Genomic DNA, 288,358 nt, shown 5'->3' with positions numbered 1-288,358 from the left:
TTAAATTGGGCCTATCAGCCTTGTTGATACATTCTAAGGATCCTTCATTTCTCATTATTTTATACAATGTATTGAAAGCAAGAAAGATTAAATAACAAATGGGAAATGGACGGTATAGCCTTAGTGGATACACTTTACCTAGGTCTACTGTGATTGGAACCAGATGGATTAAATTTATTTGGGAAGGAAACAGCCTGCTCCTCAGAGCAGCTCATGTTTTCTTCATGGGATCTTTTTAAAAAGCTAAAGAAGTGACAAACTGAAATGTCTAAATCTGGTCTGACAGGTTTAGAGATTTTGAAGCTAGACCATATTACAGGTTTCTGTTAAGTGTGGGCGGATGCTGGGAAAGCCAATGGGGGAAAAAAAAAAACTAATTTGTACTAATCAACAATTCCCATTCAAATTCTTGTTTGTTCAGTGAGAGCTCTGACCTCTTCAGAGCCAACCTGGAAGGTGTAAAGGACTTCTCAGTTGTTCGATTGGTCCAGCCTCATGCTTGTCATTGCACAGCTACTACCTAAAAAGTAATCTATCTCTTTATGGTAATACAGAACTGCTGCTGTCACCATGCGATCTATTGTCCTTTCAAAATCCCTGTTTGCTCTCCAGCTTCTGCAGACTAGTAGAAGAGGTAGCCTGTCTTCTCTATCCAACGCTTGGCTCTTTCTCCTGCTGTATCTACTTTTCAAGAGCTAATATGGCCTCTTAAAAAGTCATTTTAAAAGAGAAATTGGGCAAACAGCTAATTAAAAGATTAAGACTGTTTACCAAGTTGAAGTATAATGGAATAGGCTGCGGTACCCTAGCTGGTCCAGTCCCCTTAAGGTTAGCAAGGTAATAGACTAAACACAAAGATCTGGGATATTTAGTAGGTTTCTCTTGGCCCTGATTCAATGGAAGAAGGTACACGGGCATTTGCTGCTTGGAAAATCCTATAGGCAACTCCCACTCTCGCTCAGGACGCCATAGATATGATATCCGAACCGGAGCATCTCTTCCAACCCAGCTCATTTTAAACGCAGGCATCACCCCTAACCAAGCCTCCAAAACTCTGGGTACCCAAGGAGCCAATGCCAAGGCAAGGGTGGGGAGCTTGGATTGAAACCCTAGGAGACAAATGGAACCCTGCACACTTGTGACCGACATAATGAGCCACTGGATGGCACTGTGGATCCATGCAAATGCATATGGAGGGACATTTATCTTTCTTTTAAAAAGGCTGTTTAGCCTTGACAGGTAATTTGGCACATTTTGAGTTGCTATGTGCCAAATGATTTGGCAAATATTTCACTTACCTCTGAAAATAGGCACACCTGCTGTTCTGGCCTTCAGGGAAGGGAGGAGGGTAGCTTTCTCCTCATCTTCCTGTTGTTGCTAATTTCAGAACCTAAAACAAGATTTTGGTCAAGGATATGCCAATCCCATTTTAAACGTAGTGCCATCTTTCAAATCAATAGGAAAAGTTAAGTGTTACTTAAACAACTAATCTCTCCAGTCTACAGAAAGCATCTTTTCATCTTACCAGTATTGTCCAATCTGCCAGTAGCTGGATCATCTGGCTTAGGACCACATGAATGGGATTTGCTTGAAAAGTCATATCCCTTACTTGTCCTCCAACCAAGAGCACCTAGGAAATATGTTTTCCAAACTTTCCTGTTCCAAAGAATTCTATGCCTAGTATTTAATGTAGTTACTATCAAGAAAAGCTAAGCAGAGTGAGAAGGTCTCTTAAGAAACATCTAACCTGCCTCTTGTCCATCAATAAACCACTGTTTTGTGGAACATTATGGTGACGCTGACATGTGCACATTCCATTTCCACTGGGAAACAGGAATGACAGGACAGACCTCACTAAAACAGGCTAGAGATTAGGTCAAGATCCGGGTACGCTAGCTTTAACTCCACCTCCTATTTATTTGCTAGCTACTCATGAGAGCCTATCAGGATGCAGTTGAGTACACGTGGTTGTTAATGGTAGGACTTGGAGTTAATCTAATTTTTTAAACGGTAAAACATTTGCAAACCCAATTACTGTAGTTAACCTATCTAAAAAATGACTTGGGACTATTTCCCACTTGTCCAAACATACTGTGGGCTGGGAAAAGGTAAGTGAGAGAGGAGAGATTCATAATTCTCCTTTCTAAGTATTATCCTGTTATCACCTATTGACTAATAAAAGGCCTATCTCCTTGTATCTACTCCTGTTTTGAAATCTATCAGAAGACTGTGATATTACAGAGGGACTCTGGCTTTGAACTCAGGAACGTGGCTTTTAGTCCCAGATCTATCAATGCCAGCTGTGTGACAGCAGGTGACTCATTAACCCTCTAACCTGAGGGTTTTCTGACTTGAGCATGAGGCAAAGAGGCAATTTAAATGCGCTCCATGGCTACAAAAATATTGTCATCTTATTTAGCTTAGGCAGCCTCAACAACTTTAATAAAACTTCAGTAAATGTTAGAGGCATATGTAGCAATAATGAAATTGGAAGGTGTATTTTTTTTTAAATAAACTCTACATTGCCCATTTTCTTTAACATACTAAGTGTAATAAGGCAAAGAAACTTTTGTGTTAATGAGTTTATGGAAAGTAATGGATAACTGCTTAAAGTACATATATGTTTAATGATGTCTATTTGTCTTTTGCACTTAGCTTAAGAGTTTCAGTAAAGATAGCTCATAAATTGTTGTTTTGATATGTAGATTCTGGTTCTTCTTACCTGTTCTTCTGTATCATGATGCTACAATTTGTTTCCAGTCCTGGCCAGATGAGGAACATCAAGGAGTTTGTGGGTGACATTGACAAGAGAGGTTTCTCTGGACTGATGGGGTCTAAGTCCAATTGGAGTAAATTGAGAAAAAAAAATGGGAGACTAAGAATGGTACCAAGTGGAGACCACTCCTCTGAGGAGTTTCCTGTAAGAAAGGGCAAAGAAAGACAAGGCTTGTAGCTGGCACATGGAATCTTGGGAGGGATTCCTTTTTTGAGATAGCAAGGCAGACATTCTAATGTTTACCAGATACGTGAGGAATTTGTGGATGTATTGATCCAAATACATCTGGAGGTCTGACCACAAGATTGAGATCTGATTGTAGACCTTGAACTCCTACTTAATGAAGATTAGAGCTGGCTGCTGCTATTCCACATCTTGGCATTGTCAGGGTTTTCAGGTAGCTTCTGGGAAAAAGCTCAGGAGCAGGCCTTTTTCCTGCTGTGTTAGCAGGGCTTTATCAGATCATTTCAGAACTAGGAGATGGTATCATCCAATCTCCTCATTAAACTGAAGAATCTGATGTTCAGATAAAATAGGTCTTCAGATTTGCTCTGAGAGCGGTGTTGGGTAAAGATTAAGAAAATGGCCGTGTGGCTAGAAATTTCAGGTTTGAGTGCCCACGGTGCCACCACTTACTGGCTAACATGTGACAGTGAGCAAGTCAACCTCAGTTTTCTCATCAGTTAAATGAAGGTATGGTGTATTTCACAAATCAGCATCCCAAGGGGAACTTTTCTTATAGTATTGTTGTGAAAATCTTCCCCCCCCCCCCCCCCCGTCTTTCCCTTTTGAGGCCAACCGAAGCTGATTGTGGTTAAGGACTACCAGGTGTCCCACGGGAGCTATAATCAATCCTCTTTCAACAGCTTTGTAGTTGACTCTAGGATGAAAATGAGAAAAATGTGACTGCAAGGCAGAAAAAAGAGAGGGGTAGCCATAAAGCAAACCAGCCCTCTCTAGGCCCACATCCAGTCCCTGGATGTGTGTACGATAAAAATCTGCCTCTAGCAGGCCTGCCAAGCACAATCCCTGATTCCATCAAAGGCAGTGGGTGGGCATCTGCTTTTGTTGTTACCCCTTAGCCCAAGTACTGTGAGGTTATCAGAGATTCTGTCTGTAATAGTCAAAGTAGCGTAGAATGTGTGTACTTTCTCTTGGGGACCTTTTTAAAAAATTATTATTATTGTTAAATTCCCAGCCACCACTTTACTTAACCTCATTTCCTAGGTTGGTTTTCTTCTCACTGGAGATGAGCAACACAAGCTTGAATTAAAACCAATATAACAGCACAAGTTAATTGGAGTCTGAACAGATCAGGACACTTGAAATCTGGCTTGATAAACCCCCACAGGGTTTGGAAATGAGTCTGACGGGAACCAAAATATTCTGGTTTCCATGGCCCCAGGGATCCATTTACCAACTTTCTATAGTAATCCCTGGACTATAACTAAAGGCTTACTTTTAAATAAACAATATATCTTTATGCCCCTATTTTACATAATAGTGTTGTAAGGGTGGTTACATAAAGAAATGCATATGAAAAATGTTACAGTCCTTTTAGCTACTGATGTAAGCTTTAACATAGTGGGAAAAAGTAAGATTGTATTTTCTTGTTGGAGCTGACTTATATTTATGTTTGTCTTTTCCTCATTTAAATATATCGAAAACGTTATATTATCTTTTAGCCTTGCTCTGGTGCACCCTCCCTATGTTGTTTTACCATTTTTAAAACTTACTTTCCTGGGGGAAAAAATGTTTCCCACTAAAGAGAGTATCTTCTAAGTTTCAAGCACTAAGAAATTTGACAAAGAACTTATTTGAGATTACCACAACGTGTATGGGAACCACAAGCATGGGCTGCTGGGTAATGGGAAATAGAACTATTAACCTTTAGTCTATCAGCTGAATTTTGGCTCTGGATATAATGACACAAAGTCATTACCCCCCGAAGGTCCATGGTCTTTGGGGAAATGAGTGGATAGTGGTTTCGGCTCCATCCCGAACTGCCCAGAGTCTCCATCAGACTGGCTGCCATTACAATTAGAGTTAATTGTCACCAGTGCCACCGAGAACAGGGATTGAATGAGATGGGAGAGTGAACTCCTTCGCCTGTACTGCTAACAGTGGTCCCTGAGCAGCTAAGGACTATTCTTCTCCTAGGCTGTTGAAAATCTGCTTTTGGAAATGAGTGGAAGGCATGAAGATGTCTATTCGTGTGTTCAGTCACAAAGTCTTGCTTTTCACACAGAATAACATTTTAATAGCTGGTGTCATTTAACATTATATTTGATTAAAGTCCCATCTGTGTTCGGTCCACAGAAGAGGGAATGTTAAATCAGCTACTCGACTTCCAGTGAGAATCAAGGATCTTCTCTGGAGGGTACCATTGAGTTCAAGTTCTTTCAGATGGTAGGCTTATTTTAAAAATTGTTTATCCAGGCAACCAAAAGTCAATGCTGCCTCTTTGGAAGAACCTCCACTGGAGAGTTTTTAAAACCCACTGTAGTTGGACATTTTGGAGGCATGGTTTGTTCATTTCCTTGTTTATTGTAGGTGGTATTTAAGCCTCAAATAGCAACAATGGTGTAGTTTTAGAATAAAAGAGGCAATTAAATATAAACAGTGGATAGAAATAACCCGGGCCTCTTTTCTTCACATATTTATAAAAGATGTTTCCTTCTCTTTAACCTTATCCTAAATACTATGAGGGAGCTTGGATAACTTCTCCTCCAATTGATGTTTCTAAATTGGTGACATACAATTACCTTCTCCATATTCACACTGCTGAATAAGCTGAATTTTTAAATTATACACTTGTAGCTGGTTGAAATCTTCCCTAAGTATAAAACAGATGTTAAGTATCTTGAAAGTTGATTTTAAGATATTTCATCCTTTGGTTTCCGGACAGGAAGACTAGCCTTACTTCAAAACTCTTAAGAAAGATTACCACCATGCTAACTATTTTCTCATCTTTGGAACTATTCTCTGATTATATCACTTGCTCTTGTTCAAGTGTCACCAAGTGAACTTTAACCTGAAAATTCTGGCTATGTTCACATTCTGAGAACCAGAGACTCAGAGTTTGAAAGTTACCAGGTAATGGGGATGGAGATGGTAGGAATCTATATGAAGTGGTAACATGCTTGGTGAGGTCATTAATTTTCAGCTGAGTTTTAAGATGCCCTGATTTAATTGGGTGATTTCTAACTTGTTCTAATACAGGGGCTTGACAAACAGCAGAAACTGAGTCATTCAGGTTGTTGTCTTTTGTTTTTTAACTGCCCATTTGTGAAAAATGATACCATCGCTTGGAGAGATGTTTACAAGCGACATGAGCTCCCATATCTTACCTCCACACGTCAGCCAGGGCGGAACTGGCTTGGACTTAAGAAGAGGTGATGATGTCAATGAGAGTAGCCGTGTTGATGCCGAGATACACAAACAGATACACAGAAGGGAGTGAGTCAGGGGCTCGGCAGATGAGGCTGAAACAAAGCCTCGGATTTGGAAGTTACAAAGCTACAAGAAATAGAGAAGCCATAGATTTGGGCAAGTTCATTTATAAAGCACATAGAAACAGAACCAGATGGCTGACATTGGAACCCTGGGGCATGGCAGCATTTTAGGGGAGAGCAAAAGGACCAATGGAGGAAACCGAGATGGAAAAAGCAGGCGAAGGCCAAGAAGTAAGAGAGTATACTGTTCCTGAAGCAAGTGAAACAGCTCCAAGCAGGAAGAAGCAGTGTGTCGTGTCTTTGCTGCAAAGAAGGAAGATGATGATGGAAACTCAAAGCACATCCATTAGAGTCAACACTGAGGCCATTCGTGACTCTAGGATTGGGAAAGCAGTTTCTTTAGGATAGTGGGGGTAGAAGTCACACTGCAGACAGCGTGTCAGAAATTGGTGGGAAGAGAGGAAGTTGGACTTAAAAGGCTAATAAGAAAGAGGTAATCTGAGTGATATTTGGGATTAAAACCATTTAGACATTGGTTCATTATTATGTTTTAAGGAGTTGAGAGGCCTGAGATATTGTGTATACTCAAGGGTCCAGCTTGCATAGCAAAAAGGAGGTGGAATGTTCAGGAGGGAGAATCAGGGACTTGGAGTAAGCCTTGGAGGTGATGCAGTAGTCAAGACTGAGCACAAGGAGTGAGGAGCCCCAGAGGCAAGAAGGACCCCCAACCCCTTGCCTAGATTAGGGGGGAGGGAACAGGGCAGAGGAGAAAGGAATAGCTTTAGACACATTTGTGGGAGATGGTGGCACATGGGAATCCTACGATGACTTTTTTTTTTTTCCCCCTGCAGAGAGAAGTTGTGGTTTTCTGAAAAGAATAGGGAGAAACTGGAAAGGAAGGACGTTTTAAAGAAGGTGAAAATCTGCAATACCTATTGAGGGGGATGGGAGAGGAAAACCACTTAGATAGGTGGAGGTAAGGGCCTTTACCTGAGTAATGGGTCTGTGGCTAAATAAGCTAATTTGATTGGAGATACTGGAGTCGATTAATTTTTTGTTTCCCAGACACAGAATACACCCCCAACTTATGTCACAAATGTGTGTTGTTGAGCATAAGAGAGAAGCAAGTGGGAGACTTTGGAAGGGTCTAGAGCACCTCAGTGCTAGGGGCAGCAGGTAAAGGATGAAAAATAGCTTACGGTGGTATTTTTCATCCTAACGTAGTCAGCATGCATATCTTCCCCTGGCAAGTCATCAGTTTCATCTTGTATTTGAAACAGTCTGTGGTCATCAGTATACTTTGAATTTCAGTCAGAATAAGGACTGGTCCCTTGGGGTGCCTCAGGGGCTCATGTGGTTAAGCGTCTGACTCTCGGTTTTGGCTCAGGTCGTGATTTCATGGTTTGTGGGATGAAGCCCCATGTCAGGCACTGTGCTGTTGGCGTGGAACCTGCTTGGGATTCTCTCTCCCCCTCCTGCTCGGCCCCTCCCCCATGCACACTCTTTCAAAAAACATAAAATAAAATAAAGAAGAAGAAAAAGATTAAGAACTGGTCCCTTAATTTAACAAAGCAAAAATGCCATATTACCCGAAACTGTATAGTTTCCCATTATTTTGAACACTGCATTCTAATCCCACATTAAAAAAAAAAAAAAAAAAAAAAAGCAAACAACTTTCACCAGTTTGATTTTAGTGGCCTGGTGAACTTGATTATTACATGATTTTTCAAAATGACTTAGCCACTTTGGTAATTATAGTGCTCACAGGATATTTTTGCATCTGGGGCTACTTTTAAATTTTCTCAGAACTTTTGTATGCTTTTGGGGCACCTGGGTGGTTTAGTCAGTTAAGCAACAGATTCCTCATTTTGGCTCAGGGCAGGATCTCTTGGTTTTGTCAAAATGAGCCCCTGTATCAGGCTCAAGCTGACAGTGTGGATCCTGCTTGGGATTCTCTCACTCCCTCCCTCTCTGCCCTTCTCCCACCTCTCTCTCTCAAAATAAATAAATAAACTTTATTTTTTAAAAATAAACTCTTTTTTTTAAGAGTTTTTGTGTACTTTCAACTGTTAGGCTTTTGTTTTTGTTTTTGTTTTTTAACAGGCTCCACACTCAGCATGGAGCCCAAAACCCAATGCAGGGCTTGAATTCACTACCCAGAGTTCAAGACTCTATTATCAAAACCTGAGCTGAGATCAAGAGTTGGCTGCTCAACTGACTGAGCCACACAGGCACCCCTAGTTTTTTGCTTGTTTATTTGTTTGTTTTATGTAACTGTGATGGAGGGATTTCTATTTGCTTCGCTTGGGAAAAAGAGTGACTATGAGAACTCTTTCTTTCTAAAGGTCTTATCACCAGACTAATACTACCCCAGTTATTTTTAAAATAAGTTTTTGCAGGTTGTCTTCAAAATTTCTGGGAGGTCAAGGTATCTTTAACAACAAAAGCAAAAACAAAGACAAACAAAACTGTTTTCCTACTTTCTCTTCTCTATACAATCTTTGTGCTAGCAATACATTTCCACCAATGCTGGATGAAGTTTTCTGACTGTTTAAGTTCTTAATCTCAAGATAAAGTAGGGAAAGTGGCATTGAACTAATCCATTCTTGAAAACATCTTAACATTATAAGCAGAACAAAGTGGTACAAAATGTATTCAGCCTCACGGATTTCTCTAGATTGTAACCAGAATAGAAAATGGCAGAATGTATTAATTCCTAAGATAAAATTATAATGAGAACAGAAAATGGTGCGAGATGAATTAATGTAACGGCAGGCTTCTGTCTGCAGAACTCGGCACTCTCTAAATACCACATTGCAGCGCTCTGTAGTCAGCCTCTGCCTTGTAATCTATATTTTAAAGATGCTCTAAAGATAAAGCCAGACCATATTCTCGTCTCCAGGAGCACCTGCCACAGCACTCTGGACACTGAGGGGCCCCAGGGAAGGGGCGAGCAGACTTACCTTGAGGGAACAAAGCAGATTTTGCATAGATAGTGGGAAGATTTTTATTATTGCAAACATACACTGACATGCTTCCTTCCACTGCAGATATCTTTAATCTGGAACTCCAAAAAAACCTTAGTTGAAGTGGTCGTGGCTATAAAAGAAAAATTTGTTCTTTGTCCAAAAAAAAAAAAAAATTCACATTTTACAGTGTGTAACTACTTGGTATTTTCTGTTATTGTTTTTGGGGGGTCCAGGGATGACCCTCATCCAGGGTGGGGTGAAAATCCAGGGTGATTGTCAAACAGATACTGACCCAGTATGTGTCTGATGCTAGATTGTCTTTTTCAGTATCTTTTATCGGTATTATAAATATACTTATTAATAGACCCAATGTGAATTTAGGGAGAGAGTTGGTAAATGTAGATGAAGATTATAGTAACATACCTGCGTTGTCATTCTGATGCATATTTTTATAAGCTTTGTGCTGTTCAATGAAGTCAAATGCGTGCCCATAATAAGCAACTTGAGGTTCACAGCTTCAAACACTTCAAAGGTGACTGTGGTTCCAGAAGGCACAGTGGAAAACCTCGAGTGGTCATACTGGAACTTTCAGATATTCAATAATGCTGGTTCCACATAGCTTTGCATCCTCCAAAACCTGATCTGATTGCAAATGTTTAATCTAGAAATCTGGTCTCTGAATCAGAACAGGTTTGAAGATTTGATTGGCAGCAATATTGCTCTTGTTTTGAATTTTCATGATGCAGGAAATTTGAATCCAGATTTTTCCTTCTCTCCGTTAATATCACGACACGGGGCATGGCTAGTTTATCCAAACCATGAATCAGAGTTTTAAATAACATCAGAGCAAAGCATTAGCAGTCCTATCTTATCATGACTGCTTGTGATTTCAGAAGAAATCTGCTAACTCGATGATAATAAGCAAGAACGAATTGCGAATTACCAGAATATGCAAACTCCAGATGATATTGAGACCCAGGCTTATGCACTTTTAAGTTTTTCTTTTCACGTATACCTGCCAAAACAGTTCTGTGGCATAACCTCCTTAAACAAACTTGGTGACTTATGACTGTACCTTTCCCAGGACAAATTCTTGCCTCCCTGCCCCCCTCCATCTGTCCCTTTGGTCCTGCCCTTACACAGTCAGGCATTATTGCCTTAGAAGTACCTTGGAAATAAAGCTGTTTGTTTGTCTTCAGCCCTCTGACCTGTCTCTAAACATGCAACCAATAGTATTATAGCCCCTTTCATGTTTCATTAAAAGACAGAGAAAGAGACTCAGGATGAAAACCCCAATTTCTTTAAGAAATCAACACCTTTAAGTGAATAGTACTTTTGAACTCATATTTTGGAAACTGGCAGCTTCTTTCTCTGGAGAAATTTAACCTAACGTATCTTCTCCCCACTGTTTGCACACTCAGTACATGCAACATTTGCATTTTCCTTTAAAACCATAATAAGGAGAATTAAAACCCTATGATTAAGCATTTAACATAAAATTAAAGGGACATGGCTATTCATCTGGAAAGTACTACATACCTAAAATTCAATCAGATCTCAGATTTTTGTTTCTATACAAATTGCATTTCATAGATTTGATATTTATGCCTATATTTTTTTCAGGCATGGTTTACAATATTTTATTCACATCTATAGCATTTTAGGGGTGGGGTGACAAATTTTGGTGAGTTTACCACGGGTTGGACTTTAACTTCTCTGAATAAATTCCAATTCTTCTTTGCTTACCTGACTTTCATTAGGCCGAACAGAGACGGGTACATAATAGGCATGAGGCGACTACAATAAATATGCCTGACTTCATGAAGCTTATACTCTAGAAGGTAAGGCAGAATTCTGAAACCAACTTTTGTACAAAAAAAAAACCTTTACATATGCTAAAAAAAAAAAAAACCTAACAATTTAACAGGAAAGTTTGAATATTTGGAAACAGAGTTCAATGTAGATTCTAATCTTCTGCTGTATTCCATGATAAATACCAGGTATATTAAAATAAAAACTGTAAAGAGGAAACAAAAGTTGAATATTTACCTGTTCTCTGTATGTGGAGGGACTGTCTGCATTTGAAAACAAGAGAAAAGTACTACATGGAAAGAAAACAAATTTAACTAATTTTTAAAAGCCCAATTCAAAAAAAATAAATAAGATTAAGAAACAAGGAAAAGCATTTGCCACAATGATGTAAAAGGTCTAAGTCACTTATTACATCAGGAGCCCATGCCCATCAGTATGCACACAAGACTGCAGAAAGAAATAGGCACGGAGGCAACAAAGGACAAAAGAGGGAACTCAAGGGTCCAAAGAGAAGAAGACATTTACCTTCACAAATGTGCAAATAAACATAACATAAAGCTAGAATAAGTTACCGTTAAATAGCAAAGATTATAACGGAGGCAAGATTTGGTGATGGCGCTAGTAGAATGAGATGGTCACTTCATACCCCACTCACGAGAGTGGAATTGACGGGGCCTTTCTGGACATCAGTTTTACATATGTCAACAGCCTTAAAAATATTATATTCTTTGTGTCCACAGTGTATTGTTAGGCAAAACCAGCAAATTACAAAACAGTTTTTAATCATATGGTTCCATTGCTCTTCCATAGAAAGAGGGGAAGGATGGACAGAGGAAGGCAGAGAGGGTAGGAGGGAAAAAGGAAGGAAGGGAGGGAGGGAGGAAGGAAGGGAGGAAGGAAGGAATTGGTACAAAGACAGTGGTAATTTTGTTTTCTTCTTTAAGTATCAGGGCTTTTGTTTGTTTCTTTGTTTTTGCAATGATTCTGCAATGTAATCAGAACAGAGACTAAGAAACTTGCAAAAAAAGGCTCACATCCTTTGACCTACTAGCTCCCCATTTAGAAAATCATCCAAAAGAAATGGCAAAAATGTAGACAAAGAGTTACGTACAAATATGTGGTTAAAAATGAAGACAACATCAGGAGACTTTAAATAAATTCTGGAACATGCAAAAGATAGGCTATTATGCAGTTGTTATAAATTATATGTCAAGGTTTTCAATGACATGGTAAAATACACTTGACAAATTTTAAGCAAACAGAATAAAACAAAACAGGGTATAAACTGGATAAAAAGGATGACCTCAAACTCAAAAAATGTGAAAAAGACTAGAAAAATAAAACCCCAAATGCTAATGGTTGTTATCCATGAATAGATTAATTATTGAGAATTTTTTCTTGTCTTTTGCTATGCTTTAAAAAAAATTCTTATGCCCTGTTATATTATGTACTTTTGTGGTACACCTTCTTTTTGTATTATGTACTTTTATAAGCAGGGGGGAAAAAAACCCCTAGATCTTCTGACTCTCCAAATGAAGTTCTTTCCATTATATCAGAGTGTAACAGTTTTCTTCAATAGAGAGCTTTGCCTCGGACCAGAAATGGTAAAGTGTTCGAAAGGGGCCGTGATATCTGCACACCACTGGGAAAATAAAATTTCTCCCAACAAGCAGCAGGCATCACTGTCCTCTACCTACTTTGCCCAATGACACACCAGCTCGCTAATGTCCATTATTTAGAATGACATACTACAGTACTAAACACAAGCAGCCAATAATCCATACTCGGGGGGACATCATTTCTAGAAACACAACCTCCAGAAGGTCTGCTTCCCATTAATGATGTGCTAACTCTCAGAAGCAAGGATCGGTGCATCGCCACGTGCAGTACCTCGGATGGCTGCAACGCTGGGTGCATTGAATAATCGCTAGATAAACATCTGAGCACCAATTGCAAAAAGATACTCCTGTGGGTAGTAAAAAATGTTCTCTGTTTGCAAGTTGAGGCTTACCCCTGTGTTTTGGAGATACCTGAATTGGTTTGGCTCTTTTCCAATTACAATCTGTTCGTAATCACCTAGGGTCTGTAACATCAAGCAGTGTTATGAGGGAATTAATTCTTTCTATGTGACAGTTGTTAGTGTAATTCATGTCCTTGTTTTTAATTGCTGGATCAAATTACTTTGTAGATTATTTCATATTTCATCCCAAGAGAAAGGAATAGAAAAAATGTACAGTGCCTGTGGTGACTTATTTGTTTAGTCTACCCAGAAAAAAAAAAAAAGGCAGAATTAAAAAGATTGACTTTCTAAACAACATGGCTCTTCTCTATCCTTGGAGTATATTTTGGATGAATTTAGATGGAAAGTTAGCCTGAGTATATTCTTTCTGTTTAAACACTCTAGGAACAAAGTTTATTTTCATAATGGTTCTGCCAAAATAATGGCCATAAAGGTCACAAAGCAGTATCTCCTAATAAATACCTTGGAAAGGATTTACAATTCAATGCTCTTTCGTTAAAAGAAGCACCTTGAAGATAAGAAATTAATGAGATTTAGAATAATTTATTAAGGAGCACCTAATAGACTCTCTTGAGATTCAAATGTCAAGATGTTTAAAAAAAAAACACAAAAGAAACTTAGCAAATGCAAATTATATTTGGGAAAAAAAGACAAAGAGTATTTGAAAAATCTCACAAATGTTTGTTTTTGCCGTGCTGAAATCTAATTCTTGTATTTGAATATTTACCCCACAGACATTTTATTCATTTTTCAGTCAGTCCCATTAAATGCTTTTCAGCCTAATGTTTGGAATCTCAGAAAGAATTACCTATTTCCTAGGTGTCTTACGGGTTGAGAGTTTACTTGCAGGCTGACAGGGAGGTGAAAGCCCAGATGAAACAAGCTCACCTAACTGGAAAAGCTATAGAGAAAAATTCATTGCTCTATTTATTTCCACTTTGTGATGAGTTGAGTGGAGACCAGAATGTATTTATAACAATGGGACACTTGAAATGAACTGTTGCTGTAACTGTCCAAGGCCAGCCAACATTCATATTGCCTCGTAAATAGTCATCTTATAAAGTAGACCTGACTGATAAACTAAAGAGGAATTATAGATCAGTGATCACTTAAAAGCAAGCAGCAGGGACATTGATAAATACTGCCGGGCTGCGCGGCAAATAAAAAACCCAGTCATCATTAGAGACGGAGCGGCAACTTGCTGATTGCTGGGAAATTACACCAATAGACAAATGAACAGACCCACTCACTTAGGGCAAAGGTACCTTGTAGTTCAGGTAACAAAGTACTGTCAGCATGGAAAGGTCCTTGAAATAGGAGCTGAACCTGCTTCCCCTAAAACAGAAGACGTATATACAGACACAGTGTTGAAAAGCCGGCAGCCCTGAATCAGTTTTCTCAGCCAAAGTGCTGAATGTATTATCGTCACTGTCATTTTTGAAAAGGGAAAAGAGGTATCTGTAAAAATAGTTGTCTTTTCCACCTCTGGCACTATCAAATGATTACAAAGAATTCCTCTGGTCACTTACATCTCTCCTTGTAAACCCAGTCCATTCTAGTCTATTAGACGAAACTGAGATGGTTGCATTAGTTTAAACATAGGCTGTATGGTTCTCTATTTGAAATGTTGTTTGTTTGCTTATGTGTTGATCAAAAGAAGCAAGTTACCTGTTACAGGATAACTTGATTGACAACTGTAGGTTTTTCTAGCCACACTTGAGCCGCTACAAAGCAAGCTCCAGAACTAGCTCAAAGGCCTCTAAATAAGTCTCTTCAGGAAGACAAGGGGAAGGTGTGGAGCTACAAGGACTCCATGGGGTGGGATGCCCCATGACCTTTGTACTTCATACCAATTTCATTTTGACTGGAAACAGAAAACCACCATCTGAGGACTTAAAGGCTGCTCATTTGTAACAATAACTTGCCTGTGCGCAGTGCATTAGCATTTACAAGGCTCTGTGAAGTGTGTGTTGTTACCCCCTTACGAAAGGAGACTGAGGCTCAGAGAGATGTGGGACTCACCCACAGAATGAGAGATGGAGTCTTCGTTCCACCCCTTGCAACTCAGATGTTCTGATTCTAGCTTTCAAATTTCGCTGCAGTAAAAACATCATTTCCCCCTAGTTTGATTAAAAAAAAAGACCTGTAGAAGAAAATCAAGAGCAGACATGTTATTCTTTCTATGGCTATCTTCAAATATACAAAAGAATTAAACTAAGAATGATCAAATGGCAACAATAGAAAGCAGAAACTTGCATACGTGGAGGTAGGTCATCTTGCATACTGGAAGCAATTGTGAAGCCAGAACTAGAAGAGTTGAAAGCATTCAAGAGGATGGTAAGTTAATACTCCCTAGAACATCATCACATGATAAAATATACAATCATTAGCAAATCGAACAGATGGACAACATATACTGATTTTAATTTTATATATTTGCTTCAAAAGAAGAGTTTTTATTTTAAAGTACAATTAATATGATGAGTATTTCAAGATATTTACTGTAAGTTTTCACATATAGATTGACTGTTGTATTGATTACCTTTTGCTGGGTAAACCAACCATTTAAAATTTGCTAGTTTAGGGGTGCCTGGGTGGCTCAGTTGGTTAAGCGTCTGACTTTAGCTCGGGTCATGATCTCACAGTTTGTGAGTTCAAGCTCCACGTCGGGCTCTATGCTACCAGCTCGGAGCCTGCTTCAGGTTCTGTGTCTCCCTCTCTATCGGCCTCTCTCCTGCTTGTACTTTCTCCCTCTCTCAAAAATAAGTAAGCATTAAAAAAAAATTGGTAGTTTATAACAACATTTATTTAATTTAGCTCACAATTTGGGTTGGCTAGGATAACTGGAATATCTGAAGTGGCTTTTTTGGTTACAGTTAGCTTGGCCGGAGCTGGACAGTCTAGGATGATCTTATGCATCTCATTTTTGGCAGATTGGTCTATAAGGGTCTCAGTTGGATAGCTTGTCTTGTTCCACATGGTCTCTCAATATTTGTTTGGCCAGCATAGATTTCTTCTCATGTTGGTTACAAAGTTCCAAAATGTAAGGAAGAGAGAGGACAAGCCCTAATATGGACAAGCCTGTCAAGACTCAATTTGTCTTGTGCTTACTAGGGGACAGGGAGATTGGTTTGTTAACAGACCTGATACTGAAAACTGTAAGATGAATGGAAGTTAGATAGACTCAAGATGTGACCCCATGGATGAAGGGGGTGTTAGGTACAAAGCCCAAAGGAAATAAAGCATCTGTGAAAAGATAGAGTCTGGTCTGTTTCAGGAACTGAAAGACTTTGGTTATGGATGAAGCCTGAGGGAAGTGCTAAGTTGCAAGAGGTAAATCTGGAGAGGAAGGCAAGGGATAGATGACAGGACTAAGGCTATTTTTTGGGTACAATGAGACATCATTAAATGTATTTTAATAGGGATATAATAAAACCAGGCTAGTATTCTAGGAAGAACCACTTTGTAGCTGAAGATTTGATTAGAGAGAACAAAGCTGTAGGAAAAGAGACTCATTAGAAGGCTGTTGTAGTGACTTGTTGCTTTAAAATCTATTTCTGGCAGATATTAGTTTAGCTATTCTAGGCCCTTTTCTCCTCCTTTTTTTGTTGTTTTCATGGTCTTTTTTACATCCTTTTCCTTCCAACCTCTCTGCATCATTACATTTATGATATACCTCAGATACACAGCATATAACTGAGTTTTGTTTTTTTATCAAGTCTGGTAATATTTCTTTTCTAACTAGAATATTTAATCCATTTACATTTAACTTAATGATACATCAGGTTTAAATTTACCATCTTAGTAGTTTTTCCCCATCTGTTCTTTGGTTCTTATATTCTTCTTTCTTGCCACATTTTATATTAATCAAATAATTTTTATTCTATTGCCTTCTCTAGTATCTTGTTAATTATATACAAATATATACATATATATAATTTTTTAATGGTTACTTAGAGACTACAGTCTGCATCCTTGACTTACTAGGATCTCTTTTAAATTGGTACTTTTCTAACAAACCAGAAAATGCAAGGATTTTACAAAACTTTAAGTTGTACACATAGTTTTAATCACACTATATTTTTACAATTATTGCTCATTCTGTGTTCATCTAGGTTTAGCTATTTTTTTTTACCTTTTCTGTTGCTGCTTATTCCTTACTGTATTTCTGTGCTTCCATCTGGGATCATGAAGAATCCCTGTGTATTTATTTTAGTATAGATCTGGTGGTGAATAATTCTATCAATTTTGGTGTTCCTGTGTATGTCTTTATTTGGCCTTCATTTTTCAAGAAGACTTTTGTTGGGTATAGAATTTTAGATTGTTATTTTCTTTCAACAACTTAAAAGTGCACTTCCTTCTAGGGATGCCATCCAAGGCAGAAAGAGGGGGAGAAACATCCAGGCTTCTCACATTCTTCTGCTCTCCTATTTCCTTCAGTGCCTCCTGTTACCTGAACCCAACTAGAAATCAGCAGACATAAGAGTCCTGTAAACACAGCCTGTTGATGTCTATCCTCTGTGACAGATCTCAGAACACAGGCCAGGCAAAGAATGGGTCTGAAGGCAAGCAGGACACAAGCTTGCATAGTAGCTAACATTTATAAAGTGTTTGCTTTGTACCTTGCACCATGCAAATCAAATTACATGGTGTATCCATTAGAATATACTAGATTATGCTGCAGTTTAAACAAACAAATAAACAAAAATCTCATGGTCTAATGAACACAAAAGTTTCTATCTCAGCTAGGTTATGTGCTTCAAAGAGACTGGAGGCAAGTCCTGCTCTACACATAGGGGCCCACACTGATGACAGCTCTTTAATCTTGTAGCTACACTAACTGAAATATGTCAACTCTTTGGTTGCCACCAAAGTGGAAAAGATCCTGGAAAATTGTGCCTTGCCTCTTCACTTCTCCTCAGAGCTCACTCAACAATACTAGCCACATGGCCCCCAGCTAATAGTATGGATGCTAGGAAGTGTTGAGAAGCACAGGGAGTATTGGTGAGTGTTACTGCCTTTCCTACGCATTGATGATCTCATTTAATACCCAGCTAATAGAGTCTGAAGGCCTCACTGCACAGGTCATCGGAATTTTGTTTTTCTACTAAGTTCTCCCTCTCAAGTACCTTCTGTGAATTCCTCACTCAAGCTCACATGTTCCACTACCCCCTTCCCAAGGTCAGTTGTCACCTCTACCAGCCATCTTTCCTCTAGGTGCTGTATGAGACCCAGGAGGTAAATCAGCTCTTGCAACTTTTATTTGACTTCTCTGAACTACATCAGCTCTCTCCATTCTACTGTTTAATCCTAGGATGGACACATATAGCTCTCTTAACCATACACAGCACACATAGACCAGACAGTGGTATTTAACAAAATTCTACAGACGGCTTGGGGATACTAAAAGGTAGTTAGAAACAGAAGGGGAAAACTAAGATATTAGCTAACTTCTACTTCTAGATCTTGTGCTTTAATAAGTGGTTACCTTCTGGTTATAACCCTTTTCTTGGACTCCTCAGCCTGCTGTAACATTTACAGTGGTCAGACCACAATGGCAGTTCTGTTTCATGTCCCTCCTACTCAAGAGGACAGATTTGCTCCTGGCATTCAAGAGAAGAGAAATACTTCTCTCTCAGCTTTACAGCTATTTTCTTCAGGGAAAAAGTCAACTCTTAGACCACAGTGTGTGGTCTGGTCCTAAGAGTGCAGACAGGGCAATCAAAAAGTCTGATGTTCAATTTCCCCAAATCTAGATTATACCACCTGAAATAACATCACAAGTGGGTTTTCAGTCCAGAGTAGACTTTTGCATTTCCCATCTGGTTCCTTTTATGTCTCTGCACCCTCCAGTTAAAGGTAAAGATATGCTTCTCCATCTATCCTATCAATCATCTGGTTTCTGCTCCTGATCTCCAGTGAGTAATTTTAAGATGGAACCTATGTGTATGTGAGCATATGCATATACATATACCCAAGAACAAAGAACAATGTGGTGACAATTAAGTTAAAAAAAATCACATTTAGGAAAAAAATCTTTTCAAGTGCATAATCCTACTAAAAATATATTAATTTGCATTTCTAAACAAAATGTGCGACATGTCAACTTGAGGCATTTACAGGTTAATGGGTGACAATCTTCTTCAAAAATGATGTGTGCCACATTTGCTTTACCTTTGAGTCAGAAAAGGTAATTATTTTCATAAGTCAATTATTTTCTTAAATCAAAGAAAGGCTTTTCCAAAGATAAACTGATGTCTTTACTGGTGGAGATAGAAAATGGCTAGAAACTTTTAAAGGACATCTCACTAGTATTAAAATAAATGTCTACCCCATTGGATATCTCACTACATTTGGGACTGATGCCTAGGGGAAGGAGCTGGGATGGAGATATATTTAATAGCTGCATTATAGGAGATTTTATGGTTGCACAGTTGTTTGTGTTTACGGTTGTAGATGTAAACAACAGCAACAACAAAGTAAATTTTCAGTGATGGAAATTAAAAGTCTAGAGCACCATAGTCCGAGAGAAATATAACGTGAGCCACACATGTAATTTTAAATGCTCTAGTAGCCACACTAAATAACTAAAAGAAAATAAAACAACAAAAAAAAACTAAAACAAAAAACAACCAACAGGCAAAATTAATTTTAATAATATAATTTAATAACCTGATATATAAAAAAGGTACTAGAGGGTATTTAATATATTTACATTCTGTATAAATATAAAATATACTAAAATATATAAAGTGTTTAATAGCTATGGGTGGCTAGTGGATACCAGGTTGGAGTGTGTAGGTCGAGAGGCACGGCTGGATATAGAGATTCAAATGGGGCAACAGGATCCATTTTTCTCCCCAGTTTCTCTATTATGTTTTCTCTTTTGGCTTCATTCTCAAAGATGTTCCCTCCTCGTGGTGGCAAAATGGCTGTCGTACCTCCAACCTACATCTTTTCAGGTTCAGGGCCCATATTAAAGGAAGCTTCTCTTTCCTCAACAGTGGGAACAGAAGTCCTGAGCCAGGTGGCCGTGTATACATATCTGAAGCAATTCCGGGAGCAAAGAGACCAGAACGAAGGTTCTAAACACACGACCACTCCAAATTCAGTCCCATCAAACCACAGATGCTAAAAATAAGGGGAGGGCCTAAGAGCAAAAGGTGCTATCACCAGAAGAAAAGTGGCTGCTACTAGGCAGCAAATACTGAAACAGAAACAAATGAAGAAAAATAAAAGCAGCGGTTCTCTTCTAGAAATCAGCAGAGTGCAGATGGCAACTGAAGACCAGGTGTTGATAAAATGTTTCAGGATTACATGGAGAGAGTGTGAGGACAGCAGAGCCCTGATGGGCCTCCACATGCCTGGCACATGCCATGGGCCTCCACATGCCAGGGAAGAGAGACAGAGAAGGGGGAAGAGAAGGCTCAGCTGTGACGCTGACAGAAGGGAGCTGGGGAGGCTGCTAACCCACAGAAGCCAAAAGGCAGAAATTGTTTTGAGTAGGGTATGGCATTGAAGGCTGCCAACGCCCCAGCCAGATCATCACCAGCAAGTGTTCAATCGCTTGAATGAAACATGGGCCTGACTGACCTTGGCAAGAGCAGTGTTGGTGGAGCACTGGTGCAGGAGGTAGATCCCAATAGGTGGAGGGTAGGTTCAGAGGGAGGTGAGGAAATGCTGTCCAAGCATGAGAACCCTCTCAAGAAGCCTTGGTGCAAACGGGAAGAGAAATCTAAGGTGGTAGCTTGAGGAGGTCATTACATTGAGAAAAGGCTTATTAAATACACTGTATACAATTTATTTAAGTACCAAATGTTTTTACAGGAAACCAAAAAATGTGCAGTCCAGTGTAGAATTTGGTTTTAATTCTAGCTCAATGACTGACCACTAGACCACCTTTAGCAAGTTACTTGGCTTCCCTGCCTTAGTTTTCTCATTTGTAAAATGGAAGTATTTACGCTGTCTTCATAGGTATGTTAGGAGGATTGAATGAAATAATGAATGTAAAAAGTCCTCAGGAACTGTAATGATTATTATGTCCCTCTTCATCAGCCATTGGTGAATGAGCATACTGTTTCTTATTTCTGTGCTTCTTTGCTTTGTTTAGGATGCTTCTTCTCTTCTACCATTAGCCTGGTGAACTACCGCTCACCCTACAGGATCCACATAAGAATGACTTTCTCTCTCCTGCCTCCTTCTCTGTCCTACCACAGATGCTCTCGGCAGAGATGAAGCATGGCTTTGCCTCCACGGCCCCTGTGCTGATCCAAATTGCCTGCCATCACTGAAGTGGATACCTAGACGCTCCCGGTATCAAGTCTTCCTGTCTGTAATTATAGAAATTCAGTCTTCGCAAAACAAGAACCTTCCCTTTTGAACTATTCAGACTTTGTCGTTTGCATTTCTCTTTCTAGCTTTGTGTGTTCCTCTTGGTGACAGCATAATTCTGTGCAACGCAGAAAAGCTGGAGGTACAGTTCTCCATGTGTTGCCTTCAGATGACAAATGTATTCTGCTGATGCCTTGGGCAAAATGCCTCCTCCAAAATGCCATTGTCTGAGAATGCTTCCTCCTACAAAACTCTAGCCGTGGTTACAGGGTGAGGGATTTTATGGACAGAAAGCAAAGTTGTGTTTCTCTCTTCCGGATCACTCAGAAGTTCAGTCCTCTATGGCTGCTTTCTGCAATCCACTCTGTAATGTGGCTCCTGGGGTCTTTCTGCACCTTCCACCGGCATCCTTATCCTTCGGCTTCTGCAGCTGGATTTAGATCTGCCTCCTGCCTCCTCAGCGGCTTTTGTTACTTAACTCTTTCCCACCTTCTTGTGTGTGATGACGGTGACTGGCCTTTGCACGGAGGAGGGGTAATGGGGGCAAGGAGATTGTGACTTTGTATTTTGTGTAAGTCTTTGTGTCTGCTTTCTTTGAATACGTTCTGCCTTTTTACTTCATTTAAACTACAAGAATATACACCTGCTATGTTTATACACTCAGGCTTTCTCTGTACATCCCTCCCATTCAGGGAAAAACTAAATGTGAATGGTTTTGTCATGTTCTGGTGCCCCAGAAACCGCAGTGCCGCTGTGTGGATGGGGCAGAGGGTTAAACCCTGAGGGTTAGCAATCCTCACCTTTCAAATGACTGCAGCTCTTGAGGGACTTGCTTGATAGCTGTAGGTTATAGAAAAAAGTTCAGGAGAGAATGGGTTTCAGATATTACCATTTTGTTGGTTATCTCAAAGTACTGCTATTGAGATATAATTGCTTAGAAACTGTTAAGAGGTATGGATGTATATGGATCAATGGATACAAAGATAGATGGAGAAACTTGGGACATATCCAATTGGCTGTATTTCTGAAACTAAATATTTTGCTGTTTAGATGTGTTTATTTCATGATGTGGATTTCTTTATATTCTGGGAGCCCAGAAGATTAAGATAGACTCCGTGCTGCTGAGGAGGCAGAGTCCGGAACGCATGGCACAGTGTCTGGAACATAGCAGAGGACCAGTGAATGTTTACGAGGGGAACTAATGCTCCATTTGGTCTATTCAAGTCAGAGCCAGCTCCTCTGTGCTCTGTCCTTGTCAACAGACTCCCAGCCATGGAGGTAAACCAGAGCAGACTGATGGATTTCACCCAAAGTTGTTAATCCGTTAACAATTGGCTGTAAAAGTATGCTTATGAAAACAAAACGGGAAAACTAAAAACCAGATTTGCAGTTGCAGTGTAAAAATATAATTGCCATGCGTTAGCAGAAAGAAGGGCCCCATGCAGATTGCAAATGTTATTTTAATACATAAGGAAAATGTACTGGATTTAATGAATTTGCTTTAGCCATCAGCAAAACAGAATTTTGGATTCACCAGACCCGAATTTTTTGGTTCCTGCTGCTATTCATTTTTTTTTTTTTTTTCATTCAATCATTGGGGGGGAGGTTGGCGGGAAGGGCTCCTGACCAGGCAATTCTACCACTTATCAGGTATGTGACCATGGGTAATTCACTTAGCTCTCTCAGTCTTGCTTTCCTCATTTGTAAAATGGGTGTAAAAATCTTCACTTGTTGGGTGGTTGGAGGAGATGATGTGTATAAAACAACAAGCAGAGTGCCTGGATCACAGAATCGGACTCAAAAAATAGCAGAATGTGCTGCCATGGCTGCTGCTACTGCTCGATACTGGGTGGGCTTATACCCCCTGTATTAGTCCTGACTCCAGACAAAGAGAACCAGTATACTGTGTGTGTATGGATATATGTATGTATATGTTTATATGTATGTGTGTGCGTATGTGTAGAGAGACAGAGAGAGATTTATTTTGAGGAATTGGCTCTCGTAATTATGGAGGCTAGCAAGTCCAAAATCCACAGGGTGGGCTGGCAGGCTACAGACCCAGCAGAGAGAGCCCATGTTGCAATTCAAGTCCAAAGGCCGTCTGCTGCAGAATTCACTCTGGCTCAGGGGATGTCAGGCTTTCAGTTGATTGGTTGAGGCCTACCCACATTATGGAGGGCAATCTGCTTTACTCAAAGTCCACTGATTTAAATGTTCATCTCATCCAAAATACCCTCACATAAACATACAGACTGATGTTTGAGTACATACCGAGGCACGGTGGCCAGCCAAGTTGACACATAACATTAGCCATCATATCCCTGTTTCTTTATTACCCAGTGCTACGTAAAATGACAACGGCCTCCCGATGGGTCTCTTGGCTTCTACTCTCATTTCATTTCAGGACATTTACAAACAGTAGCAAGAAAGAAAACCTAGATTCCTTCTCTTTCATGCTTAAACCTAATGACCTCCCACTGCACTTAGAATAAAAGCCAGTTTCTTATCAGTGCTTTCTTATAAGGCATCGTACAACCTGGCCCCCTCTGACCTCACTTTACAAGAACCATGTGTTTTGCTCCTGCCCTGTGTGACTTAAGGTAACGCCAGCTGCTATAACTGATAACACCTGGAATCTCAGTGGCTTAGCACAACAGAGGTTTACACCTTACTCACAGCGGAAGGCAGCTTCTGACATGGCTCAGAAGATTTGTGCCTCCCAGAATTCATGCCCAGTGCATCTCGGGGAAAGCCTTGACCGACTGCTAAAGGTCAGAGGTAGGGGCCCAAGCAAGCCAATGGGCTCCCTATGAGGCAAGCAGAGAAATCTGGACTTTTACTCCTGGGTTGGGGAAAGAAGAGGAGCAAAGCAAGCAAATGGAGAGAGAAAGACCGGTCAGCCAGGAAGGCATCGGAAAGTTGGATGTTTCTGGAAATGACAGAGAACATGAGAAATTCTCAGTGGCAGAACTAACATGGATGGGAAGTTGTTGGCTATGCAAATTGCAATGTAATCCATAAATCTCCATGACCTATAAAGTTTTAGCAGGATCTACCTTCCTCACATGTACTTTATGGGAGTGAAGAGAGTACATGGATGTGTGTGTGTGTGCGTGCATGCCATACAGCGTCATCCAAAAGCAAAAAGCGGCTGTGTTTTGCCTATACACTGACCCACTGCAGAGTGCAGACAGCAGATACAGAAAGTGGGAGTCTGAAGGCAGAAGTCATCTTGAGAATTTCAATCCCCAATAATTCACCAAGATCTCTGTAAGAATCCCAGGCGTGCCACGGGGTGTGGGAAAGTTCGATTTCCACACTGAGTTTTAACTGGTCTCAGCACTGCCAGCTGACATGCTCCTCACCAGCCTTCTCACTTCCTGTCATTGCAATCTTCACCACCAACGTGCTGATGCCCAGCTGGGGAGGACATTTGCCAGCTCCACTTAAATAGAGGTAAGATCACGTATCCAGTTCTGGCCAGGGGAACATGCACGGAAGTAATGTTTTGCACAGCAGGCCTGGCATGTCAAAATCCTCCCTGCATTCTTCAACTTGGCTCTTCTTCATTTATCAGCTAGGTATTAAGGTCTGTGGGTGACCTCAGAAGCCATACACCAAAGACGGTGGTCTCTGGGAGCTTAGGCTCCCAGATGTCTCCACGTTTCAGAGAATTTCAGGTGTATTTGAGAAAATGTCTCCATAAAAAATGAGACAAGCAAATGCGAAATCATCACCACAATCCTTGCCTAAATGCACCTTATGAAATCGTGGAAGAAAGACAAAGGACACAGTCATAAGCCTTTGGAACCAGAGGGGCCCACTCAGTCATTGTCATATAACCAAATGGAGCAGCTCATTTAAGTCACCCATTTCCAGTGGTCTGTTAAAAACTACTTAGTAGGTGGGAACTTCCCTGTGCATGGGTTTAAACTTCCAGGCCTGAGAGGATGTTTGAGTCTCCCCAGCAACCTTCGCAGGCAGCAATGAGATAAGGAAATGAAGAACTTCTGTCTGTGGGCCACCAGAGTAAAGGTCTTGTGTACCTACGGAGTGGGGAAAGGGTGGGGGCAATTGTTAGGAGCTGTCTTTTCTCCTTATACAGAGATAGTGGGAGGCTTTGCAGGGAGCAATGAAGTCAGCAAGGTTTGCTGGGATAGGGAAAAAGCCACACTGTTCCAGACGGTAGCTTCTTCAGTACAAAGGCAGTGGCTTCCGGGGAGTCGCTGGTGCCATACAAAGTAAGTGATGCAAGAGTGACTTCCCAAGAGTGGAGGTACCCAAGGCGCTTTATCTTTTCCACAGAAAAGTCTTCATACCTCTGGAGAAGGGATCCTATTTAATTTTTCTCTTGAAATGAATGCCTCGTGGTGAGATCTATGCCATATCATCTCCTTGTTAAATAAGACACCTTGGAGGAAGCCTGGCAGAATCCTAGTTTGAGAACATCTTTTTGGAAGCTGGAATGGTGCTTGAAAGTTAAAGGAAAGGAACAGTGCTTCCCCAACTTCAGTTCTAGGAAAGCATCTGTCTTCTTCATCCTCATCCAGACTAACAGTTTGTGCTTATGAGAGACAGATGTGTCCTGCAGGTCTTTCCAACCTCACATGACGAAGGCGTCAGTGCATCACACCTTGCTTGCGAACAAACAGAGAATATCAGCTTCCACCTTGCAAATACATCCATTCACTTGGAGGAGTTTTTTCTTCCTCTGGCTGAGGGAGCAAAATGCCCATTACAGTGTATTCTCCCTGTCCCCAGGCTTTAATACATCTTGGAGCAGGCTCTCCTCAGCCTTCCACATTATAAAATCAATCTCTATTTAAGTAAGAGGGGGATATTTATTTCTTAATTTTTTAATAATGTATTTTGTGATTTGTTATAGCTTCAGTGTTGTATTATTTATTTATTGTGCCTATAGGGTGCACTGCCACTTGGTAATAGAGGAGCTATCGAAACTTGAGACCTAAGCAGAAATGAGTTCAATAATATTGCTGCACTCTAGGACTTTATCCAAAATTAACAAAAGAACAAAAGTGCAAGGCAATGATAACCCATCGGACAGCATTTGGCGAGTGTTTGCAAAAGCAGTCATGATGGAGATTTTGAAAGAATAGCGGTCCATCCAAAGACAAATGGATGGACTGTTTTACGATTCGGAACCATTTCATAAACCTCGTAAAACTGGATTTACTATGTTCGTGTGTGTGTATGTGTGTGTGTGTTTAATGTTTTACTTGAAAAAAGCCTCATAAGGACTTTATCAAACTTATATCTTCCCCCCACCCCCTCCTCTTGCAAACCACACAGACAAGAATGTAGCTTGGAACAGAGACGCCTTCACTTGGATTCCCAAGCCTGCTGACAATTTGTTGAAAAGAAGGGAGACCTTCAACTGGAAAACGGAATGGTTTTCTTTGTTTGTTCTTGTCATTTGTTAAACAGCATACATGTGCTTCTGACGCTTGATTTTCGTCCCCCAAAGTTAAAGCAGTAGGAAGTAACCTATAACAGCTGAAAATTCTCTAATATGCATACAAATCGTGTCAAAAAATTGGGGACATCAGATAAAATCAGCGTTAAATTGGCATGTTTAACTCAAAGATTTCTACCCCTACAAGATATTACTGAAGTCCTGCTACTAATGATATGATACTAATTGGGACCAAAACCCCCAAACAATTTGGAATTCTCTACCCCTCTTATTAATCCTGATGTGCATTTCAGGAAAATTATACCATGCTGATGACACCATTTGACATTAAGCAATAAATAAAGGCAGTGAAGGACACTTGCCCTTGGTGGAGAGATGCCATTTTTAGTCAGGCAGTCAGCCAGTCTGTCAACAACATTTATTGAGTGCCTAATGAGAGAAGGTGCCATGAGACAGAGAGGAGACGTGGGCTCTGGCCTTGAGGGGCAGCCAGGACAATGACAGAGTCAGAGAAAAGAGACAAGCCTACAGAACGCCCTGGAAGCAGCAACGCAACAAGGGCAACCAGGAGGACGGGCAAGTAACGTTACCGCAGTCCACGCTAAGGGCCTTTTTATCAGTGAGCTCCTTGATCCTCACGCGACGCCACGACGGACGCGGTTTTACCTTCTCCAAGCCTCAGTTTCCTCAAGTGCAAAGCGAGCCCAAACCAGGAGTCCACGAAGGGCGAAGCCAGGGTCCCCGCGGCTCCTTCCACCACGCAGGGGTCAGAGGGCACCGGAAGTGCGGAGGAGGGCACGCGGGAACTGCAGTGCTTCCGCTCCAGCTGTGTGAGACTCCTCACCCTTTCGGGTCTGTTAAGACAATGTCAGGTTTCAAATGAGGGCAGAGCTATGAAATTACTGTTTTAAGGTCTGGTTGAGGAGATGACAAAAGAATCGCAATATGCACATTTGGCTCCAGCACATGTTCAGTTCTGTCATGTTTGTGTGATTTATGCTGGTGGAAGCAAGTTTATGGCTGGATGCCTGTGTAATCTAGTAACTCCTCAGTAGCAGAGTAGGGCAGAGCCTGCTGACTCTCCCTTCTGTTTCCCTTTAGGGTGCAGCTTAGGGGTGGTTCTTTCATGGGCTACAAATCCTCATCCACCTCCTGGTAGCCCGAAGACAGAACCAGCAATGGGAGGGTGCCGTAAACTCACTGCCTGTTGTCTCGTGGAGAGGGCTGCTCACGTGCTCTCAGTGAACCCACATTTGTGGTCCTTGGAGATCACAGCACAGGAGGGACATGAATTGGCCTTTGGGAATAGACAAGAGCCATGAGGGCTTCAGTGGTAGCCATCTAAAGCTACCACAGACTGGCTGAAATAAAGATCATTCTTCATCAATAAACTAGTTCTTCAGTCTTGACAAAAGCACAAAGGTAAAATTTGATTTTTCTCTCTTTTTCCTTCAACTGATTGATTTGGAGAAGGTAAAGCTGGGGCAGAATGGCCACATCCTTATGAGACAGACACAGAGAACATAGGCTGCTCCTTAGGAAGCCAAGTCATAGCTCCCATGTATGGAATTGAGACCATCAAAAGATGGGTATAACATATTTGTCTGCTGGAAGATGTGAATATGGGATGTACTTATTCTTTATCTCCACATAAATTCCTTCCAAATTAAATAGGCTTAAATTTCAGTACGATTTGGCAGTTCATTCACTCAACAAATATATGTGGATCACCAACCGTGGATCACACAGTTAACACCAGGTATAGGGAGTTTAGAAAAGACTGCCCCACCTTTGTGCTCCGAGCTTGTCTTTGGGGAGGAGAAGGTATAAGGAAGATCATGGAACACGATGTGGTACCGCATATGGTAGATGTAAGCATGAGGTACCCTGGCTGTCCAGAAGAGGCCATGTTTCATGGTACACATGTGTCCTGGGATTCGGCGGTGCTGTAAAACCCAGTGAATGGCCCAAGGCTTGGAGAACTGTGGAAAGTCTCCTTCTGGTTTACAGGTGTAAGTCCTCAGCCCCTGGAAGGTAGAGACTTAGCTGCCCTGCAGTGGGCTAATGCGTGGAAATGGGTTGAGATCGGCTTGGCAGTGCAGAGCTTGTCTTTGCTCAAAAGCCGAATGCCCATTTACCCCCAATCCCACCATAGGTCTTCCAACTGGAAGTGAAGAAATATTTTCAGTTTCCCAGGGTGGTGTAATCAGGGTGTCGGCCTGACTGAATCTCCGAATGTTCAGAGTTGCCCTAGCCACAGTGAGAAGGGAAGCAGGACCATCAACCAGAACTACGAGGGGGAGAAATGGATGGGTATGTTATATATGTATATACCCATGGGTGTACCCATGCACTCCTGAACTTTGGCAGGCGGTGGGGGAAGTGAAGAGAATTTTGATCTGTTGAATCGCGATTTTAACTTATTAGGAAATTAAAATCACCATATGAATAAAATGAAGGCATGTATTTTGGAACAAAAACTAGAAGGGCACCTGGGTGGCTCAGTTGGTTAAGCGTCTGACTTCGGCTTAGGTCATGATCTCACGGTTCGTAGTTTGAGCCCCGTGTGGGGCTCTGTGCTGACAGCTCAGAGCTTGGAGCCTGCTTCAGATTCTGTGTCTCTCCCTCTCTCTGCCCCTCCCCTGCTCACATTCTGTCTGTCTCTCTCTCTCTCTCTCTCAAAAATAAATAAACATTAAAAAAATGAAAAAAAAAAACACCTTGAACCCAAATCAAATCAAATCAGGGTTTAAAAAAGAACAGAGTATCACTAGAGGCAATGAGAAGCAAAATGAACAAAGGCAAGGAGCAGTAGAGGATCTGGATTTGGTTTTTGTTTTTCTCCTTTCATAACAGAAAATTTCAAACATCATCAGAAATAGAGGGGTTGGTGTAACAAGTGCTGCTGTACCCAATTACTCGGGTGCAATCATTCCACGAGCTTGTGACCAAACTCATTTGGTTTACAGCACCCATTCCCCCCTCACCCCCACCCCCACCCCACCAGCCCAGGAACTGAGACAGTAATGTGGACTGTGAATTCAGGACCAGGCATGGTAAGCGAAGAGAGTGGTGAGCAGGGAGGACTCTCTGCCAACTGTGAGGTTGTGCCAGGTGGCACCGAGGTGGTGGCATCTGTGTCCCCATGCTTGTTTGTTCCCTTGCCTGCGTCTCAGCTTTCTGTTTCTTTCCAGCGCCTGGAGTTTAAGATTCCAGGAAGTAAGGTACGAGCAGTTTAGGTATTTTCCACTCTAATCAAGGACCATATCTGACAGGAAGAGGGGAGGGAGGGAGAGAGAATGGAAACGTGGAAGAAGGATGGCAGGGCTGAGGAGTGGAGGACAGTGATTAAGCTTGCAAATGGCCAGCCCTCCTCTTGGAAGATTGGGAGAACCAGCCACACTCCTCAGCCCCCCATCCATCCTTCCCACACCCCAGGCTGTGGATGGACAGGCTGAACCACTGCCAACTCCCCGGTAATCCTGGTCTCTGTTCAGTTTAGATTTCTTTGAGTGCTAGCACTCAGCCTTCAGTGCCGCCCCTCCCTTTTATACTGCCTCCACAAGAGATCCCCTGAGCCCCCAGGTCCGGCTGGAGTGCCCTTCTTCCTACACGCATACTCATAGTGTCATGTAACTCGCTGTTAAATCACTTGCCTTCTCCTGCAGGCCATGGACTCCATAAGGACAGGAGCTTTGAATGTTTTGTATCCCTGTGTATATCAAGGGCCCAGCATTCAGTAGATCCTAAATATAATTGCTGATGTATGCATATAAAATAAGCTGAAACAGAGTATGTTGGATATGTAGCAATGCACACCCGGGAATAGGGGAATGACCCAGGGCCTCCTTTGCAGAAATTAGACAAAAAATAACCCTAATTTAAAAACTGTTGCCACCTCCAAATGAGGGCACACTGTGTACGAGCTGAATTTCAGTCCTCACTGGTCCTTCAGTCAGATGTCCTTGGGCAGTGAACAACCTGCCCAACCATGGACCTATTAGGATCTTTATACCAGCGGTTCTCAAGTCTGGCCACATGTTAGAAAAACCTGGGTCACTCTTTGAGAATATCCTTGTCCAAGTTGCAATCTTGGAGATTCAGATTTAATTGATCCTGGGGCACTGATTTGTTTTTAAAGCACTCCAGGTATCGCAGCCTGGGCTGGGAACTGTAACTTTAGACCTCATGGTGAACATCTCAAACTAGGCTCTGTTGCAGATGTGTGTTTGCATCATATAGGCATGTGTTGACACGGCAGTGGGTTCACGTTACAGCTGCAAAGTTAACACCAACATCAACCACTGGCACTTCTTGATTTGCTGCCAGGAGTCTTTGCATTCACCACCCACCTCCATATGTCTGGGTATGCCCTGCCAATGCGTCCCTCATCAAGGAGGGAGCCAACAGGGAGCTGAACCATTACCCTGTAACTCCAACGCAAGACTGTGGGAACAGGAGTTCTGAAGTCCTTGGACACCTGAACCTGGCTGTGCAACCTTGAGAAGGTTCCTTTCTGATTCCCTGCTTCAGTGACCTTGGCTACAAAATTGCACTAATGGTATGGACCCATTTGCCAGAAGTGTCATAAGATTTAACGAGCAAATAATTGCAAAGTGCGCCATAAAGACAAATTGTTGTGCAATTGCTAAATAACTTCATTGTACAAAATTCCACAGAACTCTATGCTGTTCCTTTGGGTTTTTAAAATCACTATTTATTTGATTTATGCATATAAGACAGCATTTGCCTAAAAACCCTTTCTTACATTGGTTTTCTCTTTGATTTATGCTCTTTCCTTCTGCCAGCACACAGCCTGACATATGTATAAAGGATTTGCAAGAAAAATCACTTAATGCATAGCATTTCCTTTGTTGTGACTGTCTTATCACTAACTGCTATAGTTGTCACTTATTCTCAGAATTGTTTGTCTAGTTTTTACTCAGGCTTATAAATACTCACCTTGGACATGGTTTATAGACACTGTAGGGAAAACAAATACATATGCTGGAATAGTCAACTTAGATTTATTCTTACTTAAGGAAAAAAAGGCTTAAAGGTTTAATGTGCGCTTGATAAGCTATAATTCAGCCTGAAAGATGCAAGTGGTTTATATTTACTCTCTGGGGTAATCTCGACATTTATGGTGTCAACCCTTCTTACTACCTCTTCAGTAGGTTATGTCTTTCCCAGAAGAATGTATCTCAAAGCGCAATTTGCAAGAATGCTATTACCAGAGGAATGGGGACTTTTAACCAACTGTATCCTGTAGAGAAGGAGAACATGAGAAACTCAAGAATTTTGAGTGTTTGTGAAGTACCATGAGTAGGCTTGGCTACTGATGTACCTGAGGTCACTTAGAGTGCCAGCCCTTTGAAAATCTGCAAAATAGAAAGTTTGCTCTCCGAGCCCCCAAATATCTTAACAACAACCCTCACTTCTAGAACATTACCTCTCCTATTCCAGAAGGAAGCCATCCAGTTTTACCAGGCAAGAGTCTTAGGTCTGCTCTCTGGAGAAGGCCCAAAAGCCAGGTGTTAAAGCAGGAGGCACCATACATCACCCTTCATCAGAGATGCAGCGTGCTGTGGTTTGGAATCTCATGACTCAGCTTTTCCTCACACCCTAGGTCTTTGGACAAGTCATTTCATTTTCTGAGCCTTGGTTTCCTAACCTGTAAGATGAAGGCGAAGGTACAAATGCCCAATGGGAATATTGTGGGGAACAAACGACATCGCCTACATGATGTGTGTAAAACAGCGTCAGGCACACAAAATGAATTCTTCAAAGGCTTGCCGAATCTGAATGATAAAATATCCAGCATCTTAATCCACAGAGAAAGGCTACACTTCAAATGAGAGCAGGGTACACATTGTAAAGGAAAAACAACAGGCTTTAGTTTCGGGAGAAGTGTATACCTCTCCCTGCCACCAGCCGCCTGTATAACCTCGGATAGGTCACTTAATGTCTCCCACCCCCGTTTCCTGAGCTGGAAAATGGAGATAATGGTGTCTACCTACTTCACAGGGTACTAGCATTACTATTACATAAAATAATACAACTGAATCCCTGGAAAAAATGGAAGGGCTTGATGGAGTCAATGACAATGATTTTCATTGCCTCACTTTTAGGAAATAACTCTTCAATAGTCCTTCAATCACTGATGGATTGGAGATTTAAAAAACAATGTTATTTTTACAGAGCTCAGAAACTCTTTATTGACTACACACTGAAAAGTCTCTTACTAGTTATTTTCTGCAGAAAGAAATAGAGATCAAATACTTTACACAAGGCTGGTGTTTCTCGGAGCTAAGATATTGCACGGCAGCAATGATTAATGCCCTCTGAGCCACTTGTAAGCCTTTCCTCTCGTAGCATGTTAATAGGTTAAGTTTTCTTCACGATTACTAATTTCATATGACTTCATGGGATGATTACATATTTATGTATTATTTATTATGCAAATCTAGCATTATACATTATTTAAAGCCATATTAACAGTATGTATTATTTATGATGGAACTGTATTAATATATATTATTTCAAGTAACTTTGGCTAGGGCTTTTTTTTTTTCTTCCTGTGGATCACGGGCATTGGAAGTTAGTATTCCACTCAAGAATCCATGCAGCTCTCCTTCCAGGGACATTGCCAGCAAGCTCCCTATCAGCGCAACTTCTGCATAGCCATTGTCTGTTAAATGACTCTAACATTAAGGGTTCTGTGATTGCCCACAGTCATGGTTCGATAGTGCCACCCCTTTGAAAAATTGTGAAGTAGGTGGTTTGCCATTGGGATTCCACCTTCTCTGATAGCAACCGCTATTCTCAGAACATCATCTTTCCTATTCTGGAAGAAACTAATCAGGTAAATCTGAGAAACTGAGTCATGGTAAAAGTACTTATCACTTAAGATGTATTTGGCTGCAAGTCACAGAACTCCTGAAAAACAGTGGCTTAAATGTTAGGAATGTACATTCTCTCATTTAACAGGAAGTCCAAAGGTAGGTAAATCCAGGGATTTTTTCATATTTCATTTTTTTTCATATTTCAATTTCTTAAAAACAAAATTGATTCCTTAAATAAAAATAATAACCATGTATTGTACACCCTGTAATATCCATACAAGTTAAATATATAACAACAACAGTACAACAGCCTGGAGAGGTAAAATGTAAGCATTACTGGTGAAAGACTTTTAAATTATGCTTATAAAAATACTCTGCATGGAGTGGTAGAGTGTGACTTGAAGGTAGACTGATAGGTGTATGAGAGGTACTTTAGGTTCCTCATACCATGCTGTGAGGAGACCGGTCACTTGGCCACAGTTGATTACATTAGACCTTCTCCACCCTAGAAGGGGCAACTATTTATCTTGACACTAGCACATGTTTTGAATATGGTTTTGTCTTCTAAAGTGTTTGACTCACTAACAAAAGATTGCACATAACATCACATTAGACCATGGGGCCCAAATTCCCACAAAGGAGATGCAGCATGCACATGACCATAGGATTCACTAGTTTTATCATATTCCTCACCTTCCAGAAGCTTCTGGGCTTCTAGAACGACCTTTTGACAGGGAAGATGAGGTGCCATCTTAGAGAAGATGCCCTAACAGAATGGGATGGTATCCGCCAGGTTGCAATATATACCCTAAGTCAATCACGTGATATATTCCCCTGGAAAATGTCCAAGAACCTAGAGGGAAAGGTAGCATCAATGGCAGTGATCTGGGGAATTTCTACTTTCTGTTCCTGACTAGGATATGTAGGTCTAAAGTGATAGTTCTGAAAGGAGTGATTGTTTCTCCCAGAGGACACAGTGAGAAGCCAATTAAACTGGAAGCTACCATTGCTGCCCAGTCACTTTGGGCTCCTGTGCCAATCTAGGTCTTGCAGAGGTTATACAAGCAAGGCAGGGAATTCTTCAGTAAATCAGTGATCCGCTAGACCATCTCTTGGTAATCCTTTGACCCACCTTCACAACACATGGACTCAAGGAGCAGCCGTAACCTGAGATGGTGACAGCGACCAGTGTCTCAGAACATTCAGGGATTAGGAGTGTATGGCCCCACCAGCTTAGCCACCAAGACCTTCAGAGATACAACTGAGTGGGAGGAATCTAGAATGGGTAGCAAAGGAAGGAGAGGAAAAGTATCAGTAATGGCTTTGAGACCAGCTGCAGAGGTGGGGGGTATAGTTCATTCCACTGTCTTAACATTGTTAAGTTTTCTTGTGAAGAGAACCAACCAAGATCCTGAGAGGCTGTTTCCAGATGGGCTGAACTCCATTTGGAGGAAGACTCAGTATAATGGAGAACTATAGTGATACGCTTCTGAGATCCCCTTGCAGGATTTTTATAACTGCTTGGAGTGTTGGTTAGTGACAACTCATAACCAAATCCCTCCCCAGGAATTTCCCTCTGCTAACAGGACCTGCCTTACCCAAGCTGACAACAGTGTGTGGTCTATTCTCAATAACTGGTCATGGGGTGGGGCCCCATTCTCTTTCCTCAACTTGTACAAATATAAAGGACTATCTCAACTCCAGAATTACCTATAGATTATCTGAGATCCCTGTTGCAACTTCATGACAGCTCACCTTGTCCCCATGTTGAATCCTTCTTCTTTTATTGGAATTGGTGTCAATTCCAAGAGCGTTCCCCTGTAAACCTCCTGCATGAAAATCTGAGAGACTCAGAGTCTCTCCTCTAGAGAATCCAATATATGACATCCACCATGCTCACCATGTCACATACAGAGCGCAAGAGGCAGAGGCTGGCAAGTGGTATGCTTAACACATAAAAAGAACTGCTAATACAGACTGTAAGGTACTAAACCACCCTCGAGTGAAGAGAACTTGAAAAGTCTTTGAGGCTACCACCTCCACATACTTGGAAGGCTAGCCTTGGTCTCAACAGAAATGTACAAGTGGGTATCATATTTTGAAAATGGTTGGGAAAGTTCTAAGAATTTGCTATATTGGCATAATCTCAGAGCAAAATGCCGTCAGCAGATGAGAACCCAAATCTCTTTCATGACAAAGCCTCAAGATGTTGAAGGCGGATAAAATGGCAATATAAGATGGCAGATTTACATCTTTATAAAATATAAAGTGGCAGATGAAAGGACAACTTCATTAATTCACTGAAAAATTCATCTAGATTGGTCTTCTAAAACAGTACCCAAAAGCCAGTTATAAACTCAACTCCTCAGCACAATGATGAACATATGTCCCCAACACCAAACCTTTGGGCAGAATCTCTGAAGGACTCTTCCAGTCCCCTGAAGACCACTGTTCCTCCTTGCTTGCCTTTACTGTGATAAAATGTCCAAAATCCAGATGACCTAAGATGATCTGAACAACTGTCTGGAGTAGTAAAACCTTTGTGAAATGCCAATTCTTACATCCAACTTTCCATTATTTCCTGCTTATTTATTCTACATGAGTATTGTCCAGTTCTCTTTGTACTCTGGCTTCCTGGTCATTAAAATTTTTTTTCAACTTTTAATTTAGATTTACAGAAAAGTTGTAAAGATAGAACAAAGCGTTCCTGTCTCCTCTTCACCTGGCTTTCCCTAATGTTAACATCTTACATAACCACTGTACATTGTTAAAACAAAGAAAGTAACATTGGTATGATACTATAAAATAAACTACAGACTTTATTTGGGTTTTGCCAGTTTTTCCACTAATCTCCTCTTTCTGTTCCAGGATCCAATCCAAGATACCACATCACATTTGGTTGTCGTGTTTTCTTAGTTTCCTCCAATCTGGAGCACTTTCTTATTCTTTTCTAGTTTTTCATGACCTTACAATTTTAAACTCTTATTCAATCGTTCTGTAGAATGTCCTTCAATGTCTCTTTATTGATGTGTTTTCCTGATTAGACTACTTCTGGGTTTTGGGGAAGTATACCACACAGGTAATGTGTCCCCATCACATCTCAGACGGCACGTCTGAGTTTATCGGCACAACAGAGTTTATCGCTGCTGATGTTAACTGAATTCCCTACTCCCCTTTTTTCCTTCAATACTTTATTTTTTGGAAGCAAGTCACTAAGTCTAGCCCACATTCATGAGGAAAAGGAGCTAAGCTCCACTGCCTGGAGAGAAATGCCTGTATGTATTACATGGAGTTCTTCTGTAAGATTTATTTCTTCTCCCCATTTATTTATTCAATTATTTATTTACATCCATATGGACTTATGAATATTTATTTTATTATGTTATAATCCTTAACCTTTTAATTTTTTTTTTTTTAGTTTTATTTTAGAGAGAATGAATGCGAGCAGAGGAGAGAGGCAGGGTAAAAGATAATCTTGGGCCGGCTCCACATGCACCCTGAGATCACGACCTGAGCTGAGATCAAGAGTCAGACAATTAACTGACTGAGCCACCCAGGCGCCCCTGCTGTAATCCCTTAGAGGAACTATTTTGTTGCTCCAATTGTCCCAGCTTTGGCCACCGGAAACGTCTATGTCTTTTTGACATGCAGGTACTATTTGTTTATTTGTTTGTTTGTTAGCACTTCCTTACTTTCTTAATTTCTGGCATTATAAGATGCTCCAGGCTCATCTGGTGTTTTCCTTTTCCCAGCCCCAAATTAACCACTTTCCCATGGACCCTTGGTTCCTTTTTTTGGAGAATGGTTGTTAAAAACCAAGACCTGGGTGCTGCATGTGTTTGTTGCTACTGGGCTGAAACTATCCACATTCTCTCAGTGGTCAGACCTATATGTATATACGAACCCATATGTACACATATGACTCTACTTTTGTATATATCCATGTGCATCCATATTGAAACAAATATGAGTCCATATGATATCTCTGACTCTAGTCCTTTACCCCAGGGTCATTTCTAGCTAATCTTCCTTGTTTATCTGTAATGTTTTTTTTTTCTGAACCATGAGAATCTGACTCCCATTATCTATAATTTATTTATTTATTTGTTCAATCCCCATGTACATGTAGTTTCAGAATTGCTAACTTACATTCCCTCAAGAAACAAATTTACCAGGTATCGTGTGCAGTTCTTTTTATTTTTGGCTTTGCAGTAATCCCTAAAAATACCACTTTCCAAAGTTAGTTAGGTCAGCTCCTTTTCCCCCACTCCCTTCAGGAAGGTTATGTTGGACATTTACAGTGCACCTAGATTCATTTGTCACAGTCTTTATTCCATCTTGAGATTCTCTGACATTCTGGTTGATTTTTAAATAATCTGAATAAAGTTCATTCTTTGTGGCGTACAAACATATGGGATTTACCAAATGCATAGTCATGTAGCCATCACCCTAGTACTACACAGAGCAGTTCTATTACCTACAAAGTTTCCAGTCAACTGCTCCCTATTCCCTCAACCTCTGGCAACCAGTGGTCCGTTTTACCCACGTATAGTTAGCCCTTTCCTGAATATCACATAAATGGAATTTTACAATATATAACCTCTAGGTCTAGCATTTTTCCCTTAGTTAAATGTGTTTAAGATATATCCAGGGTGGGGGCACCTGGGTGGCTCAGTCAGCTGGGCATCCACCCTTGGTTTCAGCTCTGTTCATGATCCCAGGGTCATGAGATTGAGCCCTAGCCCGGGGGCCATGCTGAGCATGGCGCCCGCTTGAGATGCTCTACCTCCCTCTACCTCTCTCCCCAATTCACACACACACTCTCTCTCTCTCTAAAATAACGACAACATTAATAACAATAATAACAAATCTATCCAGGGTGTTGCATAAATCAATACCTCATTCCTTTTCATTGCTGACCAGTAGTCCATTCTATGATTATAGCACAGTTTATTCATTCATCTATTGAAAGACATCTTGATTGTTTCCAGATTTTTGTCAATTATGAATAAACTTATATAAACATGATGTGTAGGTTTTGTGGTATAAACTTAAGTTTTCAATTCACTTGGGTAAATACTTAGCAGTGGAGTTACTGGGTTGCATAAATGTGTGTTTATAAGAAACTGCCAAACTGTTTTCCAAAGTAGCTATAGAATTTTGCATTCTTACCAACAGTGGATGAACTTTCATTTGCTCTGCAATCTCAACAGCACTTGGTTTTATCAGTTTTTAAAAACAATTTTAATAGATGTGCAGTGATACCTCACAGTGGTTTTCATTTGCATTTCCCTAGTGACTTAGTAATTTTTAACATTGCTCTTTGCTTGGTTTTTAAAACTTCATTGACATCAGCCTTGGGAAAGAGATTGAAAGAAAGGATATAGAAAGTATGAGATTGTAGGACAGGGAACAAAGGAGGGGAAGTGATGCAAAGTAGAAAGGAGGTTTACCTGTAATTGGAAGACCAAGATCTAAATTGTGGACCCACCACTGGTGGTCTTGCAAAAGTCACTGAACTTCAGGACCTCAGTCTTCTCATAAATAAATTGGAGGTAAGTTGTGGCAATTGTGTGTGTCTGTAAACACAATCTGCACGTTGTGCAGTGTAAGGAGACAGGATTTGTATTCTAGTCTCTCTCCTTCTTTAGCCAGTTAACCTTCAGAAGTACATCCTGTATCTCTCTACGTTCACTTTTATCCAGCACCTTCAGGCTTTCCCTGGTCACCATCCCACACACAATGCCTCATCACCTTCCATTTTCCTAATCTTTCCCTCATTTGTCATAATTTACCTTTTCTTTGGGAAGATGGGAGTTGTAAGACGGAAGGGCCATGACTAGTAAAGGCAAATGCAGGCCTGCACCATGAAAAGAACATGATAACTAAACTCCTAAGAGCTCTAACTCTGCTACTAAATGCCTCCAAGTCATTTAATCTTTCCAATTCTTCATTTTTTCACCTATAAAATGGAAATAAGAGCCGTGATGAGGTGCAAATGAATAAATGAATGTCAATGTTCACAGACCTGTTTGCAGTTTTGCGTGACGCATAAGTTCCACCTATAAGCATGGGCTTCAATGTCCACTCTCTTCAGGGTGTTTCTAGAGATTCCTGGAGTCCTTGAAATACTGCACATTTGCTCAAGGCCCGTCCCTTCTTGTCTTCCCTTCACAAGCCCTACTGACATCTGCTGTGTCTATGAGGATGCTGCTTTCTGACTAGGCTAGGGGTTGCCTCCTGGGCTACTAAAGCCACCAAACCCTTGAGGTGCCAAAGAATACTACAAGTTCTTTACCTCTGCCTGGGTCACTGCAGTGGCATCATATTCCATGAACAAATGGGCTGACTACCCACACTCTTCACATTTCTGTACCACAGAAAGTAGTTTGGATCACAAAGAGCACTTGCTTGGGCTCCCAGTCTTAGCCCCTCAGGAAAGTTGCTCTTTCAGGACTTCCTGAAGACTATCTCCTTCAACAGAGGCTCAAAGGTCAGTGTGGGGCTGGGCTGGAGCCAAGTTATGACTTCTCTAACATCTCAGCCTATGTCCCATGCTCTGCCTCCCAGAGACCTTGATAGCAAATACTTTCTCCTGATTGACTCCTTCTTACCATGCAAACCACACAGGGAAATAGTTGCAAGAGGAGGATAATGAGGGTGAGGTTTTTCTAGAACCACCCATACAATTTCAGGTGAAGTTGGTTCACCTGGGACCATCCCACAAAAATGCAGTGAAATAAAAGCATTTTATAAACCTTAAGGTTCTATCAGATTTTTATTATCATGATTACACATATAGTCTCCATGCTACTATGTGAGCTACTTTCAGGAAGCTAGAATGCCGTCACCATGGAGTTAAGATAATGGGAATTTCAGGGCCTGGGAAGGTGGCTAGAATTACACCCCTCAGACGCCCTTCCCTAGCACACTTTCCTGATAAGTGTGGCCCTGCCACTCCCTCTCTCTTTAAGCAACAACTCTTGTGTTACTGAACATACAACTCAATTCCTGCTAGAGGCAATGTTGACCTGGTGGATCAGAAGCAACCAGCCTAACACAGGGCACAGCAGCAGCCAGATCTTTCACACACTGCTTAGAAACACATTTTAAATAAAGAATGTAAGCGAGACAGAAGAACTGGCCTCCCATCCGTTCCCCAGCTCTGGGGGAGCCCTCAGAAAACTCACTCCGTGGGAGAACAGAGCTCAGGTGATGGCATGCTTGCACTGGATGAGGAATGGAAGAAAAAGAGCCTAATACCAAGTTCTGAAACAGAGATAGGAACCAATGACAATTTGCTTGGCTGTGGGCTTTTCTGGCTACCTGCAGAAAGGTAGCGCAAAGGCAAAGCATTTGCCAAAGTATCCTCCTTTTAGTGTCCTCCCCAACCTCAGTCTCTGGTGTGAGCTTTGCGGTGCACATTTTAGCCCAACATAGAGGCTTAATGAATAAAGAGCGGGAAGCTCAACCAAAGTCTGGGTTCAGGACTCCATGAAGGCAGGAGTCACACAAAGGCCATGGTGTAGGGTCCTGGTGAGCCTTTCCAATCTCTCCTTTGATGCTTCTTTCTTTATAGAGAGGACCTGTGTGGGCATGTCTGCTGGTTGGGAGAAGAGGAAGAACAGGTGATTTGGTTCCTTTTTGAAAAGCAAAGCAAACAAGCAGCAACACAACTCTCTCAGCTATTCTTTTCTCCACTGCAAAACCAAAGACCTTCAAGAGGCCATCTCTGGTCCCTGCTGGCAGGTATGACCTTAACCCATTCCCCCAGTTAGAAAACTGAACTCTTCTCCTCTCCCACTTTCCATGCATTAAAATGAGGTGAATGTGTAACCAGCTATACCCCATGCCCAGCCATTCTGAGACACTGGGGATCCCCAGGAGGGAGGCTGGGCTTACAGGAAGTGTCTGAGGTGCTGTCCACTTGTTGTCCACTGCACAACAGATCCTCATGGTGGTCCATTCATTCTCGCCTTGCAGTGGTTCTGAGAGTTTTGCAGTGAAGGTGGATAGCAGCCCTGGGCCCAGAAGCCACCACCAGAGATTCTACTATGTAGACAGGACAACAAGTAGATGAAGCCACCTCTCGGAGGGCTGGACTTTTCTTGCCCTCCTACTGTTCACAGAAGCCACCGAGTAAGCTCTGGCCCAGGAGGAGTGAACAGGTGCCCCTAACGGAAAAGATGGCATCAGTCTGTTGTAGTTCTCTATCATTCCTCCATGGAAGATGCTCAGGACAACACATTCAGTGGCTTAGGGACAAGTGTCCCACAGGCTGAAACTCCCTCACTTTCCCTCCCACTCAGGAGAGCAAACTGTCACATAAGAGAATGAGAGCTACTTATTTTAGGTTTACCTCTGAATCTACAATCCTGTATTAAAATTCACTTATTTTCCAACTTTGGTGTTTATCTGTGGCAGATAATTTGCAAAATGACTTCTGAAAGTGGGTTCTGAGAGCACAGTGAAGAATACTATTCTACAGAGTGAGCGATTTGTTGGCGGGGGGGGGGGGTGGTGGTGGTGGTGAAGGGAGAGTCATGTGTGTAAAAAGACTGTTGAAAAGAATTTTTCTCCTTTTCCTTTCTCTACACCATCACCCATGGCTTTTGATCTAGATCTGCCACTCCAGAAATGCAGAAATGCCAGGAAAACGACGAAGAGGGATATGTGCTCACAACTTGGGAGAAACAAGGTGCCTTAAAAACTAGAAATAAGGTGTTGAAGAAAAGAGTGAGTCTTAAGTATGTCACTTAATTATGTCACATAAGCTAACTGCATATATTTTTGGAATCTGGGAAGAAAAGGGAAAAAGCTGTTAGCATTCTTTTTAAAAAGTTCACAAGAATTATCTGGTATCTCTCTACACTAATCATGGCAATGGTTTCACTAGGTTCTACCTAGAGAAGATGTTTCCCTCAACCAAGCAGGCAGTACCCTCTGGGAGGTATTAATGTATAGGAGATGGATTTTGAAACATTTGCAAACATTATATAAATAATACAAATTATTTAAATGGTCTTGCTACTTGGTGGCAGAATGACTCAGGCCAAATCAGGTAATAGTCAAGTTGAAAAATCCAGATGGGCTCAAATGGAGTGGGAGAAGAAATCTGGCTTCAAATCACCCCTAATTAACCTCATACTTTTTTTTCTGGAGCAAAAAAGAGCCTAAAGCTCTAACAGGACTGTGAATGAAAAACTATTCTGGAAACAAAATTAGCATGACTCAGAGCAGAGCAGTCTGGAAGCCTGGGCTGGCCTGGCATGCTCCAGGCTGACCTTATTAACAACAGGAGAGAAAGGAAGCTGCCTTCATGGCCCCCAGTGACATAGCTGTGAATGGCACAAGAACAACAGACTAGAAGCCCCACAGACAAGCAGAAAGAGTCACGACAGACACAGGAGGGGCCAGACCTGGGCACAGATCTGGATGCCAATTATTTGAAAGAGAGTATGGTCTAAAGCCAATTGGAAAGCCCAGTGCTATGGCACAGGTATGACAGGTTGAAGGACAGTTAGAGGTCATAGAGTAAGTGGAGTCGGAGACCACACTGTATTTTTGCACATACACACACGCACACACTCTGAGCCCCTTGAGGACAGGAATGTTTCTTACTCCCTCTCTATCTCCAGCAACTTACAAGAATTCCAGGCAATAGCAGGTGCTCCCTAAGTGTTGTTGAAAGTAAAAATGTGGAAGTGAGTTAGATCAAATGAGCAGCTGGTCCTGGGCAGGTAGAGATGCAATGGTTGGTCCATCTGAGCTGGCTTTAGGGGACGAGCTAGGATGAGCTAGGATGAGCTAGGAATCAGAGGGAAGAGAAGTGTTACGAGCAGCAGCCAGTCTAGGCAGTCGAGACACAGCTCTAGCAACAAGGAGCTGTCAACTCTGAAGCCATCTTGTAGCAAGACGTACTATAGCACAGTGTTGAGAAGTGCAGGGCTGTGGTTAGGCTCCCTGCACCCATGTCTCAGACTGCTGTTTAGTAACTGCGACACTTACTGGACCACTTACTGGTTCTTTCAATTCTTGATTTCTTCATCTGTAAATGGGAGTAACAACGGTGCTCAGCATACAGAGTGGTGTGAACTAAATGAGCTATTGCAATTAAGTATTTAGTGCCTGGGATACAGGAAGTGCCCAATAAACATTAGTGATTACTACTATTAATTATCCTTCTCCTCCATCCATAAAGTTTCTGTGTACTTTGTGGCATCATAGAACAAGTCCCAGCACTTAGAGTCCCCAAGGCTCTGCTAGGAATACAAGCCGACCTACCTCTCAAGCATCTGGCTTGCATGACCCTTGAGTCATTCAAGACATCAACTTTCCCCCCCAACTGCGTGGACTGGTGCAGTAGTCTCTCTGACTCTGCCTGTAGTCTCAGTCTCATCCAGCCAGAAGTGATATTTCTAAAATAGGAATCTAATCATAAGCTCTCACTTGACTGCCTAATATCATGATTTTCATTTGTCCTCCAGATCCTTTGGGTTTCCTTTCCTAAAAAGGATGAGAGAGCTCCTTGGAAAAATAGCTGACTCTGAGACTGGAGCAGGAAGTATATAAAAAGAACCTGGAACATCTAGTGGTGCCAGAAAGTAAGGAAGTGCTCACACAAACACAAAACCCCCCAGTGATGGGGGCATGTGAAAGGGACAGAGGAACCAACTGAACAGAGCCTCCAAGGGTCAAATCTGGAACCGTTTGAACACAAAATAAATAACATAGTATTAGATTATAACCCAAAGTATAAAGTAAATATCCATGAGTTCATATTAATGTAAGTAAATGATTGAATGAATAAATAAATAAATGGTAGAGAAGGGACAAATTCCCCCTGCAGAAGAATTCCAAATAAATTATGTAGCTGCTTCATCCTCAAGTAGGGAGCCTAGCTCCTCACTCCTTAAGTGTGGGCTGTGCCTAGTGACTTCTTTCCAAGGCTACAGAGTATGCTAAGGGGGAAAAGACTAATTTTATAGTGGAAAAACTTGGCAAACATTAGCTTAGCCAGGTGATCAAGGTCAGCCTTAGCGAAATGACTCATATGTGATAGAGTTCTTACATTAATAGCCTGTACCTTCGATAGAATGTGATGAGAATGACACTTCCTCTAGGGTCTTCTTCCAAAACTCATAATTCCAGACAACTCATGTTATAAACGTCAGACCAATCCGGTACCTGACCAGTACTCTTCGAAGCTGTCCCAGTCATCAAAAACAAGAAAGTCTGAGAAACTGCTACAGCCAAGAGGAGCCTAAGGAGACATAACAATTAAATGTGATGTGGTATCCTAGATGGGATTCTGGAACAGAAAAAGAACCTTACATAAAAACTAAGGAAATCTGAATAAAGTGAATCAAGTGTTGACTTCAGTTAATAACAATGTTTTAATAGTGGCTCATCAGTTGTGACTCATGTACCCTACTGATATCTGGCCCCTACCAGGTCTCTGTGCAATGTTCACAATTTTTTTTCTAAATCTAAAACTGTTATAAAAATTAAAGGTCACTAAAATGAAAGAAAACAAATAGGAGAGAATCAAAAGACAAACGTCACCTGTTTTGGAATTCTGGTAGGCTCAGTTACCATTAGACCAAGCACATTCCAAATCAGCGGCAACATCTCCCCCACCCACAGGCACACTCAAGCTCTGAGTTCTTCAGAGAGGTGAAAACAGGGTCACCCCACTTTCTTCCATCTGGAACATAGAAAGCACCCAGGTTCACTACCTCATCATACAGAGGCAGCCGGGCACAGGGTTGATGGGAAGCTCAGTGTATGAAATGAGGCCAATTGGCTCTGCCATAAACTCAGGCAAGCTCCTGATCCTCTGTGAACCAGTTTCCTCATCTATAAAATGATGAAACAATCACACTTAGCACATAGAGCTGTTGGGATAATATATAAAAATGGTTAACGCAGTGCCTGGCAGATAATGATTATGGAGTGTGACCATCTTCTTCTTTCCAGAACTTGCTGAGTAGAGCCCAGTGTGTGGATTCGACACACAGGAAAAACAGAAATGCTTCCTGCTCTCTAGAAGCTTCTTGTCAAAACCAAAGTGGACAGATATGGTGGTAGTTAGAGTCTATATCAGGCAGTGAATTGTCTAAGTGACTTGGCCAGATCTAGCTGAGGAGCCCAAGCGGCAGTTTATTATGGAACTGAGGCTGTACGTACATTTGGAAGGGAAGCCACGTTGAGGTCTAACATTTACCCCGAGGCGACTCACTTGGCCATTTGCTGAGTGGATTGATTTCCAGAGGATCGGAAAGCTCCGTTTTAATACATTCCAGCCAGTTTTCAGCCTACACAATGATTACAATCAGATCCAAACCAGTTTGAGCAGAATTTGCCAGTAAAATGTCGTAAGACGGCAGAGCCAATTCTTTATTACTTCAATAAATCTAAATATACAGCAACTACAGTTTTAACAACAACCCGTTGTGTTGGTGTAATTTTAACACAAATAGCAATTGTGTGTGTCTGGTATGATGTGTTCCCACAATTTTGAGGTCACCCTGCTGACTGAGCAGAATCCCCTCCCCCCCCCCCCCCATTCCCACCGCCACCACTGATAGTTACTGAGGGTCTCCTTCATAACCACTTGGCTATTTGACCAGGTAGAGATGCCAGCTGTTGCTGGTGTCGCTGTCATTCCTTTCTGAGGACCAGGAGAGCAATCCCCATGCACCATCCAGCTGGGCAATTTCCTGGCCGAGTGGAGAAGCTCCTGGGTGCTGGATGTGGAGGCTGAGCTTCTAGCTGTTATAAGTCCCTGCTCACACTCCAGCTCTGGTAAGCCAGTCTCTCAGAAAAGGCAAAGAATGGAAGATTCCCGTGAACCTCAGGCCGAGGCCAAGCCATCCTGTAGGGTGCCGTGCAATCCTGTTCTCTTCTAGAAATTTGGTACATTCTCATTTCTGTGTAATTAAAAATTACATATTCAGTAGGTATACTAGTCAGAGCCTTTTAACATAATAGCAGTCAATCTCTACGTATCTACTGTGAATCCACTATGTCAAGTATCGTGGGAGGACCTTTTGGTTATCCTCCAAAGCAGGTCACTTGTAATACATGTTTTGTGTTTTCTTCCAGCATGATCTTTCCCACTTTAGGTGCCTCACCGATTTCACAATACTTTCAGCATGTTATATTTTAAGGTTTTCTTTGTTTCACTTTCCTTTTTTCTTCTTTCATATTCGATAGTTCTATCATGCAGGGGAAGGAAAATAATAAAGTCATCTGATAAATGCAACTAAAGCACAATAACAATTGAGTCCTTCTGGTTAAATGAAAGTTTCTAATAAGAATTTCCTATTCATTCCACTCTACTGTAAATAGTTGATTAATTCTATTCCCAGCCATTAGGGGAAAGTTAACTAATGTTTATTGAACACCTACTATGTGCTTTATAGACAGAATTTCACTTGGACTTGGTTATTATAGTCATCACAGATTTGCACTTTTTTTTTTTTTTTTTTTTGTTTTCAGGCAGTTGAAGTTCACATTTCCCGAACACACCCACAAAAGCACAGCAGAACAAATGATCTGATGGGTGCCTTAATACCTGACCTTCACCAGGGCAGTATTCTCCTATGGAATCCTGCATTTTTATATACTGGCTACTCAGTAAGAGTTGTTGAATTGAATAGATAATCTTGTTTAAATCTTTATATCTACTCATCTCTATGTACAATGATGTAAAGAAATCTTATGAAAAAAGCTAAGTTAGCATTAAAAATTATTCAAAATGTATACAAATGTTTTGGAGTGATTTCTGACATTTAGATCTGTCTTTGCCCAATATTTGGATGTCTTGATAAGAAAACAAGAACTAAACCAATATTTGAGATTCTCAAAAGATCAAGTGATAGGTTAACTCATTTTGAATGCTATTTTGGCTTCAGAAAACTCCATGTGCAAAAGTAAAAATTAAATATTGGCAAAGGCTCCCCATGCGTAAGTGAGCACAGTCAACTCAAATTTTGCACTCCATGCAACGTCAGTCAGTCTTGCTTTTTTTTTTTTATTTTTAAAATAAAAATTTTTTTTTTAACGTTTATTTATTTTGGGGACAGAGAGAGACAGAGCATGAATGGGGGAGGGGCAGAGAGAGAGGGAGACACAGAATTGGAAACAGGCTCCAGGCTCTGAGCCATCAGCCCAGAGCCTGACGCGGGGCTCGAACTCACGGACCGCAAGATAGTGACCTGGCTGAAGCCGGACGCTTAACCGACTGCACCACCCAGGCGCCCCAGTCAGTCTTGCTTTGTATACGTGATGGGCCCACGTCACATGACATCACATGTATGGAAGAAAATCAAGTGTTTGATCATTCAACCAAAATGAATTTACTGAAAATCCCTTGCAGGTATATCTGTAGAGTACCATCTGGGGAATACAAAGGATTAATAAGATAGGGTCCCTCTCCTCTTGGAGAGATAAGACTGGCACAGTTAAAATATATATAAAGGAATACAAAAGTAGGATCCAACTCAATTTAATTATTATCTGATTGAAAACCATTAAAACTTAATTCAACAAATCCTTTTTGTGATCTAAGTACATACAGGGCTTAGTCATCTTTCAACTTTGAACATCCGTTCCTACCAAATGCTTGGCAATCAGCAGGGAAACAATACACTATGAATGTACGAATAAACGAATCTTACTGTATGGAAAAAGCTTACAAGGGAGTAAAAAGGGAAGATGAATATGTAAAGAACTGTAACGTTCACTAGCAAATGATCACAATTCAGTGTTATGAAAGTGTACAAGTGGAGAAATCACAAGGCTGAAAATTAGCCATATAGGTTCAGTGCCAGATAATGTAATTGGAGTGAATTCTAGGGCAATGGTTGAGGGTGAGGATGTAAAGTTGAGCTGAGGCATACAGTGAAGGCCTATCCTAGGCGATGGGAGCCATAATGGGGTTTAAAAACAGAACAGTCTAATTGAGCTATGCAGTGTTAAGAATAAGTCAGAAAGTTGGGTCAAGCAGATTGGGGTGGGAAGAAAACAGAGGTAGGAACATGGTTGAGGAGGGTCTCTAACAATTGTATACAGATAATAAGAAATAAGAGGTTGAACTAAAGTGGACAGTAGGATAAAGAAAAGAAGTAATTTTTCAAATATGTAACAAAACCAACTCTTTGCTCTAGAAGCTTCTGGTCAAAACCAGGTTATAGGTTTCACTTCCTGAGTGTATATGAAGCACTGGGATGAGGGATGGAAAATAAATCTAAATTTGAGGCTGAGAAGAACATAGTTGCTTCACGTTGTCTGTTAAAGATTAGAACTTTATAGTAATTTAGGGAAACGAGATTTCACTCCTAGCTGGAGAAGCAGGGATGGTGAGGATTTGGGGCATACGCTGAGCTGGATAGAAAGACAAGAACAGTATTGTTCAGAACAGTGAGGAACAACAGGCAAAGCTCTGTTTACATATCTGTTATTAACAGCAATTATTTAATCTGACACCTCTTGAGTTTATTGAAGCAATTATTTCGATATTAGGTCTACACAATGCCAAGCACTGGGATATTTTGTAATAACCCAATAAATTACAAGGATTTTGTTTGTTTGTTTGTTTGTTTGTTTGTTTCATTTTGTTTTTAATCTATGAGATCATGTAGTAACAGATTCGGCATTTGGCTGGTTTTTTCATATTAAGGTTTTTAATCTCTTGGAAGATCCATCCAAGCCAGAGAGTATATTAAATGCCATCAATTTAGCCAGAATGTCATAAGGAGATCATAAATTACATAAGGATATGTATTTTGGAAAATGTTATTTTCCAAGTGAAATTTTTGTTTGTCAGGAAAATTAAGATCTACAGAACAAAAGAAGACAAAAAATCATTTTGTTCATTTTGGAAGTAAGTCACAAAATTCTAAATTATTTCTAAAGGAGAGAGGCATCTTTATAAAGTGAGGGAAATAAATGGAAGAATAATTAAATAAAAAAGTGGTGAATCCTCTATGTTTCATTCTCAATTGACAAAGGGTCAATTCTGGGAAAAAAATTAAAATTATTTTGTATCAACAAGATCAATTTTGGCAACACACCATCTTTGAGATTAGTAGTAACATGGCCTTCCTGATTTTTAAATATTTTGTTTAATGTTACGACTCAAATTTTACTGTTTTGGTCACGAATCACTTTGGGGAGCTGACAAAAACTGTATACACTGTCCTCCAGAGAACCTACAACTTCAAATAAACAAACAATGGTTGCATAAACAGACTCCAAGTTGACATCCTCTGCTACCCATTTCATTCTTGAAAATAGCAGCTCAAACAATGCTCCTATTTGCAATTGCTAGATGAATGGAAATATGGCTTTGAAGGATTTACCACTCCAGTGGTATTTGGTCTTTGGTTCTGTTTGAAATCATGATAATAATAATTCTCCTAATCCTACACATTCTTTAGAGAAGCTTTCATTCTTTATAAAAGCTGTTTGGCCCTGAGATGTGAGGTAAATCTACATCCAATGACCCATACACACAACTGGACCCAATTCCATCTGCCAGGATCCCATGGTGGAGCGGGCCTGGTGCCCAGCCCTGGAGCCACAGTCCCCAGCCGTTCTCAGTGGCCTGTTGGTGGTGAAGCAAGGTCTCAGGAACACCACCGGATACCTAATATTTTTGAAAAAAACACAGTGACATGTGTCAGACAGCATGAGAACCACTGGCCCGAGGTAGTTTGCAGTTTCTATGTTAGGTCAGACTACATCTTTTTCAGTGACATCATATCCTTGTGAAGCCGGGTAGGGCAGTGGCTGTGTGAAAAGCAAGCACTGCATGAAAATCAGGGCAGAGTAGGAAATGACGGTGGGGACTTCCAACTGGAGTCTAAGATTTAAGAAGCTGTGCAATACCTAATAAGGATACATATCTCGTTGGCAAGTAATTATCATTATTTTAAAATGGAATAAAAATCTTAATATTTCCCTTCAATGTGTATGTATTATTTTTTCTCAAAAAGCTGCTGAGTTGTTAGGACATAAATATTTATGGTTTTTTGGACCTAACTACTGAATAAGCGAAACTATTAGGTATTTCTATGGGCCTATGGGCATCCTGAAAAATTGCTGACACATCAAGGGCATTGTGAACTGAAAGTGTGGGAAAGACTGTCCTACAGGGGAACTAACTTAAATAAAACCCAGTCCCTGCTTTGTAGCTGCTCAGAGAGATATAGGTCCTACAACCACAGTCATTCAGGATATTTGCCATAATAAGAATTTAGACAAAAATCAAAGAGCTAAGAAATCCCAGATGCCATTCTGTTAGAGGCAGAGAGACAACATGAGGTGGCATTTGAGTTTAACCTTAAAAGACAGTGAGACTTTAGTAGGTGAGAAAAAGAGGAAGAACATTCTTCTAGAAGGGAACAGCATGAGCAATGGCACAGAGGCATAAAATAAACACCTTGTTTGGCTGGAAAGAATAAGGGAAAGGAGTGGAAGAGCTGCAAATTTTTACCTTGGATGATAGCAAGGCAAAGGAAGCTTCCAGGCAATTGTGCCTTAGAAAGCTAAATATTACAGTGATATGAAAGGTGGGTTGGAGACGGGAAGTTAGGGGGAGAATCTATTGAAGACGACTATCATTTCCAGCTTGGATTAAACCTCTTGTTTGCACAAACTGTGCTTTATTAATCTATGTATGGATATTACCCGGGACAAGCCGGATAATTTGAGACACTGAATAAACTTTGGAATTTGAGGTACCTGGCGAGACAGGGAAATAGCTCATGGTAACTATGGGGAAATATCCTATGGCACAGTAGAGAGGTCAAACTTGCCATGTCAATTTGGAAATCATCCACCTAGAAATGAGAGAAGGAACTGACAAAATAAAATTTCACAGGGAGCAAATAGAGATTAAAGAGAGAAGCCCAGTGACAGATCCCTGGGGAACATCCACCCCTGGGAAATGAGGATGAGCTGCCAGCAGAAGAGACAGGGAAGGATGGAGGGGTGCTGACGGGGTGAGAACCAGAGGGAGCGCTGGCCCGGGGAAAAAGCAGGGCAGACTTTCAGGATGGAGACAATAGTTTATAATATCTAAGGGAGGGGGACATCCTGCAAGGGAGCTACTGGATATGGTTCATCAACAGGTCCTTAATGCCTTCGGGGAGGACAGGTTCAGAAAGATTTAGAGGTGAAAGTCGGACTGTGGTGGAAATGATCAGAGAGGCCCTTCTGGAGAAACTCGGGGGGTGAAATGGATCTGAAATAGGAGGATTAGGTGAAAAGAAGGGAGGGAGCCTGGGTGGCTTGGTTGGTTAAGCATCTGCCTTTGGCTCAGGTCATGATATCATGGACCGTGAGTTCGAGCCCCAGGTCGGGCTCTGTGCTGACAGCTCAGAGCCTGCAGCCTGTTTTGGATTCTGGGTCTCCCTCTCTCTCCTCCCCTCCCCTGCTCATGCTCTGTCTCTCTCTCAAAAATAAATAAATACTAAAAAAAAAAAATTAAAAAGAAAAAGAAAAGAAGTGTGTGGAAAGATAGTTTGAGGACAGGAGTAGCCTGCAGGGAGAATGCAGTGCAGAGGAATAGAACACAATCAGGTCTGTGTTCAAGAGAAGAGATCATTCCAGTTTCCAGTGAGAGGGAGGGAGTGGGATTAAAAATATGATCAGTTTCCTCTCTCGTCCTCCCTTTCTTTCTTCCCTTCCTTTCAATTCCTCTTACTCAGAGCCAGAGCAGGGTGAGGAGGGTGACCAAGCAGGGGTGGATGAGAGCAACCTGCACATGGCAGGGAGTAGAAGGGAGTGCACTGGACAGGTGAGGCAGCTGTCCATGCAGGAGTAGAAGCAGAGTAAGGAGTCCGGCAGAGCAGAGTGGGGTGCAGAGGGGGGATACTGATGCCATGGGGTATTTCTTATGTACAAGAAGACTGACCAAGTAAGTAAACATGTGAAGAATAAGGGGGGCTGAATTGCTCACCGCTGAAGAAGGGAATCACAAGTATGAAAGGAGAGACACCTAGAATGAACTCTGGTTTGGGATTGGAAATGAAGATACCGGTGTAAGCTTATGGATTCTGATCTATGTAATTATAAAGAGAAGTAAACATACACACAAGTGCAGGCGTGTATAATACAACACACACACATTTCCGTAGCTTTGTCTGCTAAGAGGGTTGAAAAGGCCTGGCAACAGCAAACTCTCAATAGCAATGAACACACCTAGTACAAACGAGACTTTTAACTAGCATTCTTAGCTAAAAGAAACCAGGAGAGATGGATGATTCCAGGGTTGGGCACCGAGAAGTACAAGATGAATCCGGCATTTCTTTTTGACTCTGAAGATAAGGAAGCACTCATGGGAGGCAGGTCAAAAGGATGCCGAAGCCAGCCTGAAGTGGCTTCCACTGGCCAAAAGGGTGACAAGCTGAGACCAATAGAATGCCAATAGAAGGCTACGCCCACTGAGTAAAATAGGGTATCATGAGTCCATACAAACAAATTAGTTGATTGACAGTTTGCTAAGGAAGAGGATATTGACATAGCTGGAAAGGACCTCCCACAAGGCATTTTTTAACCACAAAGGAACGAGGAGGAACTTTACAAAGAGGAGGCTGGGTGACACCACTTGACTCCAGTCCAAGTGAACATCATCAGTAACAGGTCAAACTGCAATCATGGGCCACCTGAGAGGTGGCAAAGGGGACCCAACATTGCTCCTGGGTTATTCCTGCTAGAGATGCTTACATTGAATCTAATCATCAGGAAACATCAGATGAACTCGAATTGAGGGACTGTCTGCAAAATAACCTACCTGTAATCTTCAAATATGTCATGAAAGCTAAGGAAAGACAATGGAAGTGTTCCAGACTAAAAGAGTCTCAGTACATTTTGTGCATAAAAGCAAGTCATAGAATAAGAGAGTTTAATACTATTTAAATATAGTTTAAAACACTGCAGGGGCACCTGGGTGGCTCAGTCGGTTGAGCATCTGACTTTGGCTCAGGTCATGATCTCACTGTTGGTTGGTTTGAGCTCCACATCGGGCTCTGTGCTGACAGCTTAGAGCCTGCTTCGGATTCTGTGTCTCCCCCTCTCTCCATCCCTCCTCCACTCACTCTCTCTGTCTCTCTCTCTTTCAAAAATAAATTAACATTAAAAAATTAAAAAAACACTAAAACAGATTATATATTTTTTAAGGGAGCACAAATATGTAGCAACATGCTAAAATCATGCATTGAAATGACAGTGTTTATCTTTTTGGGGGGAGGAATATAGAGAATGAGTTTGAGGAGGGTGTCCACAGCGTGGCCTTGGTGATCGATTGCTGCAATTAACAGACTGTCCCAAAAAAGAGTGGCTTTAAAGCCACAGCTATGTATTTGCTCATGACTCTATGGGTTGGCAGTTGGGCAGGGCTCAGTTGGTGTGGGTCATTTCTCCTCTACATAGTGTCAACAGTGCTTGCTCATAGGTCTTTGTCCAGTTGGCTTGTCAGCTGCAGCTGTCTGTCCAAGATGTCCTCACTCACAGCTCTGGGGCCTCAGCTTTGATGCCTGACCCTCTCTCTGTATGAGAGCTCTCTCCATGCACTCTCTCTCAAGGAGAGAGAGCCTGGGCTTGTTCACAAAGTGGCAGCATTCCAAGATGCTGAAAGAGGAAGCTGTGAGGTTTCTCTCTTAAGGCCAAGGCTCAGAAGCCATATAATGTCATTCCATCATATCCTATTGTCCAAATAAGCCACAGGGCAAGCCCACAGTCAAGGGATGGAGAAATAGGTTCTTGCTGGGAGGAGATGCAAAGAACTTGCATTTCACTTTTTAACGTGCCACTTAAGAGCTCCCATTGGGTATATAATAATTTATTTATGCAAATCTAGCAATATCTATATGATTTGATAATACTGAGTACTGGACATAGTTGTCTATTACATTATCTCCTATACTTGGGCTTTGTGTATGAAATACTTCACAGTTTAGAAAAAGCAAATGAAATTAAAATGGTTCCAACTGACTTCTCCTTCTAGAGGCATCCCACACATGCAGTAGAGACTATACCTTCTTTCATGCTCTTCAGGGCCCCAGATCTGTTCAAGTTTCTGCCCTCTCAGAACCTGACTGTTCAGCTGCCTTTTCAATTCTAGAATATAATCCATAGACTTAAAAAATACACTTTATGATAAAAAGCAAATTATACTTGGAGAACAATTTTTTGTGTGTAAGAGGAGAACACGGCTGAGTAGGAGTTGGAGCTTCTGGAACATGCACTTTAGGCATCTATTTATTGCCACTGATTTTCACTGAGACTGACAGACTCTTGGGCTAAACTCTGTCCATATATAATATTCAGAGATACACAGATAGAGGGTGAACTGGGGTATCCCTGATGGGAGCCAGATTACAGAGTGAAAAGTGATGGAGGTCCCCGGATGAACAAGGACCGTAAGGGGAAAGGAAGGACTGGTCAAGCACACAACAGCAGGGTTTAATTGTGGGATGAGGTCGTGGCTCCTGGCACGTATGCCTTCCAGTATTGAAAGTGACCCAGGCCAGCTTGTGCATCAGAAAGAAAAGAGTCTCTGAGTATTGAAAGGGCTAGTTTGCTAACAGCTCTAATGTTTTTGAACCCAAGTGGTTGTGCTTGGGAGCCCCAAAACATTTAATAAAGAAGTGTTTTCCTTCTCAATCTGTATGAGCTGTAGTGAAATTCTGGCTTCAAAGCATTTCGATGCTTGCTTAGTATCATCAAGATGGGGTGGGGCAAATCCACCTTATGAATGACTTTGGGGTCAGGGGCCATGCAAAGAGAGCCCACAGACTCACAGTGTTTCCTCTGTGAAAATATAGGCCTGGGCTAGACAGTGTAGACTTGAGGGCTGACCGGCTAACAGGCCACTTTGTGCATACACATAAGCATGGCCTTGGGGTTTCCAGAAATATCTTAGGAGGAGGGCTTTTCAAAAAGCATCTTCTGATAGCAAAAGGGATGGGGCCTTGGGTCTACCAGCACTGAAGTTTTACTCTTAATGGGATTTAAGAGATAACTAACTCTCAATGGCTTCAGACTATGTATTTGTATTTCTTCAGCATTAATGCAACTAACATTTAGCATGTCTTTAATTACAAGAAGTTTATGGCATCTATATAGAACTCATTTCAGACTCTAAAGCCTCAGGACACTGTAAACATGTTTATAATGTGTTTTCTTTAAGCATTGAATTTACTCAGACTATTCCAGAGAACAAACTGCCCTACCAGCATTGGGTATTTGCAGGCTCTAAAGAAAGAGACTTTTATTATCTGATGATTAATGGTGAAAATAATGACCACCAACTGCTGAGGTGGATCTGATACCTTTCCCTCTTCTTCCTTAGATCAACCTGTAATGAATCCCTAATTCTTCTACTGTGGCTTAGCTTTTGTATTAGTCAGGGTTCTCCACAGAAGCAGAACCAATTCATTCATTCATTCATTCATTCATTCGTTCATTCATTCATTCATTCATTCATCATAAGGCCTTGCCTCACATGACTATGGAGGCTGAGAAGCCCAAGGTCTCCAATCGGCAAGCTGGAGACCCAGAACTGATACCGTGAGTTTCAGTCTCGATCCCAAGACCCAAGAACCCTGAGAACCAATGGTGCAGTTCCATCCTGGAAGCCAGCAGGCTCGAGACCCAAGAAGAGCCAATATTTCGATTCAAGTCTGGAGGCCAGAACACACAGATGTCCCAACAGCTCAAGGTGATTAGGCAAGAAAATTTCCCTCTTCACCGCAAGAGGGTCAAGCCTTTTAGGTCTATTCAGGCCTCCAACTGATTGGATGAAGCCCACCCACTTTAGGGAAGCCAACCTGCTTTATTCCGTCTACCAATTCAAATGTTAACCTCCTCCACAAACACCCTCATAGAAGCACCATGAGGTCAACTCTAGTCAACACATAAAGTTAACCATCACAGTTTTATTATGCATAAGATTCACAAGTTTTAAATGTGCAATTCAGTGGGTTTTGACAAGTGCATAAGGCAGTGTAACCAACACCATGATTATAATACAGAACATTTTCATCAGCCCCAAAAGTTTCCTTGTACCCTTGTCCCCGAGCCCCCAGCCCCTGGCAACCACAGAAATGCTTTCTATCACTATAGCTTTGCCTTTTCTAAAAGTTCATATAAATGGAACGACAAAAGATATGTTTTTTTTTTATGTCTGGGCTTTTCACTTAGCATAATGCTTTCAAGATCCATCCATAATGTTTAGTATCTCCGTAGTTCATTCCATTTTATTGCTGAATAGTATTCCACTATATAGACGAACCACAATTGTTTACCTATTCACTCGGTGAAGGAAATTTAGGTTGTTCTGAGTTTCTTTCTCTCTTCCTTTCTTTCTCTCTTTCTTTCTTTCTTTCTTTCTTTGGCAATTATTAAAAGAGCTGCTGTAAACATTTAGGTGTCCATTTTTGTGACAGCACAAGTTTTTATTTTTCTAAGTTAAGCACCCAGGAGTGGGACTGCGGGGTCTCCTAGGAAAATCTATGTGTACGTTTATAAGAAGGTGCCAAACTATTTTCCAGAGGGGCTAAAGGATGTTACATTCCCACCTGCAATGTATGAGAGGTCCAGTCTCTACGTATATTCCTAATAAACAGTATTTCAGGACAACCATGGAAGGAAGTGTGAGGAGGAGCAGACGGAGAGAAACCCAACAGGAATTGGTTGTTCTAGAAATAAACTAAGCTCCTATCACTGCGAAAACTTTAGAGTTGAGATATTTGAGGTAAGAGAAGGAAAAAGGGTAATAAAAAGGCAATTATGACTTCAAAATGTAGGGGATATTTGTTGAAACAAAAACAATCACTGGCTATGAAAATGGCCTGTGGCAGACAGAGTCGCAAGAAAAATAAACAAGCCTTATTTAGGAAACAAGACCTAATGAATGAAGATAGAGAAAAGCATTCAGTTCAGGATATTACCCGCCCTGTCTTTTGTGTTACTCTAACTGCAGTGTGTCCTTGTTATTGAGGAGAGATTTATGTTCTTAATATTAATTATTACTATACATACAAGACATAGATCTGTATGAGGGTGACTAGCATAGTACAGCGTTTCTTAAACCTTAATATGCATAGGAATCACCTGGGGACCTTGTTAAATGCAGCTTCTAACTCAGCAGGTCTGGGCAGGGCCTGCACTTCTGTATTCTAGAGAGGTGGTAAGTGAGGACACTATTGCTGGGCTGCAGACTGCAGGTTAGTGGCTATGAGTGCAGACCCTGGAGCCAGAATCCACAAATTCCAGTCCTCCCTGTACAATTTTTAGCCGCGTAAATCAGAGCACATTCCTTAACCTCTCTGCCTTAGTTTTCTCATCTGTAAAGTGGGGGCGATAGCAGTGCACAAGTATCTCACAGGGGTGCTGTGAGGATTCCACGAATTACTATGTGTCAAGCACTTAGATGAGCGCTGGACATACAGTAGGTGCTGTGTCATATTCCTCTAGCTTTCCAGTAGATTCCAATGGCCAAGGCAGCAGGATGCCTAACAGCTTTAAACCACGCTGATTGAGTGTGCAGTGCTTTACTTCCTCCTAGGTCCTGCGCCATACTCCTGGCAGTCACCAGTTCTCCTAGTGGTAATTAAGGGAGCCCCTTCACAGCCACTAGGCTGAGAGTGCCTTGGAAAAAGAAAACCCACTGAAAGGATTTCAAAGAGAGAGACTGACCATTCAGTGTGCTTTACCTGTCGGAAGTGTCAGCAGGTTCACCCCCTTGGGGAGACTGGGGCCTCCACACAATAGATATTCCTACATGCAGGACTAGGACGGTGCTCAGGCAGTGCATTTGAAAGAATTTCCAGCCTAACCCGAGGCCCGGCTGATAGCTAAGAGAGCTGCGCCCGCCCATGTGCCCTTCTCTCCAGGAGTGCCAGGCTGTCGCTCGGCCACACCAGCCAGTGAATAGACGCTCTATTGTTGTTTGCATCCTGCCCCTTTAATCTGCCTCCAGCACCCCTGTAGACATCCTAATTGGTCCTATGGATCCAGCCTTCTCTGGCCTGTCAGCTCAGCTCTGTGTTCATGGCCCGCTTTCATCTCCCTGCTCGCTTGGCACATTGCTCTATTCTCGTAGTTTCTGATGTTAAAATGCAGCTTGTAGAGCTTGGATGATCTTCATACCATTTCTGCCTCCCTGTTAGTAACTGTACTAGAAAAACAGCTGTTAATCTCAATTAGGTTTTGATTGCTAATTAGCAGCTACCTGTCAGGATCAAGCAGCCCTCATCCTGGTCCCTTCAGCTCCTTCTCATGCAACTGGTACGCTTGGTTTCCATGAGAACCGTTTAGCTGGATGCCTCCTCTCCCCAAACTGCCATCTCTTCTGTGGCTTTTGTAATGTCTCCCCGCTAAGCTCTGAGAGCCCTGGTCTATTCCCCTGCTTCCCGGTTTTCTTCATTTCATTGTCCGGCCAGAGTTTCCAATGAAAGCCACTTTATCTCTACTGCCAGTGTAGGCTGGAATAGAAATCAGGTGATTAATAAGCCCATTCATTAAATTCAGGTTGAGAGCCCATTCCTTAAGATTTCATCCTTCGACTTCTGGTTTCTAGTTCTGCATGGAAGAAGCTTGCCACTCCGTCCTAACAAGTAAAGGGCTGAATAAACTGAGAAGTCAACAACTTTTCTTCAACGCATACGAGAAGTATGGTTGTAGGGCAAATGGCAGCCCTTAGAAGTGGCGAGACTGACAGGCAAACAGAACCACTATCCACCAGAGCACAGCGTCTGCAGGAAGGAGCATGCAGGAGGAAAACTTGAACTACAGCTGACAAACCGGTGGGCACTAAGCGAGGACAAACTCTGAGAGGGAAAAACTCTAGAAGGATCCAGTCTTTGCGGGGGGAGGGGGGGAGTCCCCACCCTTGAGAGAGTTTTACCTCCAGGAGTGTTACCAGGTCCTCACAGTGCACATCAGAGCAAAACCCCCACATGCCTCCCCAGTGAGAGGGGAAAAGGAACTATTTTGAACAATGTCAGGGCATTCTGTTCTTAACAATATCTGCCCACAGGAGAAACTATTTAACCACAGCCTCACGTGCTGGGCTTTTTCCAGAACCTAACCCAAAGGAAGGGAAATATCCAACTCTGGCCCCTTCTAGCCCTACTGTCCTACCTAAGGGGCAGGGGGCTGGGGTTCACATGTGTGGGGTTCACAGTCCAGGATAGGCTCACTCGAACACGGAGATCTGCTAATAGGACTATAGAACACTTCTCTGTCCCCACACTTTACACTGCATTACTAATGGCTTACTCACAGCAGTTTCTTTCACCCAGCCCATTGTGTCTGGCTATCAGAAAAAAATTACAAGGCATAGTGAAAGGTGAAAAACACAGATTGAGGAGACAGAGCAAGCATTAGAACCAGACGCAGATAATGGCAGGGATGTTGGAATCATCAGACCAGGCAGGAATTTAAAACCACTACGATTAACATACGCAGGGCAAAGTAGACAGCATGTGAGAACAGATGGGCACTGTGAGCAGAGAGATGGAAATTCCAAGAAAGAACCAAAAAGAAATGTCAGAGATCAAAAACACTAACAGAAATGAAGAATGCCTTTGATGAGAGACTGGACAGGGCTGAGCAAAGAATCTCTGAGCTTTAGAATAGCTCAACAGAAATGACCACAACTGAAAACCAAAGAGAAAAAAGACTGAACAACAACAACAAAATCCAGAACAGAGTGGCCAGGAACTGTAAGACAACTAGACATCAACAAAGGGTATAATGTGAGTAATGGGAGGAACAGAAGGAGAAGACAGAAAGGAATAGAAGAAACATTTGAAATCATGATGACTGAGAACTTCCCAAATTAATGTCAGAAAGTAAAGCACATATCCAGGAAGCTCAGAGAACACCCAGTGGGATACGTGCCAGGAAAACGACTCCTACTGTATACACACACACTGTGCATGTGCTCCCTGGCTGCTGTTGTGCTACTGTGGCAGAGCTAAGTAGCTGGGACAGAGAACTGATGTGCAAAGCCAAAAGCATTTACTATCTGACTCTCTACAGAAAACAATGGCTACTCTAAGCCGAAGGCAAATTTTCCAAAGCTGTATGGCATGCTTGTTTTCCTGTTGATGAATAAGAATTCTGAATATAGGTGAGTGCAGTGGACAAGATGGGGACAGATGGCGAGAGGGATGTTTTGACTTCCAGATGAGGAGGCTCAGTTTCTACCTGGTGGCAGTGACTTGTCTGGGGTGCATGCCTGCTTCCTCAGCTCCACAACAACTCTTAAGAGTCCCCCTTGTCAGAAGAACCACTTCAGAGAGCCATGTTGTATATAAATCATTCTGGGGAGAAAAATCTCTTCCTCCTCTCTCTGCTAGCATTAAGGGGGTATGAAATTCTAAGTCTCTGCTCCACTTTCCCTACTGCCCCCACGCTGACATTAGGCACTTTCCCTACACAAAAAGTTGTCCTCAGTGTTATGGGCAGTAAAGAGGGGGTTCTATGGGCCCAGCTGCTAGGAATGTAGACCATTATGTAATTATCCTGCTGATTATCCCTTTAACATCTGTATTTGTCCATGGAGTTTTCCTAGAACAGTTCTTTTTTTTAAAATTTTTTTTAATGTTTATTGTTTTTGAGAGACAGAGAGAGACAGTGCGAGCAGGGGTGGGGCAGAGAGAGAGGGAGACACAGAATCTGAAGCAGGCTCCAGGCTCTGAGCTGACAGCACATAGCCCAACGCAGAGCTTGAACTCATGAACCGTGAGATCACGACCTGAGCCAAAGTTGGACACTTAACTGACTGAGCCACCCAGGAGCCCTCCTAGAAAAGGAGTTCTTGAATGCTATGTGTATCAGAACCACCTGGAAGGCGTGTTAAAATCCAGGTGGTCGGGACCCACTCCACAAATTTCTAACTCTGTAGGTCTGCACTGAGACTTAGGAATTTGCATTTTTAATAAGTTCCCAGGAGCTTCTGCTGCTGGTCGGGGGACCATCCTCAAGAATGCCTGCTTTAGGGCTTTACTGGGGAGAATAGTTCTTATCTGCGGAGGACCTTTCCTTTGTTGCTTTGGACTATAGTTTCTCTACTTTCTATCTTCCAGAGCTTTATCACTTTCTGGTAACGGTACTTACTTTGTTTGTTTTACGTAGGATTTGATTCTTTCAGTCTATTCTTTCTTATCTATTTCATGGGCACTGAGGACAAGAGAGGAGACAGACACATAGGCTACATCTTCTATTGTGATTTACTTTCCTTATGATTTCTTCTGATTCATTTATGCTGAAAGAATACTTCTCATTCTATACTTACCTCTAGCATTTAATAGGTCAAAGGTCACCCACTGCAATTTATTTTAGAGTGGTAATTTGACTGTGTTCTTCCAAATAGTTAACCATGGGTTCCAGGACCACTTATTCAATAATGGTTCCTTTTTTCACTGATTTGTGATGCCACCTTTAATATATACTAAGCTCGCATCTATACTGGGGTCGATTTCTGGGCTATCAAATCCATTACATTGATCCATCTGCCAATTCTGTTGTCAGTAGCGCACTGCTTTAATTATTGGACTTGCATTATCTGGTAAGGCAGATTCTCTTTCATTAGTCTTTACTTTCAATATATTCTTGATTATTTTGGCCCTTCGTCTTTAAAATCACTGTATCGCACTCCCTTCTCCCCATTTATCTTGGGTTTTTATGAGGATTTCATAAATCTACTAAGTATTTTGTGTAAGACTGACATTACTTTTTCAACACAAAACCATTATATTAATATATTTATTCGACTTCTTTTATAGATGTCAAACTTTTGTACTCTTCTGCAAATAGGTCACATATTTTTCTAGGTGTTTTATCTTTTTGTTGAAATTATGAAATAGGACTTTATTTTCCATTACAGTTTCTTGTTCCCATTTGGATACAGTTTTGGGGTGGAGTAGAGGGAATGCTGGCAAGAAGGCCCTTTTTGTAAAAAAAGAATTCAACATGATTGGGAGTTTTGGCTCTTGAAAGTGGGTATTTATTTTGGATTTCAGTATATTTGAATTAATGGCAATGCTTGGTGGTTCTTGACTTAAAACCCATAATAATATGCTTGCATTAGGCTGAATTTTTGCAATAAAACAAAGAGAATGTTAAAAATCGAATAATAACAGAAATGTAATTCACAGTTAAATTTGCCCACCAGTAGGCAGGGACAATGGAGTGCATCAAGCATACAATTAAGCAGATACACTCTTTTTCATTTCATCCAAGGCCAGTTCATTCAGTGCTTGAATAGCGCTAGAATATGTCAGCCCCTTAACAATATTTTTTAATTTAGTTGATATTCCCAAATGATCTCTCCACTTTTGGACGATGTTTTGCACATTGCCTTTAGTTCACAAACGAGAACGTATTGTTCAGGTAATAAAATCTTACCCTGGCACTAAAGTTCAACTAGGCATGCTCTGAAGATGTGCTAACCTGAAAATACAGCTTTATAATATTGGGGGTTATTGCAAACTTAAAGAAAAGATTATCTTAGAACAAAAGCTTACTTAAAGCATTAAAAGCCAGAAGTAGAAAGAAAGAAATCCCAAAGCCTAAAGTAGTCGTCAAATCTATAGTAGTTCATCCGATCTAAGACACCACATTTTAAGACACAATATTATCCTATGTATTGCAAAGAAGAAAGAAGGTTCTCCCAATAAACTATGCTGTACTATAGACTGTAAGACTGATTACAGTTTTAGAGATTTTAAAATTGGGTTGGGGAGTGTGGTTCTTAGAATCAATTATATATGTTAGGCTGTTTCAGACTAACAGAAATCTGATTCAGAAATCACATCCCTGGAAGGTGAGAGGAGGTGGCAGCTTCAAGAAGGGGCTGATCCAGCAGCTTAATACTGTCATTAAAGACTCACTATCCCATCACAGGATCAATTTCATTCTCTAAGGCTGCTTCCCCTTATAGGCAAAACACAGATGCCAGCAGCAAATGGACTGCAGAATTCCATGTTCACGCTGAGTCAAAGAAAGAGGATTATTTCCGAAAAATTAAAAAGAAATTTCCCAGACATCCCTAACTTCTCATTGTTTTCTCAGTAGTCCAACTCCAGAGTCACCTACCCTGTACCCATAGTATTCTGTGACCTGTGCTGTCCAACATGATAATGACTCACTGTTATGGTCACCTCGAGAGGCAAATGAACCCTCACCCGAAATTTGGTTTGGATGTCAAAGCTGATGATGCCACATATACACCAGGAGGATATGAAAGGTTTGATAGCTTACATAATTCAGGTCTCTCTCGAGAGCACAGCAGCCCTCTCAAGCAGGTTCAAAATAGTTCAAGAGAGCAAGGAAAGGGGGCTGGCCCGGTTCTTTATTATAGTTATGGGTGGGACCAGTAGGAGAGTTCCTGGGTGCAGGCAAGGGCTTGGGTGGTTAGAATCTCCCATTGCTGCAAAGGAGGAGCTCCTAGGCTTTCTTATCTGCTTGCATAGATGCAGGCACAAGGGGAAGACAGAGGCGTGAGGCCTAAAAGCTGTCAGCAAACATCCAAAATGAAGATTCCTTATTACATTAGCCAAAGGAGATTGTTTACATTTAAATTATTTAGAATTAAATAGAATTAAAACACAATAATTCACCCCAGACACATTTCGAGTACTCAAAGTCACATGTGGCCACTTATAGAACATTTCCACTATCCCTCAAAATGCTGTTAGAAGTGCTGGTCCCTAGAACAAGTGTCAACAGACTACAGCCCATGGGCCAGATTCAACCCAGTGTCTGGTTTTGTACCGCCTGCTAGCTGAAAAACGGTTTTTATATTTTCAAGTGGTTGAAAAGAATCAAAAAAGAGAACGCCATTCTATGAGGTAAACACTATAAGGAATTAACAATTTAGTGTTCCCAAGTAAAGTTTTCTTGGAACTCAGCCACACCCATTCATTTATGTGTTGTTTGAGCTGCTTTTGCACTACAGTGGCCTGAGTGGTCGCCACAGGGGTGTCTGACCACAGAGCCTAAAGTGTTTACTATCTGGCCCTTCACAGGAAAGGCTTGCTCACCTCTCCTCTGCAGGAACAAGATGATCCTTATTAAATCAGGCTCACTCCTGGGAACTGTGGAGTGGGGGGTCAGCTTCCCGTGTCTCCTGGGGTGTGTGGAAGCCTGGGGGATACCCGAACAAGTCCAAGTTCTGTTGGGACAGGACAAAACAGAGTTGGATGCTGAGAAGATCACCACCAGTGCCCACAACAGCCAATAGGAAACACAGGCTAACATTTCACTTCTGTGTGGAACCAAACTGATGGTCTCTGAAGCACAGCTCTCTACTCACTAAACAAATGGCATTTCTTACTACAGCATTACAAACTTTCCATAGGAAGACATAGCCCTTGGACTCCACTTTCTGTTCATGATGTCACTCAACATCCATGCTTTCTCAGTCCTGGCACAAACATTTTCTGTTCATCCATCTTCCTTCATCGTTACTTCTGGTATGCAGAAAGCACAAAATTGCAAACCAATGCTTTGTGTCAAAATTGTCATCCCCACTTTGTCCCTCTTTATCCTCACCTGCCCCCACCTGCCTCCAGTTTTTTTGCCAATCACTTAGATTTCTTACTCTAAAACATCTCTGCCTAATTAGCTTTGGTCAATGGCATTTATTTTTTTTCAAGTTTCATTTAAATTCCAGTCACTTAACGTATAGTATAATATTAGGTTCAGATGTAGAATTGAGTGGTTCGTCACTTACATACAACACCCAGTGCTCATCTCAACAAGTGCTCTCCGTAGTACCATCACCCATTTAACCCAACCCCCTGCCTACCTCCCGTCCATCAACCCTCAGTTTGTTCTCTATAGTTAAAAGTTTGTTTTATGGTTTGTCTCTCTTCCCCACACCCCCCATGTTCATTTATTTTGTTTCTTAAATTCCACATATAAGTGAAATCACATGTTACTTGTCTTTATCCAACTGACTTATTTCACTTAGCATTATACTCTCTAGCTCTGCCCTCATTGTTACAATTGGCAAGATTTCATTCTTTTTGATGGCTGACTAGTATTCCATTGCATATATACACCACATCTTCTTTATCCATTCAGCAGTCTTTGGACGTTTGGGCTCTTTCCATAATTTGGCTATTGTTGATAGTGCTGCTATAAACATCAGGGTACCTCTATCCCTTCAAATCAGTATTTTTGGACCCTTTGGGTAAACACCTAGTATTTATCCCTGCTGGATAGTAAGGTAATTCTATTTTTAACTTTTTGAGGAAACTTCATACTGTTTTCCAGAGTTGCTACACCAGTTTGCATTCCCACCAACAGTGGAAGAGGGTTCCCCTTTCTCTGATCAGACAGTTTTAAAAAGTAATACCCACGTTAAAAAGTTTTAACATTAAAAATGATTGATCTTTTAATCTGTAGAAGTTTCATTACTACCCATTCATAGATACTCCCCTCAGAATAGGACACGGATTCTAGAATATGTAATGGAACAGATTTGATTGATATTACAGGAACAAATTATTAAAACATCTTTTCATCTGGCTAGAGTATCAGGGTTATGAATACCTAGGATGGACTAGAATTAGAGAAGTTTTTTCAAAAGGGATCTCTTATCTAGAGAATTTGAGGAAAATTTGAGTCTAAAACATCTCACTTTTGAGGGGGCACCTGGGTGGTTCAGTAAGCTTAGCACCTGACTCTTGATTTCAGCTCAGGTCATGATTCCAGGGTCATGGGATCAAGCCCTGTGTTGGGCTTCATGCTGAGTGTGGAGCCTGCTTAAAATTCTCTCTCTCTCTCTGCCCCTCTCCCCCAATCACATGAGCTCTCTCTTAAGTAAGTAAGTAAGTAAGTAAATAAATAAATAAATAAATAAATATCTTACCTTTGTAAAAAACTATTTCTTCCAGAGGGTTTATCAAAGTGGAATTTCACTGCAAGTCAAATAGAGGAGTGTTCCTGTGAGTGGTCAGTGAGTTTTAAATGAGAGGCTTTGGCCCTGCCTTTGTAAATTTTACAAGTCACACTTCTTTCCATTGCTTGCCAATGAATACAGTTTGTGGATTTAAAGAAAAGTAAACCAAAAAAGGGAAGGGGGGGTGGGTTAACAACAACAAAAAAAAGGGATGTCAGGTGAGAATATTTCAACTCAGCTAGCTTGGGAAGAGCTATTGTGGTATTGATGCTGCGGGAAGCCCAGAAAAAGCCCACTGTCGCTCTGATTGCTAATTGGTTTTGAATGGAACAAATTGTGGACTTTAAAATTTATGTTGTCCCCCACCACGCTATTCTCTTCTTAGAAACAAAAGAGAAAATGCCTTTATTGAAAGTATTTATAGGTTTTGGCAGAGATGGAGTTTTTTTTTGTTTTGTTTTGTTTTGTTTTTTTAAATGCACACAGCCCTCTTGAAAGAGCTCACCACATCACCCTCTGCCCACCAGGGTGGAAGGACCAGCAGCCTCTTCCATCAGAAATGCTGCTGTGGATCACGGGAGGGAGGGAGGCCTCCTAGTCCAAAAAATGGGCTGTAGGGACCCAATGGGGTTGAGTTTCAGGACACCGAGAGCGGAGAGGAAAAGCTTCGGGAGCATGCTCAACTTATCTTCCAGCTTCTCAGGGAGTGTAAGATTTAATCTTCAGGTGGGTAATATGGTACTAAAAGGCATGGTGAATAAGTCGTTCGCAAAATACATTCTAGTCAGGTAGAGGACAGACCCAGGGCTACATCTGCCCACTGCAAGGTCCTCTGAGGCCAGGCAGGGAAGATCATCCCCAGCAGTGGCCCCCACTATTACAGTCCACCTTTGCATCCACAGCCACCATCCATAGCCACCCAGTATTCCAAAGCCTTCAGCCTGCCCAGCACAACAGCAATGGAAGGGATCAGGTGGAGCTTTGTTCTGCCCGTTTATATATGAACAGATTTTGTTTGGGGGAAGAAGCCAAGGCGTAGGGGGCTTGAGATACTACTAGGCATCATCTGAGCATAAAATGTTAATACTTTCCTTACCTCACACATCTGATTCTCCAGTTTGCACATGCTTTTTTCTGTATATCCTTTGAAGCTCTTTGAAGACAAAGAAGCCCTCTATCCTTTGCCCAGAAAAGTTCCACATGCAAAGAGGTCCTTTCAAGTGAGCTTTTAATCACACCAGAGACAAGTTTGCCCTGTAGTTTCCTGTATGTGGCTGGCATACTGCAGACCATGTTATTCTCAAATTGGAGACGCTATTTCCCAATACCTGAAGATTATGTGTCTAGATATCTTAGAATAGAAGGGATGTGCGGATAACCATATTAAAATCATAAAAATACCATTATGTTTTTCAAGGTAGAGTCAGGTTTAGTTAATCAGGATTGGTTTGCAAGATTCCATTTGTTTCTGTGTTTAAAATAGTGTCAGGTTGACAAGTCTTTTGTTCTCACGCTATCACACTGGCTTCTATTCTAATCTGTGTGATACCAGGACAATACAGATAAGCTAAATATGGTTTAATCAATTCTGACTCTTCTGATCTGACTGATATTTTTGCGTGGATTTTGATTAATCAGAAATGTATAGAATATTCATGCCTCATCCCATAGTTATGACAGGGGCAGACTTTGCTTTTCATACGTTCAGAATAATGCCACAATTCAAAGTGTCCCTTTCATCTGACATACTACTAATTGAATGATTTCTTTTATTTTTTGAAATAATGGAATAGCCTGTTGGCTTTATACCTTTGAAATAGGAAATGGGAAATGTGGTTTAGGAAAGCTTCTGTGAAGTGTTATCAAGGGTAAATAAATTTGTAATAACGTAATTCACATGCTCTCTCAACACATGAGAATTTCTGAAGATTTTATTGACTTGATCAGGAGAATAATGAAAAAATATCCAAAATGGACTCTATAGCAAATATCAAATGATTCATATCAATACAGGAGGTGGATACCATTTTACCTACAAGGGGAGTGTATTTTTCAGCTCTCCATTAGGACCTTTAATTCCAAATCCCTAAAATCACTGCCACAAGAAAGGGAGAGGCATGGGGGGACAGAATGGGATCTGGTCTCAAACACACGGCAGATTTCTAGTTGTCTTATCAAAAGAAAAAGACACTTTCTGCTCCATCTGGGGACACAGAAAGCTGGAAAGAGTATCACACTCATCCTTACAAAAACAACAGCAGCAAACACAGCAACAACATACACACACAAAAGCAGGCAAATGGCAAATCCACACCTTCTCTCTACCCTACCAGAGAGGTAAGGAATGACAGCTGCTTACAAAGACAGAGGAGGTGAGGCCATTTTCTTACCTGGGACACATGCACCTGGACAATGGTAAGAAGAATTTAGCTAAAATTGTGAACAAATTGGTGAGGATTGAGTGTAGGTCAACAAAGGCAGGATATAAGTGAGTAATGGAGAGAATATAAGATTGCCGGGGGCTTTAGATTTTTACACACGTGTACACTCTTTTCTAACTAACCTACCCATGTGCTCACAAAACATAATGGTGAGGGTCATGAGAAAGCATCCTTTGGAGTATATGCTTGTAGAAGGTGAATGGCAGAGCTGTGGGAAAGTGAGGGCTCCCTTCTCCATGATCCTTCGCATACTTCCCCTATGGAACACAAGCCTTATACAGCGGGAAGAAGGGAAACAAACATGGTCACTCTGAGGCACTGTCAAAAACCTATTGTAGCTGAGGAAGGAAAAAGAAAAACGAAATCTTCTAAACTCAGGGCAGAGGCAGGAGGACTGACAAAGCAGTGAAAGCCCATAAGACACAAGGGCCCAGTGACTATCTAAGTCTGACATATTATCTGAACAATAGAGGCCCCTGTCAACATCACCAAGCTAACACATGTCAAGTAACAATGGGCTTCTGTAGGGAGTATTGCAATAGTGTGGAAAGAGACTGTCTCTGAGGTGCAGCAAAAATGGATGACCTAATGCTCAGGGTAAGGCAGCCACTGAGAAAAACCCCATAGTGAACCAGCCCCCATCCTGAACTAGAGGCATCTGGAGCATGCGATGCATTGTGGGTAACCATGGCAACAATAAACCCTAAACACAGCTCAAGTCCTTACTGGATTCATTTAAAACTGCAGAGTAAAGGACTAGCATAAGAAAACCATGCCCAGTTTCAGCATAAAATTCTCCCAGCCTCTACCGTTCTACAGAAGATGTCCAGCTCTCAACAAAAAAGTTATGAAGCAAGTGAAAAAAAAAAACAAGGGTAAACAAGACACTGCAAAGAGACAAAGCAAACAAAAGAACCAAACCAGATATGATGCAATGTTGGAACTTTCAGACCCGGAAGTTCATATAACTATGACTAATATATTAAGGACTCTAATAGGAAAGGAGGACAAAATGCAAGATAAGATAGGTAATTTCAGCAAAGAAATGAAAACTATAAGCAAAAGTCACATAAAAATGCTTAAGTGAAAAAAGTACAGTGGCAGAGCCTTCAGTGATGCCTTCAAAGACCTCATCAGTAGGCTCGACACAGCTGAAGGAAGAATCCGTGAACTTGAAGATATGTCAACATAAATTACAAAAACTGAAACAGAGAGTAACACTAATGCTAAATAAACAAATATGGGGTTTTTCTCAGTGGCTGCCTTACCCTGAGCATTAGGTCATCCATTTTTGCTGCACCTCAGAGACAGCCTCTTTCCATCTCAGGGCTGTCAGAAAATGAGTGGTCTAGTGTATGTATACTTAGAATCCCAGAAAGAAAAGAGAGGAAAAGAGAAGAAATAATGGCTGCAAAATTTCCAAAATCAATGACAAGTATCAAATATCAACTTTAAGAAATTCAGAGAAGACTAAGCAAGATAAATACTAAACACACACACACACACACACACACACACACACACCCCTCTACCAGCATCATATCCAAACTGCTCAAAGCCAAAGGAGAGGGGAAGAAATATTAAAGACAGCTAGAAAAAAAGAACACAATACAGATAGATAAACAAAGATGAGAATTATAATACACTTCTTGTCAGCAACTATACAATCCAAAGAACAATGAAATGACCAAAAGGAAAAAAAAAATCTGTCAATTCAGAATTCTACCCCTGGAAAAAATATCTTCTAAAAATGAAGGAGGAATAAAGAATTTATCAGACAAAGAAAAACATAATATTCATTACCATCATATGTAGCCTGCAATAAATGTTTTTAAAAAGGTCTTCCAGTAGAAGGGATATGATATCAGACAAAAACTTAGTTCTATATAAAATTAAGAAATGTGGTATGATATAAACTCACAATTTCACTTTTAGCTTCTCTAAAAGATAACAGAGAATCTAAAGCAAAAAATCATTATTTGATTCTTGAAATGTATGCAAAATTTTCTTGGCAGAATCCAACATCCATTCATGATTAAAACCTCCCAGGAAACTAGGAATAGAGAGGAACTCTCTTAAGATAAAAGACATATGCTGGGAGCCTACAGCTAACATCATATATGGAGACTCACTGCCTTGCTCCTAAGATGGGGAACAGACAGGAATTTCTTCTCTTACCATTCTTCTTCAACATTGTACTAGAAGTCCTAGTCAGGGCAATAAGGCAATAAAAACAAATAAAATCCATACAGATTGAAAAAGAAGACATAAAATTCTCTGTCACAGATGACATGATTGCCTGTTATGAAATTCCAAACAATCTTCAAAAAGGTCTTAGAACTAATAGGTCAGTTCAGCAAGGCCATGAGGTACATGGTCAATATGCAAAAATCATTTGTATTTTTATATACAAGCAATAAAAAATCGGAATGTGAAATTAAAAAAAAAACCAATATCATTTACAATAGCACCAAGTGCAGGATCCATACCTTTAAAAAAACTACTGATGAGAGAAATCAAAGAAACCTAAAGAAATGGAGAGATACCCTGTGTTCATGGATTGACCCAATATGTTAATATGTTTATAATACTTATATGAAAGAAGAAAGGAACTAGAATAGCCTAAACAATTTTGAAAAAGAACAAGCTTGCAGGACTTACATTAGGTGATTTCAAGAATTACTATATAGCTACAGTAATCAAGAAAGTGAGTTACTGGCAAAAGGATGGACACACACACCAGTGGAACAGAACAAATATTCTAGAAGTAGACTGACACATGGATGAGAACCGATTTTTGACAAAGAAGGACAATTCAAGAGGAAATGATAGTCTTTTCAAAAAATGGTGCTGGATATCCCTATGCAAAAAAATTTTGCCTTGACCCATACCTCATACCTATTACAAAGCTTAACTCAAAGTGGACCACTGACCTACAGATAAATGTAAATCTACAGAATTCCTAGAAGTCAAGGAAGTCAAATCTATGTCAAATTATACCTGATGAGTAATGGTCAGATTATGCAAAACTTTAAGTTCCTCTCCTATTGCAGGATTCTTAATATCCCTGAGCCTTGTCTGAGTACCTGCTCACACAGCACAAAGTCCACGTGCAGAACTTGGCACACACTGGCCCCAGCAAATGAGGGTCCCCACGAGTGTGTGTTGAACAGATTCCTTTCTGTTGCCCATCTTCTTCTCCATGTCTGTGTCACCCCACTTGGCTATCACATTCTCATTTTATGCACTACAAGAAAGGTAAATCAAAACAGACCTAAAAATGTGGCTCTTCTCAGTTGCCTCTTGTTTCTGTCCAATCTTCCTTCTTTGGGGACCACTTTGTGTCAGTCCCTGGCTGATCAGTGTTCACACCATGTCCTGATTTCGTATAACCTGCAATTTTTATGAACACAGAGAAAGATTCACTCCCTCTTCCAAATTAATGATGAAACTGTTAAATAAGGCCATCCCCGGCGGCCATCTCTGCACCTTCCTACCACCAGATACTTTGCAATTTATCAATAACCTTTCTTTGTGATCTTGTAGCTAATTTTGCAAATAAAATTTCCTGAGACATATCAAATCTTTACTAACATAAGATATATTACATCTCTTGCATTTCCCCACCATCTATTCATAACTCTGTCAAAAAAAAAAAAAAGCTATTGTGCTGGCATGATTTGTTTCTTTGAAGCCTAAGCCACTTATTGTTCCTGATATCATCACTTTCCTGCTACTTAACCACACGTGCGGGTGCGCGCACACACACACACATACACACACACAGACAGACAGACAGACAGACACACACACACACACACACACACACACACGCACACACACACACTTATTACAGCTGGAACTGATGTTTACAGGGCGATAATTGCCAGGGTCTTTCTTTCCTTCCTTTTCACTTTGAAGAACAGGCTATGTTTCATATTCACAACGGTCCATTCATCTTGTAATTTTCCTGATTCTACACCAAGTGCTGAGCCCGATTTTCTATGATTGCTATGTGAATCTTACCAGGAGGCCCATCTTCTGCATCTTGAGCTACATCCTGAGTAATATAGGCCAATGTCAGGAAGGTCCCTTCCCCCTTCCAATGTGAAGAAAGAGCGTTTTTCAGGCTTCAAGAGGAAGGCACAGGAGTACTGCGTTCTGCCATTGGTGGAAATATTTTTGTTTCAAGGAGTTCCTATGGAGATAAGGGGTTTTAGGAAATGGTACAGATTACAGAAGTCAGTTAAGAATAGAAGTTCTACCTCGTTTACATGTGGCCTAAAATAAATTTGAGACATTTGGCCATCTTAATCCCCTAAATATTTGAAGACTTCTGGTATCTTGTCTTTGTAAGAAAAGAAACTGACGTTTATTGAAAGTCTATCCTGGGGCAGACACTCTTTTAGCTCTCATTTAGTCCACATAGCAACGCTTCATATATATTTTATTATCCCCTTCCTATATATGACGTAGAAGCTGTGGTTATGTGGTTATGCCTCGGGCCATAGGGCAAAAGGTGGATCTGGGACACATATGCAGTCTGGGTAACTTCAGAGGCCTGTCATTCTACACAATCCATACTGTTCTTTATTTTGCAGGAAATCATTCTATGACTGTAGATAAGTCTCTTTAACTACTCCGACCCCAGTTTCCTCGCCTGTGAAAAGGAGAGGTTGGACCAGCTCAGTGCTAGGATCTCTGCCTGTTCTAACACTCTGAAAGTCTTGAATCTGGCCTCAGGGCAAGAGAAGACTTCATTGTATTTCCTATAGGGAAGTAATAATTTAAAAAAAATAGAAAAAAAATACAGAGAGAGAGAGAGAGAGAGAGAGAGAGAGAGCGAGCAGTAAGAGGTGGACAGTTTTGGCCTCAGTAAATGGGCATGAGTCTAATGGAGATTGAGAGAGCTCAGCAGCTAGAGGCGATTTTGCAGTTTGGGGATGTATGAGGAACTGAAGCTTCCATTTAAAGTTGCTTCAGATATCTGAAGGGAAAAAAAGGGAAACGCTAAGATTTAAATGTATATGACTTCTGAACTCCCGACTCCAACTCGAGTTGCATTCTTTCACTGGGTAATCCAAGAAGCTTCTAAAGTCAGTGTACTACTGAGTGAGGTCCAACCTTCTGAAGAGCATAATTCCATTTAGTGGTATTTCCAGAAATTTTTATTACTTAAAGAATTCAAATTACTAGTATGCCCTTCTCTTAATGTCTTACATCCCTCTCCCCCACCTTTATACATAGGATAAAAGATGTCTTTTCACATAATTTAGTACTTTCGATAGACAGAAAAGTGACCTGAAGCTCCGAGAGAAGTGCCCTTACTTATATGGTTGATGACATTCTCAATGTTCTCCCTCCTCCCTCCTCTTTTTTTTCTTCTTTTCTTTTTCTTCTGAGCAGAGTTTTGCTTCCAGGAATTACTATGTCCCAATTTGTAGCTTCTCTAGTCAGTATCATACTTTAAAGAATTCAATGGGCACAATTTTAAAATGCTCTATATTTCCACCTTGTAAGGTCAGCCGAACTCTTTTGAAACCTTGAGACAGGGGCAACTGGGTGGTTCAGTGACTTACATGTCTAACTTTGGCTCAGGACATGATCTCATGGTTTGGGGTTCAAGCTCTGCATTGGGCTCTGTGCTGACAGCTCAGAGTCTGGAGCCTGCTTCAGATTCTGTGTCTCCCTCTCTCTCTGTCCCTCCCCCACTTGTGCTCTGTCTCTGTCTCAAAAATAAATAAAAACATTAAAACAAATTTTTTAAACCCTTAGATGGACAGACCAAGTACTTTAAATTAAAGTGCTCCTTTCTTGACAGCTTGGATACAATGAAATCTTCTAGAACAGATCCCTGTGCATTTTTGGATGCTAGGAGACAAATGAAGAAATGTGGGTTAGCTGGTAAAAACTGAAGGCCGAAGGACCCCTTCAATCATATTATAAAACTGTATGTATTTAAAAAATTGGGATTCAAGTTCTTTTCTGACTTGATTGAACCAGAAACTCTCAGCAAGAGCTTGATTTCCAGCCCATTATCCAGACCAAAGAGGTCTGGATGAGCTTCTGTTAAGTATGCGATTCTTAAGCCCTCTGAATTCTACTCATCACCAGTCAAGGCGTGTTGCAGACGCAAGCAGAGGAGCTTTTGTGCCCTTTAATTTCTACTGTCTGGGCCATCAGCAGTGCATTCCAATATGCGGCACCAGCCAGAGCCCCTTCCCAGAGCGGCTACTTTGCTACTCCCTTTGGTTACTCCTCTAGGCTGGGAACAGACAGAGACGGCAAATCCAGCATAAGAAATGCCACTGCGTTCATACTGCATAAAGCGTCTCACGAAATGCAGAGCTACAGAGCACAGTCAAGTGCTTCTGGCTCCTGCGGTGGTCGACATCGTGTAACGAGTGCAGCGAACACATATGGGGGGACCCCCTCACCTCTGTTTCTTGCCAGGCTCTGGGATGACAGACGTGAGGGCTCCCGTCCAGGGAAGGTCTGCGGAGAGCCCTGTCACAGCCTGTGCTCTGCTCAGGCAAACGTGCCCATGAGAGGGCTCCTGACGTGCTATCTCAGCTTGGGCAGCTCCCAGGGCTTGTTTTGCATGCAGGTGCGGGCACCGAGGACGCCTGTGCCGGCAAAAAAGAAAGTGGAGTTCTAAGTCCTTCCCCACCAATTCCTGAACCCAGATGGTCATGAAAACTGAGACCTATGCTCTTTACCTCCTGAGCCTCAAACTGCACGGAGTTTCTAGCCCAGGCCTAAAGGTGATTTGTTCTTTTTGAATATAGCCAAGGTGTCAGCGTTCAATATAAACATATCTTAAATTGTAGACACGACCCCTTTTTTTTTCAATGTTTTTGTTACTTATTTTTGAGAAAGAGAGAGTGCAAGCGGGAGAGGGGCAGAGAGACGGGCAGAATCTCAACTGGGCTCAGCGCTGTTAGTGTAGAGCTGGTTGCAGGGCTTGAACTCATGAACCCTGAGATCATGACCTGAGCGGAAGTCAAGAGTCAGACACTTAACTGACTGAGCCACCCAGGTGCCCTGATACGATGCGTTTTTTATGAAAAGGTTTGGGAAGCTGCAACCGTGTAGACTGTGCAGATAGTTTTAATAAGCGTGTGTGTGTGTGTGTGTGTGTGTGTGTGTGTGTGTAGCATACATTATGCATGCTCTTTTAGAAAAATTATAAAATTGAGAGATACCAACAGAAACAAGAATGAATGTAAGTGACCCCAAATTCAGAGTCCATCACTGTTAATCTTCTAGACTCTTGTGGTTGTCCATATATGTGCCTCTAAATTAAAAATGTCGACATCCTGTAATAGAAATGGGCCATATTTTACATACTGATTTTATTCCACTCAGTAATATTATAACTCTCTTTGCATGTCTCTGTCATAATATATATATTTACATTTTTATTCTAAATGACTATGAATAGTATAATTTATTTCATCAATTTCCTATTATCAGACTGCATGTTTTAATTTCTCATTCACAAACGTGACCTGAAAGTCTCAGGCTTTTTGCTAGCCAATGAACACAAATGTAATCCCAGTAACATAAATTTCCCCAATTTAATAATGCTAAGGCCCCAATTCCCATCATTTTCAGAATCTTTCTCCTTAAATGTTTCCAGGAGCCCCCAGGGGTATGTACCTGTGTCAGTGGATCATTCCTGCCATTGCCTGCTTCCACGGCCAGCCAGGCCAGGGTGACAGACACATCCCGTGTAGGACAGTCCCACGGGGGGGAGGGGGCACTTTAGGCTGGAGTTTTGTTTCTCTTGTTGTACCGACTCATCACGGTGTTCTGAAAATCCGCTATTCCCAATGTTGGCACAACCAAACTACCATTACTGTACTTCAAAATGGATGATCTTTATTGCTGGCACTACCCCTGTGAAGTGAGAAGGAAAACACACCTTTACCATGCTCAGGTAGGGTCCCATAGCAAGGCTAATCCAAGCCCAGTGTGTCCGGTGTGGAGGGACACGCTCTATCATTCTTACATAACTTCTTTCTCTGAGCGCGAACCTCGTCTCCCTGGTAGAGGTAGGGACCAGCTATTCTAGTTTGCTGAGACTTTCCTGATTTCAGCACTGGGGGGCCCAGGCCCCAGGAAACTCCTCAGTCCCAGGCAAACCAAAAAGATCAGTCGCTAGCAGAGGGATTGGCTCAAGGGCTGGCATCAGCTAACACGCTGTGTTTCAAACCACTGGTTACTTCTAATGATGAGGTCCTGCCTGACTTGCCTCCTCCTATATGATAAAATTCATCTTAGCACTCCCCCCATCCGGTTTCCACTGAGGCCGCATTCACCAAACCGTCCTGTATATGTCTCAACCTCAAAAACAAAACAAAACAAAAAATAACCATAACGTTTCAGTTATTTTGTCCTCAAGAGGCCCTTCAACTCCTGACTTAGCCTGTGCTCAGCTTCTTAAACCAGTGAATGCAAATGCATATGGGAGAAGAGATGTTGCCTGAGCCCACTCAGCAGGAACTAGAGTCCTGCTGCTTTCACCTAAACAACACTCTTATGAACATCTTGTACTTAGAGCTCTAAGTAGGAGTCTGACTGGTTCCTTAGGCTAAATCCCCCGAAATGTAATTGGCTTTTGGTTTTTGATAGGAGTTGCCAGAGTGCCCCTCAGAAAGTCCAGCCCAGTGTAGTGCTTTGAGTTTATATTTTTAGCCATGAAAATGTATGTCCAGAATGAAAAGAAGTTCTGACCTGTTTATAGGAAAACGGAGTACATTCCATGCCAGAAAGTACTTGCCAGAGGGGAAGGGGAGAGAATATGAACAGACGGCTGGGGAAGAATAGTTCCAGAGTTGCCAGAAAGGATACGAAGCTTTAACAAGCCCCTTACATTCAGAGCTTTGTGCTTATTGTGCACACCTTCTCCTAGAATATCCATGCAGTCCCATCTAATACAATGTTTCCTCTTTCCCTCAGGTCCAAATTCCTGCAGGCTGCTCAGGCAGAGCCCAGCCAGGGAACCCACACTTGGAAGGAAAAGAGAGGCTGGGAAAAATTCCACTCTGACTTGCCTTCTTGTCTTGTTCGATTCCCACAGAATCTATCGCTGTGTGGCCCCAGGAAATTAAACTGATGAGACACCCAGATCCAGGTCACTATTAGTGAAAAGAAGTAATGGTCTAGTTAATTGCAGAGCTGTCCAAGGTGGGGTGGGGATTCTGCCTGGGGCAAAGTTCCAGAAACTATGTGCGAAACTGGTTGGGGTAATTGACGAGGTTTGGGGCATTGTGCAACCCCCGGTTACCAGGCCTCCAGGCTGCCAGGGCCCAGCTCCCAGAGTTGGCTTGAAGGGTTGGCTTGGCAGCTCCTAGAATCAGGCAGGGAAGGTGAAACCTGGGAACACGGAGCACATCAAGTGAATTTATCCCATAAGGTAAACTCAATATATACCCTGGGATGAAAACCGCAAGAGACGTGTCCCAAGGGCATGTCCACCTATATCCTGTTTTAAATTAAAAAAAAAAATGTAAAAAAATGCATAAAAATATGCATTAAAAATAGAGAGAGCACCATGTTTGCATGAACAATTTGTAATTCTCCTCGTGCAGAAGTTACTGGCAATGATCTGCTCCTCACTGGGCAGTGCGGGAAGCAAACCAATATGACCATTAGATCTGATTTAAATGCTTAGGGCACTAAATAGACACATATTTACATAATTAACCATCCAAACGAACACAAATAAAAGACCCAATTCCCTCAGCACTACAGCAGAGTCCAGAGCAGGCAGATGGTTCTGATCTTGGTCCTAACTGACCAAGGGTTTCCAACCAGGAACAGGCTTCCAAGAGGCTCCCACTTTGCTCATTCAAGACTCATTTCCCTGAACTGCCTGGACTTAAACGAAAAACAAGGAACAAGAACATCCTCGCACTGAAGATCATGGCTGAGACAGTGTTTCTACCTGGGTGCTTAACTCTCCTATGTCTCTGAAAGGGGAATATTCTAGCAGAAAAGAAAGGAGGCTTGGGTTCCAGCCCCAGTAGGTCAGTCGTCCAGTTGTGGAACCACAGGCAAATCTCTTTCCTTAGAGAGCATCAGCCCTCTGCACCTCAAACTTAGGAGCTTGAACTAAATGGTCTCCCAAGATCTCTCCTGCTCTAACATTATCAGCAAAAGCTCTCACCAAATAAAGAAGCTGAGAGCAAGAGCTCCTGTCTCGTGTACTTGTTGTGACTATTAATAATATAATGGGTATAAAACCAAATGTTTGGCACATAGTAAAAAGTGGAATAGAAGGTAGATATCTAGAAAGTTTACTCATTTTGGTTGACGTTAGTTGGGGGGCTGGCACGTGGTATGAAAAGTTCATTTTTATGTATTTTCCAGGTTTCACATTTCGCTGTAACACAAACGTAACTTCAGTGAAATCAACTGGAGAGCCCACAAAAGCCTTTCCAGTGGCCTCTACCAACCCCGGATTTAACAACATGAAGAGGGCTATTTAGACAGTTTAAGGCTACATATTTACAGATGGGATTTTAAGGGTGAAAGCCCATTTGTAACCCTAAGGTGTTTAAACAACCCTGCAATTTGATCTCAGATTCTGCCGGCACTGAGCTAACTCCCCCAGCCTCCTGTCTGCCATCGCAAGCCTGACTTCCAGGACCACCTGTCAGCTGCCGCAGTGGCTGGGGCTTTGTGAGACTCCCAGCTGTAACCTGATCCCCACAACTGCTCCAGGGACGCTGCAGCTGCCACACAATTTGTAAGTTTTATGGTGCTGTACAGTGGCTGGTGTTCAATGGCATGCCTCTGGAAAGTTTCCATTCATTCATCTGCTCATTCACCAAAACATGTTGAGTACTTACTAAGGGCCAGGCCCCGTGCTAACTAGGCACTGGGAACAGAAAGGGAGTAAAACAGGGGCTCTGTCTTGTGGGGCTTACTGATTAGCAGCAGGCATGGACAGACAAAGACATATTACAACTCGGCATCATGGTACGAGAATAGAAAGGGACATACACCTGAGAGAAAGTTGTTACCCATCCAAGGTGGGGGGTGGAGGAAGGGTCGATTTCCCACAGGGGTGACACGTGAGTGGACTGTGAAGCACTTCTCTTGGCTGCTCTACCAAGTCTTTGTCTAGTCAAATGAGTGCTCGGTTTCTTATTCACCTCATCTCTGTAGCCACGCCTCCTACCCCCAACACACACAGAGGCACCTAATTTCAACCTGAAATCCTGCTATTTCTTCTTCTGCCTGCTTTCTCTGTCCCACAGCTTGGGTCCAAACCATAATCGCTGCACACATGGACTCCTGCCTCCCAATCAGCTCCCCTTCCTCCAGCCTGTGGGGGGTCCCCTCTCTTCTATTGGACACACATCATCTAGAATCATCTTCCTCCAGTGTCACTTAGATCACATCGCTCTCCTCTTCACACACCCATAAAGGCTCCCAGCTGCCTCCCAAATCATATTAAAACTCCTCCTGTCTTGGGCTTCAAAGCCCACTACCAATTAGCCCTGCTTTGCCTAACTGCCATCCTTCCTGCTAAGCTCAGGTTGGTGCGCTCCGCTTTAGCCAGGCAAAACTCTTCCACCTGCTTCTTTCCACCTGCACTGCTGTCCCTAAGCACGGGGCTGGCTGAGATCACTGTGTGGGGGCACAGACTCACGGTCGTGGGGGGGGCGTGTGTGAGGGGGCAGTTTGCAGGGGAGGGAAGAAGAGACAAGGGAAGCCGACTCTTCCCAATATTCCGTTATAGGAGAAAGCTGTAAAACAAGAGGACCAAGGGTAAAGATGAAACACCAAGGAGAGAGTGGAGTGGACGGCTAACAAGCAAGGAGGACCACGAACCAGTGTGCAGATGCTGGCTGTGGGAGGCTGAAAGGGAAAGCAAGCCAACCCTTGCTTGAACGGTGTTTCCCTGCCTCCCTGCCTTCCTTCTGTATCGCCCAGTCCCTTCGACCTGTAAACTGAATCAGGACACTCCTATCCTTAAGCCCCCTGCCAATAACTTCTCAGGGTCGAACATAGCTCTGGCGTCTTTTACTCTGATGGCTGTGGTCTGATTCTTCTTCCTTGTCTAGTGTCACCTCATACCACTTTCCCCACTATGCTCTAGACCCTCTGGTTGTTCCTCCAGGCTCAGGAATATTCTCCTCCCCACCCCCCCCCCCCCTCCACCACTCCCCTGCAGGGCCTTTGCACATGCTGTTCCCTCTGCCTGATACCTTCTTGATCACATTCGTCACCTGACTCTTTTCATCATTCAGGTCTCAGCTTCTGTGTCCCCTTCTCTGCCCACCTTCACAAAAATCCCGTGACAATCCTGTCTGTTCCTTTCATAGTATTAGTTACATTGTGTAAATCTACACATAAGAATTCATTTTCTCACCGTAGCCACCTCCACTAGCAGGTTGTAAGCTCTCTGAAACCATTTGTCTTGTTCACTGATGTACCCCTACAAAGCACCTGGCACAGGGTAGGAACTAAGACCTTGGTCACTCAGGATTATCTGGATTTCTCCAAAGCACAGGCACCCTATGATTGGTCCAAGTTTTGGTCAAGAAGAAACACTCTGGCATTCTAGAAACCTTCCCCCTGAAATGCCTCACACACTCAATCCACCAGGCCACTATATCTTGGCTTTCAAAATCTGTTCCAGAATCTCCTATTTCCAAGACATTTTTCGAAACTACCCCCTCCTGAGTCTGGTCCAGGACTTACAAACTGAAGCACCTACAGACACAGGCAAGTAATTGGGAGGGATGGGCCAGTAGGGAGAGCTAGGACCATGCTTATGTCCCATCTAAAGGGAGACAGTCCCTGCTCAACTCTAGTGGGTGTTAATATGCAGGAAAAGCAGGCCCCGCATTGTTAGATCTTCCAATTTTTCAAAAAAGCTTTAAACAATCTGAATTTCCATATGACGCATCCAGATTTTTTAGAACATGTAGAGGCATATTTCTGCAATTCCTATCAGCCTGATGGTCAACTTCTGCTCTATTCTTCCAGGGAAGGTGCCCGCCACTTGAGTTCCTATGTGGAGGGCATGCTTACATTCCCATGTCCTGTGGTCAAGGCCGGGCTTCTCCTAGGGCAGAAGTTATGCCTTTGCCTTCTTTGCAATCCCTCCAAAGCACCTAAGTGAGCGCTGAACACGATTCTCCCTGTCAACGCTGGTGCCTAACAAAGCGTTTCTTACAAAGGCAGCAACCGGCTTTGCTGTTTTGTGAACAGAAGCCTTGCCTGTTACACTCAGCAGCACAGCACTTCACACAAGGCTCATATATTTCGTTCATTAGACCTTCATCCCTCAATCAGGGTGAGAGTTACAGACTCTGTCTCCTTCATCCATTCTCCTTCTGCTTTAATTTCTTGTTGAAAAGTATGCCCATCCTTTGTTCTAAATTCCAATCTCTTTTGTGCTATGATGATAATGTTAACTTTGTAATTGTGCATAAGTCAGCAAACCAGAGTAATGCCTTATTCATCCAGCATCGTCAGGAAATGAGGTGTTCCACGTAATTAAATTGTCCAGATAACTAGAGCTAACCAACATTTTAGAGATCAGCGTTTAAAAAGAGTAAATGGAAACATCCCCGAATGCATTATATACTCTCTTGCCTTATTTATTTTAAAATCATTTCATGTCATTTTTTTTTCCAGCAGAGAAACAAAAGAGTAGAGAGTGATCATCATGTCTTCCTCCTCCTGGTGCCCCAGCCTCCCACTTCCTATCCCTAACAGATGCTACGTAACTGCCATTACCAGGTTATGGGGGGGGGAATCTCTCTCCTCAGGTTTTTTTTGTCACATAAGGTGACGTGCTAGGACACTGTGCTGCACCCTGCCTTTTAAGATCTTATACCTCAGTCATCACTCTTCATCAGTACATACAGACATGCTTCATTCTTTATAACGGCAGCATTATTGTGTGGGTGCAGCATAATTTAAACTGTCCCTACCGATAGGCATCTACCTGTATCCAACCTTCTGCTGTTCTAAAATATGCCACAAAGATACTGTAATCATAATCTCTGTATTTACTTCATTTTGTACATGTTTGAGTATGTCTGTGGGTTAAAATCTCAGAAGCACTGGGTCTAAGAAAGACCATGTGCATTTGTAATTTTGGTAACTACCGTTACATCGCCCCTCACAGAGTATGTATCTGTCATTCTCTCTTGCCATCACTGTATGAGCAGACCTGGTTCCCCACACTTTCAGTGGCATGATCTGCAACCAAGCTCTCCTTTTGAAGTTTTGTCAATCAGTGAGTAAAGAATATTAACTCATTTGTTAAAAAAATATTTATATTGTGGAATGTGGCTTTTGTAAAGTGCCCATCTTTGTCTCTTCTAATATTTGGCTTGGGGTGCCTGGGTGGTTCGGTCGGTTAAGCATCCAATTTTGGCTTAGGTCATGATCTCGTGATTTGTGAGTTCAAGCCCCGCATGGGGTGCCATGCTCATGGCTCAGAGCCTGAAGCTTGCTTTGGATTCTGTGTCTCCCTCTCTCTCTCTGCCCCTCCCCAACTTTTTCTCTCTCTCACTCTCTCAAAAATAAACATTAAAAAATATATGGTTTGGTTTGACTTTGACGTTAGGATTGCAACATCTACTTTCTTATTGTTTCCATTTTTTTATAATCTTTGTCCACTCTTTTTTCAAATTAAGAGACTTTATTTTTAAGTTTATTTATTTTAAAAAAGAGAGATAAAGTGAGCATGAGCAAGGGAAGGGCAGAGAGAGAGAGAGACAGAGACAGAGACAGAGACAGAGAGAGAGAGTATCCCAAGCAGGTTCCGCATTGTCAGGGCAGAGGCCAAAGCGGGGTTTGAACTCGTGAACTGTGAGATCATGACTTGCGCTGAAATCAAGAATTGGACGCTTAATCAACAAGCCACTGAGATGCCCCAAGACATTATTTTTTGAGATAAATATCAGGTTTACAAAAAGATTGAACCAGAGGTACAGATTTCCCGTATACCTCATCTCTGCCCCACCCCCCACCACATAGTTTCCCCTCTTATTAACATCTCACTTTAGTGTGGCCTATTTGTTACAATTAATGAAGCGATACAGACACATTATTATTAACTAAGTTGTTCACTCTTTGTGTTTGGGTTTTGATATATGCATAATGTCACGTATCCACCATTACAGTATCATACAGAATAGTTTCCCTGCCTTAAAAATTCTCTGTACTGTACCTGTTCATTCCACCTCACCATCCCCGACCCCTGCTAACCACTGATCTTTTCATTGTCTCCACAGTTTTACCTTTTCCAAAAGTCATACAGTTGGAGTCATACAATATGTAGGCTTTTCAGATTGGCTTCTTTCATGTACAATTAGGCATTTAAAGGTCCTCCACACCTTTTCGTGGCTTCACAGCTCATTTCTTGTTGGCCCTGAATAATATTCCACTGTCTGGCTGTATCACAGTTTCTTAATTTATTCACCTATTGAAGGACATCTTGGTTGCTTCCGATTTAAGGTAATTACGACTAACGCTGCTATAAACATTCATGCGGAGATTTTTGCAGAAACGTAAATTTTTTGTTTCATGTGGATAAATACCTAGAAGAAGCACGTTTCCTGGATTGTTCAGTAAGAGTACATGTAAGTACTGTTTCCCAAAGTGGCTCAACCACTGTGCGTTCCCACAGGCACCGAAGGGGAGTTCCTGTTTCTGTGCATCCATGGCAGCATTTAGTGTCGTCACTGTTTCTGATTTTAGCCATTGTCATATGTGGATAGTAAGATCCAGTATCCAGTGGTGTTGTTTCAGTTTGTAATTCCCCAACAACATATGATATTGAGCATCTTTTCACATATTTATTTGCTACCTGTATATCTTCTTTGGTGACCTATCTGTTCAGATCTTTTGTCTTCCTTTTAATTGGGTTGTTTATTTTTACTGTCAAGTTTGAAGAGCTTTTGGTATCTTATGGTTATACCTTTAAATGATATTTGTTTTGCAAATGTTTTCTCCTGTTCAGAGGCTTGTCTTTAACTCATACTTTTAATTTGCAGCTTCGTCGTGCAGAATGAGGTCGAACACCTTTTCATATTTCAAGGACTGTTTATATTTTTCTTCCAGTGTCTTGTGCTGTCGTATCCTTTGCTCCTTTCATGTTACTGATTTAACCACCCTAAGAAAATCTAACCATTATTTGATAATTGGATCATTAGCATGAACATGGATTGCTACACTACTGTGATTGTCCAAGCTGCTTTGCTCTCTTGGGCTCTTGTATCCGGTGTTTTGTTTTGTTTCGTTTTTTTTCCTTAAGTTTCCTCTTTTCTCCCTAGGTTTTAGGATCAGTGCCATCACTTTTTGTTTCCCTCAAACCTCTGTCTTTCAAAATCTCTGCTCCATCTTGTAATTGAGTTTCTGATACTTAAACAGTATAATTTGTTATAATAGCCTTATTCGTGGGTCAATTTCCTAGGTCACGCAGCACATGGACTTTAGACATCTATTCTGGCCATTCGAGGGTCTTTATCAGGCCCCACTTCTTGGCCTCCTTCAGAATATTCAGAATCATCCACCAAATGAATTTCTAGTTCAAGCATTCTCTGCCAGGACATTGGAGGGTACTCATAGGGGAGAACCCTGAGTTAGGAGAGGGGCCCACATGCTTCTATGTTTCTAGACACATGAATATGATGGCCTTGAACTGGGCAGTTTGTTCTCACTCTCTAAAGCAGGAATGTGAACTTCTATTTCTGGAAAACTTTAAACAAATGAATTGCCAGCGGTATCTTCCTGCGGAGGCCCCTGCAAAACCTGTACACAGCATGCACATTTCCGTGTGGCTTTGTGACTTACACGGGACGGGAACCCACTGCTGCTGCCATGGTGGCCCCGCTCCCTCCCATAGATGGCAGTAAACACACTTTTTAGCACTTGTCTTCATCTTCCTAGGAAGTGGGCTCCTTCAGGGAAAGAAAATGAAATGCAGAATCTGTGGAGTAATAATTAGCACACGGAATCTAGTCATTTGAAAAATTGGCAAGAAGCCTTATTGAAGGAGGTAATAATAGTCATATTTTGCACTTCTAATAAGGCCTTTTATCTCTAGGCCTCTGAGAGCCTGTCTGAGTCATGTAAAGGGAAAAAAAAAAAGAAAGAAAAAAAAGAAACAGAAACAGAAAAACCTGAGCTAGGTCAGAAGTCAGGAAACCAGGGCTCTGTTTGACATTCTGTAAGCCTCTGTCATCTCACAGTGAAGGCAGAGCGTCTCCCATGCATCAAAACACTAGGAATTTGTGCTGGTTAGAAAAGGAAAGGGGGCCGTGGGCCATGAGATAAATCCCACATTCCCAGTGCATACGGAAAACATGCCTCTCTCAAAGTTGTTTTTCTGTGAAAATAACAATAGAGCTTTAAATACTTTGCCTCCCATAAACACACAGACAGCATTATTATTCACAGAGAGCTAGACAAATTGAGGAAGAGTTTTTCTATCCTCTTCCGTGTATCAAGGCATAATTATCAGCACATCCTTGTATTTATTCCTATGAGGCTGGAATAAATACTGTTGCTGATGGATATCAGTCCTGTGAACTTGGTATCATTCATTCTTTATCGCTGGCAGTGGTGGTTGCAGAAGAAAACAGCTCCAAACATGTGTACACAGCAAATGCCTTAAATCTACAAGATACGGCTGTCCTCCTTGTCCCGCATTAAACCTGCATCTTCAATTTCCCACACAAACTCCAGATCTATTGAAATCTTGGAACATTAAAATTCTCCTTCATTGTTGTCAAGGTTTAGTAACTTGACAACCGGAAGACAGACTCCCTGACTGTTTGAGAGAATGTAGGTCTGTAAATAAAGAACAGCTTCTTCTGGTGCATTAAAATTTGCTTGAGGTTGGGCAGAAAGAATGCACTTTAGAATAACCACTCTTTGGCCGTGTGACTTTGACTTTGGGCAAGCGAATTAACCTCTCTGAGATCAATTTCTTCACTGTCGCAATTCTTACCTCACAGAAGTTGGCTTACAGATTAAATGAAATCATGAATATAAAAGCACTTAACATAGCACCTGTCACTCAACAGGTATTCAATAACTATCGGTTATTAAAAAACAGATACACATACACATACAAACATATATACCAATCACACACACACACACACACACACACACACACACACACACAGATTTCTACTGGGCTTTCCTGAATCTCAGAGATTTAGGTAAATTGGTTCAAATCCCCAAATTCTGAACCCATCAGTCATCCTCACAATTCCTACAAGTTCATGACCTTACCTCCTCTTGATTTCCTCCAATTCTCCTAAATCCAAAAGTCTGAGGTTAATTTGGTGCCCCGCTAGCTAGTACATGAAAAAAGTCCTGTCCTTTTACACAATCTGGTAAGTTGATCAGAGATTCACATTTGATAAGAGACGGGATCTTGTACCTCTCAGCTTTCTGTCATTTTCTGGCCTCCCCTCATGCCCACTATCTTCTGAAAAGTGCAGGCTTACAACATGAAACTCACACACCCATGTCACCCTGTCCCCGGAAGCACAGCCCAGTCCTCCGCCACCCTCTGCAGCCACTTTTCAGGTGGAGAATAGTTCCAGCTGACCAAGTGAATTGTGTCAGCCTCCTTGGAATCCTCGAAAATATAATTTCTTCCTTCTTCTTACCTTATGGCTATTAATTCACTATAAAACTCAGTAGTTAAATTTTCCTAGATAATGCCATTTCCTTTATACTGTGGAACAGTCTATTCTTACACTTTTACATGTAAGAACATACATATAAACACAGTAACATTATTTCATACCCTAAGAGATATATCAGAAGCTATTCTTTTAAGGATTACTTAGGGTTTTTTATTTTTTTTTCTTTTTAGAATTTTAAATGTTTGTATGCAAAGATTTTCCATTCATTGAATTCATCCTTTTCTGATTTTTTTCTCTACCCAGAACACAACTTCATCTTTTCTTGGTGGTCCAGTCATCAGTATACATAATTGTGATGATGCTTTGCCCTCTGGGAGTATTGATTGCTCTGTACAGGGCTATTTGCCCCTGTACTAGATAACCTCAGCTTCTTGTGTATTTAGAGTTGCTGTGTCTGGATGTTGGGGTTTTCCCCTATGCTATTGTCTCTTTGTCTCTTTTGCTCTTATTAACGTACACTGTCTCCAGAAGTAATTCTTCCCTCTGCAGTCTCCTGTCTCAAGATTGATGAAAACATGGCAAACATTAAGGTGGTTTCAAAGTCAAAACCACTGGCAGAGAATCCCTTCTATCAACTGTCCTGTGAACAGACTGTGTGAGCCTTGCTACACAGACCTCCTTCTAGACATGCTAAGTGGCTCCATCATTTTTTGCTGAGCTCTTCTGGTTTCTGGCTAGATTTTAGATTATTTAAATCCTATAGAAAATGAGCTGAGAGGAGCGAAAGCTTTCGCTATATTGTTTTTCCATTGATCTCAATTTAAAATCCCAGATCAATGACATCTGAGGGTTGAGATCTAGTTGATTCCCATGGATACCATATACCAGGGAGCACTTGCTCTGACTGGTTGGGGCCCTGGCCAAACCAGTTGTAAGCTTTGGTTTACAAATGGTTTGTAAATTGTGAATGTCAGCCTGGGGCATACTACTCTAAGACTTAAGGAAGATTTAATATAATGAAAATTTTAAATCAAAATATTTCCTATGAAGGCAAAAATAATCACCAACCAGAGGGCATAAGTAAGGCCAGACTATTTTAGGTGATCAGATTATATTCTCATTACCATGATGCATAGTCCAAAGTAAGAAAAAAGTTTTCTTTTCTTCATGCCCTCCCTCCTTGTGTCTTTCCTCCTTGCCTCTCCCCTTTTCCCTTTCTTTATATACAAATCAGTGATTCTCTCTCTCTCTCTTTTTTTTATAGATGGCAGGAAAATTTTTTTTACCAAAATGCTTTCATTTAGGCTGAGACAAACTATTTAATAAATGCCAGTAGCAAGAAACTTTTTCCTTTCTAATTTTGAGAGTAACTATGCTGATTTAAAACAATGTACTATCTCACAGAATTTTCACATTATGAACCTGTTTCTCCAAGAGTTTCACATTGTTAACACTTGAGAATTAAGCTCCCCCCATGATGTTCAGGATACACTTAGGAATCCTCTCTCTTGTTGTGCTCTGGGGACAAGGATGACGGCAAAGGGATGCTACATGACCATTGGTACAGGGTACGGTACGGAACAGGGACAGTGGCCACAGGAGATGCTGGAAGTCCACCCCACATGGGCAACATTCCTGAAAAGGTCCCCCCTTGCAAGTTATACATGCATACTCTATACACTTGTCTCTCAGGCAAGATGTCACAGCAATACAGTTACGGGATGGACTGCCTGAGTTAAAATTCTGACCTCAGGGAAGTCACTTAACCTCTCTGTGCCTCCATTTGTTTATCCTTAAAAAAGTAGATGGTAACAGCGCTTCCTTCGCAAGGTGGCTTTGAAGTTACTGGAACTGATACATATAAAATCCCTAGAACAAAGCCCGAAACACAGTAGCAGTATCTCAGTGTTTGGTTTTTGATTTTTGGTTCTTTTAATTGTGTTCAGGATGTGCACTAAGGACCTCTAGAATGAGCCAGTGTAGCTGTCACATGGATTTTTTAATTTTTATTTAAAAAATTTTTTTAATGTTTATTTATTATTGAGAGACAGAGAGAGACAGAGCATGAGCATGAGAGGGGCAGAGAAAGGAGACACAGAATCTGAAGGAGGCTCCAGGCTCTGAGCTGTCAGCACAGAGCCTGATGCAGGGCTCAAACTCACAAACCCAGTGAGATCATGACCTGAGCGGAAGTCAAATGCTTAACTGACTGAGCCACCCAGGCGCCCCTCGCATGAATTTTTAAGAGCTTGTGTACTGGAATCCATCTCCCGCGATTCTGGCATCCACTCTCTGGCATCTCAGCGGCATGACCTTGAGCAAATTGCTCAAGCACTCTAAGCTTTAGTTTCCTTGTCTGTAGATGCGGTTAATTATAACACCTTCCTCATCGGGCTGCTATGGAAATGAAATGTATGTAAAAAACCCACAAGATGCCTGGCACATAGAAAGTGCTCCACAAATGTTAGCCAAGGAGATGTTAAGAGAGGAGGAGGGTGTCAATGACACAAGGACTTGTCTACTGAGAAATTTTAAAAGGCAATTTTCATATTTCCCCTTGGGGAGTGAGGGAGCCAGCCAGAGCTGTTTTTTGGGAACTGAGGGACATAGTTCACATCATTGTTTCTGGGCTTAGTTGGAGGATGAGGAGGAGAGCAAATGAAAGCAAAATGAGCCTTGGGGCCCCAAATTTTGTAGGTACTCAAGTTGAAACATCTCCAGAATGGGAGTCTGGGGATTTACCCTGCAACCTCTGACCTAGAGCAAAGGCCCTAAACCAGGGAGATAAATAAATAGCCCTGGTACAGGACTCAGGTCAAAGAAGACAAGGGCCTGGAAGAAACTAGGGTTCTACTGTCTGGGTTTTCTTTTAATTCTCAAGCCTATTTTCCTGAGAGAGGCCAGGGGAGGGCGACTGATATGGTTTAGCTTCCATTCTGCTACGTCGTTCACCTTGGAATGTCTTCTTTCCTTTTCCCTGGAACATTCCTATCTCCCTTTCAAGGCCAGGTTCAACTGTCCCTCCAGAAGGCCAGTCCTCCCTAGCTGCACTGTCTGTTACGGAGGTAGGAGAGGTTGCGGAGGGACCGTGACATTTTGGAAATAGCTACTTACCTCGGACTCCTGGGATTTCTATTTGCCACAACACACCCTGTGAATTTTTGCATCTGCTGTGACTTGTCGTCCTTCTAAGTGCCTGGATGGAAATGGGAAGACAAGGAACAGACAACTGTAGGTTTTCTAAGAATTTGAAGGTCTGTGTCAAGCAATACGGCTTTGTTTTCTGCCCGGTATTGATTGTGAAGATCCGATGGCAAAATGGGAGCTGTTTGAGAATAGAGACCCTGCCTTCCTGACCTGTGACTGATGCCCAGCATTCGACACCTAGTGAGTTGTCTTCTGAGACTGACGCCGTCCAACAGTACGATTGGGGTCAAGTCCCTGTACACCCTGAGCCCAAAACTATCTCTGTCACTGTCTCCCATCTTCCAAATATAGCCCTCTCAGGTCATGTGAATCTAGTCCACAACACTTCCTAATATTATTCTTGTCTGCAGACAACTGCAGACAACACCCACCCTCACCTCCTCCCAAATATATCCCTGTCCTTGGCCCACCCTGTTTCTCTTATACCTTGCTTCTGATGGCTCTTCCTAACTCATTCAAGTTCATCAACACTCCTTTTAAAATGCTGTCCACGGAACTGAACTCATTCTCCCCTCCTCCGGCCTGCTGCCCTTCTGCCTTCTCGTCTCTTTGTTAATTGAACCAGCCGTCATTCACGCCGACTACTTCGCGCTCGTTACCGCACCTCCTCCATCATCTCCCCCACTTGCCTCCCGTCAGGCACTAAGTCCTATTGATTGTTCCGACTAAATATTGAACAACTATAGTAGGTATTCAGACAGTATGTGGTGAAGGAATATAAATGAATAAAATTCATCACTTTACATTCATTCCTGCTAGTTCTGCCTTGAGCGAGAGTTTTGCTTTGCTTTGCTTTTATTTTTAAAAATTTCAAATGTACAGAAAAGTTGAAAGAAATTGTGATGAACATCCATATACTATTCCCCTAGATTCATCAACTGTTTACATCTTGCCTCAATTTCTTCATTTCTCTCTCTCCCTCCCCAACACACACACACACTTGCAAAAATGTGCTGACAAATGATTTGAAAATTAGTCGCAGGCATTGTGACATATCATCTTTAAACACTGCAGCACACATCCCCTAAGAAGAATGAAATTCTCCCTAGGAAACAAGTTATTTCCCAGAAATAGCTTTAGGTCCATGACTTCCTTGAGATCACATGCAAAATGTGGAACCTATGAGACGTTTTCTGGAAAGGAAGTTCACAGCGGGCCCCACCTCCAGTATCTCCCTCTCTAACCCAAGTAGGCCAGCAGTCTGATCAGTTGTGGGGGGTTAGCCACCTTGGACTAGTACTAACTCGGAAGCTACCTAAAATACATTTAATGGCTTCCTCCTATTGGCTGCATGAGAAAGTTAAGGTTTCTTAGCATAACACCGAGAACTTTTGCGATCGTGCTCCTGAGGACATTTCCAGTCTCGTCTTCCACAGCTCTCTGCTCCCCAAAGGAAACTGGCCACATGTCTCCATCCCAGTCATGCTCTGAGCTTAACCTCAACCCACCCCCACTTCCTACCCACTTCCTGTCTTGGCAAATTTCTACTTTCCTTTCAAAACCCAACTCTGAGTGGCCACTGCCTCTGAGAAGTCCTCTCCCACCTTCTCCCCGGTTGTTTCTCCTAACATTTACATAGTTGTTATATTATTTATTGCTTCCATAGCTTCATGCTCAGTGATATTGTGAAGCACTCAATGTGCAAGTAAGGAGATGCATGATGAAAGGGTCACACAGCCCGTGCCAACTGCCTGGACTCCCCATTCTCCTGCCACCCAGTTCTCTGAGGCACGTTTGCACCCTGACTCCGATGGGCTCTCCTGTTCTTGGACCTTGGATTTGCCTTCACCAAAGGCTTTTCTGTCTCTCCTCTTGTGATGCTCTTGGCTCCTGTAATTTTGGCAGATGACTTCACATCCACATCCGGACAGCCCCTTGGCTGTCCAAATTCAGCCACTTGAAAAGACAAACCTGCATCCAGACACGGTAAAGATTCCACAAGGTTTAGAGGGGCACAGATACCGGGAAGTGAGTATCTGTCCAGGCACTGAAACACCAGGAAAAACATGAGACAGAATCAGTTCCAAGGCTTCGTGAAAAAGTACGAAGCTGAACTGCAGGGCTGCAGCTACTGAGAACAGATATGAGGCTATGGAGGGGGGAACCATAAAAGCTGGCATCGGGAGCAGTGGGAGGTACCCTGGCAGCACCCCTGCACCGAGATGGGGATAGAGAGCACAGGCTCGAGGCTGTGTTCTTCGAGTTTTCTGGGGTGACTGGCTGTGCCTTTCCAACATTGGTACTGACACTCCGAAGCTAGAAATCAGATCCTGAGTTGCAAGGTGGCAAGCAGCTGGCCTTCTGGCTGGAGTCCAGGTCTGCAGCCCAGGTGAGACACCTGTGTTGCATTACTCCAAAGCAGAGTGTGGTCACGTGAAACAGAGCAATGGGTTGGACAGGGAGGGGTGACCGTTCTGCCGTGGGTCTAAACGCTTGCAGGAGGGGCTGCCAAAGAGGATAACGCAGGAGGGGTTGAGGAGTCAGAAGAGAGGGGTTGGAACAGCCTGCTGAGCCTCCAGCTTCCCCAGGGAGCAGCACCCCAGCAACCATGGGCCTGTGCTGGGAAGCTCAAAGGCTGCTAAGCTCTGTGCTAATGTCAAGGCGGACCTCAGCTGGCAGCGCCCTCCTCCTCCTGCTTCCCTGGTGGGTCGGCCCCTGTGGGAGGTCAGCCTATCTGCTTTCAGAAATGTGGCTGCCCCCAGCCTGTGTCCCACTTTGGTTCTCTTCTTCTCCCCCAGCAGGAGCGCCTGGGCCCCAGTGAGCGATGGTTCTGAACGGATTCAATCCCCTGTGCTCCAATCGGAATGCATTACCAGGCAGGGCGCGTCAGCTTGGCGATTTGGCTTCGACAATAAATCTCCTTGCTTTCATGAGTTTAAATCAGACTTTAAAACATCGCCCTTAATGTTCTTTTAATGCAGTTTTCTTCTGAATGAGTTCCCTTTAGGTCCAGTCCTTGTCATTAATACACTCTCTTGGCAAATGAAGGAGGGCTTCTTCGAGGAAAACCCTGCCAGTTTAGGAAACCAGTTGAATTGCCTTGGTGATGCCAGGAGCCTCTTTTGCATTTTACAAGGACACTTGAGAAAACAAAACTCTCTGACCGTAAATTTAATTTTCTCTTGACAGCCTCAGTGTCTCTGTAGCCCCATAAGTTATCCATTACTTCTTTCTTCTGTAATTAAAAATCAAGGGGGGAAATGTACAGGATTAACAAGTTCTAATTTCCATTGATGAGCTCTAAGAGCTTATCAATAATGGGATCAGAAAAGCCGCTTCGCCTAAGCTCTATTTTTCTAGGGTGTCTGATTTTGATGGAGAATCTCCCTTAGGGTGGAAAGTGCTGGCTTTCCAAGGAGTCCCATTGCCAAAGTCAGGAAGAAGGGGCAGGGCAGGCCAAGTAAGTCGTTAGCAGGAGTGAGCAGAAGAGTGGCCTGGGCTTGCAACTTTTACAGACTCAGCATTTGGGCTCCGGGGAGCTGATTACAGGGAAAGATTAAACAGGCTGTCTTTCACACACATGTTCCTTTTCTATGGATGGCTTCTGCAGAAAAGGAGCTTGCATGTATCTGCTTAGGAGGAAGAAAGATATTTCCAATTAAAAGAATATTGGTGGTAATTCCTTTTGAGTTATGCGTTTATAGATAGAAGTGCTTTATCAGGGGATGGGGACATCCATCCTGTTTATCACCCACAGGGATATAGCTGAGCATGGGTTTCTCCAAGAGACACTGAGCTGATCCATAGCATCTGGGCTGCGTCATTTCAAAAGCTGTGACACGCAGGCTCCCAGTGAATGTGACAAGCATGTGACAGGAATGAGCTGTTTAATTGACACGTGCAGGTTCCACAAAACTCCCAAACAATCAGGTGCATAAATATTTCAAGCCAGGATTTTTTTTTAAGATAGGGCAAGTGACATGTAGGAGAAGGAGCTCAGCCTCTGGCTTTGAGGTTCTTCTGTAGGAGAACCTGTTCTGCAGAAGAACAAAGTTCTCTAATATGTTCAACAGGGGTTGGGCTTATGAGTTTCAAGAAGAACATGGATGATTTGGTTCCAAAGCTTTCTTGCTTAGAGCTGGAAAGTTCAGGCTATCTCTGGACACCAAAAAAACGCACAGGATAGCAGAAAGGGCCAGCAGCCGGGGATTCTATCAAAGTGATACCAAGTTGGCTCCTGCCACAAAGAACGTCTTAAAGTAAGATTAGAGAGTCATAGACTACTGAGTTGTCCACTTTCAAGAGGTTACTTTTCTGAGTATCCTGGCAGCCTTCCGGCAAAGCATCCCTCCTTCCACAAGCAAGAACAGGCTGTAGTACAGCAAAGTTTAGGTGCCAAGAACAGTCTCATCTATAGACTATTGGAGGCATTAACACCTGTTAGAAGTGATAATCTCACTCTACTCAAATGGTTGTGTTTGAATAGAGGAGTCAACCCTTATCAGCTGTGTGACCCTGGGCAAATTACTTAACCACTCTGAGCCTCTATGTTCTTTTCTGTAAGATAAAGATGATTTTAGTCTCATTTCGTAGTTATTATGAGGATTAAATGAGTGAATATAAGTAAGTCATGCAGAACAGTGCCCAGCATGTAAGAGACACTCAGTAATTGTTAATAACTTGAATATTATACCATCAAAGCATAATATTTCAGATCTTACTAAAGGCAGTATGATTGGCTTCTCACAGCTCTCTCCAACTCTATGATGTTTATTTATTTTTCAGAGACAGAGAGACAGAAGATGAGCAGGGGAGGAGCAGAGAGAGAGGGAGACACAGAATCCGAAGTAGGCTCCAGGCTCCCAGCTGTCAGCACAGAGCCCGATGCAGCACTCGAACTCACAAACCGTGGGATCATGACCTGAACCGAAGTCAGATGTTTAACCGACTGAGCCACCCAGGCACCCCTCTAACTCTATGACTTTAAACAGCAAGACGGCCCATCCCACTGTTTTTAAAAAGTGGGGTGACTTTGGTGGTATCCAAGATGATCTTCGGAGGTTGTGTGGATGGACATTCTTAATAACTATGCATTTACTATGTATCGGGAAAAAATATCAAGTCCATTATTCTTTGAACGTTGCCGATCCAACTGAAGATAAGGCTTTTAAAAAGTGAACATGTGCTATGCAATATGGGCAAAATCATAATGACACTTGAGCTGAATCTTAAAGGGTAAGTAGGAGTGGCAGAGGGAATGCCTAGCAGGGGGACTATCTGTGCAAAGGACTGGAGAAAATTCAGCATAATAGCAAGGAAGAGAGACGGAACTGGAGAAGGAACAGTTAGAACATGGAGGGCCTTATATGCCATGTTAACAAGCCCCCCAGGTGATGGGAAATGTTAATGGATGGGGCACAAGGGGACTTAAAGAAGGAAGATGGTTAGGACACTTGCCAATTAAGAGATGAGGAGGATGGGAGTGGATGCAGTGGTTGCACAGGAAATGACAGAAGCAGGTGCAGTCAGTACACCTTTGAAAGGTAAAAGAAGATGCTCAAGATTCTATCTGGACATCCAAATAGACGCTGTGCTTATAAAAAAACCTGGGATTAAGGGGGTTGGTGATAAAGATGATCTCTGACTGATGGCAGGGTAAATGGGATCAATTTAGTTTGGGACTTTGATTTGAGTTCCCTTTAGCAGACAGATCTGGGCCAAAGTCTAATTCAAAGTCCATGGGAGGTAAGTAAGTGGAGATTCAGGGTGCTGGCTGGCTACTTGTTCAAGTGTGGTTAAGATGGGGAGAAGGTAGACCAAGGACAGCTCTGGGTCAAGGAGTGGAGAACCTTGAGTATGCCTGACAGGCTGACAGTGAGGAACCAGCAGAAGCAATGGGGAAGCTAAAGCTCGGCAGTGCCTTGGAGTCCCTGGGCTGACCTCATTGGTGTCCTCAGGGTGACTGTGAGTCTTCAAGCACTTATACATGCTTTTGTCTTGGCCTGTCTCTATCTTCCAGCCCACTCTGGCCAGCCTCCCATTGCTTCTGTCTATCCCTCCTTTCCTCCTTCATTCAGCAAATATTTTCTGAGCATCTATAATATGTCCCAGGGGCCAAGAGACAAATCATGGGGCACGTATTCTAGTGAAGGGAGGCAATCAACAAAACAAAAAGTAAAATGTGAACTGCACAGGATGGTGATAAATGTTCTTGATAAAAAAATAAGGCAGGAGAGGAAGAGATTGCTTTGTTGGGTGAGGGGTAGGAATAGCAATAACAAGTAAGGAGATCAGGAAAGACATCATGGAGAAGGCGGTATCTGTGTACAGATCTGGAGGAGATGAGGGACGGAGGGATATAAATATCAGGGGAAAATACGTTCTTCCTAGAGGGAATGGTGATACCAAATGTCCTGAGTTAGGAACAGCACAGAGACCTCCCCCCGCCACCCCGGAAGGTGTCCAAGGTGACACTGAAGAATCAGCACACATGTCATCAAGACTCCATCCAGGTGGAGTTTGTAACTCATTGTCTTTGTATCCAGGACAATCAGCACTTAGCCTTGATTATGACACAATTTTAAGTGAGCTACCATTTCACTGCTTATTTCTTCTTTGGCTCCTCATCCTTCTTGACCTCAAGCAATTGCTCCAGGGTGTACCCATTCGTGGGACCCACTTTCCTCCAAACCCATGGAGAGAACCTAGGGAACATAACATTCTTTCAACTTTTTGGTAGCAATCTGGTATCGTCTACACCATATTGCTAGCTGGGTTTCCAGTCTGGAGCTAGGATTTAGGAGCAGTGAATGACACCAGATGGGGAAATCCCAGGATCAGAGGTATAGGCTGAACCGTAGGACAGTGAAACACCAATTCCAGAAGCAAAGGAAAGGGCAGGTGTCCCCTGTTCTGAATCTGGAAATCATTCTGGAGCACTGGTTCTGTCCTGTGGGAGAGGCCAGGCAAGGAATAATGACGGGTGGTTTTAAGATCAAGTATTCACAAAGTCAATTCAGAAAAGGATCGCAAGAAGGGCAACTTAGGTAACCAAGAAAATGACTTAGAAACGTGCTGGTAGGCCAGTGTGTTAGAGTAGGGTCAGCAGCAGATATGGGGGAAACCCAAGTTCAGGGTCAGGAAATGCATTCCCCACTGCACCTGGAACAGGATGTGGTTCTGGCTTAATGTAACTTGGATCAGGCCTAACTCAGTGATGAGCCAGAGAGTCACTGGCTTGAGATCCTTCAATCCCCTGCCTGGAGACAAAACTGGTTCCAGAGTCTTGGCTGGGGCCAACCTTAATTGTGGGGTTAAATGGCTCCAGCTTTGAAAACTGGGATGGCCACATCCCAGAACCCAGCCAACCCTTAAAAACATATGAACAATTTAATTGTTGGCTCCAATTATTTGCCAGTTCCTTTAACCCCAGTTTTGCCACAGCTAACTCTTGAAGGAGAATACTTCGCGGCCTCGTCTTTAAACTTGGCCATGTTACTTGCTTTGACCAAACAATAAGTGGGTAAAAGTGTGTCAGTTCCAAGCCTAGGCCTTAAGAGACCTTGCACATTCTTACCTGCCCTCTTGAACTTCTGCCATCAGCATAAGAAGAACAGACACTGACTAGTCTGCTGGTCCAGGAGGATGGAGACAGAGGAACAGAGCTGCTCTGGCCGCTGCAAACTGAAGCACAGCTACCAGTCGAGCCCAGTCTACACCGGCAGAGCCCAGATGACCTGCAGACACAGGAGCAACAATGCGTGATTATGGTTTTAAATTGAAGACAAGGACCAAACAACATTTTGCCTCAAGGTGCCTAGCACGGTGTTCTGCTCCCACAACCTCAAAATTGACTTGCTGCTTTCATGTGAGATGCTCACTGGACCTCAACCGGACATCTGGGTTCTTCATGACAAGGGGAAATCTAGACACTTCCATGAAAGTGACAGAAAGTAAAAAGCCACAAGGCAGTTTCCTTAGACACGAGGGGCAATGACCAAGCTTGGTGTCCTGTGCCTGCCCGTTGCACAGTCACAATATCTGAAGGAGAACACTGAAGGTCTATGGTAGTTTGGGACTCACAAAAAATAATTCATTATGCATAATGGTGATGTTGGCAGTGCATGCCAAATGGTTAAATCTAATGTAGCATACAGTTTCATTAAGGCACAACAAAATTAATCTATCCCTTCCCACCAGGAGGTTTAAACAAAAGCAATGGGGAAGGAGCTGCATGTAAAAAGCAGCAATTCATTAATGAAATGAAGACATGTAAAATAATTAGGCTTATAACAAGAGATTAGAGAACTAAATTAACCCTTCTGTTTACTTTGCACAGGATGCAACACAGAACTTGGGCAAACCTTAAGTTATTATGGAAATGTCACCTCCAAAGATTTAACCTGGTGGACGCCCATGGAAGGAGTCACCTGTGTTAGTCCCCAGTACAGTAACTTGGTTGGTCAGAGTTAAAACCGAATCTGTGAGGTATTCCTGCTTTGGTCCCAGAGACATGAAAGAAAGCAGGTACAGCCATGGGGTTGCAAATGAAACAGTTAATTCAAAAAAAAAAAAGTAGGGGTTTGATGTTGACATGCTGTATGCTAACTTGGGTAATTAATAATATTGAAACGAAGGGGCTAATCTAAATCAATGGTGGGCTGAAGCTTTCCTCTGCCTGGTTAGTAACGATAAGCCAACGGGGACAATTGAGCTCCTTTTCTTAATAACTCCCAAGTCCTCATCTGCATGGGGGAGTGGTGGGAATGAGAACCTGTCCATGTGATGGAGTAAAATTCAGCTCAGGACAAAACAGACTGGGGAATGGGGTATGCACATCCTAGCAGGCATCTTCCCGGCCCAGGAGCCCAAGGCTGAAGCTTTTGAACTTGACCCTGGCTTCTTGCATCTTGGCTCCCTAATTTAAGGGCTATAGGACAGATTTGCAAGCTTGGGTTTCCCCCACTGGTTCGAACTCTTCCATGTGTTGTTGGAAGAAGTCTAGACTCTAAATGCATTTACATTGTATATCTGGACTCTGTGTATCCTGTCACTGAGACTGGGGACATGCCAAGAGCTGGGAAAGGATGACCATGGTAAGATTACACACCAAGGCTTTGATGAGGAGACAGCTAGAAGTGCCATGCCCAAGGGACACTGTCAGTGAGGGGTAAGAGGGCAGCAGGACATGGCCTACCCTGCTGACTCAAGCCAGATATTCTGGATAAATATAGGAATAGTGCCCCCTTTAGGATGCCATCCACAGTGGCAGCCCCACAGAGGACAGCCTGGCCCAGACCAGGGTATACAGTTCCCCAGAAGCCCCACATGCTATGCCCAAGGCCACAGATGCTCGTGTCTCACACACACTGGTGACACCATTTCTTGTCAGCTTGCCTTATGCTGATGAAAAGCAGTGGCCATTTATTCATCCTATTTTTTTAAACTTTATTTATTTTGAGAGAGAGAGAGTGTGTGTGTGTTGTAGGGGAGAGAGAAAGAAAATCCATGGGGCTCGAACTCATTAACTGTGAGATCATGACCTGAGCCAAAATCCAGAGTTGGACGCTTCACATACGAGCCATTCAGGTGCCCCAACATTAATTCATTCTACATGATGAAGTGAGGATCAGAGCCTTGTGTGATATACTGAGAATCAAAATTAACTTTTCCTTGGCACCCGGTTGGTGACCGGTGATCTTCTGACATTATCTTGTTTCATCACCCAGTGTCAAAGGTATTGTGTTCCATTTTCCAGATCAGTAAACTGAAGCTGTCACATTAAGGAGATAGGCTGAAGTCATTTTAAAGAGGGCTATAACTTTTGAAGTTTTTGCAGATACACAAATCATCCTCTATGGCACCTTCCCACACTATCTGGAGAGCAGAGCAAATAAAATCATTGTGTGCCAGGGCTGGGGCCTAGGGAGACCAGGGATAAGGTACCTCAAAGACAGTTGCAGTGACCTCTGAAAACTCTTTGTGCAGGTGAGTATGGAGAATGTGACTTTATGGCGCTCCCCTTTCCCACCCCAGCCTCACCGGGAGTGGGAAGCTAGGCAAGCCATGGGGAGGAGTTAAGAGGAGAACATGGTTGGACAAACTCCTAGGGCTACTGGAAGAAAGCTGAGGCCTGTTTTTCTGAAGAGGCCCGAGTGAACAACAAGCATCATTTCCTATCTAAAAGTAGGGCAACTGCTTCAATACAAGTATCTTTAATAAAGGATATTTGACTTTCTGGAATTTCTGTAGAAACAGGACTATCCTACTTGAGCAATTTCGGAAAGCACTGAATTCTCGTCCTCCTGTGTGTCCCCCATGAATTCAGAAAAGCTATCTTTATAGCACTGGGTCTCTCCACACACAGCTCTCCAGACCCTCCCAAGCCAGAGAGAAAAGAAAGCAAGTATAAAGGAAAAAAAGACACCCTGTTTTTTCCTCTTTGAAGTTCTTGATGCTCATTCCTATTCTCCAGCTTATCCATGAGCTCCCTTTCTATTCATTCATTTCTTCATTCATTCAGTGCTTATCTGGGTGCCTACCATGCTAGACATAGGGCAGGGCTCTTCTCTCGTGGTACATATTTGTCACAATAACCTGGGAGGAGGGCACTGTTACCTGCTTTATGAGTGAGCTCACTAAGGCACAGAGGAGCTGAATGGTTTCCCCACACATCCAGGTTCACAGATGTTGGAGCCAGCCTGTGAACTCAGGGCTCTCCAGCTCCTTCCACACACATACTGGTTTCCCTGCCCCATATATTCAGCCATCGTTTTTGCTAGAAATTTGCCATTATTATCCCCGGGAGAGAAGGCATTTTCCCCCATTATCCATATATTCAAATTGAGGTCCTAGGGTCATTCTGGAATAAATGAGTACTTAGAACCCCCTTAGACTGTTGATATCTTTATTAATCTTTAGTAATCTACTTTGCCTGCAGAGCCACACTCCAATTTCCAATGCTAAGTAGAAAGTCTCTCTCAAGAGGTGTTGTGTCCTTGATGGTACTTTAAACAAAGAAATCAAATTGTAAAATGCTGCTGATCTGTGAATAGAAGATTCCCAGAGCCTAGCATAGTGTCTCGTACATGTTACGTGTTTAATAAGGTTTTGATATGAATGAACAAGTGAATGAAGGAACAAATGAATGACTCTGAAACGTACCCAGGGCTTCTCTGGTCTCCTCAGGTCACTGGCATCAACACAGACTTGTGTGGGATGTGGATCAACAGCACACAAGCCATGTGGCACTGTCCTGCTCTAAAGGTAGCCTACAGTTGGGGTACAAAGTACACAGTTCATTTGTGGAAATGCTTCTTTGTAGCCTTTGTCTGAAATTCCCCACAAAGGTTGGTGGAATTTGTTTTTAGGATTACCTGACAGGCATTAAAAGCAATTGACTTCAGAGCAAACACTGAAAAGTCACTTTGTTCACTATCATTGATTTAATGGGGATCAAAAGAAAATTGGGTGTGAATGTCATTTTTACAGAAACTTTTCTTTATTTATTGAAGATGGATAAATCTCCATTCTATGACCCACTTCTTAACTAATTACATTAGATAAAGGTGGGAGGAATTATGGAGCTAGTGATTTGCAAGTCTTCAGACTCTTGACGAAACAAAATGTGTATGAAGCTGAACACTTCAAAATATATACATCAATAAGAGTGGATCCTGCGTACCTAAATTCTGTGAAAGTGGTTAAGACCCGAAGTCAAACTGAAAGATTTTTCTTTTCAAATGTTTTTCTCCTAATCAGCCTCCTCTTCCCATTCCCCAAATCTTACTCTAATCTCCTGGGTCTTAGGCTCCTTGAACAGAAGGGGACGTACAGTCAAGCACATTCGGAAGGTATTCTTCATTTACGTCCTAGTGGATTGGCACTCTGAGTCATGATGTCTTTGGGGCCATTTTGTTACTGTCTCTGCCCGTCCCGGTTCTGCAGTACCACCTGCTTTGGATTCTTGCAGTGGCTCTGAATAGCACTCCAGGGGAGTGTCAAGAACACTTGAGAAATCCCCAGACTTAACCAAGACACCTCCCCTCTTCTGTTAGTGGCTCTGGATCAGGTCCCTCCAATGAAGACGTTTTGGTAATTTTAGTTTCAGTTGAAGTTCTAATTTGTGCTTGGGTCGAGTTCTAGCTAGAAAAGCTTTCTCTTTACTACTTATGATGAGAGGACAGTCAGTTACCTAAGAGGTGTGATTAGAAAGGTGTCAAAGTACCTGAAGAAAAGAAATGCTCTTCTTCCACACCTGGAGCTCTTACTTTTGGGTGACCTATGTTAAATTGCGGATGCCTTGGGTTGGTGGCATATTAAGTTGGGTGTTACATAATTCTGTCATCCAATTTCCAACCTCTGAGTATGTTTGAAAAAGGGGGAAAAAAATTTAAGCTGGTTTTGCAAATAATCTCAAAAGTGAGTTTGAAAAGAATTTTGAGTGATAGAATATCACCTATGTGGGGCCTCCAAAGTGGCTATTTGAAAGAATGATAATTACTGGCTGTGAAAGTTTTGATATGTTAAAAAAAAGATCAACATAAGTTTTTGGTGTCTTTTTTAAAAGCACTTTTATTTTATTACTATTTTTTTTTTTTTTGAGAGAGAGAGAGAGAGAGAGAGAGAGAGAGAGAGAGAGAGAGAGAAAGTATGCACACGTGCAAGTTGGGGAGGGGCAGAGAGAGAGGAACTGGGAATCTGACAGCAGAAAGCCCAGTGAGGGGCTCAGACTCATGAACCACAAGATCATGACCTGAGCCGAAGTCAGATGCTCAACCAACTGAGCCACTCAGGTGCCCCTAGTATTTGGTATCTTTGATGCAACTTTTCATGCTCAGAAAAGATTATTCAGAGGGTTACTTTTGTTTCCAAAATTAATACTTAATTTATTAAGGTTATACTTTCAAATACATTTGGTTTTTAAGTTCAACTTCCAAATATTATTTCAAAATCAATAAAATTTTAATACTTGATTTTAAGGGGGCCTTTAATTTTTTGTCTGATTTACAAATTAAAATCCTTTAGAAACTTTAAACAGAGTATGTAAATTTTTCATATATTCAAGTTTCTTTTTAAGTACACCCTTTGTCCAACCAGCAAACCCATTTTTCTAAAAAGTTTTAGCTTAAAATCACAAAACCACTCATGTTAAATTGGAATTATAACCCTGTCCTAGTATTCTAATAAGCTAAATTCTGTTAATCATTACAAGTTTCCCCAAATACTAAATATGCACATATTACCCACCAACACCCAAATATTAATATTATGAGATTTTCTTTAAAAATACGTATTTAATTGAAAATGTTCCTGGGGTTAAGAGATGCATATCCAGTAAGGAAAGAATTATGTTGTTCCAAACAATTTCACAAGCGGTTTTTAGGGCTACATTTTTAACTGAATTAGGTTACTTAGTGATTAAAGAGGCCATCGGCCAGGACACCAACCAGATTTGTGTCTATGACATTGACGGGCCACACAAAGTCTCTATCAAATTTATAGTTGCTTTGTCCACCCTTGCCAAATGGCAACATCATATCATTATCTTATATCTGACTTTGAGAGTCTCCAGTCACTACATCTTACTTGACCACTTGCATTGATTCAACTTCTCTCTTTACTGTGTCATTATATATACATAGAGATAGACATATCAAATTATTCATGTTAGAGCCACAAGTCAAAGAGATTTAAAAACGTGTTCTTGAATCTCATCATTTTATCTAATTCTGTGGTCATTGTTTTAAAGTTAGGTCATGCCAATGAAAAAAATCAATCAGAATATTTTATTGTTATGCTTTATCAATACGCATGAGTGTTGACCTTTCTGATTTCATCCTAGGAAACTCTAATGTAAGCTCACTCCCAAGACCTCCCTGCAATACACACACTCACTTGGCCCACATGGGACTTTGGCTTCCTTACACCACTGCTGCAGGAGGTGGGACACTGTTTCTGATATCCTGGAGTTCATAAAGTATTTCCCATGTTACCATCATTAGGCAAATTGCTTAGCTCCCATGTGGGTGTTGCTTGGTACTTCACTAAGTTGGACACAAGGTTATGTCATGAGTCGGGGAGGCAGTATATCTCTTCACAGCCTGCATTTCTTCATGTGCTGTTGCAACATACAGGGCATTTCTAGGCAAAATCAGGAGGCAAGTGAAATGTTCTGTTTTCTGGAATTCTTTCTTCCCGGGTTCTCGTCTTCCAGAGAAAGCCTCTGTCTGTGATTACCTCTAATCTATTAGGAGAGAACAATTTGGCTACCTGCACTAGAATTCTGGTTGATAGCAGTCAGGGGGCAAGTGAGGGGACATGAGAAACCCTAAAAGGATAATGAAGTTAGAGAGCGTAGCAGAACTCTTTTTGGAGCCGAAGAAAGCTGCTTAGCAGAGAGGACTAACGTGCTGGTAGTGGTCAATTAAAGGAACAGGGCAGGAAAGACTCAGTATCGTTCTGACAGATCGGGTAAGACACCAAAGTCACTCTGAGCAGTGCTCAGGAAAATTCAAAATCGCTTCCTTCTTCTTCCCAGAACTTAGTCTTTGGATCAGTTTGGTGTCCTTGACTGTCTCTCCCCTAAAGTAGCTTCCTTCAAGGGAGTGCCTGTGTCCTTCATGTGAACCACCATCAAGAGGCCCTACCCAACAGTCACCAGACCTGTTCCAACAGGGATGAATGTGCAGCTGTAAATAGTCCATCACCGTAAGACCCCCACTGCTCCATCTTGCACCTTACCCAAAGACAAGCCAAGATGAAGTGGGCTGTCTGGAAAAGCTGATGATTTTCCCTCACATGCCTGAGGTATCTGATAACTCGGTGACAATCAGAGAAAATTCAACTGCAGAAGAGTTTGTGATGTGGGTAGGCCATTCTTATGCTTGGAGGCCCCAAGATGTTTGATATTTGAATATTCCCATATTGCACACTAAAGATATTATTTTTTCTAATTGTTTGTTACAGATCTATCAGAATGTTACTGATTTGGGTATATTGCTCTTGCTGAACTCTTATTATTTAATAGTTTCCATGGTAGACATTACAAGGTCTCCCTGAGCATTGAAAAATAAAACAAAACAAAACAACAAAACAAAACCAACTACACGTGCCAGGTCCCTTACAGTTAGGGAACACGTGACCAGCTGTGACCAATGACATGCAGGTGGGAGTCCCACGTGGGTCTTCCCAAAAGGGTCACTGGCAAGCTGAAGAAGTGAAAACCTCCTGCGTGATTTTCTCTTGCTCTTCTGCTGAAACAGGTGTGGACACCAAGCGTTGAGGGGGCCACATGTGTGTTGATGAATCACACCACACGGTGGAGAGTCACTCAGAACATCAACACACTACAAGAGAAGGAAGCAAACTGCTGCTGTGTTCAGCCCCTGATCTTTCAGGATGATTACCACAGCATAACCCAGCCTCCATCGACTAATCCAGTTTGTCTCTAGATTCCCTTGGACTTTTTTATACGGACCATTATAGCAGCTATGAATAATGAGTTTTTGTTCCTTCTTTTCTAATTCTTAGGTAATTAAATTTTCATGAATACCAACCTTAACAATTAATGAAGTTGACATAATGTTGCATTTTGTAGATCTTTAATTAAACATTTATTAATTCTGATTTGCAGTTTTCCTTTGTCTTCTTCCAGGTCTCAGACATTTTCTGGGCCCTCAAACAGCTGACAGGCCCCAGGCCCGGTGCTAAGAGGGCCTAAGGGTTAACAAGGCCACAGTGAGGCTGGCTGTCACTTGGGGAACTTACCAGCTCAGGAGCCTGAAGGTCCACAAGGAACTAATCTAAGAGAAGCACAGAGAGCCGTCACTTAGGGGAGTCAGCTGGGCTGAGACCAAAATACTAACAATAGCTCCCTGGGTATCGTAGCAAATCAAAATGGGAAAGTCTCTTTTTTCCAGTTCATCTTTTCTTTCAGGAGGAGAATCAGAGTTCGTCTTCTCTTACTTCTAGAATGTGGCGACAGCTCTGAATATCTCATTATTACCATTTTAACACTGTAGGTATGCTCTAGTTCAAAAAGGTCCAAAATAATAAAACCTGACCTTATCAAAGAATATACGAATTGGAGGATGGTAATTTGTTTTACAAAGGGTTCCCTGCTCCACAAAATGAATTCAACTTCGGTGTCCCTAAAATAGCCAGTTCCCTTGGTGCGTGTTAAATATAATTCAATTTACAAAAATTCGATTTGCATATAACCTTTTCAGCAACACATCCATTGTGCAAAGCAATGTACACTTGTAATTGGCTGCAAATTGCCAGGAGACCACCCTTGCACATATTGTTCCTAGATGTGCAATTTTTTCTTAGTCTCCATGGGGTAGAGCAATGGAGTGGCTCAAGTTTCAGTTGTTTATCTGATCCCATTGACCATCCTGAGAAAAAGCGCTCGTCAATTATGTGGGGACATGAGCTATGTAGAGATTAATGTTGTGTGTGTAGAAGAGGAAATGCGGACAGTTGACAAGAACTGGCTAGGTTCACGATAACCACCTCACTGTGTCGCAGGAGCTCTCTTTATCTTGGTGGCTTGACGGTCCTCAGGACAAAGTGAAATGCAACAAGGGACAATTTAGGAGCATGGTTTGGATATCATTTTCCCCCCTGAGGTGGTGGACCTGTAGGAGCATCTCTCAAGGAAAAGAGAACTAAGTATAGTGGCCTGAGCCACGGGGTGAGGGAGAGCCACAGCGGACCCAGCCGGACGGCAGCCTGACACGGAGGCTCCCCGTGCGGTGTGTTCTTACCACAGGAGCAGAGCCAAGGTACTTAGCAAGGCAAATGCTGCATTTTCTCATGTGTCATGTAAAAAGCAAAAGTGGCATCTTTTTATGGCAAATTGAATTAAAGTAGATTATTGCTGGTGATGCCAAGTCACATCTAAAACCCTTTTCAACCTGAATATTAAAAACCCTGCCTGGCACATCACACTCTCTTTTCAGAAATGATACCTTCCTCACACGTTCCCGCTGCCCCCCCTTCCCCGCGTTGGATGCCAGAGCCCTGCTCTTCTGATTAGGCAGTTCCCTCTGGGACTGCACGCAGGGTGGCTAACAGCTCTCCTTCCCTAGGCGAGCCTGCGGGGTGTGTCAGGCACGTGGCAACAGATTCCTGCCTCCTGGAGACTGGACTCTGCGGCTTCAGATGCACTTAAAGGAACTGAACCAGGCCTTTCTAGACCTGGCTGGTTGGTGCTTTTGTATTGTTTTGTTTTGTTTTGCTGGAGGGAACAACTCCTTCTCCCCCAGTTGAAAAAGTCTTCTTGGGCAGCAAGTTCAACCTCGAGAGGGCAAGGCTTGGCTGCTTCCAGTTGCCAGGCAGGTGTTCTCCAATGACTGCTTTAAACTCCTGGAGGCACAGCACTCAACAACCTTGGAAACAGCAATCTCTCCTCAACCAAATTAAAAATACTGTCATATTTCTCAGCGGCCCAAATTTGGGGTAGTTGATTAAGTACTTTATCTCAGTCCACCTCCAAGAGAGAATCTCTTATTTAACCAAAACCGACTTTCCCTGCAGTGGGAGGCAGGCGGCCACCTCGGGCGTGCAAGATGTGCCCTGCACTACTCCAGGGCTCGCCCTTAGCACAGACAGGCGAGGACATGCCCTGCAGAGTCAGGCAGTTAACGACTTGCTTGTGCTCCATGGAGTGAGTCCTGGGAAGTACAGGGCGGGTGTATTTCTACCTAGGTGGCCTGAATTCAGGGGAAGAGGACACCCTGGGGTGCAGACCAAGCGGGGCTCATAAACTTGCTTGGCCACTTATAACCTGTGCAAAGCTGGACGGTGTCCATAGCCTCTCCCCCAAGAGCCATGCACAGCAATGTCTGACAGACCACAGCAAAGATTAAATGAAGAGGATGAGGTGGAAATGCCCGGTGTGTCGTCCACGTTCTCTTCCCACAGTCCTACTGGCCGGACAGGTCACCATTTGTCCCTGCCTCATCTGCTTTGATCATGGAGGCTGGGGGGACAATGAAAAAGTAGCATGGGACCCGGGCCCTGGCACGGTGGCCTCCAAGAGGTCTGTGTATGTGGTGGCCAGATGTGCTAAGCTCCAGCCGACCTGAGCCCGTCAGAAAACTTTCTCCAGATGTTTGCTATATATGTTAAAGCCAAGTCACTTCCCCAGTGAGGGAAGAAGATGGAAGAGAAGCTTGGGCAATACAGGAGGCGGGATGGGGTGGGAAGTAAGGTGGAGGATAGAACGATTGGTTGGGAATGGGAGAGTAAGGTATGAGAATTTGAAATCTTTATCTTTATATACATGGTATTTTCTGTGCTGCTTTCTCTTTCATTTGTAGTACTGTGTCCAATGGAGCCTACGAGAGCTCAGGGAAGCGGCCGCCCTCGGAGGGGACACTGTGTCGCAGGGCAGCAGTGACCAGGTGACCAGGTCTCCCCAAAGGCTGCGGACACTGAGAGGTCAGAGTCTGGCCCCTTGGTGGCCTCCTTGTTCCATTAAGAATGTAGAATCTAGAGTCTTCTGGGTTAAGTCTTGGGCATTCTGTTTGAATAAAGAAGCCTGTTCTCTCCTACCCATCCAGATATGTTGGCCATAACAGATGGGTGCATTTCAGAGGCCTCCTCCAGCTGGCTTTGCCCTGGCTACAGATGGGGTAGAATCATGTCCTCTGTCTGAGGGAGGGAATGGCTTCATGTGCTGCCTCATGCGCTGCTTTCCTCCCTCTCTCCGGGTTCTCTGAAGAAATGCAAAACTGAGGTCAGAGATGTTCAGATTCAATGACCACACGCAGGAAGAAGGGGCATTTTCAAGGACCCAGCCCCTCGCCTAGCTTGGTGACATGGGCATTCACCTCAACTCCCTGGAGAAGACTCAGGGCTGTCCATCTTGACCACTGAATGTAAGACACAGGGAACTCCAGAAGGCCCCAAATCAGCTTCTCACTCTGTTGACCTTCCTCTTCTCTACCTCTTAGCTTCCCAGCATTGATTTTACTATTCTAGGTTGAATATATTTTCAGCACTCAAGTGACCCCCTGTCCCCCTGTCCAGAGAAGGCAGAAACTCTTTGAGCTGTGGACCAAGGAGCAGGAAGCCAACCTCCCCAAGAGCAGTGTTGATTCAGACAAGGCACAAAACCTCCCTGGGCCTGTTTTCTTTAAAAAAAAAAAAAAAAAAAAAAAAAAAAAATGCTTACCTGCTGTCACTGTCAAGTGAGATATGAATGTGAAAGCATTTTGTAAACCATAAGACACCGCACAGAGGACGAATATAATTACTCTCATTAGGAGGGCAGGGGTGCTTATGTGAGGCTGGCCTGGGCTTTCTCCTGCCATCTATGGTAGACACATCAAACTAGCAGCCTTTGGAGTCCCCGGTATGTTGTATTTACACAGCATTTACAAATATTTGGAAATCACTGCCAACGTTAAAAACGGAGGGAAAAAAAACAGGAAATGTGGAAATGTTTACGGTAAAGAAATAGAGTTCTAGTTTCACTTCAAAAATTAGAAGACCTGGCAGCAGGGACCAGAGCGGCCATCTTGGGTGGTAGCATCTGCTCCCCATAACAGGCATGAGCTGCCCAGTTCAGTAGTATCTCTGCCACCCCAGGCGTCTTCTACCCTTGCCTGCCTAGCACTGTGGGCGTATGAATTTGCAACACGTGCTCCACAGGAATTTACCTGAGAAACGTGTCTCTCCTTTCCCACTTTCACTGGCCCCACCACTGCCATGCCTGCTTCCCAAGGACAGGGGTTTTCCTTTCTCTGAAGCCAGCAAGGAAGGAAATCCAGAGCTAAGAACAGCAGCAAGGAGGACCTTTCCATAAGGCACTAGCGAAAGCTTGGTCAGGGGTAACTGACGGTCTTCAAGAGCTGTTCCGAGGGGACTAGACTCAGTTTTCACCAAGTAGTATATCATCAAACATTAAGAGCTATGTTCTGGTTAGCTGTGTCTGTGTAACCATCCCAAAGCTTAGTGGTTGAAAGGTATTAACTCGCTTGAGAGTTCTGTAGGTTAACAAGGCTCTGGGGGGGCGGGGGGGGGGTGGTGGTGGTGGTATTCACCTAGACTATCTCATCCAGTTGCAGTCAGAGGGTAGCTGAGGTTGGAGTTGTCTGAAGGCTCACTTGGGCCAACGTCCAAGGCAGCTCATTCCCAAGGCTGGCAGCTGATGCTGGCTCGGAGTTCAGTTGGGGTTGTCCACTGGAGCACCTGTGTGCATCCTCTCCTCTTGGGTTTCTCGCTATATGGCAGCTGGGTTCTAAGGGGGAGTGTCCCAAGAATGAATGTTCCAAGAGATCCCGAAAGAAGAGGCAAGGCTTCTTAGGCACAAACTTCAGGAGTCACAGTGTCACTTCAGCCATATTTCACTGGTTAAAAGAAAGTCACAGAACATGCCAGATTCAAGCAAAGAGGAGTACACAAAGCATGAATAATGGGAGGTGAGATTCATGGAGGGGGAGCCATCTTTGGAAACTAACTGCCACAAGTAGCATTAGGGAGGCCGGTCCTTATTTCATGGCTGCTTTCACATGTGTTTTTATTTTAGAACAACTCATCTCCTCTCCCTTCAGCTTTCCCCAAGGTAAGATATTAATGAGATCATATTTGAACTCCTTGACAAAGTAATGCGTCCTTATGAAGCATACTATTATTATCAGCCTGCCTGATGGTTTCCACCTGGAGTCCACAGAAAACAGGATGAGAGGTGATACTGCATCTATCTCAACAACAAACAAAACTTCATTAAATCCACTGAAATAACACAGACATTCAGATTTAGTACAGATCAAATCCTATTACCAACAAATTGCATCGAATCTCCTCCAAAAATCTGTAGAACCAGATGTTTTCCAAGCCCTACTTCCTTTAGGCAAATACCCAATGTAAGCAACGTGAAGGGCTACCAAAGAATTAGAATATCCCCTGAGATTTGTTAGGATGGGATTTGACCCATTTTCTTTTAGTCACAGGTTCAGGCATCTTAAAATCAGAAAGAACAAACTTGCAGGATTCATGAGTGTGAGCTGGCTGAGAAATGGGTCTCATTTAAATTGTAGAAAATGTATCTGTACGCTGCTCTCAGGCTTCCCTTCTAGGCCCTGGGGGATTCCCACTCCATTCTCTGGTCAGCATCTGGGGAGTTTACAGAGCAAAAGCAAACCTGGCAGCCGAGCACCCAACTCGAAATCCAGAATCTTCCCTAGGAAAGGGAGTAATCAACATAAAGGTAAGGGCTTCAGACGATGTCAATTTCTGGGCTAGTGGTGGAGATGTGGGCACCACACAGCATTTAGACATATCCCCAAGTCAAGCCTCTGCTTTTCCTTTTGTGAAAACACACATTTCTTAATCTTTTCCTGCTTATTTCTGCCTAAAGGCCCTAAAGGGACGTGTTAGGGTTAGGCCAGGCATTCAGCCACAGGAACGCTCCTAAGCCTGCAGATGGCAGCCCCTCCTCCAGTGAGAATGTTCCGGAAGGCCTTATTGGGCCTGTGCGTCACCCAAGTCCCCTTCTAAGGACTCCCGGTTCTCATTTCAGGCAACACCTTTCTTTCCCCCATGAATGGTCGCAACATCCCAAGCGTTGTTTCTCAACACAAAGAGCTCTCCCTCCCTCCCTCCCTCCCTTCCTGCCCTCCCTCTCTCTGGCCAATGTACACATGGGCAAAGGGTATAGAGGGCACGCTGTCCATCAGGAACTAGCTGGAAGGTGATCTGCTTTCTCGTAGGGTTTCCAGAAATATGACATATCTAAAATTGGAGACCTCTGTACTCTCAGCCAAGGGCCATTTGCTAAAGCCATCTTTGTGTTTTTCCCCTTCAAATTTCCTCCATTTGTGCCTCTATTTTCCACTAAAGAAGGCCATCCCCTATCCTCCTCTGTCCTTTGCCAAATTAACCTCACGCAAGCTACCAGCAGCCACATAACTGACTCCTTTGTCTCCTAAACACTAGGTGCATTTCATTTCTAGTGTTTGGTTTTCTTCTCATTTTGCCTTAAATGCAACCATGCTGAAATGCTGGGGAGTCTGCTAAGTCCTGGGACACAGAAGTAGACAATATCACACAAGAGGAGGCAGCATTGACAACAGTCCTTACACTAACTGGGAATGGTCTTTTGTGTTTGTCCTGCCCATCTTGATCATCAGTACTTTCACAACAAAAATTAAGCCTCTTATTTCCATTTGTAGGTCTCTTTCCTCACACCAAAGAGCACAAGACCCTGCCCACAGTGGACACTCAGTATTAAGAGCCAGAGGGTCAGCGGCGCCTGGGTGGCTCAGTCAGTTAAGCATCTGACTTTGGCTCAGGTCCTGATCTCACAGTTTGTGGGTTTGAGTCCTGCATTGGGCTCTGTGATAACAGCTCAGAGCCTGGAGCCTGCTTAGGATTCTGTGTCTCCCTCTCTTGCTGCCCCTCTCCTGCGCAGGCTCTGTGTCTCCCTCTCTCTCAAAAATAAACCTTAAAAAAAATTTTTTTTCAATAAGGGCCAGAGGGCTGATGGTCCTGGGCTGTACCCTCAGGCCAAGGCTCCCTCTACTTCCACAAGGACTCATAACACTGGGTGTGGGCCAAGAAGCCCTTAGGAACTACCTTGGAAAAGTGGTCCTTAACCTCTACTGTTTGTCGCACAGGGAGCTTTCAACCAGTTTTGAAGTCTGTGGCAAGAAATTTGTTTCTAGTAGCTTAAGTATACTTTCTTAAAGGATCAACTTTATTTTTACAACTCGAGACAGATTCCAGTTTGTCCCTGTAATAACTACCCTCTTTCTGGCTGGCGCTGGAATATTCTTTCTTCTGTGGTACAGCATCAGGAATCCTGAATGGTGGTGGGCAGCCCTCAGTCCGCCCACTGTGGCACAAGCCAGTAGGAGAGCAACCATTAGTAATGTACCCTTAATCTCTGGCAGCTATTAATAATCACAGAGATTAACCTTTCCTAATTCTTAACTTCTTAAAATAGAAATCTGTGTATTTCCTTGGGAGTCTATCAGGCTTATAAGCACCATGTTTATATATGTTTGGGAAAGAAAAGTTTGAGAATTAGGTCTTTAAGACGAGCTACTACCCAAAGAACACACAGTGTTGTTGTTGTGGACAACAATTTCAGGGCCTTGTTAAAAGTGTCCAAACTGTGTGGCAAGGACGTGGCAGCCTGGCGGGTCTCCGTGCACTTGCCTAAGGAATTTTTTGCGTCTCCCAAATGTGACAGAGACTCAGAGTTTTCTAGCCTCAGGGTGTAGAGAAGCTTGCCTTTTTAAATTGTTGTTTTATTGGTCATGATGTATGCCAGTAATTGCCTCCTCTGCTTTATGTATTTTAATTACTTGCCTTGTCTTCCCTGGCTTTGAGTATCTGGGTGCCTGGATCATCAAGAGTACAACTTCAAATAATTCTAATCAAGGAATAAGTCTGTTATGATGTTGGCAATTTGACCCTCTTTATTAGACCAGCTGCAAAATAAAAATCACTTTTTTTAATGTTTATTTTTGAGAAAGAGAGAGAGGAGAGGCAGAGAGAGAGGGAAACAGAAAGCAGGCTCCTTGCTGACAGCAGAGAGCCTGATGTGGGGCTCCAACCTATGAACTGTGAGATCATGACCTGAGCCAAAGTCAAATGCTTAACCGACTGAGCCCACCCAGGCACCCCAAAATGAAAATCACTCTTTAGGGATGCTGCCAGTGGAAGCAGAGCTCACATCCTGGCTGGGCTTCAGATGTGTGAGTGGGACTTGCTCTAGGATGCACACACTGGGCAAAGATATGTTGCAGGACCTGTGAGCTGTGTTGCCTGTGTGTGTGTGTGTGTGTGTGTGTGTGTGTGTGTGTGTGTGTACTTGCATGTGTGCTCATATGCACACAGAGTTAGGAACAAGGTTGCCTACCTTTATCCAGGGCAAAGGGGGCACATTCCATGATGGGAAGGACAATTCAAAATAAAGATCACCTGCTCTCTATATTCCAAAAGAGCGGCTATATTTTCAGAAAACATTCTTCCTCCCCTTTCACCTTCCTTCCCCATTCCGTGGGGTGCCCAATCTTTACTGTAGCTCCGAGGAGGGGTCTATGGAGAAAAGTAGGCTGTGCCCTCTCCACACTCCAGGAATTGCCACTTGAACTGACCTTCCCTCCACCTCCTGCCAATTGTCCCCTCTCTGGGGCTGGGTCTCAAGCATGAGGCAAACGCAAGTCAGATGGTTCACACAGGCATGTGTTAAACAGTGCACTGCTCAAGGGCAGGATTGCATTAGAAGAAACTAAGATCACATCAATCAGAACCACAAGTCTTATTTCTTTTTAATTCCTACCTTGCTCTATAAGGGAAAAAAAAGTCAATTCTGAAACCTAATCAAATATGAGTAACTTTTAGGGCACCTGGGTGGCTCAGCTGATTAAGCATTGGACTTTGGCTTGGCTCATGATCTCAGGGTTCTTGGGTTTGAGCCCAGCATCGGTCTTGGTGGTAACAGTGTAGAGAACCTGGAGTCTGCTTTGGATTCTATGTCTCCCTTTCTCTTTGCCCCTCCCTTGCTCGTGCACTGGCTCTCTTTCAAAAATAAATGAACATTTAAAAAAATTATTTTAATTAAAAAAAATCTGAATAACTATCTTTGTTATATACTTAAAATGAATAAGTGTATACATTTTATTTCGTTAAAAGAGTTCCTTATACATTATCTCTGTAACACTATGAGGCCTTTAATTTTATTTTCACTTAACGGATGAGGAGACTGAAACACAAAGGAGTTAAAGGACTTTTCTGAAGTCACACAGCAATTAGGGCAAAGTTAAGATTTGATTCTCCCTCTTCTGACTTCGAGTTCTTTCTAAAACATTTTTTCCTGTTAATTCTTTTCTCATTCAAGCCTATTTCTCTCTTTTTATTTCACCAGGCATCCATACATCACTGGAATGTTCTAAAACCACTTTTTCCTCCTTTAGATACCACTTCAGAGACTGATTTTCTTAGATGCTTTTTTTGGGAAATCATCTCATCAGAAAAAAGTTATTCCAATACATATGTCCATACACAAGTGCCCTTGGTCTAGGAATTTTAATTGCCTGGGCTTTAACAGCAGTTGAAGGGACCTTGATGTGACAAGACTTCTTCCTGTGCCACAAATACTCCAGGCTTCTGTCCCAGTGACCTAACTTCTTGGGCTCAGGGCTTACTGTGGGATTTTAGAGGACACTTACTTCCTGCTAAAATAACTGTCATTAGGTATTTACTATATGCCAGTCTCTCTGCTTGATGCTCTGCATCTGTTACCGTGCATGTTCACAAGAGGTGGTATCCTAAGCTATGACAATGATCTCCAGACTAGGACACCAAGGTTCCAAGAGCATAAGCCATGGTCTATGCAGAGCTGCTATTGATTTTGACTAGAAAGCCACATTTCTTTCTTTATATTACTTCTTCGTGTTTTCATATTAATTGCTTGGTATAAGACAGCAAAAAACATTCTTGATACCTTACTGGCTAAAAATATGGGAAGCATCAGTACCTTTAGGGTCACCCTTAAAGTCACAGGGTGTGGCCTGAAGCCTGAGGTTCACCAGTGGTGCATTGGTCTCGAGGACGTGAGAAATCAGGAGTTCCAGATGTGAATTCTAATGCTGTACCTAAGCACTAACCACCGATGTGACTTTGGGCAAGTTGCTTTTGCCTCTCTGGATCTTCATTTCCTTGCCCATATAACTAACAGTATAGAGGAGAGACTCCCTGAAGAGTCCCTTAGGACTCCCTCAGAGTCCTGTCCTGAGACTCCCATCACACACCTACAGGGACATGTTCTTTTTCAGAACAGTTCTGCCACCCGGAATCTTACGAAGCAGTAAGACTCAATTCCCCATTACCACAGCATTCAACATTCAGCATTCCCACCTCCCCAAAGCATATGGCGCCACAGATGACTGCCAGGAAGCACTGTGAGCAGAAGTGAGGACTGAATGAACATCAGCAGCCAACACATTGGGTTTGTCCTTGTTGTCCTTACCACTAAGCATCTATAGTGGGTATAGGGGACAGTCCTTTATTACAAGGACCTACCTGGATGCAGTTACTGACTTCAGGTTCTCTATTTTACCTCACTGTCCCAAGAACAGCACTGTCATGCCCCAACCTTCTTTCTAGTATTTTCTATTTCTAGACATCTCCCTGTATTCGTATATTAATTAAAAAAAAAAACTAAGCTTCAAATAGAGGGAAAAATTAAGACCCAGTGTCTCGTGGTGGCCCTGGCTAGTGAGGGAGGGACTGAAGGAAGATCTCCTTCATTTGAGCAAAGTAGCAAGTAAGAGGAAAAGATGGAAAGACATTTTGATTTTGATGTTTACTGGCTTCTCCGTCCTTTCCCAGACCTCTCCAACTCCATCCTGATTTTACTTTTCATTATAAGGGCTTAAGACCCTGACGAAAAGGGTATGGGGAGGAAGAATGCAAGGATATAGAGAGGGCGAGAAGTAGAGCAGACAAAATTATTTCATGGATTATCACTGGGTACTGAATCCATCAGAATCCTGATAGTCGAGACTCAAGTCAGACTTTCGTTTTTAAAAACCTGTTTCTGTTTTGTTTCTGTTTGCTGTTTGGTTGATTTTGCCGATTTCGAGATGGGATTTTTAAAAATGTTGTCATTCCTCTGTTGATCAGTAAAGCCCTATGCCCCTCCAGAATTGCTCACAGAAGAACTCTGTTGCCAGACTGCGAGGACCCCAAGCCTGACGGGAGCACAGCACAGCTAGGAACAGCCCAGCCCGGTGACAGGAGGGCAGGAATGCGGTTCTCTGCCAGTTCTTTATGCCCACGAGGAGGAAGGGACTGGGGAGAGCAAGGACAGGGCCATCGCAGAGTTTGCCAAAGATTCACAAGCACTGAGAGTAGGAGTACTTCCAGCAGAAATTCCTTTCCCAGGGCCTCAATGGGCGTCAGGAGGATGGGGAGGGGAGTAATGTAGTAGGCAAAAATTTGATCTGTTATGACAACCTGGAGAGGCGTGAAAAGGTTTTTCTTAATGATGCAAGTTGCAGACAAGTCCTGCCAGCTACAAACAGGGGTCATCATGGGAGGGAACTGCTGTGGGGGGCGGCATCGTGGGGAAGGAGCATACATCTGCGACAGTCGCTGCAGACTGCCGTGCCAACAGTTGTTAAAGTGGGTGAGGTGGGTGGTGAGCGGATCCCTGTCTGTGTAACAACCAGCTGCTTTGTGATGGTGGGGGAGGGGATCAAGTGCCAGATTGCCATTTCTGTAATAGTGAACAGCCAGAAGGTACACACCCACCCACAAACCAGTAAGACAAGCAATGTGGGATGCAAGGGGAAACCCTCAGAGGTGTGTGTCCATGATCTCCAAAAACACTGAAATGGCAAGACTGAGTCAATTGGTTACTTTGTCTTGATGGGTTAAGAATCAGTCTGCTTTCTTTGTATTTCCCTCATTGATGTTTCATCGATGAATTCATGAATCTGGCTTCTGTTCCCTTCTGTTTTGACTTGGATGTAAACGTTGGGAGGAGAATCCTCGAGTGTTTATCTATTCTCGACAGTTTGTATTTGGGCAGCTAAGGACTATGGCAACAGACAAAAATGAAAAAGACACAGAGGTTACAAGAGGTGGGACAAGGTGAGAATCACTGAGGGGTGGTGGCCTAAGGGACCGGGACAAAATCAAAATTGTAGCCAAGACAACTTTTGAGACTCACGACTTCTGAAAACACAATTTATACCTTAGTCCGAGATATCTCACAAAAATACCTTGAAGCACTAGTGACTTACACAGAACATTCAATAAAGGCATACTTAGCATATTACTGGGCACCATTTTAAGTTGAAATGGGCCTATGGAAGTTTAATAGTCTATCTGCTATGAGTGGGTGGGGGAGAAAACATGATAAAAATAGTGATTCACCTGAGATTTGAGAAAGACTCCTGGGAAAGGTACTTGACTCTGTGCAAGAACAATCATACTCTAAAATCTCAAGTTCATTTACACCTATTTCTTTACACCTATTGAACCACGTTCTTTTCCTCTCAAGCTCTATCGGTTAAGTTTGCTGACACCAGACTCTGTAAAGCTATTGTCAGTAGGATTCTTGCAGCCTATTCCGGTTGGCTAGAACAGCCTTTGAAATGTTCTCATACCTACTTTCCTCAGAATGTGTACAAGGAGGAAAATTCATTTCCTTCCTGTCGAGAAAAGTTAATGATCATTTTCCATTATATTAAAATATTACCCATTGTTATGACTTCAGTTTAATGTTCCTGCAGAAATCACCATGTGTTGCAGCTTAACTACGCCAAGGCCAAGGCACCCATGTGTTACTTCGGAGTTTTTCTTTAAAAATGGGTTGTTTAGGATGAGTTATGACAAAAAAAAAAAAGGCAAATCACACCACTTTGGGAGAATAGGTAATTACATATTTTTTTAAAAAAATCACTTTTTAAAAAAACCCAAATTTTTAACAATGTTGTCTCCAGGATATAATTATAAATGCCACAGTAAGTCTCTGAACCAGAAATAAGAGTTTGCTTTTAAGATATAATAAATGCTTTAAGTATTGGGACAAAGTTTCTCTTTTAGGAGAGATGAAAAGCAGAATTACAGCCTCCTATGTATTGTGTAATTTCTTGAGTAGTTTACTCGTTATTATCATTTTAAAAAAATGCCCCTCCCTCCTCAGAGTTTCTTTTTTTTTTTGTGAAAGACATTTGATATTCTTTTTTTTTTTTTCAATATATGAAGTTTATTGCCAATCCTCAGAGTTTCATTATTCGTGTCCACAGAAGACAAAGGCAGGCCGAGAAGTAGACAGGTGGAAGACCCAGAGTGGCCTCACAGAATGCCCACCCTCCACAAGTTAGGGGGTGCTTCTCCCCATCTTTTGGCCGATGTACAATCACCAGGACCCGAGTCTCACAACGTGAAGCAGACTGTTCCAGAAGCAATGAAAGCAAGGGGAGAAAGAAGGCGGGGTCTGCAAGCAGAGTGAGATGCTTGCTGGGGAGAAGAGCTGGGGATTCATTTGAGCAGGTTAATCAAATATTGGTTCATTCCCTTCTGTGATTAGTCTGCTTGGGCTTCCAAAACAAAATACCACAGAGTGGGTGCCATCAACAACAGACATTTATTTTCCCATAGTTCTGGAGGCTGGACATTCAAGACCAAGATGCCAGCAGGGTTGGTTTCCTGTGAGGACTCTCTCCTAATCTTACAGACAGCCCCCTCTTGCTGCCTCTTCACAAGGTCTTTCCTCTGTGCCTGGCTGCCTGACATTGATATTTCTTCTTATAAGGACACCAGTGATACAGGATCAAGGAGCCATGCTAATGGCCTTAGATTAACTGAATTACCTCTTTGAAAGCCCTATCTCCCAAGTAAATTACATGGATTATAGTCTGCCCATATGACCTCATTTTACCTTAATTTCCTCTGTAAAGACCCTATCTCCAAGTTCATTAGATTCTATAATATTTCCTTTTATTTTAAACAGCATGTCTCATACAAAATATACTAATAACTGGCATCTTCAGGTATTCCAGTTGCTTTATGGTCATATATGTATGTATATGTATACATATGTGTGTGTGTGTGTGTATATGTGTATATATATATATGTGTGTGTGTGTGTGTGTGTGTGTATATCTCATAACCTAGATTTCAGCTGCCCACACTCCCACTTGCCTTGCCTTTGGACAAGTAAGAGGAACCTGATTCAAAACCAATTCTAGCACCCATTCAAATCCAATGTTTGTGCTGTGATCCTGGGATTGCCCAGAATTAACACTCTAGTGGGCTCCTCCCCACTGAGGCTCACACTCATGGGTGCTGCCTCTATTTCACCCACTTTAACCAGACCCAAAACTCAGCTCCTTCCGCGATCTTCAAACAAAACAAAACAAAACAAAACAAAAACAAACAAAAAAAAAACCATGAAGAGCTTCCTCACTTTATTTAAAAGTTGGGGCTGGAGTCAGAGCCATGAAGAGGGGTTCTCCTCACATAGGGCACCACCTCTCACCAACACCCCCCAATTTCCCCTCACTTTTCTTTTCTCTCCTCTTCCCTCTTATGATTATGACAAATTCCTCCCCTTATCACATGCAGAGCAGTTTAATAATAACTTCTCTAGCTTGACGATACTCTTGGGTCTCACCCTCCACCCCAAGTGGCTTATTAAAATATTTCTTCATTCGAATATATTCAGAGCTCTAAGAGGAATTCTGGTGAATATGATTTTCTCTCCCTCATTATACACACAAAAGTCAGTTCCTATTTCTGATACAGCCCCCATGTTCATCCTACAGATCCATAACCATGTGTTGGGGCATCTCCCTGAAAGGCTTACTCTGAAGGAGCAGGACACCAGGAAGGCTGCTTACCTGGTACAGCCACAGCTGTGCATGAACCAGCAACATGGTTGTGCAAAGTGATGCCACCCACACTGCCAACTTTTTATTTCACTGAGATGCAACATCCCTCCTGCAAAACTCAGCAGTTTCCCTACACTCAACTCCCATTACCCACCAGGCGAACCTGCGGCTACAGGTACACTATTTAAACCTGCTTCTTGCAGGCTTCTGAGTTTTCTCAACTCGCAGTCAGGGTTCCTGTGGCCAAGGAATTCTCTCTTGCCTCAGAGACAAAAATTCTCTGAATATTTGTCTCTCACGCAATTCAGCAGATCACAAAGGATGAATGACTTTGAACTTGGCTTCAGGAGTGCATCTATCAATCCAAGCGATCCTGGCTGCCAGAGACCTCAAAATTCATCAACCTATGATTCAATTCCTCTGGCCAAGGTTCTTTATGTTCTTTTCTCATGTCCCTTCTATCTCTTTCCTCAGTCCCCAGTCCTCTTCCCTACCATTCAACTACTAGCTGGAATCCCATTATTTGACAAAACTCTCCAAAGCAGAGCGAGGATACAGACTGTGGGTATGAGGGCACTCGAGCTCTCCAGTATCTTCAGCTCCTGCGAACTGCCTGCAGTGCAGGAACACATCTCATGGAATGGATATGCACGCACTGTGATTCCTGAAACATGTCACCATCCTTGTCAGCAGCCACCAAGTCCTAAGTTTTTGTTGCTCCAGTCTTCGAAATAAAATAATCTTAATTGCTCCTTTTCTGAGCTACGGTACCAGACATTTTTGTTAGTTCTCAGAACTTGTCGGCAAGAAAATACATCTACTCCCAGGCTAAGCATTCCCCTGGGAATATTTGCAAAAGGATATTCTAATGGGTACAATATTTGAGTACCACTGCATTTCCATTATACCTGTCTCATTATCTTACAGGAATCTATCGGTCCTTTGTTTGGAAATGTGCTGATTATGGAGCCTGGCAAATCTCAGGCTGAAAACAGGAGATTTATGGGCTGTTCTCCAGGTCCTGTCTGCCCTCTCCTAAGGCCACAGCCCCAAAGGATCAGTCACTGAAACATGTTTTGGTGTCAAGTCTGAATTTCTGCTTTTTAAGAACATATCATAAAGAAACCTTGGAAATAGCGTGCGAAGGTTTCACTCCTGCCATAGCCCAGAAGGTCACATGCTCTAATTCAGCTTAAAGGGACACTAATCATATTCAGTGTGTGAGTAGAGAGGCTTACAGTTGGAGATGACACCATCATTTGCATAGGATGTAAAAATGAAGGACCATTAATTTTATAGCATTAATTGAAGAGCAGAAGTGTTAGACCTCTATAATTATCTTCAGTGAATACATTTCAGAGACATCTTCACAAATGAGGCCTGTGTGTGTGACTGCACCAGGATATAGATACAAGAGCAAAGGCAAGGCTCCATGCTGTCCCCTTCAAGATGCACAGATTAGCGCATCATTAAGTTAAAAGCTTAACTTAAATCTGAATTGTTTCCTCTGTGTGGAAACAAGACATGTGTGGATTCCAGGCTCCTCGAAGGATAGACTGCCTGGAAGAGGGGTGTCCAGAGCCTCATGGCATGTTTCTGAACTGCTGAGACAGAGGACAGAGAGGAAGTCCTGCAGACAGACTTGAAGTCCTCCTTCAAAACAGTAGGCAGGGTCTCCATATGACCTCCAACAGCCTGTACTCCAGCCTACCAGCACCCCTATCAGGACCTGGCACCCTCCTGTTCCTGGTTTCAACCCCATGTCCTCCCTACCCTCTACATTTACCAGTCCTATCTATTATTCCCACACACCAATCTTGGCACAGTGGCTGTGGGCCCGTATAGATAGATCATGCTCAACAAATCACTCTGCAAAGCTACCCAGGACAGCATGGAAAGCAGCACTTCTAAAGATTTACACAGTAGATCATCAAGAACCATTTGAGTGACTTTTCAGAAAAAAAAAAAAAAAACAGTACAATAAATGATATGGATTGGAGGGGTTGGACAGGCATGAAAGAGCTGGAAGGAAAATTCAGCCGTGGGATCACAGCAACATGAGGCCAGGGTCAGAGAAGGCAGTCACAATCACAATGGTCTGTCTTTGCTTCCAAGTGAGTGGATGAAGGGACAGAGGAGGGCATTAGAGATAGAAGGACTGGGCGAGGAATAAGTGCCACCCAAGGTTTAAGTGCTGTTTTGGGGGTTCTCCTAATTATCCTGACATGCAAACTCATCGCTTGAAAAAATATGAGTTACTTTTCAACCTTTGAGTCACAGAATCTCCCTGGTGTATAATTTAGGGTTCCCGGGAGGAAAGGTTAGGAGCCACCGGTGTAAATAAAGAAAGGCATTAGCTAATTAGGTAGCATGAAACACACACTCTGCTGAAAAGGCCCTGCTTCCAGTGGCTCCGCAGGAAGGAGGATACTGGTAGGAATTTCAGGTACTGATGTGCACAGGTTGGGAAAAACATGGGACAAACAGGCCTTTTAAGGTAGGTTGTACTTGGGAAGCTCGTCTGACTTTGTGGTAAGCTTCTCTAGGCGTAAGGGGCTCACTCAGGATGGTGGAGGTTTCCACTAAATTCCTATATGCCTTACAGCTCGATTTGCTCTTCATTTCATGCTTCATTTACTTAGTTTGGTACATACGCTTCTCTTTTCACTACTTTCTTGAGGTTGATTTTTGCATACAACAAACTATACCTATTTATTTTTTTATATACATACTTAAAGTACACAATTTAATGTGTTTGGAGAATATATATGTGTGTGTGTGTATGTATATATATATTTTGATATATTACATTATATCAAGATACCCAACATTCCTATCACTTCCAAAGTTTCCTTGTGTGCCTTTACAATCCATCCCCCACAACCCCTTCATCCCCATCCCCAACAACCACTGATCTGTTTTCTGTCGCTGTAGGTTGATGTGCATTTTCTGGAGTTTTATGTAAATAGAAGCATTAAGTAGGTACTCTTTTTTGTCAGCCTTCTTTCATTCAGGGGCACCGTATTCCTTGGCAATGCACTAGAGAGATTCCCCTCCCACAAGAGAAATAACCTCATGCACCAAGATGGTGGTGATAGGACATGATACATATATCACAGAAAACATCAACAGTGGTTTTGGTATAATCTTTTTGTGAAATGCTCAAGGAATTATCTAATCACTCCACCTCACTGGTAAATAGGAATATAATCTTCTTTTTTGGAAGATGAACTAATTCTTACAATTTGGTCTTGTCCTATAATAGGAATTCCAAGGCCTTAAGGGAACCTTCTTCAAAACAGTCTATACACCTGGGTGTGGAACATCCTGACTTCATTTTATGACTTCCATAAAGTGGTATATGGACTTATTGTGTGGGATATAAACTGAATAGAAGTACCTGGGAGTGACGATGGCTGACTTGGTGCTTGGTGTCCTAACTGCCTTTGAAGGAACTAGAACTGCCAAGTGGAGGGCGCTGGACTAAGTGGCCTCGAAGGCACTCTGATATCCTGCACTTCAAGAGGCTGCATGCCTCACCCAGAGGTTACCACAGAAGCCACAACAATGTAGAAGCCTCCTTATGGGTGATCAGGTAAGACTCCTTTGGGTGCAAGTGTAAAAAACTTGATAAAAAGTCATGTGAGCCAAAAATCAAAACAGAAAAAATTTGGTGGCCTAAATAGTTGAAATTCTTGGGGGTGGCCTGATTGATTGGATGCAGAGGCTTACACAGATCATCAGTATCCAGACTCTCCCTACCCCTCAGTTCTGGCTTTCTCAGTGTTGATCTTATTCTCAGGCGGCTATCTGCATGGGGATCCCAGGAGCTCTAGGAATATACCTGCCACTTGAAGACTGGGAGAAAGGGAGTTCCTCACCCAGTATTCCCACCAAAGACAGAGTTTTAGCACACAGACTTGGGTGGCATGGCTATCCACAATGCAGGGAGATGGAATATTCTGATTGTTCACAGCTGTGTTATATATTCACCCAGGGCTGGGGGATGGAAGGACAGAAGGTTAGCCAACCACAAGGGCTAAAATGTAGGGGAGTGGAATTCCTAGCAGTAAATTCTACTACCCAAAGAAAGGGGAACAGATGTTAAGCACATAACAAAAGATGTCCACTACAGTTGCTGGGTTGGTTTTTTGTTTTTTTGTTTTTGTTTTTTTACTACATTGTATAAAATTCCCATGGCTCCTTTCAAAAACCATATGAAGTCTTTGAGCATTCCTGTCAATCTACTTGTTCAGCCTTGTTCTGTGTATCAACTTATGCCCAGCATTAAAATCAAATTTTAAGAAAGATAACATCTCGGTGGGAATTTGAATAGCAGTGTGCAGGGCACTTGACTTCCTTAGGACTCACTTGCCTCACCAGTGCAATGGGAATAAATAATTCTGTACACTTCATTTATAGGAGGTAAAAATTTGAGGCTCAATCAGATCACTTCTGGAAGTCCCTTCCTAGATTCCATTCAGGATTTCCTATGTACCAGTGGGTTGATGTAATATATTATTCAGAATCAAACAATCTTACTCTAATTAAAATGGGAACTAGCTTTATGTGGTAATGGACATTACTTATGCTTGGAATATCTTTGATCTATCAAGGAAATTTCCCACCTTTTGAATCCTGCAGTGCCCTACATCTCCCAGTTTCTTCTGCAGGCTAGGGCACAGTTACATGACAAGGACCTAGGATCAAATGTTTCTTTGTGAGATTTAAGCTTAGAAGAGAGTGACATGTAGAAGGAAATGTTGAATAGACTGTGCTGGAGAGACAGTGGGCCATCTTTCAGAAGAAGCCCTATCCCAAGTCCTAGTGGAGGCATCCCATGCCCATCATCAGCCAAGTGAGCCATAGGGCTATGCTGGCAGCAGCAGGAGGAGGGCTTCCACTGCAGCAGGCTCGGGGTCATGTGGACCCTGTTTATGGTTTCACACCTCTATATTTGATCTTCTGGCCTCTGTGAACTGCTTAATATGGCTTAATACATTACACCTGTGCACATGTTAGCTTAAGTGGATTCTGTAGTTTGCAGCTAAGAACCCCTTGATCAATACAGAAAATGATTTGAGGAGTGATTTTGGGTCACAAACACAACAAGAATGAGCCATCTAGTGAGGGTAAGGCAGTAAAAACCCCAGACAGCATTAGCAGATGGGACATTGGTAAATTATTTTAATTATTTGCCTGCAGTACCTGGAATTCATATCTCATGAAAACAAGGGTTGGCATGAAAACAATGTGAATGGCATGAATAATTCAAGGGTTACTTCCATCAGCACTAGGGAGCTTAAACTCTGCTCAGGGCATGGTCAGAGCAACAGGGTCCTCCAAGTACAGTATCTTCTAGTACTTTTCAGGCTAAAGTCAGAGTTAAACCCTGATGGGGTCAACAAATTTTGAAATCATAGCTTATCCAAGTGTCTTCTACCAGAGTTAACGCCTTAGTAGGAAGAATGGGTCCTAGAAAATTTTACTTGAGCGTATTTAAGAATCCTTCAATGATTCAGGAAATTTGGAATTCCCATGGTCTATCACCAAAAAGCAACTGGATTTGCAGAATGGTGGAATAGATCTACTGAATTCTTCGGTATGATGCCAGCTGGTGCCGGCCGACCAACACCGCCTTAGGAGTTTGGGGTGGTGTGTATAAGACGTAGCACATTCTCTGAACTATGATAAATTTATGACACTATTTTCAATTCTATAACCGAAGTACACAGAATTTAAAACCAAAAGGTACAAACAAAAGGGCAGCTCTCAATGTTACATCTAATGATCTTATTGAAAAAGTTTTGTTTTCAATCCCTGCAATTATGGACACTGCCAATGTTAAAGTCTGGGTGGTCAAGGGAAGAAGAGTTCTATCAGGAGCATGGAATGTTTCATAGAATTAGAAAATGAAACTCCTTATCAGGAGGCTATTTTAGACTTTCATGGCACTGGAAAAAAAGGCAACAAAGGGGTTTTCAGTGTTGACTGGGAAGATTGACTCTGATTAACAAGGCAATATAGGGTAGTTTATGCCATTTTGTAGAAAGGTATTTTGGGAACCCAGGAGATCCTTTTGGGTCCCTCTGTGTATTGCCATGTCCACTGGTAAAATTCCACGGCAACCACACATACGAAGGACTGCTAAGAGGAGGTTCCAATTGTAGAGAAATGAAAGTTGGAGTCACCTTGTCAGGTAAAGAATTGTAACGTGCTGACACACGGGTTCTGGAGACAAAAAGAACATGGCATGGCTGTGGAGGATGAGGTCATTTAAACCATCCACACGCATGAGACCACTTGCGGAGACAATGATAACAGCAGCCACTTATTTCTCTTCCTTTCTATGTATATGTACTGAGTATTCTTCCTTCTTTCCCTTCTTGTTTCCCCTCCCTTTTCTATAGGGTATGTGGATAACATCAAATGGTAATTAACTTTACATTTTAGTCTCTGGGTCACAGAATATCAAGATGAAATTGCAACAGAGTTGGAGAAGGTGAACATCCCCTGGTGACTTGAGCTAAGAGGTTGGTGAGACAAGTGAGAAGACTTGACCCTTTTTTGAGGAGAAGGTGGGCACATTTTTCCATTACAGCGAATTACTGCATGATGTTGGGTGGGAGCATTTTGCTGTTGAGATTGGAGAGCTTTAAAATTTTAGTATGGAACAAAGTTTATAAGACTGTTAAACAGTCAAACAGCAGACATAGTTTATGTTGTGGGTCACCATCTATATTTTGAACATCCTTTCACCGTTTGGGAAATCTTTTGCCTGCCCAAAGTAGAGGTGAGACACTTGCTTTCCCAGGTTCCTTTGTAGCTAGAGATAGGTTTTCAAAAATGTGACCCAGTTGTCACCAATCTACTAATAACTGACGATATTTCAGATTGAAAGAATAAAAGAAACAATGCCATGAGGGAAACATTCTGGGAGGAAGGCAGAGACTCATCCAGCTTTTGGAAGAAGCAGGACTCCTGTGGAACACTCTGGCAGTATGGCACGGGCACTGCTCCTATCTGCAAACCCTCCTAGCTTGCCAATGTAGCTCCTAGAAACTCCATGATCCACCACCAATCCTTGGCCAAACTCCCCTTCCTGCTTCTATTAGCTACAGCTTGTTTGTTGTTTGCAACTAAAGACCTTCACTGCTACCCAGAGAAGCTTTTCCTGCCTCTCACACTCAATCCTAAAGAGCACGAAGAAGGAAATCTTCCTTTTCTGCAGATGTTGGCATATCCCAGTTGTCCCTGGCTCAAAACTCTGAATACCCATCAGGTAAAGGGAAGTGGTTCAACTTAAACACTCCTTTACACAAAGGGACATTAGCGCAGCTGCAGTTTGCCTAGAAAACTTAAGAGTGGCCCATAAAGGGAAAGCCCATCTGTTTGGGGACACTAAATCTGCGTGCAGTCCACAGGATATCACACCCAAAGCAGGGACTCTAACTGCGAAGCCTAATTCTATAGACAAATCGTATTTGCCCTTACGGCAGCCTAGTGGGATGCATGACTGTGTCCAGGGGGCCGTACATTGGATTAGTTGGTGACTGTTACAGGTTAACAGGTTTGCAGTGTAGCTTAACCAAATCTACATTTCCTACTGGCACTGAAGAAAATTCTATAACAGCTTATCACACAAGAACACAATAAAATGTATTTTCATTTCAAAACTCAAGGCGAGTTCTTGAAAGGGTCCTCAAGATTTCCCACCAAGAAGCATATTTATAAGCCAGAGTTCTAAGCATGCATAATTAAGTTATTACCTATTGAGTATTCATAACAATTGTGACTTATTATATTTTCTGTTAAAAATAAGGACTGGATAGGTATTAGTCACGTTGTCTAGTCCATCAAAACTTATGTCATACTGGGTTACTGAACTAAAAATGATGAGAATTATCAAAACAATGGTTTGCTCCCTGACTATTCACACATACAAACTATCTTTCCTTTATAGCACATTTTAATACAAGTGCCCAACATCCCCCTGCTTTGCTGATACCATATGGTGTTGATGTAGGTTTATTTAGGTTCTTTGTTATCTGGGGAACTGAAAATTGACTGGGGAGTTAGACAAGCTCTTATCTCCTGCTGGCTTCTTTGCTTGCTTATGCTGCACTTTAAATAAATCACTCAACCTCTGAGCCTCTGTTTTCCCATTTAGAGAATGGGATCAGGGATGTCTGCTTTGCAGGCTCTTGGGAAGCCAGGGGAATGGCAAGGCTCTGTTGTTCCCTGGAAGGCTAAAAGCTATTGGAAGGAAATACACTAGTGGTATTCACGAGAAGGTAGCAACAGCCTGAAAAATAAAGATACTGGCTTTCCCTAGGCTCATTATTCAGACAGCTCAAAAGCAAGTGAGCTTTTTCACATTTCCCTTTTTCACATTTCCCTCCAGAGAATTTCCTGTTATTTCCCTGGTATTAATTGATGGTGGGCACCCACATTCTGAATTCTCAAAGGGAGCAAGTGCTTCCTATTCTTAACATTGCTTAGTTTCTTTTTTTATTTACTTTGTTTCCCCAGGGGAGTAAGAAAGAGAGCACTTGGCTTTTGGGGTTAATTGTGTGGATTATGAGGTGCATGCATGGAACAGTCAGGCTGAACTCTACCTGCTTGCTTTCTCCATGTTACTTTCCCTTCAGCAAACTTTTTGAGCAAAAAATGAGGAAGTAATTCCCGAGCCAGGTTCTTCATGCTGACAATTTTGCCAAGGAGGCATGAGGCCATCACATTCATTAAGGTGAAGGCTAAATTTCTCCAATAAGGAGACCCAATCATACAGTGACTTGCTGAGAATATTCTTTCAAAGGAAGAAGTCCTGATGGGAGCAGGTCAAGAAGGCACGGCTCTTCCCCACTCATGCTGTGACCTGGGTTCCTTTGACCTTCAGCAATTCTACTTAAATCATACAGTGAGATAGAACATAGGTTCTAACAGAATATGGGTTATTTTCCTGTGTTGGGACATTTGGGTGGGGCCTCTGAATTAAAAGCACCTGGGTTGTAACAGTCTTAAAACATTCCAGCATGCATATCAACAGTACTAGGCCAGTTCTTGTTCTGTTTTCCAACTCGTATTGACTGCACAAGTGAGGTGAGGTTGCAAAAATACTTAACAGTGATAGATATACACCAGGAAAAATGTTTTATTACTTCTCCTTCAGACTGCCCATTTTGGTGGATGCAGAAGCAGTTCCCACGTTATTCTAGCAATGTTTGCTGATCCTTTATAGGCTGAGACCTCAGGCTCACTTCTGCCCACCACAGTCCTGCCCCTTAACTAAACTTCCTGGGGACCAGAAGACAAGTCCATGATTCCTGCCACAAAAGCCCTGGCTTTGGTCAGAGACAAAGACCAGTGAAGGGCGAACACACACACAGTGCTAAGTGCTCTCCCCAGAGGGGCAGGCAGGGAGCCCTAAGCAAGACATGAGGCACCTCCTTAGAAAAGAGGAAAAAGATTTCCCAAGGAGAAAGGTCTGGTTTGCCTATTCATTAGCCAGGTAAAGACTGGGCGGAGGAGGGGTTTTGCAAGATGGCGGCTTAGGAGGACCCTGGGCTCACCGCACATCCTGCTGATCACTTAGATTCCATCTACACCTGCCTAAATAACCCAGAAAACCACCAGAGGATTAGCAGAACAGAGTCGCCGGAGCCAAACGCAGATGAGAGGCCCACGGAAGAGGGTAGGAAGGGCGGCGAGGCGGTGAGCGCTCGACTGGCCGGAGGGAGCCGGGGCGGAGGGGCGGCTCGCAGGCCAAGCAGAGCCCCCGAGTCTGGCTTGCAAAAGCGGAGGGGCCTGACGGACTGTGTTCCCACAACAAGCGCGACTTAGCGTCTGGGAGGTCATAAGTTAACAGCTCTGCTCGGAAAGCGGGAAGGCTGGAGGACAAAGGGAGGGAGAGCTGCTGAGCCCCCTGACAACAGAGCTCAGTTTGGTGGGGAACAAAGGCGCTCGCCAGCGCCATCTCCCCCGCCCATCCCCCAGCCAAAATCCCAAAGAGAACCAGTTCCTGCCGGGGAACTTGCTCGCTCCACGCAAACACCCAACTCTGCGCTTCTGCGGAGCCAAACCTCTGGCAGCGGATCTGACTCCCTCCCGCTGCCACAGGGCCCCTCCTGAAGTGGATCACCTAAGGAGAAGTGATCTAAGCCTGCCCCTCCTGCCCCCGTGCACCTTGCCTACCCACCCCAGCTAATACGCCAGATCCCCAGAATCACAAGCCTGGCAGGGTGCAAGAGCCCAGACGAGCCACACCACCACACAGTGAATCCCACCCCTAGGAGAGGGGAAGAGAAGGCACACACCAGTCTGACTGTGGCCCAAGCGGTGGGCTGGGGGCAGACATCAGGTCTGACTGCGGCCCCGCCCACCAACTCCAGTTATACACCACAGCACAGGGGAAGTGCCCTGCAGGTCCTCACCACGCCAGGGACTATCCAAAATGACCAAACAGAAGAATTCCCCTCAAAATAATCTCCAGGAAATAACAACAGCTAATGAACTGATCAAAAAGGATTCAAATAATATAACAGAAAGTGAATTTAGAATAATACTCATAAAATTAATCGCTGGGCTTGAAAACAGTATAGAGACAGCAGAGAATCTCTTGCTACAGAGATCAAGGGACTAAGGAACAGTCACGAGGAGCTGAAAAACGCTTTAAACGAAATGCATAACAAAATGGAAACCACCACAGCTCGGCTTGAAGAGGCAGAGGAGAGAATAGGTGAACTAGAAGATAAAGTTATGGAAAAAGAGGAAGCTGAGAAAAAGAGAGATAAAAAAATCCAGGAGTATGAGGGGAAAATTAGAGAACTAAGTGATACACTAAAAAGAAATAATATACACATAATTGGTATCCCAGAGGAGGAAGAGAGAGGGAAAGGTGCTGAAGGGGTACTTGAAGAAATCATAGCTGAGAACTTCCCTGAACTGGGGAAGGAAAAAGGCATTGAAATCCAAGAGACACAGAGAACTCCCTTCAGACGTAACTTGAATCGATCTTCTGCACGACATATCATAGTGAAACTGGCAAAATACAAGGATAAAGAGAAAATTCTGAAAGCAGCAAGGGGTAAACGGGCCCTCACATATAAAGGGAGACCTATAAGACTCGTGACTGATCTCTCTTTTGAAACTTGGCAGGCCAGAAAGAATTGGCACGAGATTTTCAGGGTGCTAGACAGAAAAAATATGCAGCCAAGAATCCTTTATCCAGCAAGTCTGTCATTTAGAATAGAAGGAGAGATAAAGGTCTTCCCAAACAAACAAAAACTGAAGGAATTTGTCACCACTAAACCAGCCCTACAAGAGATCCTAAGGGGGACCCTGTGAGACAAAGTCCCAGAGACATCACTACAAGCATAAAACATACAGACATCACAATGACTCTAAACCCGTATCTTTCTATAATAACACTGAATGTAAATGGATTAAATGCGCCAACCAAAAGACATAGGGTATCAGAATGGATAAAAAAACAAGACCCATCTATTTGCTGTCTACAAGAGACTCATTTTAGACCTGAGGACACCTTTAGATTGAGAGTGAGGGGATGGAGAACTATTTATCATGCGACTGGAAGCCAAAAGAAAGCTGGAGTAGCCATACTTATATCAGACAAACTAGACTTTAAATTAAAGGCTGTAACAAGAGATGAAGAAGGACATTATATAATAGTTACAGGGTCTATCCATCAGGAAGAGCTAACAATTATAAATGTCTATGCGCCGAATACCGGAGCCCCCAAATATATAAAACAATTACTCATAAACATAAGCAACCTTATTGATAAGAATGTGGTAATTGCAGGGGACTTTAACACCCCACTTACAGAAATGGATAGATCATCTAGACACACGGTCAATAAAGAAACAAGGGCCCTGAATGAGACATTGGATCAGATGGACTTGACAGATATATTTAGAACTCTGCATCCCAAAGCAACAGAATATACTTTCTTCTTGAGTGCACATGGAACATTCTCCAAGATAGATCATATACTGGGTCACAAAACAGCCCTTCATAAGTTTACAAGAATTGAAATTATACCATGGATACTTTCAGACCACAATGCTATGAAGCTTGAAATCAACCACAGAAAAAAGTCTGGAAAACCTCCAAAAGCATGGAGGTTAAAGAACACCCTACTAACGAATGAGTGGGTCAACCAGACAATTAGAGAAGAAATTAAAAAATATATGGAAACAAACAAAAATGAAAATACAACAATCCAAACGCTTTGGGACGCAGCAAAGGCAGTCCTGAGAGGAAAATACATTGCAATCCAGGCCTATCTCAAGAAACAAGAAAAATCCCAAATACAAAATCTAACAGCACACCTAAAGGAACTAGAAGCAGAACAGCAAAGGCAGCCTAAGCCCAGCAGAAGAAGAGAAATAATAAAGATCAGAGCAGAAATAAACAATATAGAATCTAAAAAAACTGTAGAGCAGATCAACGAAACCAAGAGTTGGTTTTTTGAAAAAATAAACAAAATTGACAAACCTCTAGCCAGGCTTCTCAAAAAGAAAAGGGAGATGACCCAAATAGATAAAATCATGAATGAAAATGGAATTATTACAACCAATCCCTCAGAGATACAAACAATTATCAGGGAATACTATGAAAAATTATATGCCAACAAATTGGACAACCTGGAGAAATGGACAAATTCCTGAACACCCACACTCTTCCAAAACTCAATCAGGAGGAAATAGAAAGCTTGAACAGACCCATAACCAGCGAAGAAATTGAATCGGTTATCAAAAATCTCCCAACAAATAAGAGTCCAGGACCAGATGGCTTCCCAGGGGAGTTCTACCAGACGTTTAAAGCAGAGATAATACCTATCCTTCTCAAGCTATTCCAAGAAATAGAAAGGGAAGGAAAACTTCCAGACTCATTCTATGAAGCCAGTATTACTTTGATTCCTAAACCAGACAGAGACCCAGTAAAAAAAGGGAACTACAGGCCAATATCCCTGATGAATATGGATGCAAAAATTCTCAATAAGATACTAGCAAATCGAATTCAACGGCATATAAAAAGAATTATTCACCATGATCAAGTGGGATTCATTCCTGGGATGCAGAGCTGGTTCAACATTCACAAATCAATCAACGTGATACATCACATTAACAAAAAAAAAAAAGAGAAGAACCATATGATCCTGTCAATCGATGCAGAAAAGGCCTTCGACAAAATCCAGCACCCTTTCTTAATAAAAACCCTTGAGAAAGTCAGGATAGAAGGAACATACTTAAAGATCATAAAAGCCATTTATGAAAAGCCCACAGCTAACATCATCCTCAACGGGGAAAAACTGAGAGCTTTTTCCCTGAGATCAGGAACACGACAAGGATGCCCACTCTCACCGCTGCTGTTTAACATAGTGCTGGAAGTTTTAGCATCAGCAATCAGACAACAAAAGGAAATCAAAGGCATCAAAATTGGCAAAGATGAAGTCAAGCTTTCGCTTTTTGCAGATGACATGATATTATACATGGAAAATCCGATAGACTCCACCAAAAGTCTGCTAGAACTGATACATGAATTCAGCAAAGTTGCAGGATACAAAAATCAATGTACAGAAATCAGTTGCATTCTTATACACTAACAATGAAGCAACAGAAAGACAAATAAAGAAACTGATCCCATTCACAATTGCACCAAGAAGCATAAAATACCTAGGAATAAATCTAACCAAAGATGTAAAGGATCTGTATGCTGAAAACTATAGAAAGCTTATGAAGGAAACTGAAGAAGATTTAAAGAAATGGAAAGACATTCCCTGCTCATGGATTGGAAAAATAAATATTGTCAAAATGTCAATACTACCCAAAGCTATCTACACATTCAATGCAATCCCAATCAAAATTGCACCAGCATTCTTCTCGAAACTAGAACAAGCAATCCTAAAATTCATATGGAACCACAAAAGGCCCCGAATAGCCAAAGGAATTTTGAAGAAGAAGACCAAAGCAGGAGGCATCACAATCCCAGACTTTAGCCTCTACTACAAAGCTGTCATCATCAAGACAGCATGGTATTGGCACCAAAACAGACACATAGACCAATGGAATAGAATAGAAACCCCAGAACTAGACCCACAAACGTATGGCCAACTCATCTTTGACAAAGCAGGAAAGAACATCCAATGGAAAAAAGACAGCCTCTTTAACAAATGGTGCTGGGAGAACTGGACAGCAACATGCAGAAGGTTGAAACTAGACCACTTTCTCACACCATTCACAAAAATAAACTCAAAATGGATAAAGGACCTAAATGTGAGACAGGAAACCATCAAAACCTTAGAGGAGAAAGCAGGAAAAGACCTCTCTGACCTCAGCCGTAGCAATCTCTTACTCGACACATCCCCAAAGGCAAGGGAATTAAAAGCAAAAGTGAATTACTGGGACCTTATGAAGATAAAAAGCTTCTGCACAGCAAAGGAAACAACCAACAAAACTAAAAGGCAACCAACGGAATGGGAAAAGATATTCGCAAATGACATATCGGACAAAGGGCTAGTATCCAAAATCTATAAAGAGCTCACCAAACTCCACTCCCGAAAAACAAATAACCCAGTGAAGAAATGGGCAGAAAACATGAATAGACACGTCTCTAAAAAAGACATCCGGATGGCCAACAGGCACATGAAAAGATGTTCAGCGTCGCTCCTTATCAGGGAAATACAAATCAAAACCACACTCAGGTATCACCTCACGCCAGTCAGAGTGGCCAAAATGAACAAATCAGGAGACTATAGATGCTGGAGAGGATGTGGAGAAACGGGAACCCTCTTGCACTGTTGGTGGGAATGCAAATTGGTGCAGCCGCTCTGGAAAGCAGTGTGGAGGTTCCTCAGAAAATTAAAAATAGACCTACCCTATGACCCAGCAATAGCACTGCTAGGAATTTATCCAAGGGATACAGGAGTACTGATGCATAGGGCCACTTGTACCCCAATGTTCATAGCAGCACTCTCAACAATAGCCAAATTATGGAAAGAGCCTAAATGTCCATCAACTGATGAATGGATAAAGAAATTGTGGTTTATATACACAATGGAATACTACGTGGCAATGAGAAAAAATGAAATATGGCCTTTTGTAGCAACGTGGATGGAACTGGAGAGTGTGATGCTAAGTGAAATAAGCCATACAGAGAAAGACAGATACCATATGGTTTCACTCTTATGTGGATCCTGAGAAACTTAACAGGAACCCATGGGGGAGGGGAAGGAAAAAAAAAAAAAGAGGTTAGAATGGGAGAGAGCCAAAGCATAAGAGACTGTTAAAAACTGAAAACAAACTGAGGGTTTTGGGGGGTGGGAGGGAGGAGAGGGTGGGTGATGGGTATTGAGGAGGGCACCTTTTGGGATGAGCACTGGGTGTTGTATGGAAACCAATTTGTCAATAAATTTCATAAAAAAAATAGTCAATAAAAGTTTGACGAAAAATAGGAAAAAAAAAAAAAAGACTGGGCGGAGGGGCAACAGTGTTCCAGGCAGAAAGTAACATTCACAAAGCAGGGAAAGCAGTACAAACAGATTCGAAAAATGACGTCAATGAAGAGGTTAAGGGGGACAGGTGCTAAGAGGTGAAGCTAGAGAAGCAAAGGCTACTTCCCAATCAATAAGCCCTCGTTAGCCATCTAAGAAGTCTGGACCAGATCCTGATGGCAACTGCAAGTCATCAAAAAAAATTTAGTGCTATTTATGAACCTATTTGTGTTTTTAAAAGATTACTCAACAGCCAATAGGAAGGGATGTTCCTAAATGTGTGATCTCAGATCCACCAGCATCAAATTCACCTAGGTGCCAACTAAAACTGCAGAATCTTGGACCCCACCTGCTATGTATGGAGCCAGAATCCTAGGGAGTGAACCATGCAAGCCAATACTCATTTAGAAGACATTCTCCAAGCGATTCTGATGCCTTCTTAAAGGTCAGTGGTAGCAATTCTTTTAGGGCCCAGGGCCAGATCATGGGGCATCCAGTCCTAGAGACATGAAAGGTTCCAGTGAGGAGACTGAGCGAAGTGTCAATCCCTTGCATGAAGAATTCACAATCTCTGACTCTTTGAGAACTTTGGCCCTGAGAAACAATTGCTGTAATTCCTTCCCCACATAAGCAAACACAGAAAAGTCTGGTAGAAGAAGATAAGAAATAGCTATCCCTCCTCTGGGTGGGCAATGGACACTCAAGGAGCCTGTTCCCAGGATGTGGATGTGCTGGGGACAGGCTCTGTGAAAACAGATTATACTTCAGGCCAGTAGAGTCTGCGGTTTGGAAACACTGACTGGCGGGTTCCAGCAATAGTGCTCTTCCTCGTGGCATTTTTTATTTGTTTGTCTTTAACTAAATAAACTCAATATTCATCCCATGGCTTAGAAAGTTGACACTGACAAGGACAGAGACATTTTGATTGGTGCATCTGCAGTCTGCCGGCACTAGAGAAAGGTCAAATGCTCCTCGCAGCTGGCCAGACCTGGAATCAGTAAGCAGAGTCTGTAGGGTTGGAAGGCATCATGCATTAAGACTAGTGAAGCCTGGAAAAGAGGAGGCATAAGAACATTATTCTCTCTTGCAGCAGAAATCACCATCACCTGCGTTTCTGCTGGGGCGATTGTTGTTGCTTTTATGGGTTTTCCCCTTGGGTGGCTGTTTTAGCATCCATGCCGTCATTTTCCTTGGCTGGGAACCCAAAGCCAGTGGGGGGGCAGACCCAGGAATAGAACTAACCTGCTCACCTTCAGCCTACTGCTCTAAAACTGTGCCCAGGTGCCTCATACCATGAGTGACCTTTTTCTAAAAAAGTAAAGGCCAGAGACAACAGGAAGGCTTTCCAGAACAAAGTCCTGCCTTGTATACAATATTCACCATATTCAGAATCTAGTTTAACTGAGAAAATTCTATTGAGTCTTATATGAGTCGGAGCAAAGTTTGTTTGGAAACAAGCAAAAAGACCCCCAAAGTACAGTGGCTGACACAGGGCAGTTTCTCTCTGTGTAGTAGTTCAGCGCAGGTGTTCTCGATTGGCAAAAGGGGGGATAGGGGAAGGGTTCTGTTTCATGCAGTCAACTAAGGATTCAGGCTGACAGAGCCTAGGCTGCTTTTAATCTTTGGCTTCCAAGGTCACTCTGGGCATTCCCCAGGCAGTGAAATGGGAAATAGGGGAAAATTTCCATGGAGCATGGAAGTCCAGGCCTGGAAGTGGTACACCCCACTGAAAAAAAAAATCCATTCATGGCCACACCTAGCTAAAAGGAGACTGGAAAACACAGGAGAAACAAGTTATGGTAATCAAGTAAGAAATGCCTAGTAATCCACAGACACAGATGGAAGAGCTTCCAGGAACAGTCATGACAGAAGCCGGGGAGCTCCAGCAAGGTCTCTCTTCATTTGTTACCTGCCATTTCTAATTAATGTATTCACTACCTATTCCTCAAGCATTTATTAAGTACTTACTGTCTAGGAGATGCTAAGTACTGTTCTAAATGCTTTGAAGGGATTTGGGGTGTTTTAAGATTTTGTTCCTTCAAGGAGCTCACACAATCATGGGAGAGACAGATGAAAACAATGACCAACAATGAAGTAAATACTATAATGGAGAAGTAGATGAAGAATCACAATAACCTCGGTGGTGGTGATGGTGGGGGGGCAGAATTCTGTACAGGAAAAGTTCACTTAGGTGGGCCCACAGGGATGATTAAAGAGCTTTCCAAATTAAAAAGAAAGGGCCACTTGAGAGAGGGAAGAACATCAGCAAAGACGAAGTTCAGAGAGCAAGCAATGTTCAGAGAATGGCATCTGGTACACACAGCAGGTCAAGTTTAGGGTGAGGAGGGAGATACAGGGAAGGCAAAGGTGGAAAGACAGTGACAAATGTAGCACTACATTACAGAAGGCCTTGTAAGCCTACACAGTGTTTTTGGTTTTTACCCATAAGCCTTTTCTTAAATTACATGCTGTGTTCACCACCTCACTCTTCTCCGATACTTGGTTCAAATGTTCGTTTCCTATATGTGTAACAGAGTCTTATCTCTGACCATTCTGAAATAAGGATGCATTATTGGCTTAGAGTGGCTTATGCATCCTTTCCTGAGCTTTTTTCTCCAGTTTGTACTTATTTACTGTTTGTTTTTTGTTTTTTGTTTTTTGAGGTGGGGTGGCTGGCAGGGCTGGGGAGGAGGAGGGAGGTGAGTTTTGTGACCTCTTACCCTTGCATCTTGCTGACTTCGTGAATCATTATTTTATCCCATGGAATGTACTCCTCTGGTTAGCCTTAAACCCATGGTTCCCTACTGGGCTTGGAGTAGTGTGAGGACGGTTACCCAAAAAGAAACCTAGGCACAGTTACCAGATAATGGGTGAATGGACACATAAGCAAGGAAAACAGCCTTCCCAGAATTTCAATGGACAGACTGCACCAAACTGGCTGATTGCCAGGACCCAAAATATGCCTTATACTTTTCTGACATTGTCTACATTTTCATAAACCACCTGCTCTTTTGGATTGTTCCAGCTCCCTCAGCTGGTCCAAATACTCTCTCTCTTTAAAAATTAAGGAAAAACAGCTCAAATCCACTTCCTTTATGATGCCTGAAGTGTTCACTGCTTCCTGAAAAAAAATTATAGCACTGTATACACAACTCTTTAGGAAACAAATGTTCTCCACTTCCTACTGCTTGCCAACTTTTAATGACTACAGTTCTTCCATCCAGCGTGACTCTAAACTCCTTTAGGGAAACAACTTCACACATCTTTATCTTCCCTCGATACCTAATTTATATTTCCCTTGATTTACATATTTATATTCCACCTTGTTCTAAAATGAATCGAAGGTAGTTTACAAAAATGCACTGGTACCACAAAGTGGAATAACATTAGAAATAAGAAGGTAAACTTCTTTGGGGAATCCAGTTACTATGTAAGAAGTCTGACTACTCTGAAACTGCCATGCTGTGAGGAAGCACAAATGAAATCATATGGAGAACAAGCTGCCAGCCATCCCTAGCGGCTCTAGCTGTCGTAGTTTAGGCACCAGACACAGGAGTCAAGAAGCCATTTCAGATACTATAGCCCAGGCGGAAGTCGCACAGAGCAGAAGAATCCAGCTGATGGCCAGATCTTAGGACCCAGATATAGGACCACAATCAAACGGTCACAAACGTATCCAGCCACTTCAGCCACTCTTGCTGAGACTCCACATGGTGTAGCAGACACAACCATCCCAGTGTTCCCCGGTCGAATACGTGACTCACAAAATCTCATTCAAGGTACTCTGCCAGGCTCAGAGGGCAATGCAAAGATGATAAACCTTGCTTCTGACCTTCATGGAACACAGAAACTAGAAATCTGAAGAACTAAGAAGAGTAGGATTTACATCAAATGCTTCCAGTTCTGGATAAAATGGAGTAAGCACACTCCACTGTGTGTCTCTCAGGAATAGAACCTGGACGGAATGCACCAAGGAAACTGAAAAGTAAGTATTAGCGAGCATTTTGGGAAAGTATGCCAAGATCTGAAGGACCATTTTTTTTAAATCTCTGCTATCTCATGAATTTATGCATGTATAATGCAGAATCTATATGCACTCTTATATCCAGAATACATTGGTAATTCTCAAAATTCAACAGGAGGAAAACAACATAATTAGAAAGTGGGCAAAGGCTTGAACAGGCCTTTCACCTTCGAGGGAAATACAAATTAAAGTCATGAAATCCCAATGCTTATCTATGAGAATTGTTTTTAAACAATACACAACTAAGCGTTGGTGACAACAAGGAACCATGGGTCTCTCATATATTGCTGGTGCAAATGCATCTGGAATGGTGCAGCCACTCTGGAAAACAGTCTGGTAGCTAAACACAAAGCTAAATGGACATTTACCAGGTGAACCAGCAATCCCACTCCAAAAGCACTTCAACAGGTGAATGGGTAACAAACGGAATACATCATCCTTACAAAGTAATATTACCCATTAAGAAAAAGAAACAAAGGTAATGAATCCCGAAAACATGTAAAGTAAAAAGAACCAACCCCTAAGGGTCACATACTATTGGATGCCATTTACAGGACATTCTCAAAAAGACAAAACTGTAATGATAGAGAACGAAACATTGGTTTCCCCTGGTTTGGGGGGTGGGGAACGGTTGCAACTACAAAGAGAAAGCAGCAAGCAGTTGCCTGGGGTGAAAGAGCCACCCTGCATCCCTATTGTGGTGGTAGTGGCTACGTCATTCTACACACGTATGAAAATGCCTCAACTGTACCCCAAAAAGAGAGATGAATTTACGTTAATTTTTAGAATAATATGTTTTAAAGGGTGGGCTGGAAAAAATTGCACCTGGTCAACTGTCTATAACAGAAAAACTGAAAACCCGTACTACACGAAGGAAGAGGACACCAGAGAATTCTACTAGAAAAAAAAAGACCTTACCTTTGAGCTTCACCATTTCCAGAGTGCGACTGTGAAGGGGCTCAGCCCTGGTTCAGGCAGTCCTCTTTGCTGAGGGCAGCCAGGCCATGAACTATGCTGACAGCAGCGGCTGGAATGAAGGGCATTTATATGCTGACAGCTTGATACAGGTGTTAACTATTCCTTGAGGATGAAATCAAGGTATTGACTGACCTCCACCTGTGACAACAGGATTCCTTTCAGCCAACACTGGTGACCCAGGTAACTAACCTCACCTTGCCCTTGTTGTTTATATACCTAAAAACTCTTTCTTGAGGCTACCTTTTTCAAATCTCAAAGTACCCCTATAGGGTGCTTGGGTAGCTCCGTTGTTTAAGCATCCGACTTTGGCTCAGGTCATGATCTCAAGGTTCATGAGCTTGAGCCCTGACTTCAGCTCAGGTCATGATCTCACAATTTGTGGGTTTGAGCCCCTCATGGAGCTCTCTACTGTCAGCACAGAGCCTGCTTCAGATCCTCTGTATCCCCCCTCTCTCTGCCCCTCCCCCCCACTCAGCACCTCCCCCCCTCAAAAATAAATTTAAAAAAAAACATTAAAAACCATACCTCTGTGAGGAAAGGTGGGTAAGTATTATTATATTTATATTATATAAAGAAACTAGGACCGAGGGGAAGAGAGTGGGCTGAGGCCAAGCAGCAGGGCAAAGTGCCCAGGAGGAGAACCAGGGCTTTTGGCTTGGAGTCCTCATTCAGCCCTTCATTCATCCACCTAAAAAATATTTCTTGAATGCGAACTATATGACAGAGGGCATGTCTCCAAATGCTTAAATCCCAACTGAAAGCAAAGACAGATGTGTACATCTTCAAAACAAGGTATGAAATGATAAAGGCCATACGTATGGTAAGAACAGTAAGACTTACGATAGGAGACCTAGTTGTTGAGTGATCAGAACAGACTTCATGGAAAGAATAGGCTTTGAACTGAGTGTTAAAAGTGGGAGAGAATTTTGCAAAACTGCGATTGAGGCGGGGATATATTCCAAATGCAAAGTATGGGTGGTGGCCAGCCTCCCAGACAGCCTCCAGTGGTTTTTGTCTCCTGATACCCATGCTCTTGTGTAGTTTCTTCTCACACTGAATCAGGGCTGTTCTGGATAAACAACAGAGTACGGCAGAGGCAATAGTGCAGGACTTCTGAGGCCAGGTCATACAGGGCATCGTGGAATGTATGTGATCTCTTAAATGCTCACTCTGGGAAACAACAGCTGCCACGTCAGGAGGCTGCTCAAGCAGCCCTGGCGACAGCCCACATGGAGAGAAACTGAGTCATCTTGTCAACAGCCAGCACCAACTCACCATCCATGTGAATGAGCCACCACCATGGGATCATCAAGCCACAATCAAAATTTTTAGATGACTAAGAGCCCCAGTAGATATCTCAGTGAAACCTCATGAGAAACCCCAAGTCAAAACCAGCAAGCTAAGCTGCTCCCCAAATTTCTGACCCACAGAAACCATAAGAGATATAAATAATTATTGTTACTTTAGGCCACTGAGCTTTGGGGTGATAATTTGTTTTTGTTTTTGTTTTTGTTTTTTTACACAGCATTAGGTAAGAGTAAAATATGTGAGCAAGCCTGCAGAAGAAAGAAAAACACAAGACATGTTCAGAAAATAGTCCTCTCCCAGAAGCCAGGCAGGTAGAGGTTCCATGTGGACACAACCAACATAGAAATGACCTGAACAAAGGCCATGACAGGAAGAATTGAGAAGAAGGGACAGAAAGGCAAGGTGTCACAAAGAGAAAATTCCCCAGTCACCCTGGGGTATCTGTACTGAACAATTAGTTAATGGTTACTTTTGCTGACATCAACTATTCTAATGCTCTTACCAGAAATACCTTTTTTTTTTTTACTCACTAAAATTATTTATTGTGTCCATGCCCTAGAAAATACCCTGATACATGGAATGATAAAATCCACTGGTAAGTTAAAGCATCTTGATATCTAAAAAAAAAAAAAAATCAACATTTTTTTCTTTTTCTCTTTTTTCCTTTTTTTTAAAATATGAAATTTATTGTCAAATTGGTTTCCATACAACACCCAGTGCTCATCCTAACAGGTGCCCTCCTCAATGCAAGGAACACAAGCAAGCTGTTTCCTTTATACCATACTTCTCATGTCGTATGACAAACATTGGCAAGTCATCCACTACAGTCATTTTCCTTCCTTCCCAGACAATATGATACCACATTTCTCAGTTTGCCTTACTATCTGGTGTGGCCGTGCGACTACATTCTGGAACATCAGTGACAATAATGTACAGAACTTCCAGGCCTAGACCAGGAGACCTCCTGCTGCTCCTTTATTCTCTCTTCACACAGGTGTTGACTCCATGCAGAGGATGGGAGGCCCTAGAGGATGGTAGATCAATACGGATCATGGGCCCCAAATTACCTCACAGAAGGCCAGCTGCCAAATACCTGTATTCAACAACTCTGTGAGCATGAAATAAATTTCTGTTGTGTGAAAAAAATAATAAGTGAAGTGTAAAGTGAGCACAGGAAAAAATGTAGAATGGAGTGAAGAATGAGCCAAGTACACACACGTACTCATGCACACACACACACACACACACACACACACGCCCCTTAAGCTTCTGGCTCGATGCTTGTTAGAGATGAGGCATAACATTATGATCTGAGCTTTCTAGCAACCATAGCAAAAAGGGAAACATGATAAGTGACACGATTCACAGAGACCAAGAGGTTTGTAAAAAGAAGAAAAAAAGAAAGTCTCTCAGAAAAAGTGTGACCACTTTGAATAATAAAAGTAAATGGAATTTTTCCCAGTGAGTGTGCATAAAAAAGGCACCGCCTGATAAACATCTTCAACCATATCTTAGCAGCCAGTAGAGGCACAAGATTCATCACTCCATTTCTTACCATGTCCTTCAATGAAGGATAAAAGAAGTGATAAAATGCCATGGTCAAATCCAGTAAAATCAGTTCTATGGGGGAATAGCACAAAATTTTGCGGTCGAGTTAGTTCTCTGTTGGTCTGGCTGTACCTAATAACAAATGAGAGAGCATCTAGAGGTATTATTAAATTGTGACTTGCTTAACAAGTCCCTCCTCAACCAGTAGTAGATACTTGATATATTTTGGTTAACTGATTCACTGGTACTTACATGTATAGTTTGGAGGGTGGAAAAAGGAAAGTAAGAGAAGGAGGCCCAGATGTTGTGCTACTGCCCTGTGACCTACCAAATTTTATCAGGCTGCTTGTGGTAACCGGGGTGTTGGACCATCTCATGTGCCTTACTATATTTTCTCCCTTGTATTTTCCTGGGGTGATGTAATGAAGAACACTGACTAGAGAATGAGAAAGGAAGAATAACAGAGTACAACTGTAAAAAGTCGTTATGATTTGCTTTCAAAACCAGTAATTACCACTCTGACTTAACACTTAAATCACTTTTAGGGTTTTATTTGAACTACAACTGGATGCTTGTTATTTGACACGGAATGCTTTTGAGAAAGACCTAACATCTTCCCACAATTGAATTCCTTTCCAAGCATTCCTTAGAGGAGGAGGAAAGGGATAGTCAGAAGGGTAATATAATGCTTGTAGTTAAAACCTTGAAAAGGACCCATTGTAAGGGAGAGAAGCAGAAGGGGACAAATTCATAAACATGCAAAATAACTTCTGGTTGGCCCCGTAAAAGCAAATTCAGAGAGTTCTCTTTAAACTGCAATTGGCCATTTATAAAATAAATAGGTTACAGACCCATGAGAGTAGGGGGAGCACCTGGGTGGCTCAGTCTGTTAAGCATCTGGCTCTTGACTTTGGCTCAGGTCATGATCTCATGGGTTGTGAATTTGAGCCCCACACTGAGCTCTGTACTGACAGTGCAGAATCTGCTTGGGATTCTCTCTCTTCCTCTCTCTCTCTGAAATAATAAACTCTCTTTCAAAATAAATAAACTTAAAAAAAAAAAAAAAGGTTACAGACCATACCAGGAAATTGAGACTCTTTTGACAAATAGGCCTGATTTGAGAGTAGTTGACTGGGGCAGTGAGGATGGAAGGAACACAGAAACACAAGAGAGCTCTGGGCCCAGAGACCCGTGAGACTGACTTACTAACTGTGGTCAGTAAATAATGCCAGTTTGATAGTAAGCATTTAAAGGAAACTAGAGGAAAACTGATCTTTGGTGGGCCATAGAGGTTTCCATCATACGGGAATACGCTATTCCGACAGTAGTTTGGTTAAGTCTTTGCATATGGGGTATGGCAGGGGAGGATATCTGGAATTAAATGCATTTAATATATGAGTTGCACACTGTGTGTAGTGATAGTCATCTAGATTCCCCTAGAGTCAGGCAAACTAGTGTGAATCTGACAACAAGATGGATAAATTATTATCCTGACAACTCAAAATCTGGCAAGAGCTGGAGAACTATTCCAGCAGTAATGACAGAAACAGGTCAGGCTTGGACTGAGCCAGAGCTGAGTAACAAATATTTCAGAATTTTATGCAAAATATCATTCAACCCTTCTTCTTTCAGGTCAGTGAAGCTGAGAAACAATAAGAAACAGTATTTATATGACTGTGGAGGAACTTAGGAAAGCCACGAGGATGCCTGGAATTGGGAGGATCAATGGGTAAAGATGGATTTATGTTGTATTCTTTTAAGTGGTGCTATAATCTCAGACCTCAGGTTCTGCCTTCAGAGTGACATAAACCTAATAACCTTCCCCAGCCTTGGAAACATTTCTTATTCTCCAATATCCAAGGTGATTTCTTCTGCTTCAATCTCTTGAACCACTGTGAACCATTCCTAAGACCATACAAATACTGCCTTGCTTTATAGGTAGGGCAGACACCCTCAATTGCTTACTCAATAGTCATTTTGCCCTTTCTCTTTTTTTTCTTTTTTTAATGTTTATTTTTGAAAGAGAGAGACAGACAGAGTGTGAGCAGGGAAGGGGCAGAGAGAGAGGGAGACACAGAATCCAAAGCAGGTTCCAGGATCCAAGCTGTCAGCACAGAGCCTGAAGGCGGGGGGGGGGGGGGGGGGGGGGCGGGGAGGGCTCAAACTCATGGACCAGGAGATCATGACCTGAGCCAAAGTCAGACACTTACCTGACTGAGCCATCCAGGTGCCCCATCGTTCTTTCTCCGTGTAAACAAAACCCCAAATTTGTTTGACTAGGCATCCTCTTCTACTTGGCTGTGTCCCTTACTGGACAAATCATGGCAATCCTATTTCTCTCACCAGTCCTTGCTTAGGAATAAGCAGAGAGATCATTCTGTGATGACTAAGATGTGAGGAGGAATCTATTGGAGGGATTCTAGGAAAGGTTTCTCAGCTTAAAAAAAAAAGACACATGGGCAAAATCATCATGCTGCTGCTGAACGCTGACATAGCTACATGTGCTTGGAACTGGGATAAGAGTTATGCAACCATATAGGGTACTAGTCAAGGAAAAGTCAACTAACAACAGCAGAGTAGAAAGATACAAAGAACTAACATCCTTGATGTCATGAAGGCAACCGAATCAGCCAACCTGGAGCTCCCCATTTGAGGACTTACAAATGTTCTCACTGCTTACACATTTTGACTTGAATTTTCTAGTTTTCTATTACTTACAGCTGAAAGTACAATAATTGGTAAAACATGTATGTGTGTATTTATACTCTGTGGGTTAGATTTCATAATAAACACCTTTATTATTACCCACAATGCCTGACATATACCAGTGTCAATGAATGCCGGTTTCTTGAAGAGGTAACTACATGGATGGATACATATGCCAGTCTTAACACTAGCTGTATTCCCTAGCTTAGTAAATCGCAGGTGCATAAGCCAGAAATCTATTCTATATGCGTCCCTATTCCCCTCTCTCCATAGCCAATTCATCTTTAAGTTCTGTTAATTTTGCCTTCTAGATTCATCTCAAATCCATTTAATTCTTTTCATTTCTACCACCATTCTATTTCAAGCTACTATCATGTCTTAACTGGACTAGTGCAGTAGCTTTCCACTAGCTTCCTGAAATTTCATAAATCTATTCTCCACACTGCAGCCAAAGGGAATCTTTCAAAATGCTAAATTCCCTACTTCCCCCAACTCCATCCTTGATTAAAGTTACCCCTTAACAAAATTCCAAAATACATAAAATTCCACAGGCCCACATGGTCTGATGCCATCTATCCTTCAGTGTTACCTCTTGCCCTTGATATTCTAGCCAGACAAGCCTCCTATTGATTCCCCAATGTACCCTGCTTTGCACATGGTATTCTATCTGCCTGGCAGGGTCTCCCCACTTGCACTCCTACACAGTCACATATGCCGTGTGTTCCATCTACCATTTTTCGGGTCAGTCTTGTCTTTCTTCTACTCTCTGAGTAGATGACTCTCTGTTGTGCACTTTGCTAACACCACATACCTTTCAGTCATACTCAAGATGACTGTACAACCTGAGACACTTCTGATACTGAATGGGGGTACTATTAATAAGTACACTGAGACAACAGGAATGGAGAGAGATTTTCCTGGACTAATATACCATTTGGCCACCCAAGTCTTTATACTTATTTTTTTTGTTTTTAGTGTTTTCATTTAAAGTCTGCATGTCCCAGATCTCTACATGGGCAGAGACCATGACCTTCTGTTCCCACTATCACATTCTCCATGCCTAGCACAGTCCAGATTCAACCAGGGACACTCAATAAATACTTATTGGAAGAACACTGGAAAGAATGAGTATAACTTGGTTCACATTTTCCTTTTCTATTATTTTTTTATATTCTTCTTAGACCAGTGTTGATATAACATTATGTTTTATTCTTGTGTGTTTGAAAATATCTCACCATTTTGCACAGCACTGCTTTATTTCTGGCTCATTCATTTGGCCAAAAGGTATCTCCTGAAAATCTACTATACGCCAGGTATGAACTAGATGCGAGGAATACCATAGCAAATAAGACACAGTTCCTTCCCTCAAAGAACTCACAGTGCCATTATGGAGACACTTGAAGTTCCCTGGGTTTCTAGATCAATTTTTTACCATGTTAATGCCTAGGCTCTCAGAGCCTGACCTGAGCATGAAAGAGACAATCTGATTTTTTTCATTTCCTTCTCAGTTGTGTTATTTCTTCCATGTCAGTTCCAAGGTCAGTACTTTCATGATTTCCATTTCTTACTAACACCTATCTCCAAGAAACATTTAGCTACTTTGCAATAGTTTCAGATTCTGGAAATATATTAAAAATCATATTCATGCATATCAAATTCCAAAAACTAAATGAAAATTTCAAGGTGCCTGCAATTAAGGGCTAGAAGCTCAAGATATGATCCTGAAGCTTCCTCATGGATGGTTATCAAATGCTAGTTTAGGTTTTAATATACAGTCAAGCCAGGATATGAGGTTATGGGTTCAATGAGACACTGAATGGGAGCTAATACCCCTTCATGAAGAAGCTGAGATACTCAAAGGGATGTAGCCTCTGTAATGAGGGGCCTAGAAAAAAGATTTCCCCACCTTAACAGAGAAAAGATAAAGTTTACTGTTCTGGGCTATGGAAAAGGAAAAAAAATCATTCCCAGAAAAATAAAATTCCAGGCCTCTGCCTCATGTTGTATCAAAGTTAGAATGTACACTTCTATAATGGTTTGGGAATTGTCAAGATTAGAAATTTACATAAAAATTAGTCCTGGGACAGTGATATCTCTAGAGTACCTGGCAGAAGTGAACAGAAAATCTCTGTGGAATGTCATTTCTACAGTTTAGGCCACAGAGGGTTTTCAGAGGAAAGTTTCCACTGAAAGTGAGTTTATGGTTCAAGATACAGGTACAAAAACAGAATAGGTACTCAGAAACCTACAATAATAGAAGTATTATCTGAAAGAAGATGATGTCTTGGGTAGAATCTCCTAGAAACAGATTTTTAGATAGAGATTTGCATGCAGAAGGTTTACTGGAGAATAATCTAAGAAACACATTTCAGGAAGTGAAAGGATTAGGCAGAAGGAGATACAGTGATATAGTTGCAACAGAGCAGCCAGCTGATCTCACAAGGATTTTTGGAGTTAGGATGATCTTCAAGAATATCCCAAACTGAGAGAACAAAACTGGGCCTTTAAATTTTTTTTTTCAATGTTTATTTATTTTTGGGACAGAGAGAGACAGAGCATGAACGGGCGAGGGGCAGAGAGAGAGGGAGACACAGAATCGGAAACAGGCTCCAGGCTCTGAGCCATCAGCCCACAGCCCGACGCGGGGCTCGAACTCACGGACCGCGAGATCGTGACCTGGCTGAAGTCGGACGCTTAACCGACTGCACCACCCAGGCGCCCCAAAACTGGGCCTTTATATTTCAACATCAATCAGCCATTGGACACAAGTTACCCCTGAGAAAAGGTCATAAACCTGGGAAAGATGGCTCCCTTTGGCCAAAGATGATTCCCAGAGGGACCCAGGAGTGAGCCAGCAGCAGCCAATGCACCATGCACCAAATGAATGTCTCATTCCTGAAATGAGATGGGAGGTGGGGATTCTGAGCAGCACACAACAGCACCCACTCTACTCCACTTGAGCTGCTAAGATCCATTTCCACTTGCACTTTGTGGTAAGTGTGTCCCATCTGGGAAGAGCATCCTCAAGATCCTAGTTGGTCTCAATTTCTAAGGAATCATACAAGGGAAATAAATGCCAGTCCTTGCTGGTGCAACTAGTTTTAAAAGTACAACCAGTTTTCATTATCTCCTTTCTTTACTACCTATTCTAAAGTCTCCTCACCCTTGGCTAGTATCTCTTATGCTCTTTGTAACTTAACTGGTGGAAGCTATGAAGGCCCAAATTTCTAATCAGCATGTCCTTTTGAGGTTGTGTCTATTGCACTTCTCCATGAAGCACCCCAGTTTGGCAGCACAGTATCAAGACATGTCCCAATTGCTCAATGAATATGAAACATATTCTTCCTCTTTTTCATTAGATAATAGCAGGTATATCCTGATCAGTGTGAATTACTCTTGCAAGGTTGGTGTGTCCTTTCTTTGACTACTGGTCTCTTGGCATGAGGAACTCTAAGTGACCCAGTGGCAGCCTAGTTTGAATCCTAGTTTAACATTTAAATAGGACAACTACTGTGTTCCCTGGTGGAAGCAGTCACCTTCTAGGAATCAGGACATCTACCATAGAACCTAAAGTTGTAAACATAAGAAAAATACATTCCAAAAGTGAGTCATGGTGAGTGATAATAAGATAAAAGGACACAAAATAGAAAGAGTAATTAAGAAACATGGTGGATAGAATGTGAAGCTCCAATATTTATATAATATGAATAAATATAATGTGAGTTCTTTGTAAAAAAAAAAAGTGTAGAATGGAAAACAAGCAAAGTAAAGTATGACTGGTTGAAAGCAGAAAATAATACGGTGGAAATAAAACCAAATGTCTATAATCACAATAAATATAAATGGATTGAACGTAATGTCTAAAAGACAGAGATTCTCAGAATGAAATTAAAATTCAGTTGTATAAAAGACCTAAACATAATGGCACAGAAAGACAAAAAGGTAAGGGATGAGAAAAGATTTATGAAACAAATTCTTATTTTAAAAATACCATTGTGGCTATATTATATCAAACAAATTAATCTTTAAGGACAAACACACTTTTATGGATAAAGAGGGTCATTATTTTAAAAATCACCAGGAATATAGATGGTTCTGAATCTATATACATGCACTTAACAGTATAGATTCCAAGTAGATAAAGAAATTCAGGGGTTGGTGGCAGTCTACCAAAAATGCTACATCTCCTAGGAGTTTTGCATTTTCACAAGGCTTAGTACCTCAAGAAGAAAAAGTCAAATTTAAGAGAGTGCTTTTTGAACCAATTTAACCCTAACTATTCAGAAGCAAGTTTAATTTATAAATGCTCTGAAGCCGATTGGCTCAGTTGGTTAGAGCATGGTGCTGATAAATGCTCTGAAAAGTGATTAAACAGGTCCTTTTAATCTCTTTACGTTTGTTTGCCAAGTATAGCTGTGTTTGTGAGGTTGAACTCTTGCTTAAAATTCTAGGAAGTAAGTTGAGTAAATGAATTGTGGGATTGAGCTGAACTTTCATTTAAAAAAAATCTAAAGCCTGAGCCAATTGTCAAAGATGCATCCATCAAGGTAGATTTTCCAGGTGAGTTTACTATGAAAGTGAAACAATTTTTGAGATATATATATATATATATATATATATATATATATATATATTATATATATATATATGAGCACACACACACATATTCACTGTTTTGTCTTTTTGTTTTGTTTGCTTGGCTGAGAAATTTTTCTTTCCTTTAATTAAAATAAATCTCAGTGGTATGGCTTATATAATCATAGTCTCAGTCAAAAAGTTCCTCCACGTGGAGTAAAATTCTAAGAGAACCACCTACCTCTAATTTCCAATATCTATTTACAAAGTCACACAGTATCTTCTCTCTTACATGCAGGTTCTTCCCCTTTTTTATGTCTCCATGATTTTCTCAACCATCCTTGCTTGACCTTTCTGAAACGAAAGTGAAAAGGAATAAATGAATCAGGGCTTAAATCCGGCAAGATTTTGTAACTGGTAATACTGTGACAGAAACAGGAGGTGGAGAGGGAGGAGAGGGAGGGAGGAGGGAGGGGAAAGAGAATATGGGCATAGACGCTTTTGCAGGGCATGTAGATCTTGGGAAGGGAGGTGATAGATATATTCTTGATGGTCTCACCAAAGGGGAGATTTGGCTGCTAAATTTGACCTTCCTCCCAAGTAATTGATGAGACGTAACATTATCATCAGAATAATGGTAATGAGCTATAGATGCAGACTCTCTGCCTGTGGAGATTACAGACAAAATAGACTTTAAGACAAAACACATTATTCAGGCTAAGAAGACTCATTTCCTAACTTCCTATTAGGAAAGCTTTGGTGGGGTTATTTGATTGTGGTGAGCTCAGTTCTTCTACATCCGAAGAGTAGGAAAATTCAATGGGAACATAAAATGTTCTGATCTAGACTTGGTGGCCATGTCTGAGCCTCAAGTCTCCTTGCCCCTGTCATCTTAATAGGGAAATCTCGCTAATGCCTCAAAATCGGATTGAAAGTTCATTAGGCTCTTTCTTAGTTAGACTTTGGTAGTCCTTCTCTGACTCTTGAGAAGGCCAAATATCTTCCTAGTTGTGGTTTTAGAATAAATTAACATTCACTTCTGCTTTCTTTGTATTCTTTCTTGAGAATTTTCCTTTGAAGAAGATTTTTGTGTTTCTATCTGCAGTAATTTTACTAGACGTTTTACAGTTAAGGCATCTCATTTCTGATCTGTAGTTTGCCTTGTTAAATGGGATTTCAGTTATGCATCTTGAAAAGCTCTGCCTCTGGAATTGTGCTTTATCCTTGTGAATGTTCTCACTGACTTTGGAAGCAATTCCTCAATGTTGTTGGATTTTTTTCTCTGTTTGGCAGCAGCCTTTCTACTGGTGTCTACCTTTTATTGATTTATGGTAATAGATGATCAGCCCCTTCTCTTCTGTCACTTACAGGTTGACCTCCTTAGTTGAGGTTTTTCTAAAACTGGCACACAAGGTATAAGAACAGATAACCTTGTAAATTCAAAGGCTGGTTCCACTGAGTGAAAATCCTGTAATTCCAAAGTGCTGGAACTTGATGCTAATGAAAATTTAAACATACACTTTGTTTGGCTCTTGATGTCTCACACTGAGAACTGTTACCACAAATCTCAGCTTATAAACTTGGTTTGTGATACCTCTCTTTTAGACCAGTAGGCTTTAGATTCTGGTGTACATAAGAATGATGCATCATGCTAATTAGAAATACAGACTTCCAAGCCCTACCCCTAGACATTAATTCAATAGATCTGGGGGCAGAGTCCTAAGATCTATATTTTAATAAGCTGCATGGGTGACTCAATGCAGATCAGACTTCGGTCTTCATGACACAAGGTGAGAAAGAGAAAAGTATTCCCTGACTCCCATATGGATGTTGCTAGAAGCTGTCCTGGCACTGATTGCTAGGCCCTGGTGTTCTCCTAGTGAACAAAAATAATTTCACAGAAAATCAACATCAGACAAGGCCATTCTGTAACCAAGATGTATCAAGACTAAAACAAGATCACTCTGCCATCATATCTAACACAGACAAAACCAAGAATAATGCTCAAACTACAAAATACCAAAGATCCCCCGCCCCCACCACTCCTAGTTAATATGAGTGCCTGATGCTACTTTACCAATTATAGCTTTATCCTCAGTATATTCTGGCCTCCTTACAGATAAAATTTATTGAGATACACAATCATAGAATTACTCCTGCTTCGTCATAGCATCCAAGCCAGAGCAAATCCCTACTTCCTTAAATCCTCCCCCAAATCACCCAAGACAACCCAACATCCTGTCAGTCCTTTCCAGCACCTCCTTGCCGAGATGCCACCATAGGTCCCATAGTGTGCTTTCTCCTTCACTGCAACAAGTACTAAAATCAACTTGTTGTACTACGTGTGTGTTCCTGGTGGCCCTTGGCTGGAGGGCCAAGGCTATTGACAAGGGTCCTAGCTAGACCAACGCTTTCCATTCTTTCTGTGTGCCCATGGAGTGCTGACTACTTATGGCTACTAAGCCACTCAAGGACCTTCCTGACAGCATTCCTGGGCATTTGTGTTCTCTGCTGTGGAAACATATGGGTATTTTCTGTGTCAGTCACGACACACACAGTATGGTGCACACAAAGTGGATGACTGAGGAAAGTTCAATGAACTTACATTGGCATTGTCAAAAACAGAAGATGAAGTACCTGGGCTACCAACAGTGGGCAGCCATTACCAACCTAGTCCTGAAAGAGCAAGAGCAAGAAGTACCAGAGACCAAAACAGTCATAGAAGGGCCCATCCAACAGGAACAATGGCCTTCAGAAGAAGAAGGCATCTACTGCTGGCCAAGGGCCAGCAGGGCAGGAGGTGAGGAGACATCACCCTGACTTTGCTCTTCCTCCTCCCCTCGATCTTCTGCCCACTGTATCTGTAGATAACAATGGAAGCCAAAGGCAAGAAAGCCCATGATACAGTCCATTTGATCATCCTCCAGAGACCACCACAGGTCATAACTGGAGGGGCAAGTGGAGACCAGGCAGCAGACTGAACAAAGAGTCCATTCTCTTTATTCGCCAACCTATACAGGTTATAGATGTGTGATGGTATCAAATATGGTGTAAACCAACAAACCTGAGTACAAAAAACAGAGTTCTTAATCCTATGAAAACTAAATCAAATGCTTTGAAAAGACTGAATGACAACAACAAAAAGAAACAAGTGACTATGCTGATTATGTGCCAGGTACTGTTCCAAGTATTCCATAGGTACTGTATTAGTTCCCTATTGCTGCTGTAACAAATGATTACAAATTTAGTGGCTTAAAAGAACACAGATGTATTCTCTCACTGTTGTGGAATAAGAACAGTAATTCTAAAATGGGTCTTAATGGACTAAAATCCAGGTGTCAGCAGGGCTGCATTCCTCCTGGAGGCTCTAGGGGAGAATCCGTTTTTTGTTTTTTTCTAGCGTCTGGAGGCTGCCCACATTCCTTGGCTCATTCCTCCTTCCATGAGTCATATCACTACAACCTCTGCTTCAATAGACACATCTCCTTCTGTGATTGTGACTCTCCTGCTTCCTTCTTTCCCTTATAAGGTTCCACCTGCATAATTCCTTATGATCTCCCATCTCAAACTACTAACTTAATCAGATCTGCAAAATCTCATTTTCAGGTAAGGTGACATACTCACAAGTTCAGGAATTAGGACATTCATTGCTTACAAACAAGGACATTCTGCTATATAACCACAAGGTAACCATCAAAATCAGAAAATTCACATTGGTACGTTACCACCACCGAATCCTCAGATCCCATTCAAGTTTTGACAGTTGTTCCAATAATGTCCTTTATAGTAGAAGAATCCAGTTTTAAACCATACATTGCAATTAACTGCCATATCTCTTCAGTCGTCTTTAATTTGGAATAAGTCTGTAATATTTTCTTGACTTTCATGACCTTGACAATTTTGAAGATTACAGCCCAGTTCTTTTGTAGAATGTTCCTCATTATGAATTTATCCAATGTTTCCTCATTCTTTTATTCAGGAGTATCATACAAGTGACAAAGTGATGCTGTGTTCCTTTGAATGCATTTTATCAGATATTGTGATTTTTATTTGTCCCACTACTGATGGCATTCACTTGAATCACTTGATTAAGAGGGAATCTGAAAGACTTTTACACTGTAAGGCTGCTCTTTTTGTCCTTTGTAGTTAAGTATTTTATAAGGAGATACTTTGAAACTAGGTAAATACCCTGGCCCTCATCCAACTTTCAATCCATTCATTCCTTCTTTGTCTCCATAAGGACGCATAATTTTATTCATGGGTTATAATCTATTGATATAATTACTTCAATGCCATCAATTCTGCCAATGACATCTCCCTCCCTCAAACTGGCTTGATATATCCCCATCAGTCTTTGAGCACTTCCTTGCTTTTGAAGCACATGATGTTTCGAACTCCTCTTGTACTTTCCCTGACCCAACCCAGGAATCGGCCATTTCTCCAAGGAGTCCTTAAGTCCTTTCAGTGAGGCATGGCATTAGAAACCAAGATCCTAGCACTGGTAGTATACTTACCACTTTTGTTTCCCATAGTGGGCAGAGCTAAGGAATATATGTTACACCTATATTTCTATATCTAATATATTGAAAACCACCAGCCACACTGATATTTCCACTTCCAAACCAACCCCACAAGTTCTTTCTAGTTTTCTACCTTTCTATATTGTATTAAGGGGTGAAGCATTATTTGGCCTACATATATTAAGTCACTTAATCCTCATAACAATCTTGTGATTTAGAAAATATAATTGCCAGCCTGATCATCCAAACACTATACTGTGTATTTCAAATGGTTCAAGAAAAAAGTTCTATATGCTGCACTTGCAACTTTCCTGTAAGCCTGTAATTGTTTCAGATTTTTAAAAAGTTAATGCTAAAAAAAAAAAAACAAAAATAAAAAACACAAACCTCTATAAATCAATAGACTATGAGATACAATAGCGTTCATAGTATTCCCAGCCATCTCAGTGAGATGAAAGCATTAATACATTTTCCAAATTGGGGGAGGAGAAGAGAGAAAGAGAGAAAGGACAGGACAGGATTTTAATCTAAGAAGGGTGGGAGGTGGGAAAGGTGACCCACACTGACTTATCTTAACAACCTAGGCTGGTGGGTCAGAGTTGTAATCTTCGGCGTGTCATTTCATTCATTTACATATGGCCATTTGACAGCCATCCAGGCCTGAGGTCCACTCAAGAGCTGGAGGACCTGATTAGCTAATCAGCCATCTTGGCTGGGACACAACCTATCAATGTGACAGGGCATATTAGCCTAAAAGTGACCACTGGATACATTTCTTAAGGCTTATTCAGCCCCCTCAGTGTGAGAAAAACAGAAACATGTGACAAGTCACTGGAATCTCTTCTCTGGTCCAAGTCTCTTACTTAATAGACAGAGAAACCCAAACACAAAGTGGTTAAGGATTCTGACAAGGTTTCACAACTATGGGGTGGCAGGACTCAGAAAACTCTTGGGTTCCCATCCACATCATTGACGGCCTGCCAAAATTGCCTTGTGTGCTCACTGACTTTGTTGTATGTAGCAACAGACGTTACCAAGTGGCGATGGAAGTTATTCCAGGTGATTAGGGCTAGGAGTTGTTTGGTTAGTTACAAAAGTTTGTCAAAATGGGAAAGCCCTAAAAAATGTTATGTAGATACTTAAAACATTTTATTTGACAGTTTTTCTTTGCAACTTGATCTCCCAATTAGAGTTCCACGTGTTTTTATTGCATATACCTAAGTCAGAATCCATCATATCTGATTTCCACTTTGTGTTTTCTTTAAGGAAGGAGATAGAATGTAAAGACATTTGAGTGCAGAACTATTCTAGATGTTAATTTTTTCCCTTTTGGAGTTGTCTCAACCACATATAATTCAATAGCAATTTTATTAGATGTGTGACTTGGGCAAGTTCCTGAACCTCTTTGTGCCTCAGTTGACTTTCCTGAAAAAGAAGACACTGCAGGATCATTTTGCATTTTCTAGGCCCTGACTCTGGAATTGGCCATTTCTCCAAGGAGTCCTACTGCCTTTTAGTGGAGAATGGTATTAGAAACGATGATCTGGGTTGGGGGGGGGCGGGGAAGAAACGATTATCTGGGCAGTAAGTGTGCTCATCACTATTGGATTGTTGCTGTTGCCAGGTGATCACAGGAGACAGAGCTAATGACTATATATATATATTTCTGTATCTCTTTATATATACTGAAAACCATGCATCACACTGATAGGTCCAGTTCCAAACCAAGACCACAAAGTTTGTTCTAATTTTCTCCCTTTCCATGTTTATAACTCTCTTCTCCAACAAAGAATAATTTGGCTCTCATTACCCTTAATATACTTATACTTACCTGATCAATACTCCCGTATATAACCAAGCAGAATTTCTTTCCATTACCTTCCTCTCCTCAGGTGGACTCTGTCACATACCTAGTCCACTCTCTGCACAGACAGCCTGCAACCCTAACACTGGGCCAGTTCCCTGCATGAGCACACGTTACCTTGCTCAGGCTCCGATACCCTATGCCAAGCTAGTCTTCTACTCTCTACCAGCCTTAGTCCACTCAGGCTCTGCCACCCACTCTGGACTACTGTGGCTTCCCTCCTTCTTTTGGAGTAGATGCCAACTTTGCTCTGTATCGACTGAGTTTAGGACTGAATTATTCAGGGGGCGCCTGCATGGCTCAGTTGGGTAAGCACCCAACCTTGATTTCCGCTCAGGTCATGATCTCACAGTTCATGAGATCTAGCCCCTCATCAGGCTCTGTGCTGACAGTGCAGAGCTTGCTTGGGATTCTCTCTTTCCCTCTCTCTCTGTCCCTTCCCACCTTGTTCTTGCTCTCTCTCTCTCTCTCTCTCTCTCTTTCAAAATAAGTAAACATTAAAAAAAAAAGACTGATTTGTTTAGAAATAATAGGGGAAGAGGCAGAGGAAGAGCCCCTTTTTTGTTTTTAATACCTTCTGTAACACAGTGAAGACTGTCAATAGGGTAAAGAAACAGAAGGCACTTTTTGAATTCAACAAGACAGTTTGGAGCTTCACATCTTGACCTGTAGTGTGTAGGGAAATTTATTCCCAGATTTATTTATCCCCCAAAGTGTGTTGTCACCAAAAGATACTGATTGCTTCTTTGCTGACAGGGCTATTAGCATTCAAATATTTGATTGCTGTTATTATCAAGATCATTTATTGATATTTTTTCCTTTTTCACACTTCATTCTTTCATCAACAGAGAGGCATTACCTGCTCCATGTCATGGCACTTAGTTCCTTACGTATTTCTGATAGACACTTGAAAGCCTGGTATACATTGATGGATACAATTAGTGCAGCCTTAGGAGTCAGACTTGTGTCCAAATCACTCTAATTTACTGATAGTTTGAATTTTATAACAAGATACATACATCTTTAAAATAAGGTGTATATATGCACACACACACACACACATATACTCATTCACTCATTCACATCTGCCACATGGCAAAGCATTCTCTAAATGCCCATTCCTATCATGCGTACCTTCTTGACAAAGCCTCATGTTTGTGCATGTGTCTGTCTGTCTCTTTGTTCATTGGGTTTCCCTTGAGACCTGAGACCATGAGAAGAACTTCAGGCATGTAAAAACTGATCAGTAACAACAGTTCTGAAAACCAGAAGACTGAACTAATGTCTCAGTGAACTTTAAATAAATGCATCCCCTGTTTTTCTCAGAAGTTTTGGACTCACAATGGTATTATCCCAATGGCATTCTCATCATAGCCAATGTGCTATCCTAGGAGAGGGAAGGGAGAAGCGGCATTCTGTAAATCTGCTTCGTTCTGTGCTCAATTTACCACAAATATATCCTGCCACCTACTCACGTCCTTCCAGGTCCAGGCTCACATGCCTCATTCTCGCTCAACCACTCATTGTTGAGCTGTGTGAATGCCCTGTTCCCTTCATGTTTCAAAGGCCATTCTGAGGGAAAGAGAACTGGAAAACCTGTAAAAAAAGATTTATTGGTCCAGTCTGCCCCAGTTAGCTGGGAAAAAAAATCTCTATTTGTTGCTATATAAAAATATTCTGTGGTATCTTGCATTACGCTGTTGTCTTTGGTCCACTTCAGTTGAAACCATGCTTTTTCCTCAGCTATTTTATTGTAATTTTATAGTGTAAAATTCTTCCTCTGATTTCACTGAAGTCTTGGGCAGAGTAAAGTATAGTCTCTCTTTCCTGTGATGAGATGGAAATTGTTATCCTTGCCCCCATGACACCAGAGTAAAATGGGAAAGTGCACGCGTGTAATCATCAGAGTACAGCCCATATAAGAGAGGTACAGAATTGTTTCCTTTTTAGAGGGTTTAATTAAAATCATTACTTAAAAATAAGCGTTATGACAACATCATGATTGGGCCATTTTCAAACCATAAAACACCTATGAGAATTCAGAGTTCCATGAGAAAAGTGTCTCTTCCTAGTTCATACATGTAGGTTTGCAGGATTCAAAAGTGTAAAGAAATCTGTTAATCTTCTGGTATTGGCTGCACTGATTGTTTTACGGTTGTCTAAAAATGAGAGGCATACCGAAATAATTTAGTATTTTGTAATATTTTAGAGGGTCATTATAAGACATTCTCTTTTACTCAGTAAGGATTAAATAACCAAGTCTATGTTTTTTATTGCTGATTTCTACGATTAAAGCAAGTACATATAAACTGAGCTGATTGCAATATAAAGAATTATTCTCTTGGGTCCTACTTGTATTCATTCTCTTTCTACATTTTAAAAACCCATTCATCAATTACTCTGCAGTAGCACCAGGACTTAGCATGCGCATATTATCTTCTATTCCATTGCAGTCTTCCAAAATCACGCGTGTGCATGTGGGTATGTATACACCACCCACACTCACAAACACATATACACACATGCAGGCACTCATAATGGCATCCAAACATATTTACCCGTAATTACATTCTAGGCACTTTATCGAACAGATATTTTTGCATTCATTTGTGGAAGCTGAAAAGAATCCATGCTAATGTTTGGAGTCTTAAAGCAAACTGTAATCTTATAAACAGTGAGGTGAACCTCAGAGGCAGTAGTCTTTTGATATGCAGCATAAGTGAAATGCTGCATAATATAAAATGATGGCGCTATTAATCCTACGGCACTGGTGGTGCCCAGCCCCCCCCCCCTCGCTATTGATACCAACGCCATTGTCTCTGGCTTTAAACTTCATCAGTATGCAAACGGAGTGTCACTATGATGGGTGGTAACTTGGTTGGATGCACTTTCTACATTTCTGGCAAATGAGTATAATTATTTTCAGAGCTGCGGGCAACTCATGCATGTTTTATCCTCCATCTGGACCAGCACGGTACACAATAGTGATAAAAGATGATTTTCCCCCTTGGATGTTCACAGGCCATCATCGACACAGTCCTGATGAAATGGCCATGTATCCCCTAGCAGTTCTATATCTGCCACAGCTTGACAACAAAATTATTTCCCCATAGTACTAAAACACTTCAAATATTCAAGCCCTCTGTGCATATATTTGTGTTTTGAAGCATTCAGCGTTAACATAATGTGGTAATTTATAAACTGACAAATTAACTATGCAGAAATCACAGAGAGGCCTTATGAGGTCTGCAAAGCAGCAGAAAAGAAAGCAGAAGCTTTTTGCGCTCTGTAATAATAATAATCCTATCAACTGTCGCAGATCGCCCGGCCTCCCATTGTTAGAGCCGCTCACTCTACAGCTTGCTTACTGTAGGTGATTCTGCCTGAGACGCCTCTCCTCCAACCTCGCCAGCCAGAAGGCTGGGCTGGGCCTGGATGTGCCATCCTTCCCTGGGTCTGGGGCTCATGGGGAAAGGGCACCAATAAAAAAAAAAAAATTCAAGTTGCCCATTACTGATCACTTGGAGCCAGAAATGGTTGTGTGGGATGGAATTTGGGGAGGGTGAGATTTGCCTTCCAGACAGGAAGGGAATTTAGGGCTGGCAGAATCAATAACAGCAAAAAACTGAGATTATGCACGGGAGAGGGCTGTCAGCCTTCTTTGTTTCGTGCTTATAAAATCATTTTAATGATTAAAATCCATCATCTTGCTAGCCCGCTTAGCAAGCACTGGCGATCCTCACAAACCTACTATTGATCCTCAGACAGACAGCTGAATGGAGGCAGCATTCATCAAAGGACGCAAAAGAGCGCATTTTCACTTTTATTGTATTAGCTCAATTCTCTTTCAGAGGAATTAAAGACTAATTTTGCTAGACCAAGGGGAAAGTCTGTGGATCTTCTGCTGCCCCCATCTGTTTAACGTGTAGATTCTTAGAAGGCAGAATTAATTTTTTAGAGGCAAGAAAGTATTTACAAATTCTTTGTAAAAACACAGAACATTCCTTCATGATATGCCAAACCAGCCTCTCCTTCCTTCCTTCCCCACTACACCCTGCTTTCCACCCCACCTCCCCCAGTCACTGCACACACACACACACACACACACACACACACCATCCTTTAAATGGTATGTACCATGCTACGAGGCCTACCAAACATCAGACACTCTTTATCAGCAGTTGTGCCAGGGTCTCCATGGCAACAGTATAATAGATTTGCCCTTATTCAATCCCAGAGGCCACATTGAAGCGCAATGCAAAATTTGCTGGGGCCTGAATTCCTTTCAAGCCATGGCTCATGTGTCAGGAAACAAGTCAATGCACAGACAGCACTGCACATAAAGATGGAAAGGAACCTTTTCTCTCCACTGCTGTTTGCTCACAGTGACATTCAGAAGCTCAGGCCCTTCTAGATCTCATTTCTGTCTTGTTTTCTAGTTATTAATTCACTTCTTTGGGTGGAGAAGAGAGTGGGGGGAGGGGAGCATCATGCTTTGCAATAATAAACCACCAATGAAAGTGCAAAGCAAGCTGCATAAAGACGAAGCTTGCAACCCAGCCTCCAAGGTTATATAGGATTCAATATGGCTGAAGCCCACCACAGCTGCAGACTAAATTCAGGGGCTTGAGGCACCCCGGTGCCGAACAGGGCTGAACAGCCCAGACAACCTCCTCCACCCACGCTGCAGTGGTATTTTGTGATACTCAAGCAACCTTCCCCAGGGAAGGAGAGGCAGGAGAATGGACACATGCCCTTGTCCCAAAGCCAATCTCGGCAGGCAGGAAGAATTCCCGGGAGCTCACACCTGAAGTACACTGTGGCTAAAACAAGCACAGCTTAAAAGTTAAACAATCATTTGTTTCAGGTTTATTTTAATCATTAGCTTTGGGACTTACAAGATGATTACTTTGTGGGTTAATTATTTTCTGTGCTTGGCTTTCCAAACCTAATTGCTCAACTCCATTATTGTACATAGCGATCCATAGCTGGCTCCTAAAATTACCTGTCCAAATATTTTCCCTTTTGATTATCACAGAGAATTTGCTATTTTTCTCCCTGACTTGGAACTTTGCAGAAGTGACTTGCTAAACCAAGATACTGGTTTGATTTTGAACATGGAACTAGAGATTATCATGGGCTTGTGAAAGAACGCAATGGGTGATAGAATTTGAAAGAAGACTCTTAAGGGGCTTTGCCCAGACGAGACCTGATTAACTTCAGGGCAGTGGTTCTCACACTTTAACGTGCATAAAAAGCACCCGGAATATTGCTGAAACAATTTCTTGAACCCCATTGCCAGACATGACTCAGCAGGTCAGGGGCAGAGCCCAGGAGTGAGCTTTCCTAGAGAAGTCACAGATGATACCAGTGCTGCTGGTCCAAGGACTGTGCTTCAGAAGCCATAGCTCTTGGCCAATCTCCATGAGTAAAAGTTCCTCAACCTCAGGCTTAAAGTTTATTTTGACTGTTTACTGTAACTTTGACTTCAATTCTCTTCTTGAAGGGCATTACTTGTCATCCTAATATGATTACCCCCTTTTCCAGAGCATCAGACACGCAGTTGCACCCAGTACATGGGACACAGCGAGAATGGAAGCCATGGGGAAGAAAAAAGCATCAAGAGATCAGGATCCAGTCTCAGGATTAACACAATGCCTGCCACGCATTAGGGCTTGAACAGTATGTTTCTGAATGAGTGAGTAAATATGATGGAATTTCAAGGCTTCCATACTTCAGGAAAGGGATTTTAGGTCAAGAATCTGGTGCTCTGTGTTTTATTTATGTTGAAATAAAGTCAAATATCATACATCTGTTTTTAAAAGTGGCGTATGAATTTTTGTGGGGGAGATTAAATAGTACTTTAAATTCTTCTAGGAAGCTGGGGCCATAGGATGAATCACTGTAGAAAGCAAAATCCTTTTATAATTAAAAACATTACTCTCTAACTTATCTAGTTGTATAAGTTTGGTTTTTCTTCAAGTGGGAAACACTGTATTTTTACCTTAAGGATCACCAACTTCACTTTTTACTGAACAAAATAAAAGGGTATATTTCTGCCTGGTGTTTTCAACTTGGAATCATTGTTTCTTTCTTTTCATGTCCTGTTCCTGCTGATTTGACTCTAAAATCTGGCTAATTTTAATGAATAATCAGTTTCAACAACAACAAAACATTGAGCCAATAATATATGACACTGACTTAAGATGGTCCTGCTCAGTTTGACCAGAGTTTGGTTCCCCCTGCTAAGTGAGCTCTGTTCTAGAAAATGACACCTGGGCAGGAGGAGGGAGGAAGAGGGGAAGTAGACTATGAATTACAGTGACCTGCTTTGTGAATTACCTCATCTATGGCGAATTCATAAGACAGTGGCAGTGTTTTTCACCCTACCTTACAGTGTCTTCAGTTCTGAGTGTTTTCTTCCCAGAACAAGGCCAAGGGCACTGAAGTGAGCAGCCTCTCAGTCAGGGAGCCTACAGGGCCCTTCCAGCAAGGGAGGTACAGTGGATACAAGAGCAGATTTCTCTCCCTCACCCTGCACCTTGCTTCAGTCCTTGCGTAGTATCATCCCTCATGGACTGGTGAGAAAGAACAGTCTCTTAACATAAATCCAAATATGCAGAATCGTAGAATTATTAAACTAGACCTTCGAGAGAGTGGGTCTCGATGCTTCCTTTTTCCAGAGAAGGGAGATCTCAAGATTGTGCAACTAGTCAGTGGCAGAGATGGGGCGTGAGCCCAGTGTCTACACTCTGACAGAAGGCTGAGGACACCTACTCCATGCTGTTCCAGTCTGCTTTGCCCTCCCTGGAAGGGCAGCCCATCACACTGCTTGGAAACAGACGTCCCCTCCCACACTCACCCCCTGTCACAGGCTACCTAGAGGGGAGCATGAATGCGGACTGCTATCAACAACTTTCAATTCAGCAAATATTTATTAAGCACCTGCTGTGTGCCTGGTGCTGCCCTGAGCTCTGACAACACCAGAATGAAAGAACACAGCATTTTATTACAAGGTGGTTACAACCAGGTAAGTCTGTGTTTCATCACTTTACAATAGCCGTCCCCACTGTAATGCTCTGCAAACTTTGGTGTGTGCCCCAGTACGTCTGGAGCCACAGGCCAAACTGGTTGTTACCTCCTGACATTTCCATTTTCCTTGATTATAATTACACATTTCCTTGATTTTATGACATAGATTTTTTCGAATTCACGCTTTAAGCCTTGGAAATCTGGAAGGACGCTTCTGACACTCTAAGTATGTGTTCCGTGGGTGTTGTCCTCTTTCTTTTTTTCCCCTCAGGTATGGATTGAGTTTCATCTTAGAATGATACCTTAGAATTGAGGAAAGAAAGGAATTTAAATGGTCATTTTGAACGTTCGCTATTTTAGGCTACCTCACAATATATCAGGTTTTGAAAGATACACAAATACAAGACTTCAGCCCAGTCTCTTCTTCGTGGAGGGCGCTTTCAGGCTCTCCCCGCGAGTGTGGACTTTGAGCTCCTCTACCACGGGGGCGGGGGGGAGGGCACTTTAGGGGAAGCTGAGAAGCGCTGGTTTAGAGGAGGCAGTGTTTGTAAGGGCCAAAGTGAGGGTGGGAAAACATCTGCAGGACAAACACGATGCCGAGCATTCCAACCAGACCCTGGACCCGAAAGCAATGAGACAAACACTTCCAGATGAACTCATCCGTTTTCATGTTATAAACATTCCTCCCCCCAAGGAGAGCTGGTCTATCGCTTCCCACTATATTGTTGTTTTTCTACCTTTGCCCCTCGCCTCACTTCTTTGTGACCAGCACAGACTTTGGACCCTGCCCCTTCTCACTGTCCTGCTCGGCCACCTGTCCAGCCCTGTGTTCGGCAGTAATGACCAGCAGACCGTGCCTTTCTTGCCAAGTGGAGCCGACGCTCTGTGGACCATTGTCTGTGGGGCCACACTGCTGTCCCCATCGCTGCCCCTATAGGACACTCATCAACAGCTGTGAGAGGCTTCCCATCCTGGCCCATAGAAAAGGAAGGCCTGGAAAGGCTTCTTAGAGCATCAGTTCAGAGGTCCCGCAACCAGCCAAACAATACACGATTATTCAACGGCTCCAATTCATTTTCCTCTGCTCCTCCCCCACCGTTACCCTTGAGAGAAAACTAATTTGCAGAAAAATAGCCCCTGCCAGCTAACTTCTCCTCCTAAATGTATGATGACCCCGAACTCTGGTCTCTGTGGGTACTTGTTCTCACAGTAAATGCACAGAGTTCTGAAAAGCCGTCTTCTCCTTTAAAAACCTCCCTCCCCCATCTGAGTCAGGGAGATGCTTTCTTTTCCTTTTATTCTTTGCTTCTCTTTTTAACATGTGTGCTGAAATTGGCACTTTCTCTTTTCAGTTCACTCCCTTCCTAGGATTAATGCAGGCAGCAATGGAGAAATGTGCACAATTTTTCCAGTCTCTGCACTAGGCGAACCCACGGGTGATGGATTAAATGTAACAGGCTCTACCTTACATATCACTATTTAAGTGAAGTTCTGTGCGACCGGTGATGCATGGTGTCATCCAGGGTGCCCTACACAAGCGGGGGACTGCGGCTGCCTCCACTGTTGTCTGAGTAAATAATGGGGCTAATGGCATTTGGTGCAAATGAGACTCCTATAGAACTCATAGTGCTTGTTGATCTCCTTCGTATTTTTCTTTGTCAAGAGCCTGCTTCAGCAGTGTGGCCTGCCTTGGCTATCTGGGGGAGGAGGGAAGGTCTCGGGGAGTTCAGGATTTTGTAACTAATATTGAACACCAGCAAGAATGGATGCCAAGGTCGGGTTAAGAATAAAGAAAATTGATTTGGAGGTCAGGGTCACGATGTGAAAGGCCCTGAATGCTGCCAAAATATTTTCATTATCGCCGTTTTTGTTATGGAAAAGACCAGGCCTGTGTTAGGAGGCGAAGAGGTGGGAGGTGAGGATGGAGAGAGGGAGCCTGAGAGATACTAGGAGAATCAGAGCTCTAGGATTTACAGGCTGTGGGTCCCCAAGTCTAATTTAACTGGTGCTTGCCTCCCTTGTAGAAGTGCGTGGATGGACAAACACTGATAATGACACTTTTGCCCCACAGAACAGGGCAGTTCTGGACTCTCTCAGTCCCTCTCTCTCTCTCTCTCTCTCTCTCTCTCTCTCTCTCTCCTGCGGCAGAGAAGCTGGAGACAAATTCTTGCTGTTGTATTTGCAGGGGTAAGCTATTTCATGCATCACTGTGATTCTACTTTTCGCCCATGCCTCCAACATACCTGCACCACAGGGCTGTATATTTTAACAAAACCCTGTTATTATTGGAGCTCTGACCCGATTTTGTTTCTATATTCTGAAGTAGAAAAGACTCCAGTGGCATGAAATTAGCAACACATTCTGCTAGTGTGTTAATTGTGTGAGAGTTTTTGGCAGGAGAATCTCTTAGCGCTACATCGAATTTATTTTTTATTTAAATTTGGTAGTGATTTCATATTGTGTTTAAAGAGAGGTACCACGGCTTAAAACACTTGGGATTTACTGTATGTTCAGAAAGAGAAAAAAATCTGCCTAATGCAGTGGTGCAGAAGGAATTATGTAATTTTTTCACTTAGCAGGGAAGCTGCTAGCATTGATTTCTAACTCGTTATGAGAAACTGGCATTCCCAGGCAGTGGTTTGGGTAGTCCTTGGACCCCACTACAGTATCCAAATGCAGTTGTGTATCTGGCCAGTAGCAGATTACCTACTTTGATAAAAGCAAAAACGCATGAAAAAGAGAAAGTCAAAATCTCCCAGGACAGAGTGGCTGTTTGCCTCTAACAGATACCCCTTCCAAATCCCCCCCAAAACCAAAGGGACATTGCATGACCACGGCTGTCCTCATAAACATGTAGCCGGGCGAGCAAATCCCAGAGAGGGGAAGCGTGGGCAGACAAGCCAACAGATGTGTCCCACTGAAGATGGACTCCTGCTCTTCGGGGCAGAAGGCAGCTCTGAAAGAGGAAAAAAGCAACTAATGATTACTAAATACTTACTGTCTACCGGCTACTGTATTGGCTGACTTGTCATCTCATTACCCTGGCCATAAACCAGATACGTGATTCTCTGCTCCTGGTTTCTTGCCCACCTCCTCTCCCCACACTTCCCTCCTTGCTTATCACCCACCACGCCACTGTTGTCTGAGAGGCTCTGAGCTGCCCCGGCTAGCTATGGGTTCCTCCCTGTCCTTCATTCACTGTGTGGCTCAGTCTAGCAGTTCAAACCAGGATAGGCAAGGGCGCTTCTCCCTGGTACTATTCTGTAACAAGTCCTTCTCCAGAATAACAAGCATGGCTTGAATTTGATTTGTGGGGTAGAGCAGAAAGACATAGAACAGGACTCCAATCCCAGCTCTTCCTCTTGGCGCCCTTGGGAAGATGACCTACTCCGTGGGCCTGGGTTTCTGCATCTGTGAGAGACAGCCACACTTTGGGCCAAGATTAAACAAGGTGATGGATGTAAAGCTCTCGGCTCTGGGGCTGGTCCATGGAGTCTTTGGGTCCTTTTCCTTCCTGACCCCACAGTCATGGCAGTCACATGTATTGAACCTACATTAGAAGCCAGGCACCATGCTAAGGTAGGCATCAACAGAGATATCCCCAGAGGTACCATGGAGTATGTACCACCCCTCATTTAATCGTCACATAACCCGGAAGAGGCTGTATGCCATTCTTCTCGAAACCATACCTTGAAGACCAGAGCCAGGATTTCACCTGATTTGTCTGATTCCAAAGACTCATAACTCAGTGGTTCTCACCCCTGGCAATCTGGAGAGCCTATAAAACACTGACACACAGACGTCCTACCCCAGACCAACCTTTAAAAGTTACACAAGGAATCTAATCTGATGGTCAGTGAGCAGTGAAACCACTGTCTTCTTATGTTCCACCACCTATCTGACCTACCACTGGCCATGCCCACAAGCTAAGACTTCTTGAGTAAGAGAGGAATTTTAAATGCTGTCTGCTACCTAATAATTAGACTAATATTTACCACTTCCAAAGGGTCTACTATAGCATGAGCACTTTAGGTTATCTTTGGTCCTCAGAGCAACCATGCAGGAATGAAATGTCTTCAATTTTCCTGGTTCACAGAACTTATGTAGTAAGTAAGTTCATACCTGGCACAAACAAGCCCTCAATAAATAGAACTGTTAACACCAGCATCATCACTATCACCATCATCACCATTACAATCATCATCATCATCATCATCATCTCTTGAATCCTCACAGCAGCCTCCAGACCTGTCCACTCTGTCCCCTAAACATCCTGGGAATCTGTCTGCATCTCACCACCCTACCAACCATCTTTCCACTGCCCATCATCTTTCACCTGGAAAGCTACAGCAGGTTCAAATAGCTACTTGCATCCAAGCTCGTCCTCCTCCAATCCATTTTCTACAAAACATCAGGGTGATCTTTTTAAAAGACAAATATTTAACCTTTCCTGGCTGTAAAATGGTGATAACTGTCAGGCCACTGTGTAAGGATTGGTAGACTGAGCCCTTTATAAAAGTGCCCAGAGGAGGGGAAGCTGAGTGCTGAATCTTCTCCCTGTTCTCCTTGCCAACCCCCTCCCCGCCAACTGGAAACTGCATTGGCCCTGATACCAGGGTGCTTTTTGTGATTCATGCGCCCAGAGGTATGTGTGACAGACAGAATGGTTCGGCTTAGGGAGAGGGGCATGTGATTTTCTAATGCACACCAAGGTTTTGTAGTAACAGCCACTGCCCTCAAGTTGAACCTACTTCACTGAGTTATTATGCTAGACAAATGTGAAAATTTAAATAAAATGGAGGTTCCCTACGGGAGTTGAAATTTGAACCCTGGCTGTCACTCTAAAGCTACTATCCTAACCTCTGTTGTTCCCTGGAATACAGAGAAGGGATGCTCTCACAGGGAGTCTACACATAGAAAATTCTTTGGGTGGCAGGCTTTTTGGGAGAAGCTTCACAGAGGTGGGAGGTGCAGTCTCTCCTATTAAGGCCAAAAGTAGGTCAACCAGAGCCAACCACCTTGTTCTCCTTGCCCATCTCACTTAGTTAAGTCTTCACTTCCTTTGACCTTCAAAAAAAAGTTGTAAAACTTTGGATGAAAACATTTTTCTTAGGAGAAGGGAATTTAGGGGACAAGAGAAGTGGTTATGCTTGGCATCTGACCTCTGTTTCAAGTAGACTCATTCCAGGCTACCTACTTGATAGGTGAGGTGTAGAGATAAAGAAAATGAGATTTTTATGCGATAATCTGTCACTATTCTTCCTTATCAGATCATTGCCTTTGCTGGACCTTGGATTAAATTCTTGGCACAGCATTTTGGAACCAGAACATCCCTTAAAAATAATCTACTCCAATGGTTGGCACCCAAGAGCCCCTTAAGAACGGGGGTCTTCACATGACCTTTCAATATTTCCGAGCTTATATGTGTGGTAAGTTAACACGGACTCACTAAAACATTTTATTTCTTTGCCTTTGGCTAGAACTTTAGTAACTTAATATTTAAAACTGTGGACATCTCATGCTAAGTTCTGGCTAGCAGCTATGACTTCCATTGATAAAAATGAAAATGAAATCACTCTGATCCAAAATCCTACTTGGAGTTCATGGTAGAGTCCTGCTTCCCAGACCAGGGTTTAGTTCCACCATACCAAACTGACATTTTCTTGACATTTAGGTCAGTGATGAATTTTTGTTTGATAATTAGTTTCAAATCACGCAGTTTGAATTTTAATACAATACTTTTTTGTCAAATTTCATTTTAAAGGAAATTTAAGCTACTGTAAATTGAAAACCAGATCATTTACCATCAATAGAAATAAATACTGCAGAAACAAAGCACTGTGACTGAATTCCAGCTAACTAGAGTTGCTTACCAGGGCTCTTAACATGATGTCTACTCACTCATTATCAAGGAGGGGGTGGGAAAGATGAGGCAATATTGGAGCAGTTAAGGAAAAAGTGGCTCTAACTGTGGCTTTCTCTAGACTTCTTCAGAATACACAAACAGAATTAAAAAGGGAATATTTTTCTCACAAAAACTATTTCATGTTCCAGAGTGCCTGAGTGGCTCAATCAGTAAAGCATATGATTTTGGCTTAGGTCATGATCTCACAGTTTGTGAGTTCGAGCCCCATGTTGGGCTCTGCAGTGACAGCACGTGCTTTGGATTCTCTCTCCCTCTCTTTCTGCCCCTCCCTGCTTACACACACACTCGTTCTCTTTCAAAAATAAATAAACATTAAAAAAAACCTATTTTATGTTCCTATTGTTTTCACTCTATGGGAGAAATACCATATTAAAGAGGTAAAAGAAATCAGAAATGGAGCCCCTGCCCCCATCCACTGTCTTCCCCTTTCCAGTATGATCAGATTCACCCCTTTTTTCTCTCGAATGAACCATCTCTATATTTTCTGCTCCAGGGCTCATTTGCTCCCCTCTTCCAGGGTCCTATGTCTACTCTTCTAGGTCTCAAACCCATGGAGTTCCCAGCTGGCTGGTGAGGGGGCTATGTGTTTTGGAGACAGAAAAAGAGAGAGTGGTAGAGGCAGAGAACTGCTGGTAGTGGTGGATAGAGCCACTGTTCTTAACCATATTTGATATTCCTGCTCAATATTCCAGGCTTGTTTAGTTTGCGTCCACATTTCCATTGTGCCACATAAGCACAACTGAGCCTCAGTGCTAACTCTGACACCCTGATGAATCCCTTCTGCCCCTTTCTCCCTTTGGCCCCCTTCCCTGTGACCCTGCTCTTCCATAGCAAACAGGATGCTCTCATCTTATTCTTTATAGCCTTCACTCTGTCCTTCATTCCTAAAGCATTCATAAATGGCAATACAATTTCGGCATTCAATGACGTGGACTAGAGAGATTATTTAATTGCCCAATATTTTCTATCCTGTGCATTACCCTACCTTAGCAAATTTTGGTAATTTAACCATCAGAAGCCAAAGAGAATGTGGTTATATACCATCTTCCTTGTTTCATGAATTTTCTCAATTATTTCCCCCTGCTCTGTGTCCCTTGTGTTTGTTTATGATCTGAAGTCCCTGACTATCTAGAACTCTTTTATCCAGAAACTCTGTTATCTGAAATGAGGGTATGCTACTGGATGTGTTTTATCTACTTTGAAAACTGTCTAGCTCACATGAACCCTTGCTTGTCCAAATTCATTCAGTACTTGTCTAGATTCTTCAGATCATCAGGGCCTTGGGGAGCCCCACTCTATTTTCTTATTGTTTAACCTCCACTGCCAGCAACTCCAATTGCTACTTTCTATGGTAGAGACACGTGCAATGTTATCTGAATCCCACAGTTGTTCCAGTAGCTTTGCTTCTGCCTACTTTTTAAGACCCACATTATAAACATAAGAATTAGACTTTTCGAACCTCCTTTGGTATTCTGAGGCAACATAGCCAAAGGGAAAGAATACTTTTCTGCATTTAGGCACCTGTGTTCTTGAATTGGTTTTATAGCTGACTGTGTAACTTAAAACAAGTCCCAAATCACCCAATGTATTACTGTTTCTCAATCAGCTATTTGTGGATAATAGTATCTAAGCTTCCTTATTAGCTGATGTTCTGTCAATAATAGCACAGCTTTAGAAAAGTTTAGAGGGCACTATCATTTTTATAATTAATCTAGAGAAAGGGCCCTTAATAATTATTTTCATATCTCATATTTGGCAAAAAAAAAATAATAAGGTTGAGAAGTGTTAATGGAAAACTGGCATCAGATTGAGGCTTTCTCTGGACAATACAGAAGTGCGTACTGCCAGCAAATGAACACCCTCACTCTGCTTGAATACTTCTCATAATAGACAGATCATTACTACTTCTAAAAGTTTCCATTATTGAACTCTAAGTTAGATATTTCTTTCTTGCATAAGGCAAAAAATACCACTTTGGGAGATTTTCATTGTTTGTCCAAATGTAGTTCAACTTACCAACCATTTACCAAGCACTTCCTATATGCAAAGTCCTGTGTTAGTCATCTAGGATTATAAAGATTAAGTCAGCTTGGTTCCTGCACTCAAAATCTTTGCAAATGCTCTACAAATGAAAGGTTGAATGTATTATCCAATGCAGTTGGATACTTTAAAGAGAGATACTCCACTACTAGCTAAGATGGAATAATAGAGACTTACTGTTCTATCTGGAACAACCAAAATGATGAACAGAATTTGTGCAACAATAGTTTTTAAAACACTGGATATTAGGCAACAAAATCCAGTGATTCCCAAGAAATGGGAAACAAACAATTGCCCCTACAAAAGTTTGCTGCCTTGAGAGAGTTTTCAGGCCCTTGTGTAGGACTGGGGAATCCAAGCACAGAAGTCCAGTGGACTCACTGGAGAACATGGAAATGATTCTTAGAGACCAAGGCAACTAGAGTTTGCAGAACAGACTACTGAAGAAGGGAGAGCTGTACAGAACAAGAAAGGGCCTTCTATATACAGAGGGCCCCCTTATCTACAGAGGGCCCCTTGAATATTCAGCAGAGTATTGATCAAAGAAAGCACATGAAGAAGCTACCCAATGAAGAAGTTATCACCCAGAAAAATTAGAGGAAGCAGAACCATGAATACTGCCTGCTTCCACCAGCCAGACTGAAAATTCCCATAATTCATGGAACATTGGGTAGAGTACTCAGAAGGTTCTTTTCTCAGGATTGAAAAATAATCCACCTTAGAATAAACACGGTTCTGGTTCCACCTAACAAATCTTAAAAACAAGACCCAAAAGGAGCAAACTGTTTACAAGCAATTTAACTGCATCCCAGAACAAAGCTCAAGAATATTTATAGGAATACAAAAATAGCCAGTACCCACCAAAGTAAAATTCACAAAGTATGGCATCCAGTAAAAAAAACTTCCAGTAGATGACATGATATTATACATGGAAAATCCGATAGACTCCACCAAAAGTCTGCTAGAACTGATACATGAATTCAGCAAAGTTGCAGGATACAAAAATCAATGTACAGAAATCAGTTGCATTCTTATACACTAACAATGAAGCAACAGAAAGACAAATAAAGAAACTGATCCCATTCACAATTGCACCAAGAAGCATAAAATACCTAGGAATAAATCTAACCAAAGATGTAAAAGATCTGTATGTTGAAAACTATAGAAAGCTTATGAAGGAAATTGAAGAAGATATGAAGAAATGGAAAGACATTCCCTGCTCATGGATTGGAAAAATAAATATTGTCAAAATGTCAATACTACCCAAAGCTATCTACACATTCAATGCAATCCCAATCAAAATCGCACCAGCATTCTTCTTGAAACTAGAACAAGCAATCCTAAAATTCATATGGAACCACAAAAGGCCCCGAATAGCCAAAGGAATTTTGAAGAAGAAGACCAAAGCAGGAGGCATCACAATCCCAGACTTTAGCCTCTACTACAAAGCTGTCATCATTAAGACAGCATGGTATTGGCACAAAAACAGGCACATAGACCAATGGAATAGAATAGAAACCCCAGAACTGGACCCACAAACGTATGGCCAACTAATCTTTGACAAAGCAGGAAAGAACATCCAATGGAAAAAAGACAGTCTCTTTATCAAATGGTGCTGGGAGAACGGGACAGCAACATGCAGAAGGTTGAAACTAGACCACTTTCTCACACCATTCACAAAAATAAACTCAAAATGGATAAAGGACCTGAATGTGAGACAGGAAACCATCAAAACCCTAGAGGAGAAAGCAGGAAAAGACCTCTCTGACCTCAGCCGTAGCAATCTCTTACTCGACACATCCCCAAAGGCAAGGGAATTAAAAGCAAAAATGAACTACTGGGACCTTATGAAGATAAAAAGCTTCTGCACAGCAAAGGAAACAACCAACAAAACTAAAAGGCAACCAATGGAATAGGAAAAGATATTTGCAAATGACATATCGGACAAAGGGCTAGTATCCAAAATCTATAAAGAACTCACCAAACTCCACACCCAAAAAACAAATAACCCAGTGAAGAAATGGGCAGAAAACATGAATAGACACTTCTCTAAAGAAGACATCCGGATGGCCAACAGGCACATGAAAAGATGCTCAACGTCGATCCTCATCAGGGAAATACAAATCAAAATCACACTCAGATATCACCTCATGCCAGTCAGAGTGGCTAAAATGAACAAATCAGGAGACTATAGATGCTGGAGAGGATGTGGAGAAACGGGAACCCTCTTGCACTGTTGGTGGGAATGCAAATTGGTGCAGCCACTCTGGAAAGCAGTGTGGAGGTTCCTCAGAAAATTAAAAATAGACCTACCCTATGACCCAGCAATAGCACTGCTAGGAATTTACCCAAGGGATACAGGAGAACTGATGCACAGGGGCACTTGTACCCCAATATTTATAGCAGCACTCTCAACAATAGCCAAATTATGGAAAGAGCCTAAATGTCCATCAACTGATGAATGGATAAAGAAATTGTGGTTTATATACACAATGGAGTACTACGTGGCAATGAGAAAGAATGAAATATGGCCCTTTGTAGCAACGTGGATGGAACTGGAGAGTGTGATGCTAAGTGAAATAAGCCATACAGAGAAAGACAGATACCATATGGTTTCACTCTTATGTGGATCCTGAGAAACTTAACAGAAACGCATGGAGGAGGGGAAGGAAAAAAAAAAAGAGGTTAGAGTGGGAGAGAGCCAAAGCATAAGAGACTCTTGGAAACTGAGAACAAACTGAGGGTTGATGGGGGTGGGAGGGAGGGGAGGGTGGGTGATGGGTGTTGAGGAGGGCACCTTTTGGGATGAGCACTGGGTGTTGTATGGAAACCAATTTGACAATAAATTTCATAAAAAAAAAAAAACTGCCAGTAATGCAAGGAGGCAGGAAAATATGACCAATAATTAGGACAAATAATAACCAATCAAAACCAACCCAGGACTGACACAGATGTTAGAATGAGCAGACAAGGACATTCAAACAACTATTAAAACTGTTTTACAGGTAGTCAACTAGTGAAGTACAAACATGGAAGATATTTAAAAGACCCAAGTTGAACTGCTACTGAGGAAAACTATAATTTCTTTCTTTAATTTTTTTATTTTTATTTAAAAATTTTTTTCCAATGTTTATTTATTTATTTTAAGAGAGAAAGAAACCAGGGAAGGGGCAGAGAGAGAAGGAGACAGAATCCCAAGCAGGCTCCACACCATCAGCACAGAGTCTGATGTGGGATTCAAACTCACAAACCACGAGATCATGACGTGAGCTGAAATCAAGAATCAGACATTTAACCAACCGAGACAGCCAGGCACCCTGAAAACTATAATTTCTGAAATAAAAATTACACTGAATGGATTTAATGACAGATTGGCTATTGTGAGAAAAAAGAAACCTTTAAGGAACTTTAATAAATAGCAGCAGACCCTCTGTCTAATTACACACAGGGAGAAAAAAAGAATGAATAAAAGGAGACTCACTGATCTTTGGAACCATTCAAGTAGTCCAATGTTCATATCATTGGGGGCTACAAGGAGAGTTGGTGGGGAATGGAAAAAGAATTGAAGCCCAAGCATCTGGAAACATATAGCAAACTAAACCAGCAAACATCATAAAGAAATTCTTCAAACCAATGATAAAGAGAAGATCTCAAAAGCAGTCATAGGAAAACGACATATTATGCGCAGAGGAACAACAACAAAAGAATGACAGCCATTTCTCATCAGAATCAATGCGAGTGAGGTAACAGTGAACAATATCTTTAAAGATGAAAAACTGTCAACCTAGAATTGTGTACCCAGTGAAAATACATTTTAGAAATGAAGACAAAACAAAGACTTTTAAACACACAGAAGAAGAAAGACTTTGTCACCAGTAGATCCACACTACAAGAAATTTAAAGGGAAGTCCTTTAGATAGAAAGAAAAATACTGGATCTACACAAAGGAATGAAGAGTTCTGGAAGGGTAAGTATGTAAGACTTTATAAAATTAGCTAAAGCTGTCTAAAAGATAATTGGCTGTTTAAACAAACCAAAAAGTAATATAAAGTTGATTATATACATAAAGGAAATGTATGACAAAATTAGCACGAAGCCTTAGAGGGGAGAAATAGATGTACTCTATTATAATGTTCTTAAGCTATGTGTGAAGTACAATATAACAGAACAACGAGTTTTAACTAAGGTGACAATGAAGGAGATCAAATAGTAGCATAAAAAATACTCAACCTAAAAGAAGGTGGAAATAGAGGAAATAGGAAACAAATAAAAGAGGGGAAAAAATAGATCTTGCCATTTACGCTGGACTCAAAGAAAAAAACTATATCCCCTTTCCAGAGTAAAATAGATCCCCCTTATGTGGAAATGCTGCCAAGGCCATATCTGAAACAGGTGCTTCATAAGACAATGCTTGTCCTCCTCAAGGTCTGACCTTGCCCTCCTCTCATTACCAATAACTGGAGTCAAGTCAAGTCAAGTCAAGAAATAGAATGTCTGCTCATTCTACACCAAAAAAGTTGCAAGATCTGACAAATAGGCACTGGCAGAAACCAGCAAGAGACCCATGGAAGTGAATCTTGAGAGGATTGGATAATGGAGACCTGGAGATAAAGATGAATGGGAAGAATTCATTGACATGGGAGCATTCTTCCTTGACTCAGGATTTTACAGCCTGGCAAAAACATCAGGATCCAGTCATAACATACTGCTGGCATGACTCTTTGAAGCTTGGATATAACAATGGATTATATTAAATAAGATAGAGTTGTTAGAATGAATTTGGCAGACTATCGAGGAAGAGCCAAGGGGGATTAGAAATGTTAAAATGGATTTATTAGTGAGATCAGAGAAGTCTCCATCTGTCTATATTCCCCAGAAAGTCCCAAAGTACATTACTCTGGCTAAAGCAATAAGAGATGCAGTGATTAAAAAAGCCCTGGTAACTCCAATAGTGGCTGTCCCTGCACACTGGGCTTGGCAGAAGGAAATGGTGCCATAATCTAAACTCCTTAGCATCAATAAGGATGATAGAACTCTGGAATGTTAGACGTCAGGTGGCAATTCTTAAGTGACGTAGAAGGTATATGTGATTACCATATGGGCACAAAGGCTGGAAGATGCTTTGGCCCTCTGACATCTGTGGCAGTGGCTAAAAGGCCAGTGTGTTCCTAGCGAGGAAACAGATTAACAGCCAACTAAGATAGTGCCTGACTTGCAGAACTGCAAAAAGAAAATTGTGAGCTGTCATAAGCACACCTCAAAGGAGATACAATAGGTCCACACACACACACCTTGCAGTTATTTCCCCATTCCCCAAGTGCATGATTTGGATAGATAAACAAAGTAGCTGTCAGTATCCTCCCGCTGGTTCCCCGACCTACAAAGTAAGAGCTATTAGGTAGGAAGGGCAAAGTGGAAGCCTCTGAAATTATCCTTCCCCAACCCCACCAGCCAAGAGAACAAACCCAAGTCAGCACTACATCCTAAAGGAGAATTAATACCACCATCAAAGACAAACTACACATGTATGATATTCTCCATCATGTCCATGTATAATGTACCTGTACAGCCCTTGAAAACATAAACTAACAGATCATGATGACTGATGACTGATGACGGTAGTAGACCACCATAAACTTAACCAACTGGTAGCCCAATCTAAACTGCTTAGCTATAAATGATATCTTTACTAAAACAGATCAACACAGCCTCTGGCACTCCGTATGTTGCTATTGATCTGGTGAACATATTCTTTTCAACCCATCATCAATAACCAGGATCAAAAGCAGTTCTCAATTAAGTGAGAAGGACATCAGTACACATTCATAGTCTTGCTTAAGGCTATGTAAAGCCTCTTGTGCAATGACAAAGTAGTCTGAAGGGATCTTAATTGCTTTAATATGTGGAATGCTATACTGATGACATCATGCAAATTTAACCTGGTAAATAGAAATAGCAAGTTGTGTGTCAGGAAATTAAACCCCACAAAGATTCCCCAACCTGGCCCATCAGTGACATTTTTAGGAGTCCAGTGATGTGAGGTATGCTGCTACATCATCTTCCATCTTTGAGGTAAAGGACAGGATGTTAGATTTTGTACCTTATCTATTTTCTATTGCAGCACAACAAACCACAACAAAACTTAGTGAGGTAAAATAACAACCATGTTATTATGTTCATGGATTCTGAGGGTCAGGAATTTGGACAAGACACCAGGAATGTTTTGTTTCAACTTCTGGATTTCTGCCAGCTTTTCTAAACTGGGGTTCCATGGTAGAATTAAGCCCTGGTGCCCTAAGGCATCCATTTGTATGTCGTGAACTAATTTCTCTCCTGTGCATTTAGAATGGTACCAGTTATGTACTGTACTTGGGAGAATGGCAGAAAATAGTCACTCAAATCACTTTCTGTCTTCTCTAGCTCACATGAGGAACCTCAGTTGAGAAAGGCTGGCTGGAGCTTTAGGTGGGGAACTCAAATGGTTGGGGGGGGGTGACTCAAACTGGACCAGAATCTTACAAGGTCGTCTTCACCTATAGTTCTACTGCCTGGGCTGGGAGACTTGAAGGCTAAGCTCAGTAAGGACTGTCAACTGGACCACCAACATATGGCCTCACCATGTGGGTTGGATTTCTTCACAGAATGGCAGCTTCAGGGTAGTTGGAAGAGCAAGTGTCCCAATGGACAAGGGAGAAGCTACATAGCCTTTTATGACCCAGCCTCAGAAGTCACAGAGAATACCTTCTGTCGTCCTCTGCTAGTTGAAGCAGTAAAAACCCTTCCCACATTCCAGAAGAAGGGACATGGTCCTTGTCTCTTGATGGCAGGAATGTCAAAGAATTTTGAGGTGTTTAAAAACCACTAAAAATCTTCAGAAATTAGAGGCAGCATATACTCCTCCTGGGAATACCACTTGGATTCCTTTATTGGGTGACATGGAAGGCTGCCAGTTTTGAGTGTCAGAGCAAAATCTATAGCAGATCTTGCCATAATGCAAATGGCCCTGCCACTCAGGCCACACAACCAGGAGATCTAGTGGTGCCATTTACTGTGAATAAAGATGTTGTATGAGTGTAGTCTCCTTCAAGCCCAATAAAAAGAGTTGCAGCACAGATCCTAGAGTTCTAGAGCTAGAATTTCCTTCTGCAGCAGAAAATGAAAAACCATTTGAAAAGCATCTCCTGGACCCTGATTGAGATGGATCTCCTGACACAGGACATCAAGTGACTGTGCAGCCAGAAATGCCCATTATGAGCTGGGTAGTATTAGACAAAGTTGGACAGGCACAGCAGTAATACGTCATACAATGGAAATGGTTCATTTGAGATTGGGCCAGAAGGGATCGGGAGGACAGAAGGAACTTCCATCTGCCTCATACTCCTGTGTTATCCACCTCTCTTGCTCAGTTCACACCCAAGGCCTTATGATTCCCTAAAACCAACAAGTGAGAAAGAACTTGGACCTAGTTCTTAGATGGGTTGTCTTAACAAGTTAGTGCTAGCAATAATTGGACCACCACCAAACTATAGCCCTGTTCAGGGTAGCCCTGAAGGATACTGAAGGTCACTCCTTCCAATGAGCAGAGCTGTGAACAATCCACTTGCTCCTTTCAGTTTATGGGTAGGGAGAAGTAGTCTGAGTTACAGGTATATCTGGACCCATGGGCGGTGGTGAATGGCTTCCTGATTGGGTCAGAAGCCTCAAGTTTGGAGGCAAAAAAGAAGTTTGGAGACAAAAAAGAAAGCATGGAGAAAATCTTATAGATGGGCCCATGCTACTGGGCAAACAACACTCGGATCTCTGTCTCAAATCCAGGTGCACCAGAGCACCTCCCCTACAAGTGTGGCACCAAACCACTAGGTGGACAGGGTGTCTTGAGGATGCCAGCTAGCCTCTTTCCCTAGCCCCTCCAGGACTTGCATGACAGAGGGGACATGGAGCAGAGATGGAGGGTCTTCATGGTCCCAACAGTATGTGTGCCATCTCACAAAGACTGGTCTAGCAACTGTACTGAATCACTGAAACTGCTGTACCAGTCACCAGAGAGACTGACAAGGAACCCTCCATATGGCACACACTCCTTAAGGAAACCAGCAGTCACTTGGAGGTAGATCTTTTCCATCAGATACCCTCTATCCTGGAGGGAGCATTGGCTCAGCCTTACCGGAAATGGATGTGTGTTTGCCTTCCCTGACCCAGCATCTCTGCCAACACCGCCATCCACTTAACCATTCTGATGTATGTGCACACCTAGATGTTTGAGGAGTTATTACCCCAGAGGCAACCCTTGACCACTTGGCACCAGGAGCCAGGAAATGATCCATCCTCACTTCCTCTCCTTAAGAGGATGGTCCTCAAAGGTCCAAGGAGAACAGAGCCAATTTGACCACACTAGGAACCAGATCAATAAAGCACCTTGGGTTCCTTTCTCTCCATCTTGTTTGACATCTCTTACTTCCTCATTCCTGGTGCCAGTGTTTCCCAAATAAACCACCTCCATCATGCTCCTTTCTCAGGTTTTGCTATCTGAGAGAACCTAGGCTAAGATGCTATCTCAGACCTCCTCACAAAACATGATTTTTCTGTGAAGTGAGGGGTCCATGTGCTGTAATTCAAGCAATCTCTACTCACGTGGGCACCAAGGTGCTTTTTTGTTTGTTTTCTTGCTTGCTTGTTTGTTTGCTTGCTTATTTTTAGGCAAGAAAAAAAATCAGAGAACACAAAATATCAGGTTCCTGCTTAGGTTATTATAGATACCCTATTATAGATAACCTCTATTTGTGGCTGCAACGCCCATCACATTGGCCTTCAGGTAGGCTGTGCAGGTGATGCACTGCACAGGGACCTTGTCTAGGGGGTGGGTGGGTCTTCACTCACTAGGCAGAGTCCTGGCACAGGCTGCATCTGCCCAGAGGAAGGGTGGCCTGCTCCTAATCCCCAAAAGGAACTGGTGGCTCATTAAGTCATGTACCTGAGAGGAACCTCCACACAAGAAGGCCACATTTCCTATACACCAGAAGATCATCCTATAGACCAGTAAAGTGCAGCATCCACCCCATTCCCACCTGTGCTGTTTAGCTCTTGAGAGCCTCACATTTGGTTCAAAGCTAAGAGCATTATTTTTCTTAATTAAGTAAAAACTCAAAACAAAGCTCAGCAGTCCAGAAGTAGTGAGAAAAACATGTTTTTGAAAATAAAAATTATCTAAGGCTAGGCCAGCCCCTCCTATGGACAGATGAGAAAACCGAGTCCAGAACCACTTCTGCATGGCCGGCTACTCTCGCCAGGCCAGGTGTCAGGTTCCAGCCAGGGCATGGCTCGGTAGTGTCTGTGAGCCAGCTCATGTTCTGGTAAAGAACTTCTGCCATTGACTAAATGACCCCTTTCCTGAAAGCAACGTGATGAGGAGGAGTAAAGGAAGAAAACGAAACACCAGTCAACAAGGCACAAACTTAAATTATACATTTTTCACTTGTGCGTGTTGTTTTGAAGGAACTTCTGGGTTTTATGACCACTAAACAATCTCTTGTGACTCTGGTTACTACACGTCTGGAAAACTGTGTACATGTGGTGCATTCTCATTATTTCAATGTATATTGAATGCCAGGCCAAAAATAGGATAAAAGAGGTTCATTGAATGGCCATTTGACTGTTGTGCTTCCAACAAGCCAGGGACAATACATTGGGGCCTTTTCACTCGCTGGTGGCACAGCTGTGAGAGTGTTCTGTTGTAAGTGGTAACTGATCATATTTCACTGTAAAATGAAAGATGAAATTAATGAAAGATCTAGTTATAGATCCTCTAAGAAGAAGCCAAGAAAGAGACACAGTAAGATGGTTTCCGAGAAATGAACTAAAGAGCAGGAAGGAAGGTACTGTGGCCCAGGTTTAAAGAATTGGTAAATTCCAGCTAGAGCTCTTTCATTTACCTCCACATTTGGTGCTGGCTCTTCCTCATTAACTTTCCCCAGGGGTTATTCCTTATCCTTCTCAAGTGAACAGATCAGTGATAATGGCAATGCACTTGACATCTTCCATGCAAGGAGGGAGTCTGCCCACATCCTCTCCTTCACCCCAGAGCAGGCAGCTGAACTGGAACACATATTTGCCATGGCTCTCCAGGGTGCACATTTTGGAAACTTAAGACCCACCTGGTGGATCTGGGCCCCCAAATTCTCACCACCCTGCTTTCTTTTCTGTCTTAGCTCAAGGAATAGGAAACTGACAAGCAGCCACTCACTTGCCCCTGTCTGCTGGTTGCATAATGCTTGGGGTCTACACACCTGCAGGAAGTGACCCAGGAGGAAGTGAAGTTTGAAGGGTGAATGAGATTTCTGCAGACTGTCACCTGCACAGTGGGAAGAGTGTCCCAAAATGTGAGGAACTTGTTTTGCATCTCAGGCAGGCACAGAGTGTGGATCCACTTCAAACCCGAGGAGGTGATTCTACTCCCTCTGCTTCAAAGTAGCAGGGAGGGAAAGAGTGGCCCTTTTGTATAATACTGGAACCCCACTTCTTGGTCAGAGTCCCAACTCTGTTGCTCATCAGCTCTGTGACTCGAAGCAACTACGTTAACATCTCTCTCCCTTATCTTCCTTATGTGGGAGCTGAGGACAATAGCAACTAACATTTATTGACTGTTTGCTATGTGCCAAGTCCCAGTTCAGAACTCTTTACTCAGAGTTCATTCATTTATTCCTCATAATGATCCCCTGAACTAGACAGGATTACTGTCCCCATTTTGCAGATGAGAAAACAGAGTGACACAGCTGGGGAATGACAGAGGCAGCATTCAAACCCAATGATCTGGCTCCATTATTCATGCCCTTAGCCACTCAATAAAGTGGCAAACAACATCACCTCCTTCACAGGGTATGTTGAGAGATGGAAGTGAGTTAATCATGAGGAGTGCTTAGAGCACATAGTGCCAGCCATCTGCTCAATAAATGTGCGCTCCCTCTACTCTCATGTTCTGCTCTCATTTGGGGCTGATGGTGAGGATGCTGGAGTCGAAGAGGGAATGGGCATAGAGATGGGACAGCAGTAACCAGCCTGGGAGAGCCAGGGTGATGTGAGTCTACCTTTCCCTAGCAGTTCCCCTTTCCACCCAGGCAAGAGGAGGAATGTACAACTCTCTCTGTGTAACAGCCCACAAAGAATCTCTGTGCTCACTTTGGGCCAGGTGACCTGTGATCCCATCCCCATGCTTCTGAAGCTCTCAGCACAAGCAGGAAAACCAGATCACTCACCTTGTATGGCCCCAACAGGCTCGTCCTTTCTGTTTTAGTTTTTCTGACTAGGAGACACCCTTTTCTCCAGGGGACTGACATCAAGGTTCTGCTCCCTGTGTTTGCTGTGTGTCCCCCATCGTCAGACCTATTTCCTGCCTTCTCTGCTCTGTTCTGTGCACTAGCAGGCTAAGTGCTGTGAACTGTCCTTGATTCCCTTGCCGGTGGGCTTCCTGTTGGGCTTGGTCAGCAACGGGAGTCGCCAGCAGGAAAGAAAAAGGCAGGAGGAAAGGGATCAGAGTATTTCCTCCCTGCTTCACTGGTGTCTGACAAGACCTGTGACCCTTCTCCACTCCAGCTTCCGCTGAGGGTATCCCTCCTGCACAGCACCAGCCCCTGGGCTCTGGTGACTGTTTCCTCCTCTTGTCCCTTTGCCCTGGGGCGCCTGTGGCTTCCCACTGTTTCTGGTATCTGGGTGCTCCCACCTCTGTTTACACCCCTTACCCATTTCACACCACTGTAAACTGTGCCTTAATTCATGCTCTGCATTTCCCCGTCTGGTTGAACTCAGGGCCCTGCTAGGACCATGGCTGATACACTTACAAGTCAAGGGATCATTTTACCCATGAAGCTCAGAGGCTGTACCTGTTCCATTAATTATTATTCTAAAAGTTAATCTGATTGTAAATGTTGACTAGTGCAACATTAATGTTGACTAACGTTAAAATTTAGAAATGATAGATGAGCATAAGAAAGAAAACAAATACCACATGTATTCTCAGCCCCCAAAGATAATCACTGTTTTACCATGTGCATTTCTCCTAATTGCAAATGGATCATCTTGCATTGGTTACTGGCTTAAATATACGATGAATAATTTTCTTCATCAATAAATATACCTCAACATTAATGAATTTACTTCTAAAACCTCTAACACAAAATCCCTAATGGCTGTACTGTATCCCGTGTAGGCCACTACTATAGTTTAATCAGCCCTCTGCTAACAAAGATTCAGGTAGGTTCCAATTTTTCCTGATTATAAACACTGCTGCAATAAACATCCTTATACAATATAAAATACTTGAAAATACAACCGATAAACAGTCTTCCTACAGCAAAAGCCTCGCTTATGCTGTAGCAGCAGGGTCACCCCCTCTCAAGAGATAATAATATCTGCCTTCACTGCCTCCCACTGATGTTGTGAGGTTCAACTGAGAAAATGTATAAGTAAGTTCTTGATATGCTGTAACGTGTATGGGGTGACTATTACAGTATGATCTAATTCTATCACAACAGCCCTGCAAGGCAAGCATGGTGGAGATATCCTCCAGGCACATTGTCCTGACAGTTTTGCCAGACATGAAGAACTGAAGGCTTACTTTTAGGCTTTTATACATTTATGTCTCTTTAGCACAACAAAGAATCATGCATAAGAAAAAGCAGCCTTCCAGTACAAGAGTAAACTACCAGCTGGTTGTACATTCGATCTGTTCTGGTGCATGTTAACTCACTGTGTCCCTTCCAGAGGACCGTGTCAAACAATCGAAGGAGTGTGAATCATCTGAGAGGTCCCTGGGGCTCTGAGGTCCCTCACCGCAAATGTTGGCTACCCCAACCCCTAGAGCTGACTAGTCATAAGAACTACTTTCCAGTCCTTCCTTGATAGTCTCTTCCAAAAAACCACTTTAGATAACTGCATGATTAAAAAAAAAAAATCAGCAGTAGTTTGGTTTTTTTTTTTTAATTGAAACTTTTATGTCAGGTGGAGAAGCTACATTGACATCTCACATAAAAACCACCCTGTCACTCAGAAGAAGGCATTCCACTTTGGATGAATTCTTGATTTACCTTCTACAAATCTAAGTTCGTGGATGTTCTCTGCTCTTGCTGAAGCAATACTATTAAAATGTCAAACATAGTTTCCCGGAGCAAGAGACCTACACAGATTTCAATTCTTAATGAAAGGCACCAGACAAGTTTTCAAAATCTGACTTGCGTCATGCTTAATGCTGTTTGTTAACTAGTGTGAAAAGAAAAGGTTTCAGGGCATGAAAGCAGTTATGTTCTATGAAGGTAAATGATGTTCTCAGGCATGATATTCTATATGATTGCTTGTTTTCTATTGTGGTTTCATTTTCCACAAAAGTCCAATAAAGGGGACATAACCCTATTTTATAATGCCATCAACTGCTTTTATTTTAAATCCCCATGAATTAAGAGGGGGCACAAAGCCTTCCCTCTGACTGTTTTCTCAACTACTTGTTCATTTTTATCTCTTCTGGGAAGGGCAGAAAGGAGGATCAGGATATGGTGTTTAATGTGCCAGATATAACTCACCTCAACAGCAGCAGAGGCTCATGGCTTGCTTTCTGTGTGAGTCAAGGAAACACCTGCCACCTGGTCCCACAACCTGATCTAGGGGTCTTGGCAAAGAAAGGTGTGCATGCCTTCCAGAGACGCTGAAATTGCCTTTGTTTCCTTCCTTCCTAATCTTATCTCTGTATATATTCCACTGTTTCCATGGGTTTATTCATTTCCATCACCACTACTGCCTCATGGTTGCTTTTTTTTTGGGTTTTTTTTTTTTTTTGTGGTTGTGTATTCAACCAAAGAAAATGAGTAAGAAAACAATTATGATAGTGAAAAAAAAAAAAGATTCAAAACTGCCATATGTGAGACCCATGGGAGTCCCTGATTAATTTTCATTTTCATCATTTAGTTCTAAGCTTGGCCTGATTCACTAAATGTGTGAATAAGTATGGTCATGGACTTGATTTCCTTGCAGCTTTGGGGAAAAAAAATGAACTAGCCCAAGTCTCTTTCTTACCATGATCGGTTCCTGAAAGGCAAGGGCTGATGCCATGTGCATGTGGCCCCAACACCACAGCAGCAGACCTCTGTCACACAGCAATTCCCAAAGTGGGAATTCTGAAAGATTTTAGAGAGCACTCAGCTAACACTGAAAGCATCAGGTTGGAGATAAAATTATCCATTCCTTTGTTTGTGTCTCCCTTGTCTTTTCTGGGATGCATATCCTCCTACCCATTTTCAGTGCCCAATATACTGATTCTGAAATAATAATCAGTTCACGAATAGTTACAATGGTTAGGGCATTCTAGGAGCCTAGCATGATAAGAGCACACAAAGTACTTGGAGAAATCCAAAAGTGGGAAGACCACTGCATTCTGGGAACCATTAGGAAAGGCTCCTAGAAGACCAGAGGCAAGCTGAGCCTTGGACAGGTAGGAAGGTCATGTGGGACTAAGCGATGTGGGCAAAAGAAGGGAAGACATGGCATTTGTGGAGCATAGTTTGACAGAGCTGAAAAGGTAAGTTTGAACAGGTGTGCTAAGGAAGTGGTGAGTCTGATTAGAAAAAGTTTTCACCAAGGGGCACCCACCCCTAAAGGCAGCATGTCTTTAGGAACCAGTTGGTTCAATGAAAGCCCAAGAGATTTCTACCTGATCCTACAGGTAACAGAAAGGAGAATGGCATTGGGACAGATATCTTTAAGGACTATTCATGTGACACTAATGACCAAAATGGGGGTCGAGAGGCTCCTACGCACTCCAGCTGAGGGGCCATGAGGCTGAGGAGACAGTGGCCATGACAATGGAGAGGGTAGAAGTGAATGATCAAGGTTGGCCAAGAAGACTTGACAGAACTCAGAGCTTCCCACAGTCCTCTCAGTATATATGTCATGAAAAAAGCCTTTCTCTTTCTCTAAAAGTCTCCCCATTCTATTCCTTTGCTTTGCCCTTAATGGTCTGATCAGCTATGCTGTGCTAAAACGTTAAGGGTAGGGGTGCCTGGGTGGCTTAGTTGGTTAAGCGTCCAACTCTTGGTTTCAGCTCAAGTCATGAACTCGCGGTTCATGGTTCGAGCCTTGCTGCCGCTGCAGGTGCAAATGAAGCCTGCTTGGGATTCTCTCTCTCCTCTTTCTCTGCCCCTCCTCTGTTCACTCCCTCGAAAGAAGAAAGAAAGAAAGAAAGAAAGAAAGAAAGAAAGAAAGAAAGAAAGAAAGAAAGAAGAAAGAAAGAAAACACCTTTAAAATGTTAAGGGCAGATTATGACTTAAAATAAGAGCAAGATAAAATTGCACAGTGATGAGAAATACTGAGCAGTGAGCACACTGTAAGAAATAACTTGTCAGAGAATTTCTTCAAAATTCTAGTAAAATACAGTTTCGAAAAGTAAGAAAACAAAAAAAATTGGACAGGGTTGCAAGGAGTTACACAAGAAGCCATTTACTCCAAATTTCTCTTCAAGTTGTGGCATTTGGGTTGTGGCTGATTGCTGTGACACCAAGAGAAAGCACATTGGCTTGGATTAAATATCATTATTCTGCTTTCCAAATTGCCTTGATTGCTCAGGGTCATAGCCCTCCACACATCTGGACTCCAGGAATGAGTCATTTAAAGAGGCACCCCCAAACAGAAGTTTCTGTTCTCTCCCCTTGCTCTATTGCGTGCTGTGTACTTGGACCGCCGGTTAAACAAATCAGGGAAGAAAACAGAAGTATTTAAAGCAGTCATGCAAATTTCCACAGGCATAGGGTCTGAAAGAAATTGGGCCTGGCCAAAATGACCTCAGGCGTCTGCCGAGGAAAAGAATCTTGCTTCTAAGAATGTTCTGCAGCCTTCCACGTCTCCTTCCATGACAGGCATCAGTGGTGTGACAATTAAGTGTGGTGGGTGGGCATTTCTGTGGGCTGGGAGCCTATTTTAACTTCCAACTGTGGGAGTGAGCTTTAACTCTGTGCTAAAATTAGGGGAATCCAGCAACTCCTGTGGTTATTTCAATCAGTTCCCACTTATTGAGTAGCAGCAGCACAGTTAAGTAATAACATGGTAACCTTGCCAAGACATAAATGAAATGCTGAGTGTTGCCCAGTTGGACCTGAAATCACTTCAATGATCTAAGTGGAGAGCCAAACCGACAAAAGGACTGCTGGCACCTCTGAGGTGGGGGGAACTGGGGACATGGAAATAGAGTCCCCACGGCAGCTCCTCCGATGCTTGGGGAAATTTTAAGGGAGCAGGAACCGACTGGCCAGGCAATCCAAATTTCCCTAACAAAATTCCAAGATCCCCAGTGGTCAGGAAACCTTGATTTGACCTCCCCTCTCAGAGACCACACACTGGCTCTGCCAGAGCAGCCCACAGCCAGAGCCAAGGCATCCACGAGACCTTGGCCCTGGTGCTTGAGTTCACACCATAGTAATGAGTGTAATAATGATCTAGATAAGCAGCTTCTCACGGCTGCACTGTGCAGAGTGTTGTTCCGACTGGCTCCACTCTGGGAGGAGGATGCTTCTCTAGCTGAGAGAGAGAAGGGCCGTGATGCCAGCTTCCAGTTCAGAGCAGACGGCCGAGATAAGGAGAAAATGAAAAGGAGGAGGGGGGCAGAACCAGAAGCCTTGAAGAAAGGTTCTATCAAGATGCATGGAGCACCACGGGGCAGAGAGCCCCTCTCTCCACTGGGCTGAGGGGAGAGACAGAGGGAGAGAGAGGAGGGAGACCCAAGGTGGCAGAGGTCACTGATTACCACAGATGGAGCACCTGAATGCAGCGTTCTTCATTTCACCTTCCCCACCCTTCTGACTGTGGTGGCTATGTTCCTCTGCATGGTTAGGTTGATCCAAGTTCCAGTGCAGCCCACAGTCAAGGGGCAGGGGTTACACAGAAGCAGGACAACCAGGAGGCAGGATCATCGGTAGCCATCACAGAAGTCTGCTACCATGCACACCATTATCATTTAGCCCATCTGCTGAGAAGCAGAATGAACCACAGGAAAGAAAGGAGGAAATCAGCCGACTGTGTTACAGGTCTCACAGTGGTCGTGAACCTTGGCTGCACTCCAGAATTATCTAGGGAGCATCTAAAAACTACTGACACCTGGACCCTACCCCCAGCTATTCTAATTTAATTAGCCACAGGCAGGACCTAGACCTCAGAACATTTAAACTTCCTCATGCGATTCCAATGAACTGCAGGATTGGCAAACACTGATTTAGTCTTTCCTGCAAAGGTCAGGTAGGGACAAGACTGAACAGAGAGCATGGGCATAGGTTCTGAGCATTTCCAGGTGGAAAGGCCCATTAAAGGTCACCAAAAGAGGACCCCTCATCCCCTACCTGAGGGTTGAGTCAACTCCATACCATCCCTGACAAGGAGAGGTGCCTTGGCATCTGGAAATGTCTTCTCCCCCACTCCATACACAAGGCCAGGTAGCATACAGTGGGACACAGCTGCCTGCTTGAAGGTCACCTTGTGTTGAACTGATTTCATTGATATGTTCTTATTCCTATCCTTTGAGTTTCAGTAGAAAGGCAAAAAGATAATTCCACATAATGTTATAAAAAAAAAAATATGAGAACCAACCATATTATTGGATTGAAAGTTTGGTCCTGTCATACTGTCAAACGACGAGGAAACCTGTTCAGGTCGGAGGGGCAGTTCTTAGTAGTTCCGAATTTCATCTCTCCTCTCTCTACCCCTAGAAACTCACCTGTCCTACCTCCCATCCTGTGTACACAATGGCATCTTTCTTATTCTGACAAGAGCTTAATGGGTTACTATGCCTTTTAACAAGTGCCTTCACTTCCTTGTCCTGAAGTTGGACCTCTGCAGAAAAGTTACTAGCTTTTGTTTCATTAATTAATTGTTTTCACTCAATAATTTTTAATGTTCTTTTTAACGTTTCTTTATTTTTGAGACAGAGAGAAGGGCAGAGAGAGGGGAAAACACAGGATCCAAAGCAGGCTCCAGGTTCCAGGCTGTCAGCACGGAGTCCGACGTGGGGCTTGGACTCATGAACTGTGAGATGGTGACCTGAGCCAAAGTCTGATGCTCAACCGACTGAGCCACCCAGGCATCCCAAGAAATCTTTATTAAAAGTCAATTCCATGCCAGGTTCCCAGAGATACTGTGGTGGGGCAAAAGCAGCCACTGTTCTGCCTTCATGGGAGTCCTCACTATATAATCATACACACAGGTCACAACTGTGATCAGTGGTATGCAGGAAAGCACATCCTGGGGCCAGACTTGGTGTGGGTGTGAGGGAAGGTGAGGCTGGAGTTAAGATGGGTGGAAGGGTGTGGAGGAGGCAGTTGTGGGAAAGGTGGAGAACTCAAAGAGTGGTTCAGACATGGGGAAGAAGCATGGGCAAAGGTCCTGGGGAGGGAAGGAATATATATAGAAGAGGAACTGAAAATATTGCTGTGTGGCTAAGGACAAGTGGGAGGGAGCTCAGGAGGGAGTGTGGCTGAGGAAAGGGTAGGAGCCATGTTAAGACATATTATCATTATCACAAGAACAACAGAAGCCCATCAAAATGTGTTTATCAGTCAAGGGCAAATGCAAAGATGTCAGAAAGAGCCTCTAAAGTAGTTACTCTTCTACCCTCAATTTATACCATTACTCTGCATTTGGGTCTTAGAATATGGGTTTCTCCTCTGAGAAAATGGAAAATCCTTTTTATGTAACTAAAGGCCTCTACCATTATTCATTCTACAGCTATTCCCAGGCACCTCAAATGCACTGGGAAGTGCCCCCTGGCCAATGTCCATATAGAGCTTACACCCAGGGGAGAGTGACAGACAAGAAACAACAGCCAGGCTGCCAGGAGCCATCCTGGGGCTCCTGATATTCCCACTGCTTCCCCGAACCTAACATCCTCAAACTGGCATTGGTACAAAGTTGAGATTCCCAAATACTACAATAAACAAGACAAAGCCCCTCTTTAATCAGTCTAGTGATAAGAGACAGTTAATACAAAAAGAAATGCATATACATACACAAACCAGGTAGTTATAATTGCTATGAAAAATAAATAAGATAAGGGAGATACCAAATGATGAGGGGGTTGACACTTTATATACAATGGCCAAAGAAGGCTTCTCATTAAGTCACATTTCAGCAGGCAGCACACTAGGAAGTTATATGAGGAAATAGCACTCCAGGGAGATGGTATGGCAAGGGCAAAGATCCTGAGGTAGAATTATGCTTAGCATGTTCAAGGAACATAGGGAAGTCAGTGTTAACCAGAGGCGAGCAAGCAGTGAGTGGGGCAGCAAGGGGAGACTGTCCCTAGGGAGTAGAGGGTTCTGGTGTCAGACAGGGAGGCAGGAACCAGGTCACAGAGTCTTCCAGGCCACAGGAAGGAGTTTGGATTCAGTATTGCAGTGGAAAGTCTGCATCTATAATAAAGCCTTGCACAGAGTGGTTAAGTGCTGAGAAAAAACAAACCAGGTTAAGGAGATAGAGACTGGAAGGCTGGAGAAGCTATTTAAAACAATTTGTCAGAGAAGTTCTCTCTGAGGAAGTGACTTTCAGACTGAGCCTTGAACTATGTGAAGCAGCAACCATACAGATTGCTGGGAGAAACCAGTTCCAGGCAGAGAAAATAGCACCGAAGTGGGAATAAGCTTGATACCTCTGGAAAGAGCAAGAGGGTCACCATGGCTGGGGCTTGGTGTGGGAGGAAGGATGGAGGGAGATTAGGCTGGGGAAGCAGGCAAGGGCCAGTTCCAGAGGCCCTTGGAGGCCAGAGTAAGGCCTTCTATTCTAAATGCACGGGAAAGACTTCTGACGATTTCAAATAGAGAAATGGCATGATATTTGTTTTAGTAAGATTCCTCTGACTGCTGTGTTGAGAACAGATGATAGCAAGGACAGGTAGAAGTGAGGATGTGGGATGAGAGGTGGCTGCAGTAGTTTCGGCCTAGGAGAGCAATGGCTGTGATTAGGTTCTGGATTGAGTTCAAAAGCAGCACTCACTAATGCCTTAGACACGGGGGGGGGGGGGGGGGACAAAAGAAATCAAGACAGCTCTTGCTTTTGTTTTCTCTTGGTTTGTTGAATGAAGTGAATCAAAACCCAATGGGTTTTGCCCTTGAAGAAGAAGAGCATAGATAGAAGCTATAGCCTGAGGCAGGGGTAGGCTTGGGTGAGGGGCCACAGCCTAAGGACAGCAGAGATATGGAGGAAGACAGGCACCATGAGACTGGGAACAGGGAGCAAGGAAAGGAAGAGGCGGCCTTGGGCACCCTAAAGAGATGGGGTTGGGAAAGATCTGTGGTGGACCGCCTCAGAGTTTTGCTCCCTACATTTTTACTGTGTGCAAAAATGACTCTGTGTGTGTGTGTGTGTGTGTGTGTGTGTGTGTGTGTGTGCGCGCGTGCATGTGTGTGTGTATAAACCTATGGAATTTAGCCCTTGTATAGATACATATAACAAACACTACCATAAGAACTCTGAACAATTCTTTTGCCCCCAAAAATTCCCTCGTCGTACCCATTAGTTCTATTCTCCATTACTATAGTTTTGTCTCTTTGAAACCGTCATATAAATGGAATCATATAGTATATGATCTTTTCAGAATTGATTCTTCCACTCAGAATGCCTTTCAAATGCCTTTGAGGTTCATCCAAGTTGTTGCTTTTTATTGCTAAGTATTTCATTGTATAGACACACCCCAGTTTGTTTATCCATTCACCTGTTGAAGGACATCTGGATTATTCCCACGTATGAAGAACGATGCTACAAACATTCACGAATAGGTTTTTGCAGGAACATAATTTACATCTCTCTAGGGTAAATACCCAGGGATTGCTGGATGGTGGTAAGAGTGTGTTTAACTTTAGACTATTAATATGGTGAATTGCACTTGATCGTGGTAAAATATTCTTTTATAATATATATTGTTGAATTGGACTTGCTAAGAGTTTTTGTGTCTCTTCATGAGGGACATTGATCTGCAGCCTTCTTTTTTTGTATCATCTTTGTGAGATACGGATTAAAGCAGTGTTTAGAGAGAAATCTGTGGCATTATTAAATGCTTAGAATAATGCTACAAAAGAAGAACGTATTCAAATCAATAATCTGAACTTCCATCTTAAAGAAGCAGAAAAAGGGAACCAAAATACACCTAAAGTAAGCAGAAAAAAGAGAGTAATAAAAATGAGAACAGAAATCAATGAAATGATAGGATCTGTTTGGTATCAGATTAATGTTGGCCTCCTAAGTTAAGTTGGAAAGGATTCTATCCTCTTTCATTTTCTGGAAGAGACTGTATAGAACTGGTCTAATTTCTTTAAATGTTTGAGAGAAATAACCAGTGAGCCTGGAGATTTCTTCTTCAGAAGATTTTAAACCACAAAATCCTGTGTCTTTAATAGCTCTAGAACTATTCAGGTTATCTATTTTATCTTGGTGAGTTTTGGTGGTTTTGGCTTTTCAAGGAAAATGACACAGTTCTTCAAAGTTGTTGAATTTATGTGCATAGAGTTGTTTGCAGTATTCCCTCATGATCTTTTTTTATTGTCTGTAGGATTTATACAATATCTTCCTTCATTCTTCGTACTGACAATTCATGTCTTCTCTCTCCCTCTCCTCTCTCTCTCTCTCTCTCTCTCTCTCTCTCTCTCTCTCTCTCTTTGATCTTGCTAGAAGCCTATCAAATTTAATGATATTTGCAAAGAACCAACTTTTGGCTTTTTACAATTTTCTCCATTGTTTTTCTGTTTTCAGTTTCATTGATTTCTGCTCTTTATTGCTTCCTTTGCTCCCATTGCTGCCATTAAGGGATTGCTTGGGGACTGGGGTGTGAGGAACAGAGAAAAGAAAAAAGAAATGATGGTTTTTTGCACTCTGAGAATTAGGACTCTCTTTCCCCAGTCCTTGAGCTGTCCTGGAGCTCTCCCCAGCCAGTTCCCTGGAGGCCACTTCTGGTTTTCCGGCTGCATTGACTTCAGGATGGGGGCAATCAGAGGGAAAAAATGGTAAACTCACCACGATTTCAATGGTATTCCAATTTCTGGTCTTCTTCCCCAATCTACTTGCTACTATTTAGTTTTCAGAGTCTTCATCTATTCTGTGCAGGTTACAGTTGTGGTTGGTCAGAACGAACAGGTAGAGTGTGTTTCTTCCATCTGATCCAGACTGAAACTTTTCCCACGTTCTTTGAGCTCATTCAGAGAGAATTCGGGACCTCATATATGGGGCCATCATATCTTCTACCCCCATCCCTGCTCCAACTCCACTGGCTTCTCTTGTAGCATTACTGCCTTGATCACCATCTGTCTCTCTGGGTTCCACAGGGATTGTCTGCAGTGGAGGTTAAGGCAACTTGGATGACTGACACATCCAGGACCAGACGTACCCTGGGCAGCCAAGAAGCATTTCTTCTTTCAGAGATGAATTCCTACTACATGAGAATTAGTAGTTCATTCCACAGGGGATCCTCAGTGACTTATAAGTCTTGGGGCATCATATTCAAACATCACATTCAGGTTGTCCTGGTTGCCTATGGTTGATTTCATGAAGTTCTCTTCCTGGTCAGACTGATGGTTCATAAGATGACTTAATTGTTCTTATAAACTTATTCAGAAGAAAAATGAGCTTACCTTTTCCTCAGGCTCATGCACACTCCTTGTAGTCCTTTCCCCTGTTCAGGTGATTTGTTTCAAATCTCTAGTGCTCTGCTGAGAAGGGCACCCATGGCATCCTTACAAAGTTGAGTACCAATCTTCCTAGGGTAATTACAGAGAAACGTCCCAGTTGCAATACCCTGGCAGGCTTGATGGAGAGGAAGCTTGACACTAAATGAGAGCCCCATCCTTTTCCTACAGGCCCGCCTGAACCAAAGGAGTCTAGCAATTCCAGGGCCCGTCCTTTTAATATATTGTAAAATTAAAGTCAACCTGGAAATGAGGTAGGTGGGTGGCTGGCTGAAGCTAAATGGTCATTGTGTACCAGGCTGGTTATCCCACCGGTTGTTATACGATAACAGAGGATCAGATAAACACAGGCATAACCTCTGCCTCCATTGATAATGTAAATCATCCCTTGTATCATTTGTCTTTCCTTCAGACTGAATACAAAAGGCATAGAAATGAACAATTCATGCCTAAACACAGGAGAGCTTGAAAGCTAGTGTATGTCAGATGTTTACTCTAGGTCATCATTAAGGGGTTGAGTGGATTTGCTTATAAACACAGGCTATTCTGCCGGGGCCAGGGGAGTGGGAGAGACAAAGTGTTTCTTGTCGCGCAAAGACAGCTCTTTTAAAGACACACTGCAACTTTTCTGCCACGCACAGTAAGTTATATAGATAATTCTTTTTATAGGATATGAAATGTTGTCTCCTGAGCAGTGCAAAACGTAATGTGTTATAGAAACAATGCTCTTTCTCTCCACTTTGTGCAAATGTCATTTTTCATTATCCACTGAGAAAGAGCTCGCTAGAGATCAAAATGAGAGCAGGGCTGCCCTTTCTGCCAATGGTCAGGTGCTTCCTGACACATAGTCAGCAAAGACCTCCATGGGAGCCCTGGGAGTTCTCCCCAGGCGGCTCCCCCAACAGCGAAGTGTGGAGCACAAGCCCCTGAAAGATGTCACATCTTTCCAGGCTGTCCATTTCCGCTGCCCTCATTCTCTGCTCAGGGTTTTGTGGGTGGTGCTGGTGGCTGTTGTTCCCACCCTGTCCAACCAAAGGCAGCTAAAGAAAAAGCGCCAAGACAAACAGAACGAGAGCCTTGGGGACCCAGTAATGGGTACAGAGCGTAGAGTGTGGTAATCATTCTTTTGATTTGTGCTCAGATATGTTTTCTATTTGCTTTCGCACAGAATGCACATTTTCCCTCCGGATTGCAAATAATCTAAACCAGGATAAAACCATCACAAAGTGGCCTTCAAACATCATGTCTGTATTGGAACTGAATGACTGATCAGACATTTAAATATGGAAACTGGGAATTCGGGTAAATTGCAGAGATACGGTTTTTTAAAACCTGCTCAGAGTTGTTTAAATAATCTTTGCTTTCTTGGGTCTCTCTCTCTCTCTCTCTCTCTCTCCCTCTTTCTCTCAAGAATTCTGCAGTGTTTCCTTCTAATTTTGCTCCCATTTGCTCCAATTTTAGTGTCGTTCAATGATTTGTTTGCCTCTAGAAATTATTTTTACATCACTCCTAACAGATGGAACAAGAAAGAAGATGAGATTGAATTATCAACATTCCCAATGTCTGGTCCCTCTGCCCTTTTGCCAGGGTCCATTTCCTGAGCTAATCAACAGCTTCTTACATCGTCATCAGTGCCTACTGTCAAGCCTCTTTGAAGTCAAAGACAAGCAAAGAAATAGGCACACACAGAATGATGGCTGCAGCCCAGTGTCCTGCACACCCCGCCCCCCAGGGGATCTGGGAAAGGAAAAGCTGCCAGGGGGAGATGGGATGGGGAGTGCCTGCTGTAGAAAGGAGCGTGCTCACACCCTGCTGGCTGAGGCTCCTGTCCGGTGGAGCCCCTGACAGCAGTCAGGCAAAGGAATCCTACAACAGGGTTCTGGTCCCACGTTAATGTCAAGCACTGGGTTTTCTTTTAGTTACTCAAGGATCAAAGGGAAATTATTCAATAAAAAGGAACTTAAAGGGGGCTTCTGGGCCGACACAAACCTTAATCAAAAACACTTGTTCAAACGCAGCTTCCTTGACCTGCCTTTTCATATTGTCTTTCCAGTTCTTATACACATTTGTGATTAAAATAAGGATTTTCTCCATCACAATTCAGCGTTCCCCTCCCTCTCAGCTGACCAGGATTTCACAAGGGTGACATGACAGTTTGTTGCTAAGGAACTGAAGATACATGTCACAATTCAGCATTCTGATGAAGAAGAGTAAATACTTTTCAACAGATTGAACACTGAGTATAAATACACAGTGTGCGCGCGCATGTGTGTGAGGGCACGCTTACGTGCAGCATTATAACTGACAACAGAGAGAAGAGAAAGCACAAGAGCGTTCCTGTCTGAAACGAGGATGATCAGCCACCTCCTCTATGAAAGCTGCTCTTTAATAACCCTCAGCTGCCTCGCTTGTAAGAATACCATCATGCATTTGAACTTTTCACTTCGGCTTGTTTTGCTCCCCTCTGTTCCGATGCCTGTTCCCTCGCACTGTCGTGTCAGAGATTTATCACGCTGTGACCTCAGTCACGTTCTCTCTGAAAAGGAGTCAAGCACAAACTTCCCAAGTCTCTAATATTCTAGGTGTTCAGCAGGGAGACTGGAACATGAAATTCCTCCCACTTGAAGTACACCCACATCAGTGTTTCTTGAAAATCTATTTATCTTAGTCACGACCTATGAACATGAATAGAACGTGGCTAATGTTTCCCTGGATCCCATGTGCCTGAACACTGGGAAAAGTTAGAATTTATACAGTCGCGATTCCCAGGGAGAAGTGCAATAACTTCACAGTTTTTTTTTTAAATAGAATTCTTTAAGAAGCAGAACATTTAAAATGTGCCCTTTCTTTTTCTTTCGCAGCATTAAAAAAGATCTCTGCCTCTCAATTTGGTTCGCCTGCTATCATGTTGCTGATTCTGTGATTGTCAGATTAAGAAAAATGGGAAAATCTAACAGCAGATAATGCCACAAATGAATGGTATGCATACAATAATAGATAAGTACACACCATGAATTAAAGAGGAAATGGATACATGTAGCAAAGGAAACAGTGATCCTTTGAAAATTGGAGATAAGAGCTTAATTACTTATATAGAAAACTACAGGAAGATGTGACCTGAATTTGATTGAAGAGAAGTAAACGTCGTGGTCAAATCCTTGGGTACTAGGCCAACATTTTGCTTGAATTCTATCCATCTCTCCTGCAGTAGGGGGCCAGTTCGGAGTAATAAGTGTTTACTCTGCCTAATTGAGGAGGTTGGACGCTAATGAGTTTTCTGAACACTGCAGAAAAGAATGTTGCATGTGAAGGGGAAACCAAAAGGTACATGGAAATGAAAAAAAAATGCCCTGGGAACATGTGAAAGTTCATTGAGGTGGGCTGGGAGAAGTCCAAACAAAACGGGTTTTAGAAAGAGGTGATGTGGTTAAAAACCACTCACTCACCCTGGCTAGAACACAACTATAAACAGAATTTGACCCTGACCTCCCATAAATGATCCAGGCATTGTTGACAAGCAGACAAACTCAGAGGGTGTCACTTGATTCTGTTCATTATTTATGCTACATGGGACTTCCTTCTGTGCTCCTTGCAGTTTTCTCCCAACCACCCCAAAAGTTACATTCTACACATAATTTGAGAATAAAAAATAGGAAGCACCTCTAAATTGAAATGCCTAATCAGAAATGTGTAATTGAAGACAAACTCTGATTAGTACCAATATAAATTTGGTTTAAGGTGAGTAGGGCTACTGCGTCTCAAGATGAGAACACTTAGGAGCCTCAACATATGCTGAATCCCTGCTGCCCAGGACTCTATTAAGGGGCAGGACAAGAAAAAAAGAAAAAAGAAAAAAAGGAATAGACTCTGCCCTTGGGAAGTTAGGACATGACAGCAAAATCGTACCAAACAGGCACACAGGACTGCATAAGCAAAAGGTTCCAAGGGTGGCCTTGGCTAAGTATACTCCCTCAGAGAGGGAGATACTTGTCCTGATATCTAAAACAGAGGTGGAGGGGATGGAAGAAGGTGTCCTTGGGCTAGGGAATCATGCAAGGAAAGACGAGGAGGCTGAAGTAGCCCTGAGATGACTTAGAATATTCTGGTTATCTGTTGCTGTGCAACAAACTATCCCAAAATTTAGTAGTCTAAAACAAACCTTCTATTTTGCTTATAATAGTTGTGTCTCAATAATTCATGAAGAGCTCTGCTGCCTAGTTTATCTCTGATCTACATGGTGTCCACTGGGGCTAGATGGTCCATCTTCAAGATGGCTTCTGCACTCTTAGGTTTGGCACTTGGAGTCCTTGGCCTGCCTCTCTCCCTACCATCTCCCTCACCTCAACTTGGGCTCCTCACAGCATGACAATCCTTAGGGTAATAGGATTTCTTACAACAACAGCTCAGGGTTCCAAGAGAGTGTTCCCAGGGGCACAGCCAGAAGTTCCAAGGTTTCTTATGACCTAACCTTGGAACATCCAGACATCACTTCTACCACATTCTATTGATCAAGCAGGTCACAAAAGCAGTTCATATTGAAGGGAATGGGATTGGACTTCATCTTTCTATTCTTTTTTTAATGTTTATCTTTATTATTTTTGAGACAAAGAAAGACAGGGCATGAGTAGGGGAGAGGCAGAGAGAGAAGGAGACACAGAATCGGAAGCAGGCTCCAAGCTCTGAGCTGTCAGCACAGAGCCCGACACGGGGCTCGAACTCGTCAACCGCAAGATCATGACCTGAGCCCAAGTCAGACACTCAACCGACTGAGCCACCCAGGAGCCCCTAGACTTCATCTTTCAATGGGAAGAATTACAACAAATCTGTAGCCAACTTTACCACAGAAAGTAATAAATAAAGCAGAATGATTTAAGTAAATGGTCAATGCCAGAGAGCAGGAGCAATTGTCAGAGCAAGAGGCAGAGAATGAGTATAGAGGGCTTTGTAGGTAAGAGATTTGAACATTCAAATAATATCACCTTTTCGTCCTGGCATATCCTCTCTTGTGGAATGACATGCATCTAAACAAAAGAGGGCACCATGATTTTCTAGAGTTCCCAGGCATTGGGACTAGATGAGCAAAGGAAATTGAAATTCCCCACTTGAATCTCTCCAACAGGATACTTTCTGGTCAGGGCATATTTGGTTGTGAAGAACAAAAACTCATTCAAGCCACTTTAAGGACTATTCAGCACCTCAGGCAAGCATAAGAGCATCCCAGGACAAGAGATAGGGATGGTGGGCCACAAGAAATTTTCTAGGTCGGTCACTACAAACCTGAGAGCCCGGATTACCCTATCTGTCCCTGGTGGTGGTCTGAGGTCTCTCATCTCTGTGCCAGCTTTGATCTCTTGCTTGTCTTCACAGTCGAGCTTTCCCTGCTGACTCAACAGAGAACACAAAACCAAAAATGGCTGCTCCAGGCCTGCATGGCCTTTGATTCCAACCAACCAACATTATCTGATTACAGACTTTTTAATCTATGAAATTGAATTTGGAGGGGTCTCTGGTTAGTTTAGACTAGTCTATGGATTGGCTACCTTTGAGTTAAATAGCTACTCTTCGTTCAATCAAGTATGGCTGGAGAACAATTCAGATGTTTAATAAGAAAGTAACATAAAAGCACAGTCACCTATGAAGTCTGCCCCTACGATCAGTAAGGGCACAGGTGGGGAGGCAGTCAAGAGAAAAAGTGTAAGAAGGCTAAGTAACAAGTAAGGAGGATCACGTGGAAAAGAGGCCAGCCCAGAGCTGGGAACTGGGATAAGAACAGAAGAGCTTGGTCCCCAAGCCATTCATGCATATCCCAAACCCTTCCCTGACGGAGGCAGACCCATTTCCTATTGAACTTGCCCTGGCAGCCTTGATGTATGAAGCAGCAAAGTAATGGACAGTAACGGATAGTATCGAAGAAGGGCCTTTCTTCCCTGGCTCTCACAGAGGATGTTAATGCTTATAATAGTATTGGGAGTATCAGCCCTCTCCCAGATTATTCTCCAGTACACATACCTACACCATAAGGGAAAGATTGATAGTATAAGCATTGGCTCTTTAATTTTGTCAATAGAAATTATTAATTAAAAAAGTGAGTAGGAAAACAAATCCCAGTTGCAGAAAAGTATTAATGGTACTTCATACTGTCATAGAAAAATGCAAATCAGGATATTCCTTTTCCCTAATTAGCAGACAAAATCCAGGATAAAGTTTAAGTTGATAAGAGCTCTTTCAACACTGGAGAAAAGTATTGACCTTCCTGTGGTAAAGGTAAGTATGAAGTACATTAAAATAACCATTGTCTCAGTAATCAAGTTTACCTCTACAATAACGTTGGACTATGACACTCCTTCAGAAATGCTGTCTGCTCAAAATTCTCCAAACAGAAGCCCTGAATGGAATTCTGCTAGGGTAGGAGAATTGTGGCTGGGTAGTCAAAATCAATTTGTCCCTGTGATTGACACGAGGGCCTGTATGGCAGCCAAGCTCTCTCAAACCATCTGTGCTCTGATTATGATCAATAGGTATTCACGATATGCCCGGGAAATGTGCTGTTTGATTACTTTTACATGGGAGAGAAGACAAAACACCTCAGCCTAGAGTCTTTTAATGTGGATGTAGAAGCTGGGTGATGAATTATTAGAATATAGAGTTTGCACTGATAAACTTTTGAACTTTCATTGAACTTGTAGATTAAGAATAGGCAGTTTTTCCAAGAGGAAAATTCACCAGACAACCAACAATTTTTCTTTCACATATTTAAGGGAGATGTTCGATCTGGTAAGGAAATAATAGTAATTTATGTCTTTGATAATTGAGAAGGATTATAGTTCTATACACAGAAAAAGCAACCACCACCCAGGCCCTGTGAGTCACAAAGCCATAAAAGAAGAAGCTTCCAGGTTAAAAGCAGATGAAACCTCTGGATTTGGAGCATGATGTTCTCCTAGAGGGAGCTGAGAAAGGGAAAAGAAATCCCCATCTACTTGTAAAATTAGGGCCCCCTCTCTGCCTTCCTTCCAAACAATGATAATGACGCTTTTCAAATTCAACTTGAGCTTCCACACTAACAGAAACACGTGTGCGCACGTGCGTGCACACACACACACATACACTCACACACAGAACCATTTCTCTGTGTGCATAGCTCTCTTGCATATACCATAATGCACAAACATAACAGACCCACAATGACCCTCAGTGGGAGACAACCGTCTAAATATAAGCAATGAAGCTGCCTCCTTCAATCTGCTGGGACCCATCATTCTCCAAATATCATTTGTCCTGTAATCTGTAGGAACAGCCTGGAGTAGATGAAAGGTTAAGAAGGAGATTGCTGACCAGCTGGAAACATGTGTTTGTTACATTCAACTCACTACAAGAAATTATTTTACTGATAAAATAGTGTTAGCTGAGATCAGGTTCCTAAGAGATGGGAATTACTAATTTTGCTACCGTGACACTGAACAGCTTGTATTAAAAATACACATCGCGGGGGGGGGGGGGGGGGGGGCGCCTGGGTGGCGCAGTCGGTTAAGCGTCCGACTTCAGCCAGGTCATGATCTCCCGGTCCGTGAGTTCGAGCCCCGTGTCGGGCTCTGGGCAGATGGCTCAGAGCCTGGAGCCTGTTTCCGAATCTGTGTCTCCCTCTCTCTCTGCCCCTCGCCCGTTCATGCTCTGTCTCTCTCTGTCCCAAAAATAAATAAACGTTGAAAAAAAAAAAACGTTAAAAAAAAAATACACATTGGCTCGTGGCTCTTTGGCTTGGTTGGTACAATGCACCAAAGGCCTCAAGTAAACGCTGGCCACTCTTTAGTTCAGTTGCCCTTATTAATAATAGATCCTATCACCTTCCTTCCCTGATCTCTTCACTGTAATGTTTTTGCTTCCATGGAATTCAGTTTGAGGCAATCCTACCACTACTATTAGCATGCATCTTGCTAGATGCTCAAAAATGAGAAGGACACAATCTTATCACAAGTTGCTAATAGCTGATGTTTATAAAGAACCATGGGTGTTATAATGCAAGGCTGGGAAACAGCCAACAAGAGTGAGATATACAGTCTTAAAGAGCAGTCTAAGGATGGAGCCAACAGCTCCATTTGGGGGGATTCAAAGTGCCTATTTCATTTGCAAGGAACAGAGATTTGTGCAGGTTTTCTCAAGTCATGAGTGTTAGGTGTTATTTTAAAAACCCAAGACCTTGCATGGAAAAGTCATCAAGAACTTGGACAGGCCTGGGTACTCATTATTCTATCTCTTTGTCTGAGGGCATCTCTACCATGTCTGCTGGTCTGGTCTGTCCTCCTATCTCTACTGACTTGGCTTACTCAAAGTTTTTATTTCCCCATAACTATGGTTTGCACATGACTGCTCATGACCTTGACTCTATCTCCTGGTGTTTAGTTTTAGCAAGCACTGCTAACTGTCTTATTTGAATTTCTAAAACGCAGAGAGGGAACTTAGTTGCCTCTACTCAGATTTCATGTGGCCACACTCTGGGTTTATTGGCCAGCCACTAGATGCACGAATCTATGCTCATTCCCCAACCATAGGCCAATTCTCTATGGCCAAAAGCACCCAGTGAGGGGGTACAAATAAAGCTTCCCCTTCAGCAAGGACAGTTTAATTAAGAAAAGGCTTGGCAAGCATTCTAAAGGCTGATCTGCCTAGTCCATGGGATAACTAGGAAAGGTTCCATGGAAGAGGTTACATTTGAGATGATCATAAAAGGATCCTGTGAAAGGACAGGCAAAGGTGGAGTAAACATGGAGGTAATTCCATATGCAAAAACCCAAAATAGGAAAGTAGGGAGTATATTTGTGGGTATTTTGTTTTGGCTAGGTAGGGCAATGCTCCTCAAATGTTCTGTGCATGTGAATCACCTAAGAATCTTTTTAAAATGCAGATTCCTACTAACTCTGAGGTAGGACCTGAGATGCTGCCTCTCTCAGTTCCCAGAGGATGCTGACGTGCTGGTACACACTTTGGATAGCAGGCCTAGAAGAAAGAATATGTCAAAGCTTTGAATACCAGGCTAAGAAATTGGTACCCACTCTACTTCAGCGAGCAATAAGCAGCTCTGGAGGACGTGAGACCGAAGAATGATATAACCAGAGTGGTGTTAAAAGACAATTGATTCGGCAATGCTTTGTGGGATAAATCAGAAGAGAACTGGAAGATCAGCTATTTAACAATTGTAAAGACCAGGAAAGAGGTAATAAGGACTAAAATAGGACACCTGCTCTGGAAGGGGAAAGGAAAGGATACATAAGATAATATATATAGCCAGTTGAACATGCCCTTCTCAACATCCTTACCAAGTCTTGCCTTACTTAACAAGAGGAGTCACTTCCTCAGGCATCATCTGGTGACATCTTTCTATGTCCTTTCCAGGGTGTCTGCTTTTCATTTCAGATCACATCTAAAGATACACACTCTCTTTTACCTCTAACCCTTAATTTCATTCCCCTGCCTAACCACATTTTTTATCGTGTGCAACTTGCCGCATGATTTAACTATATTATAACCATGTGACTATGTTATTTAGCTATTATTTCATTGTGTACCACTAACCAGATTCAGTAACTATATTTGTTCTGCTGAGGAGTTTTGTAGAAAGCATATCTGAAGGGCACTAGGCAATGAGGTAAAGTCTATTACTGCCTTATCACCATCAAGAAAATGATCTGTTTGTTTGCACTTCACTGGAGTGTATAGCCCGAGAAATTGAAAGAGAGTTTGGGGAGGGCCTGAGTGAAGTCCAGAGATGGAGATGGATGGATACTCTAAACAGTATGCTTTGGCTCAAGATCCCCAAAAACAGCTGTTACAGTATGCAATAGGGAACTAGCCAAACTATGTATTGACAGAGAAGAAGAGATAAGGTGACAAACCTTATATTAGAATTCAGAACCTCTGTTATTATGCAGCTTACCCCGTCCCTACTATACATTTAAAATCAAGGGAAAGATAAACTTGATGTTAAATACAAATCCTGACTGAAATTTTCTTAAGGCTAAAAGCTTCATAATATCCTGAGATTATGGCTATAAAGAAGAAATCTGTGCTTACCTATTGGATTGTTCATGCCATTTTGAAGTCGAATTCTGAATGCTGAACTTTGGTTTTCTGGTTGAACACTTGAGGTCCTTGTGCATTAAATAATTTACACACCAAGCAGGACTTTAAATTCCTTCCTTTTCCTACTGGGCTGGGATTTTGTGCACACATGTAGACTTAGATCTTAAAAACCAAACAGTTGTTGCTGATCAGAAACCAAAACAAAACAATTTCTCCTGGAAAGAAAGAAAGAAAGAAAGAAAGAAAGAAAGAAAGAAAGAGAAAGAGGGAATGGAAGGAAGGAAGGAAGGAAGGAAGGAAGGAAGGAAGAGAAGGAAGGAAGGAAGGGAAGGAGGGAAGAGGAAGGGAGGATGGGAGGGAAGGAAGGAAGAGAAGGAAGGAAGGAAGGAAGGAAGGAAGGAAGGAAGGGAGGAGGGGAGGAAGGGAGGAAGGGAGGAAGTTAGTTAGTTAGTTTAGTTAGTTAGTTAGTTGTCCAGGAGATTAGAGCTATTTTGATTGCACAAGAACATAATCAGAGTCAGGAACACAATGGAGGAAATATTCCCAAAGGAAATCAAGATTAAGATGCACACTTTGGCCTCCTCCTACAAATGCCAACTTCCCAAGCCCACAGGTCATTTTGTTTGACAATGTCACATCGATTCACATTTCACAATGTGCTCTTAACTTTAGAATCTTAATGTGCCGGTTAGAATTAGCTGTATCTTTCAAGAAGAGCCTGATCTTGACCATGCCCATTTCTGGAAAGACTTCTTACTTGGTTGGAGGCATCAGCAAGATGCCTTGTCATTCTGGACTGTGCAGTGAGCTAGTAAGCTGCTATCTTATTTTCAAGCATACACATTCGCACAAATATACATACACACAAGCATTGTACATGTACATGTATACAAATAAGTATTACATGAACGGAATAGAGACATGTTATATACATAAAACTGAATATGTGGTATGTCATGTCCTCATAAAACATTGGGAAGGCATACTTTGAAGAGGACATGGAATTCTGGGAAAAAAACCCATGTTCCATAACAACTGTAGTAATTATTTCACTATGCATATATATATATCAAATCATCATGTTGTACACCTTAAATATACATAATTTTTACTTAAAAAGTAAACTATTAAAAAATAAATAAGGAAGTGAGACTTCATATATTCAGTGGAGGTGATGGTTATGGGTCAAACTCTCTGACCCCATTATCAGAAGTAAAACGAGGTTCCGGCCACTAGCAAGCAGCGGGGATGGAAGAGGAAAAGGCTTCAGAAGACTGGTGTGAACCCGTGGGGGTCACTGGGAAGGGGAAGAAAAAAGACATGCTGGACCCACTTCCTTTCCTCAGTTCTACTCAATGCTGCGGCTTAGGGCTGTGGACACGTTTCTGACCATCCTGGTGGCGGCTGTGGGTGAGGGGGAGTAGAGAAAGGAGTCAGCCTCCCATGCTAACAACTCACGCTGTCTCAAAGGCAATATTTCCAGAGGAAAATACCCCAGATGCCACAAATCCTGCTTCCTACTTCTCTCTGTGCCAGCTCCTTGCCCAGTCCCACTTGGCCAAAAAGAAGAACCTCCCTTCTATAAGTAACATCCCTTCCCAGAGAGGTAATGGTCTTTAGCCACACAGTCATAAAAGCTGCAACAAAGAAATCCAGCCTCTTTGGCTGCAGACTGCCATAGGTTCTTCCCTCCCGGTCTCGTGAGCAGAGTTTTACATAGTGTTTGTGGCTGTCCAGCAGGTTCTACTTCCAGGCTTGCAGGATGGCTACTGGGTTCAAACCCTATCTGCCGCTTCCATGCCAAGGTCACATCCTGCCACCCTCTGCAATGTCACCCTCCAGGTGATTGTCACAGAGCCTACTCCTTGGTCCCAGCATCACTCAAAAGCACCCAAGGTACAGAATAGCTGAGGTTTCAGGGCCCAAGTGCAGATGCAAATTAGAGTATTTTTAATGTTACGAGAATGGTAGCAAATACTCCTTGAGGACAAGGGTTGCAATTAATCTGCAAATGTGTAATAAGAATCCCTGAAAAAAAAGTTACTGTAAAAGAATGATGATGAAAACACATGTATGTGAGTAGGTGGCTTCTTGGAGAGCTGGGGGTGTTTGGGGGCCACTCTTCCCCAAAAGATGTGAGGGAGTTGGTGAAAAAAAGATTTGGAGAGCACCGCACAATGTTCCCTACCAGGAGAGCCAGGAGGAGGAGCCCAGGAAGAGGGGGAGGAAAGATCCCCGCGGAGGACAGGAGAGGGGACCAGCACAAAAATGGCTGCCCTGCAAACACTTGACTGCAGAGACAGCCGTTATTTCCAGAAGTCAGCATTGGACAGAATCTGGCTTTCCTTACCCCTCCAGAGACCAAAGGAAGGTGATATGGAGATACCTGGCAGGGCCAGTGTGGAGAATGCTGTTCACTGGCTTCTTCAACCTCCATTCCGAGCTTCTCCAGGGCACCATCCCATACTGGAGACACCGGAAAACAAAAAACAAAGTTCCCTGTCCTTCTCTGCAGGTAGACATCCGGGTAGGATTAGGTTCTTACAATTAGATGCACTGGCACAAGACTTCTATTTAGAGCTCAGTTAGGTGGGATGAGAGGCAAGGCATGGAGGCTTTTTTTTTTTTAATATTTATTTATTTTTGAAAGAGAGAGAGAGACAGTGCAAGCAGGGGAGAGGCAGAGAGAAAGGGAGGCACAGAATCAAAAGCAGGCTCCAGGCTCTGAGCTGTCAGCACAGAGCCTGACGTGGGCTTTAAACCCATGAACCCTGAGATCATGACCTGAGCCTAAGTCAGACACTTAATTGACTGAGCCACCGGGGAACCCTAAGGTACGGAGTCTTGACTTGGCTGGCCCAGGTCACGGCAGAGGCTGTGGGAAGGTGGGAGTACAGCCTTCCCGCCAGAATACACAGTAATTCTTGGAGCTGAAATTGTTTCTAGGGGCTCTGACTCCAGCCTGCTTCCCTAGACCTTCAAAGCGTTTGTAGGCCACTGAATACCTGATTATTTATGCCCTCCTGTTTCAACTAACTAGAGTGATTTCCCTTGTCTGAATTGGCACAGGCAGTGGCAGATCTCACGTGCCTGACACCCAAAGCGGATCATGTTTTTTAATGCCCTCCTCCAGGTGACAAAATTGTTTTCAGCGATAATCCTGTAATAATCAGTAATTACTATTATTCTCATTATTTATTAAACATTGTTTTAAAACAATCCCTTAGACAGAATAAACTTCAATTTTGAAAATGCTGTTCAAAATCAAATACGTCGTGTATGAAACAATTTGCATTTATGAAATCTTAAACCCCAAAACACCAAGTGGTCATGTGCAAGGACAGAACTGAATTAACTCAGGCTTTGTTTCTTGGCTTTGCAATCACTGTGCTATCATTGTTTACCTGTCATCTAAATATAGGAATACCTAGTACTGGGGGGGGCTGGAGACACAAGCTATGCCTCAAGCCAGCTCGAACCATCCTGGACTATTCTTCTTGGGAGTTCTTCTGATTAACTTTCAGGTGGGATATAATATTTATTAAAAGACAAGTAATAAAATATGCTAATTTGAAGCATACACACACACACACACACTTCTATGACTGTATATAATTAAAATTCAACAGTCGCTACAGCAATTGTTTAGAACGTGGACCAACAAAAGATTTTGGGGAAGGAGTATTTTATCACTGACATTGTTTAGAATTGCCGGCATGGGGATAATAAAAAGCAGACTGACTTACAGTCGATTTTATTATTGGCTTTAAATTCTCAGCAGACACTGCAGTCCCACACCACACGCAGCAGCCAGGAGGTCTGCTCGCCCTGCCCGTGCCACTGCCCCTGTCCTGAGGTGAGCAGGTGCAGCGAGCCTGCAAGAGCCTGCTCCCAAGCTTGAGGGTTCAGAAGGGACGTGCGGCATAAGCGGAAGTGGTGAAGGGTGAGCCTGAGACACCAGGGCCTTCACCACCTCGGCCAGGGGACTCAGCCAGAGAACCTCACAACTCTCCAAATCCCCAAATATTGCTAACGCATAAAGTTCCCCTCACAGATTGCCTTTGGTGAGGAGGGTTGGAGAGCCCCAAGCTCTGTTGAAACACTGATGCCAGATTCTCAGTAGTGAAGTGACTCACCCACCCGCATGTGACGGAAATGTGTGCTTCAGCGTGATTAAAAATCACTTCATGTCATGAGCCCTTAAGGGCACACACAAATAGTTGAATCTATAAATGTTAACTCTACCAATGCCAAAGTTCCACTTCTAGCTAAAAGCCTGACTTGATTTGCCAGGCAGACGATCTGTACACCAATGTGTTCTGGGGGGGTCAGGGAAAGCAAAGGCCTCCAGCAGAGGCACGGCCATCGGTCAAGGCCACGACCCAGGCACTGTCTTTAAAGAAAGCACCTTCTCTCTCTTCCCCTCCAAATTGTTACCACCCTCCGAGATATCGAAAGTGTTCTGAGGGCAGAGATGGAACTTCTGTCCGGTGACCCTCATGGTCCCCAGCGGTACAAGTCTGATGAAAGGCTGATTTCCTAGCTCCAGGGAGAGTCAAGCTTGTGTTTCTGCCCTTAGATGAGGGACTTTTAACACAAAGGTGAAGGCTCACGGAGGAGGCAAGATGACAGTACAAGTTGATATTAATGCATGCTCCCAAGACCCCATGGGAATTAAGGGGAGACTATCTCTCAGGACAGAGGACAGCAGTTACCACCCCAGAAGGCCTCTGTGCACTGGCAAGAAAAGATGCAGGCAGGCATCGCCTGTGCGCATGGATGCATGGAAGATTATGACCTTTCTCCTCTGGGCAGCAGCAGGCCAGACGACCATCTGCAGGTGCTGGAGATACCGCCACAGCAAGAGAGGCTGCATGCCACTAGCACCCCTGCCCGTAGAACCAGAGGGTGTTGTTTTATCATTAGAGCTGGCAAGAGAGGCAGGGCCATCCAGCCACGTGGCTAGCGCCCAGGTGTTTGGGAGAAGGTCTGCCCTGGCTCATGCATTTCAAACGCTGCACTGGCATCTAAGCTCAGATTGCTCTATTATGTCAAGTAATGTCAGCCAGCCTTATATCTAAGAACTACAGACCTTAATTACTCCAGGGAACAGTCTGGTGGCTAAACAAAGAAAGGCTTGTTACAAAGGCCCCTTTGTTGAAAGCGCTTTTGCCTAGATTGCTCCAGGCACGCCTTATAACCAGCCACCAGCCCAGCGCTAGGAAGCAGTACCAGTCAAGTAACCTTCGTGGGTTTCAGAAGACCTAGACTCAAGGCTCACATTTCCTGTCTGTGTGATCTCGTAGAAGCCACAGATCCATTTCAAGCCCCGGTTTTCTTACCCATACACAGCGGTTATCAGGGTAAACTTGACCCATGTTATCCAGGCCCGAGTGCTAAGTGCCTCAGGGTTGGTGCAGGGGCCCAACACCCCGGCTCATATCCCAACACTACTGGGCAGTATTCATGCCCTCCACAGGCAGGCAAAATTGAATGGTCTTTTAATTATATCCCTCCCTGACCATCTCCCCCCACACCTATAATAAACACATAGAATAAATAAGGGCATGTGTTTGTAGTGGATATTTTTTTCTTTTTCCTATCCAGAATCCACCCCTCCTGGAGGATGGGGGGTGTGTGCAGAAACCCACCTCCTACTAGAACAGCCGAGGAAGGATGTGGGATTCCCTCCTCTCACTCGTAAGAAACAGAGAGGCAGGCAGGTGATCTGCCAGGCCAGGCCCAAGCTCACATCCTAAACTTGGAATCTTGAGGGAGGGGGTGAGAAAGAGGTCTGCAGAAGATAAAGATTCTTCCTGATGTGGGTAGAGTCAAGAGACCATGGCACTGAAGCTGTGTCCAGGAGGAAGGGGACTGCAGCCTCCTAGCACACTGTTCTGGGAGGGGACTTGGGCTGTACTCTTGGTGCCCCAACCCTTCATTCCTGCTGCTTTTCTGAGCTTGGTTCTCCAGCCTCCCATCTATCCTATAAGCTACTGGATGGAGAGCCTTCTGATACATTCCTTTTCTGCTTATGTTTACCAGATTTGGGCTCTGTTGTTTGTAACCAAGAGTCCTGCCTGGTACTGTGAGATATGGCCAAGGAGGAAAACATCCAAAATACAGAAAAAAGTGTTTTTAATCGCCCACACAAATACATTTATCATATTATTTAAAACTGTGAAAATTGGAAAGAGAGCTCATCCCCGACTGTAGTGAGCTGGTCAAATAAATTCTGACTCATTCACTTGGAAAAGTAAGCAATTATCAGGATAAGGGCACAAAGATGATATAATAATAAGGAAAGTGCTCATGAGGATTGATTGACAAATGAAAACATGGTAAGAAATTTTATGTAAGAGATAGCTGACCCTCCTCCCCATAGAATGTAAGGTCCCCGGGGTTAGGATGTTTTATCTACCTTGCTGGGGGTCCTACCTCAAGGCACTGGCAACAGTAGGCACTCAACTTACACTTAAGGATTGAATGAATGAATGAACAATAAACTATCTACAAAGGGGAGGGGTGGGAAAAAACACCATCAAATGCTTTAGTGACTGTTGTAGGTTAGTCAGATTTTTAAAAGCTGTTACTTTTTCTGTATCCAGCACTTTCCTTCGTGTGGTTTTGTTATCCTGAGAAGCAAAGATTTATTTTTCTTGGTTTAAATGGCTGGTAGGTGACCCAACTTCCCCTAATATTTATGTCCCCTCTTGAAAAGCCTAAGTTGCCACCAAGCAGGGTGATAAGGGCAAAGGAACATTTGCTCCCCTTGCCAAAAGGAAATGCTTAGCTGAAGCAGTCCATTGGGAGCTGGCCCTGTAGCCAAGTAAACATCACCTTCCTGCAGCAGAGAGCACCCTGGACCCTCCGAGCGCTGCCCAGGCCAAGTCAAAGTCCTCCCACCCCACCCCCCACCCCCGCTCCGTTCCCCCTGGGCTGCCATCTCTCTCCCGTTCTCTCCTCACCACCGGGCTTTGTCACCAGTCTCTGCACACCACAGGATCTAAACAATAGCAGATTCCGCAGCCAGAGGGAGTTCAAAGGGGTCGACAGCCCAGTCAGATTTGGCATTCAGCTGAGGCTGCCACCAGTTTAGCTGGTGGGATCCCTTCCCACCTCGGAATGACTAAGCAGGGATGTGGAGGAGTCAGCACTCTGCACAAGTCAGGAGGTGGACTTCAGGCAGCCCTGAACTCTGGCAGCAAGAAGGAAGAGGGGATATGGATCAGCCAGGTGAATGTGAGGACGTGGAATCTGCTACAGACACCTGGGCAGGGCTGGCTGGAGGCACCTGCTAAGATCACCGTCTTAAGGCCACTGCTGGCTTGTATTCATTATGACAGTCATATTTTCTCTCCCTCTTTCCTTCCCTCCCTCCCCCCTCCCCATGCAATCTGCTTCATGATAAAATGAATAAAGCCATGCAAAGAAAAATGCTGGACAAAGAAAAAAGACACACATGAAAGCACATACCCTACACAGGCTCAACTTCGCCTCCTACATGCCTTCTCCAGAAATTCTTTTCTGCAGCTGCCACTTCCCCATCTTTTTTAAAAAACTTTTAAGTTTATTTATTTATTTTGAGAGAGAGAGAGAGAGAGAGAGCAGGGGAGGAGCAGAGAGAGAGGGATTGAGAGAGAGAGAGTGACACAGAGAGAGAGAATCCCAAGCAGGCTCCATGCTGTCAGCACAGAGCCCAATACAGAGCTCAAACTTACCAACCATGAGATCATGACCCGAGCCGAAACTGAGTCAGACGCTTAACCAAATGAGCCACCCGGGCACCCCTGTCACTTCCTAATCTTATATAAAGACATGTTGCATCCAGGTTTAATCTGACCCAAGACCACAAGCCCCAGGCTCTGGGGTACACCCTGAAGGCATCTCCCCCATTACGAACACGTGCTGTCATTTCACAAGTGTGGTACTAGCTAGGTGGCAGCCCTACTCAGGGCTCTGGGTCCCACTCTGCAGGCTCTCTCCCCTAAGTGCCGAAGGCACCAGGAATTGCTGGACAGTGCCCTCTCCTTGGAGCTCTGGCTCTCAGTTGTGTGGTACCCCCTCTAAGCTGCTGAGGTAGTAAGCCATCAGGCAGCTTCCCTCCACCCGAGGTCTATGTGACAGCTCTACAGTTGCTCTAGAAGCTTCTTCAAGCTTCTAGGTGCTAACAACCCAGCCCCTTGCCTCTGTTTCCCCAGTCCTTTTGGTGGTAGGGGCTTCCTGCAGTTATCTCTGAGATACCTCAGGGTTCCTTTTTTTGCCACTTCAGCCTGCTAATACCAATATAACTAAATGCCTTTATTAAATTCTGTCAAAACAACTATGGTCATCAACTCCTTCCCTCAATAATGTTCATATGATCAAAAGACTTTCTGGACTTGTATTAACAGTTTTGGTTTCCTTGGTTAGTTTTATTGAATGCAATTTAAATTAAAATTCATTGTTTCTTTCCAATTATGCTTTAATTTTACAATTACTTTAAAACACACTATGGTGGTTTTTGTTTTCTTGAGTGGAATCCTATACTGGTATTGGAGAAAAGCTATTAGGAAAAAATATGTCAGAATGAACCTGCTAGTAAAGACGCTTTTCTGGGTAGTTTGTTGGAGAGACCATCTCTTCCTCACTTGAGGTGAAGAAATTTTTCATCCATCATGTTCAAATGACAATCCTCAAGAAACTGTGTTCAAAAATTAATTGGAAGTTAGCACCCACTAAGCAGTCCAACTTATTGACCATTTCTTATTTCTGATGGGGCTTTAGGTGAAGATACACTGTAGAGAAATATGTGTCCTTTAAAAAGCTGGGGATTCCAGAAGTCTTCAAGAAGAGGTACTTTGCAAGGGAATGAAAACCCAACTTGAAAAAAGATTCCTGCAGAACGATATACAAAAAATTTTAGCAACCTAACTGTTCATAAAGACCAAAGGGAGGCCACCATACTGTAAGTCGGGGTGCAGCTGGGGGGGGGAACTATTAAAATCACAGGTGGTTGCAATAACCACACATCCATTCGGTGCTGAATTTTCAATCCCTATCTCCTTACTTTGGGAGCAATTAGTCTCGGGTGAAAAACTGCACTTGCAGCTAATTGCACCTGCAATTACCTACTTCCGGGTGCAATTAGCCACTTGAACCTAATTCTGAGTGTGCAAGTGTTTAATTTCGTATGTGAGGAGGTGATTCCAGCTACAGTTAGTTGTGCCCTCAGTCTTTGCACCTGCAACTAATTGTGACTAATAAAACAAGTCTTCATGCAAGTCAGGTTGAAGGCACATATGGTGGACCCTGCTTGGGGAACCAAGGATTGGATTGGTTAGGCTGACAGAGACACAAGTGTACTGAAGGGAACTAAGGGACAAATTATGAGAACTCGTCACTCTGTGGATCTATGACCACATTATCCATGTCCCTTTGCTACATATTCCTCCTGAACCTTCGAATATGAAGTCCGCGGAGGAGTGGTCTGGCTTACCAAAGATAACACAGCAATTCTTTGAATGACATTCAGAAACACCCATAAGACATAGGTCAGGTCAGAAATGCACTTCAGCCAATTCTCCATTATTTAGGTTAACTCTGAACAGGTTGTTCAAAACACTTGGGTTAACAGAAATTTACTGAAATCCTACTATGTGCTAAGTCATATAACTAATCCAGGGATTAACATGGATGGCTCCTGCCTTCCTTTTCATGTCAGTGCCACAAGTATTTATTGAATACCTACTATCTGCTTGGCACGTCATAGTGCCTGTGAGCTTATTGGGAAAATCCACGTATTCTTACAAATGTCTGTTTATCAAGCCCTCTTGGAATCCACATTCAAGTGGGAAAGACAGATGTTAAACAACTATGTACATAATCAATGACTTCATTAATGGCTGTGGGAGTGCCTGATTGGAGGCTTCCCTGAGCTGAGTTCAAGTTAGGCTTGTCCAGAGAATTGATGCTTGAGCTGAGATTTGAAAGATGACTAGGAGTTACCTGGTCGAGGGGTTAGGGAGGGAGGTTCCCAGCTGGAGGGATGAAACTGCAAAAGCTCTGAGGCAGGAAGGAACATGTCAACACCGAGATGTGGAAAGAAGGCCAGAGTGGGTAGAGCAGAGCAAGAAGATGGATGGATGAGGTTTATGTGATTAGAGAGAGTAGGTTCTTCAAAGTAGCCCAAAATGCACCCCAGCAGAGAATGGATGATGGTCTCTGCTAGAAAGGACTGCCCTGTGTGGCCTCTCTATATTAGCCTGTAGGGACTCTTGATGTCAGATTTATTTTTTTGCCCCTCTTCCTCTAATCTGACCAATACCAACCTGAATCCTGAAAGAGCCCCCAAGGGAATGAGGTAGAGGGAAGGAAAATAGAGAATCAACCCCTCTTTCTCAACTGCACAACCCTGAACTTAGGGTAACTCCGAGTTGAAGGTGAGACTGAAGGTTTACATTAGACTGGACTGGACTTCTAATACTTGAAAATAAACCTCATTTTCAAAATCGAGGCTAGTCTAATAGTTGAAAGGGATCCAGAAAACAATGCAATCCGCATGAAATGTCTCTAAAGGAGGGGGAAATAGGGACCCACCTGAGCATGGGAAGCTTGAACGGAAGAGACATACAGCCTCTTTGTGATTATACTCCATTGAAGTCTGAGAAGGCAAGGAAGGTTCCACAAAGATAAGAAGGACTGTAGGATTTGGCACACCTCGGTGGCTCAGTCAGTTGGGCATCTGACTCTTGATTTCGACTCAGGTCATGATCTCACAGTTCTTAAGTTTGAGCCCCACGTCAGGCTCTGCACTGACAGCATGGAACCTGTTTGGGATTCACTGTCTTTCTGTCTCTCTCTCTCTCTTTGCCTCTCTCTCTCAAAAATAAATAAACCTTAAGAAGGATGGTAGGATTTGATAGAGAGGAGCATTCAGGCATTGCAAGAGAATGAGAGGGAGAACACAGAAGACAAAATCTGTTTTCTGCTGAGTGGGAAGCCTCAAGAAGTCAGGCCTGGCTAGAGTGGATGGTCTGAGGTATGAACAGCAGGGTTGGATTAACATGGGGTGAAATCAGACAGAAGGAAGCCAGAAAGGCCAGGCAATAGGAGTTAGGAGTCTCTAACATCAAAAGCGACTTCTCCTCCAGACTCTTAACAGGCAGTGAAATGACTGAGTTTGAGCCTAAAGTTGGGGGTTCATCTAGGTGAGTTCCCTACCAGAGCTGATTAGGATATTTTTCCCCTTCTCTGTGTATTCTCTGGTGGGATGGAGAGAAACCATCATTGTAAGGACATTGTGAGGACAAACTCAGCCCTTTGCCAGCACTCCTGGCCATGAAGGAACATGTGCTGTGCAGGACTTTAGGGATATAGGGAATGCATTCCCTCTTTTCCTCCTTCCTTTCTTGTGGGCAAGACTGTTTATCAATTCAGCTACTCCTCCTTCAGCTCACAGCAAGATCATGTCTTCCAGCCTCCCTTATACTTAGAGTCATGAACCTGGATTCCAGTCAAGTGGCCAGTGCATCCCTGGCCCCTAAAACATTTAATCCAGACTTCTACTTATTCTCCCCTCCCAAGTCATGAGGCTGCAAAGAAAGGACTTCAAGATGGTAGAGACACATGATACCAAGAATCTGCTTCCCTGCAGAGAGAGGCACCATCAGACGCAAATCAGGCCATGACATAGGCAGGGAAATACTGTTTGGTTAAGGCAGTGAGACGTGGAGTTATTCATGACTGCAGCATACCCTACTCTACCTTAACATGGCTATCCACTCCAATCTTGGGGCTCCCTCTCATTTCCCTCCACTCTACACATGTCCCACAACACCCCTGGTCTCATTATTTCCACGCAGCAGAATATTCACAGCTCTAGAGGTGGGGGAAGAAGACCCATGAAGAAAAAACTTAGGCCTTTCTCTTCCCTGAGCACACTATTGCATTGCCACACAATGGCCTTAGCGGGCCCCTCTTCCTGGAATGCTGCTCCTTCAGATGTTCACTCCAGTGGCTTCTCAGCTGAAGTGACCCTTTCTTAGAGAGGTGCAGGGCCACCTGCCAACAACCTACCATCACAATACTCTGCTGCTTTCAGGGCACTTACCAATATATGAAATGATTTTCTTTGTTTATTATCTTTCTCCTAGGATATCATCTCCATGAGCATGAGGTCTAGGTTTTGTTGCCATTTCTTTAGTGAGAGGACATGCCCACACCTACTCAATAAATACATGTGGAATGAATGAATGAAGAAATGAATGACAGGGTATAAAGATTCATACCTCCAGGTTATCTAGTCTTGCCTCCTTTACAAATCAGAAAACTGAGCCCTCTTTCCTAAAAGGAGGAACCAGAAGAGCATCCGACACACCTCTACCAGGCTAGCTGTTTCTGGAGTGCTGAACTTGGACACGATTTATTCAAATGAAAACTCTGGGGGAATTGTTTCAGAGGGATCCATAAAACAAATGTCATTTTCATCTGGAGAATTTACCCAACCTTCTAACCAATTTCAAATATAGTTCTTTAATGCAGATTTGACAAATTGGAAATCTCTTACACAGAGCCATTTATCATCGAATGTGTGCCTACCCCGCACCACAGTTTAAGTTATAGCTTTTAATGGGATAAAACATTTCTATAAAATCATCGAAATACCTTAAACCAAAGCTGCCTATGAGAAATTGATGAGCTTCAAGCATTGACTCAGCCCCTGAAACCATCAACCTTGCCATTGGCACCAGGGGCACTTCTAATAAAAGCAGCTAAGGAGGTATAATGAATACCTAATGAACCATTTTGTATGTCTATGTGGTTTCTCGAATTGGAAATAAATCAATGAGCCTTACAAAATGCATATTTCAGTGGTGTATTCATAAACAACAATCTTGTTTTTCTATCATGACTCAAGTGTCATTCTTTTTATAACACAACTGAAGATTTAATCATTTACTTTATATATACATAACTCAGAGTGCACAGGGGGGAAGGGGCAACCTCATGCTGTTTTGATTCTTAAATGTCCTGGTGTGTGGAAGCTCTGAGGATCCTGAAGGTAAAACAGAAGCACCCACGATCTAGTAGTGAACAGAGGGTGTGTAAATGATAACTAGTAAACGACACGGAAACTTCCATGAATCAATACCAGGAGATAACCTACGCTGAGCACTGGCGGCAAAGCGAAGGAAAACAGATGTCAGTGAATCCTGTGCTGCAGGCACTGGCCGTCCTGGCCGGCTCAGCCAGGGGCAGCAGGGCTCACTGGACCGGAACAAGCTTCTCCAGCAGTCCAGCCCGGATGTGTGGTACACTCCCCTGTCGGCTCCCCACCACAACCTTACCAGAGGGTTCAGCTTGGTTGTCCCACCAACTTCCTCAGCTGGAAACGGGTGACCCGCTTCCCCTCCCCTTGGCATGGGCTCAAACCCTATGACCCAAAGCTGCCTTTCTATCTCAGCAACTTCCCTTCCAGAGGCCAAATATAACCATTCCTTTCCCAGCTCACGAAAATTCCAGTCAGACGGCTGTGCACAGTGACAGCCGGCCAAAGAGCGTCTCACCAGCCCAGCCCACAGCCAAAAATAACGGCCACTCGGTTAGTATAGGCTGGGTATTTTTTTCCTGTGGCTGGGACTTTGGAGTTATTTTTTGTTTTGGTTTTGGATTCTGTTTTATTTTGTGTTTGTCTTTTGGAAGTAAACAGACCAACCAAAGACGCTACATCAACATTCCACAGTAGTCTCGTGCGTTTAGTGTCTGTCACAATAGGTTATGACAAAAAGTATTCATCTCTTAAACTTCTCCAGTCACCTACACAAAAAGGAGAGTCTAGCAAGTGCATCTCCTCCCGACTCTGTTCAGAAGTGCCTGCCGCACGGCCACAGTCATGGTGAGACTCAACCACCAGGCTATGTCTTCTCCTCAGTCTAGCTGGAGTGACTGGAAGAGTCTCATCTATGGGGTTGTTTCCATGTTTAGACCCATGATGCACCTGAGCTGCAGACAGGCAATGGGCCCTAGAGCTGTCAGTTCAGGGCTCTCCACAGGTACTAAAATGCCTTGAATTATTAATCTACTTCTTTAAAAGTACACAGTGTTTAACAACAACCAAGTCCACTTCTGATCTGCTTCCTGACACACAAGGCTCTTGTCAACCAGGTTTTTTTGTTTTGTTTTGTTTTGTTTTTGCAGGCCAACAGAGACATCTTGTTAAATCTTACCTAGGGGGTAACACTAAATTAAAGCATGCTAAAGAGATCCAGGCTGGGAAAGGTTATTGTCCCCTCCATGTCCTATTTCCAAGTGCAATGAATAATAAGCAATTGGACAAAACTGTAACCTTCAATTGTTGTAACACCTTTGTACTCTTGTTCTTCAAAGGCAGAATGTTTTCTGGCATTACGTTTCTATGTGAGAAAAAAAAACACACTCTCAGTTTCTACATGTGGGTGCATATCACACAGATAATCTTGTTGCTTGTCATGTTGCATGCTGTCTTAAGATCAATTAATAATTTAGACATTTAATGTATTTATCAGCTCTCGTGTGTGTACATGTGTGTATGCGTACATGTACACGTCCTATGTGCTTGTGTCAAAAATGTCTTCTATATTAATGGAAAGCAAGCAATCTCTTGGGTGTTTCTCCACCATGAAATTAACTTTACATCTTATCATCAAATGAGTGGGAAGTGATAACTGGTCCCTGTTCTTTACAGAAAACTAAGTGCTAGTATACACCAGAAAAGGAATGATACTAAACATTTCACATTGCATATTTTCTGAAATTGCTCCCCTCTTTTTTTCTAAGGAAAACCTTTATTACTCTAGGGCTGCATAGACTGTAGAGGAAATATGGCTCCTGAGTTTCAACTTTTTCTATTTAGGTTGCCTTTCCCTGCTTCCTCCCTGGAATATTCATCATGCTTGTCATCGAGAACTGCTTCTGAGCACCTCGCAGTGCCAAGAGTGGTACCAGGTGTGTGTGCTTGGCAGTCCTCACCTCCACTGCTGTCCACAGGCTCCAACTTGGATTTAAGCACGGTCATCATTCACACCCTCGTGGCGGCAACATCTTGGGGTGCTACCAGCATGATGACAAGCAGCAAGAATGAGCACCGGGGCAGCAGCTGTTGTGGGAAAGTTGTGTGTCTGCACCCGGCTCGTGCTTGCCTTGCTGCTCCTGACACCTCTCTCCACCCACCTTCCTCGCTGCAAAGGCTTTTGTGCCTCATCGATGCCATGAGAGAATCACCAGAATGATAGAATCTTAGGGAAAGGGATCTCAAAAACATCTAGTTCGGCCCTCTCATTCTAAAAATGAAGAAATGGAGCCCTGATGGGTTAAGTTCCTTGGCCAAGCTCACGCAGGTGGTTACTGGCAGAGCAATGCCTCGAGTCCAGTAACTGAGCCCATTTTCCAATGCTCTTTCTACCACACCAGTGGCCTTCCGCCATTTGTTAGCACAATCCACAGCATGTAATAAATTCTATATCATGACCCGCAGTATCTACAAATATATGCAACCAACACAAAAGTCTCACAAAACAATACTGACCTTTACTATATGTGATACATTTTGGTGTTTTCTATTGTGGTATGTTCATTTTAAAATATTCTGGAGAGGGATCGGCAGCATGTATACTAAAACTGGAACAATACAGACAAGATTAACATGGTCCCTCCACAAGGATAACATGCAAATTTTTCCCATATCTTTTGTACATTTACCAAATGTTCCTTTTCTTTCCAGGGATAATATTTATAGGTATACAGTCAAACGATTCACATTTTTTTTTTCTAATTAGATACATTTACTGAATATCTAGGAAGGTAGGGCTTGAACTAAATACAGAAAGGGGTCTCTTTCAGCTCTAACCTGCCAGGTGCCTGGTTGTGGAATGATCTTATTGTCTGATTGGCCCTTAATTCTGAAAGGCAGAATGATCTAGTGTAGAGAACACCGGGCCTAGCCCTGGCTCCACCGTCTTCCTAGTGTGTGACTTTAGGTGAGTTTTCTCTGTGTTCCATTCTCATCTGTGAGATGGAGTTGCGACTAATTGACAGAGTTCTGAGAAGTAAACAAAATAATGCAAATGAATGCAATAAAAAGCTCTATACACAAGACTTGTTGGAACAGCAATGGTCTTAAATTCTCACATTTCTGAGAAATATGGTGTCTCAAGATGTTTCTGGATTCTCATCAAAACACCTGCATAATGTATTATGAATACATTTGGTATCATAAAAGAAAAACTCTACCCTGGAACTGACCCATTTTTAAATGCATTTGCAGGTGTTTGGAGAGGGGCTGACCCTAAATCTTGAAGATATTTGGCCTCAGAAAAGTAGAATTCATTGAGACCAAAGATGACTCCTCGCTCTTGAAAGGGAAAGGTGATGAGTCACAAGCTGAAAAATGTATTCAAGAAAGGTTACTGCTAGTGAGGACGAAGAGGGAGAACTGAATGAGCATATGGCAAATGTTCAGATACAACAGCCATGCTGCAGTCTGGAGGGACAACTGAGGTACAGTGAATGTAAAGGAAGCGTTCCCGGTGCAACTGGGGGCTGCTACAGCTGGTTTTGAAGAAGGCATCTTGCTAAGGAGGTGGCTGGGCTTGGCTTCCATGTGTTTCACCTTTGGACTCACTAAATCCAATGAATGAAGATTTCAAAAACCAATGCAGAAATTATTCGTGAAAACATTCAGACTGTCTGCAATAACCTTGCCAAGAACACCAGAAGGGCCCTTGACAGCTGAGAACGTTAGGCAAAACCATTCCGAAGCTGGTTGTGATGCTTCGCTCCAAGATTTTGCGGCTAGGGCGGGAAAGGCACTGTCGGCACTATTAAGGTACAAAGGGCTGCTTCCCTGCTGTGTGAAACCGAGCACAAGTGATCTCGAAGACCCCGAAGAGGAGGAGGAGCCTGGCAATGGGCACGGTGGGTGAAGGTGGCATGGAGGTAGCATGTTCTGATGCCTCAGATCGCGCATGATCACCACTAATGAACTGTTGCCAGAAGTTCAAAGCATGATTCTCACCAATAAGTTCAGAGAAACTGAAAACTAAAGAACAGGTTATGGGTTTCAGTTGACAAGGTACAGGATAGTTTATGGCTGTCACTGTGCATGTCCATAGATAACATATTTTGTGGTTTTGAAGGAAAAAGACATTTGTATATTCCTTTTTTTAAAACGCCACCTATGATTTCAAAGTTTATTCTGCAACCCACCAAACAGGCCCCTGCCCCGCCCCCCCTGGTGGAGAAGGCCAAGCCTTGACCAGTGCGGGCAGGGTTCCTTCCAGCCTGCTCCCCTCCCCTCCTCCGACACCTACTCCCACTGCACGCCTGATTCCATCCCTCTGGAACTCTGTTCCGTGGTAAGCAACCTCCTCAGTATTAGCCTAGGGGTAGGGAACTTTCTTTTCCTGCTTCCTTTGGAGCCTGGGCACTGCTCCTTCCTCTCCACTCTTCCCAGACTCCCAGATCTGTCCTCCTTTCTCCTCAAAGAGACCTTTACTCATTTTCCTTCAAGTCAATCCCTCCTTCCCTCCCTGTGCCACTTGGTTGCCCACCACTACCCCCCACAGACCTTCTAAAGGCACCTTAGTGGCTTACCATCTTTTTTTCTATCCTGCAATCTGCCATCAAGTCAGGCACGTTAATGTCCACGTGGACAGTACATCCACTGCACCGGCCCCCACTCCCCTTCCTTCCTTCCCGGCCCTGTTTTACAAGGTGGTTTTTGAATCACCCGCCTTGTTGTTCCACCTGAGGCAGTTTCAGTCCTCCTCCGGCTCTCTGATCTCATCTTCCTCTCCTGAGACCTCTTTCCCTTAAATCCACCAACTCTGACTTTGCATCAGCTGGAGCTCTGCCATCCCCCATTCTCTCCACATTCCCCATCTTCTCGGCTCCCTCAAGGTTTTGCTTCCTTTTCCTTCCAGCCCAGACTCCAGGACCCAGAGCTTCAGCCACTCTTTCGGCAGTACTCTAACCCATGACCTGTCAGTTCATTTCATGATACACATCCAACGTGAAACAAGAAACATAACTGACCACCTATCTCTGACATTCCTTCCTTCCTCTCTTCCTTTCCTCCTTCCTTCCTTCCTTCCTTCCTTCCTTCCTTCCTTCATAAATTGCATAAAGTTTACTACTGGACTGACCTTCCTTCATTTTAGAATATTCCACAAAAATAGAAAGGCATATATGACAAGATTTCGAATGACCAATATAGTAAGAGCTTTGGTATTCTCGGCTCATTCCGGGTGGGTTGTCTCACACAGTCCCTGGAGGTTTGCACACCCCTGTCTGAGAGCCACAGTCCTAAGCCCTGTCACTTTTTTCCCTCAGTCACATTCACCCTGCAAACCAAACCTGAATCCATCTAGCCATGAGGCTCCCTTTCTATACCAGGTGGCTGCATGAAGCTGGGGAACCGGCTGAGCCCCAGGTGACCTCTCCAGACTTAGCCTTTCCCCTCAGGGCAACATCGCTGATAGCCTCTGGGAGCACAGTCAAGCCAACTGGAAAGAAAACTCCCTTCATCTTTGTATCACCAGTGCCCAGCACAGTGCCTGGCACTTGCCTGTGACCCAGTAGTGTTTGTTGTGCTGAACTGTGTACACATGTGTCACACCCACCGCCCCGCCTGCATCGTGGTAAAGGCATGAGGAGCACGTGGAGAAAGCCCAGTGGGTCAGGAGGTCCCCGCTGAGCGTGTGCTCAGTTCTGAAGCGGTGTGAGGAACATTTGCTCTCACAGCACCTGTCGCACATGGACCCACCCAACAGACTGGCCTTCAGAAGCCAGACACTGTGCAGCTGACCCCAGCCTGACTTAGGCCATGTGCGCCTGAGACAGCTTAATCAAAGCCCATGCCTCACCTTCCCTATTCTGGGAGGGGGTGGGGTGCTGTGGAGGGAGGCATTAGGGCCCCTCCAGACAGTCTTCTCTTTCCCCAGATGCTTGGAGCAGCCTGGGCTCAGGGTCCTACTGCACCCCCATCTCCTTCAGACTTCCCCTCACAGAAGGATTCCTCGGCTGTCAGAAGGAAGAGGTGGACAGGGGAGTGACGAATTTTGATTGCGGTGGATGCAATAAGGAGGACAGGGCAAACACTTAGCAGACGTGCTGGGGAGAGCTAAGGAGATGTGCTTGTGACCAAACACTCCTCTGGTGAGGGGACCTTTCACATCTGTCCATTCCCTGCCCCCTGCCTGCCACCTGTCACCTGGAGACGCATCCCCAGGTAAGCTGGGCCTTTAGAAGGACACATAACAACTATGGCACTTTCTCAGAGGGGTGAAGATGATTTGGGCAAAATTCTCTCCCCTCCTGTCAGTTCTTCCATCTTCTCTTTGTACCCCCCTACCTAGACCAATATTTTATAACCAGGGGTCCACAGACTGACCCCGACATCAGAGTCACAGGCCTATTAGCAATGCAGACTCCTGGGCCTCAGACAGATGGCATCAGAAACTCTGAAACCAGAGCCAGAGAATCTGCATTGTTTTGCCCATGAAAGTTTGAGAACCACTGAAAACAGTTACTTCTCTATTTTTCCCAACTGTGCATCCTTAATCCTTAATCCCCTCTCATCTTGCCACCATCCCCCCTCTGCCACTCCACATCTCTGGCCATCATGATAAAGCCCAGGGAGACACAAATGGAAGGACCTAGGCAGGAATAAGAGCCCCCTGGGCTCTCACCCTCCTGTGTTGACCATGAGCTCTTCCCTTACTGTACTTTATTTTAATTAACCTAGGACATCTCACGTGGTTCTTAGGGGCCCTGCTTAACTTAATTTGGCCCACTTGCCCAAAATGAATACTGGGCCAGCCGGGGACTTAGTACACTGGACTCAAAGTTGCCAGGGGGAAACTAAGGAAATCAGGGACCTGAGGTCTGGCCTAATGTTGATCTATTTTGGGCCAAAGCCACATCTACTAATAGGTCTCTACTAATAGGTCTGCCAAGATGGAAATCTTAATCAATGCTAAACAAGGGTTATAAATAATGGGGACGTTTGCCATCCACTTACCTCCCGGGGATGGGTCGTGAGCTAGAGATGGCGATGACCACGGAACACTCTAAACCTGAAGAAAATTCTCTGAACCATTCTTCCACTTACAGAGTTTTTGAGGCACCGGTCCCCGTGCGGCTCTGACAAGTGAGCTATTTTCGTACATGAACAGGTAGAGCTATTGTTATCTCTGCTCTGAATCAAGGACTAAAAGGAAAGGTGAGAGGGAGAAGGAGGGCATGAGAGAGAAGAAATGGAAGGGAGGTGCAGCAGTGCCGGGGGGGGGGGGGGGGTAACACCGGAAACCAAAAGGAAAGGAACCAGGCGCTCTTCCCAGGGCTGGAGTAACCAATGGGTCACTGTGTGGATCCAAGGCACCACGTGGCTCCTCAGCAACCACAGTGAGAGGCCCTCCCTCTGGTCTCACGGGATTCTGGAGGGACTCAGCATGCGTGTCAAAGGGCTTCGCAAATGGTGAAGGGATATCCATACAGAGCGTCAGCTCTCTACCTGCAACAAGGGAGCTAGTGCCCCTTTCCAACACCCTCACCCAAAGACTCGAGACACCACAGGCCATAAGGAAGCTCAACTAACAGACACAGTTTCCATCGGTGCATGCATTTCCACCGCCCTCCTGCCAGATTACCTAGGAATCTCAACGAGAGTACTATCTTAGCAAGAAACCGAAAACGAGAACAGAATAAGCCCAAGGACGTGCTGCATTCCTATGGTAACACACCCCACTGCGGGTCAGCGCTCCACATATGTTCTAATGTCTTGACACATACTTGTTTTGAGACCAGCAGGACCTCTGCCACAGCTTCCCATGTTCTGCCTTGTCAGCATGAAAGATCTGCTGCCATAGACTTGTTCGGCTCCCCACCCCCACCCCCCCTACCCCCCCGCCAGGGGCTCTCCTCCTCCGAGTCTGACTGAGAAGCTTACACCATCGCTGTATGAAGACACTTCCTTCAGTTCTCATTTCTGACTCACCCCCTTGGGCTTCCGGGGTCCACTGATCCGCAGGCCGGCAAGGTGTGCTCGCCTCCAGGACCTGACCACTGGAGGGCGCCAGAGAGCAAGGAGGGCCCACGGTTTCCCGGGGAAGCGCTGAATGCCCCGGCACACCCAGCTCCCTCCTCCAGGCCAGACGCTGTGAGGCTTCTTAACAGTTTCTAGATCCGCCAGAAACAAACACCTCACCTTCACCGTACGCTTCCTTGGTAAACTCTTATTTTCTTCTTTATCAAGTTCGGGTGGAAAACAAAACAATTAATTTAGAAAGCAGCACACAAGAACCTAAACATTATTTATGTCTCTAATTACCTCATTCTAGTGGGTATTTTAGTCCCTGTCTGGTCTGGACATTAATTATCTTCATAACTACAGCAAAAGTTAAATAATAAGCACCCAAGGCTACAGCACTACTGTAATGTGCAAGCTTAAATGAACTTATAAATTTTATTAATGGATGCTTTATACAACTCCATATATTATAAATCAAACAAGAAACCTATTTCTATCTTTTAAGGGTGCGGTGGAAAAGCTTTAACGTTATTGAGGATAATTTTTATTAAGTTTAAAACTCCCTTTTTTTCAGTAATGAGACTGTTATGAGGATAATTTAATCTAGTTTGTCATGAGGCACCCTGGCTTGTTAAATAAGTTAATAAATGACTATGCATTAATCAAAGTGACAAAGCTATGAAGAGCTGGGGATGGGAGACAATTCTGGTGATAGTATTAATTAGTATTTAATTAGAAACTTAGGGCCCATAAATAAAAAAAAAATCATGGTAGAGACATTTATGCAAATTGCTTGGAGCTTTGCAGCGGAGTTAGCTTCGCTTTAAAGAAACATGATTTTTTTTCCTAGCAGACTACTGTACATAGTAGCACTGTGGCCACATCACGTGGCTTCAACCAGCTCTTCTTTTGTTTCCAATTTGTTCCAATTACAGGCCTGTAAATTCAAATCATTCTTTGGACCATCTTGATTGAAATGTAGAATTTCCGCCATTTCTGCGGGGAGTTCTTTTTCTTTTTAAATGAAAAGGGAGAGACGCTGGAGAGAAATAGTTTCAGATTCTTTTTCTGCCGTTATAATTAAGATGTGTGCCACCATCTTCTACAAACAATTGTGGAGTCCATTTGGTACGCAAACAATGCCTCCTTTTTTAACCCCGGTGAGCTGGAACGGGGTTTTGTTATGTGCTATCACACTGAAGGCTGCATGGACTCAACTGCCGTCATTTTTCTTATAATCATATAGCACTTCTCCCTTTTCTCTCCATCACATGCTCTGATGGATGGGCAATTTTTGAGGGCCCCAAAAGATAATAACCATTTGGTTCGGAACGTCACTGCTCTCCTAAGGTACATGTCCCCTTTTTCAGACTTTATTATTTGTTGCATTTATTCAAGAAAGGTTATCCACAGTAAAACTGCTTTTTCTATTCAACAGTCTATCTCTGTCATGGTTCATTTATGTGTGAGCATGACGGACTGAAACCCGTATTATCCACAGCTGACAAGTGTCAGGCCGACAGTTCAATCAGCCCTTCCTTAAGATGATGCCCAGGGCCCCGTGTTTGAAGTAGGACAATAAAGCAGGCAACACAATCAGGGTCAAACTGATCCAATCCCTGTATATAAAGGGGATTCTGCCTAATAACACAGTGTGATTTTTTTCCCCTCTCCAAACACATTAGTCCTTAAACAGTGAGTTGGCCCTTAAGAAAATCTGTGACTGACATGAAAATGCCGGAGTTTTAACGTGGCTGGTTTATCCATAACCTCATGGGGCCGCTTCTTTGTGCAGACTGGTTTTGTCAAAGTCAGAAAAATAATGTATTCAGTGTCTGATCATTTTTAGGGAGTTATTTGAATGGGATTTTAAGTCAGACATCCTGATGTTGACACAGGGATCATTTTCTTGTCCTTTTGTTTTACATGTGTGGAACAGATCATTTGCATCGGCTAATAAAATTAAATCTCTGAAACGCGTACAAAAGCAAGCTCCTTTCAGCAACTCTCCCCAATCCCTCCCAAGCAGAGTTGCTGGGTTGTTTCTTTATATTAGGCCTCTCTAGAACACAGACAGAATGCAAACATATCTTCAAAACTATGCTCCTTCGGCCCAGGGAACACTTTGACTCAAACATCTATGAAAGCGTCTCACTACGAATCCTAAAAACTAACAGCACAGCCAAAGTCGATAAAATGCTAACAGCCTGCAGTCGGCTCCTCAGAGGGACAGGGTACTTGCTGCCTTTGCTGGTCTCCAGGCTTCACAGATGATGGCAGGCAAGGGAAGGTTGCTCACCTATTTGGAAGGAGCCAGAACACTGAACGCCCTTCACAGGAAGGAAGCCAAAGCCCCCCTTACAGCATCATTAAACTTTCAAGCCAGAAGGCACCACAGAAAACATCAAATGCAACTTTCAGACTTTATGGATGAGGGAGGCTCAGGGACATTCTGTGACTTCCAATGTCAAAGAGCTTATAAGCAGTAGTGGAAGGACAAAGTTAACAACAACAACAAAATCCTCTATATTTGCTTCTCTTTATCTGGTGTCGCTGGGTAGGGCCAACCTAGTGTAGGACAGCCTGATAAAAAGCACAATTCAGAAATCAGACGGTGATTTGTCAGAAATCAGTCAGAAGTCAGATCCAACTCTGTCGAGCCCCTTTTCGACAATTCTAGAAGTTCTAAGTAACATGTTCTCTGTGTGTTATTTATTTTCTGGGACACTGCTCTGTCTCAGTCCATCCATTTACCCACACTTGCTGCCCTGCTCTGGCCCTGCTGATCACATCACCCAGCTTCACTTGGAAGGTTAGCCTCTCTAAACCTTGGTGATTAGAGACCATGGGGAGGCCTTGATGATAGTCGATCAGAGAGTGGGAGGAGAAAGGCCAGCATGTGCCTTCCTTCCTGGCTCCCTGCTTTGATCCCCCATTTCTGAAGAAGCTGATCCCTCCAGCACTCCTGCTCCACAGAGTGGCCTCTCCTCCAGGGTTCCAGCTGTCCTGGGCCCCCTTCATTCAGTCTCATCCCCTTGCCCTATAGTCCTTGGGCGGGGGGCGGGGGGTTGCTGATAGCTTTCTACTGATGCTGATCTCTGGGTGCCCCGATGCTTCTTGCTCATTCATCTAACCCTGCCCATATTTCTGAATGCACTCTCTTCTTTAAGGCCGCCACGGGAACATTCTCAGGTGAATGCTGTTTTTTGCCAGAACCCTCAGTGACACACTGAACTACTTAGCTTCCTAACTGGCCTCCCTACTTCTAGCCCAGTAGTTCTTAACACAATTAGAATCTCACAGAGAATGTGATGAAAAGCATGGCCTCCCTCCATAGAAAAAATTCACTTATACTTACACACATATACACAAAATTTTGTATACAGTTGTAGAATATCCACAGACTCGTAAAGGCTATCTACACATCTTCCAGGGATCCATAGATCCTATAGTCCATTCCTTCCACCTCTGCTAAATGAATCCTCCTAAAAGACCCATTTGATCATATCCATTTCCTCCTCAGAAACCTTCAGCAATGTCCTACCACCCTCCATAAAGCATGAAGCCCAGAATCCTCAGCCAAGCATATCAAACTGAATCTGACAAGGTCCTGCTAAGAAAGAACCTCAAGAGAAGGAATGCTGGGGAGTTGTTACAAAGATGTTGAACGAGGTGAAAGGGATGGTAAGGCAAATGAGCACAAGTGGGAGCCAGTACCTGGGGCCAGAGAAGAGCAGAGCCCCGGAGCCGGGGCTATCCAGGAAGCTACGATCACAGAAGGCACTGGTAAGTAGGAGCTGGAGTGTGGAACAGGGCACAGACACTGCGGTGACACCACCCAGGGCAGGAAGAAAAAGTGGGGAATACTCTGGCTCCTTTTCTCCCGTTGCTCGCCAGTCTTCCACAGACCACACTATCTCCAAAGCCAGGTGACAAGGAAGCTTGCAGGAGGTCAGTATGTCGAGGTTCAAAGTGGGGAAGGTAGATGATGAATCTGAGATCAAATACGTAAATGACTTTCATGATAGGCCTCCATGACCTGGCTTCGCCTGCCTACAGAGCCGTGGTAGAAACTGGATTGTCCTTGGAAAGCTCGTTCTTCTAATATCTATTGTGTACGGACTTTGCCAGGCACTAGTTCCAGGACGAAGATGGGGGAGTGCAGCCCTGGAGTTGCAAATAAATAATCAAGACTGAGGCTGCTGACTTACCTGTGTCGGCAGAAGAGAAGGCATGGTGGTTAATTAGAGCAGGTGACCACAGGAGGCTCCGTTAGGCTGGCAGAGTGGCAATAACTCAGGTGAGACAAGACCAGGAGTTGACTACTGGGAAAGGCAGAGGCAGAATGCAGATTGCCAAGTGAAGGAAGTCAACTGAGATGCTACATACTGTATAAGCCCAACTATATGACTTTTCAGAAAAGGCAAAACTATGAAGACAGTAAAAAAAAAAAAAAAAATCAGTGGTTGCCAGGGGGTGTGGAGAGGGGAGGGAGGGGTGAGGAGGCAGAGCACAGAGGATTTTCAGGGCAGCGAAACTACCCTTTATGATACTATAATGGTGGATATGTGTCATTATAAATTTGTCCAACCCATAGAATGTACAACACCAAGAGTGAATTGTAATGTAAACCATGGACTCTGGGTGATAATGAGGTGACAGTGGAGGTTCATCAACCGTAATAAATGCAGCACCCTGCTGGGGGGTGTTGATAATAAAAGGAAGACTATGCACGTGTGGGGGCAGAGAGTAAACGGGAAATCTCTGTAATTTCTGCTCAATATTACTGTGAACCTAAAACAGGTCTAAAAAATAAAGTCTATTAAAAAAATACCCTCCCCGGGGCACCTGGGTGGCTCAGTCGGTTAAGCATCCGACTTCGGCTCAGGTCACGATCTCACGGTTTGTGAGTTCAGGCCCCGCGTCAGGCTCTGTGCTGACAGCCCAGAGCCTGGAGCCTGCTTCGGATTCTGTGTCTCCCTCTCTCTCTGCCCCTCCTCTGCTCACGCTCTATCTCTCTCTGTCTCAAAAATAAATAAAACAGTAAAAAAAAAAAAATACCCTCCCCTCACAGAAAGACACCTGAATCCCATCTATTGGTATACCAGAGCCAATTCTTCCCAGCTCACAAGAAAATGCTACATTTCCAAAGCCAGTTGTTAAACACAGCCACTATGCAAAAAAAGATTATATAAGCACACAAATAAATGAGTCTTATTAAAAATAGAGGTATTTGTGGCACCTAGGTGGCTCAGTCAGCTAAGCATCCGACTCTTGATTTGGGCACAGGTCATGATCTCACAGTCATGAGCTGGAGCCCTGCACTGAGCTCTGCACTGGGCAAGGAGCCTGCTTTGGATTCTCTCTCTCTCTCTCTCTCTCTCTCTCCCCCTTCCCCCCCCTCAAAATAAATAAAACATTAAAAAATCACTTTAAAAGTTTTAAAAAATAAAATAAAGGTGGTAAATACTCAACATTCATCACTTTCTGATTATTAGACTACTGTCTATGCTCTTGGGATTGTCTGTTGCACCTGAATTGTGGAAACACTACCTAATGATGTGTCGTCATGCATCTCTGCCCAGCTCCACGTTCAGTGCTGTCACACTGGTGGCTTATGGAATCTTTACACCACAGGAATCAGCAAATACTATAAATCAGGGCTTGATTTGCTGTGTTGATGTCTGGATTAGGGATGGGCATACTACAGTGCACAGGCCAAGACTGGCCTACAGTCTGTTTCTGCATGACTCATGAGTTTTTACATTTTTAAAGATTGTTTTAAAAAGGGGGCACAGGGGCGCCTGGGTGGCTCAGTCGGTTGAGCGGCCGACTTCGGCTCAGGTCATGATCTCGCAGTCCGTGAGTTCAAGCCCCGTGTCAGGCTCTGTGCTGACAGCTCGGAGCCTGGAGCCTGTTTCCGATTCTGTGTCTCCTTCTCTCTGACCCTCCCCCATTCATGCTCTGTCTCTCTCTGTCTCAAAAATAAATAAATGTTAAAAAAAAATTTAAAAAAAAAAGGGGGGGGCACAAGGGCGTCTGGGTGGCTCAGTCTATATTGAGCGTCCAACTTCAGCTCAGGTCATGATCTCACAGTTGTGAGTTCAACCCCTGCGTCAGGCTCTATGCTAATAGCTCAGAGCCTGAAGCCTAGTTTGGATTTTGTATCTCCCTCTCTCTCTGCCCCTTCCCTACTTGTGCATGCGCTCTTGTTCTCTCTCTCTCTCTCTCACAAAAATAAATATTAAACATTAAAAAAAATAGAAATAAAAATAAAAAGGGGGGCAAGGAGAAAAAGACCTTTTGTGGTCCACAGAACAGAAAATAGTTACTATCTGTTTCTTTACTGGAAAAACTTAGCCAAGCCCTGGTCTAGACTTATGAAAGGGACAGGTGAGAGGTTAAAAATACAAATTAAACTTAAAAGTGTATCGTATCTCTAAATGTCACATGGTGAATGGCATAGAAAATTAAGGAACTATTCTTCCAGTATTTGAAAACTAAGGCCTCATCAGCAAAGAAGTCTCTTGTGTCACTGATGAACAAGTGGAGTTCCAACATATATCTTTGTTGTTTCGTGTTCATCGTCTTTGTCAACGTAAACGAAAATGTCAACTAACATTTATGATGGAATCACATCCATGAGTCAATGGGTGAGTTTGGACAGTAACCAAGCATTCGTGTGCAGTCTGATTGTGTGAAATCACAGTCGAATCACAGCCATAAGCTAACTACAGACACAAGAGCTCAGAAAATAAGAAAAAGGAAAGCACTATCTGAGAATCAATGGCCTAAAGAACATTCTATAATAAAGAGTACTGTCTAGGGGCGCCTGGGTGGCTCAGTCAGTTAAGTGTCTGACTTCAGCTCAGGTCATGATCTCACGGCTTGTGAGTTCGAGCCCCAAATCAGGCTCTGTGCTGACAGCTCAGAGCCTGGAGCCTCTTCAGACTCTGTGTCTTTCTCTCTCTCTCTCTCTCTCTCTCTCTGCCCCTCCCCCACTCATGCTCTGTCTCTATCTCTCAAAAAAAATAATAAACATTAAAAAAAAAGAGTACTGTCTATTTTATGATCGTTTGTAAGTGGTAGGCTACACATTCTTTGTATCAGTAAAATTTATAATAAATTTAGGTATGTATATACATGCATGGGTTTTTTTTTTTTTTTTCCCTAAGGAGCCAGTTATTAAACTTTTACCAGAACTCCACTTACCCCACCCAGAGTCTGACTTAATTGGTCGGGGGAATGGCCTTGGTATCAGGATTTTTACAACTTCTCCCGAGTTATTCCAATGTGTAGCCAGTGTTGCAAACAACTGGCTTAGAGGAGAGATCAAAGTACAGGGAGCAGAATCCTCTTAAGATTTCATTCTTCTTCTTTTTTTTAATGTTTATTGATTTTTGAGAGAGAGAGAGAGAGAGAGCATGAGCAGGGGAGGGGCAAAGCGAGAGGGAGACACAGAATCTGAAGCTGGCTCCAGGCTCTAAGAGAGCCCGATGTGGGGCTCGAACACACAAACAGTGAGACCATGACCTGAGCTGAAGTTGGACACTTAACCGACTGAGTCACCTAGGCACCCCAAGATTTCATTCTTTTTGGTCAGAAAGTATGCTTGAATCTGACCAAGGAAGCTCCAGAAGGAAGCATGAGGGGGGAATGTGTTGGGGGCAGGGATGGGGGGAGGTTCCTCCCAGAACTGGACACACCTCACTCTGCTGACTTTTTTCCAACTTCTCAGAACAAAATTTCTTGGAGCAATGTTCCCCCAATCTCCTAGACATGCCACTCATACTTCCTTGCACAGAGTTACTCATTGTAACTTTACTAAAGATCCTTTTCCTCTCCTGTCTCCTGCCTAAATCTTACCCATCCCTCACATTCCAGCTTAGACAATCTCTTCTTCTCTCAGAACTTCCCACTTATGACACACTCACTTATCCTCCCCCCCACTTCTGTGTCATGTACCCCTTGCTAAAAGAGCCCTGATTTATTAGGGACAGCACCGTGCCCAGCTAAACACCATTTCCAGGCCTCCATTCTAGCCAAAGTGGCCAGTGTGACACAGTTTTAGCTACTGAGACCTAAGCTGAAATGTGATGAGTATGTAGGGCAGAGCTTGCACTTTCCTGTTGGAAGCATTAGACACAGCTGGTACAGACCCCTCTCCTACTTCCAAAACAGGAGACGACCTGCCACATGTCAAGGATGGAAGAGGAGAAAGACAGAAGGAGCAGGGACTTTGATGCCATCAACGAGCCGTAACACCAGCCCCTGACTTCTTGCCTTTGGAAGTCTTGTTCTGTGAGAAAGATAATTTCCTAACTGTTCAAGCCACTCCTGTTTGACTATTCTGTGGCTGCAACCAGATGACGCACCAGTCAAACGATCCCACGACAATTGCATCTCCTAGCTCTGTACCCCTCCGGATCTGTTCCACACCACCTGTGACAGCCATCTCCAGTGCATGAACGGGCTATGTCCCAGATATTTCATTACAAGTCAGTTGTCTGAAATTTGGGTAAACATCCCTTACAAGACTGGACCGTCCTAGAAAATCCAGAAAAAGTTTTGAGATGACATGTCAACTCTTGGAATGTTCTGAAAGAAGACTCAAGCACAGGGAGGTGCATACACTTGCTAACGAAGGGAGGTTGCCAACAGTGACTTGTAGATAGGAAGGATATAGTCTGGAATCATTCCCAAGGCCTTGGCTTTGGCCCACAGCTTCTTTCTGAAGCAGGAGGAAGGCATGAAGGTGCAGCACGAACTCTGGGTGCACGTGCCCGGATCAGAAGGTAAAGGGCACAGGGCACGGAAAGGCGCATCTTCCAAGTGCAAGAGGAAGCAGGTGGCTGTGGCTATACCGTGAGCTTCATGGACCACATTAGCAGTAACTGTTGCATTCTATTTTTGTACCATATTAACGGATATAATATTGGTAATTGTTCTTAATAGAATCACAGAAATGAAAGATGGAAATGCTACATGCTATGATGGAATGCTGTTCCTTTACCATTGATCGTTATAATAAGTCTGCTCAGTCATTACTGACAAGCCAAGCTACAGCTCTGCCAATGAGGCAGACCAAAATGGGGAGATAAACAAAATGGGTTTCCTTGCTAAATGCGAAGCCTAAGTTTTAAGATATTTTGCTGAAGTTTTAAACTGATTGTCAATTAGTCAATGAGCTATGGCAGGCCGTGTATTTCTGGGTAATTAGTGTGTGTCTTAGGGGGGTTATTTGGCATGAGGCTGAGGGCAAAGTAATTTGTATCTCCCAGGAAGTGCAATAATTGCCTCGAGCTGAACTGCTTGGAAAGTGTATTAATTCTATTAGGAAACATTTATGTTATTTTATATGGCATCCTGTATATTCATGAAGTGTACTCATAAACCATAAATTATTCATTTTGGGGCATTATCACATGAGCGTGGCATCACTGATAACTAGGAAAAAGGGTGGGGTTATTTGTGCAGTTGGAGAATTCATGCACTGTCAGAAACAATGCATATTGGGTTTCGGAATTTATCTTATTAGAACACCGGATCCTGAGAGGATCAAGGGATAGTCTTGAGAATGGTCAAAGGTAAGGTCATTTGCTTAAAACTAGCTTTTCAGGAAGGCAACAGGCCTTCTATTCAGTTTGCTATGTGGCCTGGGAAATAAAGCCCTATGAGACCTGAGAGCTACAAAGATTATAAGCTTGATCTTGGTGTCTTGGGACACTTCCTTCCCCAATCTTGCTTAATATGTTCACAGCATGAAAGAGGCAATCATTCACTCATTAAAAAAATGTTTATGAATGAATGTTCAGACCGTGTAAGAGTCACCTGTTGTGGCATAACAGATTAGTCCAAAACTGAGTACCTGAAAACAACACACATTTATTATCTCACGGTTTCTTTGGAGTGGAAACCACGTGCGGCATACCTGGGTCCTCTGCTTCACAACCTCTCACAAGGCTGCACTGGAGACGTCAGCCCAGAGTCTGTGGTTCCCCCTGAAGGCTCATCCGAGGAAAGCTCTACTTCCAACCTCAGTTTCTCGAGGGCCCAAGTTCCTGGATGGATGTTGACCAGAAGCCGCCCCCAGTTCCTTGCCACTTGGGTCTCTCCAATATGATAACTTGCTTCAACAAAGTGTTCAGGCCAAGAATGCAAGGCAAAGGTCATGATCTCTTGTAACTTAATTGAAGAATTGATATCTTTGCACCTTTGCCATATTCTATTGATTCAAATCAAATCACTGGGTTCAGATGCCACTGAAGGGGTAAGAATCACCCAAGGTTGTGAAAGCCAGGAGGTGGGATCACTGGGGCTGCGGTGAAGCCTGCCTACCATGGCCAGCCTCTGTTTTCATGGCATCATAGTCTATCATAGCAAGAGAGACCTAATTTAAGCTGGGGGACTAGAGGAGGCCTATCTGCACAAGTGACATTTAATTTGAAGACTCAAAATGAAGAAAACTTGGCTAGAGCTCAGGGGGTACATGTGCTTGGATCAGAATGTAAAGGGCATAGAGCATGACATGTTTCAGGAACTGAAAAAAGATCTGAGTGCACAAGGGGGAAAGTGGCACAAGAAAAGGTTGGAAAGGTAGGCAGAGGCGGGATTGCACCAGGCTAGAGTCGGGGCGAGAAGTGTGAGTTTTATTCTGAGCACAAGTGGGAAGCCACTGGAGGATTTTCAACACAGAGTGACACAATCCAATTTACATTTGCAAAAGATCACCTGAGCTGCTGCTCAGAGAATGAACTGGAAGCACAGAGGGCAGTCGGGAGCTTCTGCTAGCAAGAGATGACGATGACCTGGCTGAGGAGGTGGACAGGAATGAGCATGTGCGAGATCCAGCTCAGAGCTTAAAATCAGCAGCCCAGAAAAGTTGAAGAAAGGCCCATGTCACCAGGGTGGGAAGAGAAAGAGGAGGACAGAATGACGTGGCTGATGATGGAAAGAGAGGGGCAGTGTGGGCTCGGGATGGGGAGCAGTGCTGCAGGACGAGACACGCCCTGTGCTCCCCTGCCCTGCTTGCTCGGGTACCTTGCTTCCCACCTCCTTGCTCCCATATCCTTTCATATAAAAATACCTGCCTTCTAGGATTATTGAAAAGATTCAATTAAATAACAACCTCATCCATACCCTGACACACTACCGCAAGGCTCATTCATTCACTTGGCCAGATCTCTCTACTCAAGAGTCACTGATGGTCCGAACCAAACTGTCACACCCCATCTCCGTCCATCTCTGGACCCTTACCCCACTTTAATTTGCTTTGTGCCACTTAACTGCTACTTGCTTTGTTTTGTTCACCCTACGTTCTAGCTCTCCAGGCCTAGAGAAGATCCTGGCCTACAGCGGGTGCTCAGTAGAGTGGCTGAGCGTAATCACTGAACAAGCACAGCACCGTGCGGGCTTCTTCAGGGTTTCCAGGTGCATCACAGATGGTGTGGAGGAAGCTGCTTGGGCCATAAAGAGAGTAACAAGTAATAAACATTTGTGTAATACTTTATAACGTACAAAGGCCTTGCTCAAACCCCATGCTCTATCCTCCTCGATGGTCTCTGACACAGCAAATGTCCCCACTCACAGGTGACACACCTGAAGGCAAAGGGACTTCATTCACTTCTCCAAAGTCTAGAAACAACGGACACTGGAAAGCAAGCCAGGGCCCTGCCTTATATGAAGTCACTTTCCAGTGGGGCAAAAGTTTAAGTGCTCCTTCCAGCTCATGAGCAGATGTAGTAATCTGTACCCCCTGGAATGTGTATCGAGCTCTCTGGAATTGCTCTCACTCTGTCCACACGTATCCTTTTCCTGCTGATCTACAGACACCACGTGCGTAATACACCCAAACCACGCCCAGCAGAACTGCCGATAGTCAGGCAGCCGGCTGTATGGTTGCCCCGAAACTTCTCTCCACATCCCATAGCTTCCTTTTTCTTTCAGAAGAACTCACCTGTGCCTTGCTGTATTTTTTTTAAATGTTTTCTTATTTATTTTTGAAAGAAAGAGAGAATGTGAACAGCGTAGAGGCAGAGAGAGAAAGGGAAAGAGAATCTCAAGCAGGCTCTGCATGATCAGCACAGAGTCTGATGCGGGGCTAGAACTCACAAATCATGAGATCATGACCTGAACCAAAATCAAGAGTCAGAAGCTTAACCAACTGAGCCACCCAGGTGCCCCATGCCTCCCTGTTATTTCTTAGGTTATCTCAATCCTACCATAGACTCCTGGCCTGCAAATTCATCATTATTATGAAAATAAATTAATAAGGGAGCCTGAGTGGGTCAGCCAGTTAAGCACCTGACTCTTGATTTCAGCTCAGGTCATGATCTCACAGTTCATGAGATGAAGCCCCACATTTAGCTCTGTGCTGACAGTGGGGAGCCTGTTTGGAATTATGTCTCTGCCCTCCCTACCCTTCTCTCTCTCATGCACGCATGTGCACTCTCTCCCAAAATAAATAAACATGCAATTAATTAATTCATTAATTACATCCCTCCACTTTGACTCATATGCATTCATCAATCAAGGGGTGAGCGTCTGCTTTGTGTCAAGCACTGTGCCGGGAAGTGGAACTAGTTCCCATGTACAAGGGCAGGCAGACTTTAAGCAGGAATCACTCTGTAGTTAGTATTGTGGCTGAAGTTATAAAGAAGTTCGGGGAGACAGGACACGGAAAGGACAGGACGTGGAAAGAAGGCCCATCTGTGACCTGGTCTAGGTCACAGGAAGGGTCTAGGAAGCCTTCCCTAAGGAAGGGTCATTTAAACTGGATAAGAAAGCAGGAGAACATTGTGGGCACAGAGAATGGTATATAAGAGACCACTGAGACCTCCAAAAGCTTCTAGAAACCCCAAAAGCAAAAGCAAAAACAAATTAACAGAGTAAACGTGAAGAGGCTTGGCACCCGATGAAGCCAGAGAAATGGGTGGCAGCCAGGAAGAGCCAGGCTTACCTGATCTACTTCTCCCTCTCCTCCAGGATGAAGAGGAACAAGGCCACGACCTTGGCCTCACTTGACTAATAGAGTAGAAACACCAATGGCGCTAATTTGTGCCTAGAAAGATGTGTAATTATGTCTCAGCATCTTGAAAATGTCTTATCCTGGGAAACCAGCTTCTGTCTTTGTGACACAGAACATGAGCCACTTGTGTCCACTCAGCAGTCGTGGATTTGCACACTCAGCTTAGTGGAGGCAATCTGGCTGGGGCTCCTTCCCAGGGAAACACACCTCCTGTTCCAGGCAGTGGGTTCTCATGCAATGTGCTTCAGGAAGCCTCAGTCCACTGTCACTATTCTTCCTTAGTCTCTCGAGGCCAGTGGTTCTCAGCAGGAGTACTGCGGAAGCTTGAGGGCATGTTTTTGGTTGTATCGATAACTGGGAAGCACTATCAGCATTTACAGGGCAGGGACAGAGACGCAGCCTTTCTGCAATGTCTGAGACGGTCACAGCAAAGAACTGTCCAGTTTTCCCCGTGACTGAAGTCCTGCCAGGTATGGATGCAGGTGAAAATCCTATTTACAGTTCTCTGAGACAAGAGCCTAACTACGTTTTACATATAAACACCCAAAGTTTTTCGCGCGGTTTCAACTTAATTATTCCATAATGAAACTGCAGTGGAAAATGGGGAAGGATTTACTTTGCTTTTTCCAAAACTTTTCCCAGCGTTAGTCATCATTTCCCAAAACCATATCATGGTATTTGAGTCACCCATAGGACATGTATAAATCTGCCTTTGAAACTGTCACATTGATGATTATACACATATATATCTGTCTTATTTCAAAATGCCACTCTAAAGAAAAGTGCCATCAATATTCAGTTACACGCTGTTTTACCTCTCTTAAATCCAAATACGTGTGTTAGACAGCGAAGAAAGCATCCGGGTACTTCTTTTTGAGCCCTATTCCTTGCTGCTCAAGGGGTGGTCCACAGACCAGCAACATCCACATCTACCATCATCCCTGTGAGAGGAAAAATCTAAGGCCCCCACCCTGGATCTACTAAAGTCTCAGTCTGCATTTTATTAAGACTTCCAGATGATTTAGATCCACATAAAAGTTGACAAAGCTCTCTTCTACGTTAGGTATGAAAAAGCACTGAAACCGTATTTTTTTAATTATAAATGACTTTCCTTTCATTTCTCCTATCCCATTAGGACGTTATATTAATGTTTTAATTATATGTAAAAGGTGGGTTATGTTACCAATGAATTTCACCTCAAGAAAGTAAAACGGGAGTTACAAAATATATTTTAGTGAAGGAGGGGGTTGTTGCTGGTAGGGTTTGAGAATGCTGCTTTAAGATTGCTGGCATTCAATAATTGGGTGTGGGGAACTTGGGAGCATCTAAATGGGAATAGGGCACCAGAGTCAAGTTTCTCTGCACTTGGTCATTTATATACTCTAATGACTCCTAAACCTGTATCTCCAGCTACATGCCCCACCCCAGAGCACACTAGATACAGGCCTGCTTTCTAAAGATAGATTGGCCGGATCACACAGTAAGTGTCCTGCTGTTTTCTGCAGGGTCGGGCCGCACTCACTCATTCTACAAATGGGTTTTGATCCCCTTCTATGTGCCATGCACTGTCACAGGGCTGTGAGTAATAGAAAGACAAAGCCCGCCTTTGTGGGGGTTACAACAGACAGTCTCGTAGGAGAGCGAAGAGGCCCGCAAATAACTGTATACAGAGTCAGAAAGAAGGAAGTGCCCTGGGAGAGACACAGACCATGCAAGCCGGTGCCTGTGTGAGGGGGACGGAGGTCACTCCCAAAGAGAAAGAGTACTGGGAGGTCCCCGGAAGCCACCTGAGTCCCTGCACTGCACGGAGATGGGGCTTCATGCAGAAGCTCTCTGGTTCCCCCACACAGCTATTTAAACTTCGTATACTGTCCTCAAACGTGGCTGGCTACGCCTGTCCCCCAACCCTCATCAGGAGATCTTGCCTCCCTCTCCTCAAAGTAAAAAGGAGTCACCAGGTGGAACTGTTTCTACTTTCCACCATTTCTGCCTGCCCCCTCACTGATGCACGGGCCCTCTCCACTGGATCCTTTCGTATTCACCGTTAAACACACGTCACTGTGTTTTAATATCATTTTTCAACCATCTCTCAAGCCACTGCCCCCCCTCCTCTCACTCACAATCAGACTTCTTTAAAAGCAAAATGTATTTTTGTATTTGTCTCCACCTCCTCAACTCCTACTCATTCTTCAACCCACTGCAACCAGCCTCTGACCTCACCACCCACAGAAGCCCCTCTCTTACTCATATTGCCAACTGCCTGCTTGTTACTAATGCCAACAAACCCTCCTCTGTCTTCATCTCATGTGAACTTCAGCAGCATTTGACACTGCTGATCAGTCCCTAGAAGCAGCTTCTTCCCTCAGTTTCCATGACACCAGAGCCTGGCCGTCTTCCCCTACCTCTTGGACCTCTCCTTTTGGCCTTCTTGGTGGGCATCTCATGTCTTAAACGCTGGGATACCTTGGGGTTCAACCCAAGACCCTCCTTGTTTTAAATAAATACTTTCTCTGGACTCGACCATTTACAGCCTTTAGTAATTCCTAATCTATAGCTCCAGCCCAGTTCTCCCTCCTGAAGAGACTTCCAGACAATTCTCTTTGTCCCAAATCTACCTCAAACTCATATTCAAACACAAACAAAGTCACTGTCTCCCACCTAATCTCTTCTTCATCCCTCGGCCTCTATATCAATGAATGGCACTGCCATCTAGCATTGTGCCCAGGCTAGACGCTGGGGCATCGTCCTTGACTCTTTCCACATCCCCACACCCAATTGGTCACTCTCAAATCCGTGCTTTACCAGAGAGCCAGAGTCATCTAATGAATGACTATGATTACTTCACCATTCTGCCTAAAACACACTCATGACTCCCTCATGACCCTGAGGGTAAAGTCCAGCCCCAACAAACTTCTTCTACTGCTTTACTTCCTTCTCATTTGTCCTCCAAACTGAAACCAGCTTGATCTGGTTACCGACAAGCCACCTTCACCTCTGCAGCTTTGAAAAGTGCTCCCGGTTCCCACATTACTAATAGGACCAAACAAAACAGCTTCATTTCTCAGGTTCTGTTAGAAAAAACAAACAAACAGGGGCGCCCGGGTGGCTCAGTGGGTTAAGCCTCTGACTTCGGCTCAGGTCATGATCTCACGGTCCGTGAGTTCGAGCCCCACATCAGGCTCTGTGCTGACAGCTGGGAGCCCGGAGCCTGATTCGGATTCTGTGTCTCCCTCTCTCTCTGACCCTCCCCTGATCACGCTCTGTCTCTCTCTGTCTCAAAAATAAACATTAAGAAAATTTTTTTAAAAAACAAACAAACAAACAAACAAAATATGGAGCATTCAGAATGGCTAGAGCACAAAGCGTCCTTCAGGGAGAGGCAAGAGATGACGTGGAGAGATGCACTGAGCCAGATCATGTAGGGCCTTGAATGCCAAAACAGCAAGTTTAAACTCACACCAAAAGCAATGGAAAACATGTCTCTGCAAAGTTTTAAGCAGATAAGGATTTTGTATGGCAGCCACGTTGGCGCCCCTCATCACCTCGCCTCAGCTGCAGTGCACAGTTGGTTGTGAGCGCACACTCTCTTTGAGAGCTCACACCACGTGCATTTCCACTTGCTGCCCCAGGACTTCTCTAGGACAAAAACTGTCACAAGATGTATGAAAATGCACTTCCACCCCTACAAAACTCCCAACAGCTTAAGGGTAAGAAAGAAGGAGGAGGCAAGGCTGAATGTATTGTTCAAGCCTGGGTGATGGGAAGATGAAGGTGCCACAGACAGAAACAGAGGGCCTCAACAGGAGGCAGAGGCGGCTTGACATCAGAACTCCAGCAAGCTGAAGAAAGAGGAGGCAGGAAAGCAAGTCATATGGGGAGAAGTGGGAGTTACTTGGGAAGTTCAACCTGCAGAAAACCGAGGGGGACTAAAAGCTCCCTTCACATACATAAATGTCTATCAGGAAGGAGAGTCTAGAAAAGGAAGGAGGGAGAGGGAGAATGAGGAAAGGGGACACAACTTCCAGAAGCAGATTGTGCCTGAGGCCGTGAAGGTGCCTTGGGACCCCTGCATGGACCGTGAGGGGGTGAGCATCCTCTCCCTCGGACGGCTCAGACAGGGTGTCCAGCAGGTTGTAGGTCAGATTCCTAATTCCAGAGGGACGTGGAACTAAGAGTAGATGTGGCTCTCCGTGCTCCCACCTCCGTTTTCCTCCCCCTCACTCCCGCCGCTCTCAATCTTCACATTGGTGATACAGCCTCATCATGGCTTTTGCCTCAGGAGTGAGTCCAAGAAGACCAGAAAAAGGTGCCACTTGTTCTAGGCACGATGGCCCCTGGGGACCTTTTCTCTGCCACTGTGCCCTCCCTACCATGGGCCCGCCACTGTCCTGCTGGCCTGTACCTCACCACCCACAGGGCTTGCCCTCCTCACCCCACCACACCCAGGACCTCTGCCTCCTTTAGAACCCATCTGCCCAGGCCACCCTGCCCTCTGGTACTCAGCTCTCTGGGGTTAGACACTCCAATAAATTGAGCTGGACTCTGGACTTCAAAACAATGGATGCTACTTGTGCACACTGAGACAGGCCAAAGTGCCAGGTCCCACTGGTCAGGCAGGGCCCTCTAGTTCCCCCTCAAGCACACCTTGCCTGTGGCTACCTATTCTCCTAGGATCTTCCCTACCCTGAAATGTTCACAAATCTTTTCACACAAGCGTTCTAGGAAAGGGCAAAAATGGCTTCTACCTTTGGGTTAGACAATTTTGCCCAGCCATATGTACCTTGTTGTCCTTCTTTGAACAAAGTGGGGGGGTGGGGGTGGACACAAAACATTTATTCAGGAGAGCAATACTCACACACACACACACACACACCAATTTGTCTTAAGCATCAAATTGGCAAATTTATAACCCAATCTTCTGGGGGAAGTTTCCTTGAACAAGTTCAAGTCAAAGGGAAATAATTTCAGGTCTTTCGTTCAATAAATATCTTTTTGAATACTTGTAGTGAATTCGGCACCAAAGCAGACAAGAAAGAAATGTCAAGTGTATCCCCTGCCCTTAGAGTTGCATTGGGAAGAAGAGACACACACACACAGGAAGCCTAGTGATAACCAGGGAGCGGGAGAAAGTGAGGCCATAGGGCCGGACAAAGCCCGAGTGTGCCTAAGAATCCTCCAGGTAGGGAGTCAATTAAAATGTAGATTCCTGGGCTCTACCCAGGACTTCAGAGTCACTAGGCATCTGGTAAGTCCCAGAAATCTGCATTTAAAATAATCCTGCTGGGGGTGGGCCACAGACCACCTTTGACAAATACTGGTCCAGCCAGTAGCTCTTTGTAGACACCAGAGGAAAAAAGACACCCGCTGGGCAGACCCAGGAAAGGAGCTAACTTGTGTTTAGACCTTAAGAAGCGGATAAGGAATCCTTTTCATTCTTCCCCTGCACAGTTGAACGTTTTGAAGGAGAGCCAATACCTTGCCATTATCTGGAGAATGTTCAGTTCGTGCTGGGAATCAAAAAAGACGTGTACAGCTGAGTCTAGAGTTGATGAAACCAGTTTATCTGAATCTGATTCCAGGGCAGTCTGATGCTGAAAGGCGGTGTCATGACTCACTGAAGCTTTCACATCTATTGTTTTTCTTTTCTTGGGTGGCTTTGCCAGGACCTCAGAGATATCATTATTTTCAGATTACTGTTATTACACACATTCTTTTTGAATAAAATACTACTTTGTTTTCATCTCCATAGAGCGGATAACCAAATTTCAGTTGTTTCTTATCTGTATATGTAAAACTGAGCACTGCCCTCCTGGGGTTATTCTCTCAGCTTGTGGGTGTGGTAGAAGGCTAAAGGAATCCCAGGAAGACCTGCCCAAGGCCCAGAGGGAGAAAAGAACTGAAGGGGAAGCTTTTCATTCTCCTCCTGGAGAGCCACTCACTGCTTCTCAACATTTGTGGGGCACTTAGTATGCACCAGGCACTATGCTGAGACCAGGGGCTTTCATTCCAGAGGAGAAATACAGAATAAATAAATGAACACATAAACTGGGGGGGGGGGGGGGGGGGGGGGACATTAGTGATAAGTGTTATGAGGGTTTTTTGTTTTTTTTGTTTTTTTTTAAGCCAATGAGGCTATAGAGAGAGATTAGACTAGAGAGGCAGGAGGTGACAGGGAGCAGCTGTAGGGAGGCTTGGGGGAAGAACATTCCAGATGCCTTTTTGGAGAAATGAGCATAGCACATTCAAGGAATAGAAAGAAGTTATAATGTGGCTCCAGCCAAAATGAGATCAGAGCATAAAAGTAATACAAAGAATTTGGAGAGGACCCAGAGGTTTAGTGAAGAAAAGGAAGCTAAGTCCTTGGGCTGACTTCATGGTTTCCCTGTGACCAAGTGGACGGGGTGGTACTCAGTTCCCACTAGACATTCCAGAAACTGAGCTATAACTGCATTAGGAGCAAATAAAGTCTGACATAAAGAAAAAGGAGTTTCTGCCATTTAGCAGGAATGAGTGATTGACGAGTAACTCTATCCAGAAACTGACAGATTGTCAAGTCTGCCTGCTACCCCTGGGTCATTTCAGCCTGGAATTTTGGGCCCAAGGAGAGCAGTCATGGCTTTCTCCCTTAGTGGATTTTTCTATAGAGCTTTCAGGACAGAAGGAAAAGAAAGATATCAGCAAGCTTTCTGAAAGCCACAAAACGATGGGATTTTGTGTGCTGTGTCTGCATCAGGCTCTGTCTGCATCTCCACAGCAGCTCTAGTTGTGTGTGTTTATTTATTTATTTTTGTTTATTTACTTATTTTGAGAGAGAGAGAGTGTGTACATGCACATGAGCGAGCAGGGGGAAGGGCAGAGAGAGAGAAAGAGCGAGAACCCCAAGCAGGCTCTGTGCTGACAGCGAACCCACAAACCGTGAGATCACGACCTGAGCGGAAATCAAGAGTCGGACATTTGACTGAGCCACCCAGGTGCTCCTAGGTGTGGATATTTATCAACTTGTTTGAGGTGCACTGATGAGCGGCATGTCAATGAGTCGACTGCAAACTAAATGCAAAGAACTTTTGGTGGCAAGTAATATTTTATTTAATACATATGCTTGTTCTGCTGACTCAGGCTCGGACCTTGAAATGGAACCTTTGGTAGAGGTTGCATCAAGGGAAGACACCTGCCTGATTTGCTTTGGCCTAGCACCTGGGCTTGTCGTAGGCCTGCTGTTCTATATAAGCCTCCATAATAGTGTGGCCAGATAAAATACAAGATGCCAGGTTTAACTGAACTTCAGAAAAAGAACAAATAATTTTCAGTATAAGTATGTTCCGGGCAATGTTTGGGATATATGTATGCTAAAAAATTTATTCACTGTTTTTCTGAAATTCAAATTTCACTGAGCAGCCTATATATATATATATATATATATATATATATATATATATATTTTTTTTTTTTTTTTTTTTTTTCTAAATCTGGCCCTCCTCCTCTGTCACAGTGTATGAACACCAAGCTTCCTTGAGTTGTAATCCAATGTTAAGACCCCCACTGGGACTTCCCAGAGTGGGATTTGCTTCTACCCTACCCAAAAAAGTACAAAGCCTTCTGCATGGGAGCATATACCCAAAAGCCCTCTGTAGAGTGGAGTTGGCCTGACATAGGAATTATTAGACAAGCCCAGGTTTAAAGACCACCTTCTATTTTGCGGCAAAGGGACCCAAAGTATGCCTCTCTGCTTAGCCTGATCGCACTTTCTGATGTTGAGGCTATCTTGGTTTTTCAGAAGGGCCAATCTGTGCCAAACATTTCTTATCCTCCACTCCTGAGCTATGTCCTTAAGCCCTAAGATGTGGATATCCTGGATACGGGCACTCCAAGGAGCCCTCAGATATGGGTGCAAGGACCCCCTGCAGGCAACACCCAGGAGTCTCCTGTGGACCATGCTTTCCCTCAGCTCTCAGCCTGTGCTCATGAGCTCTTTGCGGTCCCAGATGCTCTTGCATGCTCACCTGACCCACCCTTCTCTTGCCTAATACAACTTTAGTAACCCAATGCCAGCCCTGGGCTGCTTGCCCTGGGCAACAGTGGCTATGCTCCTGGGTGTTACTGCTGGGATTTGCTCAGGCCTCTTAAGAATGCCACCCCAGCCAGCCTGACTCCCCAGACCCTGCTGGTCTGCTCTGCCCAGGAAGATGAGACACTAAGATCATTCAGTTCTGTCCATGTCATCACACAGGACTGTGAATTCTCTACTCTGGTCACATACTATACAAATAATGCTTCATCCTTGTCCGCAAAAAGTCCCTTAGACAAGTTCAACCCCCATGTGCTAGTTGTTCAGAGTGCTGTGACAACGTATGTTCGTCTGACCATCCTTTAGCCCTTGCTGGCCAAAGTATGATGACGCAGAAGCCCAGGGTGACGCTCCAGAGATGACAGTGTGAAGAATCCTCTCCTTGCGGTCCCTATGCGGCCCTAAGGGCAGTGGTGTCCCATCCAATGGTCTGCCCTTCTCTCATGATCCTCCCTGTCACAGTTTTGGGGTCTGGTCTCTGGTTCCTCTCTCCCTCTAGACACATTATCCGCAACTGTGTTAGGGTTCCTAGGGCAGCTGCACTCTGGTTCAATAGAGAGATAACGTAAGGTCATTTTCCACCTTATTATCTTGAGAAAGCATGAACGCACCAACTTCAGGGGGCCTGAAGCATTTTTCTAAGCAGACAGCACCTCCTCCCTGACCCAGTTCTCTCGCAGAATCTCCGGAACCTGTCTCCTCACCTTCGCCGTGGCAGACGGCTGATGCTTCCCAGCATTATTTTCTCAGGCTGAGGCTGCAATTTTCCTGATTTGGCCCTTGCATATTATTTAATTGTTTATCTTGACATACAGGTTTGTCCCAGAGGGGAATACTTAAAAAGTGGCTTGGCATCCCTCGATATATAGAGAAAGATGCAGCTTTAACTTTCATGGATGGCTTTTCTCCTGCCAGACTCCTCCCAATTATCCTGCAGGCTTCTTTGCCCTGAGGGCAGTTTGCAGCTCCAGGGGACTGGAATTGGCTTAAAAAAAATTCCTTCCTCTCTGTGCCCCATGTGAGGGGGCATTGTGTGCTCTCTAAATAATAAGCCTGGCTTTGTGTGACCTAACTGGACAGGGCCCTTTGAGAGATTTTTCAGTTGCAGAGCGAGCAGTCAGCTGCACCCTAGGAAACCAAGAAGTTTCCAGACCAAGGAGAAAAGTCCGTGACAGCAAGAATTTTTTTCCCCCTAAATTGTATTGTGAACTAATTCTACTCTCCCACTAGTTTTTAGGGTAATTAGGTAAAAGTGTGGCAGAAGAATCCCACATTTGTATTTTGGAACTGATAGTGCTTAATCAGATGTCCCCCACCCATTGCTAACAAAACAACAATCAACAAATCATTTTATTTTTTTTTTTTATTTTTTTTTTCAACTTTTTTTTATTTATTTTTGGGACAGAGACAGAGCATGAGCGGGGGAGGGGCAGAGAGAGAGGGAGACACAGAATTGGAAACAGGCTCCAGGCTCCGAGCCATCAGCCCAGAGCCTGACGCGGGGCTCGAACTCACGGACCGCGAGATCGTGACCTGGCTGAAGTCGGACGCTCAACCGACTGCGCCACCCAGGCGCCCCCAACAAATCATTTTAGACACCTTATTATATGCAAGACATTGTCGTCGATCAAGGTAATTATTATACTTGCTGATTTCCTTCTCAGGACCCAGTACCTAAAACCTAAAGGCTTAGAAAGAGGTAGAAGTCACAGTGCTTGGCCTCCAACTCACAACAACCCACTCAGAAAAGAAAACTGACCAGCATCGACCACCTGCACTGTGCCAGGCACAGGGCTAGGAATTTACACACTTAAATTATCTCATTTAAACACCTAAATAACCCTGTAAGGCAGAGAGTAGCAGTCCCATTTTACAGATAAGGGAAGTGGCATCCAAAGAGCACAGAAGTGGCAGGCAGAATAATGTCCCCAAAGATGTCCATGCCCTAATCCCTGTGAATGTGTTACCTCAAATGGGGGAAGGGGGCAGGGAGGGACTTGGTAGAAATGATCAAGTTACAAAATCCTGAGATGGGGAGACTCGCCTGAATTATCTGTGTGGGCCCCAGGTAAGATCAAAGGCTTTTATGACAGGTAGGTAGAAAGGTCAGAGTCAGAGCAACAGAGATACGAGGAAGAAAACAGAGGCTGGAGTGATGTGGGGCCACGAGCCAAGAAATGCCGGCTGCAGCTAGAAGCTAGAAAAGGCAAGGAGGTGGATTCCCCCTGGAGCCTCCTTAAGTTACTAGCCTTGCTTGACCCATTAGACTTCTGACTCCCAGAACTATAAGATAAGAAATGTGTGGTGTTTTAAGATATAGCAATTTGTTGAGCAGCAGTAGAAAACTAACAGAGTGTGCCTGTTCACACCTGCCCCAACTGCATTCCACAGAGGACTTGAGTTGGCCAGAGAGGGTTACTTCCAAGTAGTAGAGCCAGGCAGGGCTGCCATATTGACTCCCTGGCCCCTGGAGTTCTGCAAGGCAGGGGTTGCAGGGCAGGATTCAAACCAAGTCAACGTGTCCTTAAAGTCTAAGCCCTTTCTTCTTTGCTGATGTGCTCTCCAAAGATAACATTCAGGGGCAAAATGAGTGAAGTGTCAAAAGAGATATTCCGAAATAACATGCTGTGGTTAATGAATGACTAAGGAGTTCAGGAAATAAGTGTATTCTGAGAAATAATTACTGGTGCATATTGCAGTGATCAGAGAAGACTTGGTGGAGGAAGTACAGCTTAACCTGGGCCCTACAGCGTGGGCAAGCCAACTGTAATGCTGGAGGCAAATAGAAGGCCTTGCAGATGGGGAATGGCCTGATACAAGAAATGCCACTAGGAATGGAAAGAATAAGCCAATCTCCTCGCCCTTTATTCCCCCACTGCCTCCCTCGCCCTTCCTCTGCCTGTGGATTCCATTCAATCTTCCAACTGAAGTCCTGGCAATGGCCTTAGACAACATCCTGTGTTCTCCCTTACCTTACAGATGGCAAGTTTTGACCCAAACAGGTATAATTTGTCTTTCTTGCCCACAGCTATCCAGCATATCAAGTCTCCCAGGCCAGTGCTCCCCAGCAATGAGGAACAAAGTGTTTTCAGTTCTTCAAAGTCAACAAGCACACTCTTTGTATGTGTGAGTGGCCAGTTTGATCCAGCATATCCAAATAAGGAAAATTTGGAATAGAATTCCAGACTTGACCTAGGCGGGGCAATTTTGTTAAATACAAGGACAGTGTGTTCACAGATGGGTTTTTAAGCCACCTTTGATTTATAACTAAGTCAACTGTGAAAAAGGCAGCATATAATAAAAATAACTTTGAGGCAAAAGACTCTACCTCTAGTCCTGAGTTCTATTATCACCCAAAACATGACATTGAGCAAATTCTGTTAGATCTTCTAGGAAACAAGAACTGGTCTTAAAATTCTCTTAAGCATTTAAGATGCTTTGGGCCACGAGCAACAGAAATCCTGACTCAAACTGATTTAAACATTAAGGAAATGCATTATCCTGCAAAACAGAAAGTTGAGTGGCAGGGCAGCTTAAAGGCTGAATTAGTCAAGATTCTCCAGAGAAATAGAACCAACAGGATATATATATAGAATGAGATTTATTATAAGGGATTGACTCACAATTATGAAGGCTAAGAAGTCCTGTGATCTGATGTCTGCAAGCTGGGGGCTCAGAAAAGCTGGTACTATAATTCCACCCCAAGGCCAAAGAACTGGGTAAATCCAAGTCCAAGTCTGAAGGCTGGAAAACCAGGAGCACCGATGCCTGAGGGAAGGAGAAGATGATGTCTCAGCTCAAGTAAAAGAGAGAATTAACCTTTCCACCTTTTTGTTCTACTCAGGCCCTCAACAGATTGGATGATGCCCACCCACACTGGTGAGGATGATCTTTACTCAGTCTACAGATTCAAATGCTAATCTCTTCCAGAAACATCTTCACAGACACACCCAGAAATCATGTTTTACCAGCTGTGTGGGCATCCCTGAGCCTAGTCAGGTTGAAACATAAAGTTAACCATGACAAGGGTTGATTGATAACAGTGGTTTGATGATGTCATCAATGACGTGGGTTCTTTCTCTCTTTCTCTCCATTCTTGCCATCCGATCAGCTCAATCCTTACACTGATAGTATGATGACTGCAGCAATTCTAGGCATCACAGTCAGACACAAAGCATCTGGAGGAAAAGGAGAGAGAATCCCCCAGATAGCACTGGCCATCAGTGAGCCACACATACCCATTTCTGAACCAATTACTGGAAAGAAGACCCTATGGGAAGGGTTGTTTCAGCCTCTCCTAAGGGTACAGGAGAGGGAAGACAACTGAACAAAAGCATGATTCTGTGCAGAAGGAAAACGAAAGAAATTGTAGATGGATAGGAAATTTATAGTGAGCTCTATTCTCTCAAAGGTCCCTTCTAACTCTAAAAATCCATAAATTAAAAACTCATTGGTTGTCTGATACGGTTTAAACCCAGACTGCCCATCTACATGCTGACCCAGAACAAAGCACAGTGCTATGCACCAGAGATACAGCCCTGAGAGAATCAGAGAACTGTCATGAAGCATCCTTTCAAGAGGATCTTGACCATACCACAACCAAGACAGTGAGTCCCGTTTCTTTAACCCTTCTTACCACGACTGGAGAAATGGTCTGGTAGTTGGCTTATATAGATGAATGAGAGAAAAAGGTTGCTATTAATTTATGCAAGTTACATGAAAAGTGGCCAGACTACCTCCCTGTTTTCTACCCTCGGACAATCTAAGCAAATCTTAGAGTGTTACACAGTGAGAAGTAAAGTGGTGGATGGGGGTATGGCATTTTCTTAAAAAGAAATTTTGAATTGGCTATTAGAGTCACTGACCTAACATTGACCACTGGCAGATTGTGTCTGTTTAAACTCATTTCCAGACCACTTGAATGAGAAATAGCAGTTTTCTCCTAATGTAGACCAGGCCCCTAGAGTTATTTCCTACCGTTGCAATGACTATTGTAAGTAAGGAGAAAATAGATGGATAGATGTTTGATGAGAAATTTTACACTTCTCGTGAGTCTTTTTTTGAGGGGCTCAGTGTGTTTGCTCAATTCCAATTACCTGCCTCTTTCTTCTCTGGCTGGATTAGTAACTATTCAATTCAACCAAAGCATAGAACAGTATCACTAAAATGATTGTTCTTCTCCCAACAGGATACTTAGGTTTTGACTGAGTAATCAAACCCTGTAAGAAATTTCACCAAAATATTTATTATACCAAGTAATGGGAATAGGAGGTATGCTTTGTTACCTAATATATTGTAACTAGCTAGAAGAAATAGATGAAAAAAACCTTCCTTAAATATGAAAGTCACACATAGAGGGTAGTAAATTCGTGTCCCCCGTCTACAACAGTTTTACCAGACAACCAAGAGAATAAGAAGCATATAAAGTAATAAGTACATTTGAATAAGTAAAAGAAGTAAGCATTTTTCAAGTAATAATTTTTCCAGCAAATTATTGCTGATAGTGGTGGAACTATGTTCTTATTATAAGGCTCAAAGCTGCCACATTAAAGTGGATCTAGATAGCACATTGAGGTGAATTCCATAAGACCTGCAATAATAATTAATTCTCTTTCTCCTCAACAAACCTCTAAGCAGACCTACTCGCAGATGTTATCCTGTCTCATACGGGGTTCATTTCCATTCCACCCCTAGTGGAACGGCTAATAAGCAGTGAAATGGCCCAAACAAGGAGAAATAAGAGAGAAGAAGAGGGCAAAAAATGAAGGCCCAGAATCATCCACAAGCTGAATAATGAGTACTTGGAGAATGGCAGGCCTAACGGTAGCCAAACAAGAGAAGAGGGGAGATGTGTCAACTTTTTTCAGACCCTCATTCCAGGCCCTGGGTTTATCCTACCTCACAGGTCGGCTCAGTGAAGGGGGGGACAAAAAAAGCACATTAATTGGGTGGAGACTTCTTATTTGATGTCTTCAAGACCTCGATGTAGCATTGGTTTTTTATACCATCTTTCACTTGCCTGCTTGAGGTTTTCCTCCGGCGGAAGCCATCTTTAAAGCCTTCTGCCTTTCATTCTCCCAGAATCTCTGCTCTGACTCTTGACGCATTAGTCACAGTTCCAAGGGGGGCAGGCGGGGGGTGGAGGGGCAGGTCAAATAACTTTACAATCAAAACCCAAACCTAAACAGATGGCTCCTTTATTCCAAGGAAGTGCAAGGACTTGTAACTCTCCTGTGATAATGGGATTTGGCCTACACATGAAGGCATCTAAGAGGCAGTGAGCTGCAGTTCAGGCCCAGGAGCCATGCACCGGGAGCTCTCTGCTCAGCTTCACCTCCCAGCCAACTGACTCGAGATCTTCCAGCCAAGTGTTGACTGCAGGATGTGCTAAAAAGACAAATGTCTGCGGAAACCATAGTCAGGCTGACTGCATTCTCTAAGTGTGGCCTTTGAACTATCGAGTGCATCGATAGGACTCATTGAAAAATGCAGATTGCTGGACTCCATCCCCAACACTCTGAATCAGTCCAGGAACCTGCCTTTTCAAGAGGCTTAGCAGGGTCATTGTTATGCTCTTTGAAATGTGAGGAACACATCTAGACTGACGGTACTCAGAGGTGGTCTTGAAAACAGCTGCATGAGCAGCATCAGTAGTTTGTTAGAAATGCAGAACATTAGGTCCCACCCCAGACATCCTAAATCACAACCTCACGTGTTTTAACAAGATCCCCAGGTAATTCCTTAGAGTTCGAGAAACATTTTGCTAGAATAGTTCTGTCTTATAACCTAGTTCTCACCAACTCAGAAGAGAGAGAATACGGCGACCCAAAAGGGGGCTTCCTCTCAATTCTAAACTACATATTAGAATCAGCAAGGAACTTTTTGTCAACACTGACAACTCGGTCGTACCGTAGGCCAGTTTAATCCAGCCTTCTGGAAGTGGAGCCTGGGCATCTGTATTTTTAAGAACTCCACAGCTAATTCCAAAGCGCAGCCAGATTGAGAACCAGTCTTTCACCAGAGCAAAATTCAGAATCAAAGCTTAAAGCCCTAAAGACAGCATCAAGCTGGGTCTCACTGCCCTAAAAAGCAATCAGCCATTTGCCTAGTAACAAGGGATTCCTAAAATATTTGCCTTTTACTAAGAAGAGGCAGCTTTGGCCTTTTGAATGGCTACTCATTGTCCATGCCTCATAAAAATATGTTGGGCCTCCACTGCCGGGGAGCTCAAAGGCAGCATTCCCATCCCCTTTGTTACTCAAGGCCAGGCTCTGGCATCCTTGGGATGGGAAATGGCTCCTTCTGAGGCAGCGTTTCTCTATGCTTTCTCTGCCTCTGGGATTTGTGATTCTGGACAAGGCATATGTCTTCTCACCATGTCATTTTCCTCATTTGCAGAGGGAAAACACAGCGTTCATTGATTCCTTTGGTTAAGCTGACTGGTGCCCCTGGCTCCTGTCCAGTGACTATTTCTCTTTGTAGCAATCCTCAGCTGGGGGAGAGCCAGGAGGGAGATGGCTGCCCACTTAGAGCCCTGGGCCCCTGTGCTCTCTATGCTGTGAGCTCTCCCAATGCCGGCTCATTCCACCAATTCTCTTCAACCCAGGCAGGTCCATCAGAAAGCCTTGGAACAGGTTGGAGAACAGGAATGTTACTGGAGACCTTTGAAAAGTCTGAGTTCGTTTTAAGTCCAGACTCCAGCTGACCCCAGCTATAGGAATAAAGTCCTTGTTTCCCCATGGGAAAGCCCCCTATTGCTTGGATTCATCACCTTTTTTCTATAATTATGGGTATTCTATGTTTCTTTTTAACAGTTGCATACACGTTCCTCATCCTCACTTCACCCCCTACCAATAATAATATTGCTTGCTTGCTTGCTTGCTTGCTTGCTATGTACTAAACATATCATGTTATCTTCACATCCATCCTCAGAGGCAGGACTTGCAATTTGTATACCCATTTTACAAATACAAACCTGAAGTTCCAATACGTTAAAGTACTTGCTCCAGGACCAATAGGATCCAAGTGGCAGAAACTGCATTTCACCCAAATCTATGTGATTCCAGTCAGATGTGTCTACAAAATGAGTCCTGGTCCTGTCTTTGGAAGTTTCCTAATCCCTCACCTCAAGCCTCTGCACTTCCTGGAGCAAGGTCTCTGCCACCAGATTTTCCCTTCCAGCTCTGCTCGTTTAGGAATCGGCTGTAGTGTCTGCCAGAGTCAAAAGGATTTGGAACCAACATAGGCACAAGGTAGTGGGGCAGGGTAAACTCGGATTCCTATTCTATACCATATACCCAAATTAATTCCATACTAATTAAAAATTTTAATGGAACAATGGAAATACTGGAAACATTTGTAGGTGAATGGTTAGAAGATTCGGAGATAGAGAGGGACTTCATAGAATGACGCCAAAGGCAGAAGCCATACACCCTATTAAGAATTTCAACCACACAAAAATTTTAAATGTAAATTTAAATGTGAAAGGCAATTGACAAATTGGGGAAAGTTGCAAAGCATATGACAAAGAGTTAATAAAGAGAATATACAAAACAATGTTACAAACAAGTAAGAAAAAGATGAACACTCCCATTTAAAAATGAGCAAACACAGAATAAGAAAAAGAAGACGACTAGTATTCATGACTGATGACGATGAATTCCGGCAACAGGTTTTACACTCTCTGCAGGTGGGATTATGAATTGACATAACCTTTCTAAAGGGCAATTTGACGAAATGTAATAAAACTTTTCTAAAACACGGAACAGTTAACCCAGCTGTTTTGAGGAGTAGATCTTAAGGAAACAATTAAGGACACGCATAGTGACCCAGCAGAATGACCCAGGAATGGTGTGGACAGAAATAAAAACTGCTACAACACCCTAAAAGACTAGTAAAGGAATGGTTGAAAATATCACACCACATGCCTACAGGGGAAGCACTGTGTAGTCATTAAGGAGAGAGTCTGTTTATTGAACTATATTCACTGTAGGGATGCTCACGTGGAAAGATATTTGCAATATTTTGTTCAGAAAAGAAAAAGTCACTTGTCCCTCATAATAACTGTGTTTGCACTCAGGATACACAAGTAAGGTTTGTCTCTAGGTATTGGGAGTGTTTGGGGTTTTTATTTTCTTCCTTTTGCATGTTTGCATTTTTCATTAATTCTTCATCAGTACAATTAATTTTTCATTAGTTCAACAAACATGTACCTCTTCTGTGATGAGAATGAAAAATACAATGGGAGAGGTAAAAGAGGATTCAAAGAGCCCCAGTCCTAGTCTCTGGTGACCAATAATGAAAGGGTTGGACTGAGTCATGGAAGTGACCCACACTCTCCTGAGAGGGAAATGGGAATGTCTGGCCCTCTAGGCACCTTGCTGGTCCAACCAGCAGGAGCACGAGTGCACGCGCGCGCGCGCGCGCACACGCACGCACACACACACACACACACACACACACACACACACACTGCCTCTCTGCGCCCTTCTTGAGAGAGATATGAGCCCCCAGCATGGGCCCTTGCCCTGTAGAGGATACCAAAGAAACAAGGTGGGGACAGATACGGTCTGCACCCAGGGAAGCTCCATGGGGCAGTAAGGACACCGCACTCATTCCAGGCTGGGCCCCTCTTTTGACCACGTGTGAATGTTTTCCTGAGATAGGTTTCTCTCCCTTGGACTCTCCCTTTTGACTCTCCTGCCCTTGATTAAGATTCACTGGTGACTGAAGGGGACTGCCTCTCTCTCTGCAAGTGCTGACAGACTCACCAGCCTTTTGGCTGCTACTTCTCAATCTCCCTCCACTGTCCCTGGCCAACCGTGCCCACGCTTCAAATTGTCCCTGGGAGGCAGAAATGACAGCTAACGGCCACGCTGCCTGGTGCCTGTGCGGTGGTCTGGAGCCACCCTGGCCAGGCCGGCGGGCTTAGGCAGGGCCCTGCGGATTGCTGGAAACCCGTTTGCATCCAGTTACTGGATCCCATAGAAGGGGACCTGGGTTCATCGAGCCAGGAAAGGGGGGGGGGGGCGCACCCTGCCCCGGCAGCCGGCTCCCAGGGACCCCGCAGAGGCCTGGCCAACCCCTAGACATTTTCCCCTCCCAAACCCCGGGAGCTCCCTTCCCGTCAGCACGTCGGTCACGGGTCTCCGGGCGAGGTCGTCCCGGGACGCGAGTTCCCGCCCCTCCGAAAGCCGCCGACTTCCAGGATCGGAAAAGCCACGCTCCGCCGAGGCCCTGGGGCTGCTAGGGCTCGGCTTGCTCGGTGGCCGGCGTCTGCGGAGAGGGGCGAGGACCCTCCCGGTCCTCCCGCATTCCCTCCCCGCCCTGCGCGCCGTCACCAAGACGGCTTCCTCGCAACCCCCCCACCCCCCTCCGTTAACCAACCTAGGAGTCTCGGATCCCGCCTCCCTCTCCTCCTGCACCGGAGCTCCCAAAGCCCCGGCGTTGCGGGGGCCGAGGTCGCTTAGTCTGGTGGCCTCTGCCACCCCACCCCACGACTGGAGGTCTCTCAGAAGCGCAGCGCCGAGCCCACCCCGGCACGACAGGGGGTACACAGGGGAAGGGGAACGGACTCCCGCGCCTGGACCGCGCGCTCCCGGCACGTGGCGCTGCTGGGCGCGCGGAGAAAGTGACCCGGGACTTGGGAGGGGGAAAATGAGGCCAAGGCCCCGCAGGCCGGCCTCCGCGGGGCTGCCGAGCTCACGGAAGGACAGAACTAATTTACTAAAACAGCACATTTTAAGAAAGGAAATTTGAGACAGTAATAGCAGCATCTATCTCAGGGAACGGCAGCAAAAGAAAAAAAAAGTTGTGAATAAGGCTTTCGCGCAGGGACTTAGATTTTGCAATAAGCGCTTAATTAAAAATAAAATCTATTGATGCGGTAGGCAAGTCGCGTTCCTGGGAAGGTAAAAATACAGTGGACTCCCCCACACCCCAGATGCTCCACCTGCCTGCAGTAATTACAGGGCTTCAGAGAGGAGGGAAAAAACACGACAGAGAGAAATCTGCTTGCATATTTTTCTTCTATTGTGCTGGGCTCATTTGAATTATAATGTGTTGCAGGCCAGAGTAGGAAATTTTGTGCCTTGAATAATGAATCCCCCTGGAGCCCAAGGTACCTGTACTTCTCTTTAGTGTCCACTGAGAATAACGTGTTCGACATTCAAGTGACAACACTGGAAAGGGTTTCAAAAGCCCCGGAGCCCCAGAACGCAGTACACCCGGCCGACTCTTCCGCCTGCCCTCTCTTTGGCTTCCAAATGCAGCAAACTCCGTTGTTACTTAAAATACACAGGTCCTGGCCGTACCACAGAAATACAGTAGAGGTAAATAGACTCTAACTTCTGAATCTGAGGTAGTCCTGCCCCCGCACAAAGCTTCAAAGCTGGAAGGCTCCAGGATGCTAACAAGATTTTTTTTTTTTTAATGGGAAAACGGGAGAACAGAGAGGCACCCTGTCTTGTCCCAAGCCAAGACAGGCTTTTCCGGTGCTAATAGCATTGCACTGGGTCAGGCTGGCTTTCCGTAGAAATGTGCAGTAATTAAAAAGAAAACAAACAAACAAAAAAACCAGACACGGTTTAAATCACAAGCAATGTCAAAAACCTGGGGCGCACTTTTTGGTTCTGAGCAGCCATTTGATAGAGGTTTTAAGTTAAGGGGCAAATGTAGAACAACAACAACAACAACAACAACAAAAAATCTAAAAATCTCAATAAGATGAAAGAATGAAAGCTTTTCAAGATGATAGAAGTAGCCTTTCATGCTTAAACGTTCAAAACAAGTGTTGTGTTGTTTTTGTTTTTTAGTTGAGCGTTCTTTCTGGTTTGAAACATTCAGAAGCCCTTTCAAAAACAAGTCACTTTTGGCCAAATATAGTAAGGTTTCTCCGTGATACCATGGGACCATTAAAAAAAAAAAAAAAGAAATAAAGTTCTTTATTGATATGAAAGGATTTCCAAGATAATTTTCTGAGTAAAAAATAAATATAATACTATTTGTATGGGGTGAAAAGATAAAAGAAACATGTATATACATATTTGTTTGTTATAGTCATAGAATATCTCTGGATGGATATTGCCTTTGGGGGATGACTGGAGGGGGGTGGGGAAGAGACTGTCCGCTGTTTGTCTAAATCCTTTGTCATTTTGTTTTTAAAAAACAAATTTTAATAAATTGCTTGTTAAAAAACAAACAAAATGCAATAAATATTAAAATCACTTAAGCTGTAATAAAGCCAAGTCAAGAGTTGGTGACAGAGGGAAGAATAGCACAGTTAATGGTTACTCCTGATTTTTAAAGGCAATGTAGTCATTACTTCCTCATCTTTTCATGGAGTCTGTTAACAGCTTGCCCAAAGAAGCTGATAGAGTTTTCTCTGCCTGCCCCTCCTCTCCACCATATGCACAAACCAGCAGGGAAGTGACCTGAAAATGGGAAATAAGAGAAAAGAAGGAAGAGAAAAAAAGAAGCAAATACCAGGTTTAAACAGCAAGTTAACAAAGGACAGCTGACTATATTTGTTTACTTTTTGAGCTGGGACATTTCCTTTGTGTCCTGCAAACTATTTCAGGACTTTGTAAGTCCCTACTTATTAACATTCTAAGAGCTTTGAGCTGAAAAGAAGAGAACCCCAAAGCCTGGGAAAGGCAAGAACTCTACCAGACCTTTGGGTCTGGCTGAACCATCTTGAAATAGCTCTTTGGAGTTGGCTGTACCGCTTCCAGCAACCACACAGAGCAGGGAAACTCAGAGGGTCATCTCTACGTGGTCTGAGATTTTCCCCCTTGAAGCTCTCAATACTGCTTCTTAGATGCTTGATCTTACAGTCCTGCTAATTCCCAAGATGGTCAGAGAGTGAGCCCAAGAGCCCAGCTGGGCCCCAACAGGGGACATCCTCCCCAAGGACAATGTGGAAACTTTCTCTGTGATAGAGTCCTCCCACCCAGTCAAAACAAGCAAACCCAAACAAACAAGAACATACAAAAATCCTTCTCTCTTTTTCACCTGCTCTCTGATCAGCATTAGCAGAGCCAAAAATCTTCCTTAGAGCAGGATTTCTCCACTTAGAGAAATCCTGGCCTCTGTCCACTAAGTGCCAGTAGCACCCCACCCTGAGTTGTGACAACCAAATATGTCTTCGGAGTGCCAAATATTTCCTGGGGAGGAGCCAAATCATTCAGTTGAGAACCATTCCATTAGAAGCTGAATTCTGATATTTTTGAAAGCTGTAACAGTCTCTTTCTGTGCTTAATAAAATGATAAAATATAAATAGTATTTAGAAAAAATATTGCAAGACATGGGGCACCTCAGTGTCTCAGTTGGTTAAACGTCCGACTTCAGCTCAGGTCATGATCTCATGGTTCGTGAGTTCAAGCCCCATGTTGGGCTCTGTGCTGACAGCTCGGAGCCTGGAACCTGCTTTATATTCTGTGTCTCCCTCTCTGTCTGCCCCTCCCCTGCTTGTGCTTTGTCTTTCTATCTCTCAAAAATAAATAAACATTAAAAAAAATTGCCAGACGAATAAAATGAGGGTGAGAAGTCACAACTATGAAAAGGGAACAGAAGGCACAAAACACAGACATGGAGGCCATTTGGGAAATATATATGTATCTATCAGGAGGGAAAGATATGGTAGAATACAGGTGACATAAGATGTCGTGCTGGGTAATTTCCATTTACCCCTACAAATCCACCTACCACCCTTCTCCACCCTGCTCTGTGCCTCAGGAAGTTTATTCCGATGGGTGTATGGACAGACTCCATCAACATGCTCTCTCTCCCTGGTTTCTAGTTGGTCAGTGGACGGAACAGGCCAATGGGCATGTGAGAAGAGGGTGAGACTGATTACTCTGGATCTCCCACGACCAGACTGCACTTGTTTGACTGATTCTATCTTCCACAGGCAAAAGCCTGTGGACAGGAGGCCGTTTCTTAGAATGACAGCTCTCTCTGGTATATACTGAGTGTGCCCTCCTCTTGGCGGCCCAGGAGTGTCATGGCTTCCTGCACCTGCTAGCTCCAGAATACTGAACCATTCCTCACTGGTTTTCCTACACCCTGCCAACCGTTTCATATGACACCCATTTATTAAAATCTCCTGCAATTAGTCAGTTTGAGTATGCCATCTCACAGAGAAGGGTCTAATCCAGAGCTTCCATATAAGTCATCTGTTTCCTACTAGACACTGACTGATACAGATGATAAGAGAAATCATTTGAAGGGAAGGGTTGTTGGTCTAGGGCAGGATTTAGGAATCCCTCCATCCTTTGACCAAACACCCGGTAAGCTGAAGTGCCTTGAACCAAAGTGATCACGGTATCCTATCTGTATATATTTCTCCTCCAATAACCAAACCCAGGCCTGAGATCTCCTACTTACAACATGAGAAAGCATTTGCCCCAATACCAAGAGTAGAGTTTGTCCAGGCCATGCCTGGACCTCTCAAAACAGACATGATTGAGGGTTTAAAAAAAGCATCCATGAGAGACAAGAGATAACGAGATCTTCCCCCCATGACAGCAAATTGTCTCCTTTATCACTTAAGCCACAAGGATGGAAGAGGAAAATATTGACATGTTAACCCCTTACTAACTGCACTATTCTAGAAAAGAAAGACAAATGAGTGTCCTCTAATTTAGCACCAAACTGCCTTCCTAGAGTATCTCCATCTTAATTCTAATGTATCTAGGAGGAGAAGTAAAATATGTTGGCTACATGGGAGAAGGGGAAGCCCTCTTAACTGGCCCCTGGGCCATCTGGGTTGGGCAGGGGGAGATATGCTGTCCCAGGCATCAGCGGCCAGGAGATGGGAAAGAACAGAGCCCCCGTAGGCACTGGCCCACAAGCACGCAATCAGGAGGGCAGGTGCGGCAAGGATGGTCCAGGAAGCCAGCCCTGCCTCTGCCAGCGGTGCTTCTGGGCCAGGCCAGGACAACAACCTCGATTGTCCCTCCCAACAGTAGCCTGCTGATCCCAGAGAAAAGAAAGCCATGGGGCCATTTGGACCAAGCCTCCACAGGAAGAATGCTGCCCTTTCTCTGCAGCTCTGGGTCCCAGAGTCATGGAATCAACAGCTCAGAAGCTGGCAGCCCCCTCGGAGGCCTGGGCAGCTTCCCCTATGGTCACATGGCCCGAAACACTCTGTTCTTTGTGACAGCAGCATGGCTGGGTGGGCCGAGGACCTCTGCAGACAAAGATACTTCAGGTGCCCCCTGAGCCCCCTGGAAATTGATGAAAGAGCCTCTCTCCTCTCATCTGTGCCCCCAGCATGCCCAGCTCACCTGGACTCTGGGCCCCCCACGACCTGATGCTTGACTGTTATTCACAGTAGAAACAGTTCCTAAGTCAATGCCAGAGACAGCATCAGATTCAGGGAGCACAAGGGCAGCACAGACACCTTCAGGGCTTTTGCCTCATGCAGCTAACGTCAGAGATGTTTTATGAAAACAAGATTTGAGGTCACATTGCTTCTTGGATAAAAGGAACTTTGCTTCAAAGAAATTTACTTGCTAAACAACGCTAGGAAAATTGCCAGAATATCACTAGGCACAGCCAGCCACTTTTGAGTCCCCCAGTGTTTCCAGAACTGCCGAGTGAATTACTCACATTAGATCCCGGCTCCCGAGACCTGATCCCTGAACCTCATGGGCCCTCGGTTTCCCCCTCTGTAAGAATACAGAGGCTGGACCAAATGAACTTCCAAAGCTATTGCCAGCTTTACATTTCATTTCTATTTAGGAGTGTCCTGTCTCCTGGTACATACCGAGGAGACGTTAGCCAAGAAAGAGAAGCATCCATCACAACTCCGGAGCCACAATGCCCAGGTTTGAATGCCAGCCCTACTACTCACCACCTGTGTGACACTGGGCAAGTTCTTTCATCCCCCTGTGCCTCAGTTTCCTCATCTGAAAACTGGAAATAGCTTTAGTACCTGCTTCATGGCGTTGCCATGAGGATTAAATGAAAGAGCTTATAGAAAGCATTTAGAACACACCTAGCACAGGGGAGGCACACTATCGGCATTTGCTATTTTCATTACGCTTTTTACTTTCACAGAATGCCATCTGAGTCTTTTCCTGTCACCAGTTCAGCCTTGCTAAAAGCAATTTGGCAAACGGATTCTCACAGGGCAGAGAATGGTATTTTTCTGGGGGAATTGAAAATAATGCCAACCTTATTCCCTTCTCAACTAGCATTCTCCTGTGCTGGGAAGGAGGCTTGGCGAGGGGTCTGGAGTGACTTACAAAATTTGGCAGGATGTTATTTCTGTCAGATAGGAGAGAAAAGTGAAGCACTGAGAAGCACCCGGCCCAGGGCCTCCGTGCAAGCCATGGCCAAAACTTCTGCTCACCTTCAACCTGCAGCAGGCTCCTTTAGCCAGCCAGAAGCCTCCCAGCTCCTATTTAGAGCACCCCCAGCCCCCAGCCCCTCTGAATCCCAGGTCTGTGCTCGGGGCCCTCACTGCCACCAGTGATTAGCTGGGCAATGCCAGTGAGTCAGCTCAGACTATTTCCACAGGCCCAGAAGCCACAGCCATAGGAGCCAAACTGCTGGGCAGAAACTGTCACTGGGTGGAAACTGAGGAATCGCTGGCCCCATGGACCAGGAAAACAGCATGAACCCTAAGTCTGGAGTCCCCCATTTAACTCCCAGGCAGCACAGGGTAGGAATGGACCATGACCTTGGAATTCCAACCTATCCAGAGCCTGAGAGACACTATCAGCCAGTCAGTGCCTAGACAGCCATGAACAAACATGCGTCAAGTGAGGCCCTTTACCCCTCTAGATATCCCTCCCCCTTTCCCTAGCTGTCTCTGCCCTTTATAAGTACCTACTGGCTTCTCCTGCCCTCTGACTTCTGTTTGGATTGGTCAATAGGAGGCAACACCATGAGAATGGAGGGCAAAGTTCAAATGAAGTCAGGGCGTTTAGTTCCCTGGTCTCATCCCCACCCCTATCCTGGGCCCATTTTCCTAGAGCCATACATAGCTTCTGTCAGAAAGCTTTCCTCAGTCTCAGTTCTCTCCCCTGATCCCTACAGGTGTAGGAGTGAGTGTGGCCTCTTCCTATTACTAGCCACCAGTGCTTTCCCTTAACGCTGCTCAGGCCTTGCTCAATGGCTCCTGACTCCCTGCAGCCCTCCCACCTGAGACACCATCTCCTCCCTATGGGATCCTTGGCCTAAGGGCTTACCACACCATCAGCTTTGCCTTCTCTTTTTCTTTGGCATATTTGTACCACAAAGAATACATAAAGTATGAACGTAAGATAGGAAGCCACCACCCAACTTGAAAATACACAAGAGTAGCCATGCATTTGAAATTTTCCGTGTGTTTTTTTTTCTTCTACAAAGAAAGGCAGACTGTCACATGCAGCACACCTCATTTGGATGGGTCCCGAGTATTGGAACACTGACTACCCTACATTCTCGTGCAAATGGACCCTGAGAGCTTGTTTGGCAGTTGTAGCAGTAGAGTGCAACTACTTGTATGCCCTTGACCAAAGACTGGTCCTCCTCTATCGGGAAGGTCGTCCTCTCCGAGCATGGGCAGCTTCAGGAGGGACGTGCACAGAACAGTGAGGGAGAAAGGGGATACCCGCCTAGCCAGCCGGATCAGCCAAATCAAACCTGGCCCTCAATGGGGTGACAGATGTCGAAGCCAGATCGCCCTCACATCCGAAACTTTCTGTGTGTTTTAGCCAAATCTCTAGGCACACACACATACACACAGTTCACTGTAGCAAAAGCTGGGGGACAGTCCACTGCCTCCCTTTTCCACTTGTCACAACCTAACATCGGATCTAAGAGACGATGTACTGGAAATGCCATGGAGAGTGATAGTCACACAAAGTTAGACCCTCAATGGGTAGAACCCTGGGGACATAGTACACTGGAGTAATTCCGATGGTCCCTTATGCTTCTGAATAGGCAACTGAGACAGAATGCCACACAACCGGGGACTTTGGGGCCGCCCTCCTTCCTTCCTGCTGTGATAATCATTACTGTATGCAGCCCAGCAATTTGGCGCCTCAGCAGCCAGACTCCTGGTAGGTGCCTGGGCTTGACCATTATGGGGGATATTATGATCCTGATTACAGGATGGCTGAGCCGTCCAGCAAAGTGACCGGTAATTTGCAATCTAATGGCCATTCAGCGGTGGGTAATATTATGGACCTTACCCTGCAATTGTAAAACAACCAGCCCTCTCTAATGTAGCAGTTTTCCCATCAAAAGCCCAGCCTTTGCTTTTGATTTCTGCTAATCAGTAGCTGTGCCAGCTTTGGCTTTGGATCTGGAGAAGCTAAACAAGGGAGCATGAAATGATACACTCCTCTTCAGGGCCCCTGAATGAGAAGTTTAGGCAGCTCTGTCAAGTGGAGGAAAAAAACAAGTGGAAGAAGCATCTGGAAGGCAATTCTATTTCTTAAAAGAGCATCACAAGCTGGCCCCCAAAGCTTTGCAGAATGTACCAAGTGTTGCCTGGGAATCTGGGAGACCAACACAGCAAGGCATGACATACACAGCCAGGCGTGTGCACAGGGCAAGTTGGGCGCCTACCCACAGCTCGTGCCCATTTGCGGTATATGCACACACACAGGCACGCACGCCCAGAGGAATGCAGTTTCCTCCACCCACAGGGCTGCTTACTGACAGACTCCCAGCATAGGCGTTAAGGGTCCCACCTGTGTGCTGTCCACAATTCTGCTTGTGGGCACAGCTCAGCTCCATGTGCCCTGATGTCAGCGGGTATGGCCAGGAGAGAAGGCACTGTGATTAGAGGCTCAGGACACGCTTGAGTCACAGAGCACGGGCACACCTCAGTTGTGTGCTGCTCTTCAGCGCTACTCAGCAGAGCTGGCAGGGATTGCTGGGTGCTCATGAGTTCAAATCCATCACTAATGACCAGTGTGACCTTGAGCAGTCAGCTTAGTCAGGTGGGTGTGTGGACGGCAGTGGAAAGAATACATCATTAACTCTCTGCACTGCAAGGTAATGGCTTGGTTTTTTTGAACCTCTGTTTCCTCAGCTATAAAACAGGGATGGTAATACCTTTGCCGCCTATCTCACATAGAAAGTTCTGTGAACCAAATGATTTCTTTTCTGCATGTTTTGTAAAATAAAATGGGACTTACTGAAGCTAGGTGTCATTGAGTGCTGGCCTGCTGGGGGAATTAACTGTACGTTCTGTCTCAGCCTCTTCCCCCTTCTCCCCCTTCTGGCTCTTCTGAGGAATCCCTGGGTTAGTGGTTTGGCAAACATCACCTGCATTCCATAGTGCCAGATGCTGCAGACTCCAGGGGCTCTGGAGTGCACTGCCCTTACTGTAGAGCACCCACCACCAGAAGAACCCCAGAATATAAGGGAGCGAGGGAGGGAGGGAGGGAGGGAAGAAGGAAGGAAGGAAGGAAGGAAGGAAGGAAGGAAGGAAGGAAAGGTAAGGGTGAAGGAGCGAAAGTTAGCAGGATTCATTTCTCTCAAACCCTTGGCCCTGATCTTCTAGATGGAGAGTTGTGGTTTTCTAGAACACATAGAGAGGTCTTAGCTTTCTGATTCCTGGCTTCTTCCCTCGGCAGAAAGGCTAACTTTCCATGTGCCCTGTGATTGCAAGCCATGGTGAGATTCCCAAAATAGCAAAGCCTCGTGAACTTCATTAGCTTTCTTCTAAACCCTTCCAGGTCACTGCTGGAGCAAGGAGTTAATGGGAGCAGGGATACATGGTGGTGGGATTAAAATGACATTACCTTTCAGTTCTAGTTAAAAGTGATCAATGTGATCAGAATATAAAGGAAGGCAGAAGGGGGTCATGACCTGTGAGACTTCACCCAACCCAGAGGTTCAGTCTGAGCGTGGTTCTCCCTCTCTTCTGACCCGCCTCACTGTTCCATGTTCACCCAGGACTATGGGACTGTCGAATGTCTACTCCCACAGAATGGGAACGTGGGGACCAGAGTTCAGCGGGGAGATGTATCAAGCCAAGAGAGATGCCAGACCAGATGTGAGTCCTGTCATCTCTGGTCTCAACAGAGTCTAGGTTTGGGGTGCCCACCTGAAATAAATTCAGAGGGGTCTTGCTAGAGGGTGAAAAGGGGAGTAATAGATGAAATCACTAAAGATATGAAGATTGAACAAGCAAGAAAGCAGATAGATTACCAAGCAATAAAATAGATAACACTAGAAAACATGGTGGATCTTGGGTTGCCTCCTCCAAATCTAGTCCAGATGATTTAGATGATTAATCTACATCAATCAAATAATCCCAGTGGACCTGTGACTGAAGCCCATGAGACATAGGGTAATTTTAGTTTTTCCCCCTCTTAAGAGAGCCCAGAAAGGGACAGTCCCTCTTCTTCCTTTAGATATCATCACATCCAAATGTAATGGCCGGAACAGCTGCAACCATCTTGCTACCAGCCAGATGATGAAGTTAATAACAAAGATGGTGGAGGGGAGAAGCACAAAGAATATGGGTCCTTGATGACATCATTAATTAAAAAACAGCCAAGCCTGGCATTTACCCAACCTGACTCTTCAAGTTATGTAACATAATACATGTCATTTATTTGAGCCAATCTCAGTGGGCTTTTCTGTTAATTGCCCCTTAGAGCACCTTAATTGATATAAGGACCCGAGCCAGGGAAGCTGGGACACTAAGACTGGAGTGGACCCACCACCACACTCAATGTTGATCTGATGAGGGCTCTATCCAGTCTCTCTCCACTTTCCCCCAGTAAACCTAGGATCAACATCAGTTCAGCCAGGAGTCAGCTGAGTCTATAGATGTGGAATTCTGCCTTCAGCTGCCAGTCAAAGAGCTGAGAGGGCTCAGAGCCAGGAAGCCCATTATAAAAGCCCATTCCAGGGCTTCTGGAATGCAAATGTCCAGGCCAGTTGGGCACTTCCCCTTCCCTTTAGGGTTCTCCCCTTAGCTCCCTCATCAGCCAGGCTCCACAGATACCAAGCACAGAGAATGACTCCAAGTGGGAAACAGTGTTCCACGGAGCCCCCTCTCAGAACTGTATATCCCATGAACGGCTGGGGCTTTGGGGCACTTGTCCTCTGTGAAACTCTTCATTCCAGAGCAGATGGAAATGCACATTTAAAGGCATCATCTCTCAAACCCTCTGCTTGGCATACCAGAGATGACAAAAAGGTGGAGCTGAACATGTTTCAGATGGAAATAACTATTTCTGACTTTTGGGTTAAATGCCACATGAGTTCTTACGTTATTTGTGACTAATGATTCTTTTCCAATGGCAGAGACATTGAAATCTCAGGTTCGACTGAATTACCCTTCAGAGAGGCATAGGGTACCCAGAGGAAGAAAAAACTTAGGAAATACGTCTTAGTTTTACAGGTGAGGAAACCAGGTCTACAAAGATGCGAGAGGCACTCGTGGTGCCAAATAATCAGTGACTGAGGTAGGGCTAGAGCCCATGTCTTCTCACTCATGGTTGGCATTGTCTCTTTCCTCTCCCGTAACACAAAGTCATGCTGGGGATGTCCACGACAGGGTGGTTAATGCTTCCAAATTAATAATGCTATTCCAAAGGGCCCCCTGAGAATAAAACTCCTTTTTCAGCAAACAAGTGTTTTTACCATAAATCACGAGCAACAGTGTTGGTACATCATGCTGCTTGGTGGCCAACAGGAAGTGATGCAAGTGCCCGTCACACACTTCCTAATTTAAGAAAGAGGAAAAGGACTGTTTGCCATGGGCATGGAGGTCTCGCTGCAGGCAACGTGGTGCAGGCACAGAGCTCGTGAGATTCTAAAAGGAAACAGCAAAACAACAGCTCTGTATGTACTGCTATAAGAAGTGGAAACGGCAAGAGTGACCCAAGGCCAATGTCCTTATCTCTATGCCCTTCCTGCCTCTTAGTGGCCTCTTCTTTCTCCCTCAACGTTCACAACCAACAGAAGAACCTTAGTCTGGTGGATTCCATCTCACTAATGTCTCCAAAATCCATGCACTTCCATCCCCGCTGCAATATCTCCCCATGCATCCCTGCAACTCAGGGTTCAGGATGCATCCCTACATGCAGATCCGACCACGGCACTGCTCCCACCACCAAATCCCGCCAATGCTCACCATTCCCGATTCTTCGGCAGGACCTACAAAGTCACTCCTGACCCTACTTCCATGTCCAGCCTTCTCTGCTCCATCTCCTCCATCTGCAACCATAAAATTTCCACTCTTGCAGCGCATCACAGTTTCTCTCTTACCTCCGATGTGCTGCTTCCTCCGCTAGAAGCGCCCCCACTTCTAGTCACAGCCGCACATTCTCTGTTCCACTAAAGTGCTGCCTCCTTCACAACTTGTCCGTGACCCTCAAACTCTCCCAAGTCCGAGGGCTCCCTTACTATCCCCCTGCCCTTCCCACCTGTGCTATCCCATTGCATGTTTCTTGGCCACACTGTAAGTGCATGATTCTTTCTCCATAGCTTTGGTGCCCCTTATGCTCTGGGAAAGGAGAGACTCGATCTATTTCACCCCGAGATCTCCGGGGCCAAGCATTACCATGAAGCAGATGCTTAATAGGTGTTTGGTGAATTAATAACAGCATTCACAACAATGTATTAAAAATTATCTGAGCTAATCAATGGTAAGGCCTGTGTGATAGGTGCTGAGGAGAGAAAGACAAATGCCTCATAAGCAAAGGAAAGCTCTCCTCCTCCTATTATACATGCAACCACTCCAAGTACCAACGAGTGCCAGAGAGATGCAAAACATCACACAGCATAACTGAAATCCCCAAAAATGGGCTAGAGGAAATACTTGAGGTTGTCATGCAGTCAAAGAACTTCACCAATAATAAAATTCTTCTTTAGAAAAGCATGGAGCCCTTTGAAAGTTAACGCATTTTTTTTTCAAGGTACGACGGCTATCCTCTTAAGAAAAAGGCTACTTGGAGAAGAATACTGGGTAGCTTATGTGCCATTGACTAGTGTTGAGAATTAGTCTTCTAAACATTTAGATTTCATATGCAAGAATATGAAATCTTCTTCAGTGCACTTACCACAGTTTACAAAAGCATATTTAGTGAGCATTTATTTGCTGCATATCTAACCGCTACTAGCCTTTAAGCTATGGTAAGGGCAAGAAGAATGACTGTTTTATATCCCCAAAGCCCAGCACAATGTCCTAGCACTTAGTAGGTGCTCAGTAAATATTTGTTATCTGAATGAATGGATGCATGCATGAGTAAACACACAGAGAATACAGCGTGGGAGTTAATTCATCCTTGGAAAAATACTGAGCACTAGATAGGAAAAAGCCATCATGAAAGCACTCTGATGAAAGATAAGGAAAATGAAGAGTGGGGATAAGTCAAGGTCACTAATAAAGCAGTTTTTTTTTAAAAAAGGAGAGACAACCAAAAATATGGAACCAAGAAGAGAGATGCTATAATAGACCACTGACTGATACATTCAGGGCATTGTTACACCACTGAGCTGTGAATAAAATCCTGCTTACCTAAACAGTGTTGGCGAGTTTATGCACTGTTTGTGTTTTGCTTAGATGGGAACACCAGGGCCGCCCCGTCAGCCTCCATGTTCAACTGTCCCAATCAACTGCCGGCTGTAATTAGGGAGTGCTGGGTAAGGGACGTTGGAGAGAAATCAGAGTGCATATTTTTTCCTCCACTGTGGCTGGCTCATTTGAATGATAATGTATTGCAGTCTGGGGTGTAGCATTGACTGCACTGAATAATGAGGCAGCTCTGGACTGCTGGCACCTGAGCGGCCAGTGCTTAGTGGCCAGCCACAAAGCAGAAGCAACATCTTTGGGCGATAAAAAGGTGATCTCGACGTGGCAAGAGACAGATGCTGGGCAATACCCCACTGCAAGCGCCATCGGAAGCTTCCATCATGGAGAGTTTCATTTATTTTATTCATAGTCATTTTTCCAGCTGAGAGACTCGAGGACGTCTGGCTGGTGGCATCCTGAGGAGATGAAACACTGGGGTCGGAGACCAAAGGGGGTGCAGAATCCCCATCCTGCGGGAACGCTTCACGGCCATGACCTGTTATCTGTACGCAAGGGATCAGGGGTAAAGATGGCTCGACTCTGGGGACACAGCCGAATGACTGCGAGGGGGCCCTGCCAGCCCGTGGACTGTCAAGCAAAAACTTTATTTTTGCTAACACAGATATCCCTAGTAAGACACCCACATGTGCAGACACCTGGCGCTGGAAACCTGAAGCCAGGTGCTAGAAACTGCACGGTGGGTGAGTGGGAGTGCAGTCTCTGGATCCAGACTGGTCTGCTACCTACAAGCTGTGGGACAAGCTGTGGGCCTCAATGTCCCCATCTGTGAAATGGACAGATGCTAACAATAGCATCTACCTCACACACTTAAAGCAGTGCTTTGCACATATTCCATACCCAGAAAATACTAGCTATCAGTGGCATTGCTTTATGCAGATGCCAGGAGACGCTCAGCCTCCAGGTGGCAAAGCATGCCCTAACGGGATTGGTGGAGGTTCTCAACTCAGGTTGATCAGGGCAGTGCCTGTGCTACTAGCCAGTCACCTCGGACAAGTTACTCAACCTCTGAGCCTCAGGTTGCCAGTATGTAAATGGGAATACCTAATAGTAACTACCTCACCACTTCACTGGGGTTGTTGTGAGGGATTAATTACAGAACACATGCACTGAAAAGAGAAACGGGTACGTGCTCCACACTCAATAAACACAGAAGAGCAATAATGCTGGCAACAGGTTGCTGTTACCACAACCATCCTCACCATCACTATAATTATTACAAACCACTGTATGGACTTTGGCCTTTAGAAAGTAGGCAATGAGATGTCATGAAATGTCCATTAGAAGAATTATCTGTACTGATCTGTGGACCTGGACTCTCACTCTGGCAGCACCAGTCTCTGACTACACAGGTAAGTGTCGGCAGGGAGACCAGGTAGAAGGCTTCTGCAGTGATCAAGGCAGATGATGCTAATTGCAAAACCATCCTTAAAAATTCTTTAACCAGTTGCACTTACAATGGGGTTCTTTTATTTGTTTATTTTCTATTCCATCCTTTTCCCTGGAGTACTGGTGGACAAGGTCTAGTTTACTTGGAATAAGTGACAAGGTAAATGAGGACTCTCTCTCTCTCTCTCTCTCTCCCCCCCATCTCTCTCTCTCCCCTCACTCACAGCCCCCACATAAACATATATTGTTTAATTTGTCTCAATTTAAATACACAGCTCAACTCTTAATAACATATCACAGCCAGACTTCCTAAAACCTTTCTGGAACAAGACATGTTATGAATACAGAGATAAATCGTGTGAGTGACTTGGGATTGGGGGCTTGGGGGAGTCAGTGACAAGAGTTTTGTAAAGATATTTTGAATCTGTACCTAGACAGCGACGATAATAAAGGTGCCCTGAGCACAAATCCCAAAGCCTTCTGGGTCTTTAGTCTCAGATCCCTCACAGGAACAGTGAGACTGCTCCCTGTCCCCATTTTTTTTTTTAATTTTTTTCAATGTTTTTTATTTATTTTTGGGACAGAGAGAGACAGAGCATGAACGGGGGAGGGGCAGAGAGAGAGGGAGACACAGAATCGGAAACAGGCTCCAGGCTCCGAGCCATCAGCCCAGAGCCTGACGCGGGGCTCGAACTCACCGACCACGAGATCGTGACCTGGCTGAAGTCGACGCTTAACCGACTGCGCCACCCAGGCGCCCCTCCCTGTCCCCATTTTTGATGTCCATACCCTCCCCCTTTCATTTGCTCCATAGTCACTTCTAAGAGCTCTTTCGAATAGGAGGTTTGGGCCCTTCCCACTCACCCCCCACCCTTCCAGTGGGCCACACCTTCTTCCGCTCTGGCTTGTCTGCTGAGACGGGATACATGAATGGCAAAGGGAGCAGAACTGGAGCCCAGACAGTGCTCATCATCCTGCCACCGGGACAAAGGAAGGAAATGCCACTATGTCACCTTCCACAAGGGAGAGACAGTGACAATTTCCCTGTAAACACTGCACTGACACTGTTATGATGTATCTCCAGCACTTCTAATCAGTATGGAAGCAGAGAGACAGCGGAAGCTCTTCAGCCCGCAAGACGCCATTTGGCTGGGCGTATGGTCTCCTGTCTCCTGCTGTTACTGAAACGACCTGGCTGGGAACATGCACTACTCTCTGCACTATCACATATATGTATATATCTAGTTCTCTACCTTTGCAAGGTATATCCCCGTCGTTCAGTTACTCCGGGTGAGCGCCACAAGTCCGGAGCACTGAAATTCACACACTGCATTTTCACCTGTATTGACATATTGCCTTCTCTGTATTTCCTCCCCTACAAATTTTAAAAAGGCGAAAGGTTTTTATTTCTCCATTTTTGAAAAGAAAAAGTACCTTCACTTTCCTAGTTTTAAAGACGGAGAATTTACTTTCGATAATTTCTTCCCAGCAGCAGCAATGGGCTGGATTTCGTAAAGGTTTTGTCAACACTATCCAACTATGTAAGTGTTTTTAGTTTAAAACCTGCTTTCTCTCTCTCTGAAAACTATTTGTTAATCATGAAAGTAGGCACCACCATAACCACATGATCAAACTTAACATCACCAAAAATGGGACAAACAGATATGACATGCTTCCTAAAATGATGCACTCAGAAGGACAGAATGTCACTTATGTGATATTCCTGCCAAAACCAGCATAACCAGGACTGAATTGTAAAGAAATATCAGACAAACCCAAACTGAGGGAATTCTACAAAACAACTAGGCTCTGCTTCTCAGAAATGTCTACGTCATGACTCAGGGACTGTTCTAAAGTCGAAGGACACTAAACAGGACTGTGTGATAGACTATAGTATTGGATCAGTGTTAAGTTTCAAAAATTTGGGTGTGCCTGGGTGGCTCAGTTGGTTAAGCGTCTGACTGCAGCTCAGGTCACAATCTCAAGGTCCGTGAGTTGGAACCCCAGGTCGGGCTCTGTTCTGACAGCTCAGAACCTGGAGCCTGATTCAGATTCTGTGTGTGTGTGTGTCTCTCTCTCTGCCTCTCCCCCACTAACTCTCTGTCTCTGTCTCTCTCTCTCTCTCTCAAAAATAAATAAACAGTTTAAAAAATTTAATTAAAAAATGTAGAAAATTTTATGCTTGTATTGTGGTTTTATTATAAGAGAATGTCCTTATTCTTAGGAGATATACGCTGAAGTATTTGAGGAGTCAGGTCTGCAACTTACTTTCAAATGGTTTAGCAAATAGTCATAATAATGTGTATATGTATATAGAGAGATAAAACTAATCTGGCAAAATACTAACAGTTGATGGGTCCAGTGAAGGATTAATGGGCACTTGTTGCACTATTCTTGCAACTTTGCAACTAAAATGTCCTTTGTGTTTCTCACATCCCCATCTGTAGGTTTGAAAGTTTTAAAATAACAAGCTGTACGGAGTGGGGAAGGAGTTTATTTACCAAATAAAGATGGGAGTTTTAAAATACAGAAGAATCTCTTTCTGACATTAGAGGTAGGAAAGCATTGCTTAAACAGGATGCCAAACACACTAACCAAAAAAGAAGTATTGGTAAATTATATTACATGGTAATTGAGAACTTTTTTCATTAAATTAAACTTTAAAAACTGAAAAGTCAAGTAAAAATCCAGAGAAGATATTTGGAATACAGAAAACCTACTATGTTTTGGTACCCAGAACATATAAAAAATGTTTTCAACACTACACAACAGAAAATTGGGCAAAATACATAAACAAGTACTTTCGAGTAGAGGAAATATGTAACTCATACATATCAGAAAAGATGCTCAACCTCAATAGAGATCAGGGAAATAGAAATTAAGACCATGATAACACTTTATATTTATACTGGAAAAACTTAAAAAGTTAACAGTACATGGTGGAGAAAATTGAGATCACCAAAACTCTTATATCCTGCCAAATCAGATTCTAAAGATCACTTTAGAAAACCAATTTAGGATTGTTTTGCACTAGCTGTTCACCAAATCCATTTCATTTTTGTCCTGCGGACACAGAAAGACTACATTTCCCAGTCTCCTTTGCACTTGGGTATAACCCTGTGACTGAGATCTGAGCCAATGGAACACAAGCAGAAATGACTGGAGCCACTTCCCTGACTTGACAGTAAAATGTCCTTTGTATCTCTCACTTCCTCATCTATTAGTTATTTGTATGCTCCCAACATGTATTTGGATGCCTCATCTTCAAGCTGGGGCACTTCCATCATCCTGAACTCCTGAATGATGAGGTGGGGTGTGGCACACCTTGCACCCCACCCCCATCCCATCTAAAAATAGAGTTTGCATGAATAAAAACCCTTCCATTGTGTCCCTAATATTTTGCTTGTTTTCTTTGACAGCAGCTAGTGTTACTTTTTAAATAAAGGCTTTAGGTTGAACATTTGCATATGCTACAACCCAAGAATTCAGTCCTAAGCAAATGCCCTATAGAAACTTTTACACATGTACACAAAGAGGCATAATAAGATTGTTCTTAGGAGCACAGATTGGCATTGGAAGAAACTGGGGGAACCATCCCACTGAGGCAGAATGAACAATTAAACTGAGGTTAAAAAAAAAAATCATACAAGGGAATACTATACAGCAGTTAAAATAATCAAAGTACAGCTCCACAAACAATATGGATGAAGTGTAGAAATAACAACAAGCCCTAAGATACTATCTAAAAGCTGTCATATTGGATAAAAAGTTCAGAAACACACACAAATTATTGTTTACACAGGCATACATTTGTATTGAAGCCACTTTTTTGAGAAGAAAGATACACAAAATTCAGGATAGTGATTACCTCTGTACACAACTGATATTCAAAATGCAACCTGTTAGCGCCAACCAAAATGGCCACCAACTCTAACCAACCAGTAAGCTGTGCAGATGCGGGTGTGGGAAAGGCAGAGGAATAGGAGGGGGAGAAACCCAAAGGAAGATGCAAATTATTAGTAATATTCTAGTTCCTAAAGTCAGGGGTGGGTGTATGAATCCCATTCTATCATCCTTTAAAGTGTAAAAAGCCATGTAAGCAAGCAAGCCTGGACTCTAGGGTCAGACTGCCAGGGTTCTAGTCCAAGCTCTGCCACTCCTTAGCTGGGTCATCTTGGGATGAATGCTTAACCTCTTGGTTTCTCAGTTTCTCCATCTGAACAAAGAGGGTAACAATAATACATACCACTTAAGAATGTAGTGAGAGGATCGGGGGTGCCTGTGACACAGTGAGTTGAGTGTCCGACTCTTGGTTTCTGATCAGGTCATGATTTCATGGTTCCTGGGATCAAGTCCTGCATCGGGCTCTGTGCTGACAGTGTGGAGCCTGTTTGGGATTCTATCTCTCCCTCCCTCCCTCTGCCCTTCCCCCGCTCATTCTCTCTCCCTCTCTCTCCCTCTTTCCCTCTCTCCTTCTCAAAATAAATAAGTAAACATTAAAAAAAGAATGCGGTGAGGATTGAGATAATACAAAAAGCATTTAGAACAGGGTCTGGCACGTACTAGAAACTCAGTGATCTTGGGAAAATTAGCTCTTAAAAATGGATATTGAAGAGTTAGCAAGAGTACTGACAGGAATTATTTTACTTTTGTTTGACTTGAAGGTCATAAGATTCCTTACAGAGACCTCCGAGTTCTTGGCACAAGTCATTCCTGTGATCTCCCCACAAACTAGATATAATAATAAAATATGATCCATAAAACTAAGGTTGTGTCACACTACCTGTTCTGTATTAGTGAGGATTCTCCAGAGAAAAAGAACCAATAGGATGTGTTTACACACACACACACACACACACACACACACACACACACACACGAATTCTTAACAGTGCTTTCTGTACCGCCCCTTTCAAATTCTGACTCTCAAAAGGGACAAAGGCTCAGCCCTCAAGTCTCCTGTGTTCTCTGACTCCAGGCTCTGATGTAGACCTCTGATGAGGTGCCTTTTAGACTTGTTAGACCTACATTCAAGAAAAGTCCAAGCACAGCCTAAATTGCTATCATGTTGCTTTTTGGTTAGGTTGCAAGCTCTACCCACACTAATTCACAGATTTTCTTTAAGTTCTTACCTCTGTTATTAAATGAATCATCAGTCTGAAGAACAACCATATTCCTTCTCAGACAACCAATCTTTAAAGCAGAACTCTCATTCCCACTTACTGGATACATCAACAAATACTATTTTCCCTCCCAGGATTCTATTGAAGGAGGGGAAGAGAAGGTGTCAACAAAGCCATGTAACATGGCAGTTTCAGGGGATGTCAGCGAAACATCTCCCTGATGGAGGGAGGGTTCAACCTAAAAGCAAAGAGTGAGCCGGACTCAAGTAAGTGAAGAAGGGCAGTTGAGAGAGAGCAGGAGAGAGAGCAGGCACAAACTTCTTGTGAAGGGAAAGGGGCTCTTTGAGACCTTGCCCAAACCCCCTGGCCTACCCTGGAGGGCCTGGGCACCTCAGTCAGGGACACACTGTGGTTTCCAGGTCTCTCTGCTTGAGGGCACTCTCTGGCTATTGCAGCACTGGCAAGTGCAAGGTGGAGGCAGCCTGGACTGGGGTGGTGGCCGGGATGAAGGGAAATGGAGCGATCTACATATCTATAAAGGAAACTGGGCAGAACTTCATGATGCATGTAAAGACAAGAGAGATGGAGATACTGGGGACAGATCGATTACTATGAACCAGATAGTCACACAAACTCCCCTCCAGATGTGTTTCTCTCTGCCTTTTAAAGTTTGCTCTTCCAACCCAAAGACCTGCTGACTGCCACTTCTGGTCCAACCAGACAGCAAAGATCATGTGCATGAGACAGTGATGGACAATTGTCCAGAGTACAGGCCCCCCGCCCCCACCCCTAATCACACAGTCACCAGGCAGATCCTACCCACAGGTCTTCCCAAGAAACAAGGGCTGGAATTATCCGGAGACCCTCCAGGCAGCCTGGGAAGCCAATTCTACAAGTTCAGTAAGAAGGGTCAGGTCCACAGGGTTGGACTCCTGGCTAAAAGAGCTCCTTGCAGAATTTTCTTTTTCTTTCCCTGCCTTCCCATAGAGGATTATAGATAGCTGAAGTTTGTGAGTTGGATTGCTTCCATCCATAAAATAAAGACTATAAAGTCTTTTCACCCTAATCAGAAAAAAGCATCCTGTTGTCCCACTGTATTCATCAATATGTCATATTTAACAGTTACAATTATTGACAGGTATATAAAACATTTGGTGACAGAGAAAATAGCTTCCTATAAAGTGTTTATTCTTTTTTATTGATAATAAGTTGGCTCCCCTAGCCCTACCAAGAGAATACAGACCACTAACAAGAGATCAAATCCATTTATATGGCTTTCTACAATCATTCCTTATACTCTAGGGCTCTGTTCTAGGCCCTGTCTTTTAAATTTCAGCATCTGTGACAACTTAGAGCCCTAAAGCCGGATCATATTACTTCTGTAATGAGGAAAGTATAATTCCAATAGCATCATTTACAACACCCTTTCATTTTCCTTCTTCAAGACTGACTGTGCTACTGTGTGCCTATGACTTGAATCTGTAAAACAGAGAAATTCCAATTGTAGATAAATATTAACCAAAGAATCTATGCAGTGCCAGATGGGCACCGTGAACAATAATAATAATATTGTATTAATAATAAGTATAAATATAATTGCTGCTTTCATTTAATGCCTACTGCATCCCAGGCATTTCAGCAAACCCACAGTCTCCAGATGTGCCCTGCACAAAGGTGGCCAGCTGAGGGGCAAGCAGGGACTAAAATGCACTTGCCGAACCCTTTGTCCCTGAGCACCGTGTCATCCCGGAGCAAGGGGTGTCTTTATAATGTCCTATCACACTGTGCTAGAAGCCCACTGGCTTATATATTATTTCTGATCCCTAGGACATCGATGCATTTCACAACGAGGAACTCCACGTCTCAAAGCCATTGTGTTTTTCCCACACAATGTTGCTTTTCTACAGAAAAAGAATCTACAGATTGAATTACTGGGTTTTTTTTTTTTAATTCTAAGGGAACATTGACCAGAAATAGAATGATCTGTCCATTCATTTCAAAAATATGTATTCACCTATGCTACATAAGACAAACTTCAGCAGACTCCGCAGAGACCAAGGGGGTGAAGCCTATGGTGGTCTCTAGGAGATTACATTTCCTTTTTTTTTTTTTTTTATGTTTTAAAGAGAGAGAGAGAGAGCAAGTGTGGGAGGGGCAGAGAGAGAGAGACAGAGGGAGAGAGAGAATCCCAAGCAGGTTCCCGTCTGTCAGCACAGAGCTGCGTGTGGGGCTTGAACTCATGAACTTCTGGATCATCACCTGAGTTGAAATCAAGAGTCAGATGCTTAACTGACTGAGCCACTCAGGCACCCCATCTAGAAGATGATGTTTCCATGAGGGAGTCAAGCTGTCAAGGCCAATAATTAGAACCCCAAAGAGGATAGTTGAAGAGAGGAAGAAATTTCCCCCATGAGATGCTCAAACATCCTTCAAAGCCTTGAAGCCAGAGATGGCAGTAAATTCCCGGCAACGGCAAGAAAGCTGCACCTGTGCATTGAGATGGCACCTCCAGCTTCAGCCTTAGCCTCCTGACTTCCTTCCTTGTGCACTTGGCCAGATCCTTTCTATCTTCTGCCTTTCTCTTCCCAGGCCAGACACCATGGCCCATCACTTGGTTCCACTGCCCAAATCCAGTGTCTTGTGAAGCTTTGATGGACCCCCAACCCTGATGCCTTTCCTTGCACCCACACAATCAGCTGAGGCCAGTGAGAGAAAAGCCCCTCAGCATCAGGGTTGACCTCACTCTGGACCCTCTGCAGCACCCCCAGTCTCCTAGGGGCTCTCCTCCCACTGGCACAACTGCTAAGTCAAAACTGCAGCCTCGCAGGGGCACTGGCCTGGACCACCACCACCCGAGGCAGGGCCCCACCCACTCTCTCCCTCCTGCACACTCACTGCCACCCAGGGAGCTGTGGCCCAGGTGTGCCCGCCTCCACACTCCTGGCAGAGGGAAGGCTGCACACCAACTCCATTCCTTGCTCCAGACCTCTTCTCTGCCAGAACTGTTCCTGGGGTATGACCCCTCTTACCTCCATTCTCAACCTCTTCTTTCAGTTTCCTCTAGTCTACCAATGATACATGGTTTCCTACCTGCCAGGCAGTGCTGTGGGGGCTCAGGAGACAGCAGTACAGAGCAGACAGCAGTGCGTGCGTGTGTGGAGCTGACAGTCTAGGTTACCTTCCCTATGCCTCCTCCTCAGCACAGAACAGGATCCGGGCTCCACCTGAACTTGACAGCTTCTGTGCCTCATCTTGCCTTGCAGCCTCCCCACCTCTGCCTCTGAACTCTCCTTCCCTGGAATGTCCTTCCCACGCCATCCCTCTGTTGCCCTTCCACCTCCCACCCAGACCATCCATAGCTGGGACCCTCCTGGATGCCCTGATCTATCCCACAGCCATCATCGCCCACCTGCTATGAGAATCACGGGCTTTATCTGCTCTCTCCCGAACCAGACTGAACGATCCCTGCAGCCCCAAACTGTGACTCCTTGGTCTCTGCGTTTATGGCACCCAAAAGAGCTTGTTGCAAAGTCAGTCACAGCTCCAGGAAAGCCTTACGTGCTTGATTATCATAATTGTGTTAATAGCCCTCCTCTAGTAACACATGCCTGGCTCTGTTCAAACACAGTTCTACATACATTTTCTTAGTTAATCCTCTCAAGAATCATCTAAGGTAAGTCCTAAGGCAATCTCTAGTCTTACGAAGGAAGAAACTGTGGTTGAGAGAAACTGAGCAACTCTCCACTTCACACCACTAGAAACACGTGGAGCCTGAATCCTGACCTCGGTCTCCAGGAGCACCAACTCCCAGTCAGCACTCACTAGGACCTGTCCACATTGCACCACAACATCAAGAATGTTTTATAGACAAGAGCAAAGGAAAGGAGCTAACACCTGAATGCCTACTATGTGCCAGTACTTCAAGCACATCCTCCTACTTAATTCTTACCCACCTCGTACTACAGGCCTATTTGATATTACTGTGCAGTAATTGGAGCCAGTGTTAGAGAAGTTAAGAAATTCACTCAAGGTCACACAGCAAGTAAATGCAGTACTCACTGATTTCCGGTTCTCTGATGACAAAGCCCTCTTTCCAGCACAGGGTCCAGTGCTCTCTGGCAGGCACCCACTCAGGATATGTCCACCAGGCCCACCACTTTGAGAGGGTAGAAGCTTCTCTCAACTTCTGCAATGCAATCAACTCTTTCAAATTTCTTTCCCAGGGGAAAAAGGAGGAGAAAGCTAGCCTAATTCTTCCCCTTTGCACATATAAAGAGTTTTGTTTTGTTTTGCTTTGCTCTTTCTGCTTCTAATTCTCAATGCTTCAAATACTAAAATTTGTACTAGACCTCAATGAGTTTGTAACATAGACTGCTGGCGTTCTAAACTCAAGTAGTGGTTCCTCTGCCTCTGGGAGGCATTATTTTGCCTGAAAATGCCCTAATTGTTACCTCAAAGCACTGGGCTGACAGATGACCACAATCTCCCACTCGCCCAGACCTCATCTCAGAAAGAAGCAAGCAGAAGGATGCAGCAGACTCCAACGGAGCTCAAACTTGAAAGAGACCGAATTTTACCAGAGACAGTTTACACATGCAAAGCAGAGAAACCACTGACTGACGAAACGTGCTTCATCCCAGAGGAGTGGAGAGCGGAGGAGAACTGATCTCAGGCTCACAAGGACACCAGACTCATCACAGAAAATAAAGAAACTGCATTTTCTTCGGGGCTGAAGGGAGCTGAGCAACCCCCCCAAGCCTCTGCCTTGGTTCAAGGTTAACAACAACAGGATGAACTTGCCAGGGGTGTGGGAGTTCACTTCCCCACATCCGCCAACACTCTCCTTCCAGCTCTCGTCTCCTCCGGACCCAATTCTGCAGGGCATTCAGCCCTTCAACCTCCTGGACCAGGAGGCCCAGCTCTGCCTGGACTTGGCAGAGCTCCTCCTCTCCAGGAAATGAATACTTTCCCTCGTTCCCATGAAGTAAAAATGTCATGAGAAATGCAGGGGTTGTGCTCGTTGAGGCGGGTCTCCTGGTGATATTCCCAAGTCCTGTCCCGCACAAGCAGGAGCGCCCAGTGGCCAGGGGAAGCCAGCCTGGGTGGACTCAAATCTGCTGGCTGCAGAGGGAAGGACAGACTCAGCTGAGTTCAACGGTTGGAGGTAGGTGGGCAGGCGTAAGATCCACAGCAGCTGGGGACTGCGGGGCCTCCCCGTCTTCAGGAAGCATCAGAAACACCTGAACGGCTTGTTAAAACACACATAGCTGGACCCCATCCCCAGAGATTCTGAATCAGCAGGCCTGGGGCAGGGGCCGTTCATTTGCATTTCGAGCAAGTTCCCAGGGATGTTGCCGGGGCAAGCTCCACACTTGGAAGAGCACTGTCTTACTGCCACACTCTATCCCTCAGCCTAGATTATTCAAACCAGGAGGGGATTCGACATTCCAAAGGCCTGCCTTGTGTGGCTGCATAGTTTGTGCACTGCCCTAAGGCACTTGGATGACGGGATGAGGGACGTGGTAACTGAGTTTATGCTCTACTCGCCAAGCCATGTGCTCTGCCAAGGGGCCATGCTGGCCTGGCAAAAGGGGCTTGTGTATCCCGAAAGGACACCTTTTACCACTCTTCCACCCATAGGGAGTACCTCCTTTTTCTAATTTGCACAAAAGCACACACACAGGCAGCAGTGACCCTAAAGAAATACCCTTCACCTGCCAGTACGTGTAACAGAACAACAAAGGCATACCCAGTCTGTGACCCCTGAGAGGTCACAAGGTCATAGGCGATCCTGGCTTTCTGGAGTGGGGGAGGGGGGGTGGCTTTGACAACCCCAACCTCAGTCTTTGTTTCACAGTGAAGCTCTCCAGTCACATGAGGGACAAGTCCTTTCCATGGTCTTAAGGACAGTGAAGGTGTGTGGTCCCATCACGTCCTATACCACCTCAGACCATTAGGCAGGGAGTGGCTGCCACAGAAGGAACATTCCATAGCTAATCCCATCTACCCCAGCAGCAGCCAGTGTATATGAACACCTTCCACGTCGCAGGCACTGTTCTAGGCATTCCCAGAGAAATGCCCTCACTCGGCTTCCCCACCCCACCCCACTCCCACTGGCCCGACTGGCCAGGGCTCCCCTGTCTGTAAAAGCTTCCGTCTGCAGCCCACAGCGGCCCGGCCCTCTCGGCTGGCAGATCGCCCCTCCAGAACGCCCTACGGGCCACTTCTGCCAGTTGAGCTGTGTGCCAGCCCAGAGTCAGCTATGTGTGTTCCCAAACTTACTGACGCCAGCTGCGTGTGTCACTGCGATCAAGTAATTTAATTAACTATCCTGTAAACTGGTGAAATGCAAAACAAAAGAGAACTTTTGTTTCCATGAAAATTAACTTGATTGCTTTGGAAAAGCTCAATGAAGGCACGTTTCCAGAAAAGATGACTGTCAAATTAGATAGCAGTGGAGGAGACCGATGTAAAAGACGGAGGAGGGGCACACGAAAACGAGAAAGAATGCCGTGTTCAGATTGCTCACTATGAGTTTGAAGTTCCTCCTTGAAAGACACTGGAGTTGGAATTGGTGGCAAGGCACTGTGGCACTGGTCGACGTGAAAAAGCGGAGGGGATTCCAGAATCGTCAGAGTCCACCTCTGAACACGAGGCTTTGGCCCTAAATCCAAGGGTGGGGAATAGGTGTATATCCGTATGTTTTAAGTTAAAAATGCATTTATGTCCTATCAGTAGCAGGGAAAGCATCGGAAACAGCTAAATAAGGGTGAAGAGCTCACTCTGTCCCTTTCCAGCTGGGTGACCGTGGATGAATTAACGGTTCCGAATCTCAGAATCCTCCCTGTAACTGGGAACAAACCTTGAGTGAGGAAAAACCGCAAAGCACAGATGCTGGTGACTTCCACTGTGTCTTCAATGCAGCATCCTCTCAGCCCTCTGCTGGGTGATGGCTCTTCCATTTCTTGGCGAGGAACCCACCCCACTCTCATTCTATGACCTTTCAGGGGCAGAACACCTGAGTCAGGATGGGCAGTCCCCAGACCACCACCTGACTGGCCACCGTGGATGCGACCAGGATGGCACGTGGCTCAAGTCTGGGCAACAGGGAACCGTAAAGACTGACATTCTTCAGGATTTTAAGACATCGGGGAATTGGCCTCTTTCCTCCCCTGGCATGGGTACTGTGATAATGTGGGCCCAAGGGCAGCTAGAAAAATTGGAGGATAGAGCCAAACCAAAGAAGACTTGAGGGAAGGGAGTGGGCATCATATGAACCCTGAATCAAGCCAGTCCTGAAGCCAGACTTTCAATGAGTGAGCCAATAAATTCCTTTTTTACTTTAAGGCAGTTAGATTTTGGGGTCCTCTTTGTTGATTTTTCCCAGAAGCAGATCCTAGGACAAAGAGTGACCAGCAAGCGGTTCATGTAAGAGATTACCACAGGAAGCACAGGAAGAGTTGTGGGGTAGAAGGGTTAGCCAGGGTAGGGAAGAAAGCCAGGAAAGCGGAAATGATCCAGTAAGTCTCACTGCAGGCACCTGGGGTGTAATCCCATGGAGAAACTCTGGGAAACAGAGGGACAAAGGGCAATACCTCCCTAGCACAGCTGGCCTGACCCGAGCACAGGCAGAGCAGACTTTCGCTTCCAGAAAAGGCCCCCAGATAGAGTTGAGGGAGCAGGCAGCTGGAAGCAGGGTTGGAGTTTATGAAACGATGGGACCGAGAGGATGTGGGCAGGTGCCAGCAGCATCTGCCATAGCCAGGTCCTCTGTTACTTGCAAAAGGAAGACCTCAGGGGCGCCTGGGTGGCTCAGTCGGTTAAGCGTCCGACTTCAGCTCAGCTCACGATCTCACGGTCCGTGAGTTCGAGCCCCGCATCGGGCTCTGTGCTGATGGCTCAGAGCCTGGAGCCTGCTTCCGATTCTGTGTCTCCCTCTCTCTCTGCCCCTCCCCGTTCATGCTCTGTCTCTCTCTGTCTCAAAAATAAATAAAAACGTTAAAAAAAAATTAAAAAAAAAAAAAAGAAGAAAGGAAGACCTCACTCTTAGGGTCTGACTTTAAGAGGCTCAGCACAATGCTTGGGACATAGTGAGGCCTCAAAACTTCCCATCATCAGCAATCTTATGATTAGTGCTACTGGCCAGCAATGCACATTATGAAGACATGGTGTGTCATATGATTACAAATATTATATTTCTAACCTAAGAACTCTTTAGGTACAGGTAGAAAAGTGAGGTCTCCAAGAAAGGCTACCTCAGTGTCCCAGGCACAGCTACAGGTGCTGGGCCTCCTCCCAGGGCTAGGCTCTCCCAGACCAGAGGATAGCCACAGACCCCAGGCAGCCCTCAGTGCAAATGATCCCTTCCAGTGTCCCGTGCCATGGGGCTTCCTAGGCAAGCACAGAGAAGATGGGGAAGCCAGCCACAGAAGGGCCTGGTTATCAAGGTTGAGAAGACATGTACAAAGATCTTTTGGTCTTTTTGTTTGTTTCAGTCTTGGTTGCTTTTTTCTTGAAGCCTGCATGAAGAAACTGATACAACGTTGAGGCCTATGACTCAGTGATTCATTGGTTGGAACACACATCCTTAAATATTTCAAGGGTTTGGCCCAAGAGATTTCCCTATGATAGTCCAAACATCTGTCAGAAGGAAAGATTCAGCCTCACTGCTCATGCCCACTTGATCTGCTTGGGTCTTGAGGTGTCCCAGGCACTTCCATAAGTACTTTGCTGCCTGTGAAATATAATTTTTATTATCACCGTTTTACAGATGAAGAAACTGAGGAACTGAAAGGGCACACAGCTAGTAAGTGGTAAAACCAAGATCTGGACCCGAGCACTCTGGCTCCGGAAGCCGCTGTGCTATGTCGTTCAGAACATCGCACTTTGAACAGACCCAGTTACACCAGCCCAGATCAGGTACAGGCCTTCTCCACCCAGCCAGGAGATTACAGACATCTTTTCATCGCCCGTCTCTGCCTGTGGCTTCCTCTGCCCTGCTCACACACTACGGCACACATAGCCTGATTGTGGTAAAGACAGTTGACCTCCCCACGCATACCTTTTGACTACCCTGAAACTGAAGACTCACTGAGAGCATAAAAAGTCAATTAATGCATGCTTTGTATGTTACGTGTATTATGTTCTGCATTCTTATGATAAACTGAGCTAGAGAAAAGAAAATGTTAAGAAAATCATAAGGAAGAAAAAGATAAAGTTATAGTATGGTACTGTACTTATAGAAAAAAAACTGCATATAAGTGGACCTGTGCAGTTCCAACCCATGTTGGTTAAGGGTTCGTGTCCTCTGTAGGGTCTTTTCTATTTGGAGACGGCTTCAGGGTGCCACAATCCCTCCCAGTTCTGTTCTGCAAGCCCCGCATAAGTAGGCCAGAGCCATCCCGTTCATTTCATCAACTGTGTGTGCTGCAGAAAAGCTGGAAGTCACATTTTTGAAGGCTCGAGACACAACTTTTTAAAAGAAGTCGGGGCGGCACAGAGGGCATTAGCAGCGACCCTAAAAGTAACAGAGGAGCACATGGAGAATTGGTCAAACTTGAATTCATAGGGCAGCTCTGCCCGGTGACCTGGGGAAGTGACCCTCCTTTCAGAGCCTTGGTTATCCGCATCCGTAAAATGCAGACAGCAGCGCCCATTTGACAGGGTTGTTGCAAGAGTTAAATGAAAGAGCCAAGGCGAGGCTGGTGCCAAGTACAGGCATACTGTGGGCTTCTAATAAATGCTCACTCCCTTCTTCCCTCATGGCAAAGAAACAGGGCATGTGGAAGGTTAACCATCCTCCAATTCCAGGAATAATGGAAATGGTTTTGCTGATGTCATGGGAAGAAGAGACCCACTTGGGAACGGATTCTGTCTGGGGAAGAAAACTCAGCTCAGTGTCTATACATCGCGTGGGGGTTACTTACCTCAGGCTTCCTGCAAGTCATGGCTGTGAAATTATGGCAGCTGTTTATTTGGCCAGGGGAGGGGGGAGGGGAAAGAGTTCTTTGCTTGGGTCCCCACGTCCTCAACCCACACCTCCTGGGACTGCAGCTTTGGACTGAAAGTGAACCCTGCAGTTTGTGAATTTGTTTGCTTTGGGCAAATAATGACTTCCTGTTTCTTAGAAGACAGAGCAGAGCTTCCCAAGGCTTCTCTGCCAGGCAGCAGTTCTTACC

The 288,358-nt window shown here is 43.4% G+C and overlaps 1 long non-coding RNA gene and 1 other non-coding gene across 3 annotated transcripts; one reads left to right on the top strand and one right to left on the bottom strand.

Annotated features, from left to right (window-relative positions):
• Window positions 1-46,027: 46,027 nt before the first annotated feature.
• Window positions 46,028-282,701, bottom strand: LOC125176853 (uncharacterized). 2 transcript variants are annotated; one of them, XR_007156415.1, is made up of 10 exons: window positions 197,888-198,013; window positions 195,845-195,970; window positions 152,069-152,181; window positions 98,383-98,542; window positions 90,774-90,855; window positions 73,042-73,213; window positions 72,290-72,408; window positions 66,545-66,593; window positions 64,710-64,840; window positions 46,028-46,574 (listed from the first exon to the last, which is right to left on the bottom strand). It is a non-coding gene; the product is annotated as an uncharacterized LOC125176853 (long non-coding RNA). The 2 variants fall into 2 exon arrangements; XR_007156416.1 differs by lacking the exons at window positions 152,069-152,181; window positions 195,845-195,970; window positions 197,888-198,013 and adding an exon at window positions 282,240-282,701.
• LOC125147260 (U6 spliceosomal RNA) lies at window positions 221,577-221,681 on the top strand. Its single transcript, XR_007145096.1, has one exon. It is a non-coding gene; the product is annotated as a U6 spliceosomal RNA (small nuclear RNA).
• Window positions 282,702-288,358: the final 5,657 nt, after the last annotated feature.

This window comes from Prionailurus viverrinus, chromosome A1 (genome assembly GCF_022837055.1).
Source record: "Prionailurus viverrinus isolate Anna chromosome A1, UM_Priviv_1.0, whole genome shotgun sequence".
Taxonomy (NCBI): domain Eukaryota; kingdom Metazoa; phylum Chordata; class Mammalia; order Carnivora; family Felidae; genus Prionailurus; species Prionailurus viverrinus.
This window is presented reverse-complemented; position numbering and strand designations above follow the sequence as displayed.